Source organism: Acomys minous (genome assembly GCF_964271855.1).
Source record: "Acomys minous genome assembly, chromosome: 3".
Classification (NCBI taxonomy): Eukaryota; Metazoa; Chordata; class Mammalia; order Rodentia; family Muridae; genus Acomys; species Acomys minous.
In genome coordinates, this window is record NC_140485.1 from 109,519,118 (window position 1) to 109,762,910 (window position 243,793).

The following is a 243,793-nucleotide window of genomic DNA, read 5'->3' on the forward strand; positions in this document are numbered from 1 at the left end:
CCCGTATAAAAAGTAGGGGGATAAAAACAAAGAATTGTGTTAGCACACACTCCTGTCTCAATCCTGGGAAGGGAGTGACAGATGGATCCCTGGGGTTCAATGCTGGGTAGCATAGCTGAGTCAGCAAGCTTCAGGCAAAACTGAGAGACCAATGGAAAAATGAACCAAGGAGGACTCCAAACCCATATAGACATGTATGCACATACATACATGTGCGCCTGTATGAACACACAACTAAAAAAAATACACAGAAGAAGCTTGAAGTGACAAAAGTCAGTCAGAAAGTACTACAGGAGGAAAAGTGAGATCGCACAATGGGTAAAAGCACTGCCACATGAGCCTGGGGGAAAGAGCTCAATCCTTGGAGGCCACAGAAAGTAGAAACAGAGAATCAGCTCCATAAAACTGTCCTCTGACCTACGTGTGTGCACAGTGGCACACAGATGCCCCCACACAGAGTTGCATGCAAATAAACTTTAAGAGAAAGTGTTGAACGACATATGCCTCCAAATCTATGATATTTTGTAAAACAGCTAAATTGTTGAGACCCAAAAAGATAAGTTGCCACGGGAGCTAGAAAAGAAGGACTTAAATGGAGCACGGGGACATTTTTACACAGCAAAGCTATTTTTGATCCTACACTGGTAGACACATGCCATATATATTTGTAAAAACCCACATAGTGTTCAAGACCAAGAGTGAACCCTAAAGGAAACTATTAACTTCTGATGATAGTGATAATAGCAGTGTAAACTAATCAGCTGCAACTAACGTACAGCTGTGATGGGGAACATTACTATTGAGAGAAGGTATGTATGTGACTATGAAACAAGGGAGAATATGAAGAGTCTTATACCTTTAGCTAAGTATTGCTGTGAGCCAAGTATTATGCTACATGCTAATATCCTTTGTGAAAGGAAGATTTCTTAACTGCATAGACCAAATGGGCTTAACATTACCTCAAACTTTCTATCTGCACCACTCTAGGCATTAGCAAGACAACGAAAGGAAGAGAAAGTAAGCAATAGAATAAGCGAAAGGAAAAACAATGAAGGTCTCTGAGTGAATCCTAATTTAGTCTCCATTTCTTTGTCTTTCTCTTTCTTTTAATCTCCTTTGTAAGGCCTTTTATAGTTTTTGCCTTCTGTCTCAGGACACAAATTCAATGTGTGTACCTGAAAAGGAGAGGGCAAAGCATAGCTTTTTCACAAAACTCTACTTCCTTCCCCCATGTCATTACTGTTTGCTTGCTTGTTTGTTTCACCAAAGCTTAGTGTTATAATGTAAGCATTATGCTGTAATCCCAGAACTTGGGAGGCAGAGGCAGGTGTATCTCTGAGTTCAAGGCCAGCCTGGTCTACAGAGCAGTTCTAAGACAGCCCGGACTACAGAGAAAAACCCTGTCTAAAAAATATAAAATAAAACCCTGAAGGTTTACAATTCAGGGATGGGGCACCAACTGATCTAGGAACATGCTAAGCCTGAGCTGATTCAATAACTGCAGTCTGTAATCAGGTAGAGGCATTTTCTCTCACGTGTCTGAAAAGTGGACATTAGCTATGGGCTAGGATCTCAGATAAGCAATGGGTTAAATATGTGGGTACTCATGAGTTTCTCTGCCTGGGCTAGCTTGGGGTTCCTCACCATATGGTGGCTGTATCAAGAGAGACTCTGCCAGAGAAAAATAAATGACCCTTAATGGACTTTTCTTTTAATTGGGAAATAACATAGCACCCATGCTGCAAGACTCAAACATGCCACAATGCCCATGTTTGAGAGGAAATGATGAACAGGCTTCCAAATCATGGGATGGGAAAAGAACTTCTCTGTTACTTTGTAAGAGCATGTGGAATAGGCAATGTGCTTGTAGCCATGGCAACATCTGCTATGGCAATTCTTATTTTATCTTATTGGGTCTTTCACTTAATATCTTGGTGTACAGTATATTTGAGTGATCGGTTAGAGTTTGTTCCACACCTAAATTACAGTCTTAGATTAGTAAACCACACAATGAGATGGCAAGCATAGCCATGTTGAGATAATTTGCATGATACAACCACAGTCCTCTGTACTTGACCCTAAGAATACATAATTGAAGTGTTATTACTGTGGACAATACATGGAATTTGTTGGTGATTATTTTTATAACATTTGTAATATGTTCCAAAAACTTCCCACATTAACCAAAACTTCATACACCATCTTCGATACTCAAGAGAAGTCTTATCAATCCAATTATGTCTCTGTTGCTTGAGAAAGGTACCTATATCTCTTCTGTGAAGTATAGAAAATATTGTAAAGCTATAACTGAATCTCACAGCTGAAGAAAGAAAATCGCTTCCTTGAAGAAACTGTTTTCTCTTTGCTTTCATCATTACTCAGTTTTAGTTTATTTGATTACTTTCAAGTTTATATTAGTAATTTGTGGGGACCTTGCTCATTCATTTCTATTGCTTCTACAAAGTTAAGTAACAAAAGCAATTGTCGTTTTCCAGTTGATTTCATAGGTGGCTTTGATTCTTATGGGTATCAAGGGCCTCAGAAGACTTCTCACTTACAACTGCAACCAATGTACATGTAAGTAATTGACTCTGAAGATATTTTTCTGGGGTATGAAAAGGTAGCCAAGTAAATGTATCAAGGCACAAAAAAAAATGCATGCAGTTTTCCCTCGGTTGTGTATTTCCATTCTCTGCTATTAATATCATTTTGACTAGGATGATTCTAAAAACATTTTCTTTGTGATTATAAAAAAAAAAATGACAACCTTTAAAGTTTTCTTTAGTCTTATAGAAGTATCATCTACATTGGCTCAAAAGCCTCCAATATGTAACAATTCTTTGAATTACTTGAAGTATGTGTATTTTAAAACTATTCTAACAGTTTAGGCAGTTATCTGTAACTATATAAAACTTACTCTCTGGCTGCCCCAGTACAGTCTCAGTTGATGCTGGTTGTATTCATATCGTTGTTACTAGCCCTGCATAATAGTCTTGAATGTTCACTCAGATGATAAATACATATTCAAAAAAAAAAAAAAAAACCTCAAACTCTAAGCCATACTTTATCAAGGTGAAAGTCAAAGCGAAACAGGAGCATTAGACCTGGAACCAATCAAACCCTGAACTGTAGCACTCAAGAGCACAGACGAGCAATCGGAGCCTGATTTTTATATCTGTGTTTAGGCAAATTCCCTTGGATAACAACTGATAGCAAATTCTATATCTCAGCATCAAGTGATATGCTGAATTGCAAGAGAAGATCAAAATAGAAAGTAAGCCTCCAATTCATTTTAAGCTGTGAACTTCTCTCTGAAGATATGTGTTTGTCGTCATTGTCCTCCTCCACCATTAAGTCATTTCCCTCCTAATACCTTCGGCATGTAGGATAATGAATGGAGTTTGGGGTGTTTCCACGCCAAACAGATTATTAGTCTGTAGACACGTCTCATTGCTTTCTCTCGTAAAAGAGAATGGTGTATGCATTGTGCCTGCCTTTTTCTATGTGTCCCTTATAGTTTTCTGCACCTCTCAAAAAAAAAAAAAAGATTGTACCTATTCATAAATCAAGCAGTACTACATGCATTCTGTAAACAGTGGGCCACACATTCTTCCTTTACATCCGAAATCACTGCCTATTTCAAGCATCCGTGATCAACCATCGAGTTCTCTAGTTGCATTATCTCAGAACTTTCGTCTCATTCTACACATGGCTGCCCAATTTAATCTTCCTAGAGACCGCACTGAGGTTTTTCACTTTCCTTTTCAAAAGCTAGCAACGCGGCCTTCTCACCACAGCCTTGCAAGAGTATGTTATCTGGGCACCGTGTTTTATGGAGATGTTCTGTCGTCTTCAACTATTAATAACCTTCGTGCCCCAGCTATACCCAAGTAGGCTTAGATCGTACTAGAAACACACGGTGCTGGGATAGAAACTGAGACCTGCTGCATAGAACATAAAGCTCTAGCAGCTTCCCTCGGCCACCTTTTTTCCAACAAAACTGAAGTGTTTGTGCTTGCCGAAGATGATATATATTTTTTCCACTCCTCGTGTGTTCTTTTTTTTCCTGAGTGAGTATATTGTAATCAAGCATATTGTTTCCAACCAGGCATTTATAATTCTAATGTTAATCTTTAGACAAGAAATTTTAAGATGTCTTTGTTAAAAATTATTAACTACCCTAAGAACAAAGTGTTCCATAATTTTCATAAATAGAAACGTTTACATGCCAAATAAACATAATCAGATATTGCTCTCCCCATCAATGTCTGAGAATGGTCCAATTATAGGACAGCTTTTGAGTCTCATTGCTCATGATAAGACTCACATCCAGGATGTTAGGAACACTTAAGGTACATGAAAAAGTGCTAATCAGAACTCTGCATTCACCGCTTCCATAAAACGTCCCATAGGAAACACCAGATCACACAATTCTGTGGGTTTATTGAGGAGACGGAATCAAGAGACAGGAAAACAAAACTCACTCAGCTTATTAGTGGTGCAGCTGAGAGCACCATTCACTTTTCCTGACCCTTGTTTCACAGTCTCTTCAATGTCTTAAATGGACTGTGAGTCCAGCCTGGCACTGCCTTTTCTGGTTTTATTTCACTTGGCTGCACAGCTAATTTGGCTGTCCCACTTCCATACATGCCACTCCCCGTCCCCATCACCCTTATCGCCTTTTTATTTTACACTATACAGTGTTAAGTGAGGAGCTTTACAACTGTGCAATCCTCAAATCCATCCTCTGAAAGCCACTGCCCAGTGGCATCCTGTGGAAAAAAAAAAATCAAGCTTGATTCACCTATAAGCCTCATCCCTGCTGAAAGGCAGAGCCCTGAGCACCTCCTCTGTCTTTGTCATTTGGAGTATACTACCTTTCCCTGTCAACTGGCCATAAATATGTCTTGTAAAGTAAGAGTAATTTAACATCATGGGCCAGTTCAAGCATCCTAGCAATATTATATAACCACTGGAAATAAAAGCTGTTCTTTTGAATGACAGTAAATGCTAAAAGGCAATGTGCCATTTTAGCTATGGGATTTCTACTATATCCAACAGATCTGTAGCCTGGCTCCTGTACAAAATTATGAAGTCATTGCTGGCAGGGCTGCACAGTCATAGCCAATGGATATATTGTCCTCTTTATTGGTGGCTCAGTTGTGTGTATGTGTTCTTAGCTTATAATTCTTCATATATACAATCATATAAAAGGAAGATTCTCTCTCTGCCTATAGTTTGTCACATATATGCAAAATTGATAGCTATCAGAAATTCTTATGTTATCTGATTAATATTTTAACAAAGTAACTGGTGTTTTTTTTTTTTTATCCCAACTGGTCTGTGTGCTATGGCACATTATAGACATGTTGGCGCCCCTTCCTGATACAAATACGCACTGCATCATTTTGGCAGCCAATGGCAGCACATGCTCATTTCATCTGTTCTCTGAATGATCATAAATGGTCCCTATTGGTGACAGGGCACTAGGTGATAAAAGAGAGGCAAATACTCTCTTCCCCCAATCTTTTTTTTTTTTTCCTATTTGCTCTTGTGCTTGGAGAAGTGAGAATGGGGAGCATTAGGCATCTAGCATTCTCTCTTGATTAAAAGCACCTTTTCTCTCTCTTAGGTCAAAATAACACAGATGACTTCTGTCTGTCAGCCCATGGACTTCTCAAATGACTTGTGCAGTGGCCTCCTGCTTTTTATGAAGAATGAGAAGCAAATGAATTTAAATACGCATACATGTTATCAGACCAAACAGGAAGTTTCTACATAGACACGTGAGAAAACATACACACACACACATACATATACACACACACACACCAATGTCACTATCATGCACATATCAACTCCACTGGACCTCCTCTTTCTGACTGAAACTGAGAAATATGCAGGGCATGCCCATCCTGGAGTTGTTTAATGCAGGCTCCCTTCTCCCATGCCTTTAAAGGTGAGAAAGGAGATGCATGGGTGTCCTCTGCAGGCCTGCCGGCCATTACTTACTCCTCTGAAGCCCAGACAGTTGGCTCTGTGAGGTGTCAAGTTAACCCAGACACACTAGTTTGGAACCCTGTTTTCTGCAGTCCATACCATACATCTTGATAGCACCACAGCTACTTAGACAATGTAATTGCAAAAACAGACAGACAGAACACGCTGTGATGACCTTGTACCAAATGCAAAGTGGCAGGTCGTTTGCCCTAAAGGCTATACCGTACATACTTGCCTTAACCCACCTGCGTCGTGTGCCCAGGACCCTCAGTGCAGATGTCCTCCAGTCACGTCCTTTAGGCTAACACACTGCTATTAATTCCAAACGACTTTGACTCTGTCTCATATCAAGGAACAAGACTGAACCGCTGAGCAGCTCCAGTGTGTCTGTGTAAGAAAGCGATGTTTTACCACTGCGCCTCTTGGTGGCCGCAGAGAGACAAGTACCAACGACAACGATAACTGTCATCATCTTCATGTCTCTGAAACGTGGTCCTACTGATGAGGTTGGGGTGGAACAAAGAAAAGTGTATTAATCTACTAAACTCATTCATCTGCGGAAAGCAGAAACGGCTTACCTGGTTGGTTTTCTTTCTTGCACTTCGGGTGCTTCTCTAAGTATCTACAAATGGCATTTCCTAGCACGGGAAGACAGCTGTGGATTTCTATGACAGAGGCCAACTGACTATGTATTAGCTATGTTTACTCTTTTATATCTAACTCAAATCTAAGACCCAATGTAGGTGAACTTTCTTTTCTAACTTCAGCGTACGAGATTATTTTTGGGGTGGGCGGGGAAGCACTAGTTAACTTAGTGAAATCTTTGAGATCTCTTTGTGGTATTTGGGGGATCTGTTGTGCGTTAGAGTGTATTCCAATCCTCCTGTATTATTGTGGCAGAAAAAAAAAACCTGTGCTGTTGATGTAGTTGGCAATGAGATGCCTTTGGGGGCAATAGTAGGTCAATGTGTTTATGGGCTATTCTGAACTCCTAGGGATTTTAGTTCTGTATTTTCAAGCACTGTTTGGTTTTCATTAGTGGAAAACATAATTAGCTCAAGCTTATCAGTAACACGGATGAATCATGTTTTTCTTGGATCCTCTCGAGACACTAAAATGGAGTTTTCTTTAACACATCATCTTGATGTGCAGTGAAATTCAGATTGAGAAGTTAGACATTGGCATGGAGCAACTCTTTCTTTAGGGACTTACAGCTTTGTTTACTGGGTTAATCCTTTTTGCATCTTAACCCATTCAGATCTCCATAAGACAGGCCAGTTGCTGTCTTTGCATAGATGTTTGTAATAAACACCCACATAGCTATTTAAAGCCAATAAAGGAATCAAAATGACCATTGGAACATAAACCACATGCAGAAAAAGATTTCAACACTCACACTTGAGTTTCCATGGGGGCTTGTTTATGTTGGTCCATACCTACACGGATAAGATGAACAGCTGCAAACATATCTGTGGAACCTCATATGGTGTGTTTCCAGTGATATGCATGTTCAATGTTTGAGGAAAACTATTCACTAATGTATTGTCCTTTTATTCCTAAAATATAAATACTATACATGCCAGAAATTATTCTAATGTGACTATTCCAATGAGGTTTCTCTGAGTTGCTACTGTTGATGGGACAACACCTTATAGTACACGTGTAGGGAGGGAATAAAACAAGCCGTCATGTTTCTTCTTAAGTTGCAGCCGACTCTCCACCAAGTCACTATATCATCACCACCAAAATATTTCAGAAACAGTTGCTGACTACTGAAAAGTGGTCAGTGGGCGGGCCTTTTTTTAGGAACAGTAAGCACAGTAGTGTGGTTCTATCTGGGAAACATCAAAGCTGTACAGCTGTATCCTCCTCAAAAACCTGGTGAAGAATGCTATTTTTCTAGGCTGAGCTTTTGTTATAAACCTAATATTCTGAAAGCAAGAGTTAACTATCCTGATCTGTCTTTCCCCACCCCACCCCCTCCTGCATTTGTTAATTCTGAATGTATTTTTAACAGAGTGGTTTTTTTGACTTACTAGTGTAATTTGCATTTTAAAAATAAATGGAAAAACAGTTACATTTCTGAGTCATCCTTTAAAGTCCCCAACTGCTTCTCATGGTGTTTGATTATGTCACTGACATGGAAACCCTAGTGGACTTGCATGATGCTGCTCCTAATGTTCTATGCAGTCCAAAGAGTGGTCAGCCATGAAAGAGAAATGCCAGGCCCAGCTATTCTAGCTCAGCTATGGGTAACACCCACATACATCTTCCAACATTGGACTCCCACTTTAGACTACCTGCATAAGATACTTGCTGTCACCTAGGAATGATTTCTCTTCCTTCCCTGATTTTTACCTTTAAAGGCCACTAGATTAAAATAATCTGGTTTTGTCCAAAAAGATAGCTCAGCAGTTAAGATCCTTTGAAGCTCTGCCAGAGAGGACCTGAGGGTGACTCCCATCACCCACTGGTGGCTCACCACCATTTTAACTGCAGTTCCAAGCATTGCCCCTCTTCTGGCCTTCATAGGCACTAGGCACAAACATGGCGTATAGATATACATAAAGGCAAAGCACACAGCCCGTAAAACAATATTTTTAAATCATTTGGTTAACTAACAGGAGGGGATTTTAAATTGCATAAAAATGAATACTTGAAAGTGTGCTTGTGAATACACATGTGCCTGTGCGGGAGGACTATACATGCACACGTATGTACATGTATGTGGAGGTCAAAGGTCAGTTCTCAGGAACTGTCCACTTTGTTTAGTGAGAAAGAGTCTCTCACTTACCCCTGGGGGTCACCAATTAGGCTAGGCTGGCTGGCCAGTGCACCCCCGGAAATCCATCTATCTCTTCTTCACCAGTCCTGAGACAACAAGAAAACTGGTGCTCGAGGTCGGCTCCCCATGCTTATGTGACAACACTTCACCAATGGAGTGATCGCCCCAGCTCCTATCCTATTTTAAATAAAATAAATTAAAGATTTATTAATTGACCCTTTGATAACACAAGCTGTTGTGTGTGGATGCTGTTAGAACATGGCTAGTCGCTTCAGCCGAAGACACCTGTATGGAAGTGACTTGGAGATAGGGGAGGCAAACAGAAAAGATGAACCCTTGGTAACTGACTGCCCTGAATCAGAGCTGAGGCTCACTGTAAGCATGGAAGGGCAGACAGCAGCCAGCCCAGGCTGATGGGCTCAGGCTGAGGTACGCTCTTCCTACTGTACAGAGACACATACCAGATGCCACAAATCAAAATCCCCACACTGCAAGAGGGAAGCCTCAGATGTTGCTGTGTACCCAGAAATTGGAGGTGGACTTTCAGCACCTGTTTTCTTGGTGTTATAGCGAGAACGGGATGTCCGGGTGGCGGTCACCTAAGCCTGTGAGGATGAGTTTCAGGATGGTTCTTCCCTGACTATGAAGCTGAAGGTACACAACATCTCCATCTGCATCAAAAGAGAAGAAATGGATAGGTCAACCATGTATAGGCACACACGTGTGCCCCAAGACAAATGTTCTTCTGGAAGTGTCACATAAACAAGCTATAAGAGTTGTAAACAGCAAGCATAACTAAGGCTACATTTGGTAAGTACTTAAAAACCTCAGCATAGAAACAATGAAACATGTATTCCAGGCTGGGATGGTGAGTATAGCATTTAAATTTAGAAATACAAAGTATCTTTAAATAATTCACATTTAGAATTAACCTCTGAAATCTAGACCCACTCATTATAAAGATAAAAAAAAAATTTAACACCACCATATACTCACTCTGGAGTTGCAAATAATCCCTCATTCAACAGAAAACTCCTCTGCACTCTGGATAGCATACAAACTCGAGACCCTATCAACAGACCCTGCATTGTGTACATTCAAATGACATGTGATAAGGAAGCTCCTAAGACATCACTAAATCAATCATAAAGTGCTTCTGAACCAGTGTATATTAGGTTGGATGCAGTTTTGACATTAAAACATATTTCATTCTATTACAGTTCTTTTTTTAAAAAAACCAATAGCCCATACCCAGACATAAGCATGGGTCTGTGATACATCCTTCTGTATTGACCTGGCAATTGTATTCAGTTTTATGGTAAACTTTCCAGTGATTGCACTTGTCATACACTTATGGAGAAGTGAAGTAGAAAAAGACTCAAGTGTGGCTGATTTGCTCATCGCACACATGCCTTCCCCCTACTTCTAAGAAAGGGAAGAACTCCATGATCACTATGGGATGGCCAATTAAAAACATGTCAGTAACCAGAATAGTCATTTTTGATGGCTATGAGGAAGACTAGCTCAACCATCTGTGTATCCTATGCCATTTAATTTAGTGACAAATTGAACAAGATAATGAATGGCAGGAACAAGTTTATCACTGAAATCTTCTAAAACTTTATGAGTTTTGACAGCAAGAATAAGAAAAAATGAAAATGGAGGAATGTTCCTCCTAAGAAGGTGAAGGCAGGTAAGCTTTGTGTTCTACAGGATTATAATAACATCAGTTCTTAATCATTAAAGATTAGAAGTAAATGAGTCTGAGGTTTGGATAGGTAATGTAAGGTGATATTTATAAGTTCAGAGAGAATTCCACATGGTGATTCTCTTACTCAAAATCATTATTAAAATTAGGGTAAATCATTTCCATAATGAAATTTCCTTAATAATATGGCACTGTAATATTGAAATAAGTATTTTTGGTGGCTGTTCATTCAGCCCTCGTGTGAATTTAAACTGTAACAGCAATGGAATAAAACAGCTCCCCAAAAAAAGATTACAAATTGATGCTGTCACTTCAAACGTGATGGATTGATTCAATTAATCAGTCAGTCATTCCTAAGAGTCCTTCAGGGAGTTACTCAGCCGAGGCAATACCCTGTTTATTCCCTTCCAGGGGCCTGTCATTTCTCTTCATTATTCTTCTAGTTTTACTCATTATAACTTTGGGGGGATATGCTGATCTCCACGTGCAGAAGGTTCTGCACACAGATGTCCAGACATAAATCTTCCAAGCTTCAAACTACTAGAGGCTGCCAAAACGCCTGGGCCTCTTGTCATTGCTCTATCAGTATGACCAAGATGCTCTCAGGATGAAGTCAAACAAATAAGTGGGTGCTGACTTAAATGTTTAATCAGTGAAAAAGGAATCAATTGAGAGAAGGTTGTGAAAATATTTCATTCCTAAAGATGTTGTCCATGTGATCCACCTTTGTGGATCTGGTCCTCAACCCAAAAAAAAAAGAGCTGGGAGACCTGGACTCATGCGAAATTCTCACTATCAGACAAAAAACTCACTCAGTGATTGTGTTGCTTTGGCTAGTGATGGATAAATAAGTATTCTTAAATATGAAATATTTCTACTTTTAAATAGTCAAAGCATTTGCCTTTTTAAGCTGTAAAATGTGGAGCTGTAGATGTAGCTCAGCTGCTTAAAGTACTTGCTTAGAATCTATGACTGGAATATGTGAGGCTCTGGGTTTCACTCCCAACATCACATAGAATATAGTATACAGAGATGTAATCACAGCATTCGGGAGCCAGAAGCAGGTGGATTAGAGGCTTAGGATCATCCTTAAATATACTGTAAGTTTGAGGCTACCCTGGGCTACATGGATCCCTGTCTCCAAAAAAAATTTTTGATGTGAAGAGACTACCACACACAAACATGCTGGAATGGTTAGTATTAATAATAATAAAGATAATAAGAATTGGCAAGGATCTACAGAAAAGAACCATATACCTTTTAGTGAGGATCTAAGTTACTTAGATATTATGGAAATATTTTTATTTAAAATGGTACCGTCTAATTTTCATACACAATGAAAATGAAATAAATACGTGAAAAGGTCGCATCAATATATACATTATCACAACACTCACAATATGAATCAACCTATATGTTCATCAATAGGTAAAATGCACAAAGACAATAGGACGCATTTAACAATGAAATAATATTCAGCCTTTAAAATGATGAAGTTCTGTCGTTTGCAACAAAGTGAAAGAATCTGTAAGACGTAATTGTTAACCCAAATAAGCAAGGCACAGAAGGGTGGAATGCCTAGAAAGAAACAAGAAAGTGGGGTGGAAAGATGGCTCAGAGGTTAAGAGCATGACCTCCTTTTCCAAAGGTCCTGAGTTCAATTCCCAGGAACCACATGATGGCTCACAAAAACCTATAATGTGATCTGATGTCCTCTTCTGTCCTGCAGGTATACATGCAGACAGAACACTGTATACATAACAACAAACAAAAAAATCTTTTTTTAAAAAGAGAAAAGAAAACAATAAAGTGTTAGTCAAAGGAAAAGGGAGGTGGAAAGAATATGGGAGGAACTGGGGAGAGAAAAATATAATAAAATATATTGTATGAAAAATTACAATAAGAAATTCAGTTAGGAAAATAAACTTAAATAAATTATACAAATAGTTACAATAATGATAACATGTAACTATACTAGTATCCAAGTTTTATAGGCTGTTATAGTATACAAGTATTGTAGACTCTAATGATAAGATCAAGCTATGACAGCATACAAGTAATTTAGACTTGAATATTGCTGAAATAGTACATGTTAAATGTTCTTACTACGTAAAAATAATAAGTGTGTTAGAAAATGGACATATTAAGTGGATTGAATTAGCCATTATACAACACACACACATACACAGTATCATTTGTATAACATAAACATATACAAATCCTAGGACTTAAGTATTAACTTGATACTGGAAATGTGACCGAGGATATAAAATATTCTCTGTGTAAACATGAGGGTCGAAGTTCAGATCTATAGAAACCTACAAGGGTAGTGGTCCATTTGTCATCCCAGTGCTAGCGAACCTAAAAACAGGAGATCCTTGAGGAAATCTGGTTGGCTAGACACACTACTTTGGCCTCCCAATTCACTGAGAGGCCTTGCCTCGATAAAGTAGAGAGTCATTGAGGAAATCACCCTTAGTCAACTTCTGGCCTGAATCATGTACTCACATGCTTGTGAACATGTACATTCTCTCTCATTCTCTCTCTCTCTCTCTCTCTCTCTCTCTCTCTCTCTCTCTCTCTCTCTCTCTCTCTCTCTCACACACACACACACACACACACACACACACACACACACACACACATCAAAATAATATTACTTAATTTACATAATAGCCAAAAAGAAGGACCTCATTGTTAAATCTCGTAAGTACATATGGCTACATAGCTTACAGGGTCCAACTTAAAGATGTGATAAGGCTGCATCTATTAGTTTAGTGCATCACTTAACCTTCATCAGATAACAGTCTTCTGACAGATGTAGATGTTAAGTAACCAAGACACTCACAACTGCATAATATGTGTACAGTTACACACTTTGAAGCACAGATGTCTTTATCAAGGTTTTATGTGTAAAATGAGATAAGATTTTTTAAGAGCCAGAGGTGGTGTGGGCTCCAAGGAAACAGTTTCCTTCAGACACAACAGTATTGATACAGGTTTGCACTTGCATAGTAGTGAATATTGCAGCACTCACATGACCTACATGAGTTTAAATCAACAAATCACACCATGGAGAATTTGAACTGGACAAATTCCAATCCTGGTCAAGAAACAAGTTTTAACTGATCCCTGCTAGTAAAAGCAAAGTCATTATTATCCTATAGAGTGGCACTATTTGTATCAACTAAATTCCATAGAAGACCCTGTGCTCAGGAGTGTTTGGCCAACAAAATATAGAATGTTAAAAATAATAATAATAAAGATGTGATCCCTTCAAGGATTGGGAAAAGGGTCTAGAGCAGTGGTTCCCAACCTTTCTAGTGCTACAACTGTTTAATACAGTTCCTCATGTTGTAGTGACCCCCAACCATAAAATTAGTTCCTTGCTATTTCTTAACTTTAGTTTAACTACTGTTGTGAATTGTAAATATCAGATATGCAGGATAAGCAAGCCCCAGGGTCAGTACCCACAGTTTGAGAACCACTCATCTAGAGACTTGTCTAAGCTACTAAGAACAGAAGTTGTTCTTACAAAGAAAACAGGTTCATTTCCCAGCACCTACACATCAGCTTGCAATCTAAGAATGCAACTCTAGTCTTAGACCATCTGACCTCCACTGGCACCAGGCATGCATATGTTGCACATACAAACATGTATGCAGGGAAAACTCTTGGATACATGATATTTTATAAAATAAATAAATCCAAAAATGCTTCTTAAAAAGATTAAGAAATTAAAAAAAAAGATTAAGAAATAACCATCCCTAAAGGCACCAAGACATAAGATGCTTTCTTTGACAATATCATATACCTGTATTATTTATGAAATAGAATAAATGACCAATAATTGACACATGGGATCTCATGGAGCAAAAAAATATCTGTAACAGCAAAGAAAACTGTTGATCTAATGAAAAGGCAACCAACAAAATCAGGTTAACTCTTTACAAGCTGTATATCAGACAGAGCAAATACAGGATTCATATCTACAATATACAAAGAATAACAATGACCAACACATGATTAAAAAAATGATGAAAAATGGGCTTTGGGCCAGGCAATGGTGGCACACACGTTTAATCCCAGCACTCAGAAGGCAAAGGCAGGTGGATCTATGTGAGTTCGAGGCCAGACTGATCTACAAAGTAAGTCCAGGACAGCCAGGGCTACACAGAGAAACCCTGACTCAAAAAAAATGAAAGAGAGAAAAGAAAGAAAGAAAAAAAGAAAGAAAGAAAGAGGGTATTGGAACCAAACAGGAAGTTCTATAAACAAGAAATACAAATGGATAGTAAGGACTTTCCTAAATGTTCCACATCCTTATCCATCAGGGAGATGCATTAAAACTAAGATCCAATCACCCTAGTTGGGATGGCCAACATCAAGAATACAAACGACAGGCTGGGTGTGGTGGCGCACGCCTTTAATCCTAGCACTCGGGAGGCAAAGGAAGGTGGATTGCTGTGAGTTCGAGGCCAGCCTGGTCTACAAAGTGAGTCCAGGACAGCCAAGGCTAACACAGAGAGACCCTGTCTCAAAAAACCAGTAAAAAAAAAAAAATACAAATGACAACAAGTGTTGGCATGGATGTGGGGAAAGGGCATTCTTATACAGTGTTGGTTGGAGTATAAACTAGTGCAGCCCAATTTGGAAGTTAGTCTGGAGGTTTCTCACAGAACTGCCATATGACCCTGAGCACATTCCCAAAGGGCTTTATAACCCAACACAGAGTTGTCTGCATATCCATGTTCACTGTTGCTCTATTCACAATATCTAGAAAATGGAAGCAACCTAGATGTCCATCAGCTGATGACTAAGTAAGGAGTATGCAGAAAGGAAAATGTAATATGTACACATAATGGACTATTACACAGGTATAAAATAAATAATGAAATGTGCAGATTAATAGACGGAATAGAAAATAAACTATGCTTAGTGAGATCACCTAGGGCCAAAAAGGCAAAGGCCACATGCTCTCTTTTACATATGGATCCTAGCAGTGACTCTTTTTTTTTTTCCTATGTTTTAATTAGAATGGATCTGGAAGGCAGGTAGTAAGAACAGGACATTTGTCAGCTGCCTCATTAAGAGGGGGGAGATGGTAAAATGTAATCAAAGTAAAAAATAAAGAGGGAAAATATGGGGGTGAGAGGGGATTCAAACTTTGAAGGGATGGGAACTAGGGAAAGAAGTCAGGGGGGGGGGGCTTAATCCAGAGGAAGGTGTATGAAAATACTGTGATTTTTTTCCCAAGTAAAAAAAAAATGAACAGAGGGAATATAGTATACAAATGACATGAAAAAGCAAGAGGAAATAATCTGAGTTAAAGTTAATTGTAGACTGAAGATAGGGACATAAGAAAAAGAAGATAGGAAGTAGCTTAACCAAAACCAATGATGTATGAAGGAGCCTTACAGAAATCTACTAGTTCCTAAGTTATTTTCTATATACACCCTGCATGTGTAGGCAACACTGCTCCCAGAAAACATGGGTCATTAAATGAAAACCTCAGTCCAGACACAAGATTCCTCCCACTTGGTCAGGAAGGTCCCAAAGGCACCCAAAAAAGCACAAGATACTGCTCTTGGTTACCCATCATAACTAGATGGCAGCCGCCCTATTGCTCAAGATACCACTCACTCTGAATGCAGTATATGAACAGATCAACTTCAACTGACCAGGAAATTTTCTCCCTACTGTCTAGATCACAAGTACCAGGAAAAAAAATTTTTTAGGCAGCAGGGAAAGAAAAAACAATGGTCTCACTTAGGGCTGGACCTGAGTGTAACATAGTACAAAACCAATTCCCCAGGTAAAATATATCCACTGGTGCAATAATAGCATGACAGTTATGGAAATGGCCAACTATTTTTTAATTGAATACAAGGTCACTTGTATAACTGTCATTAGCTTACACACAAAAGGAACATTTGTTATGAGGATATTTTAATTATTTTATATGTGTCAAACATCAGTGAATCAAACTTGATAAAATAAACACTACCAGATATAAAGAAAGGCACAGATGACCTACAGTAACAGTGGGTGACTTGAATCCTCCACTTTGACAAAAAGGTCATCTAGACAACAAACAAATAAGCCAAAATTCAATTAAATTGTAGATCAAGTGAATTTGACAGGCATCTAAATAATATCCCATCTTAACAGTGCAGAATACACATTTTTTTCAGATCACATGAAACATTCCACAAAATATATCATGTATGAGTACACAATGCAAATCATAACAAATATAAGAAAATTGAAAGAATGTCTTTCATCCTGCCTAATCACAATGCATTTAAACTATAAATCAACAGCAACAGAAACTATAAGAAATGCACAAAATCATATAAATTGAGCTAGGCTGGGAGCTACAGAGCAGCAGAGCTAGAGTGCCCTGGGTGAGAGAGGTCCACACTGTGAGGAGCACAGGTGGATCTGGCTTTAGGCCATCCAGTTGGTCCACGGAGGAGTCCCTGGGTCCCAGCAGGCAGGTGCCCAGTCCTCAGAGTCTGGACACACACCTGCCTGAAAGCTGTATCAGTGCTCTACATCTTGGACTATGTGTCTCAGACTGAACTGTGGGCTGCAGAGCACCAGCATCTAGGTCTGCTAGCCCCGGGGCAATGACAAGATGTGGAGCATGGGTGGATCTGACCTCAGATCATCCAGCCAATCTATGGAAGGATCCAGGGCCCAGGTGGGCATGGCAAAGCCCAGCCAAACACAGGCTAGTACATTGCACCTGCACTCTGTCTCAGGCTGCACTGCGAAGTACAGGGCAACAGGGTCTGGGGCTGCTAGTCCAGAGGAGACCCCAAGGTGTGGAGCACAGGTGGATATGATGTCAAGTCATCCAGCCAGTCCATGGAGAGTTCCTTGGTCCAAGCAGACACAGGCCCAAGTGCAGACTCCAAAGCCTAGCTACCACATGCTGACAGATGAGCAGCACCTGTGCCCTGTGTTTCAGATTGAACTGTGGACCACAAGGCAACAGTTTCTGGGTCTTAGAGCCCAGAAGAGACCACACAGTATAGAGCACAAGTGGATCTGACCTCAGGCTACCTGGCCAATCCACAGAAAGATTCTGGATCTGAACCCAGGTCACTCATCTGACCCACGGAAGGGTTCCCTGGTCCCTGCAGATGAGGAAACTCACCTACAAGATGCTCTCAATGGCAAGTGAAGGACACTAGAAACTACCACCCAATACCAGGGACACCAAGATGGCTAAAGGCCAGCATAAATACACAAATAACAAAAGCCAAAATAATATGGCAGCTCCAGAACACAGTTATTCTTAAGCAACCAGCCTGGAAACTCAAACACAACTGAAACACAAGAAAATGAACTCAAATCATTCTTAATGAAGATGAAAATGGAGGAAATGCATAAAATCTGTAAAAAAAAAAAAAAAAAAAAATACAGGAAGATACAGCCGAACAAATTGAGGCCCTTAAAGAGGCCATGACAGAGGCCTATAGAGTGGAAATGGAGAAATCACTGGAAGAAATTCAGAAAATGCAAACAATCAGGTGAAGGAAATCAGTAAAACAGTTCATAATCTAAAGATGAAAATGAAAACAATAATAAAAGCACAAACTGAGGAAAGCCTGGAAAGAGAGAACTTAGGGAAGAAAACAGGAACTGCAGAGGTAAGCATCATCAACAAAATACAAGAGATAGAGGAAGGAATCTTAGATGTAGACAATACAATGGAAGAATCTGATGCAACCATCAAAGAAAAGGTTAGATCTAAAAAATTCGTGATATAAAATATCCAAGAAATCAAGGACACCATGGAAAGATGAACCTAAGGATAATAAGAATTGAGGAAGAGAAGATGCCTGGCTTCAAGGCACATAAAATATTTTCAATAATATCATAGAAGAAATTTTTCCCAATTTAAAGAAAGAGATACACTAAACATACAAGAGGCCTATAGAACACAAACTAGAGTAGACAAGAAAAGAAAATCCTCCCACCACATAATAATCAAAACACAAAATGTACAGGACAAAGAAAAAATATTAAAAGCGGCAAGGAGAAAAGGCCAAGTAACATATAATGGCAAACCTATCAGAATTACACCCAACTTCTCAGCAGAGAACATAAAAGCCAGAAGGGCCTAGGCAGAGGTCTTGCAAATCCTAAGAGACCACAGATAACAGTTCAGACTACTATACCGAGAAAAACTTTCAATATTCCAAGTTTGAGAAAACAAGATATTCCGTGACAAAAACGAATTTAAACAGTACCTATCCAAAACTCCAGCCCCACAGAAGATATTAAAGGAAAACTCCAACCCAAAGAGGCTAACTCCACCCAGGATAACACAGGAAATAGATAACTTCACTTTAGCAAAACAAAAAGGAGACAAACACACAAACACTACCATAACCAACATCAAAATCAAAGGACCTAACAGTCTCTGGTCATTAATCTCTCTCAATATCAATGGTCTCAACTCTCAAATAAAAAGACACAGACTAACAGAATGGATGTATAAATAAGACCAACATTCTGATGCATTCAAGAAAAATATCTCAAGCCAGGCATGTTGGCATACACCTGTAATCCCAGCACTCAGAGAAGCAGAGGCAGGTCGATCACTGTGTGTTCAAGGCCAGCCTGGGCTATGAAGTAAGTGCAGGACAGCCAGGGCTACACAGAGAAACCTTGTCTCAAAAAAAAAAAAAAAAAACACAAAAAAGAAAAAGAAAGGAAGGAAAAAAAAGGCTGGGTGTGGTGGTGCATGCCTTTAATCTCAGCACTTGGGAGGCTGAGGAAGGCAGATTGCTCTGAGTTCAAGGCCAGCCTAGTCTACAGAGTGAGTCTAGGACAGCCAAGGCTACATAGAGAAACCCTGTCTTGAAGAAAAAACAAAAACAAAAACAAAAACAAAAAAGAATGAAAAAAAGAAAAGAAAGAAAGAAAGAGAGGCACATCTCAGCCACAAAAATAGATATTACCTCCGGGTGGATTCAGAGCATCAACATAGTAAAAATGTCCATCTTACCAAAAGTAATTTACAGATTCAATGAAATCCCTATCAAAATACCTATGGAAAAACAAAAAACTCAGAATAGCTAAAAAAAAAAAAAAAATCCTTACAATAAAAGATCTTCCTGAGGAATCTCCATCCCTGATCCTCAAGCTGTACTATAGAGCAACAGTAATTAAAACGGCATGGTACTGGCATAGAAATAGGCTGGTTGGTTAATGGAATGGAATCAAAGACTCAGAAATAAATACACACACCTATATACCTATGGGCACTTGATTTTTTACAAAGAAACCAAATCCATACAATGGAAAAGAGATAGCATCTTCAATAAATGGTGCTGGTCCACCAAACCCAACTAAGAAATGAGGCTCAGAACTAAACAGAGAATTCTCAACAGAGAAATATCGAAAGGCCGAGAAACACTTAAAATCATGCTCAATATCTTTAGTCATCAGAGAAATTCAAATCAAAACGTCTCTGAGATTCCATCTTACACCCATCAGAATGGCTAAGATCCAAAACTCAAGTGACACCACATGTTGGCGAGGATGTGGAGAAGGGGAACCACTCCTCCATTGCTGATGGGAGTGCAAACTTGAACAACCACTTTGGAAATCAATCTGGCACTTTCTCAGAAAACTGGGAACAGTGCTACCTCAAGATCCAGCTATACCACTCATGGGCATATACCCAAAAGATGCTCCACCATACAACAAGGACATTTGTTCACCTATGTTCATAGCAGCCTTATTTGTAATAGCAAGAATCTGGAAACAATAAACTATGTCCCTCATCCAAAGAATGGATAAAGAAACGGTGGTATATTTACACAATGGAATATTACTCAGCTTTTAAAAACAAAGAAATCTTGAAATTTGCAGGCAAATGGATGGAACTAGAAAAGATCATCCTGAGTGTGGTAACCCAGACCCAGAAAGACATACATGGTATATACTCACTTATAAGTGGATATTACCCCAACATAGATGTCCTCTGAAAGGCTACACACAGCAGGAGATTGGGACAGATGCTGGGACTTGCTCCTGGACTCCAGGTGAGAATGGTACAAAAGAATGGGGGAATGGAAAGACCCAGAGTGTTCAGGAGCCCCACAAAGAGACCATCAAAGCTGGCAGATCTAGACTCAGGGGGCCCTGCACAAACTGTTATACCAACCAAGCACAATGCATACAGTAAACCTAGACCTCCTGTTCCAATCTAACCAATAGCCAGCTCATTCTCCACGGTTGTGGGGAGAGTGGGAACTGCCTCTAACATGAACTCTGGTGTTCCCAATTTGATCACTTCCCCCTTGGTGAGGAGGCCCAAGGGCACACACAGGAGGGGGAAGCAGGCTATCTGGATGAGAACTGGTAGGCTCTGCTCATAAATGGGGAAGGAGGTCCCCTTCTACCAGAGGTCTAGGGAGGGGAATGGGGAAAAAGAGGGCAGAAAGGTGGGAACAGGAAGATACAAGCAAGGAGAGAACAGTCTAGATATAATGTGAATATATTATAATAAATTTTTTTCACATTTAAAGATGTTTTTATTAGTTTTTTCCTTTTTTTTTTTAATTAATTTATTCTTGTTACATCTCAATGGTTATCCCATCCCTTGTATCCTCCCATTCTTCCCTCCCTCTCATTTTCCCTTTATTCCCCTCCCCTATGACTGTTCCTGAGGGGGATTTCCTCCCCCTGTATATGCTCATAGGGTATCAAGTCTCTTCTTGGTAACCTGCTATCCTTCCTCTGAGTGCCACCAGGTCTCCCCCTTCAGGGGACATGGTCAAATATGAGGCACCACCAATAATATATAACCAGCAAACAAACTAGCTGGGGGAGAAAAAAAAAGAATCAGTGTAAGATTCCTGGGCATAGACCAAAAAGACACTGTATCCTACCACAAGAACACTTGCTCAACTATGTTCATAGCAGTTTTATTTGTAATAGTCAGAAGCTGGAAACAACTTAGATGTCCTTCAAAGCGAAGAATGGATAAAGAAAATGTGGTACATTTACACAATGGAATATTACCCAGCTTTTTGGTTTTTTTGTTTTTGTTTTTGTTTTTTTAACAATGACATTGAAGGGACTCTGGACAGTTTGAGTATGGCAAGCACGGCTCTGGCAGGCCTTGCCCCTCTCTCCTGGTCCCTCTGCCTTGCTAAAACCCATTAGGTTACATTCCTAAAGCTGGCCACCAAGGTCTATTCCCTTATTTGGCCACTTCCTCCTCCTGAGGCTGAGTACCAACGTCCACTATGAAAGTATTGAAGCCCAGCAATCAAATGCTCCCTTAGGCTGCCCGAACTAACAAGACCAGTTAAGATTAAACACCTCATCCTAACACGGAGTTTCACCCCTTACCTTTATGAGTCACTACTTGCCTGTGGGCCACATCTGTCTCCTCTGTATCCAGAGACAGTCCTTTGTTCCCAGGCTCTGCTCCCTGGGAAAATACACTTTACTTCTCTCCCTCCTCCCTTTTCTCCCATTTCCTTTGTTCCCTTCCCGTCTCCCTCTTCCTCTATCTCCTGTCTTTGTGCCTTATCCCTGTCCTGTGTTCCTTTGAGGCAAATCTCCTTTTAGAACTTGGTCTTGAGGGGGGTCTTAAGCCAATACTTTTCCTTTCACCTGAGGCCATAACTCAGATTTGGTCTACAGGATTCCCCCTTCCCTCCCTAACCCAGTTCTCAGGGCTACACACACCCTTGCTGTATTAAACAGTCCCCCGGTTATGTGATAACAATGTCGAGTGTCTGATGTCCCTGCTCTGGCCTGAGGGGTTAAGAAGCTGCACCCCACAATAACCTTCACTGCTTACAGTGGACCTCTTCGGATCGACAGGAGGCACGTTCTGTTTAGTTTGGTTTGGCTGGAAATTTTCCTTTCACTTTTGGTGGCCACACGACTGGAACCCAGTGTCCATTCCTAACCCTCTGAAAATCCTATCTGACAGGTCCTGGATTTGTCCTCAGGCTATTGTCTCCTTCTTGGTGACAGAATTTGAGTGATGACTTCTCCCTCTCAGAGGGCTCTGTAGGACCAAGAGATGCCCTAGGCTCTCAACCATAGCCCAAAACACCATTAGCAAAAAGAATCCACTCTCTCTATCCCCACTGAAAACTCCAACACACATTCAAAATTACTGGTACATCCTAATGCCCAAGAATAGCTTTTATGCTCGCTAAAATGCAAACAAAACGCCAACCTTTACAATTCTGTGAACTAAAGGATTGGAATAAGAAGCTATAGCCCTGCCCCTTTTCCCTCTCTGAGACCTACCAGGTCACTGCCTGTCCTGCCTCCTATGCTTCTGCCTGTCCCTGCCTACTCCTCAGCCCTGCCTGTCCTGCCTGCTCCAAACGTTTCGTTGCTCTTTCTGTTCTCCTATGGGACATTCAAACCTCTGCCTCAGCTCTGCAGGAACACTGTGACTGATGACTGCCATGCACTGGGTGCCTGCCAGCTGCTGTGCTAGCCCTGCAGCCAGCCCCTTCCCTCTCCAAACAGCCTATACTACTGTTGCCTTGGAAGCTTCAGCTTCTGCACAGATGCCTGCCGCAGGCCACGCCCCTCAGGACCAAATTGCTGTGGCCACTGCTACAGTCCCCATTGCCCACTGGTGCTGAAATCCAATCTGTCCCTTTCCCATTCCTCTGCCCCTGCTTCCTCCCAGCCTGCCTGAACTCTGGTGATGCTCCAGCAAGCCCTCTCCTTCTCCCAGTACCCATCATGCACTTGCTTGGCCAAACTGGTTTGGCAAGGAGGAGTCAACGCCCCAGTTCAACCTCTCCAACACTCCTTAACGACTGATAACCTTTGGGTTATCAGTTTCTCGCCCCATCTCTTCAGGAACTGCAGCTTCTTTAGGCCCATATGTGGACCACAGCAACCATTTTCCCTTAGTCCCCAGTAGGGCTACTGCTCCTCACTGCCGCTGTGCTTCTTTCCCCTGCGTTCAGCCAGATGCTACCCCTGCCCCCAACTCTGAAAAACAAATCTCCCATCTATCTACCAACAAGTACTCTGGCCCCCACCACGAAATGGACACCATGCCCAACACTTCCTGAGAGACCAGGAACCAGAGGCTGAATAGGCCAGAAACAAAATCAATAAAATTATTCCTAATGATGGTCTGCTATAATTGATTGGCCCCCTAGCCCAATGTCCTCAGGGAGGCTTGCTCTGGCAGCTGATGAGAGCAGGTACAGATACCCATAGGCAAACATTAAGCAAAGAAAGGGCTCAAACTGAAAATCTTCAACAGGTCCTCCTCCTGGATCTCACGGAACCCCGGGGAAGAGGGGGAGGACCCAGAGGGGTCGAGGATATCCTGAGAACACAGCTCACAGAATGAACTAGGCTCATAGGGGCTCAGCAGTCATAGAGTCGGCATAGGTCTGTGCCTTGGTCCTCTACAAATATTGTATGGTTATGTAGCTTAGTGAGTTTGTGGGAAATAGAGGTATCTCTGACTCTTTTACCTGTTCTTGGGACCCTATTCCTCCTTGCACAGCCCAGGTATGAAGATTTCTGCTTAGTCATATTATAGTGTTATGCCATGTTCCATTGATAGCTCTGAGAGGCCTTCTTTTTCTGAAGGGATCACAGGAGGATCTGGGGAGATGGGGGAGGGGAACGCGGAGGAGTGGAGGGAGAGGAAACTGTTTGGGATGTATTGTATGAGAGAAGAAGAGAAAGAGGAAGAGGAAGAGGAGGAAAAGGAGGAGGAGAAGGAAGAGGAGGGGATGAGGAGCAGGAAGAGAAAAGGAAGAAAAGGAGGAAATGAAGAGGAAGAGGAGGGGAAGAGGAGGAGGCAGCTTCTGGACATGACTGGACTGGCCACTTATGAACTCACAGAGCAGCTGTGGCTGCCTGAACAAGACCAAGTCAGTCAGCAGTCTAAGAAGAATGGGAAGAAACTCACAAACTGGCCTGTAACTGAGAAGCTATTGACAGTTGATGGCTTCCCACAAGAGATCAGTTTTCTTTAAGAGTGTGGCTCTTAGTATGTTGGCATGTTCCAGTCAATGGCCTCATACCTGGAAGTATATGGACAGCAAGAATTGCAGTAGAAGGTAATTAATTTTTTAAAGGGGGACAAGAAGTTAGGGGAGTAGAGTTGTAGGCACAGACCTAGCAGTTAAGAAGAGATATTCTGATGAGTGTGATCAAAATAATCAAGAGAAAATTCAAATACATAACAATGATCCTCCACAAGTACGTAGGAAAACAAGATTCAAGCAAAATCCAAAATCATTTGATGAAAGAAATAATAAAGGGCAATGTGATATTAATCAATCGTCCTTCATAAACATGAACAACACTGGGCCAGCAAGATGGCTCCGTGATTAAAGACACCTACTTCCAAGCCTAATGGCCTGAGCTCAATTCCTAGAATCGAATAGCAGAAGGAGAGAGTTGATTCCCTCAAGTTTTCCTCTATCTTTTTACTGCCACTCTCATTTTGTATCACACGTATACTCCAAACACACATATACACGAATGCACACAAACATACCAGTAAAAATATAATTTAAATTTTAAAGATGCACACAACTGACAGGCATCAAATGAAAAGGACCCAATTAATGAAATCAGACATTTAAAAGGAGATTGTATAACAAACACCAATGAAGGTCGGAGGATCACTAGGATCCTTTGAAAACTTTGAAAATACATATCTAATAAATTAGACAATCTAGAAGAAATGGATCAATCTCTAAATACATGGCCTCTCAAAATTAAACTAAGAGCATATAAACAGCTTAAATAGATCAATAGATAACAAGCCATGAAGTTAAGACTAAAACAAAAAGTTTCCTAAATTAAAAAAAAAAAAAAAAGAGCCAGGCCTACCTGGACTCACTGCTTAATTTTACCAGATACAGTGGCTCCTTAATTTTACCAGATCTTTAAATGCATCTCAAACTAGTCCATACCATGGAAAGCTGATCTTGCCTGTAAATTTAGCACTTGAGAGGTGGAGACAGAAGTACCAATAATTTAAAGTTATTCTTGTCTGAGTTCAGTCAGAAAGCAGAAAAATCACACAGTGGCTGGAAATAGGACACCCAAGAGCCCACCCAGGCAGGGCAAATGGGAAAGGCATGGCTGAGGTTCCCAGGCTTTTGGGAGAGAGACCAGAAGAGGGTCAGAAAGAGAGGAGGAAGAGGAGAAGGAAGGCTGTGCCACAGAAGGAGAAGCAAATGGCTGGCGTGGATGGAGGATTTGGCGCAGATGAAAAGCACTAGCAAGCATTTGGGATCATGGATGGGAGGTAGCTTGATAGAAATTATTAGAAGCAGATGGCATGGGATTGGGGCAAGGTATGGGATACGTGCCGCAATATGGAAGGCAGTTTAGGGAATTAATATCTGCCCTGCCACAGGTGAACCAAGGCTATTTTAAAATACAACAAGTATTTGTATTTTATTGATTGATAGCAGGTTAGAAAATACCATAACAATAATTAGCCTAATAATAAACATTTTTTTAGGCTCTACTTCTATACTAACCACAACAGATGGCTGGACACTGTGCTAAGCTAGCCCTGTCCCTTGCCTGGGCAACATGGAAGAGCTGGCCCTTATGATGACTTTGGGAGAGTTGGCCCCACCCTTCACCTAGGCAATACAGGGGATCTGGCCCTGGTGGTGCCAGAAAAGGAGAGCTGGCAGTCTAAACAACTCAGCTATCACCCAGGCCCAGATCCAGGGCTTGGAGTTGGCCCACTCCAACATCTACCCCATCTCTGAACTGCTGGAGCACATGCAGGGGCCTGTACTGCAGATCCAAAGCTGCAGGATCTCCATGACATAGGACAACAACAGGATATGTGAGAGGAGTCCTGGTGCGGATCCAACGCAGCAGAAGCCAGAGACCTTGAACTAGACCACTGACTCATTGCAATGGGCATTTATGAGTAAAGCTGTTTGGGCAAAAGGATATACTGTGGGACAGCCCGGACGTACTGCAGCTTCCACAGCAAAATGCTTTACTCTTATTTTTTTTGTTTTGTTTTCTTTTGGGGAGGAGACTGTTGCAAGACCAGAGGCTGAATAAGAAGTGAAGATGAGTGGGATTAAGGGCACATGATGTGAAATTCACAAAGAATCAATAAAAATTAAAAAAAAAAAAAGAAAGAAAGAAAGAAAGAAAGAAAAGGAAAGCAATACCCAATGGGCTTCAAAACAGGGAACAAAACCAACCAACCAAACAAACCCAAATCAGTGCTTTATAACAAAACAACAAAAGCTATGGGGAGTAAAAATGAACAGTTTTTAAAAATAGGAATGTAAAATAGATGGCTTAATGTAGTTAAAGCCTTAAAGTTAAACAGAAACAAGACTTAATAGAATGGGGTAGATCCAGATGTGTATGGGTAGAAGTTTATATGGTTTTAGGCCCTATTAAAGAAAATCACCTGCAATGTACATGTGATAGATGCCTTTAACTCCGTACTACAAAGATAGATGGAGGCCTCTGTCTAGCTTAGTTCTACATGGAATCTCCAAGCCAGAACTACATAGTGAGACTCTGCCCTAAAAAGGAATGTAAACCTACTTGTAAGAATTATTAATACTTGGAAGCAGAAAATAGCATCACAACTAAATCAAATTAAATAAGATGAATAACGAAAAAAAAATCCTAAGACCCACAATCTAATTTAACTCAGCCTTTCCTCTAAAGTGATCAAAATTTGTTGTTCATCATAAAGAATATTTCTTTTTGCTTTGTGAAACACTCTTTAAACTTTTCATATCATTGGCAAGTTCAGGGAAATCTATACATTGTAAAGGTTTCAAGGCATTTCATGTGATCCTGGGCATATGCTTTTACTGCCATCTGGTGTTCAATAGTATATATGATGTTTTCAATAAGAGACAGAGACAAAATGAATAGCGATATAGTTTAAATTATTTTTTCAACCTAGATTCTTTGTTTCCACATTCCAGTGATTCTAAGGCTCTATATTAAAATCTAGTAGTAAAGTAATTATTCATAAGACCTTATAAATTTCTGGGAATTAAGCCCTCATGGAAAAGAGGAAGGAAGGAAGGAAGGAAGGAAGGAAGGAAGGAAGGAAGGAAGGAAGGAAGGAAAGAATTCTCTAACTACTATGACAGGAGTCTTCATTCAGAATCAAGTCTACCAAATAAATGCCTGGTAATCAATGAAGTGTGCGACTCAGCATACTTGTCTCCAAAAAAGATGGTTTTAATTAAGCTCAAACTACACTTAGACGTTTCTGATACCATTTAAAATAACACTTTGCTTTATGACTAACTGGATAGCCATATTAAAAGCACTGAAGTTCATTGACCAGTTGATTTATTACCACTATTAGGCAAAATAGATGTTTAATTTCTTTAAGTTATATTAAAATTTGCTTAGTTTTACTTTTATTTTTAAGCTTTTAAAGTGAAAGGATAGAGGGAGCTGGAAGGGTCAAGGATGTCACAAGAAGACCTACAGAGTAAACTAAACTGGGCTCATGGGGCCTCACAGAGGCTGAACCACCAGCCAAAGAGCATGCATGGGCTGGATCTAGACCCCCTACATACACCATATGTATCAGATGTGCAGCTTAGTCATCATGTGGGTCCCTTAACAATGGGACCGGGCGCTGTCTCCAACTCTGCAGCCTGCCTTTGGATCCCTTTCCCCTATCTGGTCTTCCTTGCCAGCCCTGGGAGATGAGCTTAGTCCTACTGTAACTTGAGGTACCAGGGTGGGTTGGTACTCCTTGGGGACCTCCCTGTCTCTGAGAAGGAGGAAATAGAATAGGGGGAGGAGTGCTTGAGGGTGGGACTTGGAGGAGAGGAAGAAAGTGGCCTGGGATCAGGCTGTAAAGTGATTAAATAAATAAAAAAAGCTTTAAAAGCTTAAACAAGAAGCCCATGATTAAAATAAGAGTTTCTTTGAACTCTTCAAAAATAGTTTGTTTTCAGTGTGTGTGTGTGTGTGTGTACAACCATGCACACCACATCTATGAAGAGCAGAAAACAACTGTCAGAGGTTGTTTTTCCCCTTGTACCGTGGATCAAACCCAGGACTACACCATCCTTTTTTTCTTCAATTATTACTTCAATGAAAATATGAAACAAGTGTACATATGTGGTATTAAACTCATATTAGTCTTATATCCAGAAGCTTGAAGGAATGAGAAACAATGTCAAAGCAAATTGTAAGTTCAAAAAAAAATGCCATATATATATATATATGCAAATATCAAAAGATTTAGAAAATACCTCTATGTTTTTACTTGTCTTCACAAAGACTAATTTTATAAAACTAAAAGTAGCAAATCATACGTCCATCAGCTCACAAACATACTTGAAAGGCAGTGGCAAGATAGCACAAAAATATTCTCACTGTACACGGCTGACATGGTTCTTTTTGGGTATCTCCATGACGGAGCTAAGAGATACACTGAGAGACGGCAAAACATTATTTCTGGAATAACTATGAGGACACTCTCAGAAGAGGTGAGTATTTGAGTATGTAGATAAGACAAATAAGATGTCCCACCGATAAAAGTAGGTGTCACACAGCTCTGGCTAGTACCATGGTGGAGGAGGAATGGATTGTTTCCTTTTTGTTTTTGTTTTAGTTTTTCGAAACAGGGTTTCTCTATGTAGTCTTGGCTGTCCTGGACTCACTTTGTAGACCAAGCTGGCCTCGAACTCACAGCAATCCACCTGCCTCTGCCTCCTGAGTGCTGAGATTAAAGGTGTGCACCACCACACAATTTGGATGCTGGGGACAATGGACCTCCTGCTTTATAACTCTTTGGGAATCCAAACATCGTGGGATTTCTCAGCCTCCAAAGTTACAATCCAACTTTTCATGATAAACTTTTTCTCTATATTTTGCTGTCCCTATCCTGTGGGCTCACTCTCTCCTCTCTCTCTCTCTCTCTCTCTCTCTCTCTCTCTCTCTCTCTCTCTCTCTCTCATGCTCACTGTCCTAAGGAAAGTCAGCAGCATCACCTCTTGTATTGCCTGTTTCTACAGAGACATCTTCTCCAAGCCAGTCAGTCTGGGCTTATATAGGCCCGGAGCCACCATGCCAAACATAGGATAAGTCTTCATGGTCTATCAAGAGGTCATAGAAATATTGGGTAGGTTTCTTCCATTTAATTATCAAACAGTAGCTTGCCAGGGGTGTGAGACAAGTGACAAGTGCCTGAATTAGCAGCTCCTTGTTTAAATGAATATTAGACAATTGGAATTGGATTGTATGTGTGGGTGTGAGAATCATGTATCTTAAGCGACAAGCAACAGCAGTAAACTTCTCAAATAAGACAACAGACTGTACTTTGCTGTGAATTTGTCTCTGATCCTTAAGGGTGTACATTATCTGTCTTATCCTATACCCTCTAGGAATTCATTAACAACCGTGAGTGATTTCTCTAAAAAGAGGTAATGCAAATGAGATATTTTTTCTGCATATACAGAGGAAGCAATTTTTACCTTATTAGTTTCTGATTAATCCAGGTGCTATTAAGTTTCACCTGCTGATTAGAGATGCAATGTTTAAAAAGCTCCTAGAAATATTTCTTGAATTATTTATCTTTATCCAAAAATTTATTCTGGTTACAGCATTGGATAGCTGATTTGAAGGTGATAATTCTTCCTTATAATCAATTACAACACTAATCCTCAAGCTGAGTCTAAACATAATAAACAAGTGAAAACTCATGAATTTCACTTGCTATTGAGTTTTGCTCATAATTTTTCCTTTATACCCCACATAAAAATTCAGATGTCATTTCAGGAAGATCACTGAAACATTTAATTATATATTACTTTCTCTAAAACGAAACTGAGAGGAAAGCCAAATATCAATTGTATATTTAATTTTTTAAAAATGTTTTGTCTAAGCTATTTATCTAAACCATTTCCAAATCGAATCACAGATAAGCAGCATCAAGAAGATGTAAAAGGTGCCGGGCGTGGTGGCACACACCTTTAATGCCAGCACGAGGAAAGCAGAGGCAAGCGGATCACTGTGAGTTCGAGGCCAGCCTGGTCTACAAAGTGAGTCCAGGACAGCCAAGGCTACACAGAGAAACCCTGTCTTGAAAAAACAAAATGAAGATGTAAAAGTTATTTTTGAAGAATCCCCAAATCCTGATTACAACACTGCTCATCGATCTTTCCAATATTTCAGTTTCCTCTGTTTAGGAATTCTCTTCAATAAATACATCCTAGCGTTTCTGTATATTTCTAGTAAATATCCAAGCCTATTTAAGGTCTTATGTTCAAATAAAATCAATATGAAGGCATCATCACTCTCTTTCATATACATGAAAAGCAAGCTTCCAAGTGCTTGCTGAAGCTGTAAAGTGTATAATTCTGTTTTCTCATAGGTCTTCATCACAGCCCGCTAAGGTACAGCCGTTTATTGTCCAAATATCTGTGTGTTAATTCATTTAATAATGCAATCCTTCCAAGACTCCAGAAAAGCTGAAAGCATTTTGCAGATCTCAAGTTTTCCGAATAAAGCGCGCAGGAAAATAGAGTGGTGCCTTCTGCTATGAAACGGATAAACCTGTTGCATTATCTGAACGTCCTAAGCTCTCCACAATGGTGAAAATCCTTAGCACATGTCGCAAAAACTTAATGCGACACGGATGGCACGATTCTTGCTGCCCTCTGCCTAGAGCTACCATCACCAGGAAGCCGTGTTCAGCAGGCCACCTTGCTTTAGAAACCCGCAAGCCTCATGGGACTGAGAATCCTTGTTTAGAACTCGAGAGTGAAGGAAGGCACAGGTGTGGAGACAAGTGCTGTAGGTCTGCATCAGGAGGACAGGGGGTGTGTCCTCACTTGCGTGGCATCATACAGTGCGACAAGAAGCGACGTTTGTAGATTAAGTTAACAATAAGAGATGAGCACCAATAGCCTGGGAGGCCTGCTTGAATAGTCAGTGGTCAAACTACCCTGGAAAAGATAAGGACCCCCAGCCATACGGCTTCCTGGAGGAGAGCTTTCTCTGTGAGGTGCGCCTCCAGTGTGCCACATGAAGAGCCCTTCTCAGGATCTCTGCCAAAACCCACCAGTCTCCCACCGTTGGGATCAGTGCCCTCGATCTTCAGGTAGCTTTACCATTCCTTGTCTGCTAAATTCTGATATAGGTGGAATAAAATCAACCTGTTTCTGACCATGGCATGAAAGACACACACACACACACACACACACACACACACACACACACACACACACACACACACACACACACACACGCCCACGAGCTACCCTAGTTTCCACACACAGACTTGGTTCCCACCATGGTCTCCAGCGCTCTACTGGCCCTCACTGACCCACTAAACGCACTCCTGCCTCGTTTTAGGATTGCAGTGTGGAGGAAAACGGGTCCTGTGTGAAAATCAGGAACAGAATGGGACTCTACAGGGGCCTTTTCCTCCTCTCAGCTTCTCGGATTTCAAAATAAGAAGGGGAACTAAAACCACTGATAAGGAAAGAGGTGGTGTAAGAACCAAACTAACGCCATGTTCTGTATGTCTGTAGCTAACGCCATAGTTGGTGTTTTCTGTGAGAGCATGGCCTCTAGGTGACCTGTCTCCCTGCATTCCGGGACCGACCACCTACTTACTGCTGTAAACTGCACCTGGCAGCAGTCCCCAGAAACGCCACTCAATTCGCCTGAAGGTCAACATTCCTGTGACCTACAGCTTCCCCTTGCGCTCCAGCCTCTCCACCCAACCTGCCTAAAGGTTGACATTCCTGTAACCAACAACACCCCCCACCCCCCACCCCATCCCCCGCCGCTGCCGCTCGTTTTGTTTGTTTGTTTGTTTTGTTTTGTTTTCTCCCCTTATAAATCCATTACCCTTGAAGCTCCTGCTGCGTCAGGAAGGATTGTGACCCGAAGCCCAAGCCAGTAATACAGGACCCTGTGTATGTTGCATCGGTGTCGAGTCCTGGTGGTCTTTTTTTTGGGGGGGGGGTCTCATGATCTGGGCGATCTGGGTATTACAGTGGACAATGGTGACACAGTAGGTCAAGGATAGGAAGACTAAGAAAAGAGAAGATGTACATACCATCTTGGTGTCTCAAAAACTGCTGCACCTGGACCAGCAAACTCCTCTCTCTCTCTCTCTCTCTCTCTCTCTCTCTCTCTCTCTCTCTCTCTCTCTCTCTCTCTCTCTCTCTCCCTCTCCCCCTCCCCCTCCCATCCCCTCTCCCTTTTTCCCCTCCTCTGCTTCTTTTGTTTCTTCTGTTAAGTCAGAATTTCCCACAGGCTTAAAACAGGGCAGTGGCAGGTCCGTATTAATTCCTGGAGGCTCTGGAGGCTCTGCTCCCATGCTTTTGAAGGCTGTTGCCAGAATGCAGAGCCATGTAGTTGTATTGAGGCATCTGCCGAGTTGATAGCTATGGCAAGAGGTTGTTCTCGGTTCTTTGAGCCTGCCAGAACTCACAGCACACCTGAGTCAAGCCTTTCCCACTCTTTGATCCTCTCTGATGTCGCTTTCATTATGGTGCTGTATTACTCTGCCTCCCTCTCCCATTTGTTTGCTTGTTTGCTTTGTTTTTTTTTGTTTGTTTTGTTGTTGTTGTTTTTGTTTTTTTTTTTTTAAAGGCAAGCTGCATACAGCCCAGTCTGACCTCAAACTCCCTCTCTAGCCGAGGATGATGCTGGACTTCTGGGCCTCCTTCCTGTGCCTCCTTAGAGTAGGGACCACAAACAGGGAGGTACTGTCACGCCTGGTTCAATGTACTGACAGAGATGGGCCACTGGGCTTCGTTCATGCTACACAAGCACTCTATCCAATTGAACGATGTCCCAGACCTCCTTTTAACGACCCATGATTAAAGTGAACCTAACTGGAGGCTGGAGAGATGGCTCAGAGGTTAAAAGTACTGACTGTTCTTACAGAGGTCCTGAGTTCAATCCCCAGCAACCACAAGGTTGCTCACAACCATCTATAAGGTGCTCTGTTGCCCTCTTCTGGCCTGCAGGTGTGCTTGTGGGCAAAGTGTTGTATACATAATACTAAATAAATCTTTTTTTTAAAATAAGTGAACCTAACTGGGTAATTCAACATTACCCAGTTATATAATTTTTTAATTTTAGGATTTTCTGATCAGCAGCCTTAACCACAATTGTAAAAACAACTAGGTTTAGATTAGTGTTTGGTTGAATAACCAGAGGTAAAAACTGTAACAGTTGTATTGTGAATGCTGTCATCTACAGCATCACATGTTGTAAAGGAGTACCTAGCTAAATTAAGAATTTTCAGTTTCTTAAAATTAACACTACTAGGCAATGCATACTGTTACAATGATTTCTTTTTTAAAAATCCACGAGAAAAATCTTCATGTTCATTGTTTCCAAGCCAGATAACTAGGCTACTTTTCTATATCTGTGTCTGGATTTGTCAAATTTTTTGTGTGTATATGGTAAATTAATTTCTTTAAAAATATGTTGCATAAGCTAAGCATAAGTCTAGCAAAGGTTACCTTCAATCCTGTTAAAGAAATTTCAACCTGTCTTGTCTCTGTGCTCATTTCAATAGTGTGGCCAAAAATCCTAATACTGAATCAGTGATCATGGCATTGCCATGGCAACACACCAGGGTGCCTCCAGCATGGAGCTATCTTCACTTAACACAGCATAAACAATTCACCTGATTATAGGCTATTAAAAGGCTAGACAAAAGAGCACAGGACCAGAAAAGGACAGGGTGGTGATGTACATCGCTATACATTTTGGGTATTGCTAATAAGCCAAAATAACACAGAAGATTCTGAGAAAATGGTATAGAATTCTACCGACTGGTTTTGCTAAAATTGGACAGTTCTGTCAAGAGTGCTTCCACTGATCCTTCTGTTTTGCAGATTTTTTGAAATACTTATTTCTCCTCCTTCCTCATTATCCACCAAAAAAAAAGTCATTTTCTAACACAAAAGTTAGAAAATTTATTACATATATATGTATATATAGATATGCTATTTTAGGACAAAGGAAGAAAGAAAAAGTCTATAATTTGAATTTTTTACATAAACATCAAAGCCCAGGAAACTGCATTTTAAAAAAAATATCATCCACAATGATTTTCAAAATACTGAATTCATGGCACTGTCATTGAGAGAGTCTCAGTCAATTTCCAGATTCTTACTCCCTTTACCTCTGGCTTGAGACACTCCAGACACACCCTCACTGAAGCCTGCATCTTTGTCTCTGCTGTCAACAGATGCAAAAGTTTCTGTCTATCATGTCACTTTTTAAAATTCAAATACCCCTGAGATTAGAAACAAGTTAGTCACATCAAAGTTAATGAGCCTTATCATGTATAGAATCTTATTATAAAGCTACTTAGAACTTACCATCATCCTTTTAAAGAAAGACTGGAATTCTGCAGGCACATGTTTCCTGTGTACCCACTGGGCAGCCTACTTGTAACTTCCTCAAATCGTGTGCTTGCTGTACATTTTCCATGTTGGTTTTAACTTATCCATGACCTTTCACCGAGCATGTTCACCAAGAATATTTTACCTGTACAAATCTGTCTTAGGAGCCAGGCATGGTGGTGCACCCCTATAATCTCAGTACTCTGGGAGGCAGAGGCAGGCAGATCTCTGTGAGTTTGAAGCCAGCATGGTCTATGAAGTGAGTCCAGGCCAGCACAGACAAGGCTACACAGAAAAAACTCTGCCCCAAAAAAACAAAAGGAAAACAAACAACAAAACAAAGATGTCTTAGAGTAAATCTCAAGGCTCTATACGTGAACCCTCCACTGAAAGTGTTAATACAAAGGACACTGTTTCCTAAGCCTTTAAACTGACCTACAAAACACAGCAACCTGATTGACCAACAGAGCAGCTAAAGGCACCCATTTAAATTGCTGATAACATTTATGAGCAGTTGCATTAGCAAGATTTGGGTTTCATTTTGAAAAGTGAATTCCATTTTGTGGTGCAAAGATTAACTGCAGTGATGGCTTAGCCTTTAACACTTGCAAGATAAGCAAAAAGTCATATTGTGAAAATCTTGAAAAAAAAGTATTAAGGTGTTGCATACAACCTTACCACAGTTAGAAGAGTATTATCTTTAAAAATAGTAAAAAATGGAGTTGGTGAGATGGCTCAGTGGTTAAAAGCTTTGCCTGGTCTTCCAGAGGTCCTGAATTCAATTCCCAGCTACCACATGGTGGCTCACGACCATCTGTCTATAAAGGGATCTGATGCCCTCTTGTGGCACACAGGTGTACATGCAGACAGAGCACTCATACCTTTTTTTTTCTTTTTTTTTAAGATTTATTTATTTATTATTTATCTATTATGTACACAGTGCTCTGCTGGCATGTACACCTGCCCAGATGGTTGTGACCCACCATGTGGTTGCTAGGAATTGAACTCACAACCACTGGAAGAACAGTCAGTTCTCTTAACCTCTGAGCCATCTCTCCAGCCCATATCTTTCAAAAGACATACAAACAAAAAGAATGGGGAAAAATTCTCTCCTGGTTACAGTACCAGATAATTTACAAACCTTCCAACTTCTTTAACTTCTCTGCATACTAATTTCCACAAGTATAAAATATGAAAGACAAAAGATAATATAATACCTTATCCTAACTGGATACTTTCGTAAGTACTATTAATAATGACACTAGGACAATGGAAATGAATCAAGACTGTTGGCACATGTTAAAATGTATAATCATGGGGGCTGGAGAGATGGCTCGGAGGTTAAGAGCACTGTCTATTCTTCCAAAGGTCCTGAGTTCGATTCCCAGCAACCACATGGTGGCTCACAACCATGAGATCTGGTGCCCTCTTCTAGCCTGCAGGCACACATGGGGGCAGAGTACTGTATAAATAATAAATAAATAAAATATTTTTTAAATGTATAATCATCTATAAGATTAACACATTCACGACCTCTGAAAACAACACTAAATGCTGCTAGGGAAAGTAACACTGAAGAGAAGACAAAAGGGCAGAGCTACTCTGGAAGATAGTTTTGTAGATCCTTTCCAAACTAGACAGATGCTTCTCATACAATTCAGTGAGTACATCTCAAAGGAAGTAACAAAGTTATGTCCACATAAAAACCTCCACATAAAAATCAGCTTTCTGCATAATTGCCATCACTTAGAAGAAACTAGGAATGAGTCAGCAACAAATGAATGGATAAAATCTGTTCTTTCTAGGCAATGGAATGACATCTAACATTGAAAATAAATAAGCTAGCAAACCATGGAAACACACCAAGGCTACTTAAATGGGCATTGGTCAATCTGAAGAGCCTAAGAGTGTATGCTTCCCAATAACTGGCATTTGGGAAAACACACAAATGGTGAAAAAAAATCATTGGTTGGTAAGAGTTAAGAATAAGAGAGATTAATATGTGGAACATATCAATATTTCATGGCAGTGAAGCTGTTGTGAGCCAATAATAATGACAGTAATATTTATGTCACTATACATTTGAACAAACTCACAGAGCATAGAGCTTCGAAGGGTGGAATCTTAATGAAAACCATGGACCCTGAGTGATCATGATATATCATTATCTTTGTAGGTCATCAGTGACACAAGGTACGCTCCTTTGGCGGGAATGTTAATGAGGATCTGCATGTGTGGGTTGACAGTGAATAGGATCTCTGTACATTCTCCTAACTTTTGCTCAAACCTAAAATATAGCTTTATAAAATGAAGACTATCTTCTACCAGTGGTGGCACATGCCTTTAATCCCAGAGCTTGGGAGGCAAGGGCAAGTGGATCTCTATAGAGGAATTTTTAATCTACTAACATGGCAGATCTAATCACAATTTCATCTGGCAAATACAAGCTACTTTTACAGATCTCTGAGTTTGAGACTAGCCTGGTCTGTAGTGGGACAGTCAGGGCTACACAGAGAAATCCTCTCTCAAGAAACAAGAAAGAAAGAAAGAAAGAAAGAAAGAAAGAAAGAAAGAAAGAAAGAAAGAAAGAAGTGTTATGGTTAACTTAGAAGTAGGGCCTAATAAATGTTTATTATTAGCCCTATAATTAATATTCTGGCGGTATTTTCTAACCCCGCTAGCAACAATGAGGACACAGACACCTGTTATATTTTTAAATAGCCTTGGTTCACCTGGGGTGGGCCAGATATTAAGGCCCTAAACTACCTCCCATATTGGGTCAGGTATCCCATACCCTGTGTCAATCCCATGCTATCTGCTTCTAATGATTTCTATCAAGATATCTGCCATCCATAATCCCAAATACTTGCTAATGCTCTTCATCTGAGCTGAATCCTCCATCTACACTGGCCATGTGCTTCTCCTCCATCTAACTCATGGCCTGGCCTTCCTTCTGCTCTTCCAGTCTCTCTCCTTCTCCTTCCCAAGATCCTTCACTCTCCCAGCCCAGGAACCTTTGGCACACCTACCTTCTTCTGGCCCTGCCTAGGTGTCAGCTTTGTGTGTGTGTGTGTCAGCTTTTTATTGGTCAAACAGGGAGGCAAGATTATAAACATTATCTTGAGTGTCTGTTGTTTGGGCAGCAACCAGATGAAACTCCAAAAAGGAAGGAAGGAAGGAAGGGAGAATGAAGAAAAAGGAGAGAGGGAAGGAAGAAAGGAAGGGATGAAAGGGAAGGGAAGGGAAGGGAAGGGAAGGGTAGGGAAAGGGAAAGGGAAAGGGAAAGGGAAAGGGAAAGGGAAGAAAAAGAAATACTATTACATTTCTTAAAGGGAGAAAAAGTAATTCCTAGCACCAAAACAACAATAACAACAAAATTGTTGGGACAATTAACAAAAACAGACACAAGATAGTGAAATAGTTAGCATATAATCAGTTGTATCTAAAAGTTAGTATCCTTGGGACTGGAAAGATGGATCCAGAGGTAAGAATACTTGCTGCTCTTGCAGAGGATCCAAGGTCAGTTCCTAGCACCCACATGGGGTGTCTCACAATTGCTTGTACTCTAGTTCCAGGAGATTCAACATCCTTTTTTGTTCTCTTCCTGCACACAGACCCATTTCCCACCACACACACACACACACACACACACACACACACACACACACAGACACGCTCGCGCGCGCGCGCAAATAGAATTTTAAAATCTTTTTTAATCAACATCCATCTGCTCTTTTTCTTTGCTCCCTAATTCTGAACAAATATGATAAGAACACAATATTTTAACAGAAATCACTCTGCAAAGACAAGGTGACCTAATATGTAACCGTAGTTATAAATAAATCTGAGAAAGCAATACAGAGGGAGCGGGAGGGAGAAGAATAAATAACATTGTACTGGCTAATTTTGCGTGTCAACTTGACACAAGCTACAGTCATCTGAGAGAAGAGAGCCTCAGTTGAGGAAATGCTTCCATGAGATCCAGCTGTGTGGCATTTTCTCATTTATTGACCAGTGGGGGAGGGTCCAGCCTATTGTGGGTGATGCCATTCCTAGGCTGGAAGTTCTGGCTTCTATAATAAAGCAGGCTGAGCAAGCCATGGGGAAGCAAACCATGGGGAAGCAAGCCAGGAAGCAGCACCTCTCATGGCCTCTCCATCACTTCTTGCCTCCAGGTTCCTGCCCTGCTTGAATTTCTGTCCTAACTTCCTTTGTTGATGAACAGTGATATGGACCGTGTAAGCTGAATAAACCCTTTCCTCCCCAACTTGTTTTTTGGTCATGGTGTTTCGTTGCAGCAAAAGAAGCCCTGACTAAGACAAACGCTAGGGTGTTTGAAAAAGCCACACATGATCATATTATTTTACATTGGCATAGAAGTACATATCATAGGTACATATATAATATAAATGAAGTTATACAATTTGAGGTAGCAACACCCCACTTCAAGAGCCATAGAATATTTAACAAATCCTGCGGGACTAACCATGAGAAACTTCCTTTAGAACTATTGGTCTTGGGAGTACAAGGAGCTCCCAATATAGGCTAGTGGTGCTGCACTTGGTTACCTCCCAGAATTTGAAGTCCCCACTGCTAAAGAAACCACACAGGTTGGATACAGAATTTAGAGGAATTGGATTGGATCTGACACAGAAGCCTCCTACCTGAGTACTAGCTTTCAGAGCATCAGAAGAGGCTATGCAAACTGAGTAGGGAGGGGAGCAATCAATAGTTACTAACCATTCATGACATCTATGAACTACAGCAATGACCAGTATGGCAAGATATCTTTAGAGGTGCAATAGTGACACTTATATGTTTACAGCAACCAACAGCTGTCTAGTGGGACTTAACGGCCCACTCAAAAGGAGGGAACCTACCCAACTACTATGACTAGTGAGGCTATCAAGCCTAGAGGAGACCCCTCACAATGGTCATTTCCCCAAACTATCATTGTCTGACTAAACTCTTAATTCTTACCCTTATTCTCAAAGATAAGTGTAGCTGTCTACCTCATTTAAAAAAATCTTTATTACATCATACAGAGATCATTACAAAAATTTACAACTAGTCAAATTGACAAGAAGAACTAACCATCGAGCGCCTAGCAACAACTGGTTGATACGTCTATAACACGATCTCTACACTTCAGGCTTAGGAAATATCCTAAGGAAATGTCCCAGGAGACTGGGGGGGGGGGGGAGGGAGGGAAGGATGGGGGGGTGGAAGGTGTGTTAAGAGCCAGTGGACCAAATCATTTGCTGAAATAATTTGTCTTCTAAATGTGACATAGAGGATGTTCCTTTGATGTATGAGCAATACAGTTACCTAAATAAGACCTGAACAATGTCAGTACCAGCTGAGATGCAAACATAGAAGGAAGCAATCTCCCAAAGCCCCTTCTCCAGATGAAGAATTATAGGCATTTAGTGTCTGCTGAGAGAGGAAGACTCTGTCTTCCCCAGGGATGAGTCCCTCAGTTGTTTATCAAAATACTAAGTGATCAGCCCTGAAATCATATGCATATGAACAACGTCAATGGACTCACAGGTGTTATTTACATATTTATCTCTATCACAATAATAGTTAAGAGAAAGAGGCCATGAGTTTGAGAGCAGAGGGTAACACAGGAGGGGTTGGAGAGAGAAGAGAGAGGGTGAAATATATGTATGTGTGGGCAGGTGGGTGGGTACGCGCGCACATGCACACGCGCATGAAATTTTAAAATAAATTTAAAATTATAAATAAGGATATATTTAAATTCTTTCAACAACATATGCCATACGATTCCAACCAGTCCTACTAGATTTGCTGTGAGCAATCTTAAAAATGGACCACAAACTTTCTTTGCTATGTACCGTTCCTGCTTGCCTCTCTCCTGTTTTTTCATGTGAGGCCAGAAGCTGGAGCTGAAAAGGCCTGGATGCCTGGTTCTACCAGTGATATGATCTCAAGGAAACCACTTAAACTCTTGGCACCTCAGTCTCTTCATCTGTCAAGCCAGCAGTCACTGAGGTCTTGGAGACGACGGCTAGGGAACAGCTCTCGCTTCATTTCACAGACATTTCTCCTTTTCTTATGCTCTTCCCACAGGACTCTGAGATCAGAAAACAAAACAAAACCAAGACCACTGTGGTTCCTAGACAGACAAATTTTAGAAACTTCTGGTACACATTAAACAGTCCCTGATGACGAGGAATGGTACTTTGAGTACATTACTTAATTACTGTTAAAATTAGTCATCTATAATCACATTTCAGAAATTTACTTTTAATAACGCTTTTTAGAAATGCTGGGAGATGGCCCAATTAGTAAGTGGCTTTCTTTAAGCATGAGGACCCGAGTACAGACCCTCAGTAGTCACATAAATGAGTGGGCTGTAATGACAGACTGAGCAGCAGGGACCAGGAGACCTCTAGAGATTGCAGGCCATCCTGTTGGCATACTTTTAAGATGTATTTTTATTTTGGGTTCCTTAAATCTCTTTCTCCCTACTCCACCCCAATCCCTTTCAACACTCTAACACCAGGTAGGGGAGAAAAAAAGGTAAGTGGGGAGAGAGGGTGTAGTTTTCCTTAGCTACTTCCTGCTGTTTAGGGTGGTTGAGTTCTTGGGAGCAAGTCCATACCTCGTTTCAGGATATCTCCAACTTCTTGACTTCTCATCAAACTACATCAACAGCAACCAGAAGCAGCAGGGGAGGAAGCGCCAGCAGCCTTCAGTGCTCTTTGGGTCTGTCTTACATCCGCATTGACAAAGACCACGCCCACCCCCACCTCCACACGAGATAGTTCACAGCTGACAAACATCAAGTGCCCTCTCAGGAGGGAGACATCAGCTGTGGACAAACTGGAGCAGCCCCTATATCCCACACCTGGGATTAAAAAAAAAAATGTTCACCTGTAAACCAAACTTCCACAACACCACCCAGTCACATTTGGTCACCACTAGCTTCAAAAGGTGAGTCTACCTTAAAGAAATAGAGTGGATTTTAGACTCCCCAAGATAGGAAAGATGTTTTCTACAAGGCTGCCAGATACAAATGAACAAAACGCTAAGAATGTAACATGTATATAATTCCTGTTTGTCTCATGATTCTTCTTGCTCTATGTAGTTTATGTTATATATGTATAATAATATAAATGTATATTTAAAAATAAAAATATTATTAAAACATATATGGTGGAGAGGAGAAAGGAGAAGACACTGTATGTTGACTTTATCCTACTGGAGCATGCATGTGCAGATGAGTCTACATGTGAACACTTTACACATGCACACACACCAAAATGCACATAGAGAAATAGAAATTCTGACCTAGTCATAGGAAATCAACTTTTAAATTGAGATTTTTTTTCATACCTAGTAATAAACAGAAGAGGGAGCTCTAAGATTAGAATTCAAATTCTACTATTGCTATATCAAGCAAATTCTAAGCCATAATTACCTAAAATATGCAAACTATTTCATGATTTATACCCAACACAGTTACAACTGCAACAGTAATAAATAAAGTTTCAGCTAACAAATCCAAAGTCACAGTGAAAAGTTAGTTTTAAGTCATGATACAAGAGTTTAAATCTAGATAGAATAATCTATATTAATAAATGTAGTACAAATTCTTTATGCTATTAACACAGTATATTTGCTGTTTTCCTCATTGCACATGTAATTTTAAATCATCACTCACATATCTAAGAGATGTACAATTCTTTGGAAGATTTCCTTATGTAAAGTAACACCACTTAATGCTGAAAATATTTGGTTATAGAGAATGAAGTTATTTTCCTTTTGTTAAAAATACTTCTTGCTTTCTCCTTATTGCTAAAATCTAAGGCTCTTGCCAAAGGAAATCAAGATGGGTCAGCTGTTTTGTTTATCATATGACCTAGACTGTTGTTTTTTTTTTCTAATAATTATATCTGTAACCGTTTTATCTGTTTACAATTTTTCTATGCTTACCTAGATAGATTTTATTTATCTATAATTTTATCAGTTCAGACATCACAGCTGACACATGGTATCAGAGTTCAAGTAGATGGAAGCAGTAGCAGCCGGAAGAAGGAGGAGGAAGAAGGAAGAAGTTATTGTTTACAGTGTGAGTGATTCAGTCAATAAGATGAACTAAAGCCTGAAAAAGAAATTCATCCCTCATGGATCAATAATACACCTTTACCATATTTCCCATAAGAAAGGAAAAATATGTGACTGGGTATTTTTAATGCCTCTGCTTATCTGTAGAACTCCTAAAACACATTTCTTTTTTCTTACTCAAACTGTTACAGCTTTTGCGGAGGATCTGAGTTTGGTTCCCAGAACCTTCAGGACGTGGCTTACAGCTGCCTGTGATTCCAGTTGTAGGGGATCTGATGCCTTCTCTATCACCAGGGAAACCGTGTAGTGTACATAAACTTGTGTAAGCGCAAGTACATACACAGAGCAAATAAATCAGTAGTTAAGAGAAAAAGGAAATATTTGAGAAGTGAAGGGTAATGACTGAGAATTCTGACTTTTGTGGTCAAATGCATCATCTGTTCATCACTAGCTGGAGGGGTTGGAGATACGTGGGATGTCTGTCCGTGCCCTTATGATTAACAGGATGACAAAGAGAGGATCTGTTGCAAGAGGGCTTGAACACCGAGTGAACTCTGACTTAAGACACGCAATGCCTAGAAGTGAGCAAAAAGGGCTAGAGTTCATTACAATTTGATTTTTTTCCCCTTGGTGCTCTCATTTTATAACAAACCATTAACTCTGTTACTGAGAAAGCTTTGATATGGAAATCTTCTAGTTAGTAGGTTCCTGCATGCGACTGATATAAGAACACAAACTTTAATGGTAAAAAGTCATGCAATACTTGAAATGATGACAGCTGACTTTCACACATACTCTGGTGCCTCATATTTGACCATGTCCCCTTGAGGAGGAGACCTGGTGGCATTCAAAGGAAGGATAGCAGGCTACCAAGAAGAGACTTGATGCCCTATGAGCATATAAAGGGGGAGGAAGTCCCCCTCAGGCACTGTCATAGGGGAGGGGAGTAAGGGGAAAATGGGAGGGAGGGAAGAATGGGAGGTTACAAGGGTTGGGATAACCATTGAGATGTAACAAAAATAAATTAATTAAAAAAAAGAAAGAAAGAAAGACAGCCAATATCATTTGTACGCATGTATGTGGAAATGTATTTTAACAGATTAATTTGTTTCTTCATCTTTCTTGTTAACAGAGTAAAATACTATTGATCCATGTGTTGTTGTTTTTCTGTCTTATACTTGTTTTTGTATCCTATATCCTTATGAAACTATTAGAAGTCAACCATTGCTGGGCATGGTATCGCACGCCTTTAATCCCAGCTCTCGAGGAGGCAGAGGTAGGTGGGTCGCTGTGAGGTCCAGGCAAGCCTGGTCCAAAGTAAGTCCAGGACAGCCAAGGCTACACAGAGAAACCCTGGCTTGAGAAACCAAAGGAGGGAGGAAGGGAAGTCAACGGTGGAACTTGTCCACCTTATTTTTAGAGACTGGATCACTTGCTAGCACCCGGGGCTCACCAATTAGGCAAGATTGGCTGACCAATAAGCCCCAGGGATGCACCTGCCTGTGCCTCTCCAGGGCACACAAAGGCAGATGGAGAGATGGCTGAACAGTTAAGGCCATGCACTTAAGGTACAGAGGACCTGAGTTTGATTCACTCACATCAAGAAGCTCAGAACCACCTGACATTTGAGCTCCAGGAGGCCTTGGGACCTCTTGGAGCACAAATTTCAGTGTTCTTGTACATTGGTTAGACATATTGCTGACAGCTTGTATTGTCCATGTTTGAGCTTTTATTTTGTTTTTGTAATTTTAGAAAGAGGATCTCACATGGCATCCCAAGTTGGTCTAGAACTCACTGAGTTACTCAACGAGGCTTGTGGCCTCCTTCCTCAGCCTCCTGCGTATTTATAGATATAAGCCACCCACATCCAGCTCGTAGGTTTTGTTTTTGTATTTTTTAACTCTCCCTGTGTCATTGGATTTGAATTCTGTTTCTTATGTACAGCTTTTCATTGAGTTTGGAAGGAGAAAGCTTGAGCTCATGGGATTACCTTTTAAAATCTCCATACACGGCAAGGAACAGTAAATAGAGCCAACACACAACTGTTTGCATATCTATCTTTTGAAGGGAACACTTTCTGTGTAGACCTATTCTTGTCACATCTACATGGACAAGTAAAGGTTTGCCGGCCCATGTCGTCCTGCTTCTCACTACTGATATTCTGTCTCAGTTTCTTTGTGGTCCAAGGAGCAGCTTCATCACTTCCAGCTTCAAACAAACATCTAATTTTCACCATCTGCACATAGCGTAAGTCAAGATACCTCTATCTCTGGGTCATTCCAGGCCTCCAAAACATAGCCCCCAGCTGTAAGATAAAATATAAATACTCACTGTATTATCTACATTGGACCCTACTCGTTATTGATTTCAAGCTCATTTGTGTCTCAATAAATGCTGTCTCTGTATACTTGAATATAAGAATTTCCCTCAGTATCACTCCAATCCACTGAGATTTTAAGAAGGCTTAGCTCCAATCCACACATTGTTACCAGAATTCTATCAATGTGTTTCCAACCTGGTTCTGTGCTATATCATATATTTAACTTATGTAAAATATATGCCGAGTACCATAATTTAATTTACATCTTTAACTTACATATTGTATATGCCAAGTACCATAGCTTAACCCAGTGAAACCTGAAACTAATTTTGTGATCTATCTATGTTTTACTATGCTCACTTTATAAATAGGAAAACTGAGACCTAAATAATATTAATAACTTGCCCTAAAATAAAATAAAATAAAATAAAGCAAATAGCAGAAGCAGAATGGCCACAGATGTAGGCTTTGAACTTTTTCAAACCTACTTTATTTGGGGCTCTTTAATGTGTATACCTCTCTTCCTACCCACCTGCCCTAGATAGGAGAGTAAAGAGGTTAATGAGATCAGGAAAAGTAGACCTTTTTAGACTCAGTTCCTTGGAGCGATTCCACTCTTTGTAATCAGGACTTCAGCAGACCCATTAAAGAGCAAACCAGCAATTCAGTGAAGGTGACTGCAACCACAGCTGCTGGAACCCAGAGCAGCAGCCAGAACCTGGAGCAGCAGCTGGAACTTGGGGCAGCAGCTGGAACCTCGAAGTGTTCTCTGGAGCAATTCTCTCTAGGAGCATCCCGAAGAGGAGCAAAGAATACCAAAATGATAAAAAGCAATGCCAAAATCAAAACCCCAAAAAAGCCAAGCCTCTCATTTTAGAATACACACACACACACACACACACACACACACACACACATCCTCTCAGAGTCCGTACCAGGATGTTTATCAGTTGGCAAAGACCATGTCCCCACAGGAAGTGGTTCCTCTTCTAGTGGACCAACATTACCTGTTCCCTCACAAGTCTGTTTCCAGTGGAAAAACACTACATGCCCTCACACAAGTCTGTTTCACATCCCACACTTGGGATCAAAACATGTTTGCATCCACTGCACATGGGTGCCATCTTTCTGACATTATGGTGTCACTCACATGACTTTCAGAGCTCACTCATCAAAGTGCCTATTTAATTGTCCTACCTTACAGATCCCCACAGTCAGTCTTCAATAAGCTTTGTACACTGTAAGAACCATCAGGCTCTCAGCATCACCCTGTCTGGAGCCTCACTGAAAGTTCTGGTCTATTTCTACATGGAATCCATTTTTGTTAAATTCACAAATTCATTCAAGTCCTAGGTCAAATTTCTCATTCTTCAGGAAGTCTTTTGTGTCCATCCTAGATAAAGCCCATCTCCATGTCCTAAAGAAATTTGTACATGTCTTTATTATAGAGTGATTTTATTGATTCCTAGATATATAACTATTCAAGAGTAAAGTAAATGTATTTTTTTATATTAGCCTTCTGAACACCTACCCCATACGTTCATAGTAATATTAGACAATTTTCAACATAAGACTCTTAATAATGCAGGAATTTAAGTGCTTTTTTTAAAGATTGGTTTATATTATGAGTGTTCTGTCTGTATATACACCTGTACACCAGAAGATGGACTCAGATCACATTATAGATGGTTATGAGCGAACAGGTGGTTGCTGGGAATTGAACTCAGAATCTCTGTAAGAGCAGCCAGTGCTCTTGATTGCTGAGCCTTCTCTCTAGCCCCATAAAAGCTATTACATTTTGTTTGTTTGTTTGGTTGTTGTTGTTGTTTTTTGAGACAGGGTTTCTCTGTGCAGCCAAGGCTGTCCTGAAACTCACTCTGTAGACCAGGTTGATCTCAAACGCACAGAGATTCTCCTGCCTCTGCCTTCCGAGTACAGGGATTAAAAGTGTGTGCCACCATTGTCCAATGTATTCAAGCATTTTTTACATTGGTTCTCTCGAACACTCTTAGATCTTCAAATTATAGAAAGTATATCTATTTCACATAAGGGAGAAGGAAAATCTGGAGAAAGGCACATCACACTCAAGCTTGAAAATTAAAATGACTACACTTATGATACAAAATGGCCAATGTCCCTACATTTTTTGGAATGTTCTAATGATTCTCATTTAATAAAACACCAACGGGCTGGAGAGATGGCTCAAAGGTTAAGGGCACTGACGGTTCTTCCAGAGGAAACCAGGTTCAATTCCCAACCACCACATGGCAGCTTCACAACTGTCTGTAACTCCAAGATCTGACACCTTCATACAGACATACATTCAGGCAAACCCACAAATGCACATAGAATAAAAATAAATAAATTATTTTAAAGTAAAAAATAAAAATAACACATCAGATACTTGTTTATACTCACCGGAAATATTAGTCTTTGACAGTAAATTTTTTGAAAATTAATAACTCAGTATAACAATATTATTAACAGAGCCCTAACTATGTTTAGTGAATTTAAACTGAATGCTATCCAGGCTGAAAATGAAGAATACACACAGTGTTCCTATGTTTTGAACGCTGAGAGGAGCACATCAGTACATTTACTGGAGGATGTTGGAAGGAAGGTCTTTGATAGTAGAGACCCAGAAGACTAACAAGCAGTAGAGTTTCTGGCTGTAAAGAAGACAGACTGTAGACAAAGGTCATGACTTTATCTATGCTTGTCAGGTTTTTCCAGCTTGATGTGCTGTAGAGTTACCTGGGAAAGGAGAACCTCAGTTTAGGCGTTGCTGACATCAAATTGGCATGTGGTTATCCTTGAGCGTTTTCTTAGTGACTGATGTGAGATCACCCATGTCACTGTGGGCTATGCCACCTCTCAGAAGGTGGTCCTCGTATATAAGACAGGAAGCTGAACAAGCCATGAGAACCAAGCCAGTAAGCAGCGTTCCTCTGTGGTCTCTGCTTCTGCTCCTGCCTCGAGCTCCTGTCCTAGAACGTAGAAGTGCAAGCTAAATAAACATTTTTTCCTCCCAGATGCTTTCAGACAATGTTTTATCAACAGTCAACTAAGATGTTAGGCCTCTGAGGCATGGATTGTGCATGCACTGAAGGTGAGAAAAATTATCAAAAATAAAATATGAATAGAAGAGTTCACTGAGAGTTTTGTCTTAGCCTTCTCAAGATAACAGCAACCTCTTTCAACGAAGATCCTCCTTCAGGCGCCAGATCAATTTTCTATTTATCCACTCTTTCCTTCAATAAATAGCATAGGGTCCTGTTGTATGCCTCACACTGTCCTGTGTGCCGGAAACACAGGAAGAGCGAGGCTCATAATACATTTCAAGCGCATGCGTGCATCCTCATCTGTAGGAGACATAGAGGCTCTGCACACTAGAACACTGTTTCCTCCTGGCTCAGCTTTTACATAATGAAAACCCATACCAATGGATTGGAGAACTCTGTGCAGTTCCTAAACACCTCAAACATCGGTTAGGCTGGTTGTCAGGATCCTCAGGCAAAAGCAAGAATCATACCCTGTAAGCCCTTGAACCCTAGGCTGAAACGACAAGCTGTCACATTCACACTTTCAACGTGACAACAGCAAACTTCAGGATGCATCTAGTCAGAGAAGGAAAAGGCCTGATTGGGGGGAGATATGGTATCTGTCTTCTCTGAAAAGGCAAGGGACGCTGTAGGTGAGTCACACTTGAAACCCCAGCAACCACCATAGACAGAAAATACAGAAGGCGCTGCTCTCTGTCAGACATGTGCATATGTGCCTTCCTCTAAATGAAACGAGAGCAACTGCTTTAAACTGGTAGTTCTTCATACCCAAATCTCTGTCAACAAATGACCCCCATCTTGCCTAAAGAATATTTTACAGGGGGGAAAAAGGAATGCTTGAGAGGTTTTAGAGAACAGAAGTGCCATCAGATGGCCATTTATAGGACTGACTCATCATCCTCGGTCAGGCATGCTGGGGACTTTCCCTATTTATAACACGGGGTTCATAGAATTTGCCGGCAAGAATGTGTGAACCGTCAGGTGACATTTAGTATGTGGAGCCTAGTGCTTGAATTGTTATTCTATTATGGCTCAAATTGGAATTGGCTCTCTGTCCGATTTGAAATATCAGAGACTTGTAGAGCAACTGCATCAAGTCTGTACATTCCTTACAGACCTGAGAGCACAGTGGAAAGAAAGGTCAGTGCCTCTGGGTTTCCTTAAGGCAGCAGCTGCAGCTGCTCAAGTGACTGTGGCATGTGAAATGGCTGCCCCCTCCTGCCTAGCACTGTCATTGTCATCTGGGAGACAGGTCATGGAGCCTACAGCGCGCACACACACACACACACACACACACACACACACACACACACACACGTGTGCATCAGCAGGAGACCTGAAGGGCTGGCAGGAGATCAGAAACCTGAAAGACAGGAATGGTTGGTCCAGTCATGGAAGCTCAGCCGTTTCTGACGACCTTAGGAAGACCTAGGAACTCGAGAAAATTGTATATGAAATTTTCTTAGGCTTTTAGCAAGCTACAAAGAAAGCCAAACAAAGGAGCAAAGAAACTTGGTATTGAAACTGGGGGGAGGGGCAGGGAGGTGTAGAGAGAACGTGTCTCTATTGGCTAAATAGGGTAGAAGTTTAAGAAAACATAAGCTGGGTACACTTTTTTTCCTCAAAGACCTTAGTTTTTTGTTTTGTTTTGTTTTGTTTCTACACAGGATTTCCTGGTCACATCACGGGGGAACAAGTAAATATGCCCCATTTGACTTAGTGGCAAGAACCACTTCCTGTAAAGTTCTTCCAGGGAAGAAGAGAGGGACAAGAAAGTACACACACACACACACACACACACACACACACACACACACACACATACACACACACACACACACATACATACACACACACACACACACACACATACATACATACATACACACACACACACAAACACACCCCAAAACAGAAAAGAATAAATTGCCATATTAAATGTATCAGAAACATTTTCAAAACGTGAGCATGTTTCACCGATTTACTCTTAGCTGGTCTGTTTCAGTTTTACCTCCTATAGCTTCTTAGACACGTAAACCTAGCTTGCTGCTCAAATATGTGCCACTACCTGAAACGCTTGGGCCTCTCGCACCTTCACAGTGATTGGCTCATGAACACTTCTGTTTCTCTTCATCCCCAGTCCCTCCTTATATTTTCACTGTCATCGTGGGCACTCTTGGGTTGTCTAGCTTAAGAAGGGAAGTGTGCCATTTTTCTATACACTACCCCAGGAAAAATACCTGGAACTTAAGCGGCCACTTGCCTTTCAGTTCCCGTGGTTCTCTCGTCTCCACTCTGATGGTCATTTGACACATTCATGTAGCACTAGTAAGATCTGCGACAGTAGGCTAAGGAACACAGACTGCCAGGTCTCTCCACCAAAAACCCCTTATAATTAGTGCAGTTGTTGATGGCGCCCATGGGCAAATGCGTTCCTGTGCACTCTCGCCCACCCCCTCTCTCCCCACCCCCTCACTCCCCACCCCATCTCTTTCTCCCTTCTCTTCCCCTCCACCCTTTCCTCCCTCCTGGCCATGTTGAAAATCCATCCCCTAGTCTATCAAATTAGCACTCACTCACATGGGCACTGAAGTGGCATTTACTCTTCTGTCTTTCTTTTTTAAAAATTTGTTCACTTTACATCCCAATTTCAGTCCCGTCCCTTGTCACCTCCCACTCCTATGCTCCCTCCTTCATAACCTCTCCCTCCCTCCCCTAGTCCTCAGAAAGGGGAACCCTCCTCCCCTAACATCTGACCTCAGCCTATCAAGTCTCATCTGGACCACATGTATCCTCTTCTTCTGTGGCCCTAGCAAGGTTGCCCCACCAGGGGGAAGTGATCAACAAGTGGGCACCACAGTCCATGTCAGAGGTAGTCCCTACTCCCCATATTATGGGACCCACCAGGAGACTGTGCTGCCTATCTACTACATCTGAGCAGAGGGTCTAGGTCCACACCATATATGGTCCTTGGTTGGCACGTCAGTCTCTGCAGCATCCTCCTCCTCTGCCTGGAGTTGTTGGCTCCATTGGTCTACTTTTGGAGCCCCAGACTCCTCCAGGTCCCTCTACTCCCTATCTCTTCCATAAGACTCCCTGTGCTCCACCCTGGAGTTTGGCTGTGTATCTCAGCACCCGCTTGGATCTCCTGCTGGGTAGAGTCTTTCAGAGTAGGATCGCTTCCTGTTCCTTCTCTTCAACTGCTTCATGTCTATTCTATTTGCCCTTGAGAATGAGAATTAAACGTTCTTCCTAGGGTCCTTCTTGTTATTTAGCATCCTTAGGTCTGTGTATTGTAGTGTGGTTATCTTCTATTATTTGGCTAATATCTACTTTTAAGTGAGTATATACCATGCATGTCTTTCTGGGTCTGGGTTACATCACTCAGGATGATATCTTCTAGTTCCATCCATTTGTAAATGTACCACAGTTTCTTTATCCATTCTTCAGTTAAGGGACATCTAAGTTGTTTCCAGATTCTGGCTATGATGAATAAAGCTGCTATGAACATAGGTGAGCAAATGTCCTGTTGTATGGTGGAGCATCTTTCAAGTATATGCCCAGGAGTGGTATAGCTGGGTCTTGAGGTAGCACTATTCCCAATTTTCTGAGAAAGCACCAGATGGATTTCCAAAGTAGTTGTACAAGGTTACACTCCCACCAGCAATTGGGGAGTATTCCCCTTTCTCCACTACTCTTCTGCCTTGTCCTTATTTAAAATAGCAAAAGATGTAGGCAGGGGCATAGAGAAAAGGCAGTAAATCAGATCACTTACAGGAAACTGGATGGCACTGGAGGTTGTGTTAAGGAAAATGAGCCAAACTCAGAAAGGCAAATGCCAGAAGTTTTCACCCACAGGCAGAGGATGAGGCTGGAACAACCTTTTAAGCATTTAAAAGATACATGATGTACACAGTCATGGGTGTGCTTCTAGTATATTTCAGACAAAATATAGAATAAGTTTGTGACCAGGAGCATGTACCTTTAAAAATTCTTCTTTCCTATTTGTTTCTGTCCATGAACATGATGTTATATGGTCTTAGAGAAATAAAGCTCTTGAGGAAAAAAATTCTGGTGGATTTATAAAAAAGCTAATACAGTTATTCTTGTAGAGAAAATAAACTTTAAATTCAGTGCAACCTAAGGAATCATCAAAACAGAACTAAAAGAACGAACAAAGGTGAAACCAGTTTTCCTAGTCTGCTCCTTCCCACTCTACCCAGACACCCAGCCTCTTGTCTTGGGCAATATTTTAGCCATGTATAATGGAAGCGAGAGGGATTTTTTTTCTAACTGGATTCATCACAGAGACTAGAAAAGTAATATATTTAGAGAAAACCCAGCCCCCTTTGAGCAATCAGTGTCCTTGTGAGCTTCGGTTCTTACTGACATACACACGTCTTGGGTCTCTTAACAACTGGCTTACAGAGCTATGTTCCTTTTGTTGTCTTCCCATGAGCCTCTGTGCACACTGTCTCTCAATAATATACCAGGATTCTAGAATTTTCTACCTGCTCACCATAGCCTAAAGTCCAGGTACTTGCGCTTTTACTGTCTATTTGCTTTCTAGGCTTATCTCAGGGTTTTTTGTTGTTGTTGTTGTTGTTGTTTTGGTTTTTTGTTGTTTTGTTTTTTTTCCTCTCTGGGATTCACTGTGCTGTTCCTCTATGGGGTGGGGGATGGTGTGGTGCAGGGGTGGTGGGTGGTGTGGTGCAGGGGTGGGGGGTGTGGTGCAGGGGTGGGGGATACAGGGGGTGCAGGGGGTGCGGGGGTGGGGGGTGCAGGGGTGGAGGGTGTGGTACAGGGGTGGGGGGAGTACAGGGATGGGGGGGTGCAGGGGTGGTGGTGGTGGTGCAGAGGTGGGGAGGTCCTCTTTAGCTGTCCCCTGACCTGTGCCTTGATCTACTTTAGGAAATCTTCCTTTGCATTTCCTCTGGCATCCTTCCTCTCTGTGCAGAAAGCCTCCTTCAGACCAAGATTTGGTTATTTTCTTCCTTCCTGGGAAAGCTCTTCCATTTCCTTTTGTTAGCCCTGTTTATTGTGACTGATTTACCCAGTGACCCCCACTTCCATCAGCGGCCACATTTCTTCCTGTTTTCAGATAATGGCACCTCTGACCACTCAGTCTGTGAAAACAGATAACACTGTGGTCTCTATGCCCCCGCCCCACGCACCCCCCAAGCTGTCTTCAGCCTCAACAACAAGACTGTCCTGAATGGCTCAGCGTCCCAACAGTCAGCTGCCTTGTCCCTTCAGTGTCCTGAAGCTCCTTTTTCTTATCACACTCACCAGAGGCCAGATTCTCAGCTGCCTCCTCTGCTTTATCTCAGCAGGCATCTTTGCTTTCAACCCAGACACCTGGAGCAGAGTTTCTTCCTCTTGCACTAACTTCTCTCTTTATCTTCCCGTGGCAGAAAGTCTTCATTTTTAAAGTTTCCATTTTAAAACACTGGATTACCATTCATCCGTACCACAGCACTCCTTTTCACGGTGCACTCTATTGCTTGTACTTGTTTGGCAGCGCATCCTTCAAGGCCACTTGCAAACAGCACTCATCTGCCTCACACTATTTCTCCTTCTTATCCCTAGGAAATAGCCCTCTGCTTGAGGTGTGTGATCCTCTGTCCACAGAGTGTCATCAGTGAAATTCCAGTGCCCAGTGGCCTACACCAGTGCCACCTAATAAAGCTTCTATGATTTCTGTGATGACGCCAGCACTCTGTGGTCATCATTGGCAGCTAGCTACTACACATGAATGACTATTAAGCACCTAACATGTGGCTGGTGCATATGACAAAAATGCACACGTGTCCAGCAGCTACTGTATTAAATAACACAGCTTCAGTGTGGGCCCTACAATGTCAAATGATACCTATTGAACATAATATGGCCTTTTCATGATACTAAACAAACAAACACAACAATAACAAAAAAAAGCTGTCGACAAAATAAAAACAGGCCTCATAACAAAAATTAACATTTTGATTTAATATAAATATCGTGAGGCTATCTTTCCTACTTAAAACTGACTTCATTAAAAACTCAAAAAGGCTGTGTTATATTCCTAAATAATGTTTGTTGTATTCCCCTCCTTATAAGAATTTGTAATGTCAAGAAACTAGGTCATAGCCAGTTTGAATTGAATGGGTTTCTTAACATCAAATTCTACCCAAACCAAAACTATTTTTAAAAAAGTTTAAACTATTGTCGCAAAAAGTAAATGCTTAATAAGGTACATTTTGTTAGGCCCTGCTGCAAGGTGTTGCTGGCATGGGCTTCCCCTCTTCCAGAGATCGGCTATATAAACCAGATATTTTGGTTCCAGGGTCTCTCTCTTTTTTCCCCCACTTCCCTACCCTCTCCCCACCCCAGTGGGTGCTCCCCCTTACCTTCCCCCTCCTGTGCATTTATATATTATATACATTACAGCTTCATCACCAAGTAGCTCATTCTGTTTATTTAATCCATCATACGGTTCTCATGACTCGGGAAGTTGAGCCCCATTCAGCCCAGCAGACTCCACACTCCCTATACCTCATCTTTCTCTGTCTGCTCTGATTCGATCATCTTTAAACCTGTAAGAAGTTGAGTGCCCAGCCTTGTGACTCAGGGCCATGTGGGTATGTGTGGTTTCTCTCCCACAGCCCTCTCCACCTGAGGCAACTTCGCACCCAGTAAGTTATCCTGTACCCCAGCTGCTGCTTAGAGGTACCACGTACCTATTTGGGGTATCCAGGACTGTCCTGGACTCAACTCCAGGAAGAAGTGGCCACGAGACATCAAGTCCTCCAGAACAAAGCCAGGCCTTTGTTTCGAGGTAATGTCACAGTCCAGAGATGTCTGTTTGCAGATTTATCTCATCAAACTAACCAATCACAGGGTATCAAACTGGGATGCCACTTCCATATTGCTGTGACTTGGCAAAGGCTAGAAGATGGGATTGCCACTTGGTGTCTGCATGTGCAGGTTTTTTTAAAAAGTGACTTCTCACCCCCTCCCCCTCCCCCTCCCCCACATGGTTCTGTAAATTCCACTCCCTCTCTCCAACCCCGCCCCTCCAAGGAAAGCCTACACATTCCTGGCATTCCTGAGAACCCCAAGCCCACCCCAGCCCCCCACCTAGAGCTACCTTTTGTTTAGATCAGCTACACTTTATAGAAGATGGTCCTCAAACATATCAGAGAATAAGTACATTTAAATGCGTAATAAAAAAGCTTAATGTGACATAGACCCCAGCTTCTAGCGGTGACCTCAAGGTCCCCAAGAAGACTAAGGTGCAACCAGAGATGACTCAGCCTGGACTGTGATACTGGGCAATTCTGCCCCAGCTGGCTCCCTGCAAAAGCCCTGCCCAAACTGTGGACACGTGGAGAGTTGATTGCCCCATTTTGCCTAGACAAAATAAGGTGGGTCATCCTCCCACAGTCCTCTTCCACGGAAAGACCTCTCAGAGTTGCTGGGTCAGGCCTGATGCTGTGATACTGCCCTGAGATCTGTGCCCAGAATGAAGCTACTGACTCCACAGGAGCCTACGGGGGAAGGCCATACGGTTAGTGGGTAAGCCTCTGTCGTATGAATCAATACCTAGGCAGCTTGGATTACGCTCCCTGTAGCAGTTTATCTTTCTCAGGTCTCTGGTGGGTTCGAAGATCAGTTCAACAACAAAAATCGAGGCTTCAGCTGCCTTCTCAGAAAAGTGTATAGTTTATGTAAGGTCTGAGGATCTAAGAAGTGTTTGAGAGCGAGAAAATGATTTAAGGTACGTAAAAACTGTCCCCCACCCCCACCCCCCACTGTGCTACTGTTGCACTTAGACTGTTCAGATATTTACATTAATCGGAATTTTAATTGTTTAACTTAAAATTATTCTTGTAAGTTTCAGGAGATCCACTCAAGTACACAGGTCACACTCCAGATAAGTATTTTCTATTTTAGAGGGTGGGACTCCTTCCCCATTCCTCAGTTTGGGGATTCCCTTCCCCCTACTACCAAGACCATGGGCCTCAAAGTTTCAAATGTAAACTCCTTAACTTTATCTTCTGCTCCTAACATATATATGTTCCAGCATCCTGCCAGGTGCTGCATCCAGAATGTAGGTGCTCTAGCTTTTACATTTAATTAATAATTAAGGCAGTAAGATATAAGGTAATAGATATAATAAGGTGATAAGGTACCAGGCAGCAGATATTATGTTGTAGAGGAGTTTATTAAATAAGCATGGGGAAAGAAGGAAAGAGGGGAGGGGTATGAGAGAGAGAGAGAGAGAGAGAGAGAGAGAGAGAGAGAGAGAGAAGAAGAAGAAGGAGGAGGAGGAGGAGGAGGAGGAGGAGGAGGAGGAGGAGGAGGAAGAAGAAGAAGAAGAAGAAGAAGAAGAAGAAGGAGTAGAGAAAGATGGAATAGAGAGGGGTGCCATGGTGACGGTTTGTCCTTTTATATGGCCGTGGGCAGGGCCACGCCCCCGTGGCAGGTAAGCAATGACATCACAGGTAGGCGGGCTGAAGCAGAACCCTAACACTAGCCTAGACCTAACAGACTGCATCAGCTAGGCCTGCAGTTTCTTAGCCACAGGTGGTCTCACAGATCTTGAACAGCAAATACAATAGCCTGCTCTGCCTAGATCCTCTGTCACTGTCCTACTGTCAGCCTGAAGCTGTCAAAAAAAAAAAAAAAAAAAAAAAAGACCAGATTTCTGAGCCCCTTATCCATCAGCAAAAGGCTGGCATGTTAGGTCCTGCGGCAGGGCGTGGCTGGAATGGCCTGCCCTCTACCTAGGGGCGGGGCTTCCTCTCAGAGAGTCACTATATAAGCCAGACATTTTGGTTCCATGGTCTCTCACTCTTTTTCCCCACCACGCTATCCTCTCTCCTCCCTGCCACCCCCAGCACCTTCCCCCTCCTGCATTTATATAGTATATCTTCATCGCCAATTAGCTCATCTGTTTATTTAATCAATCACATTGGACATGAGTAATGCAATCTCTACAAGAGTAGCTAATCCGAATGTTGAGTTGAATAACATGTGTTTCATACATACACAGTATATGTATATATGCATAAAAAATTTGCCTGCTGTTTCATCCAATCCAAAGTATGCTTTGTACTCACACCCAGTCTCCCCTGTTTTTTTTATTTGACCTGTCTTTAGTCTTTACGAGACTAGGCAAAAGTATAAAGAAAGCCTCCCGCTCTATGCCCACCTTGCTTCCCACCCACTTCATCCTGGACCAAGAAAGTCTTCACACTCACACATCACATCCTAGCCCAGCCTCCCTACGTCATCGAACTGCCCTGGAACTGTATATACTTGGATTATTCTCCTCAGACCCCCCAGCCTTCTCTCGTCTATGAATTGGAATTGCCAGTTTGAGCAGGTATGACTCTTGACTTGCATTGTGAACAGAAATGTTACCGGAAAGCTGTAAGACTCTGATCGGGAGAGTCTATACGCGGAAGCAACAAATGAGAGAGACGGAGACCGGATCGATGCAAAAACAAGAGGCTTTAATGTTCCAGCGCGCTGGGGTCCACCTGCACACAGGAGTCAGGCAACCCCGAACAGAAGAATTTTAGGGTTTTTATATCCTTAGACTGGGCAAATTTTGGCCACAGTTCCTGAAGGGGGAGGGAAAGGTGAGGCTGTGGAAACTTTACAGTCCCTTAGGCAGTCTGGGTGGAGACTGAGCCTCCAAGGAAGTTGTTTTATCTCAGCTAATTGCTCCAGTGGAGTTTCTGGAAACTGCTAGCAGGTCTAGTTTATGGCAGTGCATGGTCATTCCCGGAACGCAGGAAGAAGTGAAGTCACCTGGAGAACAGGTTCTTACAGAACATTCATAGACCATGACATTAATTGCAGAATTCATTATAGAATGAATATAGAATATGGCATTAATTTTGCCCCTACAAAGCCAGAGTGAAATCGTTTAAAGTGTGACACCTGGGTATACCACCTTTCTATACTTTTGTAGTAGAACTTAAGTTGTCTAAAATGTCGCCAATAATAGATAATTTTATTTTTGTTGCTGCTGGGCTAACTAACACAGGCCCTGCTCGTGATGATGCCTGGAATCACACGTAGGAAAATACTACCTGGTTTATAGAAAAGGCTAATTGGTTTTTGAGGAAATATTTTTGGTGATTTTCCTATATATTGAAGAAATACTAGAGCTCTAGAAGGTTCTCGACCTTTCTAAAGCAGTGATTCTTGAATACAGTTTGTCATGTTATGGTGACCCCCAACCATAAAATTGTTTTTGTTGCTACTCCATTGCTGTAATTTTGCTACTCTTATGAATTTTAATGTAAATGTCTCTTGTTTTACACTGGCCTTAGGAAACCCCTGTGAAAGGGTCATTAGACACCCCTCCAAAAGGAGTTGCAACCCACATGTTAAGAGCCAGTGTACTAGAAGGAAATAGGTTTTGAAAACGGATGATCAAAATGAATGGCTTTGCATGCTGGTTTGAGCCTTGGTCCTGGTTGGTGAGATAAAATCATAGCTTGATCAGTGACATTTTCATTTCTTCTAAATTTCCTTCTTGTGTCATTTCTCTGTTTCAGCATATTCCCGGTGTGGAACTGAAGTTCGTCACGTATTAATAAGTTGTCACACCAACTTAATGTAGTAGTTCTCACAGTATAGGCCACGTAGCTCTGGTACTTTTCCAGGAGTCATTAGAGTAAAAGCCTTCTCATAATAACTCTAAGATACCATGCATTCTTTCCATGAGGATGACTCCTGCACTGATGCTACAGAGGACATTGTGGGTAAAATTATGGATCCTAGGCAATGCAACCAGACTGCTCACATAGCCCTTCTTCACAGCTAACAGTCACAGTTTAAAAGTGCCACTTTTACCAAGATCATCTGAGGCATGTCCTTGGTAAAACAGCAAAAGTGTTTCTGTTCCTAAATATCACCCTAAAGAATGCATTCTTCAATATTCTTCTTTTTATCTTCTTTTTTATATTTTTGTATGTTTGTTTTGTTTTTATTTGGATTTTTGTTTTTTGTGTTTTGTTTTGTTTTTTGTTTTTTAACACAGGGTTTCTCTTTGTGTATCTCTGGCTGTGCAACTCACTCTGTAGACTAGGCTGGCCTCAAACTCAAAGAGATGCCTCTGCCCCTCTGCCCCTCTGCCCCTCTGCCCCTCTGCCTCTGCCTCAGTGCTGGGATTAAAGGTATATGCCACCACAGTCCTGCTTCTTCAATATTCTTTTTGACAAAAGTAAAAAGTTAAGTAAGATTTCTTATAGAGATCCACTATGATGGTTAATATGTCAACCCAATAGAATCTAAAATTTCCTAGAGACAAACATCTGGGCACCTCTGTGAGGCAGTTTCTACATTAGGGTAGATGAGGTGAGGAAACTTACCATAGCTGTGGTGTCATTCTTCTGTGGCTGGGGTCCTGGACTGAATAAACGGAAGAAAGCTAAATGAGCTCCTGATTGATGGATGACTCTCTGACTCCTGGCTGCAGACACAAAGCAGCCAGCTGCTTTCATATGCCCACCCCAGGCCTTCTCAGCCAGCATGGACTGGGCCTTCAAACTGTGAGCCAAAACCAGCCTTTCTTTTGTCCTTAAGTTATGTTTGCAGGTTTTTTTTTTTAATAGAAAAAAGAAAAGTAATGAATACAATTACTGTGCAATCAAGTTGTGGGCAGAGGTGCATTCTTTTAAAAATATATATATTTAAATCTTTTTACCTGAATGACCCTGATGTTTTGTATGGTTTTGTGCTCATCCATTTATACAAATATATAACAACAGTGATTAAAGATGAGGCTTGAATTTGAGAGGAGATGGAGTCTGGCATGGGAAGAGTAAGAGAAGAGAGAAGAGAAAATAATTTAATTTTTAAAATGCCTTGGAATAACAAGGAACAAATGATCCGTATAAATAATCAAATTAAACCTAATTTTTCTTTCTTCTTTCTTTTTTCTTTTTCTCTTTCTCTCTATTTGTTTGTTTGTTTATTCCTTCAATTTTTTTCTTTTTCTTTTCTTTTTTTCTTTTTTTTTCTTTTTTCTTTTTTCTTTTTTTTTTTTTTGTTGTTGTTGTTGTTGTTTTTTAAGACAAGGTTTCTCTGTGTAGCATTGACTGTCCTGGACTCACTTTGTAGACCAGGCTGGCCTCGAACTCAAAACGATCTGCCTGCCTCTGCCTCCCGAGTGCTGGGACTAAAGGCTTGCTCCATGACCGCCCTGTTATTCCTTCAATTTTGTAATTGCAGATTGTCCCTGACCTACAATAGTTCAACAGTGTAAGGGATACCATACACAGTGGGTGGCCATCTTGGTTATTGTTCTATTGCTATGAGGGTCTCCATGGCGAAGGCAACTTATAAAAGAAAGCATTTAGCTGAGGACTTGCTTACAGTTTCAGAGGTTTAGTCCTGGCAGCAAGCAGACAGGCAGGGCAGGGGAGCAGTAGCTGAGAACTTTACATCCTGATACAGGCAACAGAGAGAGGGAGAGAAAGAGGGGGGGGGGGGCGACTGAGCCTAGCATGTGCTTTTGAAACTCCAAAGCCCACCCCCAGCTCCATTTGAGGATAGATAAGAAATAAGTAAGTTCACCCTGAACATTATACAGTGTAAGTCCACAGTGAATGTTACATTATCTCACAGTGTCTGAAATGTTAATGTATCAACTTAATTTCTTTTCAATTTAAAGAATAAATTTACCATATGTATTCAGTGGAGGCTATGTTCCAACACTGAATTTTAATCCCCCCCACACACCCCCTCAGAAGAGCCACATGCAGTAGAAGCTCTTCTATAAACCTGGGAGCAGCAAGGAACTGCAAAGCCCAGGGAATCACATGGCCACAAGAAAACAGCCCATACCTCCTAGGATACTGTATGGCTGACCTATGGAATGGGGAAAAGTAGGTATTTATACTTTATACATTTTTAACATATGATGTTTATGCTTTATTAGACTATAAATCTGTATAGTCCCACAGTTTCTTCATGCTTTTCAAACAAAAAATAACATAGCTCATATAACAATCTTTAGCACAGACTAGAGAAACAGAAATGAGCCTGGGAATCTAGCTGTTAGTTTTATGTTCAAAAATGTAGAACTGTCTTTTCTAAGTTTTGTGAAGGTTTCTTAGGGATAGTTCCATTAAATGTAGTTGCATTAACGTGTAATATGTAACATTCTTTTTAGATGACTTAAATGTTCCTAATTACCTACTTTCATTTGATATGGTACATATTGGTAGGTATCACTCGTATAAGCAAAGTCTCTTTGGAGTCTTTAATAATCTTTAAGGAAGCAGAGATTACTGAGACCAAGATATTTCAAAACTATCAATTTAATGGATTTTGCCAGCATTTGATAACGGAAATGCTCTTTGAAAATATTATTAAAGTCAATATAGTCTTTTGAAACAATGTTACAATACACATAAGTATGTGTCACAAAATAAAATGTGTTGATTTTGTTGTTGTTGTTGTTGTTGCACTTAAAACATTTTGAAAAATCAAATGTCCCAGACTGTGGTGGTTTGAGTAGGTATGGCACCCATTAGGCTCACATATTTCAATGCTTGGCCATAGAGAGTGGCACTATTAGGAGGTGTGGCCTTGTTACAGGAAGTGTGTCACTGTGGAGGCGGGGTTTTGAGGCCTTAAATGTTCAAGCTACCCCCAGTGTGTGAAATACAGCCAGTCTCCTTCTGGCTGCCTTGAGATGAAGATGTAGAACTCTTGACTACTCCAGGACCAGACATGATGATAATGGACTGAACCTCTGAAACTGTAAGCAACCCTAGTGAAATGGTTTGTTTTGTAAGAATTGCCTGGGTCATGGTGTCTTTTCACATGGTGTCTCTTCCTAAGAGACACAGATCATTAGCTCCTTAGCCTGATTGTGCTTTGTCATTGCTCTAAACTAAGAATTTTAGTTTAGAACAGAACTAAATGTTGCATAAAAGTGCAGAACATTTATGCAAGAACACGTGAATCAACTCATTAAATACAGAGTCAACCAACATGTCCGCATATACCGTCACCTGACATCAAGGCCCCTCCCCATGAAATCCAGGCATCTTTCTTTCCTACCCTAGCTGTTCACCTCAGATTCAACTTCTACCCCTAAAAGCTTTGGTTTGTTTTCTTTTGTTTGTTTGTTTGTTGTTTTGGTCCCCGCCCCTACCCCAGACAAGGTTTCTCTGTGTAACAGCCCTGGCTGTCCTGGACTCACTTTGTAGATCAGGCTGGCCTCGAACTCACATTGATCCACCTGCCTCTGCCTCCCAAGTGCTGGTATTAAAGGCGTGCGCCACCATGCCTGGCTTACTTTTGTTTTGAGATAGGGTTTCATTATGTAACCCTTGCTGGCCTGGAAGTCACTATGTAGGCCAAGCAGGCTTTGAGCTTACAGAGATCCATATGTGTCTCTCTGCCTCTTAAATGGAAGGGATCAAAGCCATGCACTACTATGCTTGACTTCCTACAGTCTGTTCTTAACATCATGGTAGAGTTATTTCCTTGACTCCCTATAAAAATTTATGTACCTCCTAAATATAGCCAGCTCAGTGTGAATAATCTTATTCATGTGTATGTTTTCAGAAGAGAAGGGAAAATTTATGTAATTATATTATAAGCAAATATGTGTGTGTGTGCGTGCGTGTGTGTGTGTGTGTGTGTATGTGTGTGTGTGTGTGTGTGTGTGTGTGTGTGTGTGTGTGTGTGTATGCTATCGCCAATCTCAGCTCCTGCTTTCTTCACTTTGCTTAGTCCCCACCCCCTACTTCAAATCCCCTTCATTTTTTGGAACATATAGACCTTTTTCTAGGGCTTAGAATTCATTATGTTTTCCATTTATTTGGGAAGTAACCAACTATTTAGGGGGAGGGAGGGGGGCTGAATCCTACTCCACAGGAGAAAATACATATCTGATACTGAAGCCTGACCAGAAGCCTATGGCTAGAGAGGTCCCCGACCTTAGGGGGGAATGTATCATTGATGTTTTACTAAATGGACACGCAGTCAAGTGCCTTCTACTAGTTGGTTAGAGAAGTGTCTTTATGTAGTGAGTGGTGATTAATGCAGAAATTCATAGCTGGTCAAAGTTGTGAGAATTAAGAACTTCTGATTGCTCAGAAGGCATTCATCTATCACCTCTCTTCAAAGCCAAGGAGACATAATAAAGGGGTAGAAAGGGGTGTAAGAATTAAAGGATGGAATTACAAAAAGCTATGGTCTAGATATGACATGGTTATTGCAGTCACAAAAACACAGCAACTGTGACTACCCATACAAGTCCTGTACACACACACACACACACACACACACATACACACAGAAAGAGGGGTGGGGGGGGTAGAAAGAAAAAGAGGGAGAATATAAAAAAAAAAAAGAAATTTTACTGCTTGGATTTTGTCAACTTGACATACAAATTAGAGTTACCTTGGAAGAAGGAACTGCAGATTGGCAGATGGGCCCATGAGTGTGTCTCTGGGGAATTTTATTGATCAGTGATGGATGAAGCAGAGCTCACTCTATTCTGGGCTGAGCCACCTCTGGGCAAGTAGTCCTGAGTTGTAGGGCAGGAGGGGAGGGGGGCAGGAAGCAGGCTGAGAAAGTCGATGAACAGCATTTTCTCTATGCTCTCTACTTCAGTTCCTGCCTCCAGGTTCCTGCTGGAGTCCCTGCCCTGACTTCCCCCAATAGTGAGCTGTCCTAGGGAAGGGTAAGCCAAACACACCCTTTCCTTACTGAGTTGCTTTTGGTTGTGGTGTTTATCACAGCAGCAGAAGGCAAACTAGGACAGAGACGGTTCACATAGAAGGGAGTCATCAGGAGTAGGCGGGTGCTAAGAAGAGCTAATAGGGTCACTGTGTTCGTGATTCATTGCATATGTGTATGGAATTCTCAAAAATAATTAATAAAAGTAAATTCTCCATTCCTTTGCTACCTTTTGCCAATTGCTTCTCTCGGTGATTTAATTCCTTTGAGGGCTTCTTCCATTTCACTGAGTCTCTCGTTGCTGCTCATATTCATCTCCTTATGAGTTAGCAGACCACAATCCCACAGTTAGTCACTCAACCACCTACATACTAATCAAAGCTTTGTTAAAAATTAGCAACCCTAGGTTCCGCATACTGCCCATAAACCAGCTCTCAGCCCATAATTAGGAACAATGTGAAATTAAAAAAAAAAAAGTCTAAATTAAAAAGGAGGCACAGAGGGAAGGGGCGGGGAACGGTGTGGTGGTTCAGGAAATAAAAGTAAGTTCAAGTGGACCAATTCCAAAATGAATGGCATACAAGTTTGAAAACAGAAATGTTGCATGATAATTTTAGGAAATATTATCACTAAATTAATCCATTTTTAAATTAAAATAGAGACATGAATTTGTTAATAAGGCAGAGCAAGAAGGAAATATGATTAGAGACACAGGACCACTGCTGCCTCTCCGCCCTTTTTATGACATTAACAGGGTTCTCGAAGTCTTGAGTACCAAACTCAGGCAATCACACTTCCAAAGTTCACATATAATGGCAAATTATAATATTTCAATATTTAGTCTGATAGACGGTTAGATAGGTCAACTAAATGGCTAAAAGGAAGAATTCCTGGAGCAACTGTCAAGCACCTCATAGTGCAGAGTTATACACCTGGTAACAGCTGTCTTAGTTACGTTTCCACTGCTGTGATAAAGCACCGCTACTGTTTTAAAATTATCTGTATTACCTGTAGGCCTGGCTAGCAATCAATTAAGACACAGACACTTGTTATATTTTAAAATAGACTTAGTTAACCTGGGGCAGGGCAAATATCAATCCTCTAAACTACCTCCCATAGTGGGACAGGCATGGGATCCCTGCCTCAATCCCATGTCAACAGTTTCTAATCATTTCTATCAAGTTGCCTCTCATCCATAATCCCAAATATTTGTTAATGTTCTTCATCTGGGCTGGATTCTCCATCCATGCCGCCAGCCATGTTTCTCCTCCAGCCAACCCATGGCAGCCTTCCTCTCTTCACTTCAGGTCTCTCTCCTTTCTCCTCGTGGCAGTCTTTCTTCTTCCCAGAATTTCTCTCTCTCTTAGCACCCCCCCCCCCATCTCCTGCCCTGCCCAGGTAGGATGGCTTCTTTTTTTTTTTTTTTTTAAGCAAAAGTTGGGTCACAGAAACAGCAGGCTGTATTAGCATCAAAATACATCCTAATTAGCATCAAAATACATCCGACCATCCCCTAACATCTCCCCTTTCCTGTCTCAATAAAAAAGGCCATTTTTAAAGATACAGTAAGTACAATTGTGAAAAATTATAAAAATCAATAGATAAGACTTACACACATAATTTTTAATCAAAATATATTTGGCAACTTTGTAGAAAATAATATCTGTTTTATCTTGGTAAATCTAAAGTTTTTAACCTAAATCAACATCTATTAAAAGTCAAATTCATCAACCTAAAAGAATCCATCTAGACTTATAAGTATCTTTTTAATTCTTAAACAACTAAGCCTAATTTTAAAATCAACCATTTAGTTTTTAACCCCATCAGAGACTTGAGAAGGAATAAATTTAACTACCTGAGTAAAAGGGAAGTGCATGTTAGCAGCTTCCAAAATTAATAAATGATAGAGAGAGTTTACTGTCTGAGCAGTCACCAAAAACTATATAACACTGGAGCATCATCTTTGGCCTTCTGGCCCAGTATATCTGACAGATATATTTGTGAAGCAGGAACTATTGAGGACTTGCTTACCCTGTCTTGGCAGAGTCTGGCCATCGACTCTGCCTGTATCCAAGCTTGCCCATTTTAGGCAGAATTTTGTCTTTGGGAGAAACGAGGACATTTTTGTCCAGTGGCTGTTTTGCCACACTCGAAGCCATCTCCACCAGGAGGTTTTTCAATGCTCATCATCTTCTTTATAGAAGCTGGGTGTTGCCAGGAGTTAACCAGTCTTATTATCAAAGAACCCTTAAAACAATAAAAAATATTTTCAAATGTCATATTCTGTCAGTCTCTGAGGTTTTTGAAGACCTTATCTATTTTACCACAAATATCTATAGAATTATCTGTTAAACCTAGCATGTATATTTCTATACTTGACATGAACATGAGTTGATCAACAGCTGACTTGTATTACTTAACTTTCCTAAACAGTTTACAATAACATTATCAGACTATTGGAAGTAAACTATGTATTAATTGAGCTGTATGTGTACAATACTTCATACTAAAATAGAAATATAGTGTGTGAAGAACAATACCAGATTTGAATTCCATTTCAATGTATCAAAATTAAACCTACTTTCCATCAATATACAAAATTCTGTATCAACGAATCAAAATTAACCCTATTTGTGAGTAACAATTAAGGCCTTAAGTTGAGAAATAGAATCAACAATCTACTTTTTGTCCTATTGTCCCTACATATCTTGGGGAGGAGAGTGTTTAGTTCAGCTTACATGTTCCTGACACAGTTCATCATGAGGGAACACCGGGGCAGGGACTTGCAGTAAGACGCTGCATGCAGGAACCAAAACTAAAGACTCAGAAGAACACTGCTTGCTGACTTGCTCCTCAGCAATTGCTCAAACTGCTCTATTTTATAAGCCAGGACCACTCGCCCATGGACAGTACCATCTGTGATGTACTGGGCCCTCACATCAATCATTAATAAAAAAATGCTTCACAGGCTTGCACACAGGCTCATCTAGTGGGCACATTTTCTCAATTGATGTCCCTTTTCCCCAAATGTTAAGTTGACCAAAACCCAAGCAAGAAAACAATGAACACAAAGCATTCTATACTTTGCTAATCTTGTGGTTTGACTCCAGCAACTAAATGACCACAAGTCACATCGTATCTCTGTTTACAGAACAATTTTATTTGTGTGAGGATTTCATATATTTCACAGAATAAAAAACAACATTAGGAAAAGAACTTTATCCTATTTATGATAATGAAAATGAACAAAAAAAGAATGTGAGAGGCTAAGAGAGGAAATGGACAATAAGAACAAATGTGAGTTTTTTAAAAAAAAGGGCAATTAAAACCATTGAAGATTAAACAAAAGCAAGATCATAATAGAAAGAAAATCAACCTTCAACACCACAATCCTGCGTCCTTACTAGCGAAGTGTTTCAGCTCATTTTGAACTGTTTCCAAGCTGCTCTTCTGAGTAATACCCTTCCTGTCTGGAATGACCTGGAATGTTCTTAATCAACAGAGGACAATATTGTAGCTAGAACTAATCTGTTCCCATAGTGACAGAGATGTTGGGCCGAGGGTTAAGTGAGGGGCATCTAGTATTGCACATTATTGCGCTAACATCTTCTGCCGGCACGGTTTTCTTCTAACAGACCAACCTGAGTTAAGGGTGAGTCCATCATAGACACATCCATATTTCCCAGTGATGGAAATAAGGCGACATCTACTTTGTGAAAGTGGAATAAAAGCTTGTATTCTTCCCATTAATTACAATTAGAACTCTGAAATTGTGTGTGTGTGTGTGTGTGTGTGTGTGTACACATATAATTTCTGAATATATATGGATGATCTTGTATACTATGTATTCAGATGGCTGACTTCTGTACTGGAGAGATCTGACTGCAGTCCTGAAATGGGCATTGTCATGATCATTGAAGAATCTCCTGTATCAATGCTGTATAAAGAATGCATGCCTTGGGCTGGAGAGATGACTCAGTGGTTAAGAGTACTGTCTGCTCTTCCAGAGGTCATGAGTTCAATTCCCAGCAACCACATGGTGGCTCACAACCATCTATAATGAGATCTGGTGCCCTCTTCCAGAGTTCAGGTGTACATGCAGGCAGAATACTGAATGCATAATAAATAAATAAATCTTTAAAAAAAAAAAAAAAAGAAGAATGTGTGCCTTTAATCCCAGCACTTGGGAGGCAGAGGCAGGTGGATTGACATGAGTTCAAGGCCAGCCTGGTCTACAAAGTGAGTCTAGTACAGCCAAGACTACACAGAAAAACAGTGTCCTGGGGGGGGAGGGGGAGAATGCTCCCTAGTTATCCCTGATTGGTTTATTAAAAGCCAAACAGCCAATAGCTGGGCAGAGAAGACAGGAAGTGCGATTTCTGTTCCCAGTGTTGGATCTGGTAGGGAGAGAAGAAGAGGAGAGATAGAGAGAGGAGGCGGAGGTAAAAGGCAGGGAGAAACAGTGAAGGTGCCATGAGGGAGTCGCCATGAGGACAGACATGGAGCAGGAACAGGCAAGGCAAGACTGAGAGCACAGCTAAAAGGGCACATGGCTGGGAAGTAGCAGACTAGCATAATTGGGTTACAAAAGAAGAATATCTGCCCAGTTATAGTGCTTTAAAACTTATTAGTAAATATAATAGGTCTCTGTGTCATTATTTGGGAGCTAGACTGTGTATAGAAAAAATAACTTTGTATTACTTTACAACTCTAGCCAAAGGAACATGAACAGGGTATCCTAGAAAGGCAAAAATCTTTCAGACAATAACCACTCTGCTCGAGGCAGGCAGCACAAAGAAAACCATTGTGTCCATGAGGGGAGCAAAGGGCCACAGAGAACCCACGGTTCTACTTTTCTGAGGCTCTACTCTGCAACACAAACTACTAACTTCCAGCCCTGCTAAGGTTGTATCAAAAGTGACAGGAAATGTTAAAGATCTGTATCCTTCCCAGAATCCCTACCTTGCCTCCTCAGTATCTGGGCAAAGCCTGTGTGGAAGCTAGACTGTCACCTTACTCTGGCAGTAATAAGGGTTCCTCTGCCTCTCCACATTGGTGTTCAGAGGAGGCTTGGGAGAGGCAGAGTTTTTACCACCACCCAGACATAACAGGACCATGTGTGGCCCTATCCCATCATGCTAAGACACTGATAATGTGGGATGTGTATCCTCGTCTAACAAAGAGGTGTCACAGAGCCCAAGAGGAGGCAGAATCCCCTACCTGCAAGAAGAAGTGAGAAGTCTTTGCCACTGACCATCAACAGAAGCTGAGAGCTGTGGACGAGCGATGAAACCAGATGATGTTCACACAGCATCAGATCACAAATGTAAGCAAGCTCAGAGCATGGAAATTAGTGGGTGTGATATGTCCATGTTCTAATAAAATGAAACCATAATAAGTAGCAGAATGATTTCAGAATTCATGAAACAATACAAGCTATAGCTATCAACATTTAGATAAGAGACACATTACAATTAAATGAGAAATATTTTTAAATGACCATCTACAAAGAAGTAGAAGATATGTGTAAGAACCAAAAGGGAAATTTTGCATGAAAATATTGCAGGAAACAAAATTTAAAAACTCAGTGTTTTGCTCAAAAGCAAAATGAAATGGACTGAGGAAAAAAGATTAAGGAACGTAAAGATAGAGTAATATAAAAACCTAGTAGGAACAACACAGGAAATAGAACAGGCATGTAACTTTTAAGTATTTCTCTTCCATTCTGTGTCTTCTTCCATAATAATCTTCTAATGCATGAACACAATATGTCTTTTAGGGACCATAACTTAATTTCTAACAAGATTTTAAATTTGAATTTCAGAGCATAATTCTTTCACTCTTTTAAAATGTTTATCCCTAAATATTTTATGCTTCTAGGTGCTTTATACAATCAATTCCTCTTGGTTTCATTGCATTGTTCACTGCTAAAATAAAATTAAAAAAAACTTACTGACTTTATATTCATCTTATGCCATATTAGGCCTAAAGTTTTCATGTGCAGTCATACACATGCTCATGTACATGTATGCACATACATATACATGCATACATATGCAAATACACACATACATATACACATGCACACTCATACATTCGTGTACACACACACACACACACACACACACACACACACACACACACACACACTTTGATAGAATTTCTCATGTATTCCAGGCTGGCCTTGAACTCTGTATGTGGCTGAGGATGAACATCAAATCTTCTAGCCTCCATCTCCTGAGAGCTAGAATTACAGGTGTGACTAAATATACCCCATTTATGTTGTCCTGGTGGTTGAATCCAAGGGTTCATACATGCAGGTAAGCACTCTACCAACCGAGCTACATTCTGAGTCCCATTAATTATTCATTTATTGTAATGGAGCTTTATCGTTTGGGTAACTCTATGAAGCCCCCCCCCCCTTTAAGGAGATAAATTACATGATAAACTTTATTTACGAAGTTAACTTCTGATATTGGAAAAATGTGTGTTAAGATGTGAAACTCTGTATCCAAATGCAGAAACTATTGAAGACACAGGCTGCATGGTAGGCTTCAGCCTGGAGCTTTGTATGCATTTAATGAGTTTAAAATGCAAACTAGGCAAAGAGTAGAGGAGGCCCTAGGGACACCAAAGCAGCTCTGGGATTGGATATCTCCCTCTCTGTCTGTCTCCCTCCCTCTCTCTCTCTCTCTCTCTCTCTCTCTCTCTCTCTCTCTCTCTCTCTCTCTCTCCTGTACCATCTGGGTCACAGACAGCAGGGTCTGATGAGTCAGGCACTGACCTCAACCCACATTGTCTATCATACCAAGGAGGCCTGAGTGGCACCTGATTAGCCTTTGGCTTGGAACTGGCTCAGCCTGCTTCTCTCCTGCCTGACCCAACTGGGACACAGACAGAGAACCCAGCAGAACTGAACTGGGTGTAGGCTCCAACACCCATTGTCTGCCATCCATAGGAAGCCTCAGTGGAGCCCTAGCAAACAGCCTTCAGCATGGAGCTCTCTTCCCCTGCTCTGGACCTTTCTGGCCCACATGGCACACAGACAACAACCCCATTGGAGGAATGTCCAGGCCTGCTAACACCAGAGACAACAAGATGGCTCAAGGCCAGCACAAGAACACAAGCAACAAAACTTAGAGCCATATAACACCACTGGAAACCAGTGGTCCTACCACAGCAAGCCCAGGAGATACCAACATACCTGAAGCATAGGAAGAAGATTTTAAATCTGAGGTGATGAAAATGATAGAATCCTTGAAGGGGAAAAATAAATCACTCAAAGAAATACAGGAAAATACATTCAAACAGATGAAGGAATTGAATACATCCTATAAATGATTACAGGAAAACGCAATCAAGAGGGAGAAAGAAATGAATAAAACTATTAAAGATCTAAAAAGGGAATTAGAAGCAACAAACAAAACACAACCTGAGGCAATCCTGGAGTTGGAAAACCTAGGGAAGGGAACAGGAACTGAACTGCAGACACAAACAACACCAATACCATACAAGAGATGGAAGACAGAATCTCAAGTGTAGACGATATGGTTGAAGTATTGATACATCAGTCAAAATAAGGGTTAAAACTAAAAAGTTCTTAACACTAAGCATCCAAGAAATCTGGGACACTCTAAAAAGACCAAACCTAAAAATAATAGGAATAGAAGAAGGAGAAGATTGCAAGCTCCTTGGCCCAGAAAACATTTTCAACAAAATTGTAGAAGAAAACTTCCCCAACCTAAAGAAAGAAATGCCATAAACACACAAGAAACCTACAGAACTCCAAATAGATTTTACCAAAAAAGAAAATCCTCCTGCCACATAATAACCAAAACACTAAATGTATAGAACAAAGAAAGTATATTAAAATCTGCAAGAGAAAAAGGCCCAGTCACATATAAAGGAAAACCTATCAGATTACACCCAACTTCTCAACAGAGACGATGAAAACTAGAAGGGTCTAGGCAGATGTCATGCAGACCCTAAGAGACCACAGATGTCAGCCCAGACTACTATACCTCGCAAAATGTTCAATTACCATAGATGGAAGTTTAAGCAGTTCCTAGCCACAAATCTAGCCCTACAAAAGTACTGAAAGGAAAACTCCAACCCAAAGAGGCTAACTACACCCAGAAAAACACAGAAAATAAATAACTCCATGTCCCAAAACTAAAAGAAAGCATACACACTCTACTACCACCAACATCGAACAAACAGGGACTAACAACCACTGGTCATTGATATCTCTCAGCATCAATGGCCTCAACTCCCCAATAAAATGACACAGGCTAACAGAACAGGTGCAAAAACAGGGCCCATCATTCTGATGCATACAATAAACACACTTCAGCAATAAAGATAGACATTGTCTCATAGTAAAGGGCTGGAAAAAGGTACTCCAAGCAAACAGACCCAAAAAGCAAGCTGGAGTAGTCATTTTAGCATCTAATAAAATAGACTTTCAACCAAAACTAACCAAAAGATACAGGAAAGGAAACTTCATAGTCATCAAAGGAAAAATAAACCAAGATGATGTCTCAGTTCTGAACATCTATACCCCAAACACAGGGACACCCACATTCATAAAAGAAACATTACTAAAACTTAAGTCATACATCAAACCCCACACATTAATAGCAGAATGCTTAAACACCCCACTCTTACCAATAGACAAATCATCTAAAGACAGAAACTAAATGGAAAAATAATGAAACTAATAGAAGTCATGAATCAAATGGACCTAACAGATATCTATGGAACATTTCATCCAAACACAAAAGAATATACCTTCTTCTCAGCACTTCATGAAACCTTCTCCAAAATTGACAATATACTTTGTCACAAAGTAAATCTCAACAGATATAAGAAGATTAAAATAACCACTTGCATCTCATCAGACCCCCATGGATTAAAGCTGTAACTCAACAACAACAGACAACAGAAAGCCTACAAACTCAATGACCTCTGGGTCAGGAACAAAATTAAAAAGAAATTAAAGACTTCATAGACTAAAATGAAAATAAAAGTGCAACATACCCAAACTAATGGGGAACAATGAAAGCAGTGCTAAGAGGAGAGTTCATAGCACTAAGTACCTTCATAAAGAAATTGGAGAGATTCCCATACTACAGCTTAACAGCACACCTGAAAGATCTAGAACAAAAAGAAGCAGACACACTAAAGAAGAGTAGATGGCTGGAAAAAAACCAATCTCATGGCTGAAATCAATAAATTAGAAACAAAGAGAACAATTTAAAGAATCAATAGAACCAAGAGCTGGTTCTTTGAAAAAATTAACAAGATAGACAAATCCTTAGCAAAACTAAAAGGCAGAGGGAGAGTACTCAAATTAACAAAATCAGAAAAGGGGAGACATAATAACAGATACTGAGGAAATCCAAAGAATCATTAGGCCTTACTTCAAAAGCCTATGTGCTACAAAATTTGAAAATTAAATGAAATGGATACATTTTTTGATAGCTGCCAATTACCAAAATTGAGTCAAGATCAGGTAAACAAATTAAACAGTCCTATATTTCCTGAGGAAATAGAATCAGTCATCACAAGTCTCACAACAACAACAACAAAAAAAACAAGAACAACAACAACAACAACAACAAAAAAAAAAAAAACCCAACCACCCAGGGCCAGATGGCTTCATCACAGATTTCTACCAGACTTTCAAAGAAGAGCTGATACCAATTTTCTTCAAACTATTCTACAAAAGAGAAAAAGAAGGGACATTACCAAACTCATTCTGTGAGACCAGTCACCTTAATACCTAAACCATGCAAAGATTCAACAAAGAGAATTTCAGACCAATATCTCTTATGAACACTGATGCAAAAATATTCAATAAAATACTCACAAACTGAATATAAGAACACATAAAAATATTATTCACTATGACCAAATAGGATTCATCCCAGGCATGCAGGGGTGGTTAAATATATGAAAATCCGTCAGTGTAATCCATCATATAAACAAACTGAAAGGAAAAACATGATTATCTCCTTAGATGCCAAAAAAGCATTTGGCAAAATCCAACACCCATTCATGCTAAAAGTCGTGGAGAGAGCAAGTATACAAGACACATACCTAAACATAGAAAAGACAATATACAGCAAGCCTATAGCCAACATCAAAATAATTGGAGAGAAATTTAAATCAATGTCACTGAAATCAGGGACAAGACAAGGCTGTCCACTCTCTCCATATTTCTTCAATATAGTACTTGAAGTCTAGCTACAGCAGTAAGACAACAAAAGGACATGCAAGAGAATACAAATTGGAAAGGAAGAAGTCAAGTATCCCTATTGTCAGATGATATCATAGAATATAAGTGACCCCAAAAATTCTACCAAGGAATTCCTGCAACTGATAAATACCTTCAGCAAAGTGGCTGGATACAAAAATCAACTCAAAAAACCAGTAGCCCTTCTGTATACAAATGATAAATGGCCTGAGAAAGAAATTAGGGAAACTACACCCTTTACAATAGCCACAAAAAAACATAAAATATCTTGGTGTAATTCTAACCAAGCAAGTTAAAGACTCATATGAAAAACAAATTCAAGTCTCTGAAAAAAGAAATTGAAGATATGAGAAGATGGAAAGACCTCTGCTCAGATATAGTCAATAGGCATCACAGTTTCTTTGTAGGTCCCATAATATGAGGAGTAGGCACTACTTCTGACATGGACTCTGGTACCCACTTGTTAATCACTTCCCCACGACAGGTGGCTTTGCCAGGCCACAGAGGAAGAGGATCTAAGCAGTCCAGATGAGACTTGGTAGGCTGAGGTCAGATAATAGGGCAGGAGGGCTACACTTTCTAAGGACTAGGGGTCGGTGGGGAGGGGGGGGATGAGGGAAAGAGGGTAGGACCAGGAAGCAACAAGGGATGGGGCAAAAATTGGGATATAAAGTGAACAAATTAAAAATAAATAAATGAATATTTTTTAAAAAGAAAAAAAAACAAACTAAAATTTGCATGTAAGAAAATAATTTTATGTAAAGAATTACTGTAATCCTTACCTGTTTTTTTTCCCCCTGTCTTTTAGAGCTGCTTTCAGTTAACTTCTTTCATTTTGATTATTCTTTTTATTGTTTGAGATTTTCATACATGCATAGATTGTGCTTGATCAAATTCATTCCCCTATTCCTACTACCACTTTCCCCTTCCATGCTTCATGTATTCTTAAACCTTTTTCTAATTAATTCCATATAAAACGTCATACATATATGTAACGGACTTTGATCATGTTCAATCCGTTGGCCTTCTCGAGACTCCCAGCCAGTCCCCCTTTCACTTTCACAGGAAAATACCCCATACCTGGCACTGCGATTTCTAGCCACGTCTCCTAGGAGCAACAGTATTCTAAACCACTGAGCCATATCTCCAGCTCCCGTGACCATGACAGCTTTGATGGCTGATAACATTTGTCCTTCTGAAGTTACAAAATATATGAAGTAAATTTTGGACTATAATGGCCTCTGTCCAGTGATATTACAGCAGAGCCCAGATGCTTCTGGAAACCTGTATCCCAGCTTGCTTTCTGTTGATATCATAAGCACCATGACCAAAACAACTCAACTTGGAGAGGACATAGCTTCCTTAACTGACAGCCCCCCTCTCCCCCATCACTTAGGACAATCAGGTACTTATAGAAATGCATTTGGGCCATATTTTTAAACCACTCTGATAATCTTAGTTTATTAATGAATGTCTGTATGTTATGTACCGTTAGTTTACCTATTGGTATTTACTTTAAGACAAGCCTTTTTTCTTTTCTAAAAATTGTACTTTTTTTTTTTCTGTTTTATTTTTGTACCTGCCATAAAGATGAATTGAACGTCTTGAACATATTTCTGAATTCTATTCTTTCAGCCTTTGGAAAATGTTCTATTTCCTTCTGACCTGCAAGGTTTCTGAGGAGAAATCTATTATTTAAATTTAATTCCCCACCCCCACCCCAACCCCTGCCATGGAGCTTAGGATATAGTGCAATGGCTGAACACTCATTTGACTAGCAAATGTAAGGTCTTTGATTCAATCCGTAATTAAAAAAAAAAAATTAGAAGAAAATAAGTTTTTCCCCATAAGAATGATCTCTCTATCCCCCCATTCTTCTCCATCTCCCTCTTCTTTCTCCTATCCATTCAGGATTTTTTCTTTCATTAGCTTTCAGAGTTTGATGACTTCGGGCTTACGTTGTTTCAGACCCACTAAGCTTCTTGTATCTATACTGTGGTTTTGGGGAAGAAAATCTGGAATGTTTTCAACTACTATTTCTTAGAATTTATCAACACTGTTCTTTTTTTCTTCTTTGCCCTGTGACTGCAACTAGTGAAAATGGTACATCTCCTTCTGTAGTTTCCATTATGTCTGTGGTCCAGTGGTCCTCAACCTTCCTAATGCTACAACCCTTTAATACAGTCCTCATGTTATGGTGATGCCCAACCACAAAATTATTTTGTTACTACTTTATGACTGTAATTATAATTTATAACTATAGTTGTATGTTCTACCATTATGAGTCATGATACAGGTATCTAATATGCAGAGTGTCTGATATGTATCCCCTCTGGAAGTCATGACCCACAGGTTGAGAACCACTGCTGTGGATCTTTTTATTTTGTATCTTTCCCTAGTTATTCTTACTGTGTCATTTCTATTATATGTTCATCGATTTCTCTGCCCACTCCACTCTGCTTTTGAGCCTAGACACAGAGTTATTTTTACTTAGGCTTTCGTATTATTTTCACATAGATTTTTATATTTGGGTCACAACACACACACTCACACACACACACACACACACACACACACACACTTCTGTTTCTGTGCAGATATTGTCTTTTTATTTGTCTGCACCTGTTTATTATTGCTACTAAACTGTATGTATGGTAACCATTTAAAAATATTTTGCAGCCGGTTGGACATGGTAGCACATGCCTTTAATCCTAGCACTTTTGAGGCACAGGCAGGCAGGCCAGCCTGGTCTACAAAGAGAGTTCCTGTTGTTTTTAAATTATCAATAGGGCCTAATAATTGTTTATCATCTGGCCTATAATTATTATCACTTCAGTATGCCCAGCAGGCAATTAATCAAGACACAGACACCTGTTACATTTTTAAATAGCCTTAGTTAACTTGGAGCAGGGCAGATATTAATCCTCTAAACTACTTCTCACAGTGGCGCAGGTATGGGATACCTGCCCCAATCTCATGCCATCTGTTTCTAATAATCCCTATTAAACTATCTCCCATCCATAATCCCAAATACTTGCTAATGTTCTTCATCTGGGCCGAGTCTTCCATCCACACCAGCCACATGCTTTTCTTCCACCTAACCCATGGCAGTCGTCTTCTCCATCTCCTCGGGTTTCTCCTTCTTCTTCCCAAGATTCTCTCTGTCTCCCCCAAGCCCGAGAACCTTCGCCACACCTGTCTCATTTGCCCTGCCAAGGTGGGATAGCTTTTTATTAATTAGCATCAAAGTACATCAGACTAACCTCCAACAAGTTCCAGGACAGCCAGGGGTATTATTACACAGAGAAACCAAAAAAATCACATTTAATTCACATATGTCTACTATCTCACTGTTGACACATATTAGTAGTATTGTTTTTATTTAGTTTGAGATCTAAGGAATGGTTGCTGCCCACTTTTAGAATAAAATAATCCAAAATATCAGAAATGGACATGCCACGGCCATCTGATGGTAGAAATGGGCTTTGAAGGAAGCTGACTGACTCCTACTTCTTACTTAGCGTAATCCACAGAGTGACTACTAAGAACTCTTTGACTTGAACTTTTCTTCTTCCTCAACATACTAGCCATATTCATTAAGCCCTTAATGGAGATACTAGGTGAGGAAGCGGGGTCTGAGACGTGTCCTGCTTTTCTGATGCTGACCCTAGGGAGAGACAAGCTGCAGAAACTGTGCTGGTGGACATGGAGAGGGTAGGACTCTACAGCCCTGAAACCTGTCAGTGGAAACTTAATGGTGAGGACTCAGTCTAAAAAGAAGCCAGAGCTGGGTTCGAGCTCCCGAGTCCCTGCCTGTTTCTATAACTTGTATTTCCATCTTCCACGGAGGAGTGGTGGTGTTAGTTTAATATTTCAAGAAATAATTTCCATTAAAAAAACCCAACGTTTATTTTTAGGTGAGTTTATGGAAAGAAAAAAAAAAAACCAACATGATGACAGCCACCACATGGCTAGCATCAGTTCCCCATGCCAAGGGCAAACGGGGATAGAGTGCACGTCCGTGCCGGACAACGTATATTCGCCGTGTCATTTAATCTCAGAGGAGCCCTCATGACGTATGCCCTGCAAATAAACTTCATCTGCACAGGACGTGAGTTAGTGGCTTAACATCCATGATTCTGTAGTAGTGAGTCCTGTGGCCAGAGATCAAAGGCCTGAAGTCTGAAAACGTAACTGCTGCGGGGCTTATTTCAGCCGTTTCCTAATCGTGTTTCCTAATGGGTGTTTTGTTTACTGAATTCGTCAGTACTGTACTTTGTTTCCCTCGCTAATATGATTTGCACCAGAAGTAGAGTGCAGCCTGTACACCGCCTGGCTTCTGTTACAGGCGCACTGCCTGTGGATCCACGTATCAGACGGCAGCTGGTCTATCTGCTCAAGTCACGAAATCCCCTCAGGTCTCTGGGAAACTCAGGAGTCAGATTTGATTATCTCTGAGCTCAAGGACTCTGTTGTTAATTTTTTTTTCCCTTTCTGGGATAAATTATGAACATCACAGACGCTCCCAGAGTATACTTGATTAAATTTCATTATATCATATTTTGTTGACAAATAAAGCTAAGAAGATGCTAATGAATATTTTTAAAAATCTTATATCAAAGTTACTTTTGTCTTGTTTTGTTTTTGAGATAGGGTTTCTTTGTGTAGCCTTGGCTGTCCTGAATTCACTTTGTAGACCAGGCTGGCCTCTGCCTTCCAGAATGCCAGAATTAAAGACATGCACCACCATGCCTGGCTGTAAATTTTACTTTTAAGCAACTGGGAAAATAGAAAAGTCTAAGTATGAAGAACAAATATCTTTTGTTTGTTTGTTTGTTTGTTTACTCTGCTGTTGCTGCTGTTGTTTAGGCTTGGAAAAATACTTTGTATGTTCTGTATCATTGTTTTATGAGGCAGATGACTAATAAAAAGTTGAGCATTCGATGGGTGATGTGTCTCTCTCCCCCCTTTTTCCCCCCAGATTTACTTATTTATTAAGTATATAGTGTTTTGCCTGCATGTGTGCCTGCAGGCCAAAAGAGGGCATCAGATCTCACTATAGACTGTGAGCCACCATGTGGTTGCTGGGACCTTTGGAAGAGCAAGCAATGCTCTTAACCTCTGAGCCATCCCTCCAGCCCGATGAGTTCACATATGATAGAGCCCTCTGAGAACCAGATTTTTAATTGTCATGAAGTCCAATGGGGTGGTGAATGAGGATGACCCAAGAAGCTCACCTCCTTGAATGTTTGGTCACCAGTTGGTGAAGGTGGTATTGGAGAAGGGTTAGGAGGCATGGCCCTCTTGAAAAAGGTGTATCATTGAGTGTGGTCTTTGAAGTTTCAAAAGTCCAGTCGTGTGTGTGTGTGTGTGTGTGTGTGTGTGTGTGTGTGTGTATGCTGTCTTACCGTCCACCAGCCCATCACACCCTGTCTTGTCCCTCTCTCCGCCCCATCATGTGTTCCCCCAACCCCACCTCCTCCACCCCTGGGGGCCTCCCCAGCAACCTCCCATCTCCTGGGCCTCAATCTTCTGGGTCTGATATAAGCTTTACTGCTCCATCACCATGCCTGCCTTCCTGCCTGCTGCCTGCCTTCCTGTCTGCTGCCTGCCTGCTTGCCATGCTCCCCACCGTGATGGTCATGGACTCACTCTCTGAAACTGTAAGCAAGCCCCCAATTAAATGTTTGTTTTATTAAATTGCCTTTGTTCTAGTGTCTCTTCACAGCAATAAATAAGCAGCTAAGACATTCGGCATATCTACTTCTTCTGTTCTGTGTTTGTGGTGTCATGTTCGAGGGCATGTTTGTTAAAGCCACTGCTGCACAAGCTGCTCTGCTGTCTTCTAAGAATTATATAATTTTCACATTTCACAGTTAGGTCTGTGATCTGTATTTTTTATTTGTTTTCATTTTGGTTTGGTTTGTTTTGCTTGTGACATGTATTTGTTTCACATGCAAATGTCCAATACTCAGCATTGTTTGTTTAAAACATTGCCATTTCCCCTCCACTAAATGGTCCTAACACTTTTAAAATCTTTAGGTAACCTTTAGCAGGATGAGACTTACGCTAACGCCAGCATTCAGGGAGTAGAGATCGGGGAATCTCTGTGAATTGAAGCAAGAATAATCTAGTCTATATACAAAAATTCCAGGCCAGCCAGGGCTACCTAGTGAGCCCCTGTCTCAAAAAAAGAAAAACCTACGGCTGTATAAGCAGAGATATATTTCTTCTGGCTCTCTATTTGTTTCTTTTGGTCTGTATGTCACGTGCGCCACAGCGCACCGATGAGTGGGGCCTTTAGAAAAATGCCAAAATTGAAGAGAATTAGTGTTCAACCTTATTCTTCTTTTTAAAAGACTGTTCAGATTAAAGAACATGTAACTGGGTAAGTAGGAAGGTTTAGAGGATCTGGGAGGATTTAGAGAGGAGAAAACATGTAATGAAAGTATATTGTATGAAAAAAATTAACAAAATAAATTTCAAAAAAAATAAATTATATAAAGAGCTGCTAATAAGTATTTAATATTTACAAATATGCATAATAACATATAAATGCTCAAAATGCATAATATACATAAATAGAAAGAAGGATTGTTTGGATTATTCAAAAAAAGTTAATTTGTTTGTTGTTAAAGACAGGTTTTTGTGTGTGTGTGTGTAGTCTTGGCTTTCCTGGAACTAGCTCTGTAGCCTTGAACTCACAGATATCCACCAGTTGCATGCCTTTCTAATCCCAGCATTTCCTATGGTGAGATGGGAAGTAGAGATAGGAGAGTTTCCCAGAAGACCTTGGGTCGGCTCTCTGAGAGTGTGTAATACAGAGGCCGACTCCGCCTCAAAACAAAGTGGTAGTGGCAAATCAACTCCTCCAAAGTTATCCTCTGAAATCATCACATGAGCCCTGCGGCTCATGCTGCCCCACCTTGACCTCCCCACACACATGTGTTATAAAGACATACAAGCATACTTTAATCTTAACTGAACAGGAATTCATCACGGAGCTGTTTCTCTGGGGAGAGTTGTTCATAAAAAATAAAAGCACAATTAGATAAACAAGTCTCAGGGAAGTTGAGGTTTAGCGGGAGGCTTCACGGAGGAGGAAGGGAAGCTTGATGTAAGTGGAAAAGGCAAACAGGAGTTCAAGATGGAAAAACAGACACTGGTTCTGCTCTCCACTTCTACCTGGGTTCTACACGCAGCGGCGAGTGCTTCCAATATGTTCTTATATTATTTATAAGAGTTATGACTTAAAAGTCAAATAACTGCTTAGATAATCTCCAACTTTGAGGATAGCAGCACACACCCTTTCCAATATGTTTTTCAAACTGATAGTTTTTAAATATCTTCCTTAAAAGGCCAAGTTCGGAAGTGGTAATGATCGCACGTGTGCATGTACCTCATGGTCCTGATCGTAAGCTTAAAGGCAGTTAAGGTGAGAAATTGTATTGATGAGATTGCTTTTGAAAACATTGACATGTCTACTATCTTAGGCATAATATCTTTTTCCCCATTAATTTCTTTATTTAATCACTTTACATCCTGGCTTCCTCTCCTCTGAGTCCCACTTTCATAGCCCCTTCCCCCTACCCGCACCCCATTCTCCTCAGAGAAGTGGAGCCCCCCACATGGGTACCCATCATGGCAAATCAAGTCGCAGCAAGACTAAGTGCATCCTCTCCCACTGAGGCAATATAAGGCAGCTCGGGAAGCCAAAGCACTTCCAGGATGAAACTTTTTTTTTTTTAACGTAAATGATATATATCCCAAAACATAAGAGAAAATTATTATCTAATTCCTTAAGATAAGTCCCAGGCAACGCACCCTCAATATGTGAGCCACCTTATGGTTGCTGGGAATTGAACTCAGGACCTCTGGGAAAGCAAGACAGTGCTCTTAACCCCTGAGCCATGTCTCCAGCCAGCCCTGTACCCTCCAGATGCAAAGTCAACTAAACCAAAAACAATTTTAAAATTAAGATGTAGCACTTGGGTGCCTATTCAAAGTGCTTCCCGTTGGAATCCAGTGGGCAAGAATAGAGTGAGGTCCGAGCCTGGGACTGGCCAGCAAGGGCAGCCAGGACTGTTAACTTTTTCTCACTCATTGAGGAGTCCTCTCTCTTCCTGTAGTTTCTTGAAGATGAGTCATGAGACTGTGCTCCATCCACATCCATTTTCCTTTCTAGCCCCCAAATAAATACTGTACATAGAAATTCTCACAAGGCACTGGCTATGATAGTGAGGGCCCATAATCCCACCACACAAGGGACCAAGGATAGTGAGTTCTAGGGCACCTGGGCCTGCATGGGTAGTTGCAAGCCACTAGGGGCCACATAGCAACACCATGTCTCAAATAAACCAGTCCTAGTCACCATCGTGGGTTCATACTTTAAGATGATGGACAGTCTGTCTGAGATCTGAAGTAAGAGGATATGAGCCTTCCATTGTACCCTCAGAATCTGATCCTTGTTGCTGAAGTGATAACAGTCCTGGTCATGACAAGATTCACAGCCTGTGTTTGTTTCCCAAATGTTTGCTCAGACCGACTTTGTGAAGCCAGACGTGGCTGCACCTGTAATCGCCGCATCCGGGAAGTAGAAGCCGGATGAACAGGAGGAAGTCAAGGCCAATGTGGCCTCTGCAGTAAGTCTGAAAACAGGCTAGGCTACTTGAGACCCCATCAGGAAAGAGCAAAACGGAGTCGTATTTTACATACTCAAAGGAAGAATATGGACATGACAGAGCCCACTGACCGTCAACAGTCCTTTAAAATAAAAGGAAAAGCCGACACAATCAGACTCTGCGGAGTGTCTGTGCGTGCAGTCACCACCAACAGCTCATGCATGCATGTAGCGTCCCCGATGAAGCAGCACTCGTGAACTATGTCTGACTCACCGCCCCAGGATGATATGACTCGTGCAACAGCAAATTCTGTGTGTGAGCAGCAACCAGAGAATCGTGAGGGAGTTAGGGCTCTGGTAACATCTGCATTTATAGGGCTTTTTGCTATATTTCAGTCACTTCGTTAAACACCTTGATTTGAACATCTCTAAACTCAAGCAAGCTTTTTTTTAGAAGGAAGAAACATCATCATTTTACAGCGTGAGAACAGTGGAAAATAAAGGTTAAGCAACTCACCAATGTCTGTAATTATGTAATTTTTAAAAGTACTTCTGCCAAGTAAATGTAATCTTTTTGTTGTTGTTGTTTTTGTGAAAGAAAAATAGCATCAAAACAACAAAAAACAATATGCATAACAGTTCACTGTGGGCCATTTATTATAAAGGATTTCTATCTGTAATAAAACAAAAAGGTGGAAAAGATTAATTTCCTCTCTATAAGGTGACTGCTTACTTTTATGACGTTTTAACTTTCACGTATATTTGTAACGAAAAGGTCTTGGATTTAAGATGTAGCTCTCTAAGGTGAGGCAGCATGCACTTTGGCACCATGTGGTCTTACAACTATAAATATGAAAGCCTGCCCATCTCTGTCCGGCAGGGGGTTCTCATTTGATGTTAAGAAAGCCTAGAATGTGCTGAGAATGCAACGCCCTCCCTCCACAAGAGCTGGCCTGATCATTCCTGGAGGCTGATCCAGTTCCTAAAGATAGAGCGCACAGTCCATCCACCCTGAGTCCAGCATATCATGTGTCACACAGGATATAAAAGCCAAGGTATGCCACATGCTAGGGTCCCTCAGCTGTGTTACATGTGACAGCTTCCCTGAGCCTTGGAGGCCACCTTACCAGGACTCCTAGGCCCCTGTCACTCCACGGTGCTTCTCTGGAAGTAGCACATCAACTTTTTGTAACTTGTGAAAGAAATGGTCTCACCAGACTGAAGACAGGATGATGGCCAGACACCTAGTGACTCTCTTGCCTGAGCCTAATGAGATAATTCATCAGAAAGAGTTCTTCAGTTCCTCTTAGACCAGAATAGTTGTTGAAAGAAAAGTGAAATGTCCTTAGTCATGTTAATACATGCTGAGTGCCCCTAATGAGACTCCATAGAACCCCCACCCGACCCCAGGAATCCTGCCTGCTGAGAGACACTGGGTAAACAAACCCTGAATACTGCAGAGCTCCAAGATTCTTTTGTTGACTGGTCTGTTTCAGGCTTTATTTCAATGAAAGTCGGAAGCAATTAATCTACATAATCCCCAGGAACTGTTTACAGTCACTCCAGCAATGAAAGACCTAGAAAGAAAGAAAACAAATATAGCATGAGACCTCACACTTGCAAAACTGTGGCCTGTGTACAAAGCCAGACGCTTTTTTTGTGTGTGTCCACTTAGGCTAGGTTATAATTAGCTTTCCTTAGAAATTAAAGTAATGGAGGAGATGGAGCAATTGGCATACAATCTAAGAGAAAGACAAATGCATGTATAATCAGTTCGAGAAATCCATTCATTGGTTCTAACAATTAAGTCATCCCCTGCCTATATTCAGTCTCCTGAAACAGGATTATCGTTGGATACAAACACAGAGAGGGTTTAGAGCAAGTCAAAGTAGGGGATTTGTGATTTAAGATGTGACCGCAAAATAGAAACAATAAAGGTTTGTGCATAGTAACAATCCCACCCCCCCAACACCCCCCCCCCAACACCCCAACCCCACCCTGGAACTCAGTGTGTAGAATAGGGCAGTTCTCTAACTCACAGAGATCCACCTCCTGAGAGCTGGGGCTAAAGGCATGAGCATCAAACCGGGTTCCATGGTAAAAGTTTTAATGCATCAATAAGCTTTAGAGCTACGATTCTTTTTCTTTTTCCTTCCAGATTTATTTATTGCATATACAGTATCCTGCCTGCACACCAGAAGAGGGCACCAGATCTCTTTATAGATGGTTGTGAGCCATCATGTGGTTGCTGAGAATTGAACTCAGGACCTCTGGAAGAGCAGACAGTGCTCTTAACCTCTCAGCCATCTCTCCAGCCCTAAAGCTACAATTCTAACTTCTTTCCAGTGTCCTTTCTTTCATTAAATAAAAGTGGATCCATTTTCCTTTTCCCTGGAGCTCGCCCTCCCCTAATTAAGAAAGACAGTAACGGCACTCCCGGTTCATCTAATCTGGCTCTGGGTAATTATACTTCATCGTACCAATTACACGTTATATTTATAATGAACAATGCAGGGGAAGCTTTTCCAGTGCACTTTATTAGGTTTTGGGACCTATAGAAGGGGCAGTGAAGATGTACTCAGAGAGCCATCAAATTCTCCACTTTGGGTGCTGAATGTGGCTCTTTGCACTGTGATTCCATTTGTTCTGCAGTCCTCTCCCTGCCTAACCCTAAGGTAGCACAGCCGTTTGGATGTCTCCTCAGCATTCTATAAAGAAGGTCTATCCTGCTGGTTTACATAATGCATGAAATATAGTACTCCTAAGTATTTTATAAAGTTTTTCTGGCCTTATATTCTTAGTTTTCTGTGTACATTCAGTGAGAACAGAATCCATCATCTCGTGTTCGGTTTGCTTATGTGGAGCTGATGCAAAGTCCACTCTGTGTCCACTTCTTCTCACCTCTCTTTCAAGTTCCCTTTGTGGGGTGGTCTCCTAGGTCAACTCAAGGTCCACCTGGAGCTCTATCTTTTTTTTTTTTTTTTTTTTAGCTCTACCTTTTAAAAAATGTCTTCCTATCTCAAGACCAGATCCTTCTCTCTGCTGACCCCTTACAAAATGTATCATGTCTGCCACTAGCTTGATCCTTACAATATATCATTTTGTATTAAAGAGAATTAATTGCTTAAAAATGAAAATTAATTAAATTTTAAAAGAAGATAAGCTGGGTACACCTTTGATTACAGAGGCTCCGGTGACAGAGTCAGGTGGATCTCTTGAGTTCAAGGTCAAACTGGTTGACACTGTATGTTCTAGGAGAGCCAGAGCTACAGAGTGAGAACTTATCTCAAAATAAAGTAGATAGATAGATAGTAGATACATTGATAGATAGATAACCGATACATGATATAAATATTTAATAGACAGGTAAATGAATGATACATAGGTACATAGCTATGTTTGTGTGTGTGTGTATGTGTGTGTATGCCTTATAGTGTGTTATAACTTATTATGCCCATTTATTCACACACTACTCATAAAATTTTTATTTTGATCTTTGCCCTTCATCTATTTTCATGTCACACTTTCTTTCAGGTACAGTGTCACATAATGACCTCTACAGGACAATAACCCCAATAATATCAACTCGGGCTTTGGTGTCCAGTAAGAGATTGCGAGTGCATATATCTAGCTTGTTCTCAATATCATCATATTCTGTAGGCATCCAAGGCTCATTCAACTCAACAGTGACATCATTGATCTCTCTCCTATGAACTTTGATCTAGTTGCTCAAGCTAGAAACTTAAGAATCAACCTTGATTCCAACTAGTCTCTTCCTGAGAAATGACATACAAACAGATTGGCCTGTCCCAGCCATCCTCTTTCCTTTGCATTTTTCAGTGCTTGGGCACGGTACATTATTGTCTCTCAGTCAAGCTCTCTACTAAGGAACCAACAAACAAACAAATAAAAATGTAGTGCCATTGCTCACCACTGTATTATCAGGGCCTCTGAAATATGTGTGGCAATTAACAGGGGTTCAGTAAGAACTGACTGAATAAATAGCTAACAATTTAATTCATGATTTCACTTTATGTTTGCCATAGTCAGAGTGAGTGTCCCATCCATAATTAATATGTTGAAACATATGTCAATGTAATATGACTAAAAGATGAGGCCTGAGGGTGGAATTGTCACCATAACAGAGTGGTCCTTTTGAATGGCATCAGCGACCTTATAAAAAGGGTAAAAAGAAGTTGTTCACCCTTTCTGCCCTCTTGCCCTTCCATCCCTTCTTCCCTTAATTATAACAGCTACAAGAAATGAGCCTTCCTTATACACCAGACTTGTAGGTTCCTCTGTCTTGACTGTCTCTGCCTTGGGACTATATGGAATACATTTATAGTTGTAAAGTACCCAGCTCCAAGTATGAATTGTGTTGTCAATGTCCTTTTGTCCATTTCTTTTCTAAACAACTGATCTTCCTCACTGATAAAATGTAGCCAATAACAGTACTGCCTTAAAAGGCTGTAATAAAAATTAAATGAGCTAATAGATACACTCAAATATACCTGGTACATGGCAAGCACTTCAAATGTTAGCTCATAGTATACTATTATTAGTTACAATATAGCTGGACTCCTGTCCTGTTTCCTCTCTTCAATCACTTCCATTGTCTATTCTATTTGCCCTTCTGAATGAGAATTAAGCATCCTCCCCAGGGTCCTCCTTGTTACTTAGTTTCTTTAGGTCTGTGGATTGTAGTATGGTTATCCTGTATTTTGTTGCTAATATCCACTTATAAGTAAGTATATACCATTTCTGTTATTCTGGATCTGGGTTACCTCCCTCAGGATGACCTTGTTCAAATCCATCCATTTGCTAGCAAATTTCATGATGTCCTTGTTCCATTCTGTAGATGTACCACAGTTTCTTTTTCCATTCTTCATTTGAGGAACATTAGGGTTGTTTCCAGTTTCTGGCTATTATAATAAATGTCCTCTGAAAGACTCCACCCAGCAGGGAATCGAAGAAGATGCTAAGACTCACAGCCAAGCACTGGGCAGAGTGCAGACAATAGAAGGACCTGGAAGAGACCGGAGCACCACAAGAAGACCAACAGAGTCAACAAATCAGGGCCCACAGGGGCCTGCAGAGACTGATGTACCAACCAAGAACCGTGCATGAAGAATACTTAGGCCCACAACTCAGATGTAACTGATAGGCAGCTCAGTTTCCTTGTGGGTCTCCTAGTAAGGGGAGCAGGAACTGTCTCTGTCATGGACTTTGTTGCCTGCTCTTTGATCACTTCCCCCTGGTGGGCCAGCCTTACCATGCCACAGAGGAGGAAGATGCAGAGAGTCCTGATGAGACTTGATAGGCTGGGGTCAATTGGTAGGGGAGGAGGGCTCCCCATTTCTGAGGTCTAGAGGAGGCGGATAAGGGGGAAGAGAGAAGGTGGGTGGGACTGGGAGGAAATGAGAAGGCATGATCAGAATGCAAAGGGAATAAATTTTTTTAAAAGAAGAGAAATACCAGTTCTTCTATTACTTAGAAGAATGGAAAAAAGAATAGCAAACACACACACACATATACATATAAGGATGTATACAGTATACATATATGTATGCATATACATATGTATACAGTGTACATACATATAAATGTGTGTATACACACACACACACACACACACACACACACACACACACACATATATATATATATATAGTGGCACATACTTAGAGACAGATACAGGTATATCTCTATGATTTCCAGGCAAGTCTGGTCTAAGCAGAGAGGCTAGCCAGGGCTATATAGTGATACTGTGTTTCAAAAAAAAAAGATGGTAGGTTTATGTCAGCTGTCACTTGAACTCTAAGGTTATCCATCTGAAACTTCCTGCTCGTTGCCAAAAGACAAGATTTGTTATGTCAAATTCTCCAAATGTTTGAGTAGACAGGTTGCATAGACCTGGCAAATACTAACTGGAAGAGGTCTGAGGCCTGCCAAAGGAGCCTAGATGTGTGGGAGAGACTTCAGAGGGTGAACACAATAGCAGGGCAAGGAGAGATCTCAACTGATTCAAGTGTAGGCTTCATTTGGGTCATTCCAGTTGGGAAGTTCTTAGTGAGACAAAAGTTAACATTTCTGTCTTGTTAAAGTCACTTCTGTTGGCTTTGGTTGCCATTGCTTAACTACAACCCAGGGCCACTGTAGCAATCTGTCCAGTCACCTCTCACGTACTACGGAAACAGCATTTACAAGCAGCTACCCAGTCCCTACCTATGGTAAAGACTATTCCACTCTGTTTCTAAGTCTGTTCATTCTAGATTCCTGATGCATGGAAGCATGCAACACCCTTCTGTCCTTGACTATTTCCCTAGCACCCCATCCATGTTGCCACACGAGCCAGCATGCTCTTCTTCTCTAAGCTGAGAGAGTAGCCAGAGTTTGTATATGACAATCTTTGTTTGATTGGTTTGGTTTTCGAGAAAGGGTTTCCTCTGGGTAGGTCTGGCTGTCCTGAAATTCACTCTGAAGACCAGGCTGGCCTTGAATTCACTGGGATTCACCTCTCTCTGCCTCCTGAATGCTGGGATCAAAAGCACTCATAACTATCGCCCAGCTATGTATTGGACACTCTTTTATCCAAAACTGTAAATAAATTCCTAGGTTGTAAATATAAACTCTAAGTAAAACAGACATTAATATTAAGAATCTCTTAATTGCTTCTCTTATTAACTTACAAATATCTTAAAACATGTAAACTTCCAGTGTAGCTGAATTTATTTTTCAATGCACTTAAATTGTTGTTATCATAAGAAAGTATAGTCCAGTATATTCTGTCTCTGAAATGTATTCTTTTATCAATTTAATCTGTTTGTCATTTCTAAGATTATGTAAGCTTTAAGAAACAGTGTGTTAGTGACTCTCTGTTTGGGTGTGAAATCTAGAACTGATGTTGAAATGTGTTACATAACTTGCTAATTACCATCTTTTAATTTTACATGCCAAGAAGTCATTAAAATGTTATCTTTTGGTGTAAAGGTCCACATTTCTTTTTATACATGCCAAATTAATACTTGCAGTTTTCTGCTGGTAGCTACAGAGTGAACAGAATCAGAAATATGGCTCCTAATTAATAAAAGCATGATTCAAATTTGACTGGAAATTATGGAAATGTTTTTTCCCTTTCATGAATCTCAGAATTAACACTAAGCACAATAAAGTAGTGTAATTTTTTGTTTCTTCCTTCTATAAGACCTAGGTTGCTACACTCTCATATCCTAAAATCAGTCAACAGGCTTACAATCATGCAGACCTTTACATCTTTGCCCTGTAAGTGTCCTTTGGGTAAAATTTCATACACAAAACCAAATCCATCTATTTGATATTGTATCACTTTTCTATTGCTGTGATAAAACACAAGGCCAAGGCAACTTGTAGAAGAAACGATTGATGGTTCCAGAGGGACAAGAGCTCATCCTGGCCCACAGGGACAGTGGAGGAAGCAGGAAGCTCAGGGATCATGTCTTAACTGCAAGTAGGACTTGTGGGAGAACAAGAGTGAGAAGGGAGAGGAAAGGAGGAAAGAATATGTGCATCAGGAATGGCTCTAACTTTGTAACCCTGCAGCCCACCATCAGTCACGTACTTCCTAAATCTCCCTGAACATCACCATCAACTGAAGGCCAAAAGTTCAAATACATGGGGCTATGGGGGACATTTCATTCAAACCACCGCACACATCACCAGAGCTGGATAAGGCCTAACGGTACTCAACCAAAATAAAGCCTCCTTTGCACAAGGGATAGTAGCAGACAAACGTTAAGAGTCTCCTTACGGAGCACAGTGTTGAAGGAGAAGAAGTCCTCCTAACACCTTGGCTTGACTAAGTGTCCAATGCCAGGTTTTTCTGCTGTTTGACCCCTTTCTCACACCTTCAAATATTTACCTTCAAATACATTTACTCTCACCTACATATTTCCACCATGAGATGCAATCCTAGATAACTAAGAAATGAGACGTATCATTCATATATATCCAACTTTCAACCTGCCAAATCTTTTAAGCAGTGTAACACTATGAAGAATTTTACAAGGGGGCTAGGGAGATCATCTTTCCTTCCAGATCTAGGTAGAATTTCCTTCTGTCTGTCTAAAAGGCAACATTTATAACAATGTACAATGTCGATTTGTTCTTTTTACACAGAACTTTTTATTTTCCTCTACAGAATTAGGATTTCAAACACTAATTATTCCCACTTGAAAATAGCTTTTTTTGGGGGGGGGGCTGGAGAGATGGCTCAGTGGTTAAGAGCACTTACTGGCTGCTCTTCAAGAGGGCCTGGGTTCAATTCCCAGTACCCACTTGGCAGTTCACAACTGTCTGTAAATCCAGTTCCAGGGGATCTGACACTCTCACACAGATAAATATGCAAGCAAACACCAATGCATATGAAATAAAAATAAATAAATAAAATAGCTTGTTGTTGTTGTTGTTGCTGCTGCTGCTGCTGCTGCTGCTGCTGCTGCTGCTGCTGCTGCTGCTGTTATGGGGACAGAAGCAATATCCAAGTGTCAAGTGTTTTGAGACTGGGAAGATGGCTCAGCATTAAGGGTGCTGGGTACCACTACAGAGGACTCAGGTGTTGCTCCCAGCACCTACTTGGTGGCTCACAACTAAATGTAACTCCATTTCTAGTGGGTCTGACACTCGCTTTTGGCCTCGGTAGGCACCAGGCACATTTATGGCACACAGACATGTGCAAGCAAAACATTCATACACATAAAGAAAAATACATTTAAACCACATTTTATTATTATTATTTAAAGATTTATTTATTTATTATGTATATAGTGCTCTGCCTTCATGTACCCCTACAGGCCAGAAGAGGGCATGAGATCACATTATAGATGGTTGTGAGGCACCATGTGGTTGCTGGGAATTGAACGCAGGACGTCTGGAAGAACAGTCAATGCTCTTAACCTCTGAGCCATCTCTCTAGCCCCTAAACTACACCTTAAAGATCAAACCTAAGAGGTTACCAAGCACAGATCCCAAACAGCAACTGCACAAACTAATCCCATGGAACTCTGGAACTCCTTCACTGCAGTGGTTTTGGTAATGATTTTGGAACTCCTATGAAAATATGGCTCAGTAGGACTTACTAGGTAGCACACTTTGGCAAATGACAGAAATGAATGAGTTTCTAACAGGAAGTATCCATAAGGGTTCTAAGTGCTTAAAAAACGTAAGCCTTGCAGCAGTAAAATCATGACAAAAACACACTGCACTTTTGTTCAACTTTCTAATTATTTGTCGCTGTGTGTCTATGAAGACTCGAAGACGTTGTCAGATCTCTTGGAATTGAAGTTATAGGTGAATTTTGAGTCACCAGAAAAGGATGCTGGAAAGTAGATCTTCTGGAGAGAGGTAAGTACAACTCTTCACCACTGAGCTGTCTTTCCAGCCCCAACCTTCTACACTTAAAGAAATAAAATAATTATATTATAGTTACTGCACATTACTAACATTTCTATTCAAAACACTTCAACTATCAGTTAATAAAAAAGCTTTTCTCTTTCTTTTCTTTTTTTTTTTTCAAGACAGGGTTTCTCTGTGTAGACGTTGCTGTCCTGGACTCCCATTTTGTAGGCCAGACTGTCCTCGTACTTACAGCAATCCACTTACCTCTGCTTCCCCAGTGCTGGGATTAAAGGCGTGCTCTACCTTATGTGGTTAAGAAGCTTTTTTTCAAGTCTATTATTTATTTCCAATAGAGCAAGTACTGTGAGAATCATTCCTTTTTGAGGATCTGAGTCCTGGTCCTGTTTTAGGGTACTATGGTTGCCATTCTTTTCGCCACCCCCTTCCCTCTCCAGTGAGGGGGCAGTCATTGAACATCGTGCAAACATCCGTGCATATTACTGTGCTTTGCTATGAAGGCCACTCTGGAAGCTACTCCAGTTTCTGTAACCACAGGGCACATCCGTACACTACACCAGCATTCACTTTTAAATCCACTAGCTTTCTAACTCCACTTGAAAATAATTGCATGCAGACCTTCCGAATAAAGCGAGCCTGCAGTACATGCTGTGGAAATACACTAAGTGGGTCACACTCAATTGTCTGTATTCTGTAGATGTATAACTGTGAAGTAGAGCATGCCTTGTGGTGCCCAGGCTCAGCAAAGCTCACGATGGGGTTTCTTTGAAATGTGCGAGCTGCTGCTGGCTCTGCAGAAGGTCAGCATTTCATTTGTCAGCTTCCCTTTTCAGGGTAAATGAAAGCATGCTTCTTACAGTTCTCCCCTCCCCCAAGTGATGACACGGAGCCCCATGGAGCAATTTCCAGGAGACACAGACATCTTTAGCTAGGCCATTACCCAGGAGTCACCTCAGCATTCCTTTCTACCTACCAAACATGTCTTGAAAAGAAGAAACCCATTTAATCCCTTTTTAATGTGACCCAGTATGTTTTCCCAAATGGGAGATTTTTCTCAAATGTGGCATTCATACCAGTCTGCATGGGTTTATGTGGCATGAGTAAATCAAACAGGGAACCTTGCCATTTTGACAGTCTGATTTAACAGAACCATTTTTATGCCCCAGAGCAGCAAGAACAAAAACAGACAAGCAGACCAAGGAACTTCTATACTGGCTCAACTAAACCTCATCTTTATTCACACAGACAACCACACTCATCTGAAAAACTCTGAGTTTAATTATATTCCATGCTTTCAGAGATTTCCTTAGATATACTTAAGGACAAGGGTGACTCTGTGCCCTACCGAAAGAAATATTTGTGGTTAGCATAAGCCTACAAGATCGAGATCATTGCTTCCACTCTTAATCACTGCATCATCTATTCAAACCCCGGAGAACACGTCTGGGCCAATACTAGACATAATTGTTTGGTTAATTCCATAGGAACCTAGATTCTCCAAACTTAATTAGACACAGCCCATATTATCGGTGTTCTAAGCATCAAAGGGAAATGAGCAATGTTGTTTCAAGTAGGATAATTGGCCTGGACACTGTTCATTCTAGCAGAAAGCTGTTTTAGAGATACTTGCTTTGACACCAGGCAGTTTTCACCAAAATCTGTTCGCCTTTCACCGATGTCCTATAACTTGCTGACTTTGATGCTACCAATACGTGTGCTGCTAGAGTTTCCTGTAGGCATGGATCATGGTTATCCCAAAGCCACACAGAGCAGGCCAAGAAGGAATGCTCACCTCTGAAGCCAGGTTGTAGTTTCCCAGCTGCATAAGAAAGCTGGGACTTAAAAGGCAGCTCTCCAGAGCTTCGGTTTATGCAAGGAGGAGAGTCGTCAAAGAACATCAGACTGATTGCTGCCATAGAGGTCTCTAAGATGAGTTCTGCAGAATAAACACGCCTTTCTCCCAAGCCAAAAACAAATAAACAAAACCCTCCACAAACAAAGGAAACTTTGGATAGGAAATAAACAAACAAAGCCAGGCAAGGTGGCTCACACCTTTAACCCTAGCATTCTGGAGGCAAAGGAAAGTGAACCTCTGTGAGTTCAAGGACAGCCTGGTCTGCATAGTGAGTTCCAGGCCATCAAAGACTACATAATGAAACCATGCCTCAGAAAAACAAACAACAGAACAAAACTAAAATCTAAAACTATCATACAGGTTAAAAAGAAACCGGAATTTATTTGACCAAAGGGAAGAAAATAAAAATCCACTTCAAGCCAGGCATGGTGAGGCACGCCTTTAATCCTAGCACTCAGGAGACAAAGGCAGGTGGATAGCTGTGAGTTCGAGGACAGCCTGGTCTACAAAGTGAGAGCCAAAGCTTACATGGAGAAACCCTGTCTTGAAAAACAAAACAAACCAACAAAAATCCATGTCAGAGATAATCTACATAAGACACACCTTTGTCTCCGCTATGCTGGGCATTAGCCTTAAGCAAGCAGGACTCCCAGGTGTGGGCAGCACTAGACACTGTGTCTTCTAAGAACCCAGAGTCTTAGATTCAGATAACAAAGTGACATAGTTGACTAGATAATAGAATATGTTCTTTTGCATAGATGAAGCAAAGATTTCAAGGAGAATACATTGTATTCAGTTCTGCTTTGGAAGATGAAAATGCCCATTTCAGTTCACCAAAAAGATTCCCCTTACAATTCTAGTCCCACAAAGTTATAATGCCTTCTTTCTTTCTTTCTTTCTTTCTTTCTTTCTTTCTTTCTTTCTTTCCTTCCCCCCGCCTCCCCCCCCAAGACAGGGTTTCTTTAGCCCTGGCTGCCCTGTACTCGATTTGTAGACCAGGCTGACCTTGAACTCACAGAGATCTGCCTGCCCCTGTCTCCCACATGCTGGGATTAAAGGCATGTACCACCATGCCCGGCATATGATGCCTAGTTTCTGCAACAGCTCCATTACTATATATATGTGTGTGTGTAGGCATGTCATTTATGTGCTCCAAATTCTTATTTCTTCTAGATTGTTTTCCATTTAAAGCATAAAGCTAAAAATAAACCCAAGTTTGAATCCTATCCCAGGTATTTAATACCTGTGTAACTTAACTAAGTCACACAGCTTTTTAACATCTATATGATTCCGTTCCCCTCTGAGTGAATGGTGATAACAATAATTTTTTTCTTTTTTTTTTTCTTTTTTCTTTTCTTTTTTTTCTTTTCTTTTTCTTTTTTCTTTTTCTGGTTTTTCTAGACAAGGTTTCTCTGTGTAGCCTTGACTGTCCTGGACTCACTTTGTAGTCCAGGCTGGCCTCGAACTCATAGCGATCTGCCTGCCTCTGCCTCCCGAGTGCTGGGATTAAAGGTGTGCGCCACCACGCCCGGCTACCAATAATATTTTTCTAGTAGGATCACCAGGAACATGAAATAAGACAGAGCCCATGAAGTATTTTAAATGCGGGGACTCACAGCTGTGATGAGTAGTTTTGACTGATAACTTGTTTGAATGGAGGAAATGCCCCGGGAAATTAAAAAGGCAAACCTCAGCGTCTGTCCCGGAGAGTGTTATCAGAAACAGTTTGAGCATGACTTCTCTGACCTAAGGAATAGTTTTATGGATTGATGGACTCTGAATTTCCATAGACTATATGTAGACCTGTGGAAAGCAGAGCCTGGTTGGAGGCAGCAGGTCCCTGGGGCACTGTCCCTTGGGACTATAGCTTCCCTTGGCTCCTTCCTGTTTCTGTTCGGCTCTACTTCTCTTCTGTCCTGTTGTGACTGCTCCGTCTCCCTCTCAGCCTTGGTAGACTGAAATGTCTACAACCATGAGTAAAATAAATATTACCTCCTTTTACATCTTTCAATGTGAAGAATTCTGTCCTCGTAGCGAGAAAGATGACTGATATAACGGCAAAGGCAGAAGGAAGTTACATTCTTAAATTAGCAAAAGCATATAGTCTCGCATAAAGTTTTATTTCTGTCCTTGGGAAGGTTATATTCCGATGGGACAGGCCACAGACTCTACAGCCCTAGCCGAAGAAAAGTGCTGAATGGGAACATAAAACAGAATAAAAGTATCTGACTGACAGACAACAGAGCAACGTGTGCCAAGACACGGCTGACGAGCAGCTGTCAGCCACGCCTATTTCCTGAGAGAAGAGTGTGAACTGCAGAAAGAGACCCAAGAAGGAAATAGCTTTGTTAAAGATCCAAGGGCCTGTTAGAATAGAGTGTATAAAGAGACTGCTCATCTTGTAAGAGTCAACCAGAACCTGTAGGTTATGGCCAGAGAAGGATGCCTACTCTCCTGAGCTACTACTCTCTGTGATATTTCCTCAAGATAGGGTCTCTCTCTAAACTTAAAGCTTGGAGTATCCCCAGGGCTGGATACCCAGCCAACCTTGGTAATTCTTTTACTCCCCAATCCCCAGTGTCTGGCTCACATTTGTACAAAAATTCCTTTTACTGCTGAGCCAAGCCCATAGCCCTCGAGTTTATTTTTTTAATTATAGTTTTATACTATTTGGTTTACCTATTTTATCTGGTCAAGAACCAAAAGTAATTGAGCCATACCTAAGTTAGATAGAACAGCAAGCAAATTTCTTATGCGTCAGCATCTTGACTTCCTTATCTACAAAATAAGGAGCCTAGATAGAAAAGAGGTTTTCCTCTATGGATATTATAGCTTTGTAACATGTAAAAATTCAAGTTCACATTTACATAATATTACTCTTTTACTTGCTGTCTTCATTGATTTTTTTTTTGTGCTGCTCTAGCTGAGGCTAGATAGTCTATAAAGAACAGAGAGTTCTTTGTTAAGGGTTCTTGAAGCTAGAAAGCCAAATATCCAGGGGCCAGGCATCTAGTGAGTGCCTTCTTGTAATGTCATCCTATAATGGAAGACGACGAAAGGGCAAGTAGTCAAATAGGAAGGAGGGAAGGAGTCAGGAAGTTCAATTCATCTTTTTCTTGTTGCTGTTGTTCCAGGCAAGGTCTCTCTGTGTAGCCCTGGCTGTCCTATAACTTGCTCAGTAGACCAGGTTAGCCTTGAACCCCCAGAGACCCACCCCACCTCTGCCTCCTGATTGTTGGGATTAAAGGCGTGCACCACCACTGCCAGGCTCGCTTCATCTTTTTACCTAGATCCCGGTCCTGTGAAAACAACAAGTCTCTACAATCGCAGCACCAGTGCAGTCTTGAAGGCAGAGCCCTCCTGATCTGACCATCTCTTAGAGATTTTTTTTCCCAAGACACGGTTTCTCTGTGTAGCCTTGGCTGTCCTGGACTCACTTTGTAGACCAGGCTGGCCTCGAACTCACGGAGATACGCCTGCCTCTGCCTTCCAAGTGCTGGAATTAAAGGTGCACGCCACCACACCTGGCTTCCTCTCTTTTTTTTTTTAATTAATTTTTTAAATTATTAATTTATTCATATTACATCTCAATTGTTAGTCCTTCCCTTGTTTCCTCCTATTCCTCCCTCCCTCCCACTCCCCCCCTTCTCTCTTGGCTTCATCTCTTAAAATTTTCTACTTCTCAAAAGATGTTCCTTTGGGGTTTGAGTACGAAGCTCGGGGGACACATTCAAATGCAGCTTTTTGTCTCTGGCCACAAAAATCTATGTCCTTCTCACAGGCAAAAGTCACTCATAGTCCCCAAATCTTAGCTAGCTTTCAGCATCAGCTTAGCCCAAAGGCCCCTAAGTTCCTACTCTAGATTTAATCTAAATCAAGTGAATCAGAGTCAAAGTACCTTTCATCGTGAGGCAAGTGTATTTCCAATTGTTAAAAATTATCTGCTTCACCAATTTGGTCGTGGGATAAGAGTAGTGTAGACTTTCTCAAGCCAGAAGAGAAAAAGGAGTAACTGCTTCCAAGTTAGTATAAAACCAATGAAGGAAACAGTATTTAGTCTGAAAGCTGGAAGAAAAGAAAATAAATAAAATTAAAACATAAACCAGAGACCTTGTTTGACTCCACGGCTCACTTCCTGAGCATACTGGAAATTGGACCTCTAAAACCTTGGGTAAGTCTACCTATTTTTGAACTCCGTTAAGTCTACCCAAAAGTTTGTATGGGTTGACATTTCATGTGTGGTACTTTCCAGCATGGTGGTACATGCTATTGGCCCTGCAGGTTTGGGGCATCTCCTATGTCACCACTAGACACCAGGCTACTGAGAATTCTCTGAGGTGGCTCTGCCATGCATGTCTTTCCTACTGGCCAGCACCCAAAGCTGTCCCTCCCAAGCCTGTCTACAACATCCTGTGAAATCTAGGTAGAGGTCTCCATGGTCCCACAGCTCTTGTATTATGGATGGCATCAAAGTTTATGACTTCTGCTTTTGGGAGGAGCAGGCCATGGCTCACTTGGGTTGTTTGCGTTTTGGGTGACTAGGGTAGCTCAGGAGTCCTGTGTCAGAATTCAAGGATGAGACTCCTACACTAAGTTTCCATAGTCGTTCTTAGGCTGTCATTCCCTCCCGCTTACAGCTTGCCTTGAAGATCCCCAAAATGTCTTTGGGATCATTATCCCTTTGCCTTGGCAAGTGGAACCTGTCTGTTGTTTGTGTTCCCCAAATATGTAGTGCCCCAAACCAAGTAATGCCTTAAGCAGTGCAAGGCCTTAACCACACAGAAGCTTAAGCCATGCCATAACTTAAATACTTCTTCACCTACACATTTTATCAATGAGAACTCATTGCTCTTAAATTTTTATTTCCACAAAGTCTTTGGACACAGATGCACTTCCGTCGAGTTTTTGCGCCTGTATAACAAGGATGGCCTTCATTTCACTCTCCAATGCCTCATTACTCCCTTCTGTCTGTGCCTCCATCAGAGTTTAATCTGTTGTCTCTATGCCCAAAATCATGACAACTTCATCCAGGGGTTCTCAACCTTCCTTATGCTATGACCCTTTAATATAGTTCTTCATATTGTGGGGACCCCCAACAATAAAATTATTATTTTTGTTGTTACTACTTTATACCTGTTATTTTTTGCTGATGTTATCAATCATGGTGTAAATATCTGGTATTTCCAATGGCCTTAGGTAACCCCTGTGAAGGGATCATCGACCCTACCACCACCACCACCAAAGGGGTCAAGACTCAGAGGTTGAGAACCACTGATTAAGCAATCGCTTAGAAAATTTAGGCTGGTTGCTTTTGTGTTCTTCTGAGTGTTCACAAGAACAGTCCTTAATGCCACACCACATTCATGGCCATCTGGTCATTTTCCTAGCGTGCTCCTTCAACATTTCCTAATCTCAATCCATTACCCAGTTAAGGCCACTTGCACATTTGCAAGCATTTATTACACCATCAGCCTCACTTCTTAGCATCAACTTTCTGTTTTCATCTGCTTTAGGCGGTTATTACAGAGTTTAGGAAACCGGGCCATCAATACACACACACACACACAATGAGATGAAGATTTTCCTCTAATATCTCTGTAGGCCGTGATGTCTAAAATCAAAGGGCTCACATGTGCCCACTTCTCAGAGTACAAAATAAAAAAGGAAAGAGCAAATTCGCCATTCATTCAGAAGTCCACTTCTACATAACTAACCCATTCCTACAATAAAGGTGTTGAATCAAATTCCTGAAGGCTTTAGTATCCCACCTCTTCACCCTGTGGAACTAAGGCATTATTTACTAACAGCAGAACACTGGGCAACATAGTCAAACGACTGTACTTGGACTTTCCGTTTAGCCTGACTTTCCAGTATGTCATGTAATGTGTTTATTATGAAGCTGTTTCTTAAGAAAAGTTTAAGGTGGTTATACTTGTAAAAAAGATTCCCCCCCCCTCTGTGTGTGTGTGTGTGTGTGTGTGTGTGTATATGAGTGCAGATGTCTAAAGAATCCAGAGGAAGGTGTGCGATCCTCTGGAGCTGGAGTTATAGGCAATTGTGGGCCACATGATTGGCTGCTGGAAACCAAAGTTGGGTCTTCTGCAAGAATGCTAAATTACTCAGTCAGCTCTTTAGTCCAGGTGATTATGGCTTTTTGAGATGGTCTCATTGTATAACCCAGTCTAGCCTTGAACTTACAGGCCAAGAAATGAAGGAAGAACAGAGAGAGGAAGGGAGGGAGGGAAGAAAGGAAGGAAGGAAGGAAGAAAGGAAGGAAGGAAGGAAGGAAGAAAGGAAGGAAGGAAGGACTCACGTGTCAAGAATTCTACAAAGCAGTCAGGCATAGTGGTGCACGTCTTTAATCCCAGCACTGGGAGATAGAGGCAGGCGAATCTCTGAATTGGAGGTCAGTTTGATCTACAAAGTGAGTTCTAGGTCAGCCAAGGCTATACAGCGAAACCCTGTCTCAGGAAGAAAGAAAGAAAGAAAGAAAGAAAGAAAGAAAGAAAGAAAGAAAGAGAGAAAAGAAAAGAAGAAAGAAAAAGAAACCCGTTCAGGGTGCAGAGATTCCTGGAAATACACCCCGCTACACCCCCATTCCCCACCCACTCACCCCCACGTCCGATAATAGGATGTCTTGGCTTTCAGTCAAAGACATTTTTATAACCCTTCCCACACACATGAGCACAGTGCCCACAGAGGCCAGACGAGGACTTTGTAAGAGTAACAAACAGTTGTTAACTGTCATGTGGGTACTAGGAATTGAACCCAGGTCTTTGGGAAGAGCAAGCAGTACTTAACCACTGAGCTATCTCTCCAGCGCCAGGCTCCCCTCATCAATCTATTTTTAAATGTCTTGTTTTGTGATTTGTTCTTTTACCCTGTAACTAATAAAACTATATGTCACCACATTTGCAGTGAAATGTGGTATTTGGGATAACCTGAATCTTCACTAATGGGATCTACGCACCCATATTTGGTTCCAGAATAAACTGTGTCTTGTTCCCTTTGAGTTTGGAGCTCTGTTTTTTGCATTGACACAGTCTTTTATGCTTCAGCGTCCCCAGTACCAGGATTACAGATGTGTGCCTCCACACCTGGCTGCATAAGATTTTTTTCCTTAAGGAGCACCAGCCTAGCTCCATATAGTGTTAACAACAATTTTTAATTTATTATTACTCACTTGTTGTTTTCCTTATAGTCCCATAATATGAGTTTTCTCAGGTGAAACTTACCTGTTGAACCAGTTCTTGAGAACTAGTGTGATGGTAGCCTATTATCACTGTGTAGGCAAATTTCCTATGAATTTAGAAATATCTCTGTACGCTGTATTTTAACCACCCCCCCGTAAAGTTAAAACAGTGTGTATTTTATAATTTCAAGCATATTTTAACTACTTACAACATAAACAGACACTGAACATCTAAATAATGTGTGCTCAAGTCTTGAGCCTAGAAAATGAGTCCCTTCTCCTGGGGAGCTGGTCTTAATTTGCATTGAATTTCAATGGCTTCCTTAAGCAAACACCTGGAGGTCTTCCAGTCTAATGAAAATATGTGTCCACCAACACAATTCTGCAAACACAGTGAGCTCTTTGGCAGTTTTAGAAAGGTTGAAGGTTGGCCACCGTCCAGACCTCAAGCTGTTCCCTTCGTTATTCTCCGGCAGAAAGCCTGAGCGAGGTACACTATGCCTTTGCTGGAGGATGGAGATGAATGCCAGCTCCTGCTAGAGCGTGACGTCTGTGCCACAGAGGACTTCCATTGTCATCACAGCCACACTCTGCGGTCGGGAGACTCCTACACAATGAGGTTTGGGACACGGGCCAGCGTTCTGAGTCCTGAAATGTCTCTGCGGACCTGCTCGGAGGAGCATGTGCTAGGTACAGGCTGGAAGAAAAACATAGTCCCGTGCTTCTGTGTGTTTCTGTCCCAATTCATGGAGTGCGTGTCTAACGATACCTTAAACTTCCTTTCTTCTTTTATACTACATCAACAAAAAAGTATTATTAAGAGTTAACTTAAAATAAAGCAACCATTGACAGTAGACATAGAAGAGGGGGAATATAAAAACTGCTGCTAAACAGCAACAAAAAAGAAGCAGCACTTGCTATATCTCAGGAAAACATTAAATTATGCAGAGCAAAGAAGTTCAGCCGGACGGTGGTGGTGCACGCCTTTAATCCCAGCACTCGGGAGGCAGAGGCAGGAGGATAGCTGTGAGTTCGAGGCCAGCCTGGTCTACAAAGTGAGTCCAGGACAGCCAAGGCTACACAGAGAAACACTGTCTCAAAAAATGAAAAGGAAAAGAAGGAGGAGGAGGAGGAGGAGGAGGAGGAGGAGAAGAAGAAGAAGAAGTTGTTTAGATAAAGTGCGAAGCCTGAATTTGGAGAGATGGTGGTAGTCACGACAGGACCAGATTCTCCTGCGTGTTTGTTAGCTAAGGCATGCCCTATCCTACATGGTTCTTCAGTGGACCTCTATCAGATGTGGTATAAGATGTAGAGGTCCTTTCCTGGAGAGGCATTTGTGTAACATGACAACGGGAAGATGTGGGTGGGTAGGCATGAAGAAACAAGGTACAGCTGCTCTAAGAAAGAGGTGAGCAGGTGAAATCATTGGCTGGGAATGTGCATCAGTGGGAGGGGATTGCCCAGGGTGCTTCTTGAAGTCCAGTTTGACCACGCCCATAGGGGGTGGGGGTGGGATAGGAGATAGGACAAGGGCAGAGGCAAGGACAGCCGACCGCGTTAAAAGAGTAATGTTGCACATTTACAAGCATGGACAATACATTTGCTTTATGAGCACGAAACAGAGCTTTTTAAAGGCATATAGTATTTTCCCTAAAGGTACAGTTTATTAAAGGACATGGTTATTATAGATGCTTTTTTGAACTCAGTACCATGCTGACTTGTTTTAGGGTCTTCAAACTATCATGTTTCCTATGTTCTAAATGGATTCCCAAGTATGAAAATGTTGCAGATTAATTACCAAAACAGCAATTTGGAACACCACTCTAGCCTGTTTCTAGACATGCCTATCAAGGTATCAGGATCCCAATACCTTTCCAAAGAACTGTTGACAATGTACCCCAGGGAAAATGAAAAAAAAATTTTTGTAAAAGAAAAATTGATTTATTCTTATTTCATATGTATGAGTGCTGTTCCATTCATGTTAGACTGGGCACCACGTGTATGCCTGGTGACCACAGAAGTTGTCAGGTCCCCTACAACTGGACTTACACATGTTTATGACCTGTCACGTGGGTGCTGGGAACTGAATCCGGTTCCTTTGGAAGAGTATAGCCAGTTCTCTTAACCAACCTCCTCACTACTCATTTTAATTTAAAAAAAATTTAAAGACAAATATGCTTTGAAAAAAACTAGTTCTACATTTGTTAATATTCTGATTGTTCTCTTGTTAATTCTTCAGGTATGGGGAGAAATGCCACTGACTCAAATCATGGCCAAATTAACTAAAGCAAGCACTTTTATTCATGTAGATGGGCTGTCTCTTCCTAAGGTGGAGCTCAAGAGATCAGTATTGGATGTGGTGGTAATAACGGTTTTTTATAGCTCAGGAGTAGGGGGTTTCCAAGTGGAGGGTTTGGCAAGCAAATAGGCAGGTACAATAGCAGAACATAAGCATGACATGGTGGCATAACAACCTCCTGAAGCAAAGACACGGTCGCAAGGTAGACATCACAACTTGGTGTCAACAAGATGGTCATAAAAACCTGGTGGTCATACTAACCTTTGGAGGGAAAGGCATTATGGCTGTATCTTGGAACAGGCACTACAGAACCATTTGTCATTCAGGTTACTAGTGACGAATAGCCCAAACCTTCAGAAACAGAGATTTAATAATAATTAAAAATGAACCTAGTTTGTCTTTACTTTAAGATGGATTTTAAGCCCAAGGTAGAGGCAGGCTGGTCAGTCACATTGTGGAATTATTTAAGTCAAATTAAAGAAAATTACATGCTCAATATTCTGGGGATTATGCCATTAAGAAGAAATAGAAATTAATAAGCTATAATGTTTTCCTGTATTGTTTAAAGAGATTTTGATTTGAGATCAAGTTGTCTTACATTGGGATCTTAGTATTTATGGAAATTTAACTACTACAATAATTTGAAGATCAGTTCTATAATTAGCTGAGAAACTGTGTGGAATAAAGTGAATTTCCTCAGGGATAAAATGGATGATATGAAGTCAGGTAATAAAGGCCATTTTATTTAAATGAACTTACATAAGCATAAGGACTTTAAAAATCAATTCTGAGGGAGAATTTTGTCTGAAGACAAAGAAAAAGGGTCATTAACTGACAATTTTAAGCTGTTTCATATAGTCATACAGAATAGTTATCTTTAATTGTTCAGTTTAATTATATTCTAGGATACTTTGAAATTATCATGAAATGTATATATTCTGAGTCATGAGATGGGTGTTGCTACACTGCTTCTCTAAATGAACTTTTCATCAATGTTCAGTACTTAATAGACTTACAAGGAAGAAGAAAGAAATCTACGATAACAAGAATGCTGTTCTGTTGAGAATTATACATGATCTAATTTGGGGCATGCAGTGACTTAGTCTCAATTTGTTCCAACATTCACTTGTATATTAGAGTGAACAGCTGGCTAATTTAATCCTTTCTGGTATAATTCACTTGCTTCTTGGTTATAATTTCATCTGCTTGTTTTTCATCACATAACACAATGGGCATATTCAATTCCCATTTTGAATATAACATAACATTTTCCAAAATATTCCCTTAAAGAAACAGTTTCTTCCCTCTTACGTGTATTTGTATGAGATTTCTAACTCTCAATTCATGAGGTTAGTATTTTAGACTTCTTCTTAAGATCTTTTCCAAAACAAAATAGAATTGGGCAAAGCTGCCATGTTTGGATTCTACGGTTCTAGCTCTAGAATGATGCTGCCATCTTTGCAGTGGCGTGGTCTGTGCAAAGTTCAGCAAGCTGCCTGCGCAAGCCCATCACTAGCTGTTGCCTTGGTCTCTCTTTTGCTCTTTGTAGGTACTTGTTGAGATGGGCAAACTTTAGATCTGAGTTCTTGAAGGCTAAAGTCCTTCATACTTGGAAAGCTACACACACACACACACACACACACACACACACACCATACACACACGTGCACACACAGTATAAGAAGTCAAACATAATTGTGAAATGATTATGTGGAGAGAAATCAGGAAGCATGCAGGTGCATAACTGCTTTATCTGGATGTGCAGTGAAGGCTTTATGCTTTAATATAACTGCCCTGTGTCAGCATATATTGAAAACTGCAGCTTATATCTATGATACCTACCGACATGTTTCCTAGGGCTGCTGATTTTATATATCTGTGTGTATTTACATAAATATGTATATGTACATATATATGTGTATATATGCTTATATCTAATTTGCTGTGCCAATGAAATCAGGGGTGTTCATAAGGAAAAGTTTTAAGTAAAAGAAAAGTGACAGCTACCAAAACACTTCTCTTTTACAAGGCAAAGTATTGTATCTATAATAGACAAGCAGTCCGTGTCTTTAACACACATCAGAAAATAAGTTGGAAACTGGCCAAAGATTATGCTTAGGCAATAATAAAAAGAACTAAAAGTAGTGAATAAACATGTGCTAAAATATTTAGTACTGAGAGTAACCAAAAATTGCAAGTCTCTGTAAGACGAGGGCAAAATTTGTAAACAGAAAAGCAATTCCCTCTCATGTGCTAAAAGAGCAAATGAGCAGTTCTTTACCACCACGTTAGCCATGAAACTCGTTTTCTCTATTTTTTTGGCATTCAGTGTTATTACGTTAACTATTCTTTCAGTTCCAACAGTGAAACTTGGGTCTGTAACAATAAATAAGATTAAGAAATAAATTAAGTTGAGAAATTTTTATTTGGCATGTCTTTTTTCTTTTGAGACAGGGTCACTCCGTGTTAGCCTTGGCTGTCCTGGACTCACTTTGTAGACCGGATTGGCCTTGAACTCACAGCCATCCACCTGCCTCTGCCTCCCGAGTGCTGGCATTAAAGGCCTGTGCCACCACACCTGGCCTTGCCGAAACCTTTGGATCACTAAATTAGGGAAGTTTTAAATGTTATTTCCTTCAAGTACTTCTTTAACCTCACAATTGCTCACTTCAGTTGCTTGTTGTTATAGGCTCGGCTAGTTTCTGTTTTTGTGATAAAGCATTCTGACTGATGGTGTGTGTGTGTGTGTGTGTGTGTGTGTGTGTGTGTGTGTGTGTGTGTGTGTGTGTGTCTCGTGGTGGCACACACCTTTAATCCCAGCACCCAGGAGGCAGAGGCAGGTGGATCTCTGAGTTCTAGGCCAGCCTGGTCTACAGAGAAAGTTTCAGGACAGCTAGTGCTACACAGAGAAACCCTGCCTTGAAAAAAAAAAAAAAACCAAAGCAAACAAACAAACAAATTCTGAAAAGAAAAAAAAAACCAGCTTGGGGAGAAAAGGGTTTACTTGAGCCTATAGGTGATAGTGGGTCGTCTAGGGAAGCCAGGGCTGGAGGAACCGAAGTGGGTCTCTACTTCCTCTTCACTATACATGCTCAGTGAGGTTTCTCACACAGCCCCGACCACTTGCCAGGGGTGGCGCTGCTCCCAGTAGGATGGGCCCTCCTCGACAGTCAGCACTCAAGAACGTGACTCACAGGTATGCCACAGGCTATACCAATGCTAGCAAGGTGGCCTTCACTCACAACTCTAGGCTGTAGACAGGCAAAGCTAACGAGGCAACATGCAAATTGGCTATTTTGTTGTTCTTTCATAGATGTCTGAGGAGTTTGCATTTAACTTTTGGCTTTTTTTCCCCCAGATTAAATAATCAGTATTTACCTGTCATCAAGTTTTTAACGGACTCTTTCTGTCATCTCTCCTTTGCTGTTATGCCCACGTAGTGACTTTTAAAATACTGCATTCTATAATTTCCCAGAATTCTCCTTTTGTTCTGTTTTGTAGTATCTACATATTAGCCGGAAATTGGAAAGGCCATGAAGGGATGCTCAATTGCTGGCCTTAAGTGGAACGTCTTCTTAAAGGATGGATTTCCTGTACATGCTGTCTATGTGTTATTTTGTGTTATGAAATTGGGTTACATTTCCCTTTTTGATCTATCAAGCAATTTTGGAAGAAATCCTGGGAATTGAAAGGGTGTGCTCTAGAAACTTTCAATTATTTGTATTTCTCAAAAAAAAACTGTGTTTTTCTTTGTCAACCAGTTTTCTTTTGACATGATTCAAACTTGAAGTCGACTCTGTACCACATCACAACCTATTACTAATTCTATATATCTATTGGATGCAGCAGTACTATATAATTTTATGAGCTACTGAAAATCAGGGAGGGTCTGTGATATATATATATATATATGGAATCATAATCTATATTGAAAATCAATTATCTGTCTAGAAAAGCACACTATAGAGTGCCACTTGGCATACAGGCATATCAAGTACCAGCAAGATGGCTGTGTGGGTAAAAGCGCTTGCTACTAATCTTGCAGTTCTATCCCAGTGACTGATATAGTGGAAGGGAGAACTGACTTCCTCCAGTTGTCCTCTGACCTCCACATGCATGCTACGGCATGAACCTCCCCATATACAGTATACCATAAATAAATTCAGTAAGTAATCATTTAAGAACAAATAAACAAAGTACATATCTTTAAAATTCTGTCATCTTCCTACATCTCGTCCTTGTTCTTAGTGGCTGTGCACGATGGCAGAGTCAGAGGACACCAAAAGAAACTAGAACTCTTGATCTTTGGGGGGGGGGGGGAATTGTCTATTTTATTCTTAATATTTTTAAGATGGCTTCTACTTTTCCAATCCTCAGTAACTTTTTAGAAGGTTTCTATTACACTTTCTTTTTGTGTTATTTGTGTGTGTGTGCCCGTGCGTGCGTGTGTGTGTGTGTGTGTGTGTGTGTGTGTGTGTGTGGTACACACAGAAATCAGAGACCAACTTGTGGGAATCAGTTCTCTTCTTCAACCATGTGAAGGGGGCAGTTCAATTGCAGGTCTTCAAGCTTGGCAGGAAGTGCCTTAAACTGCTGAGCCATCCCACTGGTCCCCACCTGTAACTCTGTACTGTTCACCTGTCTTCTAACAAGGAGTATATCCCCAACTCAAGTTCAGGACAACTTTATCTATGAAATGAACGATAGTAAACATTTCAGATTTGGAAGACATTTTGGTATTACTATTCAATTCTTCTTTGGTGTCGTTCCCTTTGTGAACAGTTCTTTAAAATGTATAAAAAGCATTCTTAGTGCGCCAGGCTGCATGAAAGCAGATAGTGGGCTGTAACATACTATTTTGGTATTTGACATTCTTACTGTGGCTGAAAACCAGACATGATGCCTGGGAAAGCACGCTGAACTGCTAGAGACAGGTGAGCTATTATAATTAGAGAGGATTACCTATTGGGCATTTGGAGGGCTGCACAAAGGTCTGAGGGAATCAAGCATAGCCAGAGTAAGGTTTGGTGGAGAACTTGTGTAGGAAAATTCTAGGTCTTGTCAGATGAATATGGAAGAGATGCTATTTTCTGTATAGTACTGAATAGGACTTGTCCTAATACCATGAGCAAGATCGAGGGAGGAAAATTCAGTGCATATATTATTTCCCAGTGTAGACCAGGCTGGCCTCAATCACAGAGATCCTCCTGCCTCTGCCTCCTGAGTACTGGGATTAAAGGTTATGACTCCCCCCCCCCAAAAAAAAAGCCCTACCACCACCGACTTCATTTTTCAATGAGCAGAACACCAACAGCTCAGGCCCTAAGATCAACCTTTAATAAATGAGACCTTATGAAACCGAAAAACTTCTGTAAGGCGAAGGACACCGTCAACAAAACAAAACGACAGCCTACAGACTGGGAAGATATATTCACCAATACTACATCTGACAAAGGGCTAATATCCAAAATATATAAAGAACTCTTGTGTATGAAGCCATCTTCCAACAATCAGAGATGAGCTAGGGAGTCAGTCAGAGCTCTGTATGCTGGTGCGAACAGTGGCACTATGCTGGCCAGGTTCTTAGACTGGAAAGTCCTGTGGTTCTGCAGTTTCATAATGTCTCTCAGTCATGTCTAGAATTGGAAGCAAATAATTAAATAAAAAAATATGCATCAAAGTATGTGCTATTTAATCGCATTGCATGCATTGGCTAAGGCTGTAATGTAACTGTTGAGCATTGAATCAACTGAGGAAGTGAGGTGAACACAAATAAGTATTAGGAGTAATTTTAGGAGAGGGAAAAAGCCCGAGCATCCAGTAGCCACAGTCCACGTCATTCAGAATGGTAGTAGTGGAATCTACCAGTATAAAATAACAATTTACAAATCAAAAGCACAATCTTTCTATGTTTTTCAAGTTAGGGTTTCTCTGTGTAGCCTTGGCTGTCTGGATCTCGCTTTGTAGACCAGGCTGGTTTTGAACTCACCTGACTCTGCCTTCCTGAGTCCTGGGATTAAAGGTGTGTGCCACCACATCTGGCTCAGAAGCACAATCTTAGAAATGTGTTTCTGCATCACACAGACTACAGGCATTCTCATCGGAACTGGAAATGCCTATGACTAACATAGGGCTTAAAAAAAATAATATTAGGAACTATCATTCAAAATGTACAATTCAAAAGCCAGGCGTGGTGGTGCACACCTTTAATCCCAGCACTCAGGAGGCAGACGCAGGCGGACTGCTGTGAGTTCGAGGACAGCCTGGTCTATAAAGCGACTCTAGTACAGCCAAGGCTAACACAGAGAGGCCCTGTCTCAAAAAACAAAAACAAAAATGTATAATTCAAAACTGACTAAGCCTTTCTAACAAATCTTTTGGACAGCCTTGTAAGAAAGGCATAAAACATTACTTGTGTCACATTAGGATTTCCTAAATTGGGATGTAACTAATCTTAGGCTCATAATTAATTCTTATTCTTTTTCTGTCCTGCATGACTATATCACATTATTGCCATTTGTTGTAGATTCTACTTTGAATGGCGTCTATCAATTAATGAATTTTTATTGATCACATTCTTTATGTTGGGTGAGAACTTTGCTAAATGGGAGTATAAGTGCATTATAAAGCAGATAACTAACAGAAGAATAATTACGTACTAACTCAGGTGGGTGGATCCTTGGGGAATAAGATGAGGGGACAGAGGACCAGGATGGGGTGGTGGGAGCAGGGGTGGTGTATGATCTAGGCTGGTTTAAGAAGGCTTCTCTAACAAAGAGTCTTTTGAACTAAGAAGAAAGTTGGTCTGCAGGTCTATTAGTTATATTTCTCACTATTGTAAAAAAAAAAAAAAAAAAAAAAAAAAGAATACCTGACCAAAACAATGTAAGAAAGGAAGGGCTTTGGTTCACAGTATGAGGCTGTATAGTCCATCATTACAGCATAAAGAGGGGTGGAAGAGAGGAGGGAGAGAGAGAGAGAGAGAGAGAGAGAGAGAGAGGGAGAGAGAGAGAGGGAGAGGGAGAGGGAGAGAGAGAGGGAGAGACAGAGAGAGAGAGAGAGAGAGAGAGAGAGAGAGAGAGAGAGAGAAAGAGAGAGAGAGATCTTTTACTTGACTTTGAACCAAAGAGTAAGGAATAGTGCCACCCACATTTGGGGTGCATCTTACTTCCTTAGAAACAGCTCTTGTGAAAGTCTAAATTCTGTCATGAAGACAATGGATATTAACACCCATGGGGGTGAGGATCCAGTGTCAGTGCACAAGACACAGATTAAAGAATGGAGGCTAGAGCATGATGGGATACGTAAGGAAGAGCAGGGAGCTGATGAAGGTGTGTGGGATGACTAAGGAGGAGTGCACAAAAGAGTGGTGGGAAAATGTGCACCACACAAAAGGCAGAGGAAGACTTTGCCTTGTCCTCTGGGCCACAGGAAACCTTTGGCAATTGGTATCCTGTCCTACTTCCCATTCCATCATGATTCCCATCCAACAACAGTAGCAAGAGGCCCTTTCTTCATGCCCCCTGGGACTCCATTCCCTAAAATACATTTTAAGTTGCCAACATAACTTAAACCCAGACTGGATTGTGATTCTCTGGTTAAACCCATCCCAGAATAAAACACTCAGTCAAATTACTTCCAAAGCAATCAAATCCACGTAGTGAGAGTCCCTGTGGAATACAGATGGTATAAACAACATGTTTCAGAGAACTTATTAATTATATCAATCAGAAAGACTGGACAGATGTTGGTCTTGAGCAAGAGATAATTCAGTAGTCTAGGATCAGAATACCTGGGGAGTAGTTTTCTCTGGATGAGAATTAAACTATGTTACCCCAGAAGATTTGTAAAGTCCAGATCCCAATCACTTGTCCTCTTACTTGGAAGTAGGATGGATACACAAGGAACTAGTTCAGATAAGGCCATAGCGCACTGGCGTCCTTATGAGAAGAGAGAAAGACACTGATAGACAGCCACATGGTGCCAGAGGGAGAGATAGGAGTCAATCACCAAGTATGCAGATGCTTAGTTAGTATTCTATTGCTGTAAAGAGATAGCATGGCCACTGCAACTCTTACAAAGGAAAGCATTTAATTACAGTTTTCAGAGATTTAGTCCATTATCATCATGGAGGGAAGCTTGGCAGCACACAGGAAGGCAGGGTGCTGGAGACGGAGCCTGGAGTTCTACATCTGGATTTGCAGGCAGCAGGAAGGAGACATTGGGCTCTTGTTGTTTTTTTGTTTGTTTGTTTGTTTGTTTGAGACAGGGTTTCTCTGTGTAGCCTTGGCTGTCCTGGACTTGCTTTGTAGACCAGGCTGGCCTTGAACTCACAGTAAGCACCCTGCTGCTGCCTCCAAAGTGCTGGGATTAAAGGCGTGTGCCACCATACCTGGCTAACATTGAGCTCTTGAAACCTCAAAGCCCACCCCAGAAGTGACACACTTCCTCTAACAAGGCCACACCTACCACAACCAGGCCACACCTTTTCATCTCTCTCAAGTAGTGCCACTCCTGATGACCAAGGATTCAAATATATGAGACTATGGGGGCCATTTTTATTCAAACTACCACGGGATAGGATGTCAAGGAACACTGGCATCACCAAGGGCTAGAAGTAGGAAGGAAATACACGCTTCCATACTTGGGTTTCAGCCAACATTATAATTTCAAACTTGGAGTCTCAGAACCACTAGGCAACAGACTTCTACAACTTTGAGGCATTTTATTAGTTGCAGCACTTGATGTTTGTTGCTATTATGAGAGCCCTAGGAAGGGATCTTAGAATACAGAGGTGGTAGCTCGGCCTTGGTCAGAAGACATGGACAGCATACACAATTTAGTAAACATCCACAGCCCTGTCATCACCTGTCATTCATTTCTCTTGGATGAGTCGGAAGGCAGAGCTGTGGTGCTGTGGGCCAATATCTAGAGAAACAGAGAAGAAATGGGATCTGGAGAAGCCAACAGAACTATCTGCCCGAAGTCTCTAGACACCTTTGGGTCAACTGTGTGCTTTGCAAAAAAAGCCCACAATTACTACCCAGGGCTGCTGCGCTTCCACTCAAGGCATTTATTTTCTGTTACAGTGGGCTCACTTAGGTAGTCTCATTTGTCAATAGCTAACTGCTCTTTTCACTTTCTTCAACTCCATAAAATCTGCCATGACAGAAGTGCCCACAGGACTAAGTGTTCAGCTCAATGATCACAAGATGTGACCAACATCTCCATTATCTATGCATCTTCTCTACTAAATTGCAAGATTCTTCAGGGGTCTGACTGATTTCTAGTCACTAGTATAAGCACTATCTATGCATGTCAAGAAATTATGCACTAAAGACATATGAGCATATTGATTGAATAGGCAATTATAATTTTAGTAATGAGATGAACTCTAGAACCATCCAGTTAGATCTGTCCTTTTTGCAGAATGGAAAACCTAGGCCTACAGGGTGCAAGCAAATAGACACCCAGATAAAAATTGGACTGGGTTACAGACAAACCCTTCTACCTTGGTACTTTTCCCACAGAATTATGGAACATAAAGGAGTCCCCCAAAGCTCCCCAGAGCCTCATCAGAGTCACATAAATACCAGAAAATGTAAATGAGTCACGAATGTGTGAGTAAAAAGCTGTTTTTGATACTTGCATATTGAGAAATTTAAATAAAAGTATTTGAGAAAATATTTTGAGCTATATTGATGCCACAGTATTTGAGAAACAGCTTGTGGCATTTAACATCCCCCAAAGGCAGCTGGGTTTTTCCCATTCCAACTTGGTAGCAGTGTGTTAAGAGATAAATAGATAAAATTATTTGCCATAATTTTAGAATAAATATAGCAGGATGGCTTAAGCTGTTGGCTCAAGAACTTTCAGGAGCATTTAATCCTCTTGCTTGATTTTGTCAAGCAAAGGCTCGTAACTAATTTCAAGTGGCCAGTATATTAGGAATGAAGGAGTTTCTCATCTAGACCAACTGAGAAAATGAACCTTCTTTTGTGACAAGAATCAAGTAATTCATTTTCCCCTCATATTTTACTGACTTTCCCTGGAATTGGCCAGTGCCTTATCTTCCCAGTGACACCTTTCTGCTTGGGATTAAAGGCAAATGGAGAACCTACGAAGGACAATGAACTGCTTTCTGCAGTATCATCATTCAGAAGGTTCTTAAGAGAATCAGGAGACACACAGAGCACACACGAGTTTGTCTTGAGATAAATAATTGCCCAGATGGATGCAGAATTTTGCAAAGCAGTCTGCTGCTTTCTTTTTATAAGAGTTGCCTTGGTCATGTGTCTCTTCACAGTGACAGAAAGTGACAAAGACACTATCAGAACCCTAACCTCAGGAATGGAGAACTACATGTGCTGATTTCACCATTTATAGCTACAGGGGGCTTGACTGTTATTATAGCGCCTCTCTCTCTCTCTCTCTCTCTCTCTCTCTCTCTCTCTCTCTCTCTCTCTTGTAATTTTAAAAACATACCTGTGAATTAAATTTGTGATGGCAAATAGTAAACAATCCTTAGACTGATTAAAGAGGGAGATTATCTAATACCCACCAAGGTGATGAGAGTATAAACTGGTGCTAAATATTTTTGATAGTGTATGTCAAAAGCCTTCAGAATATATTTAGTGTTTTCAGTAGCAATTTAATTCTTGGGACTTTGAGGTATAATATATTGGGAATGTAGATAAATGTTACTCTAAATATTAATAACATACTAATATTATAAACATATTTATTGAAATTATAAATTATCTATTTTGGTACATTATAATACATAGAGTATACACAGGAAGGTATTAAATGGTCACATACGACTTACAGATGAGCTGTACAAAACGTGTTCAGGATGGACCCTTAAGTAATAAAGGCAGAGAAGCAAAAAATACAATAAAAGAAGCCTACAATTTTAATGTATATTATCTTTAATTAATGTATTTGTTTAGCTGGGCGTGGTGGCACATGCCTTTAATCCCAGCACTCAGGAGGCAGAGGCAGGCAGATCACAAAGTGAGTCCAGGCCAGCCAAGGCTACACAGGGAAACCCTGTCTTTTCAAAAAACCAAAACCAAAATAAAAATAACATAATTGTTTCTTTTTATATGCACAAGTGTTGGTATGCATTTGTAATGTGTATCAAATATGTAGCCAGTGCTTACTAAGGCTAGGAGAGAGCACAGGTATCCTGAAACTGAAGTTATAGCTGCCAGTTGTGAGGCACCATGTGGGTGCTGGAAACTGAATCCAGATCCTCTTGACGAGCAGCCCGTGCTCTTAGCTACTGAGCTGTCTCTCTAGTCCCCCCCCCCCCACTCCTATATATTTTAAGGACATAGAAGCAGTTTTAACACACACACACACACACACACACACACACACACACACACACACAGTCTTTACCCTCTCTCTCCCCTCCCCTCCTTTCCTTCTCTTCTTGGCTTCTCCTGATTTTCAAGCATTAGGTCATGCATTTTGAAGAGACGACAATGTTTGGTTTTCTTGTTAACTTTTTCATACACTTTCCTCTTTGGGATTTTCTAAAGGAGTTTAGGTGGGAAAAGAAGACAAAACTATTTGTATTTCTCTTGAGCTCTCAATGCTCCTTTTCTTCATGATTCCATGCTCTCTTTCCCCTCAGACGAAGAGCAGGAAAATAGCTGAGGAGGCCCCAGAGTCCACTGTGTGGCTGAGATGCAGACTAGAAAGACTTCTTCAGCCACCTCAGGATGCACAGTTTAGTTAAGTAATTGGTTTCTTTGTGCCTCTTTAAATAGTTAAAGGACTGTTCTGTGGTCAGACAAATCTAATATTTTACATATAATTGTTTCATGATATTTAGGTAGCATGCATTTTTCCCCATAACAGTTCAGAAGGATTTTATTTTAGCTTTTATATGCATAACTAAAGTAATTTAGTTTCTAAGTTATCACATCGTTTTGTTTTTTCTTTTTCTAATTAGCTAATTTTAGGTTTTAAAATAATCTAATATCTGTCTAAAGAATTTCAAGAAGGGCCAGGTGTGGTGGCACACGACTTTAATCCTAGCACTGGGGAGGCAGAGGCAGGTGGATCACTGTGAGTTTGAGGCCAGCCTGGTCTACAAAGGGAGTCTACGATAGCCAAGGCTACACAGAGAAATCCTGTCTGGAAAAACAAAAACAAAAACAACAACAACAACAACAAAAACCAAAAAAAAAAAAAAAAAAGGAAAGAAAAAAAAAAAAGAAAAAAGAGAAACAATTTCAAGCAATCACCAAACTAACCATATTTAAAGGCCAGGATAACAAAGGTGGTAGGAGAAAAAAGGCACTGATAATAAGGTTCTGGGTCCGACACTGAATTCTGAATTTGAGTTCAGATATTAAACGCAGAGGCTTATAGGAGCTGTTCAGTTCAAGTAAGGACATTAATAACACTTTTGTTGTAGAGACAGCCATATACACATTGTAGATGGTCTGAGCAGGGCAATATTAACCTCATACTATATCTGTGAAATTCTTGTTATATAGTAACTATATTTTCTTGTTGGTGGTGGTTTGAGTTTTTGTTTGTTTGTTTGTTTGTTTGTTTTTCAAGACAGAGTTTCTCTGTGTGTAACCCTGGCTGTTTTGGAACTCACAGAGATCTACCAGCTGCCTCTGCTTTCCAATGCTGGGATGAAAAGCGCGTGCCACCACGACCCAGCCAGTGACTGTATTTTCAAATCTTAAAAAACAACAACAGGGCGAAGAAGGGAGGGAGGGAGGGAGGGAGGGAGGGAGGGATGGGAAGATACAAGTGAGGGGGAAACAACTGAGTTGTAATCTGAATAAATTAATTAAATTAAAACAAACAAAAAACAAAACAACAACAACAACGAAACCCATCAGCACAATTATCAGTGGTGCTTCATGAATTTGGGGGAAACTGAGGAAAGAACCACCATTACAGCATTGCATTGTGATTTGCTTTTTGTATGGCCCTGTGGGTCCCTGAGAGGGAAGCTAGGGGTGCCAGGCCCAGGATTCAGGTAAGTGAGGAGCTCCCTGGAGGAAGATGGGAATAACGTGTTGCTATGATCCGAAATGCCAGGAACATGCAGCTTGAAGAAGCCGTGGTGAGGAAAGGGCGGTTTGAACAGGAGGACGGCGAGTCTTCAGAAGTCCCAGCACTCACCCACTCACCTGTCTGGGCTTCACAGTGCGTTTTGATTCCTTTTTTCTTTTAATATTTTATTAATTTATTCATATTACATCTAAATTGTTATCCCATCCCTTATATTCTCCCATTCCTCCCTCCCTCCCATTTTCCCCCTACTCCCCTCCCCTATGACTGTGACTGAGGGGGACCTCCTAACCCCTGTATATGCTCATAGGGTATCAAGTCTCTTCTTGGTAGCCTGCTATCCATCCTTTGAGTGCCACCAGGCCTTCCCATCAGGGGACGTGGTCAGATATGGGGCATCAGAGTTCGTGTTTCTGAGGTGCACCGAGGACTGACTGTAGGTCCCCATGCTCTGACTGTGACATTTCTCCAGGCTGCTTGAGTACCATTTAATCTTCAAAATAATTACTCTTCATTCTCTGGTCAGACCAATGAGTGGTAGGGCATTTGGAGTAATACAAGTCACCCTGCCCAGGTGTGGTAAGCTGAGCTCCAACCTGCTCAATACCGAATTCTTAGTCACTGTGTAGCACTTACACTTGCCTTGCAAACTGTTTTAGAACAACCCAATAACAACTGCAAAATTAAAAAAAAAAATCTACACACTTCACAGCTTCTTTCTTTGACATGAATGTGTAAATTGAATTCCCTCCCAAGTTAAAAAAAAATTTTTTTTTAAAGGTTGGTTTCCCAAAAATGTTTTCATTGGCTTCAGAAAACTAAAACACATCAGTGTTTGGGTGACTAATACTTCCTGTAAAATAAAGATAGACCAACACATACTTAAGTTCTGTCTGAAATATAATTGTTGTCTTGGAAAGAGTTCTGGGTATGAATATGGCTGCTAATGAAAGTCTCCCGGATTCCTATCAATGATCGAGCTGATTTTTAGGCCAGGCTACCCACTTAAAGCGTTAAGAAACCAACAAACTGCAACAAAAACCAAAACCAACCAACCACCAACCAACCAACCAACCACCAACCAACAAAAAAAACCCCCACCACCACTACTACCAAAATCAAGCCCCAAAAACAATTTCCCGAGAGAGAACACTTAGCGGAGGAAACGGTATAAATCTCGGATTAGTTATTGGTTAATACTTCTAAGTATTCTAGTTGGAGGAGTAGGCGACAAATGCTCTTTGGATTGTGGTTTTCAAAGATCCTTCCTGTCGCACTAGGCAGAAAACAGAGAGCTAGGCAGAACACCAACCACTGCCTCCACTTCTTGAGCGCGACCCCGCAGTGTTTTCTCAGTCCAGAGCCCAGTTTCTAGCAGTTTTATAGGAAGTTCTACTTCAGACCCCTAAAGGGGCGCCTGCCGGCGCTGGTGGGTTTGGCTGGGGCCAAGTGTGAACTCTAGGCGTGAGAGCGCATCTCGGATTAGCTCACACTCACTCGGGTGTGTGTGCGCGGGTGCCCGCGCGCGTGTGTGTACGTGTTGGGAGGTGTGCTCCAAAGGGGTGGGGTGAGGGGGAGGGCGCAGAGCTCTAGGTGAAGCACGAGGGGAGGGAGGTCGCCCGCCCGCCAGCTCCCGCCTCTCCCCGGAGGGCAGAAGCCGCTGCCCGCGGGCTTGGTCACCTCTCGGTGACGCCACAGGCCGGGCGACCACCCTCGGGCTCGCCGGCCGCACGCCCCGCCGCAGAGACAGGGATGGCGCGGGACTGACGGTCGCCTCCCCCTACCCCTCCACTCCCGGGACTCGTCCGCCCCACCCGGGGCTCGCCGGACCGCGGCACCGCCCCAACCTGCATGCGGGCGGGACACCCGCAGCCTGAGGCCCTCGGCGTCCTCGAGGCGGTGCCCGGCCGCGCCGGAGGAGGACGGCGGCGACGACGACCAGGAGGAGGAGGAGCCGGCTGCTCGCGCGCTGCGGCCCGGGAGCACGAGCTCCCCGGAGGGAGCTTGGGGCGTCCCGGCCCCGGAGGAGGGACCCGGAAGCAGAAGCGCCGCCGCGAGTGGAGCCGAGCCGCTGCCCGCGCTGCCCGGCGCCGGCTGGGGGTCCCGGCGGCTGGATGGGCGGCGGCGGCGCGGGCCGCGGGCGGCGATGGGCGAGGAACAGAGCACGGTGAGCGGCGGCGGCGGGCCCCGGGAGGCGCGGGCTCCTGCCCGGGGCTCGGCGGGCCAGCCGGAGTCCCCCAGGCCGCGAGGGGACCGCACCGGGGCACCGGGGCCGCGCGCCGCTTCCTCCTCCTCGGAGCCGAGCGGCGGCGGCTGCGAAAGAGACCCGGGCTGCGTGGACGCGAGCGCCCAGGAGCCTGCGAGCAACCGGGCCACGGCGGGGCAGCCCGCGGGACTGCCACTCACCGGGCCGCTGGACCCCCAGAGTTTGGAACTGCAGCTGGAGCGCGAGCCGGAGGGAGCGGGGCCACGGGAGGCGTCCCCCGGCCAGCAGCCCCCCGACGGGCTGCTCCTGGACCTGCTGGCCCAGCGACACCCGCCCCCCGCCAAGCCGCAAGTCTTCTGCTCCGTGTACTGCGTGGAGAGCGACCTGCCAGAGGCCCCCTCGGCCGAGTCATTGTCGCCGCCGGAGTCCCCACCTCAAGCACTGCCGGGGCCCATTCCCGCCAGCCCGCCGTCCTCCTTCCCCAGCTCTCCGCTGTCGCTCCCGGCTGACCCTCTCTCCCCCGACGGCGGCAGCATCGAGCTGGAGTTCTACCTGGCTCCGGAGCCCTTCTCCGTGCCTGGCCTAATAGGAGCTCCACCCTACTCTGGCCTGGGCGGGGTAAGGGACGCCTATGCGCCCCTCATGGTGCTGATGTGCCGGGTGTGCCTGGAAGACAAGCCCATCAAGCCCCTGCCGTGCTGCAAGAAGGCGGTGTGCGAGGAGTGCCTCAAAATCTACCTGAGCTCTCAGGTAACTTCCACAGCTCCCTGCCTGTTCTCAGCCCGGCTCACCACGCCAAAACACTGGGGAGGAGGTGTTCCCCTCTCAACTCCCTAGCAAGGGAAGAGGTGACAGGGCTCGCTTATCCAGGGCCTCCAGCAATTGCTAGCGTCTTAGTTGTTATTAAGTGTATTTTACCCGTACCGGTTTATTGGCCGCTCAACTCTGCCTGAGCTTCAGGTTTTGGTTGGCAACTGGGGGAGACAGGAGGCGGGCTGCCCTCTGATTATTTTGTCTGTAGATTGCATGCAAGAGCTTGCTCCATGGCGAGCAGAAAGGCTGCCTCACTGGCCTGGCATCCCAGAAGCTAACAGACAGTGAGCATAAAATAAATATTTGGGGAGCAGGTAAAGGGAACGGCCCGTGATACCTTCATTTTAAAATTTACTCCTTTCGGCTATCAGAAAAATGTAAATTAGAAAACATTAACTCGTGCCCACTTTTAGTTTGACACACCGAAGTTAAAACACGTTCGTCCACTGAAATTTTAAGTCAGCACAGTACTTTATTTCCTCAAGAGAGAAGCAAAACAGAAAGGGCCAAACAAAGCAAAGAGAGACCAGAGGGTTTAACCAAACAGGCACAGGCCGACTGCGGAACTTCCACTCCCCCCACCCCAGAGAGCTGTTGGTTTTTTTCTTGGAAAGCTTGAGAAATATAGCAGCCCTCCATGGTTTTCAGTCTGCGGTGTTTCTGCCAACGTTTTGCACAATCCTCAATGCCCTTTGATCCCGTGTCTGATTGTACTGGGCCTGCTCATCTTTCAAAACCTTGTCTTGTTCAGGTGCCAGCTTTTCTGCGAGGCTTCACCTCGACCTCTAGGCCCCTGCTCAGATATTTTAAAAATGTGTCTTTCAATCTTAGCTGAACTGAGATTGCTCCCTTCCTGCCTGTTTGTCTTGCTGGACTGTCTGGATTGGGTAGTTTCAGATGATAGTGTTTGTCTGTGCTGGCTGAAGTGAGTTGAACAGGGCTCTCTGTAAACAGTGTGGTTCCTGTGTGTTCCGTGGGGGCATCTCCATTTCTGGGCTGTAGGCTGCAAGCGTGTCCTGGGCCCTGACTGGAAACGCAAAGGCAAACTTATACAGAGTGGAATGCTACACAAACGTCTGAGATTATCCAAACGCCCTCGACAGGCCGTGGTGTCTGTTTTAGGACTTATCCAGCGGCGGAGATTTAAAACAGGAATGTCTGGTGCTTGTTTGTGGTCGTTTCTATGACATCACCCTTGTGCCGATAGTGGTGCCGTCTATGTGCAGGCCTTGTGGTGAGATTCAGACATTCCCAAAATATGGGCCTTGCTCCAGAGAAGTCACAGAGAGAGCAGAGAGAGCAAATGTGTTAAAAAAAAAAAAATAGTGTGAAGTAGCGTCTATAAGCACTAATACCAAGTGGCACTTATATCTGTCTGTCTGCCTCTCTGTCTGTCTGTCTATTGTCTCTCCACCTATCTATCCATCCATCCAGAGGCAGCAGCTTGCTGTGTAGCTCAGTGTGGCTTTGAGCTGGCTGAGTATCCCAGGTTGGCCTCGAACCTTCAAACTCCAGCCTCCATTTCCTGAGTTCTGGGATTAACTTTGTCCTGCTGTGCCCAGCTCTAGCTCTAACTACTAAGTGCTGGATGCCTACTTTACCAGCTGGTTTTGAAGTTCAAGGTCGGTACTCCTGGTTCTTTGGTACGCTGCCTGAGAGTGTGGTTCCCTTACGGTAGGCCCCTTTCTCTGAAGCAGTTTTCTTTTTGTCGGCATCAGATAGTTTTAGGAAGTTGGTGTTCTGAGCGTTGAGAGAAGAGGTGGGAAGGAGCCAGTTGAGTGGGCCCTCTGTCCTTTTAGCACATACCAGCAAAACCAAAAACGAAACAAACAAACAAACAAACAAACAAAAAACCCTCAACTCCTTTGAAGTGACAGCTCTGTCTGAGCCATGTCTGCAGTCTTTGTGGCATCAGGGTTCCTGACCTCCCAAAGCAACTCTCAGGAATTCCAACAGCAAGACGTAGGCATTATTTCAAATTATCACAGCACAAATTTAAGATCAAAATGCCAGGCGTGCTTCCACCTCAGGGCTGTGGACTTGGTTCCCCGTGTCTAGCGTAACCCCTTCCCTGTCCCTTTGCTTGCACTGTCTAGCACCCCCACCTTTGGATCTGTACTTACAGCCCATCCTTTGTGGTCTTCACGGAGTGTCTTTGTATGTGCATGTGGGTCCATGTGTGTACATGGTTTGCATGTCTGCGCCCTTGCGCAGAGGCTACAGGAGGATGTTGGATGCCCTGCTCTGTCTTTGGCCTCTTCACTCCTTTGAGACAGAGTTTCTCACAGAGTGTGAAGCTTGCTGTTGTTTCACACAGGCTGTCTGGCTGCGTTCCTGGAGCCCGCCTGTCTTTGCTCTGGGATTGTAGGCACACAAGCAGTGCCTCACGTTTTTATGTGGATGCTGGACGTTTGAACTCAGGTCCTCAGACTTAGCAAATTCTTACCAACTGAGGCAACTCCTTAGTCTTTGTGGCCACCTTCTAAAAGTTGAGCCTTATCCCGCACTCCCTCTGCCTCTTCCTGGGTTTTAGCTCTTCTCCATAGGACCAACGCACTATCTTATACTAAGGACTTAACTTCTGTTAAGACAGGAGTTTCTATAAGGTTTTGTTGATTTCTATCTACTTAGCATAGTTGTTGACTTTGTAAAGGGCCTAACGCCACCCTAGGAAGCTTGGATGCTAGGTTTTGCTCTGAGCATTTTTATACTTAAGATTAAAGAACAAAGTCTTAAAGCAGATAAATATTTCTGATGTGGTCCTGAGTTTGAAGATCTGGTCATCTTTAAATTCAGAGGCCCGTGTTTCACGGTCATCTATGACTGCATCATCTCATCGGTGAAACTTAACTGTAGACGATGAGCTGTCAAGAATCCACCAGTGAAACTATGGCTAATTGTGTGGTTGCTGCCTTACTGGACCAGGGCAAAAGGCGCTGCAATGAGGCCTGATGTACAGCTCTGTAATCCCAGATCTTTCTGAGATTGAGATAGACAGATTACAAGTTCAAGGCTTGCCCGTGCAACTTTGTAAGTTCAGAGCCAGCCTGAGCAACTTAGCCCCTTTTTCCAGATCTTAAAAAGCTAGGGGTGTGTGTGTGTGTGTGTGTGTGTGTGTGTGTGTGTGTGTGTGTGTGTGTGTATGTGTGTCTTAAGAGTCTGAAAGCTCAGTGGTGGAGTGCTTACTTAGCTTGTGTGTGGCTTTAGGTCTGATCCACAATACTGAAAATAAAACAACAACAACAAAACAGGCAGGGGAAATGTCTCATGTTTTCTCTTTCTTGTTTGATAAGACTTTTAACCTAAGCAAATATGGCAAGCCTTGACTATCGAGGCCTCTTAAAGCCCTTTGTGGGGCGGTGGGTAGAAAAGGATGTATTTAAAAACCTATTAGTGACATTTTCACATTTGAGTTTGTGCCACATTTGTATATTATTTAAAGTCATTTAAGAACGTAAAGCAAATCAGTATTAAACATTTTATACAAACATTAAAAATGCATATGAATTGAGGGTTGGAATCATGCCTGGTTAAGCGAGCGCTTCTGAGAAGAGCTTCTATGTTCTTTGACAGAAGAAAAGAACTTGGGAGCTAGAAATGCTTTCAGACTTGGAGCAGCAAAGACTTTTCCGGGGACTGATGGTGTGGCCATGGTGACGTGTAGGTATCAGCAGTGTTTCTGAGCAGGCCGAAGCAATTAGACCGTGACGTAGTACTATCTCAGTGTTGTGATGGGGTCGTGGTACACCAATCCAGAGAGTGGAAGTTACCCTGGCTTATATTGCTTAAGTATATGTATGTGTTTTGTCTGTTTGTGTTTGGATTTCTGACAGTGTTTCTCTATGTAGCCATACCTGGCCTGGAGCTCACTCTGTAGACCTCAAACTCTGAGATCCTCCTGCCTCTGCTGCCAAATGTTAGGATTAAAGGTGTGTGATACCACCGCTTGCCAGTATATGTATGTTTTGTACATACATTTATAGAAGCGCATTTCCCAGTGACATACGTGTCTAGCACATAGTCCCCAGGATGCCAGCAGTGTCTCCCAGATTCCCAAGTTCTACAAGGTGCCTATCTTCTCAGCTTGTTTGGTCGTGGCTACATTCTTCTAGGAAGAAAGATAGTTTGTTGCCATCTTTGTTTTGCAGAAACCATCCACAAATATCTTCCCTTCATGATTTTGATTTAGCCAGAACAATGTGTGTTAAATATGAAATATTAACATTTAGGACTTTGGCTAACACAAAGAAAGACCTAAGTCTACTAACGGACTAGCTCAAGGCAGCAGCTGTGGTGGCTTTTAGCACCCTGGTCAGAAGTGCAGGAGACTGGCACATGCGGATGACTTGGAATGTGTACACCTGTCCAGTGGGTATTAATAGCCACAAGCAACACATTTCTTCTACACATTGCGAGGAAAACAGCTGCTACATGGTAATGTCCTGACATGACTTGCTACTGTAGTCACCCTAGAACCAGTGACCTAGGGCCCGAAAGGAAAATATCCCGTTGGTAAATCCAAGTCACCCAGTCTTCCTGGGTAAAGAAGTGTAAGTTCAGTTCTTTTCCTTTAAATGTCAACACAGATGAACTTTTTTATCTTATTGAACATGGAGTTTGAACACCATTGTCTTCACGTGGGTAGAGTTATAGATCCCGCCAGGCCAAATATGCTTCCATAACCTTAAACTGTGGAGAATAATGTGAGATGAATTCTACTTTGGAGTCACAATACAAATTTCAAAAATGAGAATTAAGGCACATGCATGCATTTTTGTTTGTGCATGTGCGTGTGTGTGTGTGTGTGTGTGTGTGTGTGTGTGTGTGTGTGTGTTGTGAGTGCATATTTAGGGGGATGTGGCAACATTTGTTTGAACACCTTCCTGACTCATGCCCTTATTTTCCTTTTCTCTCTCTGCACTATTTCTCCTTAGCACTTTTTCCCTGTTTTTTTTTTTTAAGTCTGTTTCCGCACCCCCCGAGCGAGGCTTTTTAAAAAATTTATTGTTAATTTATGTATTCACTTTATATCCTAATCCTAGTCCCCTCCTTCCTCTTCTCCCAGTCCCTCTCTCCTACCCTCTTTCCCCTACACCAACCCACCTAAAATTTACCCTGCCTGCAAGATGTGCAGGATAAAGATAGAGACTGAGGGAATGACCAACCAATACCTGGCCCAACCTGAGACCCGCCCCATGGGAGAGGGCAAACCCCTGACACCATTAACAATATTCTATATTTACAGACGGGAGCCTAACTTAACTTCTCTGAGAGGCTGATTGAATCAGTTGCTGAGGCGCACAGCCAACCAAGCCTTGGGCAGAGCTGGGGAGTCCTGTGGAAGAAAGGGGGGGGGCGGGGTGGATAGAAGGACCCAGAGGGGACAAGAATGCTGCAGTAAGACCAAGAGTTAACTAACCTAGATCCATGGGGGCTTACAAGTACCAACCAAGGAACATGCGTGGACTGTGCCTAGGCCTCCTATACATGTGTAGCCAATGAGCTGTTTGATCTTCATGTGGGGTGCTGTCTGTGACATGGACTCTGTTGCCTGCTTTTGATCACTTTGCCCTAACTGGGCTGCCTTGCCTGGCCTCAGTGGATAAGGAAGAGTCAGCCCCGATGTGACTTGATGTGCTGGCGTGGGTTGGTGGGGTGAGGGCTCCCCTTTTTCGAAGTCTGTTTTTAACTGGCACTTAATTTCCGCAGGGCAGTCTCCCATCAAGCGCTAAGCTCTGGGGGCAGCAGACTCTGGTCCTCCTGTGGTTGTGGCCGTTTCCCCTCTCTTACAGCTGGCTGGAATCGAGGCTCTCTGTAGAGTAGTCAGATACAGAGCTCCGCTGTTAAAAGATCTCAAGTAACACTACAAGTACCTCCGTATCAACTGACACCTTCAGATGTGATTTTTCCCCCCTCTTGAGACACGGTTTCACTGTGTAGCCTTGGCTGTCCTGGAACTCATTCTGTAGACCAGGCTGGTCTTGGACTCAGATCCACTGGCCTCTGTGTCCCGAGTGCTGGGATTACAGGTGTGCACCGCCACCTGTTTGGTGGCTAAGTGTGGTTTTTACTCTTTTTCTAAAGTGGATGAGGTCAGTATTTAAACCTGAGCATTCCTTAGTCCAGAGGTGATAGACCAGAGTGATTGTGGTAGAGATTGAGTTTGCAGCCTTCTAATTTGTGGGCTGGAAACATGGCTCAGAGATTAAGAGCACTGCCTGCTCTTCCGAAGGTCCTGAGTTCAATTCCCAGCAACCCCATGGTGGCTCATGATCATCTGTAACGTGATATGATGCCCTCTTCTGGCCTGCAGGTGTATGTGTAGGCAGAACACTTATATACATAATAATAAATAAATAAATCTTTTTAAAAAAAAAAGCAGTGAAGACAGGCAGCTGCTAACTAGTCTTGTATTTTTGCATTAGATCTGTACCGGGAGATCCTCTATCGACATACTAAATGCTCTCAAGAAACCATCTTACAGCCTCGCTGAAAGTATTTTTGTTTCCAGTTTCATTGATAAAAGCTCTTTTTAAAACGATTAGATACTTTCTTTTTCTTCCTCTTTTTACTACTCTCTGGTAGCATCTTTTAAGACCATTACAGGAACCGAGTAACGTTTTAGTAACCGTGTTATGAGTTCTCTTACTATGTTTAATCCAAATTAGTAAATCTGTATATACTTGCTCATGTATATATGTCTATTTACATATGTACATATATGTATACACACAAACATGTTTCAGAATACATTGTAGTTGTTGGAGATAGAATATTTGTAAGCAAGCACCTCCTTCCTTTAAAATATTTACTCCATTAACTTAAGAGAAAACATGATTTTTGCTAATTTTGCTTTGGTTCATTCGTGACAGTTTGACTGATGTTTAAAGAAAGAATGTTTTTGTTTGTTTGTTTGTTTTTTCTTTTATGTTGCTGATCCAACCCAGGGCTGGAATATGCTCATCACGTGACTGACCACCTCACTTCATTCTCAAACCCTAAAGCTATAAAAAGTCTTTATTTTGTCTACACTTATTTCGGTAGAAGGAGTTTACATACTAAATTAAAAGGAAACTTTTCAAGTTAGGTTCTGTCATAAAATGACAATTCAGTGTCTATAGGAGTACAGTGCCCAATATTTGCCATTCTCTGTAAACTCCAGCCACCCTCTTTTCTCCATCTTTCTTGTGATAATTGTGCTTGAGCTATGTGTGTGTACTCGCAAATACGGAGAACAACCATCCAGTCAAAGTCTTCATTCTAATCCCGTCTGTAGTTTCTCATTTCCTATTGACTTGTGCGTTAGCATCCGTTGTATTATAGGCACTGTTGTCTGTGCTCGACCTAAAAGGAAAGAAGATAGCAAAATCTATGGCTAGGCTATGAAGAAGATAATACGTAATTACTTAATGTATTACAGACATTGGGGGCTATGGAGAAAAAAAAGAAATAAGGGAGAGTTGATACGTACAAAAGAGGGCATTGTTACTAAGTGTGTCATCTGAGTGGTGGTGTTATAGGTAGTGTCTTTGACAAAGTCCCTTATGCACACCTAGAAAATGGCAGTAGAGTTCCAGAGGCAGAGACTGCCCAGGGTGTGCCAGGGGTGACAGGGAGGCCCGAGTGGTTGATAAATGGCAGGACCTGTGGGTGTGGTGAGATGTCAGAGAAATAAGGCCACAGAGAGCTTACCTTTCATCTGAGTAAGATGGGAAAGTCCAAGGAACCACCAGACAGAAGCACAGCCAGCTATGACTGTCCCTTTGAAGGGATTTACAGTCTCTGGAGAATGCGTTGTAAGATTTAAGTAGAAGCAAAAACATCAGTTTGAAGATGATGACATCATTCCAAGCAGGAAAGGTATGGTTTAGACTAAAGTGATAGAGATGGATGGTTTGAGCTGTTTGAACGTTGATGTAGCTGACAGATTATGGGATGGACTGATTGGATGTGGTGTGAGAGTAAAAGAATTAAAAAAACAATTGAAGATTTGAGCCCAAGCAATTCGAACATTGGGTTTGCCATTTAGTGAGATGGGAAACAGCAGGAGGACGAGGTTCAGAAAGAATGAGGCTTTTGAAAGACTAAGAGTAAAATGCTTTGAGACCTCCAGGAAGGTCTGGTACAGGGTTAGTGTCTGGCATCAGAAGAGAGGTCTGAGTAGAAAATATGGACTGAAAGGTTGATAATATGCAGATAACATTTAGTGCCTGAAGCCTGGGTGACGTCACCAGGAGAGTGATAACAGATAGAGGGCCGGGGACTGACTCTGTCCATGTCAGTGTGTGGGAAAGATTAAGCTTTGTCACAGGTAGAAGCAGTCTTGGCGGGCTTTACCCTTGGGGCACCCCATGAATACCTTGTGATAGACTGAGTGGAGCCATCTTGGGCCTGGAATTCAGGAAGCAGACCTGGGAATCCCACCTGGGCGATTGTTTTCCTAATTGACCCTCAACGGGAGAAGGAGACCGCCCTTTCCATGAGACTGAGGGAGGTGGGGAGGAGAGAACAAGTTCAGGCCAGGGGAGAGCTAGTGGAGAGCAGCGACCAGGCCGGACCAGCACGCGGGCCAGAGAGACACCTAAGGACCCGTCCCGTGGAAAGGATACCGGAAGGTTCACTCTTTTGTCCCTTTAATCTTTTTTTTTCCTTCTTGTGTAAGCTAGTTGGGTTGTATAATAAAGTTTAATTGTTAAGAAACAGAGCCAACATGGAGTGCGGGTCACAGGAAAGAACCAGCAAAGAATGTGGGAGGGAGAAGCCAATCTGTGAGAACAGAGATGGGATGCTTCCCCAGAAGTTAATAAAGACACCTTTAAAAGGGGAGGGGAGGGCTGGGGATATGGACCAGGGATGCAGTGCTTGCTGGGCAAGCATGAGGGGCCTGAGTTTGGAGCCCAGGTACCCACATAAAAGCTGAGCATCATGCCACATGTCTGTAACTCCAGTCCTGAGAGGCAGAGATAGCTGGGTCCCTGATGTATTGAGAGATCTCATTAGGGGGAAAAAAAAAGGTGGAGGGCACTAGGTGTAGACTTCTAGCTTCTACACTCATATACACAGGCAAGGCTGTTTGTGCACACAAACCCTCCATGTACACAACACACACACATACACACGCACACACACACACACACACGTGATTTCTCTTCTCCTCTGAGCATCTGCGTCTCTCTCCTTTTCTTCTTGTGAAGATAACAGATTGAGCTAAGATCTGTGCTAATGATGATATCAGAATTTAGCTGTCTCCTTAAAGCAGTTAGTTGTTCTCAAGCTTCCTAAAGGCTGCAGACCCTTTAATACAGTTCCTCACGTTGTGGTGCCCCCCCCAAACCACAGCTGTATTTTTCTCTTGGTCAGTTCTAGCAGGGTATTCTACCCATTATCTACCCGTGGACAGTTAGCTCATCTTATATTTCAAAGTGGATTCCTGCTTCTGTTCTCTGCCTTCCCAGAGCTTGTTTTCGGCTTCAGTTTCCTTCAGCACACCCAGTTCAGAAACTTGGGACAATGCTTGAGTTTTTCCTTCTGCTGCTGCGTGCAGTGTTTCCACCCCATGTCCTAAGGTTCTTTATTTTTATTTATTTATTTGTTTATTTTATTTATTTTTTATTCTTCTGTACCTTTCTTCATTTCTGCTGCCATTTTCTTTTTTCCTTCCTCCAACTTTTCCCTCTTAGATCTTCTTTAACATTTTATTTTTAATCTTGTGTGTGTGTGTGTGTGTGTGTGTGTGTGTGTGTGTGTGTGTGTGTGTACACGTGATATATGCTGGTCCCCATAAGGGCCAGAGAAGGGCACTTGGATTCCCCTGGAAGGAGAGTTGTGAGCCTCAGCTCTGGAAATCTTTGGGTCCTCTGGGCGAGCATGGAAGCATTCTGAACTGTGGAACCATCTCTTCTCCCTCTGGGATTCTGGTGACTTGATTCCTTTGCTCCAATCTTGTCTCCAGTCTCCTTCCCAATGCTGAAGCCAGACAGTGCTTTCCGCATGACCATCTTAGTCTCTCTCCTTTTTAGTTGTCCATTGGGGGCCTCCTCTTGCTTTTAGAGTGTGAACTCTGTGTGTGCGTGTGATCCGACTCCTGTGTGCCCCAAGCTTTATCATCAAGCAGCCCAAGCCTCTAGCCATATGTTACACTTCGTGTTCTTTGAAGACCCACGGCACTCAGGAGTCTTTGCCTTTGGTAGCATGAGCTTTTGTCTTAGGAGAGCTGTTGTTCTTTCCTTGCTGTCCACCTCTCTGCTTCCACACTCTACCGGATTCTAGTCTCGGGTTACATATTATTCTGTGATGATGGCTTTTGACCCCTATGGAAGCATTCTTCCTATATGCTGCCCCTTTAATTGGCAGCTATAAAGCCATGTAAGAATCCTAGAAGACTCCACCTTTGTCATTGTATCTAAATTGCCTCTGTCATGCTCTGTTTCCATGAGACAATAAAACAGTGTGCAGACAAAGAGCTTAGTACCATTTTGTTTAAGGACTTCTGGGGTATCTTAAAGTGCCTGCTGCACCAGCATGAGGGCTTGGATTTGCATCCCCACCACCATACCCAGGTAAAAAGCTAGGTGTGACAGTATACAGTATACCCAGCATTAGCTAGGTGCACCTAGGACTCCTACCTCTGCCTGCCCCTGAAACATGCACACATGTGATGCACACACATACACCAGACGCGTGCACACGATACTTTTCTTTTGTGTGTTATAGGCATGAAAATAGTGCATGTAAGGTAGGTTTATTTTTTTCCACTGTACTTAATACATTTAGGATGGTGTTGTCCATATAGAAAACATTGTGCTAGATAATGCTATAATTTGGATATTGAATGTCTTTCCAAGGGACCAGATGTTGAAGCCTTGCTCTCCTGATTGTACTATACTGAAGTTGTAAAATCCTTAGGTGGAAGGGCCTAGGATAAGGAAGTTAGGAGTTTGTGGACATGGTTTGGAGGAGATACTGGGATGCTAGCCCTCTCTTGTGTCCTCTGATTTCTGTAGGTAGCATCCTTCCTAGCTATGCACTCCCATCAAGAGGCACTGTGCTGCTACAGGCCCGATGCAACAGTACCCAGTGGCCAGGGACCACAACCTTTGAAACTGAACTGAGCTTCCTGTTTCTTCGAAGTTGATAATCTCAGATGTTTTGTCACACCGATACAAAGCTAGCAGCAGCCAAACATAATCCTCTGAAGTGAAAATGTCAATGTTTCATTATCTTGTTTGAAAACACTGCCAGTAGGATTTGCGGTGTGTTTTGGTCCGTAGCCTCTTCTGCCATCAAGCTCTTTTCTCTCAAGGCATAAAGTCCTTTCTCTGGTCAACTCCCCTCAACCTTCAGATCTCTGCCAAGTACCCACATGACCCTTTCTTGCTGTCAGTGCTCTCAGAGTCCTTGCGCCTTTTGTAATTATGTTTGAAGGATGATTGGTGTTTGATTCTGTGATATCTGTGACTTTCCCCATAGTGCCCTAGCTGCTTTCATAACTAGCACCTTGGATTGGGGCCCAGTATAAAGTAGGTGTTCAATGAATATTTATTAAAACTGAAGGGACTGGTTGAAAATGAGGTAAGTTTGGGGTAGAAAAGGTAAATATTGATTCTGTGCTTTTGACATATTTTTAAATTTTGAATGTGAGTAAATGCCATCCATGGCTAGAGTCTGTCCTATACTGTCCCACCAATCACTGCAGAGTCTCTTCTCCGGTTACAGCCCTTGCTCTGGTTACTGTCCCTGCTGTTTAACGAATTCTTCCAGAGCCCAGGGGCTTAAGGCGACCATTTTATTTTTGACCATGACACTGTGGGACAGGAATCTGGGAATTGCTCAGATGCCTAGTTCACTCTTGGAGTTTCTCATGTGGCTGTGGTCAGATGTCATAGTCACTCGGCTCGCAGCTGTTGTCAGGGAACTCAGCTGTGGTTGTCTACCAAAGTGCCAGCTCCTCCCAGCATTCTGCATTAGAGATGGCTTTCCTTAAATCCAGCATCTAGCTTGGTGAATGTCACCTAATTGGTTCACCCTGACTTGCAACTCTCTCAGCATCATCTGGGAAAAGCAGTCACATGCCCACACACACTCAACGGGAAGGATGTTTACCCTACACTTTCTAGGTCTGTGCCACAGGACTTCAGAGATGTACTTTAATTACTACTACACAATTTCAGACAAAATCCAGAAACATTGTGATTTAGGGCACACACAGTTTCAGAGCATGTATTTTCCTTCTTATTTTTTGTTTATGTTTTACCAACCATTCACACATTTCTAATATATCATTATATTGATTAATGCGGTTTTATTGTATTCCTGGACTTTTTGTTTGAATAATTTCATATGAAAGCTATTCCGTCTCAGAATTACTTTAGATATCATTGTAACTGAAACATTTGGAAGTCAAGGTCAACTTTTAATTACTCTGATTAGTACTACTTAAAAGTATTCTCTCTAGTGGAGTTTCTTTCCATTATATGAGAACTTCAGTCACAGTGGTAGTTAAAAATCTCCTTTGAAAAGTTTAAGCTTTCTGATCCAGCAGATTCTTTTATCATGCAGGTACATTCTATATGGAAATGATACTATATTTAAGGATATTTCTGAATTTCCCCTCCTAGTTAATGCTCATTAGCCCACTGCTAGAGTTTTGTTGTTTATGGTAGTCTAATGTGTATGGACAATTTTATTGTTTGCCTTAGTGTCTTCTTGAACAGGTAACTTGAAATTTCCAGAGGCAAGCGTGTTGCCCTTAGAAGTTGCTTCTCTACAAAACAAAACAAAACAAAACAAAACAAAACAAAGTAGAAGTTGCTTCTCTGTACTTGAAAGAGAGGGTATCTGTAATAGAGGGGGACCTATAATGAGAGGATCTCTAATAGAGGGGCCTGTAATGGAGGGATCTCGAATAGAGGGGATCTATAGTGGAGAGGGATCTATGATAGAGAGGACTTATAATGTAGGGGATCTCTAATGAGGGGACCTCTAATGGAGGGGATTTATAATAGAGGGGGACCTATAATGGAGGGATCTGTAATAGGGGAATCTATAATGAGGGGACCTCTAATGGAGGGGATCTCTAATAGAGGGGACCTATAATGGAGGGATCTGTAATAGGGGAATCTATAATGAGGGGACCTCTAATGGAGGGGATCTCTAATAGAGGGGACCTATAATGAGGGATCTGTAATAGGGGAATCTATAATGAGGGGACCTCTAATGGAGGGGATCTCTAATAGAGGGAACATAGTGCTTGTATGATGTGTGTGTCATGCCCCCTCCTACTCAGGTAACTTAATTCAGGGATTAGTCCTTCACACGAATGACTAATCCCTTTTAAAGTCTTCCTAATCTATTGCCTCAGTACCATTCTGTACTGTAAAGCGCGGGCGATAATTATAGGCTACCTGGCAAATCTCTTCCCTTTTGAGGTGTTCACTCTTGCTTTGTCCCCTCACGTGATCACTGCCCATTCTTAATGTTAGTGAGACTAATTAGCTCTGGGTTGTGTGTGACAAGTACAGTCACCGTTGCCTTTTCTCCTAGTTGCTGGAAACTGAAAAGAGTGGAGAAGTGAGACCATTGCTCATAAGCTATTTTCTCTAATGCTTGTAGTTTATTTAGTCCTTTTCTATCTAAGAGCAGCAGTCTGGTAAATGTAGAGGTGACTTTGATGTAGCTGTGTAGTCTTACACTTTCTGTTTGAATATGTGGCCTTGGCAGGCAGGCCACTTTTATTCCTCTGCCAAAGATGTCCTGGATGAGAAATGATGAGGACTGTCCCAAACGTCCTCATTTAGTCCTACTTAGCGACTGATGTCTTTAAGTGGGGTTGTCTTCCTGTGTGCTGCCATATTCTCCTTGTCAAGATTGATACTGGAAGGAACACCCAATAACAGGGTCCTAAAATTTAAGAAAGGACTATTGTTATTGTATTTATCTTAAAGTTACGTGTGTGTGTGTGTGTGTGTGTGTGTGTGTGTGTGTGTGTATGTGTGCACTATGAGTGCCTACCTGTTAATCTCAGAGTTACATATTTGTGTCACAAGAAGAATACTTATTGATTTTGAAAAATCAAGTAGTTAAGTGTTCGTTTCAAGTGTAGTTTGAATTAACCAAAATAGATAATTCTAAAGTTTACTTTGTGTTGTTCTGAGTTCTAATGTATCTTTGTGAGTCAGGAGGAATAAGCAGGAAGTGTTTCTAGAGGGAACTCTGAGGAGAAAAATACCGAAAGACTAGCAATTTTTCCTTCCCTAGTACTTTAGCTTGTATCTGTGTGTCTGTCTAAATGAAGATTTTCAGAGAGATTTTGATGGATTTGTTTAAGCCTTACAAGTTGAGTGTTGTGTGTTTAGTTGCTAGAATGGTTGATTGCGATCAGGGAAGATGCGTATTTGGCAGCATCAACCTTCCCTCCCATAAGCTATGCATGAGAGGCAAAAGTGAGATTATGGCCTAGCAAATTCAGGCAACAGTGCAGTGCTTTTCATCTGTCCTTGATGTGATACTATCTCAGATACATTGTTGTCAAAGTGTCCAAATGAACAGAACACAGGCCTTAGAAACCCCAAATCACCAACAGCTGACTACATTTTCAAAACTAACAAAGGCAGTTCTGTGGCATTGCTTTTATCTGGTTAATTAATTCATTAAACTTAAGAGGAAACAAAACAAAACAACAACAACAAAACCACCCAAAAAAACCAAATCACTGGAACTTGTGGATTGTTCATTTTTGGTTTGTTACAATCTAGATGGATTGGCAAAACCGTGTGGGTTTGCTCACAGTGCTAGCTAATGAGGCCAAGGTCAAGTGGGCAGTCTTCTCTCTGGCTGGTTAGCAATTGTTGGTCAGTGGCCACATCCTTAACCCTGCACAGTCCTGTAAGGACCTGCCTGCTGCTGATCATAAGACCAGAGCTCTGGCAAGGTGGGGGCATAGTTAATCTTGTTGCGTTTTCTGGATAAACAATAACAGGCAGCTAAGAGTTCCAGAGCTTTCTTCAGAGAGGAACCCCACTGTCCAAAGCTTGGTTTTCCTTCAAAGCCTTTGGAGACCACCCTTCAGGACGGAGTAGTTGTAAGAGGAGCTTGTAAGGAGGAAACCGAGTGTTTAGATTCTTTTACTTAAAACGATTTCAGAGCACTGCATACTTGGGGGGCACACGCTCATCTTTATGAGCTAGGCGGGTCTTTACACACTAGTCCACGGTCAGCTCAGTCTTCTCAGAAACTCAGCAGGTGAAAAGTGAGCTCTCCACACAGAGATCAGGGTGTGATATGTGAGACTATATTGTATGTTACGGATTGTTGGAAGAGGCAGCTAGCTGTTTTTAGGAGGAGTGAACGCTGGAGCTTGGCTAGGATCTGAAAAGTGGCTGCTGCTGTAGGAGGTGGTAGGAGGGGGCTAAGGGTTGGACGGTTGTGAGCTGGAGCAAGCAAACACACACACACAATCAAAACACATTTGTGCAAATAGAGAGGGTGTGCGGGTGACCATGATTGGAGAGGGGATGAGATCAGTGCCTGTAGCAGCTGCAGAAGAAGAGCTGGGAGCTGGTGAGAGGTAATAGCAGGCCTAAGCCCTCCGGCAGAGTGGAGCCTAGGCTGGCAGCACAGTGAGCAGCAGCTCAGGCTGCTGAGAGGCTGTGGAGGAGCGTGCTGGGAGGCGGTTGTGGGCCAGATTCTATAACTCCTTTGTGGAATCGATACTTTATTCCAAGTGTGATGAGAAATCACCCGACCGTTTGGTACAGCTGCAAAGAGGTCATTAATGTTTTAATGAGAGTCTCCCTTCTGCGCAGAGAGTAAACTGTGCTTAGAGGGAAGAAGTGCGTCAAGCAGGTGACCTGGAGGCAATTGCTGTGACAGCAGCTGGGACAGTGGCTTTGCACCATCATGCAGATGGTGCAGGTGGTGGTCTCTGCTCTGTCTCTCTTCCTCACCTTTTGCCTTCCAGAGGTGCTGGAGGTGCTCTGCTGCGGCACCAGCAGCTGCTCTGTTGGAAGGCCTGGAGGTCATGCAGCCTGTACACCAGCTGCAGTCTTATCCCCCAGGCAGCACAGACAAATGTCTCCTTATTCTCCTTTAGTTTTCACCTGTCTAGAATGGAGTTCTGTTGTTTGCTTGCTTTTGTGTGGTACAGAGGCACTGTGTAAAAAGTCATTGCCCTAAAATATAGATAGGCGTGTCTGTAGTTATTTTACTGATAGTTAAAGCCAGTTTTGCTGTTTAAAAATTCTTTTTCTTGAAAAAGTTCTCTCCTTGATTTGATGCTCAGCCTTTATCACCCTGTGAAACAAACAAGAGCTGCATCCTCCCCACATGTAGACGGCCAAGGTGCTGCGCACAGAAGGTATTACTAAACAGTCCCGGGAATTCTGTCCAGTGGGTGCCCTTACTTTGCTGAGTTTGTTAGTAACCGCCCTTTGCTTCTCTAGTCAATTGTGTTTCATTACCTATATTCCTTTTTGTAGTTCATATTTTTGCAACAGTGTTCCTTTCTGTTCTGATCTCCACTTCCTCCGCCTTTGGTGGCACAGGCTTGTCATACACAGGCTGTGCTATTTTGATGTGGCTGTCCTGTTCTTTGTTTTCAGAGCTCATATAATGATAAAGTGGCTGCTTTAACAAAGCTTTGCTCTGTTGGGTCGGTGCAGGTAGCTGAGGCACCCTTTCCTCCCACATGCTGATGTGTTTCACTCAGTGCCTGGGGATTTCCTCTGATACATTCTCTGTTCATTATAAAATCAGTAACATTTCAATTGAAGTTAATGTCAGTGTGATGTTTTTCAGTGTATGACAAAAATGCCTCAAGTATTTACCTTTCACATAAATCTGTACTTTAGTATGTTTCGCAGATATTTTAGGAGGCTATAAACATGTACGTGCGTTTTATCATCAGTTGTTCAGCCTACTCTGTGACATACCACTAGAAAAAACCAATTTAAGGAGTAGTGTTTACTAAATGTAAAATATTTTCTAAATAGATAGTGTGATCAATGGTAGGTACTGAGTAGTGTCCAGGAGTACTTCAGTATTTTTTTTACAAAATAATTTTGGAAAAATTAATAGTTCCACTGTATTTTATGTTAATAGACCTTTTCAACTCTTTATAGACACTTAGATATTTTATCCTACTTTGTTTTCTCAAATGGTGCCCTTTCATAAAGGCCCAGGCAAGCTCCCTGACACATCTGGCTCACAGAACATACAAGCAATGAGTCACAGCAGCTTTTCTTTTCTTTTTCTTTCTTTCTTTCTTTCTTTCTTTCTTTCTTTCTTTCTTTCTTTCTTTTTTTTGCCGGGGGTGGGGGTGGGGGTGGGGGGAGGTGGGGAGGAGGGGAGGGAGGGAACGTTTTTGAGGCAGGGTTTCTCCGCGTACTGAACTGGAACTTGATATGTAGACCAGGCTGGCTTTGAAGTGAGAGAGATCCTTCTGCCTCTGTCTCCTTGTTTTTGCCTTACAGTAGAGATTGTTTTGTTTATTGGACAAACTATCCTGACAACTGCAACTTCAGGGAGAAAAGGTTTATTTTTGCCTAAGGTGGGAAGTAACCCGCAAGAGCTGAAGGAAACTGGCTACATTGTAGCCATGGCCAGAAAGCAAGTGGAGAAGAAGGTATAGCGCAGCTTTTTTTTTTTTTTTCCTGTCAGTGCAGGACTCCACCCTGTGGAATAAAGCCTCCCATGATTAAGGTGCCTCTTTCCAGGTCGATTAGTGGTGGTGTAGATGATAATTCATAGGCATGTCCAGGGACCTGTTGCTAGGTAATTCCAGATCTTTTCCTTGACAATATAAACCACCGTATGCCTGCACTGGAAGTGTTTGTCCTGTGTTTTCCTCTTAGGGTTCAGAGTTTCAGGTCTCCAAGGAAGCTCCTCCATCCATTTTGAGTTGTGAGGCTAAGAGATAGGTATCTAGTTTTATACTTATACTCGTGGAAAGCCAGTTTCCCAGCACCATTAGTTGAAGAAGCTGTCTTTTCTCCAGAGTGTATTTGGACCTTTTATGGAAACCTTGGTAGATGCTTGGTGCATGTTTATTCTGAGCTTTCTATTTTGATTTACTGAGCTATGTTTGTTTCATTTTCACCTGCAATTACTGTTTTGTAGTAAATCTAGAATTAGTTCTTGCAACATCCCAGCACTGCTCGTTAAGTTTTGGATTGTTTTGGTCATTCATTTAAGACACTTTTTTTCCTTCTGTTTTATGAAGAATGCCATCAATTTTGATGGGGATTATATAGAGCCAGTAGAGTTCCTTTTGGTGATGTAGCCATTTTCACAAAATTTGGAGCAGCTTTTAATATCTGTATAGTATGTAAACAGTTAATACTTTTAATAAGGTAGGCATGAAAAAGTCAAATGTGGATGAGTTTATGATGTGAAAGCAGTTTGTAAAAAAGTCACATGCTATCTTTGATCAGGTTGAGGGTTGTGAAGGACTCAGCCACCTTTCTTGAGCTGGCAGCTTTGACAAGGCAAGGAAAAACAGATATGACTACCATTGTAAACTGACTTTTATAGACTATGAAAGACTATAAACTCTTGTTTTTCTTTTTTCTTTTTCTTTTTCTCTTTCTTTCTTTCTTTCTTTCTTTTTTGGTTTTCCAGACAGGGTCTCTCTGTGTAGCCTTGGCTGTCCTGGACTTGCTTTGTAGACCAGGCTGGCCTTAAACTCACAGTGATCTGCCTGCCTCTGCCTCCTGAGTGCTGGGATTAAAGGCGTGCGCCACCACAGCCTGGCTCTAAATTCTTGTTTTTAATGAGAAGAACTTTTTTTTTTTTTGAAGTTTTTGAGACAGGGTTTCTCTGTGTTATCTTGGCTGTCCTGAACTCGCTTTGTAGACCAGGCTAGCCGCGAACTCACAGAAGAAGAACACTTTTAAGGCAGTAGTCCTTCTCTATGGGAAATACATTCCAAACACCCCAGTGGGCAGCCCCAACTGAGGATGGTCCTGAACCCTCTGTACTATGCTTAGGTTTTCCTATAGGTGCATCCATACGGATAGTAGGTTAATAAGTTGGGCACAATCAGATTAACAATAATAAGGTTGGTAGCTTTGTCACTAGTTAGATCAGATAATGATAATAGCATACTGTAATAAGAGTACCGCACCTCAGCACACCTTATGGTGTTTGTTGTACCATACTTATTCATTTTATGATGATGTGAGATGATAGCATAGAAGGGACATGATAAGAAGGGAAGTGAGTGTCCCTCCTTTATTTCTATTGTTGTGATAAAGTACACCAACATAAAATAATTTAGGGGAAAGAAGGTTTATTTTAGGTTACAGTCCTTTCTGTAGAGAGGTCAGGGTGGAACTTGAAGCAGCCGGTCCCATCCACAGTCTAGGGCTGGAAGTGAGTGAATGCGTACACGTGCACACATACGCGCGCACACACACACACGCACACACACACAGACATGCATGCATGCGCGCGCGCGCACACACACACACACACACATACGCACACACACACACACACACACACACACCTCAGCTCACTTTCTCTACCCTTGTGCAGTTCAGGACCCAAATGCAGGCCCTCGTCCCTTAACATAATCAGGAAACAGTCAAGATAAAGATGTCCACCGGCCAATTTGATCTCCACAGCCCTTTATTGATACTCTTAGGCAATTCTAGAATGTGTGGACAGGTAAAGCTAACCTTCACAGTGAGTGGCATTAGCATTGTAACATAGCATTAGACTAAAGTATTTGGAGGTTATCTGAGCAAAGGCACTAGTTATACCAACAGTTGATTTCCTAACAAAGGAGGGCAACCCATGTACAAGGAAGTGTATACACATGGAACAGAAATGCTGGTCAAAATGGTCATTTATACGCCACTAGGACCCACTGCAACAGGGCAAGACCCCATCACAAAAAACAAGAACCAGCTATTTTTAGTTTCACTTAAGTTTTCCGTCTACGGTGGCCACTGGGTAATTGAAACCATGGAGAGAAAAGCATGGTTAAGGAGGCCCTGCTGTATTTCCTATTCAACACACCACCCGGAACAGCCAAGAGTCAATTAGTTGATGAACTGGCCTCGAAAAGGTTACAAAATGCCTGGAAATCTTACAGAAAATCCTTTCCCCTTGTGATAGGTCTATAATACTTATTACATTTTTGGATCATTACCCAAAAAAGGTAAGGAGTCACTTAATTTTAAAGTGTCCTGTTTTGTGAAGTAGAGGCATGCGATTTCCAGTGATTATGTGATTTTCGTGGCAAATGCGGTATGGGCTAGTACTAGGAATATTTAACCTATTTAGCATACAGAAGAGGCTGCAAAAAAATAAAATTAAAGTAGTGGGAAAGTATGACCCAGGCACGAGTAACTTTAGAACCTGAATAGTAGGTTCCTGAGAAGTTAGGGACCATCTGACCAAAGATGGGTTATGTACAAGTTAGGAACCATCTGACCAAAGATGGGTTCTGCTCAACAAATCTCCCATGCCCTATCCCTCTTCCCCTAGCACTCAGAGAAGATTACAGTTTGTGAGATGAAAATGTTCAAAATCAAGAGGTTATTCTTCATGGATTATGCCTTGTGAGTGTCCTTGGATGGCAGGAGGGACAGCGAGGTGCCCTGAAGCTTCTTTTATGTTGATTATAAGAGCCACAGTGCTGTTCCTGAGAACTACATCCAGATCACTTCCCCCAGTTCTCACCCCTCAATACTGGGAATTAGGTTTCAACTTGATTTTTAGGAGGAGGGAACAGATATTTAGACCACAGCCACAAGTTAATTAAAATAAGACAATAAGAGGGTATTTTGTTATAGCCGCTTAAACAAATTCTTTGGCATTTCCCGAGTTCATTTTATACCCAGGGGTATGCTTGTAGAGTCAGATGTGTGAGCACTGCAACTTGTGAGATTCGTTCTAGCCCTGGTTTGTAGTCCTTATGATGCGTGGCTCGGTGTGTAACAGCAGCATATGCCAGCTGAGGGAGCTGGGTTGAAACACCTCTTTTCAGCCTGGCTGTTGTACACAAACACCAGGAACTTGGGTAACGTACACAAGGCAGTTCATAATTATTCATCATACATTAAAATTTCTAAAATTAGCATACAGTGGTATTCACTATAGCATGTTCAGTATTCATCCTGTTTTTTATTATTGCTGTCGGCCTTCATTTCCTTCTTTGCACTTTAAAGTGAATTCTGGGTAAGGCAAGGCACAAAGGTGGAAATTACCATTTTCATTAAAGAAGTGCAATTCATATCACATTCCTATCACTCTCCCTTTTCTTTTGGGTCAACAGGGTTCTTGAGCTTTTAACAATTTTGATGTGGAAAGCCGAAGGTCACTGTTGCTGCCAGCGTTTTGCCTTCTTCTGTAATCGCTCTTGTGTTAGTTAGTGCCAGGTTGGCCTTTCTTCTCTGGGTTGAGAAAGTTGCAGTTTTATAATGGGAGGAGGGCAAGAACTGCCAGCTAACAGTCCTTCCCTTTCGATAGTGTCATGTACCGATGCTAAAAGGCCTCTCACTGATGAGGCTCCCCCTCTGTGGGTCTGACTCTGACCCCTTACTCCTCCATGCTGATGTGCTTTGAATATTATAGAACCTAGCTCTGTGTTGGCAGTTGTGAACTGCCACATGAAACAGACACATAAGTTGATTTAAGAAAGTATTTATTTCTGTGTGTCAGTGTCTTGCCTGTGCATTAAGTATACCACATGTGTGTCTGGTGCTCACAGAGGCTAACTGAGGGCTTTGAATCCTCTGGAGCTGTAGGTATAGGTGGTTGTGAACTGCCATGTGCATGCTGGGAACTGAACCCTGTTTCCTCTGAAAGCCATCTCTCCAAAACCTCAAAGGGGATTTAAAAAACATTTTTGTTTTATTAAACCAATTGTTTGTGCAAGAGTTTACTTAGTGTCTTAGGGTTTTTATTGCTGTGAAGAGCTACCATGACCACAGCCACTCTATAAAGGAAAACATTTAATTGGGGCCGGCTTAGAATTCAGAGGCTTAGTCCATTGTCATCACGGCAGGAAGCATGGCACTGTGCAGGCGGACAGTGCTGGAGATGGGAGCTGAGGGTTCTACATCTACTCAGGCAGCAGGAAGAGGGAGTGACACACACACACACACACACACACACACACACACACCACACCACACCACACCTTTAGAAAGCCATTGGAAGTGAGAAAGAGTTGCTGGAGGATGTTGCAAGCCCTTCAAAATACTGTCCAGTTAAGGGGATCCCGTCTGTGGTTCCTAGTGATCTGAGCAGCAGAGTTGGTTCCGGAGCGGGCTGAGGGTGTTCGGTACCGTGTGCGTCACAGCTGAGCTCTGCTCTTGTCGCATGGAAGCAGCCGTGGACAGTGATAGATCTGCAGACGACTACTGTTCCCAGCAAAGCTTTATTTGTGAACATGGGTACGTGAATGTGATAAGACTTTTGTACTGTGGAATACTTTTCATTTTTCCACATTTCTACCACGTGGAGGAGCGGTAGAAACCACTCTTAATGTCTGCTCTATACAGATGGGCCAAATGGCTTAAAGAATTGTGTCCTGGGTCAGTGTTCCCTTTCATTGGAGCTTTCCCATCTGCATACAGACTAGCTGCTGCTGCTGTTTTAAGGAGCAGGAAGAGAGAGGGCGGTGGTGCGGGGGTGGTAAGGGAGACGCTGGCTTTTCTCCTTATCTACTTCTTTCTAAAGTCAGCCATTCCCCCCTCCTCCCCGCCCCACCCCCCACCCCCAATCCCTTCTTACTTTGACTTCTGATCCTGTGCCATCCAAGCTTCGTCTCTACCTTCCACTGTGACTTCGTTTCCGAGGATCATCATGGACTTTCCTTTTAATCAGTTGTGCCAGCTTTGTGTTGTTTTTTATTGTTCTTACATTATTTGATGTCTCAACAGTATCTGAAACAATTGATCCCTTGTTCCATTTTTGAATTACTTTGCACGGTTTCAAGGACATTATAGTCTCTTGGTTTTCTCCCTTCCACACTAGGTAATTGTTTGCGATTCTTAGTGAATTCATCGCCTGAGTCACTTCATAACTTTCCTTCAAAGTCTTGTAACAGCCTCCGTCCTTTTCTATACATGCTCACAGCTCCTATGAGTGATTCGATTTAGGCTACATAGTCCCCGTGTCACTGATGACACTCTATTGTCTGTGTCACTGTAGGGCTGCTTCAGTGAACTCCAGATCTGTTTACCCATCTGTCCGTATACTGTGTGTCACTCTCGGATATTTAATAGAGACCATACAAGTTAAACACTCAGCTCCACGTTTCTAAACCTGCTCCACCCATGGTTGATGGCTACAACGTATTCAGGGTGCTTGGATCAGAACCTCAGAGATGGCTGACTCTGGTTTTTCTCTCTTACAACCCATTCTTGTATTTCATTTACGATTGTTTATTCCATCTTTATCATATACACAGAATAAAGCCACTGCTCATTACTCCAGCTCCTGTGACTCTGAGCCGAGGTACCATCACTCCTTACCAGGCACCAGCCAGCAAAGCCGTGCGCGTCTCCCTGTTTCGGCCCTACAGCCCTTGTAGAGTGATGGGCCTCAGTGAAAGGCCGAGAGATCCCTCAGAAGTCTAAGTTCTGTCATTCTCCTGATCAGAACAAAGGCCAAGGGTTCCTTGTTGTGGCTTATCTAGCCTTGCATGCCACTTCTTCTCATGCTGTCTGTGGCTCCACATTGCTTCTCTCCTGGGGTTGCTCGTCAGAACCAGCCTCCTTGGACTCCTTGCTCTTACTGTGTTCTTCACCTTTGCCCACATGAGGACTGTTTCAGTGGCTGCTTGCTCTCCTGCTGTCCCCTTGGCTCCTGTCTGCTCCTGGCCTTTGCTTAAGTACCATCTTCTCCTGGTAAGCTGTTGTCTTCATTGGTCAAGTCTGAATGCAGGCTGCACGAGGGTGCTCAAAAGAGAACTTCTGGTCCTGTCACCGTCATCACTGTCATAGCAGTAATTATTATTATTACTACAACTTCCTGTGGTTACATGTTTTGCCTGCATATATGGCTGCGATCCACACTTGGTGCCTGGTTCCTGTAGAAGCAAAAAGAGGGGGGTCTGAAACCCTGGCACCGAACATACAAATGATTGTGAGCCACAATGTGCATGCTAGGAATTGAACCTGGGTCCTCTATAGGAGCAGCCAGTGCTCTGAATCATCTCATGAGCTCTGAGAATTAATTTTAAATATTTTTTGTGAATACAGTTTTATAAGGCAGTTTTGTTTATTTATGTATTTTTGTTCTTTCAGTTTTTGGTTTGGTTTTGAGACAGGCTTTCTAAAGTTCAAGCTGACCTTGGACTCTGTGTAGACCAGGTAGTGGGTGTGTGTGCGCACGAGTGTGTGATTTTAAAGTTGGTTAGGATTTTATTTAATTTATTTAACTTTTCGCCTGCAGTACTGGGATTGAATCTAAGCCTCAAATGCTAAGCAAACACTGAACTCCAAGCTATATCCTTTTGCGACAGAGCCTTGGCTATGGCTTAGACAAGTCTCCAGAGCCTGACTGAGTTCATTTGATTCTCCCTCCTCAGCTTCCCAGGTAGCCGAGACTATAGCACCATGCCCAGCTGGGGTTTTATATTATAGTCCCTGCATCTGTATTTATAGACACTCTGTACTCTATATCTATAAATTAGAATAAATTATTGTTGAATAAATGAAAGTTACAGCTTTTCTTTTCTTTTATTATTTTTTTTCCCGTTTTTCGAAACAGGGTTTCTCTTGTAGTCTTGGCTATCCTGAACTCCTTTTGTAGACTAGGCTGGCCTCGACTTCAGCCTGGCTAAGCTTTTCATTCTCAATAGGAACATCGTAAGTGTTCTTGTGAACAGGGACAACAGCATTTGGCAGCACAGGCGTAGAGCTGGTCCATCATCGGAGACAGTGATGCTGGACATTCCTCCCTTGGGCCCTTGGGTTCCCCAGGGCCATGCAGATCATGGTCTAAAACCCTGGGGATCCAAACTGGTTTACGCAAACTGTCAAGCAGTGTTTCTCGTATGAATGCTCTGCAACTCTCATCAACATTGCTAACATATGTTAACATACGTATGTATGTATGTATGGTTATCATTTTTATTGTAAGTAAAAGAGAAAATGTTCAGAGAAGAGAGAAAAGAAACAGACCAGACATGGCCAGGGCCAGCTGTAGAGAAGGGAGAATTACCCGAGAAGGGGTAGTGGAGCTGGTGAGAGATAGTGGGAGAGCGAGAGGAGAGCAGGGGAGTGGATAGTGAGACTAGCAGGACGAAGGGGACAGCCTTGCTTATACAAAGGGAACTAATGGTATCTGGGAGGACAGAAGCCTGGGGAGGTTAAAACAGCCATGTGATGGTGAACTTGGCAGAATTTAGATCAAAGACTTCTGGGCTAGGCAGCCTGGGTCCCACACAGAGCACTAGTCCTAGGCGCTGTGTTATGGTTGGGTGTGGCTGCAGGGACAGCTTAGAACAGGAAGGTTCTCAGGAGGCTGCTGTGACAGCAAAGCCTCAGGTGACAGCTGAAGGCAATTTAGGAATGAGCCAGGCAGAAAGCCTGGGGGAATGGGAAGTACCACTGCAGGCTCTTGCTTCCTCCAGGGCTTCGGATTGGCTCAGTGGAAGCAAAGGTTCCCTGGAGAGGTAACCATGAGTCAGAGCCTTTGTTCCATGGCCAGGAGTTGGTGCCTTCATCCTGCAGCTAACGGGGACTCATTGGGCACACAAATGTAAGGACCTTAGTTCAATCTCTAGAGCACAAGTAAGCAACTGAGTCCTCACTGCCAAGCCAGGCTGGTCAAATGGGTGAGCTCCAGCCTCAGTGAGACACCGTGTCTCAAAAAACAAGGTGGATGACCGAGGAAGACACTTTCTAGCGACCACTAGACTCCACGTGACTCCACGCACATGTATGTGTGCACATGCACTTGATGTCATACAACATTTAGGCTATTTTTCTTGTTTGGTGTTGCTTTTATAGACAGCACACAGGGAATTCCCTACTGAGGGAAGGTTTGGCTGCTCTACAAACCTGTGCATCTTTAGCTTGGCTGGGGTTACCAAAGTGACTGTGCCAACTGGTGTTTGCTCCCATAGCTGATGGAAGGTCCAGCTTTTTCATTACCTCTGTACTGCTCTGGCTCTGCATATTGTATTTTGTTTGGCCAATATGCTCGGTATGAAAAAGAACCATGCTTTATATACTTATTTCCCCGGTTTTTGGTGAAGTTGAGCTTTTTTTTTTCTTTTTCTTTAGCAAATTACAGGTTGTTTATGTTTTCTTCGTTGAACTTTGTCATGACTTTAGGCATTTGTCTCTAACGTTTAGAGTTCAGTTGCATCTAGAATACTACTTCTGTGTTGTTTCAGGGTGCCTCAGCGATATCCTCCAAGTCTGTGGTTTTCTTTTTCTATTTTTCTCCGAGTGTGTGATGTTTTTTTGTTTCCATGTTTGTTTCTGTGGTGCTCGAGTTCCCTCCGCTCAGGACTTCAGGAGTTCGAAGAATAAACTCCACCCTGAGCAAAGTCTAATCTAGTCTAAAAATGTAGACTATAAAGACCCACACTCTGCTCTCGTAATTGTAGTGTGTTTTTAGTATTGACCACCGAGCTTTATAAGATAAACACTAGACAGGTTTCTGTTCCATAAAGGGAATGGTTATAAATTCCCTTTTTTGTTTTTGTTTTGTTTTTAATCATTGCTATCAGAAAAGAGTTTAATCTTCCTTTTTGGCGTGATATTTTATTTTAAGTTACTTGTTAAACTGACAAGAAAACTTTAATTCTGACCAAACATAGGGAACAAAATTTACTGTTTATTATTTTGTGCGTGGTGGTAGGAAGGGTTTTCTATGTGTGATTTTTATGTCTTCATGTTTCAGACCTTGTTTTTTTTTCCTCTCAGTGTCTGCCTGATTTCACCACACCCTGCCCAGCCAGTGCTGTCCCAGAAAGATATTCCTTAGTGTTAGCCACCTGCCAGTACTCCACCAGTTAATTCGCTGTATGCTCCAAGTGACTAGAAGAAAAACTTAGAGTCTCCTCAGGTCGTAGCTGAGTGGAGGCAGCAGCCAGAACACAGGCATGCAGGGAGGGAGAGCCTAGCGGAAAGAGACAAGTGTCCTGAGTGCATCTAAAGCAGTTCTAGAGCAACACTAGCATAAACGGACCTGGGAAGATGCCTGTGTATGAGTGAGGCACTGCCTTTGGTCCCTGGGTCACCCTGCCCAGTCTCCTGACTCTGGCTCATGCCTCATCCTCCACTTCCTCTACGTTCTCTCCATTCCTAGCCTCATTGCTCTCCCTTCGTCACTGGTATCCCTAATCTTCTCCCCTCAATTCATTTATTTCAGCAGAATCTTCTTGATTTCGTCAACTTGATTATGTCAGCTACTCTTAAGTGGCTGTCCTACCTAACTTCTGCTTTTTAGCCCGGGTCCTTTCCCCAAACATCAGCGCCTCTTTCTAGGAAGAGGGTGGAGGAAAAACATTCCCTCTAGAGCATTTGTCACAACGCTGTCACAGCGCCCTCAAAGGCTCGTTTCCAGTCCTCACCGTAGCTATTCTCTGGACAGTGACCCTCAGCCATGTTCCGGTCTACAGCCTCACCACCCGCTTTGTACTTCCCGACTCTTGCCCTCTTTCTCCCTCTCCATGGATTGTGTTTTTTGTATCCCTCATGTGCACTGTGTCCCTCAGCTCCTTTCTCCCACTTCACACTATCCGAGTACAAACTCCTGTGGGGTGAGGAGGAAAGGAGCTGGGGCCAGTTCAGCTGTTCCTTTTTCTAAATGCTCTGGAAGCACACAAGTGTACCCAGGTCTTCACTCCCCTCCTTGCTTGCAAACTCAGGACTCTGACACTTTCTACACACATAGATTTTACTTTCCTCATAACCTTACAACGTCCGAAGTGGCCATTTTGCAACAGATTTTAAAAAGACTATAAAATTATGAACTTCTAATAGACGTTCTGTTCTCATTTTGGTCCGAAGCATTACCTGGCGTGTCGACTGCATAAGACCTGTTTTGAACAGGCTCCCTCAGGATCCCTTGGCTGCCCTGTTCCCCCAACTACAGGCTGAGCACCCCAGGCTGAACACATGAGACTGAACGTGCTTCAACATTAAAATCATCTGGAGTGCTGCCATATGATGTTCCAAAGGGTTCTGGCGCGTTTAAAAGTTCAGATTTTTAGATTGGGTGCAAATACTCTTAACACTTGTAAAAACCTAAAAGCGAACCACATCTTCTCAGGCACTTCGGGCATGGGGTGTAGACCACCATGGACCTATCTTTACGTATAGCCTAGAAGCTGTAGTTGATTAAGGGCATAGTTTCATCCCTCAAGGTGACTGATCATCTAAGAAGTGTATAAGGAAAAACATGACTATTATGGTGGGAACAAGTCAAAGCCTGCCAGCTCTTGTCAGCTCTGGTTCTGAGGCTCATACTTGAGTTCTGAGAAGAGTTGGTTTGGGGGATGTTTTATTTTAAATTTCCTCCTGTGGGAACGTCAATCTGCTTTTAGCCTGCTTGTGACATCAGTGGCTAACCGCAGGTGGCCCAGGAACTTGGCACTTGGCAGAGGACAGACATTCAGCTCTTCCTTAGCTGACGCCCATCAGGCATCCTCTCCAGTTTTGTTGCATGACTACGGTGTGAACACCTTTAAGTATGTCTCTTCCCCTTTCCCACTTCTTAATACACTTTTTTTGAGATCATAATACAATTATATCATCTCCTCTATATCATGCACGCTCCTAAATACATAAATACAGCCCACTCAGTCTGTATAAATGTTACTTTACATGTTTTCAGGGCTGACCGTTTGGTGTTGGATAACCAGGTGGTGTGCTCTCCCTTGGGCAAGACTGTGTCTCCAGATCTCAGCATAACGTAGCTGCCTGTAGTTCTCTGTCTAGGGCCTAGGCCTCATGAAATTTCCCTGTCCACATTAGCATGTGTACTGGTGTGATCCTTGTTCAGCTCATGTTTAGGCAGCCATGTTGGTGAGACTTTATGGCTGTAGCGTTTTCACACTCCCAGGAGACATGGTCTCAGAGTAAGCTCCCTGTGTCCCTGACTCTGACACTTCTTCCACAGCCACAGCGGTCCCTGAGCCTTAGGTGCAGGAGTTGTGTTGTAATGTATCACTTAGGACTGGGCTCCACAAGTCTTCATTTTGATGGTTTGTGCTTTCCTATAACGGTCTTATCTGTCGCCCACCTCTTTTTAAATATCAAATCAAAACAAAAAACGGAAACACTGAAGAACGAGATGGCCCAGTGGTTAAAAGTGCTTACTGTTCTTGCAGAGGACTTAGGTTTGGTCCAGAGCACATGCATCAGGTAACTCACAGCTAACAGTAATCTAGGGGATTTGATGTTCTCTGACCTCTGTGGGTACCAGACACAAGGCACACATATGGTCCACACAAACTTAGGCAGCCACACAAATGTACATCAGTCATAGCTCAGATTTACTTCCATGTTTAATATGACCACTCTATGTTAGGTTTGTAGCCTGTAGTTCTGGCCAGGTTACTGACATGTGCTGCATTTGCCTGATCCTGAAAACGGGCTAGGACTGCTCTGGGCACCAGGTGAAAGGATGAACACAGCTTTGAAAACAAGCTTGAAACAGGGTTAGTTAACATTGGGAAATGTATAGACCTTGGCACTTCCACTATAATACACACAAAACACCCACTAGTACTTGTCACACAGTTTGTGTTTATCTCTTATACAATTATACAGCTATAAATCTGAAACAAATACGTAAAACACAGTAGATCTCAAGTCAAACCACTAACACCTTCAAATGAATAAGGTCAGCAGAACAATTAGGATTCCCTTCCCTACCCCAGCACCTTCTTAAACCATCAGTGCAGATGCTGTTGAACTGACTGCGGCCAGCCGTCTTGGGATGACTCAGTTCTTCATGCTCTATCTCCTCCAAGCATTGAGAAACCTTGATTTCAGTTGTGGGCGTCCTTGGTCAGCCTACAGTTTACGCTCAGATCTCGCTTTCTTCCTGTTGGTTGCTCAGCAGTTAGAAGCACAGGACCCTGCCACTTGATGCCACTGCTGTGTCCGTGAGCGAGTGTTTTTAATGTATGAGATTCTATAAACCACTTGATGCCACTACTGTGTCCGTGAGCGAGTGTTTTTAATGTATGAGATTCTATAAACTAAAGATATATGCTGTTTGGTATAAAGACATGAATTGTTCCCTGAAAATAAGTCTTGTTTAAAACTGGGCTTGGAGAGATGGGCTGGCTCTTACACAGGACCTACCCGAGCTTGGTTCCCAGCCCCAACACGGGGCTGCTTTCAACCAACCTGTTGTAACTTCACCTCCAAGGAGCTCAACACCCTGTTGTGGCCTCCATATTCAGTTGCACTAGCACACACACACACACACACACACACACACACATGCACGCACACATTAAAAATAAATTATAGCGTGTTTAAACAAAAGAAAACAGGTTGGGTGTGGTGCCCTGTCTGCCTTTCATCCCAGCACGCAGGGAGGCAGAGGCAGATCTCTGTGAGTTTGAGGCCAGCCTGGTGCTACATAGAGAAACTCTGTCTCAAAAAACCAAACCAAACCAAACCAAAAAACAAAACTGGTACTTCATCCTTAAATACCCATTTCAAGAATTCCTAAGGAAAATATGGTTTTATCATTAAGTATTCTAGTAATACATTTTGCCTTTCAGATCTGAATGTGTGGTGGAGAAATAGACCCCCTGGAATATAATCTAAACACACTTAAGATACCCAAGTGTCTTATGGATATCCAAGTACCTGTGTCTTAAGGAAATGCTTCATGTTCTGTCTTGAACTGTAGTTATAGTCCAGCAGAATTCTGTATTAGTGGAATGGCCAGTCCTGAATGAATTATTCTGGCAAAAAAATATTTTTAGAAAACTTAATAGGCGTAAATCCTTAGACTGCAAGAATGGGACACTTACCTTTAGTATTCTTTCTTTTATATTTTATTCCATAAATTAGTTTTCAAAACACTGATATTCATTAGCAGCATGATGTAGGAGAAATATCTTTCCATCACGTAACACGAGAACATTTAAAGTGACCTTGGCAAGCAGTCTCACCTTTCTAACCAACTCAGAGATCATCTCTTACTTATTGATTTGACGTTTTGTAGAATATTAATTTTTAAATTATCCTTCAATCTTTTTATTGATTAAATATTCTCTCCAGCTGCTGATTTAGAAGACTCTGCCCATAAGGAAATAAAAGAAGGCGAAAGTATTCTAAGGTTAGAGTTGTTAGAGTGGTGCAGCTCTGTGTAAGGTGTTTTCTCCTCTTTTTGTCTCCCCTTTTCAATTTAGGTTGTAGACAGGCACTCTGTCTCCAGGGGCCGCCGGCCTGTTCCTCACTGTGCAGCCCTAGCTGGCTGCAGCCTCCTGCATGTTGAGATTACAGAGGAGGCTCTGCATATGGTTTTGCCATCAGTCTTTTTGTGTTTATTCCACCTTGCTGAGTGTCTCTTAGTGTCTAAAGTGAATTTGACTTTCAGGTTTGTTGGATTACACCTGAAAATTCTAGAATAAAGGATCTAGTGAATGCTGGGGGAAGAGTCGCCTGTTACTGTGCCGCTTCTTACTTTTATGCACCATGGCTCATAGGATGTAATGATATGTTTTATTAACTAGTAATTAAAATATGACAATAGGAATAAATTGAAATAGCTGGGTGGACTCCTTCCTGCTGATTCTTAGAGGCTCACTCTTCTATTAAATTATGGAGTTGAAATTTGAATAATAATTGTTAAAATTAGGAATCATTGTTTATTCATGTTCACATGCTCTGTTTCCTGCTTTAAGTTCTGAATTCTGAGTCAAATATAAGATTTCTCCTGTGTGTGGCAGAACCACACTGTGGTGGATCACTCGGCGCCTCATGGCATGGCGTTTGTAAGATTTGTGCTGAGACAGGGAAACAAAATCATTTTTTTTTAAAATTATGCTGACTGATACGATTCAAAGCAATGATAAGTGGAAAAAATGCACAATAGCCTAAAAACAAGCAAGAATGGCCCCCATCTGTTGCCCTGACAGGAGGGAGAGCCCTGAGCAGCCCTCTAAAATTACTGTTTCCATCCAGGTGGGGAGAGGTGGGGGCAGACACCAAGACCATTTCTGCTTGTAGATTTTAGCTGCTGTTAGGTTCTCGCTATGAAATGAGATCTGCAGTTACAGAAATAGTAATGGACCTCAAACACCTACGGATGGCCTGCATTCGCATTGTTTTTGTTAGCAGGGAGTCTACCGCAGAGGTTAATGTCTTCCACTTTGCCCCCCACCCCCACCCCCAACTAGGCCGTCTTTGTGCAGTTGGTGCTGGTAAAGGCAGTGCCTTTCTCTCAGGTCTGCTTCTGAAGGCTTGTGAGCTGGCTTGACTGCTGAGGGAGCTAGCTGGTGCTTACTTCCAGCACTGTGCGATGTGCTTAGACCTGAGTTCCATCCCTGGAACCCATAAGGGAGAGAATGCACGAGATAACCGTTTCCTCGAGTTGTCCTCTGAGCCTCATATGGGTGCCATGGCATGCAAATGCTGCACATACACACAGATGCTAGAAAATGAACGACTGACTGACTGAATGAATGAATGGAGCTTTACTGCACACCATGGTGACAATGTGTCAAATGTTTCAGAATCACTTGCACTTAAAATATTCTACCAAATAAACACAAGCAGATGAGGTGACGGGCATGCTAACTAGCTTGATTTACTCACTTTATAGAACATATGCACAGATCATCATAACCTATGTCATTATTATTTTTTTAAATATAAATCCAGCAAGATGGCTCAGCAGGTAAAAGTGCTTTCCACAAAGTTCGATTCCAGAATCCGCATGGAGAGAGTCAGTCCCTGCAAGTAGTTCTGTAATCACCAGGTGCTCGGCACTGTGTTACACATATGTCTGTCTGTCTCTGTCTGTCTTCCCCCTCCCATCTCTCTCTCTCTCTCTCTCTCTCTCTCTCTCTCTCTCTCTCTCTCTCTCTCTCTCTCTCACACACACACACACACACACACACACGTAAAATAAAGATATCCTTATCAGAGAAAATTATATTTTGGACATTTCCATGTGTCTGCTATTGTAGCTGGTGCCATGCAGTTTTATTAATGTCCTTTGTCTTTAACATCTGGTGAGGTGTATGGTTTCTGGAAGAGAAGTTTAGATTGAGGAAAAGCCTGTGATGGGCACCAAAAGCAATTGATGTCAGCATTTATGCTTACTCTCATTGCCCAACAGCGAAATAATGTCAAACCCTGGAAAAAGTCTACTTTCGATGCATGTTTTTCAATTAGATTTTTTTATCTTGATCGTTTCTTTGTATGTGGGGTAAGTTTCTTCCCCTCCCCCACCCCCAACACACACAATTCAGTAGTCAAGGTTACCATTCTTAGATGTAACTTTGAAAACTGAATCTTGTCAGAAAGTGTCAGCCACTGTCTAGGGGCATGCCACTTACAGCATTTATGTCTTGACACAAGGGTACTTAGTCTGCTCCTGACCCTGTCCCTGCAGCACAGGTCACATGTGGATGCCCCAGAAATGCCTGTCATCAGACATAAACGTCTTCCCTCCTGTGCTAGACCCTTTCAGCTCTGCGTAGCCTATATGTCCTTTCTCTCCAGCCATACCTGCCAGTTTCCAGCCAGGCCAGGATTCCTGCCCCAAGAGTCTTATCCTGAAGAGAAGCAGGAGTAGCTGCTCAAGGGAAGTAGCCAGAGCAGAGAAGTCCTAGCCATGGGAGAATAGATGTCTGTCAAGTCCAAGGCAGTAGGAACCACAGCCGTGAATCCTCGGTGACTGCCACAGGAGCAGCCTGCATCACGATGCCATCACCGGAAGAAGGCAGAGTGCTCAGGTGCTCTGTGGTGCTCTGGGCCATTTTAAACCAGAGGTGCTTTGTGAAAAGGGGAAAACAGAGTTGTGAATGGATAAGTATGCACAAACATCAAGGTCCACAACTCAGGTCAACTCTCTGTTTCTTAGAAAGCTGGCCTCCCTGCTCTACAGTCATACAAATTCTTCATTTAGATTCTGTGACTAGTGTCATAAAGAAAGGAACAGCTACGTTCTAAAGCCCTTGGGCGGGACTTATGGCAGCAACAGACACCGTAGGTCCTGTGAACTTGGTCTTCCACATGTGGCTTCCCCAGGCCATGCAGGGGAGCTTCGTCTGTTGTTACTCGACACCGAACTATCAGCATGTTGAGACATCAGAGGATGTAAAGCCTGCATGTGAACCTGTTGACTCTGCAGCTTAAAGGCAGACATGTCTTGCGTAACATAAGGGTTCAAGGTGAAATGACTTCATGGTGATGAGAAAGCAGAAAGATATTCTGTTTTTCAAGCAACAGGACAAGCTTGCTGTCAGCTGGAACGGCACGTAAGCCACGGAAAGGCAGATTTATGTGGTTTGGGCTTTGGGCCATCCAGTGCTCATCCCCTAAGCTTCCTGGAGCAGCTCTTCAGGTCCTTGGAAGGCCTTTTGAAACACTTTTCTTAAGCCTGGATTTTTGAAAGCCTATAAAGAACTGGAATAATGGAAAGGTATTGTTTATGTGGAGAATTCAGTCTTGATTTGTAGTGCTGTTTCTAAAAGAAGCATTTAGAATTCAGCTAAGTACAGTCTACATTGTGTCTTAGTGCCCTGACAAATAGGTAAGAAGAATTGTTTACAGAGACCCAGTAATGCACTGTTAATTCAGTTTTTTTGGGAAGCATTCTGCCAAACTCAGGAAAGTGCAATCAAAGCCTCCATCATCTCAGGTGGCCTTTCTGAATGGCCAGAGGCCTGGGAGTCCTTCCAAAGCTCTCTGGTCTGAGGTGGCTCAGTGCACGCTGCTTCAATGTCCACCAAAGAGCGGATGCCATTAGGTGTCCTTTTATGTTGCAGGTAGTTATGTTATAATTAATGAAAAGAGATCTTTAAAAGAGTGACATAATATAATATAATATAATATAATATAATATAATATAATATAATATAATATAATATATGATTTTTTACATTATAACTGTGAACCAAGTTGAAGACTGCCTGCAGAGATGGTTCAGCAGTTAAGAGTACTAGTTGCTCTTCCAGAGGACCTGGGTTTGATTCCCAGCAAACAAATGACTCCACTTCCAAATGGCCCTCTTCTGTCCTCCTAGACAGTAGGCGTGCAAGTGGTGTGTGTGTGTGTGTCTACATATGCACCAAAGCATTTATACATATAAAATAAAGTAAAAAGAGTTGAAAGCTTCCCCTTGAAAGAGTCCCCAGTGTAGGTGTCTAAGTGCTCTGTTGCTCTGAAGAGGAAAGCGTTAATTGGGGCTGGCTGAACAGTTTCAGAGGTTTAGTCTATTGTCATGGAGGGAAGCCTGGCACTGTGCAAGCAGCTGGCAGTACACGGGCAGGCACATTGCTGGACAAGAAGAGGTCTAGAGCCATATCTGTAGGCAACAGGAAGAGAAAGAGCCCACCCCCAGTGACACACTTCCTGGCCACTCTTCCTATTCCTTCTCAAGTAGTGGTACCCCCGATGGCAAAGCATTCAAATATATGACTTTTTGGGGCCATTCTCATCCAAAGCACCACAGCAGGTAATTCACAATTCTCAGTTCTTAACTACAGGTCTACAGACAATATGAATAGAATATAAGCAAATTATCTTTTATTTACTTAATCTATATTGTTTTACCTTTACCTATTTTTTTTAATAGAATGGTCTATAGTTAAAATTATTGAACAAAAAATTTCATGATGTTTCCCCCCACTGGTTTAGTTTTAAAACACTTATATTCCAATTGCTTCACAAACTTTGTTCTTATTTTTAATCAGTGCATACTGTTCTACCAGATGAATATAGAGCAGCCTAAGTCAGTGGATGTTGCAATTGCTTTTGGTTTTGAACTTTAGCATTTAAATTCACTCAAGAACATCTCTACACATGCAGCTTTGTCAGTATTTTAGTTTTGTTTTTATGTAATAAGTGTAACTATTGGATATATGTTTACTATATATATGTAGAGAGAGTTTGTTTTCATATAATAAATACAACTATTAGATATACATTTACTTTATATGTCTGTATACACAGATATTGGACATATTGGATATATAATAATATAACTTTGGATATATGTTTACTTCATACATACACACATACACACACACACACACATACACACACTGGGGTGGGAATCAAGGCAGGGTTTCTCTGTGTAGTCCTGCCTCGCCTGGAACTCACTCTGTAGACGAGGCTGGCCTCAAACTCAGAGACTGGCCTGACTCTGCCTCTTGAATACTGGAATTAAAGGCTTGTGCCTCCATGACTGGCTTATTTAATGTTTTCACAGTTATGGTTTAGTATAAAGTTCTAGATAATTTTCGGATACTGGTATTTCAATTCACTGATTTGTCTTTAATTCTTGCCTGACTCTAAATCACGTTGTCAAATGAAATTATGTCATTGATTTTCCTTTTACCAAGAATTTGTTGTATTTTACTAAATTTTTTTCCCCATGAAGTTTCCTTTCTTCTCATTGTTTGGATTTTTACATCCTGCCTGTTTTTCAGACTCTTTTGTCCCCAGTGCTTGAAGTGCAGATGTTGTGTGGTGGTTCTGGTACATGTGTGCATAGCTTTGGGTGTGAACTTTCCCCTCTACTTTCTTACAGTTGTCATGTTTGCTAGGTGACAGTCCTCCTCTCCCACCCCCACCTCCCAGGATCCCTTACTCACTGGGTTAAAGAACCGTACAGACAGAGACTGTTGTGACTTTGTTCTGCTTGGGGTCCCAGCACTGTGTGTGGCACATTTTGAGCATCTGGCAGGCATGGATGCGCTACCTCTGGGAATGATCTTCTAGGTGCCCTTAGAGCTAAGGAGAAGCCTATTGCTATCATTGGGTGTTTAATCTTGAATCCCCCAAAGGTCAGTACGTTAAAGGTTTGATGTCCTTAGGATGTGGTGGGACACCTTGTCTAGTTGGTAGAAATAAGCTAAAGCAGACATGATTGAACGACTTCTTTCTCTTTGCTTCCAGGGTGCAGTAAGGTAAATAGGCCTTTGAAAATCAGTTCTAACTGATCGAGGCTGTGGCACCACATGCCCAAAGTGATGAGGCTATGCAGCTATGAACTAAAACATTTGAAGCCACGAGCCAAAATAAACTTTTCCTCCTTTTGAAATTATCTCCAGCATCTATCTCAGTAAAAGAAAACTGATTCATACTTTGGGATGCTGTGGTATCTTGTAAGTGGATTAGCCCCACGTCTGCATTTAACTGTTAATGTGTGCATTTAACTCAGGCCCAGACTTCTCCACCTTCAGCTGTGGATTCTCTCTCTTTCTCTCTATTCCCTCTCCACTTCTGATCCTGGACATTTTCTTTCCTTAGTTCCAGGCTGAATTGCTTAATGTAGCAGCAAAAATACCTTGTTTCATATTGTATGGCACCACAATATGTGAAAAGACTTACTGGGATGTTTCTTCTTATGAGTTCAGTTCACTGTATTGAACGAAGGTTTCCAAATTACTTGCCCTCAGACCAGCAACATGTGAGCATTATTCTACATCCTGATGCTAGCATGGGATGTTGCCATTTATTTGATGGTTGAAAGTGATGCCCTGTCTTGGCGTGCTGTCATATCTCATGATGTTCAGTGATATATCACTAGTCTGTAGAGGGCAGGATAGAATAGATAGTTAGATAGAATACACTTCCTCAAGAAGATGTGGCAACACAGCCATGAACGTAAAGGAGTCGTTTTGACCTTGCACCGTGTTTTCCTGTGCACATGTTCATGCGTCTGTCGCCAGAACCTGGGCTAAGGGTCAGAGTGGGAGCATCTGCTTGTTGTGTAATGACTTTTCCTTCTCTTGCACATCTGTGAGCCAGTTCCCAAGAGGAATGAAGGTAGATTATAGGGAAGGCACACACAGTGACCTAGCAGTAGGATGCTTGCCCAGCATTCCTGAGTGTTTCCCAGGTACTGCAAAAGAAAAATAAAATAGCCTGCCTTGGTGGTGCACACCTATGCTCTTTGGAGGCAGAGGCCAGAGGGGGCATAGATTTGAGAGCATCCTGGATTATGTAATAGCCTAGGGACCTTCCTGGGTCACAATAGTGAGAATGTGGGAACATCATTCCACTTTTAGCCTGCTAGTGGCTATCTCATCTCTCTGTTCAAGGAGGAGAAAGTGCATTTATTAAGCACTTTGCTAACTGAGCTATCTCCTTAAGCCTTTGCTTTTGAACTCACAGAAAAGAACCTGCAGGGAAACCACAGTCTTATTTGTGTAAGATATTGGGAAACGTTTCTGTGGTCCTTGCTTCAGTTCCTGCCTCCAGGCTCCTGTCTGGTCCACTGTAAACTGTAAGCTGAAATAAACCCTTTCCTGTCCAGATTGCTTTGGTCGTGGAAGAATGCTGCTTTACTGGCTTGCTCCCTACGTCTTGCTCAACTTGCTTTCTTGTGTAACTCAGACCACTTGCTCAGACATGGCACCACCGGCTATGGGCTGGGCCCTCTCACACCAACTGTTAAAGAAGAAAATTGCCCTCCAGGGTGGCCTACAGGCTAATCTTGTGGAATTATTTTTTCTCTCTCTTCCTAGATGATCCCATCTTGTATTAAGCTGAGAAAAAAAATTAACCACCATAGTTGATCTTCCTCATTGTCTAGTACTAATATGTGTTATGGCACATGCCTGCCATTACAGCATTCTTCAGGCTAAGGTAGAAAAATAGTGAATTCAAGACTAGCCTTGGCTATACAGTAAAACTGTCTAACCTTTAAAAAATAATCCAATAAAATTAAAAGAAGCAGAAAGAAAGTAAGTTTATAATCATGGTGATATGGCTTAGCAGTTGGAGTAGGATTTGGGTTTGATTCTTGTAAGTCCTCTTCCACTTCCTGTTACCAGATCCTGGGGTTAGACAGATTTTCAGAGCATCAGGGTTAGCTGACACAGGAGAAGAGGAGACTCCAGTTGCTGGCGACTGATAGGTACTGTCTTTGTCCTCTGCATACATATAAAAAAGCAAAACAAAAACAAACAAACAGAAAACTCAAATCTCAAAAATTTATACTGAGAAAAAAATTCTCTGAATTATTATAATAATAAAGTGAGCAGTTCATGATTCTGAAGATTTGAATGTCTTTATGAATTTCTATCCTTGTGGTGGAAAATACTTTTTAAGATGTCAGGAAAAAAATTACATGGGTACCTTTATCTCCTAATGTGTGGTCTTGGTGATATAAACTATTTCTTATTCAAACTGTGGCAAAATTCACAGAAAGGCCACTAAACATCTCATTACTTCAGTCTTGGGGAAGGAACCTGCTATTTCACAGGGCCTCTAAGGGTGTACAGCCTAAGTCCCTGAGAACTCTTGGCTTCAGTCTCCAGCTCTCCTTGTCAGCATGACTGGCCAGAGTCGATGGCTAGCCTCATGGTGTCAGTTCACATGTGCTTCCAAACCGATGAGGTGAAATTAAGTCATTACTCAGGCAGGAGGCCATTTATGGGTGTGATTGACACATTAATTAGCCCAGCTTTTCAGATATGTTAAGTCATTTTAGCAGCAATTTTGAAGGTGACATTGTGGAAGGAACAAAGACTTTCATAAGAGAGAGCAGGATGTTAAAATGTAAGGGTAGATGATGATGATGATGATGATTAAATTTAAAGTTTTGTTTAGGAATTATTCTAGACAAATTTTAATTTCCCTGGACTGTAGAAGGCTGAGAACAAAGCAAACACTTAGGGCAGTCTGGCTGTCACTTAGAGCTATGCGGAGCAATGACCACCACCACATTTTACATTTAGCATAGGTTAAGCCTTCAATTTCTGGGCCATAATATCCGTGGTCTCTAGAATCATTATGGTTTAATTCCAGTGCCCCAGGCTTACATCTTACATCAGGATTTTGAGTTTTCTCGATCTACTATTTTAACTAACAAAATCTGAAGTCACTCTGCTTGTCTCAAAATGTGCCAACATGGCTGTAAGTGCATCATTCACCTGATTGGCACAGATCACATTTCAAGAAGAGCAAAGAAACATTGGGCTCTGAAAAAGTCACCTTGAGTCTTAGCAAACAACTTTTAAAAACAAGGTGTACTTTTATTTCTATGTACATATGTGCCTGCAGAGGACAAAAGAAGGTATTAGAACCCATGGGGCTGGAGTCACAGGTTATAGGCTCTCGGGTCTGAGCTCAGGTTCTCTGCAAAGGCAGTTCTTTAACCACTAAACCATCTTTCTAGCCCCTTAAAAATGCAGGAATGGTGGCGCACGCCTTTAATCCCAGCACTCAGGAGACAGGGTCAGGCGGATCTCTGTGAGTCTGCAAAGCGAGTCCAGGCAGCCAAGGCTACACAGAGAAACCTTGTCTCGAAAAACAAAAACAAACAAACAAACAAAAATGTATAGTAGGAACAGTGGTGTACTGTCTCTTTCATGATGTTTTAGTGTACTTCTTGCGAGTGCAGTGTTTTTTTTTCTTTCCCTTACTTCTTCTCTGTGTACAATTTCATTGATGGTTCTGTGTAAGAGATGAAGATGAAGATGATGATGATTCTGTGTAAGGGATGATGATGACGGTGATGATGGTGATGATGGTGATGATGATTTTAAGATAGAGTCTCACTCTAGCCTAGGCTGGTCTTGAATTCACAGTGATCCTATTCCATTCAGCCTCCCCAGTTCTGGGATTACAGAAGTGAGCCACCATACCCAGCAAGAAGATCTCTTGGGTAGATGACCTAGTGTCTCGCTTTGGATTTTGGACCCTTGGACTTTTTCTTTGCCTTCATAAGCACCTTAGTGTGAATGTGAGAGATTATATCACAAGGCTGGCCACATAACATTTGAGTAGCCCAGCCTACTTTCTCCTCTTAAGGAGACTCTCATTGGACAAGTATGTATTGAATTTGAGTGAATGGTCTAAAGCAAAGAGGTAGTCAGAAGTGATTTGATGATTGGTCACTTGAAAGAGAAAACATACTTAGAAGAAAGTAGTAAGATGTTATGAAGGAATACAGGAGTTGAGGCTGTCTAAATGTCTCTAAATATTAAAAATACAGCACATCTAATACAGTGGCAGGCATCCCCAAGCCACTGTCGTGGTTGGCCCAGCAGGATGAGTTTTGAGTTGAGCACTTCACTGAACAGAAATTGGGAAGAGTATTGCAAATTAGCATCCACTGGTGGGCATGAGCTGACTACAGTGAATGTGACATTTTAATGTACTTCGACCCTTCTTCAGGAGTCTTCATGTCAGTTATATGAGCGCTGCCTATAGCGGCTGTGCTTAATAGTTCAGAAGTGTTTATAATGCCTCTGGGATTTTATCTAACACATTTCCATAACTACTGTCATTTTATTCAAGCCTTTTTGATAAAGATTGATTTACAACTAGGATTCTTTGCGTATTCCAAGACAGCATTCGTTTTTATGCTTTACAGAATTTTTTTCTGTTCCAAATTCTTACGAATTTGTTCCGGTTTTCCATTGGTACCATAGCCCACAGGTTGTGGGAATAAAGTTAATTTTATTTTTATAACATACTTATCCACTGATGTTGGGATAAGGTATGCAAAGTTTTTTTGTTTAATTTGCTCTTCACTTTATTAGCAAATCTGTAATAATTTTTGAATGTTTATTCATGTGTATTATGTTTAAGGACTATAGTCTTTCAATTGAAAATATCTGTTTACTACTGGAAGTAAAATGGCTTTAGACAGTGCATCTTTTTCATGGGTAGGTTTTAAAAATAGAATATTAAATATTTCTTAGAAACTACCACTTTTATATTCTTCTTAAAGGTTTATGAAAAGTATTGAAAATATTTGAATAATTGCTATTTTATTTGATTTTTCTTAGTGAGCCAACTGTATGTTGATAGAGTATCTACTCCATAGGCCACAAAAAGATTTTATTGTTCTACAGTTGTGATAATTAACAAATTATATACTATATATAAAATGTGAGACAGGACACTGACAAGCTAAAGAAGACACAGGTGGATAGTGTAAGGGGGATCTATGTCCATGTGCTTTTTTAAGTAAGATTATGGAAGGATTTATAGCTTTCCATTACAAAATGAGAGCTTTAGTTGTTTTTAAAGTGCACATTTATTCATCGTATAGTTTTTACTCAGCTACTGTGTCTAGTTTATAATAAATGATGTAATAGGAAAAAAAATCTAAACTCTTCAAGAAAGAGAAAAGTATTGCGCATTCATTCATCGTGTTCTAGTGATTCAACGTGTTACATGACTGAGTTCCAACCAGGAAGTGAATCATATCCTTAGACCTAGCACCAAGTCCCCAGTTGACCATTATTTAGCTACTGAGTAATATTCATCCAGTAAATTAAATACAACTGTACTGTAAGTAAAAAGTATTGGTATTAATTAATTTGTAAAATATGCTAGCATAAATCCTACATATATTATCTCGTTGGCTACTTGTGTAAACTTTAGTGTCAGTTTGTCGCTGTTTGCAGAAGTGTTTATTTTAGGTAACGCTATCCCTTTTCCACTTGTTACTGTCTTAATCCCGAGGCTAATGTGAACACAGCCACAGAGAGCACTGCTTCCCAGGGCAGTCCCAGGCGCACCTTTTGTGCCTCTTTTTCCATGGAGGCAAGAACAGTAGTTAGGGCTAACTAAAACCAGTGGTCCAGAATTGACAGAAGTCTTTTCTCTACCTTAATCAAATATCACTGTAGAACAAACAGGGCCAGGTTATAGTAATAGTGACAGCAGTGACTCCTAGTTACTAGATGGTGTAGCTTTCCATACTGTGCTCTGAATGCCCTGCATGCTCCCTAAATCCTTGGAGCATCTCAGAATGGTACCTAAAGCCAAGGAAATTAAGGTACAAAGGGGGAAATCAAGTAATAATTGATGTAAGCTGCTACTTCCTCGTTCTTCCATATAATGATTAATCATTAGGTACATCATTCAGTCGCGCAGTATGTCTTTTTGTCTGATGCAGGAAATGGGGGTATGAATCTCTTTCTGTGAATGATCAAATTTCACAGGGCAGAGTAATCAACCTCTCAAGAGGACTAGATCTTTTAGCGAGTTCCACTCAGAATCTCAACACCAAACGCCAAAGCTTAGCTGTTCATAACCGAAGGCTTGGCTCTTCCAGTGGCTCATGCCTGTATCTGGGGCACAATCTTTCTGCAGCAGCCATTTTTGTAATAAAGAGAAATTAGTTTTTAAGTTGAAAATGAGTGTCATTTCATGCCAAGGTCATCTCCTTCCTGTATGCTTCATTATAGTCCTGTTGGGGACTCTGAGCAAATGCAAAGCTGATTCTTCCCTTCAGAGACACTCTGATTCTCTCCTCTACCAGTGTCTGTCTCTCTCTCCCAAATCTCATTCTGTCTTGTTCTTCTCACTGTCACACACACACACACACACACACACACACACACACACACACACACACACCTACACACACTCTGTATAGAGATTTGGGGTATTTAATATTATTTTTAAAAATTACATAACATTTGGAAACAATAATTCTAAGATAAGTCTACCACTAAGCTAATAAAATTTTGCATAAAGTGAGATATAATGCAGAGTTTTGACGTTTGATGTATATCATATGGAGAATCACAGTTTTCTTGGAGGTTCATTTTTTTGTTCCCTTTGATTGATTACACAGTTTTCTCAGTTGGACAGAGACAGCTATGTGCTATGCAGTGGTAATAACTGCATTATGGCAATACTGCATTAATGTTTATACACTGTGCTTTGTTTTCCATTTGCCTTCACCACTAGAAACTCTGCCATTAAGCTGGGGATTAATGGAGTTGCCTTTAGCAAGGTTCTGTAATTAAGGTTCTAGAGATAAAGTACCACATAAATGCCCAAAATAGATAACCTGCTTTGAGGGAAAACTGTTTCTTTTTAAGCACTGTTACTGTAGGATGTGCCCACATTCTCCCCATTGGTTCTAGGATTATGTATTGTGTAGGCCTTTAGCTCAAGGGAATGTAACACTGTACTTAAAATAGAGATTGTATACAATCTTTATTTGTGTATATTCAAACATCATTGAGGTTTTGCTGGGAAGTTACTGAATAGTAACTTTTTCTTTAGTGTGGGCGTCAATCCCTTTAATCCGTCTATTCAGATTGTGTTCTGTGGTTGTTTTGGCACAAGCATGGTATTATAATGAATGAACACAGTCAATGTTGAAAGAGTGAGATAGAACACACATAGTTACAAAGCAGCGAGGTAGGAAAGCAGCTGGTCACTTCACTAAGAACGCCTGTCACGTAGCTATCTCATTCAGCTTACACAAGAAGTTACTATATCGTTCATTAACCAGATTCTTCTGAAGCGTTTGTGATGCTTTTGCTTACACCCAGCCCTCTCACAGCAGGATCTGCTGGATTAGACTTGCTCTGAGGACAGCCCGTGATCGTCTGTGATGCTGTCTGAGAGCTTGTGAGGTAGGAACATGGAGCACTCTGAGAAAAGCTCCATGTCACCTGGAGACATAGTGTGGAGGCGGCTTTGCCATTAGCACAGATTATAATGTAGACCTCCATAATGATTAGATTTGTAGAGCAGTGGTAAATAGGTTTAGTAATGTCTAGGTAAGCCCCCTGTAGTACACTGAAAAAAATTATAATTATATTTTATTTTTATCAAGTCACATGACTTGCTGCTAATCTAAGGGACCCTAGAGTTGTGGAAATATAAGTAACTTACAAATATTTTCTTTTAGAAATCGGCCAACTCATAGCTCATTATTATGCCACAGAGCGAACGCGAATTGTTTCAGGGACAGATCTCTTTCAGCATAAGAATTTTCATTGAAAACATAATATCTTTTTGTTTTTGCTAAAGGCTTTCCAAATACATTTGCAGTCACAAAACATGAGTTTTAGCTCACTAGGACAGTGAGAACAAAGAAAAAGGCAACAGTGGACCAGAAACCCAGTAAAAGAAATACCAGGGAGAAATATGTGGCTTTCAGAAGGTCCTTGGTGTGGACCAGTGGTGTCCACCTGTGGGCTGTTGACTTCTTTGGGGGTTTCTGAAGACCATCAGGAAACACAGATATTTATTTACATTATGATTTATTAAAGTAGCAATGAAAATAATAATATGCTAGTAGGGTCACCACAGCATAAAGAACTGTATTAAATAAGAGGTAGCACCATTAGGAAGGTTGAGAACCACTGGTGTAGATGATACCATAAATCATGGATGTGAAAGTAGCAGGATTAGCTGGAAATCTGGATAAAGATGAGGAGTGCCCACCATCAGAAATACATACTTCTTCCCTACCTTGAACAGATAGACAATTCCTCTGTCCTTGGGTGATGGGAGTAGGGACAGAGAAAAACCAACCAACCAAGGGGGCGGCGGTGGCGAGCAGGACAAACTTAAATTCTAAGAGTGCAATGCCCTGTAACAATATAAGATGGATGGCATCATGATGCCACACTGGATCAGATGTGGATTGCTAGGTACTAAAGCACTGGCTGTAACTGTCGGGAAGATGAAGGGATAAGACTGAAATGGTGAGAGGTCCTCCATGAGAGGACATCAGTGCTCGCTCCCTAACATGGCGCACGGCCACAAGGGACATAAGGGAACACAGGAAGAAATAACCGATGGCTGAAACACTGCAAAAGGAATGGGACTTAGGCTTGTATCAATGTCATCCTCCTCCTTTTAACTTTATTTACTTAAAAAAAATAATGTGGGTTTGTAATATTGAAAGGAGAAGATCGAGGGTCCCACGTAAATGATGTTCCCAGCTCTAAATTTTAAGTTTCCTAGACAGAGCTGTGTTGGTTTGTGACTTTGTTGACAACACTTGCATCACAGAAAGCCTTAGTCTCATCATTTGCAATGCGGATAATTACAGTAATTACAATAATAAAATAAGCTCCCGTGAATATTACAAAGGGAAAAATTATACAAAGCCCTTTGATACAGTGTTAGATACACATACACAGTTGAGAATTATTTTTATTTTAATATTTTGCCATAATTCAATTTGACTCTCAATCCATTCTATTTTTGTTTATCTAGGAGAAATCTAGATGATACTTTGACTGTTATTTATTATCTCTAAAATAAGAAGTGATTAGGCCTGGTGGCATGGCCATTAGAAGCTAAGGCCATAGGATCTCAGATTCAAAACCTGCTTGAGCTGCTGAATGAGGTCAAGGCCAACTTGGGTAACTTAATTCTACCATGCCTCAAAATAGGAAATTGTGTGTGTGTGTGTGTGTGTGTGTGTGTGTGTGTGTGTGTCTGTCTGTCTGTCTGTCTGTCTGTCTGTCTGTCTGTCTGTCGTCTGTCTGTGCTGGAGAGAGAGAGATTGATTCTGAATATTTAATGAATTTTCAGTTAAAGATTACATCACAAATTAAATGTATACCTGTAAGGCTAATTACCACTGCTTTGAATAAATCCCTATTTTAAGTTTTGTCTCAGAAGATTACTGGTTTATGTAGTCAGTATATTCAAGTGAGCTTTTGGCTTACATCTAGTGACGTCACTAAAGGTCTCAAGTTTACTTGTAAGGTGCGTTTTTGTGATTCTGCTGTGTTCTGCTATAATGACTGCTCTCTTTTGTCACGTATGTGGCACAGTTACAGATGTACATAATGTCTGCAACTTGCTTTCTTACTAAATATCCCATCTAGTTAGTGAAAAAAAGTTTGAGTTTCCTGTGTATCTGGAAATGCAAAGCTTTAGGTGATTGTGGCACTTAAATTCGTTATATGATTGACTTGCTAGTCGGTCTCTGATACTTGGTATGGCGTGGCTGTGAAAGGCTCTGAACACGTACTAGTCCTGCCTGCTTCTCTGTCATTCTTGACACTAGGGTCTGCCTTGTGTTTGCCAATTGAATTTTATGTAGACAATTCCTAAACTCAAGATGCCCTGGGGCAACATAGTGAATGAAGTAAAATAAAAATTTGCTTATTTCTGTCAGGAAAAAAAAAACAAAAACCAAACAAACATGTTCACAGCAGTGACCTGGGTAGAGACGGGAAGGAGTGGAGTGGAACGTGAGGGCGTGGCCGTCTGTGGAAGTGCACAGCCGCTGAGATCCCAAGCAAAGATGCTTCGTGTATTTTTCAACAGTTTCCTTGCGGCAGAAAGAGTGACAAACAGAATGAGAATAGAACTGGACGCATTAATATGCAATCAGAGTTTAGAATAAGGAAGGGGATATTTAGCTTGTGTAGCTTTGACATGATGCCTTAGTAGAAACAAGTACATCGCTAAGGCCCAGATCCTGGATTTAAAATAGAATTAACTCCCTATTCAAGATGCAGCTCTCTGGAGAATCTGCTGATTCCAGAGCTAGGGCAAGGAATTATTCAAGACTAATGCAGACCTGCCAAAGGATGCTGACTTAGTAGGTCTTCCCACTCCCCAAACATGCGCCAGTTGGAGAGATGGTAGTAGATTGTAACATAACATTATGATTTAGAAGGGAAATGCTGAAGATACAATGTTATTTACACACACACACACACACACACACACACAAACATGGAAAGTACTCTCTTATTCAGAAGGAATACTAAAACTAGAAAAAGGTAGTCTTTTTTTCCCAACCCCTAGTGCAGTGTCTGACTCAGAGACAGATCATCAACAGATGGAAAAGCCACTGTGTAAAACATTCTCGGGAGAGTGAAATATGGATCTGTGTCCAAGTACCAACTTATACATTATGTGTTAATCACAAAAGGAAGAGGCGCTCCTGTGACCGAGCACCCTGGCAGACAGCACTGTAGCTAAACAAGCACACTTGCCAGCAGTAGCAGCAGCAGCAGCAGCAGCAGCAGCAGCAGCAAGCTGAATCCTGTGCCTTCTGGCCCAGTGTTTGGGTGGACACCACACCAGAAAATTGCTCCCCTGGGTTTCCTCCTTAGCATGGAGGAACAACACACCCACCTTGTGAGACATTCTTCAGAATAGCTGGCCTGAATTTCTCACGTTTGATGACAGTATTTTCTTAAGATGAGGGGCTGAAATGGCCGGGTCACTAGGACAGCTGAATACACGCTGTGATTCTTCATCAGTATTAGACCATTTTAAAAACCAACTGTAAAGAACGCTGGAGGGAAGACTGAGGAACGCGAAGATGGCGCTAAGGGTAGGTAAAACTACCATCCTGTGCTGTTTCCTCATCACACTGAGATGGAGTTTCTCTGTGTAGCCTTGGCTATATAGATACTTTTTAAATGGTCAGGCACAATGAAAAATGTGTGTGAGTGAGAAGATACGAAATGTTTCAAAGTAGAAAGCTGGAAATAAAGTATTTTGCAGATAGATTATAGCCTTGTGTATATTGTTTTCTCTTTTAAAAGATAAATATTAACTATGCTTTGCCACTAAAGGAATTTGACATTTTTGAATTTGCAAACAAGGAAGAGTGGAACAGAAGGCAACATTGTATTTCTCTAAATGTGGGTTAGTTAGCTCTGAAATGTTCTGATCACGTCATTTCCAGACCTCAAAGCAAACTCCTTCTTAGTTGCTATGGTAGTGCACATTCTTTGAAAAGCACTTTCTCAGGCTGGATGGTGGCCCACACCTTTAAGCCCCACACTTGGGAGGCAGAGGCAAGAGGATCTCCATGAGTTCAAGGCCAGCCTGGGCCACAGACTGAATTCCAGGACAGCCAGAGCTGTTACACAGAGAAACCCTGTCTCAAAAAACAAACAAACAAACAAACAAAAAAAAAAACAAACAGAAAAGCACTTTCCACTTAAAATTCACCTGTAATCATCTGTTTGTAGAGAAAATGGAAAAAAAAATCAGTGCTAAGATTATGTCCATGAAAATCTTACATTGTCAGTTTGCACATGAGATCAAATCTCGGCTTGGTGTCTGATGGCCAGCTTTGTGGAGGGCAGCACAGCTGATGTTGACAAGAGGCCTCACAGGTCTTGAGGCCCCAACTGCTACCCCCTTTACGAGGCTTCTCTGTGGCAGTGGGCAGGAGTGAGGTCCTATGCTCTACAACAGGACTTAAGACAGAGATGTTTATCCTCTGTCTCCGGTGTGGGGACCCCTGTCTGCCAAGATTTTGATTATTTGTTTCAATTTATGTCAACAATAAAGCAGTAAGTTCTGGTTGTATGCAAGAAGCCAAGATTAAACAAAAAACAGAGCATGTAAGTGTGAGAAGTAGGTAATCCATGGAAAGGACTTGAGACTGTAGTCAGCTCCTGGTAGAGAGTGGATGTGGCTTAAGAGGCCCAAGGGCATTGTGCTGTGCGTGCCTGGTGTTCCGAGGTCCTTGCTTTCCTGTACCTACATGCCTCTCTTTCTCAAAATGGAGGACTGGGCCCAGTCATCCAGATGGTCTGGGCACTTTACAGACCTGTGATTCCTGGGTCTGAGATCTGGTTGTATATTTTTTTTAATTGCCCTGCTTTCTGATGCTAATTAGTGCAGTTAGGCTGCCAAGTAAACATCTGCTCAGGGCTGGATTCTGCATAAAGCCTCTCCTTTGGCTGGGCTTGCTGGAAACTCCTCATGCTTCACACAGAATATGAGATAATCTCCATGAATAGTGCATAGTGTGGGAGCAGGTTCAGACTGTTACAGCCAGGACATGGCTGTAGTGTACTGACATATCAAGACAGTAACCTATGCATACATTAACATAAGAGCGTTGCTATTTTGCTTGCCAAATTAAAAAGATTATGAGGTGTATGTGAGAGTGTGTGTGTTGTGTGAGTGTACTGTGTGAGTGTGTGTTTGTATGCCTTTTTGTTTTTCTTAGGTGATAGTCTTCCATAGAGAAAAGGGTAGTAAAATGCTTGATATTATGTAGTATTAATTTGCCCTTGCAAAGCGGTTTTAAGAATCTTCGAATAATCATTCCCTTTGACTTAGTAGTTCCAGTTCTGGGAATCCAGCCTAAGAAAATAACCTCAAATACAGAACGCTTTTTGCACTGAGGTATTCATCCTACTTCAGTGACGTACATTAAGCTGGATGCGGAGTCCACGTGGGGGTTGACTCTGGCTCCTTGCTGACGGCTTGCAGGGTTGCAGAATGTTCAGATATTTTCTGCTTTGTGGATACTGGAAAGTGTCACGGATGGCAGTACCATAACAAGGGCTCACATTGCATGGATCTGGAAAGGTAAGATATTGTACAAGGATTTTAATCCAGCAATATGGCAACTCTGGCTATAACACAGACAAGCCCTTAGTACACACCTTTAATCCCAAACAATGAAGGTAAAGTTAGTTTATAGAAGGAAGCAGCCATGTTTGAAAGTAATGTCTAATTAAGAGGCAGAAAAAGTGACAAATCAGAGAACGATTTGACAGAATAGGATATTCCTACAAGAACTGAGAGGAAAGAGAGGTGATTGAGAAGAGAGCATGGCAGACAGAGAAGAGACAGTTTTACCAGGATGGGTTGAAGAGAGAGCAAACAAGGCACAGGTAAAGGCAGAAGGAGCCAGAGAATGAGAAGGAGCAAAAAGATTAGATCAGTTTGCTAGAGTTAGTTTGAGGGCAAACAGAGCAATTTAGTCAGAAGCTGAGAGAAGCCAGATAGAATCAGTCAGCTTAGAGAGAGAAGTTTGAGCCAGAACAGCTGACCTGAACCAGCCAGCCAGAGTTCAGAAAGAGCTAGAAAGGATGAGCTTATCCAGCAGTAAGTCTCAGAAGCTGAAAATATTTTAGGCCTAGATTAGATTGGAGAGAGGCTGGAAGCTTCAGCATTAGGCCTAGTTTAACAGATAGAGGAAGTAAGCCTCCAAGATGACAGTTAAATCAAGCGAATAAAGGATACTTTAACAAGATATTAAACTGAATTACATGTAGATGAAATATGATATATCTATAGGATATATAATATATATAATATGTATATTATACATATACACCAAAAAGAACGCAACTTCAGTGGGATTCTTTGGCTCATAGTTTCAGAGGATTCAGCCTGTGGTTGGCTGAATCTATTGTCCTGGGCTATGAGATGTGTGAACGTTGTGAGGGAAAGTTATGGGGTATCGTATCAAGGAAGGAGGGAGAATTGGCAGGATGGTGCCAAGTACAAGGTCTACCTTTCAATCATGCCCTGCCTTCTCAAGTTTCATTCCCTCCCAATTTTCTATTGAGATCTTGGATGAGTCAGTGGGTCAGTCCATTGATGAAGGCATAGTATGAGATTAAGCCTTTGGTATGCGAGACTCTTGGGGGACACTTAACTATCCAAACCATAATACTGCCTTTTCTTCTAAGATGCCCAGGAACACTTGCAGGAAGCTGCACTGTGAAGAATGGGCAGACAGAGAGGGCTACGGAATTTTTTTTTCTTACATCCCTTGTTTAACTATCATCAGTAGTATCTAAGACCATGGCTAGCCAGGTGATATATGGGTGATCTCTTAAGAGGCTGGCCTTCCAGCCTGATGCGTCTGCCCTGCTGCTTAGGCCTGGTCATGTTTATCCCCATAACCACCGAGTGGGGCCATTTTGCATGCCTCCTCACCGTTGTTAAAATAGTCCAGAACCATACACTGTTTATTCTCATTTCCTCACTTTATCTCCCTTTTAATCAGTGGCACCTTATCATTATATAAAAAGCCTCAAGCAAGCGGTGTCAACCTCTTTTTGAATTTCAACACGTGTCTGCGCCAGGTTGTCAGCAGGGTGTAGCAGGTACAGGAATAAGCAAGACATAACTTAAGAAGTTTATAAGATAACAGGAAAAACAATTATTCTGACATAGGACAAATAAAATTACTTGAGCAAGCAGCATTTGCCAAAAATATACATATTGTTTAAGATCACCAGATTCAGTTTTGAGAAAATAGGAAAGTCTTTCAGTAGGATTTGACATCTATACTAAGATATGAAAAATTTATATAAGAAAAATGTACATAAAATATGTCCTAAATAGCTGGGCATGGTGGCGCATGCCTTTAATCCTAGCACTCAGGAGGCAGAGTCAAGTGGATTGCTGTGAGTTCGAGGCCATCATGGTTTACAAAGTAAGTCTAGGACAGCCAAGGCTACACAGAGAAACCCAGTCTCGAAAAACAAAAAACAAAAAAAAAAGTCCTAAATAAATTGTGCCCTAGCATGCATAAGAGCCCAGAGGAAAACAAATGATTGAGACGTAGCCCATGATGGGTTAAATAGGGAGCCTCCAAAGTGGTCAAATCATGACTTAGGGCTTTGTTTGACATGGGTTCGTATAATGAGGAATTTTCATTTTATTTGAATGTAAGGATATTGGATATTTTAATTTATGAAATGTGATGGCCAGAATTGCTTTTTAGAAATAACACTCTGGAAGAAAAAGAACTCTGTGCCTTGTTTGGTGGGGGTATCACAGCTGTTACAGGAACAGTTTCAGCAGAGCTACCATATAATCCAGGGACCTCACTAGTGTATATTTATATATAATAGTTGTGTTGCCGTACCCATTGTAGTCCTGGCCACAGCTATGGAAACAACACAAATGTCCACTGGTAGATGGAATGGATGAAACAGAAGGATGCTTTGTCATTTCTATAACCTAGAGGGTTTTGGCTAAAGTGAACACAAAACCCAATTACCACATGAGTTCATTCATATTTATTTTTAAATTAGCCATAAGGTTTTCTGTTGTTGCCTTCTTTTTGCATGTTTTGAGATACAGTCTTACTGAGTTGCTCCAGCTGGCTCCTGACCTAATGGTCCTCCTTTCTCTGCCTCCAGAGTACTGGAGTTACAGATGTGAGCCACCACACCCTCTCTCTTTAACTGTCCACTGGAGGACAAGTTAGTACTATCCGTTGCCTTTATCCCAACAGTCCTGCTTTAGGGCATTCATCTTCCATAAGTAATTTTGTCTGATTGAATAGTGCATATAAAAGAGTATGCATTCCAGCATTGTGTGACACAACAAAAGACTGAGAATGGTATATCAATATGCCCAGTATGGCAGTTACAGCAAAGTGATATACTGTACTAGGAGTTATGGAAAAAGAGTAAAACCTACTTAACGTTAATACAGAAACAGCTCTAGGGTATGTTGTCTGGTAAAGAGAACAAGAGTGAGTATTGTTCACAAACATTTGAGTTTACTGAGGACAGGGTAGATCCTTGCATTTCTCCCTCAGCCCTAGGGTCTCTGGAAGGGCATGCCAGCCTTCTGGGGGAAGGTGTGAAGAAACGGGCGGGCTGAAACCGAGCCCTGCCCTTTGTATGCTTTGCTTCTTACCTCTTAGTTGAAGAACCATGAGAATTTACAATCTTAAAACACAGGAGTTTAAATTTACTTTAAATAAGTGATTATAAAAATGCAGCGTGAAGAGGGAAATGTTTAATAATACAGGAGGATAACTACATGTAGAAAAGTACTTCTATCTGGTTACATGAAATCCAGTTACCCATTAATATTATGGTTATTTTAATTACTTAACATTTGTTTAATCTATCTCTTCTCCTTTCCCCTTCCTTTTCACCCCTCCTCCTGCCTCTGTGTGTGTGTGTGTTAGAGAGGAGGGGAGAGGGGGAGGGAGGGAGGGAGGGAGGGAGGGAGGGGGAGAGAGAGAGAGAAAGAGAGAGAGAGAGAGAGAGAGAGAGAGAGAGAGAGAGAGAGAGAGAGAGAGAAAGGAGAGAGAGAGAAAACGCTGCATGAATATGTGCTTGTCATAGTGTTTCAAAGGACCATCTCAGGTGTTGGTTTCAGCTTCTGTCTTGAGATAAAACCTGTCATTTCATTGCTGACTGTAGCAGGCAGCCCCACCCTCCAGCACCTGGGATTCTGCCTCTGCTTCCCATCTTAGCATGGGAGCACAGGCCTTAGAGACGAGCGCTGCTGCACGGGGCTGACAGTGGGTTCTGGGACTTCAAGGTCTGGTGCTCACGCTTGCCTGACCAGTTCCTTGCCCACCAAGCCAGCTCTCCCTGGCCATATTTTGAATCTTCAAGAGCTGTGAGCGTTGGGTTTGTTAATCCTGTCGTTCTTCCCTGAGAGTTAATGGGCCAGAGCACACTTGACGGACTTCGTGGTCACTCAGGATGCAGGCGTCATCTTTTATGAAATTCTTCCATGTCCTTTGACCATTTTTAAAAACTGGGCTTGTTGTCTCTATTTTTATACTTTTTTAATACTTCCTGAATATAAGACTTGTCATTTCTATTTTGTGAATGCCATCTCATAATTTTGAGTTTCTATTCTTCTGTTTGTTGGTGAGTCTAGGTTTAAATCGACACTTTTTATAATGAATATTTTCCTGTCATGTGTAAGAAATTTTTCCATTACAAAAGGCTTCTCGGGTGTGTTTGGAAGCTTCCTTTTTTCACCTCTCTCATACACACACACACACACACACACACACACACACACACACACACCTCACATAAAGGGTCTGTGTGAGACTAATTTGGGTGGATGAGAACCCAGGGGAGTTACTGAGGAAGCTGGCTGTGTGGGTGTTTGGCTTTTTTATGGAGTGGTTTTTGTTCTGTGCTCCTTTCTGGCCCACAGTTGCCGTAACTGTCCTTATGCCGGCATCACACTATTGTAATTCCTGTAGCTCCCTGATGAGGTTTAAGTCTTGTAGAACATGTTTTACTGCTGTGTGTCCTTAGTTCATTCATGCCTTTATAATCAAATAAAGCCGGAGAGCTGTTCTAAGCTACATATTGAAACTCCTCAAGCCTTTACATGTGGGAGGCCTGTTCCCATCCTGGGGTGCTATAGGAAAGTGGGGGTTCCTTTAGGAGTTGAGACCTAATGAAAGAAAGGTAGGTCGCCGGCAGACATGTATGCTAAGGGGACATTCGGGTGCTCCTTTCCTTTGCTCTTTACTTTGTAGATGCCATGAAGTAAGCTTGCCCACACATTCCTGTCACATGCACTACTGTGCCAGTGCAGGCCCAAAATTGAGCCCTGAGACTACTTGTGTCTGGAGTCTTGCCTCTCACCATGGAAGGGGAAAAGCACTGGGGTGTATCAGAGGGCACTAATCCCACCTGCAGGGTCCCCACCACCTTCACGATGTGATCATCATCCAAAGGCCCTGTCTCCTGATATTTACCATGGTAATGAAATGGTCAATATATGAGTTTTGGGGAGCACAAACAGTAGAAAATGTCATGGTTATCCATATGTGTTTTCAAATTATCTTATAATTTTGAGCCTACTTCCCCTACCAAAAAAAAAAAAAAAAAAAAAAAAAAAAAAAAAACGAAAACTGCTAGAAATTCCACAGAACTTGAATGTATAGCTCCTCATGGCTTGGCTTTATGTCTGAGTGTGTTGAATCTTCCAGATCCAGAATGTAGTATGTCCTTCAAGTCATTTGCTGATTTTTTGACTCCAAAACGCTTCAGGTATTTCTAGAGAAGATATTTTGTTAACGTTTATCTCCGTTGGAAAATCACCTAAAATGTCACTGGTTCTTAAATACTATCTTTAAGTTCTCATAGCCAATATATAAATACATAAGATTGTGTGTTACGGACCTATTTAACCTATTTACGTACGTGGAGTGGAGAAAGCCTTGAATGACTATGCAAGGAGTGCATGAAGTCCCGAGGGACTCTGTTTTGTTGACATGAGCACAGCATCTTGTGCAGGATCTTGTGCTTGCTGTATCCACAGCCAGATGACTCTAGTAGTTTACCTCGCAGTTGTCCTGTTAGAACTTGAATTGTCTAATCTGTGACCATGAAATCTGCTAGCGGAGGGATCTGAGTTCCACATTTCCACTCATTTCACTCTCGTTCCCTCTTTTTGTCATCATGCTTTGGTCATGAGCTCTAGTCAGTGTTGAATCATAGTGACATGGAGCATAACTGTCCCTTGTCCAACTTTGAGAAGAAAACACTCAGTGTTTCACAGTTACGATGTTTGCTGTCGGCGTCCTTGTAGCTGTTCTTCATCACATTAAGGGGCTCTCCATGCCACCCTGGTTTGCTAAGATCTTCTCTTCAATGGTTGTTGAATGTGTCAGATGATTTCTTGTGTGTGATGATCAAATGAATTTTCTTCTTTATTGTGTTTTAAATTTAATTTTTTCAAAAACAGGATCTTTAAAAAGTTTGTCACTATTAAAATTATGAATTTTAAGCAGCTCTGGACTGGTGCTGTAAGCCCGGCACTGGCACTGGGCTCAGCAGCAGGAGCCTCTCTAGACCTCTTGTCTTCACGATGAGGCTCCAGGAGCTTTCCTAGTTCAAAGCTGGCCTTCTTCAGGATTCATCCTTTCCTGATGGGGGTATGTTGACTGGCAAACTGCTCCTGTGTTTCCCCAGTGCTGGTCAGAAGCAAAAATGCTGCCTCTTCTTTCAAGGCCTCTGTGTCATGATTTCTGCCATTGTCTTCTGAGTATGTCACATGTGTCTGTACTGAGGTTAGGGAGGTCTTGCCCACTGATTGCTGTGTTTTTGTAAGACTGCTGCAGAGTAGATGACACCAACAGCTGGCAGTAGGCTTAACATGGCCACGAGCTGTAATCGCAGCCTGCCTTTTTGTTGTTTTTTTGAGTGTGTGTGTGTGTGTGTGTGTGTGTGTGTGTGTTTGTGTGTGTGTGTGTGTGTGTATCAAATACACCCTCACACCTCCTCTTCATCTTCCTCTTCCTCTTTATATCTAGTCCCTCAACCATTTCTCCTACCTAATTTCATATTCTCTTTTAAGAATTTCCTACTGAGTTCCTGTATGTACAAGGGTGTAGGACTGTCTATTGGAACATTACTAGCCTCTCAGGGGTCTCATCCCCAGAGAAATCTGACTCTCCATACCACACTAGATGCCATCAATTAGCAATAGTTCCTTAGCTCGAGTGTAACTTAATGAGACCTCCCCGTCCATGCTGGGATTTTGGCCGGCTTGGTCCTTTCCAAGTGGTGTGCAGGAAGTCACAACTGCTGTGTGCAATGGCTCTGCTATGGCCTGCAGCCACTGTTTCGCTGCTGACAGTTGTTACCTCTGGCTCTGATTCTTACTACCCCCTCTTTTGTGGTGACCCCTGACCCTTGAGAGGAAGGGTGTGATATAGATGTCCCAATCAGCGCTGAGCACTCCATAGTCTCTCAAGCTCTGCATGTTGACCAGTTGTAGGTCTCTGTGTTAAACCTCCAGCTGCTGCAAAAAAGACGCTTCTCTGATGAGAGTTGAAGAGTGCATGACCTATACGTTTGATACTGGGTCCATTTGGCAGAATAATATTAGTTTCTTCCCAAGGACCAGTGATTTAACCACATTCAGGCTTTTGGCCTAGTTAGTGGTATCAGGCCTGATTTCCATCTCAATGTAAATCTGATCAGAAAGTGGTTGGTCAATCCCATAGCATCCCTGACACTATTACACTAGAGGGCCAATCTTGTCAAGCTAGTCATTGTAATGAAATAGCTTCCAGGGTTCACAGCTGGGTAAGATTGTTGATGGTGCTTGTTCCGCAGTAGCGTGGGAGGCTCCCAGTACTGTCAAAGTGAGCCAGGACAGGAGAAACTTTCATGATGGTAGCAGCTTGATTTCTCCGTATCCTTTGACACACATATATTATCTTCAGCAACAGGGTCTTAATATCATGTTCTGGAGGGTAACAAAAAGCAGTGACAATACCCTATAATGTTTAATGGTGATCTGTAGGTCCTTACTGACCGACTCCATTTTTTGGCCGTAGGACACATTTTGTCCCAGGTAAGATCATTTCCACAGAAATTAACCAGATAGTCTTGCCCCAAACATCCTTAGTAGTTAAGTCAGTGCCCCAAAATCAATTTCATCAACATGCACACAGCAAGGCTCGCGTCACTTCTCACACACAGCCACTGAGGCCTTGGGGGGCACAGTTCTGGTTCCTAGAGTCTTTCAGACCATCTGTTCCCGCTGTTTCCAGTGTTGAACTATCCAGGGCTTTCGTATCTGACAGATCTTCCTTAGGAAATGGACAAACCACTTTCTTCCTGGCTCCCCTTTGCCATTTTTCATGGGTGCTTGTTTTTGACAAACACCATGGTGCTGCTCAGAGAGCCAGAAAGGCTCCTTTGTATTATTAATGTTAAAATTGCTTCAACTCATAATCTTGCTTGCAGTTTTTGAAATATAGCCAACTTCATCGTGGTAGTCTTGTGTAGTGGTCACTTTAGTCTGCTAATACTTTGCCAGGATTTTTGCATCAATGCCTATGGAAGAAATTGTTCAGCATTGTTTTTCTTGCAGCTTATTTTGCAGGTTTCACTATCAGGGTTATGCTAACCTCAAAAACCAAACACTACAGTGATTCCCTTTTCTTCCAAAGTTACTGTGTAATATTAATGTTATTTTGTCCTTGAATGATTAGTGAATTTAGCTACAAGGCACCTAGGGCTGAAGTTTTTCCATTTGGTGATATGCCTTTTTTATTTTTTTTTTAATTTGGTTACGCCATTTTATTATTTTATGTGTGCGTTTGGTGTTTTTGCTTCAGAATCCTAGGTACAGTTTCTTTGCACTGATCCTGCTTGTACCTGGGAGAACTTTTGGCTTGATGATTTCCATATATATCATCCAAAATCTCTAAAGTGTCATCACAGTGGAAGCTGCTGAGTGAACTAAAAACAATCATGTACAGACGGCTGCCTCACTAGATAAAGTACTTGTTGTGCAAGTCTGAGAATGGGAGTGTGAATCCCCAGCACTCACAGAAAAAGCCAGTAGGGGTGGCAACTTCCTGTGTTCCTAGCACCCAGGAGGGAGAGACAAGTCAACAAGTGGAATAGCAAAATGAGAGCAAGCCTGCTTAGGAAATGAAGAGAGCAGTCAGTGAAAACACTAGTCCTTCCTCTTTGTCCTCCACACCAATGTGCACACACATGCATGCTCATCCACTCACACGAACACATGTGCCAACATACACAAAAACAAAAACATGTGCCCCTAGAGTGTCTACCTTCCCGTGGTTGCTGATGCTGGGAAGCAGTGAGCTGGGAAACAATTTCTTGTGATACCCAGCGCTCAGCAGGTGTAGTAGATGCTGCAGGAGTCTCGACGCTCTTCTCCATTTGTTAGGTCAGAGGCAATGTGAAGTCCTTCAGTTTCAATTGAGCAAAGGGCTGTAAACACCCTGTGAAGTCTCATATCTGGCACTTAAGACCAAGGTCCAAATCAGACTAAACACTTGACAAATTGAATCTGAGGCCCCAGATTGTACCTTTTTCTGTCCTTTCCTTTGGAGAATTTAATTAATTAATCCATCACCTCAGAGGTCCCTCTCATCTCAGCCACTAAATTACTTTTGAGTTCTCTCATGTGGCAAATTAGCCAGCTAGCTCAGGTGTTAAGTGGATAATTATGTCTCCTGCTGACACCTTGGAGATTGTTTTATAGTTAAGTAATTTTTTTCTTACAAGAATGAACTTGTTCAGAAGAAACGGAGAACATATTTTTCCGCGATGGTAAGTAGTGGCATCAGCTTTGAACACAACAGAAATGCAAAGTCAGTTTATGTATATTCAGAACTTTAATGTACTTCCAACTAGAAGTTAGCTGACATTTGAAAACGATTTGATATCAGTAGACACTTGGGGAGATGTTTGGCATTACAGTTACAGTAGCAAAGGAACTTCTTAGTTCTTGGAGCCATATGAAAATATTTATAAATGGCATGACATGGTGTTGGGCTTCAGAATAAGGTGCAAGAACTAAATGAGTCACGTCCCCAAAGAAACAGGATTGGTCATAAGTTGACAGTTGTTTAAATGAGAGAACGAATACTTAAGGATTCATAATGCCTACCTACCATTTTCTCCATATGTTTGTAATTATTCTGCAGGGAGATTTAAAAAGGTAGGTACTAAATGAAGTGTTACCACCAAACCCAAGTTGCAAAGTCTGTTATGGTCATGAAGGATGGTTGCATCGATTCATCTATTTTATATACCTATTATTTTTGTTCCTATTGCAATGAACTGTAAAAGGGATAAATGTAGGGGAACACGTAGGGGAAAGTGAGCACTGGGATACTAGTGGTGGGAATGCCAGTTTCCACAGCCAGGCCGAGGAGACGGCTCAGTGGGAAGGGTGCTTGCCAGTAAGCCTGACCATCAGAGCTACATGGTGGGAGGCGAGAACGGTCTCCTGCACATGTCTCCTGACCTCCACATATGCCACACACGCTAACCCCCCAAAACTAATTTTAAAATAAAAGAGGAAATCCTGTCATCCGCAACAGCATTGCAAATGATGACATGCTGAGTGAACTGGGCAGACAGAAAGATAAACGCTAGATGATCTTAGTCAGTTTAGAACCTGGAAAGCAGGAAGTAGCTGCAGTTATCCAGAGCTGGCTGACAGCAATGGTGGGAAAGATATAGAGGCTATTGGGTAAATGTTGGTCAAAGGATACAAAATTTCAATTAGGAATAAATTCAAGGGGACTGTTGTCCAAAATGGTAACTATGGTTAATAATGATAAGGATTTTAGTGTTCCCATTCCAAAATAATAAATATTGCAGCCATATGTAGCCAGTCTACAGTGTATTCAAATTATTTTAAAGTATCATGCTGTGTAGCATAAACACAGATAATTTTTGACAATTAAAAAAAAAGACTTCAATTGGTCTCACTTTCAAAATTCACTGCATACTGGCTGACCCTTAGTTACTCAAGTTCAGTCATCAGCAGCCTGTTCCCTGGCCATCTGGTGGAGCCAGGTTTCAGCTGAGAGCTGCTGTTTTCTTAGCCTGCACTTTGGCTCCTGGATGGAACAGTGTTTTGTTTGTTTGTTTGTTTGTTTGTTTGTTTTGTTTTGTTTTAGTGTGTTATGTTACTCCTTCTTTTAAAACTTGGATGTGACTCATATTGAATTTATAAATTTTAAAAAATAATTTCTTTACTTATTCACTTTACACCCCAGTCGTAGCTCCTGCCCTCCCTCTACCCCCTCCAATACCCCTTAGAAAAGGGGGGCTACTGCTCCCTCCATCCGAGAACCTCAGGTTGCATCAGGACTGAGTGCTTCCTCTGCCTGATATGGCAGCCCCGCCGGGGGGTGGGGGGAGTAATCGAAGGCATGCAAACAAGTACTTGTCAGAGACAGTCTCTGCTTCCCTTACTAGGGGAACCACATGAAGACCAAGCTGCCTGTCCGGTACCCATGTGTAAGGGTCTAGGTCTAGTCCATGCTCGGTCCTTGGTTGGTTCCACAAGCCCCTCCAGGCCTAGGTTAGTTGGCTCTCCTGGTCTTCTTGTGGAGCTCCTGTTCCCTCTGGGTACTTTTGCCCATCCCCCCACTTTTCCACAAGGCTCTTTGAGCTCCTCCCAATGTTTGGCTGTGAGTCTCAGCATCTGTTTCTATCCGTTGTTGAGTGGGGCCTCTCAGAGGACAGCAATGCTGGGTTCCCATCTTCAAGCATAGCAGAGTGTTGTTAATAGTGTCAGGAGTTGGCTCTTTGGCACAGTATGGCCAGGCATTCCCTCAATCTCTGCTCTATCTTTATCCCTGCACATCTTGTAGCCAAGGTAAATTTTGGATTGAAGTTTTTGTGGGTGGGTTGGTGTTCACCTCCCTCTACTAAGAGTCCTGTCTGGTTAGAGGGTGGCCTCTTCAGTCTCTGCTGCTTGAATTTATAATTTAATCCAGAATTCTTAATATGATCAGCAAAAATACATACACACACATATATATACACACACATATACATACACACACACATATATGTATGTATGTATGTATGTATGTATGTATATGATCAGATCCCACTTGACACTACAGCTTCATCTCAATATTTCTGTCCCAGGCTTAGTCAATTTCATTCATTGGCCTGTGTTCTGCACAAAGGCACATCGGGTTCCTCCTAGGCAGGAACCACAGTCCTTGGTTCCTGCACCTGTGGAAACTTTCTCTTTATCACAGGCTCTTCGAGCTCAGTGTAAAGCTGCCACTTCTCCATTATGGCAAAGATTGTAACCATTTAATCTCTCTAGGAGTCCTTCGTGTTGCATACCCCGTGAAGCCCAAGTTTGCAGAAATCTATCTGGTGAATAATTGTAGAATATGCTGTTTTGCCATGTACCACCCAGGAAGTAAAATTACTGCAGCTTCAGCTTAATGCTTATCAACTATTGCTTGTAAGACACTTTGTACTTTCTCAGTATTAAAGAGCTTTTCTAAGTATATCCTTGAATTAATAGAATATATATTTCTGGATAAATAGATGAATACACAAGATACTTACTCAAGATACTTGTCAGATAAGGTTTGGAGAAAACTGGTTTTAAACTGATACACGTCTCTGCCAAGAGTCACCTAGATCACTAGTCACACTGTGCACAAGAAGGGGGGGGTTGTTCTTGGGAGGAAGTGTGAGTAATTGAAAGGCTTGAGTCATTGTCCCAACTGCCAATTACTGGCTTTCTTAAAATAAATTCAAATTCTGGATGTGCAAGTTTAGAATAGGCCGGGAAGCTTAAAAGTCTCAGAAGACTTTCCCAAGGACCTCTGCGTACTTCTGCTAGAAGTCAGGTCTGTGTCATACCAAAGGAAGCCAGAAGAGAGGGGGCCAGATGGAGATACCCTAGTGCACACTTGGGTAACACATGCTCCCCATGACCAGTAAAATGCTATGTGCCATCACTGGCTCGGTGGTGTGGGGTAAGGGTTTCGGGAGCTTTGACAGAGAGTAGAGCATATGAAAACTATAGGAAATAAGGTATCCATGGAAATGGAGTCAGTTTGCAGGAAGAGCCAAGAACCATTGAAGGAGAAGAGCAGGTGCCTACAGCTGGATGCTGGACAGCATCCCAGTGTGGTCACGTAATAAACACCCTCTGCTCAACGAGCAACAAGAGAGCCTCGTCCTTGGGATGCCTGGGATGGCTTTGTTCTCCAAACTGCATGGCATTTCCACAAGGCACAACTGTCCCCAGATAGCCATAAAAATGCCACCTCCATCGTTACTGCTTGCTTGGTTAAAATAAGTAAATACAAAAGTAGAGGGTGGAGGGCTCAACCCAAGTCGCAAGCTTGGAACAGGTAGCCCAGGCCCTTAAGCCCTACAGTAGGAGAGGCTGCTTCCATATGCTAAGAATTGAGTACTTGACTGTTTTTAAAGGGGAAACTGTCCAGGGTCCTCAAGGTAAGGCCCTGTCCTTGTGCTCTGATCCAAGCTCATGTTTACAGCTTCTTCTATTCTCATACTTAGGGGGCCCAATCTTACTTTCAACTCTCTGTTAAGGATGTGATCTTAAGTTCAGATGAATGCTTGCTGTGTGAGTCAAGGTACTAGGAGTGAGTAGAACTGACCCCTGCCCGAGAGAGCTCTGCGTTTGCCTCCAGGCCTTTCACCATGTTGGTTCTTTTGGCTGCTTGGAGCAGCTTCATCCTTATTGGCTAAGTCCCGTTGATCTTTGGCTCCCAATCTGAAGCTTCGCTCATTCTAAGAAGGCTACTCTGATCCTCCCAGGGCTGAAGTGACCAAGCTTCCCACATCTTCTGATGACGTCCTCTACCACTCTGTCAGGCCAAAACCATCACCACTTTGGGCCTTGATAAGCACTGGCCTGGCTTAACTGGGTGCTTAGTTCTGAACAGGGCTTCACAAATGTTTACTGGATATCAAAATAAGCAACATTTTGCCATTTAAGTATTTGTTACAAATGTCATGATCCCAAACTCTTACTGTTCCATGGGTATTTTTGTCTCTGTGGAGAGCTTATAATGGCTTCTTTCTTGAGGTGTAACTTAAAATAATTTACTATAAAACGTAGTTGAAAAGCCAGGGGTAAAGGCAAGGCTGAGAGGGGAAGAATGCAATTGGAGGCCCACCTGAGTTACAAAGTGAAACTATCTGAAAATCTGGTTTAGTCCTGATACCTTACAGCATTAATGAATTCAGAAGACCATAGACCTGAGCTGAGAGAGAAAGATACACCAAGAATGTTACTGTTAGCATTTGGAATGGGAACTATATGACACTCACATTAAACATGACTATTAAAACAGAAAAATGTTAACACAATCCCGTTTTAAGCTGTGAAGAAAGTAAACTTTGAATAAAAGGGAACTGGGATGTTTTCCAGAGTAGTGAAGGGAGACTCGAGCCAGGGGACCATAATGTCCTCCACACTCCACCCTCCCATGTGATCAAGGGCAACACTGGAAACTCACTTGATGAACAATTACAAGTATCTGATCTTACAAGTCTTGTAATGCTACTCTTACATTCTGAGAAACAGAACACACCCACCCACATGAGAAAAGAATGCAGGAAGAGTAAGGTGGAGAAGGCGGGGAAGGCATGGTCTGGAGAAGAGATAAAACGTGGCTGCGAAGAACAACTAAAAATAAAAACCTTAGCTAACATGCACTTCTGACTTTGCTGTTCATCTCACACAAGCTTGAGAGGAAGTAGGTAAGAAGTTAAAGGTTAGAGAAGGAAGCTGGGGAGGACTTGGTGATGGCCAGGAAAAGCCACGAACTAACCTGATGATAATGTGGAGGAGGCTGGCCAGCATCCTAGTATACTGTTAAGGTAGAAATTACCATATAATTTCACATTGAAGTTGTATAAAATGTGTCACAAACAGGTGTTTTTTTTATATCTTCCATAATACTCATTTATTGATGAGTTTGCTCATAGTTACAATCAGATTTTATCACTGTACTTACAATGTCATAATAATACCAATGTATTTGAACTGTTTTATATTTTGTTCATGTGTGTGTGTGTGTGTGTGTGTGTGTGTGTGTGTGTGTGTGTGTGTAAGGGAGGGGATTTGCTTGTGCCGAAGTATGCATGTGGAGTCAGAGGACAACTTTTGGAAGTTGGCCTTCTTTTTCTATTGTGTGGGGCGTGGGGACTGAACTCACATCATTAGGTTGACGGTCAAGCAAGCACCTATACCTGTTGAACCATCTCAGCAACCCAGACTTTTCCTATTTTTCTTACACCAGTGTGTTCTGTTTCTTTTCCTACTTATTTCTAAGATTGTGATGACATCAGAGCATATTGTGTGTTTGTCAGGGAAGGGGCAGAGAAAATATTAATCTTGGGTCATGATTGTTATAAACTATTAGCTGTTAAACATAAGCACCTTATAAAATCTCTTTTTAAAAAAATATGCCCAAAGCATAGGGCTGAAACACTGCAGTGAGGCTGAACTCTCTGAAATGCCTCTTGGTTGCCAGGTCCCAGGACGCTGACTCATCTGCACGCCCTGTAGCTGGCTCGCTGCCTGCAAGCTTTCGGATCCAGCAGTTTCCAAAACAGTTGGATGGTTGATTGCTTCTTTAATGAACCTGTGGATCATCAAATAAGTTCACAAACATAATTGTCAGAGGACACTTAGGCATCCTATAGATATACGTTTTTTGGTACTCAATATATGGTTCAAAATGACTAGTATTCATTATGTTATCTGGAAAGAAAGCTGATAATCTTTTCTTAAAAGCATGAAATAATTAGTGCTATGTGCAAAAACAAAGAACCTTAATAACCAGTGGTCTTTTCCTTTTCTGTCTGTTGTTTCACACAGGTACAGCTTGGCCAAGTTGAAATCAAATGCCCAATCACAGAGTGTTTCGAATTCCTGGAGGAAACAACTGTGGTCTACAACTTAACCCACGAGGACTCCATCAAGTATAAATATTTCTTGGAACTTGGCCGAATTGACTCCAGCACCAAGCCGTGTCCTCAGTGCAAACACTTCACAACCTTTAAGAAAAAAGGACATATCCCCACTCCTTCCAGATCAGAAAGCAGATACAAAGTAAGCATGCTTGCCAGAGTGGTAGGTCAAAGGTCACAGGATTGAAGAAGTCAGTAGGCCGACTGGTGGCAGGCATTACCTGGGCTCCCTTCCTTTACCCCTTATCCAGAGCCTCAGGTAAGCAGATGGTGCCTGTGATTCTGATCTGCGGTCTTGGGAGACCCATGCTAAGAGAGCACGCTGAAGTTTTTTCTTTAATTATGTTGGAAATTCTTTTAATGGCCCAATAGAAAGGCTAAGCTTTAGAGTGACAGTCATCACTATTACCAAGTGCTAAATAAACACTAGGGCTTTGTTTGTTTGTTTGTTTGTTTGTTTTAAGTAATGAGCTTGACTTTTTCAGTGGTCTCAATTTCCTTGTTCTCAGCCTCTGTCTGTCATGAACAAAACTTGTATAAAACATCATTCATCCACTATTTGTCAAATACACTTGGCATTTACTTAAATTGGGTGACAAACAGACGTGACACACAGTTCCTGCTTCAAAACAGTCTCAGAAAGGTATGTTGGCCAGTTTTCTGTTACTATAAAAAATTAGCTACAATCATCAATTTATAAAGAGAAAAGATTTATGTCATCTGTTGGATACTTTGAGACAGTTTAGTCCAGGGTCCTTTAGCCTAGTTGTTTTGCACCAGTGTAGGAGAGTCTTCTGAGAAAAATTACTCATCTTGTGGTTGCACAGCAAAGGACAGTGGGGAATGGGGCTGGGGGGGACCTTCAGTAGAGGGGACCTTCAGTGACCCAAAGGCTTGCCATTGGGCCTTGGCTCCTAAAGCTCCAACACCTCTCACTAGGAATAAGCTTTTATTTACCATATAGACATGGGGGGCTGGGGGGGGACGCTGCTTAAGATGTAATCTGTGGCAGAAAGGAACATATGTAATGCACATTTGTAAGGAGACTCCGATAGACACTAACTAGGACCTTAGGAGTGGCTTCACGGAGAAGGAATTTTTCTGGCTGACATAAGAGGAGCATTTCAGAGAAAGCGTGAGTCAGTGCTTAGGCCCAGAGGCAGGGGCTGGGTGTGTTGTTGACAGCAGGGAAGGAAGGGAGAGGCAGCTGGGAAGATGGGTAAGAGCAGGTCAGGCTGAGTCTTGTAGGATGTATTCACAGGTTTGAAGTTACCTCTGTAGGTATCAGAGAGCAATCAGACCGGCAGCACTCAGCAGCTGCCACAAAAGGGCAAGACCAAAGACAGGGATCCTATGCCCAGCTGTGGGATGCAGCCTAGGGAGCTGTCAGGACACCATAGTGCATCAGTTCTACCCGGAACAACCGTCTTGTAGCATGTCACACCTCAGTAAGAGCCTGACCTACTACAGGACAGTGAGGCCACTGCCGTACATTTATCTATGTGTTGTTTTTGAGTGAACCAAACGTATTTGGATAATATATCCCTACAATAGGCTTCTTCTAGTGTCTATCAGCTGGCTTGTAGCTAAACAAAGAAGCAGGGACAAATGGATTAGGAGAAGAAAAGATGCTTTGAAGAGAGCAGAAATTTAGTACAAAGTAAATGTTCAGAATAAAGCAATTCAGATCTTCAGGGTTTGGGCTTTATGTCACTGTGACAAAATGCCTGAGATACGAAGTTTACATGGAGGGCAGGTTACCTCCTAGCTTTGGCCAGTGACTTACTATTTGCATTGCCTTGCTATTCTCAGCCTGTGGTGAGTCGCAGGGACCTGTAGAGTGACAGAGGAAGCAAAAAGTGGAGGGAAAGGCTGAGTCTCAGTACGGCTGTGTCTCAGGACTTCTTCAGGATGTACCCACAATGACCTGTCTTCATCTCCTAAGTCCCACCCCACAAGGTTTCACATCACAACCTTAGCACGTAGGTAGCAAACCAACTTCACAGGCATCATGGGCCTTTAGGACATTGCAGATCCAAATTGCAGCATAACTCACAGCAGGGCTGCTATGCAGATTTCACCAAGAGCAAGGCTACTGCTGAGTGTGGGTGTGTTGCCCCTGGTTATCCTAGAGGAGGAAGTCCCAACAGTTGAGATACATATAATCCCCCTTCTGTGCTGTCCATAGTTTGAGGCATGATTCCAGGAATGCCCGAAGCAATACCGCTTACTGCTTTTACTGTACTGTTCGGTAGGCATCTCTCATCACTAAACTCCAAGCTGTCCATTAGCTCTACCCATTTACATGCTCAAAATTATTTCTGAGGTAAGGAGGGCATCAACATGGTCATGCCAGCAAGCTCCATGGCATATATGCATAAAGGGTAGCACTGTAAGTTGACACTAGAGTCTTGACACTTGGAGTGATGAATCCAATAACTAAATCCACCTCCAATTTGCTATAACAAAGTACTCAAACTCTGACATATGTTAACAAACCAAAAGGCTTGCCTGTAATTCCATGTTTGGTGTATGTCAAAAAAAGTCCTTTACTGTGATTGTTTATTTCAGTAGTAGTACTGTTTTTGAATCATCGGGTTACAGTATCTAGCTCTTACGATGACAGTCACTCTGTGCACTTATTATGGCTTTAGCTGTCAAAGTCAGAAGCACTTAGGTCTCAGGCTGAACTCTATTAAAGATATCACGGTCATTTTCCAGCTGGGTGGGTGCTGCTCACATGAGCTGAGGTCTAATGCCGTGCCCAGACCTTTCCTTTCTGCTCTTTGTAAAGACCATTTGTTAAATATTTGTACTTATCAGATGGCAACAGGGCAGACAGGATAGAGCATTTGCCAATAATCAGGACTCCTGGGTGCTCATTTGTCCTCTCAGGCCCCCAGTTAACAGTTTGCATCTGGCAGTAATTTGAATAAAGTGTGCTGTACTCTAAACACTGTCAAATTCATATCAGATTGAATAAGTGCTTTCCTGAGTTGAGAAATTTATACTGAAACAACCTTGTCAAATCAGTTTTACTTTTTCCTTCAAAATATCTACATCACCTTCTCCCTGTAACTCATGCCTTAAGGTCAAAATTTTATACAATTTCATTTCTATAGAACTGGCTTCAATTTCTGATTTAAAAATACAATTAGTAGCGTGAATTGTCCCTTTAATGCCTTGATGTCATACTTTAATGCCTGTCAAGTTGCAAGCAAGTTCACAGCGAGAAAAATCAGTATGTCTTAAATGAACTCCCATGACAACTAGAGACGAGTGCATCACCCACAGCGGAAGTTCATCTCCATAGCGATTATCATGTGTGGTTTGACGGTACATTTGTGTAGTTGCCTGGTTAAGGCCTCTCCTTCCACCTGGTCTCCAGGAGGCCCAGGCTGACTTCATTCGCTGCTGATAAACAACTATGACCTTGGGAGTGTGCTTATGAAACCTACTTCCTAAGGGAACTGATAAATGGCCAACATGTAAATAATAATAAATATATTCCTGTAATTAATATAGGCTGAAAGCGCTGGGAGTGCAGGAGAAGAAAAGACAAGAGAGATTGGAAAGGTTCCATTAAAGAAGGTCAAGTTTACGAAAGTAGGTCAGAACACAGCCTTAAATGTGATTTAAAAAAATTTTTTTTATTTAATTTTAATTTATGTGCATTGGTGTGAGGGTGTCAGATCTTGGAGTTACAGACAATTGTGAGCTGCCATGTGGGTGCTGGGAATTGAACCAGGGACCTTTGGAAGAGCAGACAGTGCTCTTAACCACTGAGCCAACTCTCCAGCCCCCTTAAATGTGATTTTATATTATCAACCCATCACACTTTCTCTGTACCTTGAACTTAGTTTATATATTTCTACCTGGGGGTAGTTATTGCACTGGTGCTCTCGGAGTATAGTGAGAGTGAGAGGTGAATGAAATCACACATAGTACTTGTTCCACATGTGGCAGAAACCACTGTGGTCATTATTGTTAGGCAAGGGTAACACAGTCAACAGCCCTGAGTATTAAAGGCGTAGAGTTAAAAAGAGTAGAGATGCAGTTAATGATAGGCCAAGAAGTGGATGGTAGGGGTAGAAGACGATGATATTGACTGTTTGGAAGAACAACAGGGTACACTGTTTAGGTCTTAGAAAATTCACTTGAGTTAGAACTATGTTGATGATGGAAAGTACAGAGACCCTTTGGGACATCCAAACCATGTGTCAGAAGTGGTTTATACAGGTCATCAATATTAGGAAGTTGGAGGAAGAGAGACATGTAGCTTTATTAGTCAGTTCTTTAGAGGAACAGAACTGACAGAATTTATCTATCATCTATCTACCATGTATATACATATACAACTATCTAATATATATATATATATATATATATATATATATATTTACACATGTGTATGGGGGAGATGACAGAAAGGAAGATAGGAATAAAGAAAAAAAGAAAGGGGATTTATGGGTCCTAGAAGCCTACAAGTAGAACATTATGATAGGCAGATTTGGGCCTAGGGGTCCCGCTCAAACTAAGGCACCAGCCAAGGACAATACAGGCGGTAAACCTTAAACCCCTACCCAGATCTAGACAATGGACAGAACACTCTCCACAGTTGAGTGGAGAGTGGGATATGACTTTCTCACATACTCTGGTGCCTCAACTTTGACCATGTCCCCTGGAGGGGGAGACCTGGTGGCACTCAGAGGAAGGACAACAGGTTACCAAGAAGAGACTTGATACCCTATGAGCATATACAGGGGGAGGTAATCCCCCTCAGGAACAGTTATAGGGGAGGGGAATAAGGGGAAAATGGGAGAGAGGGAAGAATGGGAGGATACAAGGGATGGGATAACCATTGAGATGTAACAAGAATAAATTAATAAAGGAGAAAAAAAAAGAAAAAATTAAGAATTAAAAAAAAAAAAAGAAAGGGGATTTATTAGAGTGGCTTACAAGTTGTGGTCCAGCTAGACCAGCGTTGCGTTACCTGTCTGCCAATGAAAGGGAGAATCCGTAGTTGTTCAACGCATGAGCATGGATGTTTCAGCTGTTCTTCACTGTGCACCAAAATCCAGATGCGGTAGGCTCTACTCCCAATGAGTCGAGATTGAGAGCACGTAGGCATAAGCAAAGAGCCTCGTTCTTCCATGCCATTTATATAGGCTGCCACTCGAAGATGTCGCCCAGATCAAAGGTGGATCTTCCTGCCTTGGAAAAAGATCCAGATTAAAAGTGTGTCTTCCCACTTCAAATGGTATAAATAAGAAAAGTCCTCACTGGTGTATTCAGCCACTTGGGCTTTAATTAATCCCAGATGTAGTCAAGTTGACAGCCAAAAACAGCCATCACAATAACTAAACTCACAGACATGAAAAAAATGCTGAGGGGTGGGATGGGGAAGAAGAGTGAAGTTGTTCTACCGTTGCAGGGAGAGGAGGAGAGGAACAGGTTGCCACACAGGATCAGAAGTAGCTACTTGTCTTTGACTGAGGTCCTTCAACTCCAAGCTCCCTCCTCCTTCCAAGTGTAGACTAAGAGTGAGCCACCTCTTTGTTCTGACTCAGTGTGAGTTGAAGGCCATGCATAGCAACACAGGGAAGATGTCAGAGGCGCCACTGTGGTTCCTGAAGGTAAAGGTAACCACAGCCCTTCACTCCCCACAAGGGTTAAGCTCACCTGCCTTGAGTTGCACAATGGTGCTGTGACTCACCCTCAGGTACACAAGGAGAAGCCTCTCAGATGTCCTGGAGAAACCGTCTTACAGTCTTAGCACCTTCCCACCCTTCTGTGCTGATCACAAGCCCTCTGGGTAATCGTGCCCTATAGCTGCACACATACATTATTTCATATGTGTGTGGTGAAAATAACTTCTTCAGTGCTTTCAGAAGACTGTTGAGCCAGGGTGTTGTAAAGGGCGCTTGACTTTCCTTCTGGTTAAATGACAGAAGAATATCTTTCTATTTGCAATTTTTTTTTCAGGCTTATCCATGAACACAGATGTGACAGTGTGCTTTCTCTCTCTCTTTCTCACACACACGCACACGCACGCACACACACACAAACACACACACACACACACTCCCTCTCTTTCCTCCTCCTCCCTCTCTCTCTCCCTCCCTCTCTCTCTCCCTTTCCCCCTCCCCCCCCCCTCTCTCCCAGCTGACTATTTACAAATAAGAAGCAGACTGCTGGTCAGCCAACAGGGTCAGCTTAGCTCCTGACAAACACTGATTTCTCTTGGGATTGATGTATCATCCATGTCAGCAACCGACAGAACACAACTGTAGTTTCTCAGATGTTCTTGCTCAAGAGAGATAAAAATGAAGTTGTCCAGCCAGATTTAAAGAAGCTGGTTAAACAAAGGGCGTGTTGCATATGTTAAATATGAAGTGTTTATTAATGTTCAGCTATGATGCAAGACAACTAGACTTTATGAATACATGCATCTCTTTGTTTATTTATGGAGTGCCTTGACAAAGTTGCCTTTTCCCCCCTTCTTGATTTCATAAGATAGCCTTATTTTTAGAGATTTTTCCTCCCCTCAACTTCTAACGGCCAAATATTGAAATTAACCTGATATCTTAGTTTTATATGTACCCTTAAACACCAACCATCAATGTTGTCGTCGTTGTCCAGACCTATAGCCAACAGAAATAGACCTTAGTGGTGTTTAGAACTGACTTTGTTTGTTTCTCTTCATCATATTGTCTCTTGAGTCTTTAGAACAAAAAAATCAGAAAATCATCTCCGGTGTTGGGCATCCAGTAGGAGGGTAAGTTAGCCATGGCTGGTGTTAGTGTACAGTGTCAAATGTTCAGGAACAAGAAGGGTTGGGGCTGTGCCTTTCTCCTCTTTCATCGTCTGCCTTTTCTCATTTACTCTCCCGTTCATACAAACCCAGTGAGGTGCCACACTGGCCAGGAGATTAGGCAACTCGAGGCAGAATGTTCCATTTCCTCCCCGCTTTTATACATCAGTGGGAAAGTGGGTCCTGAGGCAAGATGGCAACTCACTCACCTCTTAGGCCTTGCTGTCTGAGTTTAGAGAGAGGCTTTAAAGTATTTCCAGAGAGTTATGAAGTGGTCATCTCAGGTGAGGATGCAGGGTGCTCTTTGTAAGTGGTCCCGCTTTGCAGCTTCTGATACATTGCCCTAGAAAAACATGCCTCCTGCTTGGAAAAAAAATCTTTTAAGTTTTGAGGTAATTGAGGTGAAAATTTTGTGTAACAAATGTGTATGAAACTACGATCATGTAACACTAGCCATGAAGTTGGTGTTGTGGGAGGTTAGCAAGGTACATGTTTGGATAAGGGTGACATCTTGTTACACTGTATCCTGTGTGGGACTCTCTGTGTCTTTTCTCTCCTTTGGGTCCCCAGTTTTACCAACATTATCTTTTCTCATCTAGCCTGGTTTCATCTCTGTTGGGTGACCATCAGGTAAAATTCAGTCGACCACACCTAGTCTCTGTTAAGGGACACTTGCCTCATGAAGTGTAAAGATTCATGTCGTGCTAGAAGAAACCCTAATAGACACTAAAATCTCAGAGAGCAGGACTCTGGACCTCTGCATGAGGAGACTGTCTGGCCACTGCAGATACAAGGATCAAGATAGTGTCTCTTGGAGGTGTTTGAAACTTCACGTCAGACTCTTTTACTGCCCCTCTACAATATCTGGACATCTTCACATTTACCCATCTACAAAAAAAAAAAAAAGGAAGGAAGGAAAGGGGAACTCGTGTTTTCTGATACTTTATTACGTTGATTAGAATCTTTAGGACATACCATAGCCCAAATTTTAGATGATTTATATGAGCAGTGTCTGAACCACTGTGCATCTTGGTGCATATGCCAGGGCTATAGGAATTTCCAGACTGTTTATTGAGTAGGTCAGCAAGGTTCAGGGTGAGCTAGCTGCACCATTGTCTCAGGCCGGGCTGTCAGTGTACTGTCTCTTCCTGCATATGCTTTCGGCGCTCTGTCTAGTCCTCCAGGTAGACTCTGCCTGACACAGGGTTTTTCACATGGTACAGCAACATTCTGCCACCGTCTCTCTGATAATTTATCTTCCAGCCCTCCATGAAAAATCTTTCCCAGGGCACTGACTGTACAAGCTTCTGCCCTGGCAGACTACGATTTTATTGCTGCCTCACTTCATGTCTGTCTGCTCCTAATAAGTACACGATGGACAAGATAGTCTCATTCTTTGCTGTGCCCTCCCCGCCCCCAAATCGGTACGGTCAGTACCTGCCAGTCAGATGCTATATAAATTTCTGGTGCAAATGAATTGATGACTACATTTCATTATTAAGAGCATGTTTAACCTGCTGTTCAATGAAAAGAAATTCCTCCTGGAAAACTGAGGTAGCTCTTATCTTCACGATGCTTCCCTCCTAGATGGATGCTGTCTAACATCTTGAAAATAATAAGTAAGGATTTTGTGATTTAGCTAAAATTACAGGGTTGGCCATTGGCTCAGTTGGTAAAATGCTTGATGTACAGGCTGGAGAACCTGGCTTCCGTTCCCCACATTGGCATAAAGGTTGGGGATGGCAACATGCACTGGGGAGGCTCAGAGAAAGGCAGAGAGATCCCAGGGCCTCTGGCTAACCAGCATAGCCAAATGGTGTGCTGCAAGTTCAGAGAAACCTTGTCTCAAAAAGTAAAAAAAGTGCAATAGAGCAAACATCAGACACTGACCTCTAGCCTTCACACACATGTGCAGAAAAAACACATGAACCCACAAACATAAAAATAATACATTTTATAGGGATATGGGAACTTAGTAAAATTTTTTCTGCAGTTTTCTTTATTTTGGATTCTTTGTCTTGAGTGGTTTCTTGGCATGGTGAGTTTACAGGAAAACATCATTTGCTAAGGGCAACTGAGTTTGAGTACTTAACCTGAGTGTGTGGGTATGACAAGGGTTCCTGTGAAAACTAACATGTTTCAGTCGTCAGAAAGTGTGTTACAAGGTTCTGTTATATTTCTTAACTCAGGCAGAAGAGTTTGCATATTAATCATGATGATCAATAAAGTGTCATGAAGATAAAATATTGAGAAAAACGTCATCTGGTGACGTGATAGTGCCACGCCAGTTACTGAATTTAATGAGATTTCGTTTACAGAGAACTTACTTATTGCCTGTGTTTGTGTTATTAGTTTAGAGACTCCAGGAAGAATGGGGCAGATGAAGCCCTTGCCCTTGGTGAGTTTGTAGACTCCTGGGAGATTGGATGTCTGCACAGCTAATATAAATTTCCTGGGAAAGGTCCTAAATCTGGTTAGGAAGGACAGAGAAGACAGTTTGAATCAAGAAGCTTTCTCAGGAAGCGTCAGTGGGCACACTGTGTTAATTAGATCCTTTTCAATTATAGAAAGCGGAGAGGTGTCTTTCTCAGGCCACCCCAGTGAGGTTTGCTAAGAATGCTCCCCCTCCCGGAAGTGGGAAGGAAGAGAACAGGTGTCAGGGAGAACCAGACATTTCTGGAGGAGTAAGAGCTCAAGCCAGTATCAGTTCTTTTCTCTAGAGATCCTCTTGTCTTTGCCTCCACAGTAAAGGCCGAATGCACATGCGTTCCCATTTTGCATCTAAGGAGAGAAGATAGAGTTTGCTTTTCATCGTTGAAGAGTGAGTGACATCTGAGGATGTCAGCTACGTCTTAGGCCAACTCTGCCATCCAGTAACTACATGTATTTATCTGGGAGAATCTCTGGTCAGAGAATTGGAGTTACAAAGGGTGGATTAGTCCTTTTCAACTTTAGCATGGGTATGAATCATCTGAGGGGAATCTTGGAAAATTTAAACTCTCGATTCACCTGCAAGAGCTCTCATGAGTCTTGTGTTTCCAACAAGCTTCTGGGGATGACGCTGACGTAGCTTGTCCTCCGCCTTCCTGAGAAGTAGTATATTAGTGACCTTTCTCATTGTTGAGGAGAAGCAATGAAAGGGAGTTGTTCAGGGCCACAGTTCAGAGGGTGCAGCCCATCGTGCTGGGGAGTGTGTGGCAAGAAACGCAGGGGCAGCTGGCCACGCTGCATCTGCTATCGGGAGGCGGAAGAGTGGACAGGAAGTGTGGCAGGGCTAGAAAGCTTCAACTACTGCCCCAGTGACCCATTTCCTCCTCCTGGAGGCTCTACAGACTTCCCCAACAGTGCCCCCAGCTGGAGACCAGGCCTCACATCTCACACTCAAACTGGTCCCAGTGGGAAGGAGGGAGTGGGGCGCTTCTGTGTGAAGATAACTTCATTCAGAAGGCAGACTCTGCATGTGGTAGGCCTGTGGTTGTGAGTTGTCATTTCCTGAGGGCAATAGCTGAGCACAGGAGGGGAGGAAGATGCCGTGTGTCTATCTGTTTATATAAGGGCCAGTTTTAACTGTGGCTAAGTTCATAATGAGCAAGACATGACATCTTCAGGCAGAAGCCCGGACTGAAACTCTTCAGGAACGCTGTGGATGCTGAGGTAGCTGTTATTGTGTCGTATTGTAGTTCAAAGCTTGGTAAGGTGTTGAGTGTGGGATCATTCATGGTCACTTTAGATCTTGCTTTATAATGCCTGTCTCAGTTTGTCTCTTCTGCACCTGTGTTGGTAAGAATTAGGAGGGCTTGCTTTCTGCGAGGGACCGCATTCTCTGGTTTAGACATCAGGTGCCAGGCCCCCTTCATTATGGCACCTTAAGACAATTACATATTTCTGATTATCGTTGTTCAGAATCTGTAGATGTGATTGTTAACTTCTGGCCACAGGGATGCTTAAGCTGCTGGTAGTGTCCCACCTTTGTGAAGTATTTCCCAGTCTCAATGTAACTTTACATTACTTGTATTCACTAAGAAATATAAATAAATCTGATTTAAAACCTTGCAGGGGAGGAGGTGGTGGTGATGGTGGTGTGTGTGTGTGTGTGTGTGTGTGTGTGTGTGTGTGTGTGTGTATTTGTGTATCTGTGTGTGTACAAGTACATGTATGCAGAGTTCAAGCTAGGCACCATCACCTTGTGTCCTTCCCTTGGCCCCATACTCAGCCACTGGCTTAGGCTGTGCTGGCTGACCACTTAGTCCCCAGAGCTACAGTTGCAAACATGAACAACCTCTATGCCAGGCTTTTGTTTGTTTGTTTGTTTGGTTGATTGGTTAGTTTTTTTGTTTGTTTGTTTTGGTTTTCTTTTGTTTTGTTTTTGTCTTTTTGTTTTGTTTGTTTCTTAGTTTGTTTTTGTTTTTGTTTTTTGAGACAGAGTCTCTCTGTGTTAGCCTTGGCTGTCCTGGACTCACTTAGACCAGTCTGGCCTTGAACTCACAGGGATCCTCCTGCTTCTGCCTCCCGAGTGGTGGGATTAAATGCACGTGCTACCATGCCCAGCTGGCTTTTGTTAAATATGGGTTCTGTGGCTTGAACTCAGATCCACAGGATTGTTGCTCTATTTAACTTACAAGAGACCTTAACTTTTTTCATTTAATGATGCTAGGGTTTGGTGATTTAGAATTACGATTGCTGTGTAATAGGAGACAATTGGACTCAGTATTCAAGCTTCCTGACATCTGCCAGACGAATGATGGAAAGATGTGTTCTTCTGACTTCCATACTGTCCCATTTGTTTGCAAAAGCAACACCACATATACAATATTGGCATCTATTCTGCATTGTTGAATGACCTTAAACATGACTGACTTAGTCCAGCATGGTAAATAAATCACATGTGTAGCTCTATCATTTGGGAGATAGAGGTAGAAGGATCAACAAGTAGACATCATCGTGGCTACATGAAACCCTCTGTTTAAAAAAAAAGTTTAGTGTGTAAACACTTGTTGTTGGAGTATCCAGCCCATGTTATGTAAGCTGTGTTAGCTAATACACTTTTATTATTTTTTAAAAGGTTCATTTTAATTTTAGTATTCAGAAAAGGCAAATGTGTTTGGTGTTGTGTTTTGTTTTGTTTCTCAAACTACACATCAGTACCTTTCAGGGTCCTCCTGTTTATGCTAGCAGGTTGGGAATCCTGTAAAACGGTGACTAATGGAATAGTTTAGCCACGGTCACCTTCAGTGTGAAGGTCAGAGAGGGAATGCTGCTGAGTACGATAGAGGGTTTGGGTTCCATGTAGAGCATGCTGGCCGTGTAGCCAGACAAGTTTAGGTTCCCATGCGTTCTTAATACCTATGCTCCGGTTAATCTGGGTGGGTTGCCTAATATCTGTAATATAGTCTCTCTCTGTGTGTATACATTGTAGCATTATTTTGAGAGTAAGAAAAATAAAACATTGTATTACCATTTAGCAAAAAAAAAAAATCGAAATTTAAGAATTTTGCCAGAGCAATTGACTATTTTATATAAAAATTGGAAGCAAAATTTTACTACTTCACATTTGCGTAGGAAGAATATTACTTACCCCTGCTTTTCTTTTTTGAGACAGTGTCTCTCTACATAGTTCAGGCTAGCCTCCAATCTTGCTCTCAAGTGCAGGCACTAAAAGGGTATACCAGTATGCACAGAAACTTGACATGAGTGAGAGCTAGAGTCTTTTGACTTAAAAGCAAAAGAGCCACCCATTATAACTGTTCCTCAGTTAAGGTATGCAAGGGAAACCCACGGTCAAAAACCGGTCAGTATCCAAAGATGTAAGTGGTGGTGGTGGCTACAGTTTATCAAAAGAAACCTTGAGTGCTCTTCAGAACCTCAGTAAACAAAGGAACGTGTGAGGGCTGCCTCCCATGTGAGTGGAGGACAGGTACTTTCATTGAGCACATTCCATAAATTCACACTTACAAAGACAGCTTCTTCCTGATGGCTTCTTAGATGGCAACAGCAGGATCAACACATTGGCATCTTTGTAACGTGTCCTCCGTGGTCACGTGGAATCACCAGTGTGCTGTTTGGATTTGGTGCCTTCAAGATTTGCTCTGTGCTTCAATATGGGAGATGTTCATACAACTAAATTGATTTTTAAAATGTCTCATGTTTAATTAATGCCTGAATAGTCTCTAAATAACAAACTATTCTTGCCAAAACAGGTTTTTTTTTCCTCTTTCAGTAGCAAAGTGTTCCTATTTTACTGAGATTTGATCATGTTTGTTCTTGGGGAAGATACTTCAAGTCATAACTTTTTAGCTGATTGCCCAAAGCATTGCAATTCTTTCCCCTTTAGACACTATGGAGCTTAATTTTTTTTTTTTTTTTTTTTTTTTTTTTTGTCAGCCTGGTACAGGCCCAGGTTATTTGGGAAGAAGAAATGTCACTTAAGAAGAATCCTCCATCTGTAGGGCATTTTCTTGAATAGTGATTGATGTGGGAGGGCCCAGCCCACTGTGGGCAGTACCACTCCTGAGCAGGTGGGCCTGAGTTATATCAGAGAGCAGGTTGAGCAAGACGTGCATTCCACTCTGGCCTTGGCGTCACTTCCGGCTGCCAGGTGCTTGCCTTGAGTTCCTGCCCTTATTTCCCTTTGTGATTGTCCGTGACTGGGATGTATAAGCCAAATAACCCCCTTCCTGCCCAGCTTGCTTTTGTTCCTGGTGTTCATCATAGTGATAGAAAACATTCAGTGTATCTTGTAAGTCCTCATACTGTTTTGGTTTTTTTTTGTGCAGGTCCAGTGTCCCACTTGCCAATTCATCTGGTGTTTTAAGTGCCACTCTCCTTGGCATGAAGGTGTTAACTGCAAGGAGTACAAAAAAGGAGACAAGCTATTGCGTCACTGGGCCAGCGAAATTGAACACGGGCAGAGAAATGCCCAGAAGTGCCCAAAATGCAAGGTGAGATCAGCCTTAGCAGCGGGAAAGGGAAATGACGCCGTATTTGCGTGAGCGATTTTCACAGTATGGAAGTGTAGCGTGTTTCAAATTGACTGCTCGGGTGTGAGGGGGCTTTGCCGTCTCTTTCTCCTTTTTAAGAATAATTATATTGCATGTGAAAATGTATGTGTATGTAGCATCCATCTGTTGCCGTCTGACGTTTTTAGTTAAGGTTTACTTTAGAAAGATGTGTGTGTGTGTTTGAAGTGTTTGTACTATCTTTGAACAAATTTAGTTTTGGCAAACATTAGGCCTAATTTTCTTTAAGAATAATTTTGCGGCTGCTAGTACCGCATCAATGGAATTTAAATTATTAGAAAAAAATTAAAATTAACAATGGTGAATCCAAATTGTAGCAAAAGTATTTGATAAATTAATCTATGGTTACCATGTAATGTTTTGCTGTACCAAACTCACACTCTGTTTTATACATATAGAAAGTAAATAATATAATGTGAACTCAGTTACTAGAGGAACTTTTTGAGGGACGTTCTTTCGGTGTTATTCAGGCTGGCCTGGAACTCCCAGCTCCTGCCTCAGCCTCCTCAGTAGCAGGACCTACAGACTGGCTTGACTTAATTCTTGGGAGTGGTTCCTAGTGGTTTCAGTTTCATTTTTCTTACTTTTCCCTGCCCTGCAGAACAGAATGCATCACAGCTTTGATCTGTTGTGTTGCACCAATTGCTCTGTACACTTACAGCTTTGCCCCACTGTAGAGCAAGTTAAAAGATGAGGCAGTTTACCTTTCTCTTGCCTAGTGCCCCCAGTCTAGGCCAGGAGGAGTTGAGGACTGCTACTCAGTCTCCTGGACAGTTTTCCTGAAGAGTGTACTGCATATCTCTATAAATAGACGTCAGAACAATTTCCATTTAGTCTGGCTAAAACTGTAGTCTGAACAAATGGCCGCGTAACATTTTCAGTGGAGGATTTCTGAATGAACGGACGCAATGGAGGAAAACACACATTTATGACATCCATATCCTAACCAAATGGAAGGGTGGAAGAAAAGGTAGTGGGTGTGGTTACTGCAGGCACTAACAACTTCGCACGTTCGACAAACACAGATAAACAGCTAAGAGAGAGTGTAAGTGCCGCAGCCGTTTAGACGAATAGGTAAAGAGGCTTTCAAAAGAATTGCCCTTTAAATAGCCCAAAGGAAAGAGCCCTGCAACCACTCACACTGCTGCGCTGGAGGAGCCATGTGATGCAGCTCACATGCATAAAACCTAAGTCCGCGTAGGTCATGTTTTACGGCTTGCTTTGAGTGCAGACTTTTTTCTTCCAGACGTTAAAGATCGACATTTTCTGACCTTTCCTTTTTTCCTTTTTGGTCTTTGAAATCACTACAGCGCTCTCTCCTCCAAACATTTCTTGTAGTAGGAACTAAGAAGACAGAGTCAGTGGGCTAATATTTTATACTCTAAGGCCCCTTTTCACAAAGCACCCATTACAATTTACAAACATGAAAGAGGGAGAAGATTTTTTTTCAAAATATTGTCATACATAATGCTTCCAAGTAAATGACTGAATTTCATGTAAATATTCTCAATATTTGTAACAAATGCATTTGAGTTTTGATTTGACAGAAACATTTATATTTTTGCATTCTGCAATTGTGTCCTGTGTTAGTTTTATTAGTATTAATAGTAACGTGTGTTTTTAAGTGTTTGTTTCTAAGCTCATAAAACTTGATAAAAATTTGGAGAGGAAAAGCGCTTACCCAGCATCCCTCTGCACTTACATGTTCACTGCATCTCTACGGCCTTCTTCAGTTACCGTCATAAAGATTTTAGGTAGCATCATGACTGTGTAGTGTCATTGGTTTTCTACTTAACCACTTTTTTTTTTTTTTGGTTTGGTTTGGTTTGTCAAGACAAGGTCTGTCTGTGTAGCCTTGGCTATGCTGGACTCATTTTGCTGGGATTACAGACGTGTGCCACCCGGCCACTCAAACAATTCTAATGTTACTAAATTGTTCTCTAAATATTTCTGTTAACCATGTCATCTCTGCTTAAATATCCTTTCACTGATGTTTGGTTTCATTCACTGCATTACAAATATGACATGAGTAATATGTGTAGATACGTATTCTTTCCTATTTTGAGCTGTTAATGTATACTATTGTGAAGATAAAGCTGCCAGTGCAGGGTCTCAGTGTTTTTCGCATTTGCATAATGTCCAATTGTTAAATTTTAAAAGTGGTGAAATAACTTACTTCCCCAGAAAAGTCTCCAGACTTTCTGGTGAGGTTTTCCTGTCCATATTTCAAGTACATTGTTACTCATTTGCTAATTTATTGATTGTGTAATGTGTTTTTTATACTTACAATTCCTTATTTTTATAGGCTGAATATAACAAATTCATGTTCTTTTGAGTTTGTTATGAATCTTTGGCCATTTGAGTGGCTAAGTTGGGACATAGTTATTTGCATTGAATTCTATACACTCTATTTCAAGCTTTAACTCCATTTAGAGAATATTTTCTCTATTTGTTCTTTCTTTTTATAACTGAGCTGATTTGCACCTATTTCTAAAATTTTTATTTGTCTCAGTCTATCGTTTTCTTTCTCTTTGGACATATATACAAGCTCACACAGATGTCATGTGCACATATATTTCATATAGTTACATGTTTTCCATACTCATTTGTTTCTAAGCTTAAAAAGTCACTTTATTGTACAAAAGTTTGATGTAAAAGTTTAATACAAGTGTCTGTTTTATTCCTTTTCTTTTCCCTTTTCCTTTTTAATATATCAATGTTTTAAACTTTTTAAATACAATCCATAATTTATTTATTATTTATTATTAATTACTTATAATGATTTCCTAACAATTGAAAAATCTTGGCTCAACTGCATTTATTAAATAATTCGGCCTTACCAACCAATTTGTAATTCTAGCTAAGCAAATGTTATATAATAGTACCAAATAGTGCCTTTACTGGGATCTCCAGTCTTGTTGCTAAGTTGTTAGAGAGTTTCTATTATAAAACAGCTGAGTTCCAAACAATGCTGCCTAGGCAAAATGCATCATTCAAAAGTAGTATGAGAATGTGGTCCTCCCTGTGTGAACTAGTGGTTTAAATAAAGCAGTTTCTTCCTATTTTCCATGTACCCGTGGCTCGTCTTCTACATGAGATGCCCCTGCCTCAAATGGAAACCGCAGTTTCATACATGGCGTGGTCCTATGAGAAAACTTGACTTGTGCAAATAAATCAAAACTAGTATTTATCATTGAATTTGGGGCCCAGCAGGATGGCTCAGTGAGTAAAGACACTTGCCACCTAACCCAGCAAGCTGAGTTCAGGCTGCGATACCGAGGTGGTTGAAGGAGAGACCAATTCCTGCATGTTATGGTCCAACCTCCACAAATGTGCTGGGGCATGCTTGTAGACGCAGCATGTATGCACACATGTACACAAACACAAACCAGTAAAATGTAAGAAAAAGTACAGCTGGATCTGACAATAGTAAAAATAAGTGTCACAAGCTCTTTCCTAGCATTAATGATAAAGTCATTTGCTTTCAAGTGTAATTATTTTATATTGAGGTAAACATATAAAAACAATTCCAGATGTTGTTTATGAAGTGTTTTTATGAAACTGTAATAATGCCTTATTAAGAGCAACTTTGCTTAACCATTTTGATGAATGTCATTATTTCTTTTTAATTAATGAATTAATTGTTATGTACATGGGTAAGTACTTCCATGAATTTGTGTACGCCAGTTACAAGCAGGAGCTCACAGAGTTCAGAGAGGGCATCAGATACCCTGGAGCTGGAGTTACAGATGGCCATGAGCCACGGTGTGGGCACTGGGAGGCCAACCTGGATCCTTTTCAAGAGCAGTAAGTGCTCTTAACCACTGAGCCATCCTTCTGGCCCCACCATTGCCTTTTTATCTTTCTTTTCTCCTTCTTTCCTTCCTTTTTTTTTTCTTTTTCTTCTTTTTTTTCTTTAAGAGAAGGTATCCTCACCATGTGGATCCCTGCTAGCCTGGACCTTACTTGTATACCACGTTGACCTCAAACTCCCAGACCTCTGCCTGCCTCTGTCTCCCTGCCTGCTAAGTGCTAGGTAAAGATGTGGGCTGGCCCTCCTCCCACTCTGACTTTTGAGTGCAGTGGTCTATTTAATCAATTATGACACTTTTCTGTTTGTGTAAGTTCTAACTCTAAAGAAAACATGAGCTTATTTTGACAAATTTCCCTTCAGCTTCATGACAACACAACAAAATATAGTTAACGACGATCTGACCTCTAAGTTAAGTTTAACACAAGTAAAGAATTACATTTTATTAGGGGATAAAAACGGTTCAGATTCATGCCCAAAAGTTCATCTTGAGACTATGCATGCCATTCTAAAGTGACTTAAGATTTGCTAAATTAAATATAATTAAAGTGAAATGTGTTAGTAGTTGGTTGTAAAATTGTGTTGCAGTTTCTCTCTTAACCTGAATAATTGAGACTGAACTCTTATATTTGTTTAATAACATTTACAGCACAAGAACTAAGCAGTATTAATCTATTTTAACTTTCTAAGATAATCTGGCTACCTCCCAGCATAAATCTCCAAGATACTTGCTTTTATGTGTTTCTCTCCCACTGCTTTTTCCCGGTATCTCCTGGACCTCTCCTTATGCCTGAATCCCTACTTCCTCTTTCTCTTCTCCGCCACAGGCTGGCAGGAAGTCTAGCCCTATCCTCTTCCCCTGCTCAGTCATTGGCTGTCAAGCCTCTTTATTGACATACCGGGGATCAATTGGAGAGCAATGTTTACACAATATTGAGACCGGAGATTCTCAGAACAAGGATTACAACCAGATATGGGGTAGGGCAGAGAAACCAGCATTTGAGTCTTTACCTAGTATACAATAACATTATGCCTACAGTGATGCATAGTTATAATTAATGAACACATATCAACAATATAGAACTGAATAAACATCACTATTGTTAAAAAGTGTCAGAGTCACGTGTACCTTAGCATTAAACCTCCAGTGAAGTTAGTCACTGCGGGTGAGTGTTTAGGCATTTGACTCTCTCAATGCTTCTTTAAGATCATGACCCAACACAAACAAAGAGCCCTACATTTTATTTTAATTTTCTCATCCAGGAGATTACATGTCTGTAATCTCAGCACTCAGGAGGCAAAGACAAACCTCATTTCTTTCTAAGGCAAAGCTCCTGCCTTTCATACATTTGTTTTTAACACATAAACTTTGAAAACGCAGGAGTACGTACCTTTGGTCTGTTTTTCATGATGCTTTGAGGCAAGTGCAATGCAAGGAGGAAGTTGAGTCAATCAAACATAATTCCATGAAGAACACGCTCTGTAAGAAAACCATTCTCTCACTTCTACAGCAAGGCCTGCACCATTTTCCATCATCAAATGTGGGCGGTGAGTCCATGGACAGCCATTAAGTTATCACTGGTAGTGTCACAGCTGGTGGCATTGCTTAGTGCACAAAAATCTCCTATAACCTGTATATCCTTTAGGGATTCAGAGTATCTTTTTGTTTGTTTAGTTCTTTGTTTTACCTTCTTTAGGAAAAGGGCAAGTTTTGCTTAGAATTCAGAGCTAGCCGAAGCAAAGTTGAGCTGTTTTCCATAATTACTAGGGAGACTTTCTTGGTGGTGGGTGTTGGAGGCGAGAGTTGAAAGGGAATTCATTGAATCTCCTTCCTAGTTACGCTCTTCCTCAGTGTCAGATTTAAAAAGCATTTACCCAGACTTCTAGGCCACATGCTAGAAATTAGCCACAGTGAACCAGCCAGGTGATCTATAGGTGACCAATGCAATTCTCCTCTTACAGAAATAAACTTGTGCTTCTGTTTGAGCCATTTTATAAGACACAGCGTAGAATTAATTTCTTGGATCACATATGCTATAAGGCTAATATGAAACAAACATGATCTGTGAAATAATATGAAACAATGGTAGTTAAGTAATTTCTTCTAGCCAACACATTCCTTATTTCAAGATAAAAGGCGGTTAATTTTCTGCTTTTAAAGGAGACGCCAAGATTGTAGACAGGGGCGGAGTGCTGGCCATTGCTTTCACATGCTTTGAGCTATATCCCGCACGTACACACATGTACACACACGTACACACACACACACACACACACACACACACACACACACACACACGCACGCACAAATAAGCCACAATACCAATAGATAACGCTAAGTTCTGATATGCAGTCTTTGTTTCTCTTTTTATGCTGTTAACCCATTAATAGAGATAACAGTGCTGCCTAGTGTTTGTTGACATTTGCTATTGACGGCCAGCCTCTGCGGGAGTTCACTTACAGACTTTACACATCAGCTTACGTCATAGTTTATTGTCATCCCACGTCAGCTTACAGGATAGCTTACAGTCATTCCTTGTTATTTTAGGAAGTCCTGGAATTATGGGCATGTGCTGTCATACCCAACCTGAACTGTATTTTTATGACCCCTTCCAGAAAAAAACAAAGAAAAAAACAAAGACCAAAAAAACAACTTCCTTAGTCTTTGGAGATTAAATATATAATGATATGTGACATACATATAATGATATAAAATACATGTTCATTTTTAAAAAGTGTTAAGTTGCCCTAATTATAAAATAGAAACAAGTGGCTATTATAATGTAACAACATACACTTACAATATTTAATGTATTATGACATTAAAAGAAGTAAGGAAGCAAGCATATACATATATTAATATTTAATAAACTTTGCAATGAAAATGTTATCAATATTTGTCCTTTATATTTAACAGGTTTTTGTTTTGTTTTGTTTTTCGAGAAAGGGTTTCTCTATGTAGCCTTGGCTGTCCTGGACTTGATTTGTAGACCAGGCTGGCCTCAAATTCACAGAGATCCACTTGCCTCTGCCTCCCAAGTGCTGGGGTTAAAGGCGTGAGCCACCATGCCCAGCTATATTTAACAGTTTTAAGTGAAGGCAAAAAAGTGTATGAACACATCTGAACACATTTACATGTATATACACATACATGTGCATGTATGTGAAAGTGTATGTGTATGTGCAGTTATAGCATGAGAAAAGCCAATGTATTTTAAAACCATGCAAACATTTTTTTGGCTTAAATATAAGATGGAGTTAGGTTTTAAGTTCAGATCCAATCACTATCCGTAGTTACACAGTAGTGGTTTAAGTTTTAAAAGGCTATATGAAAACTATGTAAATATCTTTGCTTATACATAAAATAGAGTCTGTGTTCAGATACTAGAAATATTTCATCTGTGTGAATATCTAATGCATTAGAAAACTATCTGCCAAGAGTCTAGTTCTTCCAGGAGACCCCAGGCAACACCAGCCTCATTTGTGATAGCCAGGTATCTCCTGCCAAATCTCTAAAAGGAGATGGAAATGGCTATTGAGAGACTCTTATACATCATGGCATCCCTGAAAGGGAGGTGAGTGAGTAAAAAGTTGGAGGCCAAACCATTACGTGAATAGTGATGCAGGCATTTTTCCTTAAAGGGTGTGAAGTTCTCAGATAATTTTAAGCCTCGCTTTCTGTTTCTGAAGCACCTTCGACTCAGAATTTAAAGTAAGATGGACCATGTAGGTCAGTGGTAGAACACGTACTCAGCACGTGTGAGCCCCAAACTCAGCCTCCAGCACCAAAAAGATGAGAGAGAGAGAAGAGGACTAAGTTACAGAAAAAAGGAAGGAAGGATGGAGAACATGAGTGAAGTAGCTGAGAACTTTCATTTATGTGACGAAGAGAGAGTGTGATGGAGGCACAGAGGCAGAAAATGTGGCCTGTCAGAGCCACACATGCTTGGCAAAGTGGATGAGAGCCTGTATTTTAGGGCTGGAGAGATGGCTTAGTGGTTAAGAGCACTGGGTTTTCTTACAGACGACCTGGGTTCAATTCCCAGCATCCACGTGGCAGATTACAGCGGTTTGTCACTCTAGTTCTAGGGAACCTGACACCCTCATATAGACATGGCAGGCAAAACACCTTTGCGCATGAAATAAAAATTAAATAAATTCTTTAAAAAGTTGAATAAGAGAAAAAAAATAACCGACTTAAAAATAAGAAGAAGAGGAAGAAGAACGTGAACTTTGAACACAGCTTTAAGCAACTTAATCTCATTGTCCCAACTAGGGGCCACTTAAAGGATGTAAGCAAGAGCCGACTGGCTTCAGATTTATGATTCATGTTGCTGTTGGTATTTTGAAAGTACGTGTGAATGGCCTGAAAGAGATGACGGTATGAGCGAGGCTGGTCCTCAAAAGCCTGGGAAGAGAAGCAGCAGAAGAATGCCCTGGAGCTCTATGAACTTCAGGATTAGTTTGACATAGGAATTAGAGGAGGTTAGCAAGTTGACTTTAACTGTGTGCCTAAAGCGGTGAGGGTGCCGTAAGCTCACTCGCACATGGAGACAAGAGACAGCTTTATCTCGTTACTGTTAGGATAACGCACTCTAGAAGGACGGTAACTTGAGTTTTGTCTATTCGGCTCAGAAATGACTAAAAGGATTATGTAAGTGACTAGCAGATACTTGGGTGGATCTAAACGGGCCCACAGATGAGATAAAGAAATGGGACCGCGTGGAGGAAAATTGAGACCAACGGTGTATAGCTGGTAGAGGTCACCAAAAGAGCATGCACAAAGTATTGGAAGTATGGGGCAGAATTAGGGCTGGGGAAGAAGCAGGAACCTAAGAAAGTTCTGGGCAAAATGGAAAAATGGAGGTCACTGAAGGAAGAGTATATCAGCTGAGCACAGTGGCACACGCTTGTAATCTCAGCACTTGAGGAGGCAGAAGCAGGCAGATCACTGTGTGTTCAAGGCCAGCCTCGTCTACAAAGGGAGTCCAGGACGGCCAAGGTTACAAAGAGAAGCCTTGTGTCAAAACAACAAAACAAAATGAAGAACCGAAGAAGAAAGTACACCAAACATCGGAGAGGCTGTGGTGATCAGCTGATTAGATGACGCAGCGACATGAGAAGATAACCACTTAAAGCACGTGCATCGGGCTCCACAGCTGTGTGATCATGGGTAGCATTCATTTGTCTTTTGATAAACATTTGCTGAGAAGATGCTTGTGTGAGGATGTGTAACGCACGGTGTAGAGAAGGCTGAGGACGTAGCTCAGCACTTCCTTGTAGCCCTGAGAACCGGAGTTCACCTTCCAGAAACATCTAACAACCCCACACACTCCTGTAGCCTCCTCTCTTGAGTTACATATTGCTGAAGCTCGCTGGCTTCCAGCTCAGCCAAGAAAAGGAAAGCCTGGGCTTCCGAAAGAGACCTTGACTTAAAGGAACAGGCAGAGACTAGTACAAGAGGACACAGATCTCTCTTGCCCCCAAAATATATGCCCCCTCCACACACATGCACACAGGTGCAAACAATAAATAAATAATGAAGAAGTAAATAGATGAACAAAAACGTGTATATGATCTGGACCAATGTAGACTTTATTGGCCAGGACTGAAGCAGAGGGATGCAGATAATTAAAGTTGCTGGGTACAGAGTATGCAGTGATGTGGCTCTGCACTCAGACACGGTGCTTAAGTTCCGTGCCTCCCTGGGACCCCACTTGGCTAGGACACTGCTGCTTGCCTCTCATTTCTTAGATTACGTGTCACGTCCTCAGATAAGCTTCTTCCAGCCCTTAGCACCAGATCGAGGTTCCTCCATTAACTGTCGTTCCCACGCATGCTTCATTTTCTTCCTAGACTTTTCTATGACTTCGGAGATAGTTTTTTTTTGCATAATTTATTAATATCTGTCCTCATTTTAAATTACACACTTCTTAAGAGCAGGGACCATGTATGATTCTTATCAGCAAACAGGTAATTGTCCGTTGGGCAAAGGACTAAAAGACAGGTGGATGTTTCTGGAGCGTGGGTTACGGTCAGCTGAGGAAGAACTGAGACGTGACTAAGAGGGACAGGGGGTTCAGAGCATTTGTTTTCAAGTCACAGAAAATGCAAAACGAGAATCGTCTTTGCCTAGACAACGGATCCGTACCAAGCTCTAGACTGTGGAATTAGAAGTTGGGCACTGCTTGTGCCTGCTTCAGAGACTTCTCTTCATCCTAGACTAACCGTAAGACAGAAGCTTGCAGAGAGCCTCTCTATCTTACCCAAAGCAAATCCACTGGAGACAAGGAATTATCAGTGCCGGCTTTAAAAAGCTAGCATCACAGTAGGAGATAACGCACAATCATAAAAGCAACCTTGTGTTTATTTTTAAGAGCAAGTTTGACAGAAACAGCAACTGCTTTTCACCCTTTTGGTTTCTCATAGTTGCCTGTAAATAATAAGCTCTTACCCCCACCCTTGACATCGTCTGTTGACACCCTGAGGGCAACTAAAGACTCATATTTATTTATTGTCTTTTATTTTACGTTGTGTCTTAAGACAGGATCCTAACTATGCAACCCATCACGCCCCCATGCCTCAGGCTTCCAAGCACTGGGCTGCAGGGGTATATCACGAGTGCAGTTCTTCCTTTGACTGCTTGCTGGATACTATCTGAGGAAGCCTAGTTAGCTCTAGTTGTTGACTTGTCACACACAACACAGAGTTATCTGAGAACATCTCAACTGGGCAATTGTTTTCACCAGATCGGCCTGTGGCCATGTCTTTGGGAATCTATTCTCGGTTGTTGATTGATGTGTTGAGGTTCAGCCCGCTTTTGTGGTGGTGTTACCCCTTTGGCAGGCTGTCCAAAATTTTATAAGAAAACTAACTGAAGGATAATAGGAGGTTCTCATCTGGGGTCTATGACCTGTGTCTAGCCATAGGTTCTTGGCCCCCAAAATGGTGGCGGGCATGGGTTTTGTCATGTGAAGCAGGTCTTAAATTCAACCAGAAGCTCCTTGTTTGCTCTCATGACATCCATGCCACTATTGTAATGGTGGTCATGCTTTGCTGGACCCATCATTACTGTAGCGTAGAATGGTTCTATTTGATAGTTGAAGACTATCTACAGGTTTGTATTCAGGAGGGGGAGCCCCTGTCCTGTGGAGTGTTTAGGAACAGGGGGTTGAGAACTGTGTGTTATTCATGAAATTGTCTTTAGTTCTCTCCTAACGGTTACTCTTCCTTCTGATTAATTCCTCCAGACCCCAAACATGATGTGCAGGGAGTAAATATGCAAATCTACCCCTTTCCTATTTATTTTATGTGTATGGATGTTGGTCCTCATATATCTGTGTACTGTGTGTGTGCCTGGTACCTGTGCAGGCCAGAAGAAGGCATCAGAGGGCAGTTGTGGGCTGCCATGTGGGTGCTGGAAATTGAACCCAGGTTCTCAGGAAGAATAGCCAGGACTCTTAACCACTGAGCTGTCTCTCCAGCCTCAAAATTCTTTCAAAAAGTTCTTAGTATTCACTCTAGAGCAAAATATCAGTTGATAACAATCACACAGAAAGAGCAATTTAGTTCTTTTCTCCTTCATTTCTTAATGAAAGATAATATTTTTGTATAGATATGTGCTGATACAATTTTAAATGAGTTGAATGTTTAATAGTTCTTTTATTTTTATTCTATCTTTTGACTAAATGAGACTTACACCAAAATTAAAAACTAAATTCTACTACTTTTTAGGCATTCTGTGAGTGTTTTATTGAATTAATATAAATTGTCTCTGAAAGATAAGTACTATTTTTATGTATGATATTATGTTTAATCTTATAGTAATTTAATTATAAAATGTCAAAATAATTAGTCCTTTATATCATGAGCACAAAATTGGATTGTTTCTCATTTCTGTCTACTACAATGGTTCCTTAATAGCAAACTCATACGGTGGCTAGTATCAACCATTTGTCTCATGAATTTTAATTGTCAGCGAGGTAACATTGGTGTATAAATGTTGAATTCATGAAACAGCACCCCTCATCTATTATAAGAAGGAGAAACTCAGTCGTAATAAATCATGGGGCATTTGTGCATTACAAGTTGTCAGTTAGTCCAGTGGGTTTTGATCCTAAACTGCATCCACTTGAGTGGTTCGTTGGTTTCAAGGAGAGCTAAAATGATGAACGGCTTGAAACTATAGGAAAAAATAAAGAAATCTAATGTAAATATATATTAACCTGTGTTTTAACGTTTCATGTTTTTAAGATAAAAATAACATTTAGCATTGTTATCAAACGGTAACCCTTAAGTATATTTTCTCCAGGCCTTTACTTAGCATGTTGGATGTAGTATACCTTGGATGTTAGGAGTTCAGAATTCCAAGTTGCTTAGCAAATGTTAGCCCTGAATGCCTTCTGCTGACAGGAATCTGCAATGTGTCAGTTTATTTGTAGAGCTATAAAATAATATAATGTGTTTATATAATTATATTCATTACTTTTGCACACACGCGCACACAGAGATCAAAACAGCTGACAGAAACTTTAGTAATTTGTTTTGGTTCGTGCTTGTAGGGGAGTTCAGTCTGTTGTGGTTGGAAGGCACGGCAAAGTGGCTGCATCCCTGGCAGCAGGAATGTGAGACCCAGGCGATTTGCACCATGGCATACCAGGAAGTAAAGGGAACTAAGGCCAGGGCTGTAACCTTCAGAGACCACTTCGAAATGCCTTACGTGCCCCTCTTCCCCACACTTTTCAGAGCTCAGGTTACGGATAAGAACCGTGGTCCCACAGTGCAGTTAGAAGACTTGGAAGTGCCAGTCTGTACAGTGCCTGGTGCACAGCAGGGTCTAAGGAAATTCAGTGCCTTCTTTTGTAGGTTACCCCTGATATTGCTGTCTTATCACGAAAACCATCAGCCGCTATTTCTAGCTAAATGCAGCATATAGTCTTAAAGTTGACAGTAGTTGGTAAGTGCTTAGAACTTGATTTCAAACATGCTTTCTCCTGGTGCCTTGGCAGTCAAGAGTGCTGTGGTCCATGTTACATGTTATTGTTTTGCTTTGGTTTTCTGTTGTTGTTTTGGTTTGGTTTGGTTTGGTTTTAAGATATGTAAGCCAAGTTTGCCGTGAGTCCTCTGGTGTGGTAGAGAAAGCATTGAACGTCTGATTGCCCTGCTTTCCCGTCCTCCTTCGAGTGCTGGCACTACAGGCATAGCCGCCAACCTCAGGGTATAAGCAGTACAGAGTGAATCTGGGCTGTGCACTGTATCATCAGTCCAGGAATTAGTCATTTCTTGATGCTGTCTGTAGGCTGCAAGGCTCTGAGGACATAATTATTAACAAATAGGCACAAAAAGGGTGATCGCTGGACCACGGGCTGGGTTACTAGGAGGCCTTGTATCCAGATTTTATTTCCAGTTTGTGCCTGTCCTTAAAGAAGGACACCCAGGTAATTCACAAGCTGCACAGAGCCTTTATCCACTGCTATTGGACCAGCATGTACGAAGAGAAAACTGTCTAACTGTAAAAGGATGAGGTGGCCAGTAGCAACAATCATTGCCTTTGGTTTTATTGCCCAAATCATGGTTTAGTAGGGAGCCTGACACATCTGTGCTCATATGCCCTTGACCACACTGTGTACCTGAGGGAAAAGAATAGAGTCCCAAGTGGAATAGGTGGAGTTGTAGACTGTGGCCACGACTTACCTACTAAGAGCCAAACATCAACCTATGGCAGGTTTGACTCTTGTGTTAATTATAAAGTTCCCAACTATATTAAAATAGTCACCACAGAGAACGTCCTAAAGCCACGTTACAAGCTTATAATGATATAATTAGTATTAGGAACTTTTAAAATAAAAATGTGATTATAAACAAATGGAAAACTTCAGTAATGTTACATAAGACTTGTAATTTGGTAACAGCTGATTCTGTAATATTTAACATATTTTACTTTTTAAAAGACATTAATTGCATTTCCTTCTGTCTGTCCCCTTATCCAGATCCATATCCAGAGAACAGAAGGGTGTGACCATATGACTTGTTCACAGTGTAACACTAATTTTTGTTACCGATGTGGAGAGAGATACCGCCAGCTCCGGTTTTTCGGAGACCACACATCAAACCTCAGTATATTTGGATGCAAATATCGCTACCTCCCAGAGAGACCTCATTTAAGAAGATTAGTTCGAGGGTCAGTCTGTGGTGAGTAGCAAACACTCTTGCTCTTGGGTGTCTTTCTTAGGGGTCGATGAGTGACGATAGAAGGGTCCCAGCCATGAGAATCTGGAGGGCTTGCTGCGTGCCAAGGGTTTTAGTGGGGCCTTTGCCAAAAAGCAAGAGGAGAGTCACTCCTTTTGTGAGCAAAACTGAAAAGCTAAGATGGTTCACATGACACTCTTTCCTGATCAGCACTTCTGAAACACTGGGTGCAAGCCAACTGGTAACAAGAAGAATGCCGTATTTATTTTTGCATGAACATTAACAGGTTTTTAAACACGAGGATGCTCTATTGATTCATTAAATAAGTACAGTCCAGCATAAACAGGGGACAGTGATGAAAGAACATACACACATCTCAGAGCTCTATAAACTGATGTGTATAATATCTATAGAAATGAATCGTTGTGTGTCTTTGTCATTTTGTTAGTAACCAACAACTAAGTAGATAATGGGACAAGTATCAATGCTTCCAAGCGCATGTAAGCCCAAGCTTAGTTACCAACTGTAACTACTTTGTGAATTGTCCTGTAACCCCCTCCTCATCAAACACACAGGCCCTATGCTCACACACATACAAAATGCAGGCAGAAACATACTAAATACTTGCTCACATCAATTCACCTGGCTCCATGTCCTGCTTCGTCCTGTACAGTTTTTCTGACCTCAGCTGACTTCCTGCGCTAGCTCCAGCCCCTGGGCAGTGTGTTCACTGTGAGATTTCTTCCTCTTCCCACAGCGTGGTACTTCAGCGTTTCTTCTTCTCACGGGTTTTCTCCTGTGAACCCAGCACTTCTTAAGTATCTGAACATTTTCCATCATCCCCGCACGCTTTACCTAGTTCATAAGAATGTCTCTGTGGCGCTCCTCAGCCACTTCACTGTTGTGAGTCACTCATCTGTCAGGAATCGTGATGGCTGATCCAGAAAAAAGTTGGTAGTTAAAATAGATCTGCGATGCAGACTCTTCATTTTTAAGTACGTTTCAGTCAGTGGAAACTAGCATGGCCATCCCCCGAAACCAAATGTGGTCACTATTAAAATAAAAAATAAAAAACAAAAAAAAACCTCAGCTGAGTTTTAATTAAACACACTTTTGCAGAATCAATACCATCCAGTAGCCAGTTGATTTTAATAACTTCTAGTATCTTCTGTTCCTTTATTTGCTTGTTAGGTAAAAATTACAATGGTAAAACCAGTATTTACTTGCTGCTTCTATGGACTTTGAGGACAGCTATGAAATGTAAGGAGTATTTGTAAGAGTCATGCCATGAGGGAAGATTGCAAAGTTGTGAGCATCTGCAAATCTGTCTGTGGAGAAGAAGCTCAGAACAAAGATCTCACCTCTCTTGTCCTTCCTTCTTCCTGTTCCAGTGCCATCTTTATTCTAAATGACCTTTGCTTTGACCAATCCTTTTTCTTTCCTTTCCTTCTTTTTTTAATTACTCTTTTTGTTTTTCTGTCTAGGCCTCCTTACTGAGGGAAGCTATTCTCTGCCTAACTTGTCTAATAACACTTTGGTTGTATCTCTATTTCATTTTTAATTAAATTTATGTATGTGTGTGTGTGTGCGTGTACACACAGGTGGCCCATCTCGTATTCAGACATATGTGTGTACAACACACATGTTTATATACAATTAAGCCAAGGTAAACCCGACACCATAAGGAGCAGCTGGCTTAGAATAAGTTTCCCTCCCAAACATTTTCCAGCCTCCAAGCACAGCTATCTCTAATTGGTTTTGATTGTTAGTTCATTTGTCAGCTTGATGACACAATTTAGATACTGTACCCCATTGGAGGGGTCCCCACCTCTCTTATCCAACTAAAACAGGAAAATGGACTACTCCTGCCATAAGAGAGGGGATCTGGCCTATAGCTAGCCCTCATGTCTATCACCTCACATGCCTTGAAGTGTCCTTGGCCAGAGGCAGAGCAGGCGCCTGCGTGCCAGTCACTGCTGAGGGTGGAGAACTTGGTCTTTGTTCTCTGCACCACAGGCAGCCAGCACTCCCGGCACTTCAGGATGATAAACACCATCTAGGAAACAGTCAGACTATTCAAGGAGTGGTACTTTCAAGTGTTTCCCAAAAAAATTTAATTACATGTGTTTATTTACTCTGTGTATGTGTTCACTGACATTCATGTGTATATGGGAAGGCATGCATGTGGGCCTCAGAACCCAGCTGGTGGAAGTGAGTTCGAGGCCAGCCTGGTCTACAAAAACAAGTCCAGGATGGCCAGGACTGTTACACAGAGAAACCCTGTCTCAATAACCTTAAAAAAAAAAAAAAGAATAATTCTTTTTTTAAAAAAAATTTATGTATTTTTTATTATGTATGCAGTACTCTGCCTGTATGCAGCACCTGCAGGCCAGAAGAGGGCATCAGATCACATTATAGATGGTTGTGAGGCCACCATGTGGTTGCTGGGAATTGAACTCAAGACCTCTGGAAGAGCAGTCAGTGCTCTTAACTTCTGAGCCATCTCTCCAGCCCCTTAAGAATAACTCTTTTCTTATCTCTTCATAGCACTCAAATTGTATGAACAAGGGAAGTGGAGTCTCCTCCGAAAGTTCTTTTGAAAAAATAGTCAATTTAAATAGAAGCAACAGGGGTCTGGAGAAATGGCTCAGTAACGAAAAGCTCTTGCCGGGGCTCTGGGCTCAGGTCATAGCAGCCATAGACCTGTGACTCCAGTTCCAGAGGGTCCCATGCCCTCTACTGGTGTCCATGGGCATTGCACATACATGGTGCACAGACATACCTGTGAGCAAAACGCCTGTGCATATCAAGTAAAATTAACTAGCAGGCACAGTGATGCCTACCCATAATCCCAGCACAGTGGAGTTGGATACAAGATGACCGTGAGTTTGGAGGCCATTGGGCTGTGTAGTGAATTAGAGGCCAGCTTTAGCAAGACTCTGTCTCAAATAAATAAATAAATAAATAATAAATAAAAATTAAACAGGTAAAAAGAAGCTGAAAGCAGAATTAAAAGAGTTCACATTAAAAATACTTGCCATCATAAAATTTTAAATTATAAAATGAGTTACTTTGAACTGCTGATTAATATTTGGTTGTCATTAATATTCAGTGTTGAACGTGTGTGGTCTACAGAAAGCAGTGAAATCTTTAAACAATTATTTTTTAAAATGTAAAGCTATCGTGGCATGATAGTGCCCACCGAGAGGCCCAGCGTACTCTGGAAACATGCTGACCCTGAAACAGGAAGACATGAGTTCAAAACCAATCTGGGCTATTAACACCAGGCCTTGTTTTAAAGGAAAGGGTAAGGAGTGAAAGAGGAAATTAAGATGATAGTAACATGGACACTTTAAAACTATAAATCAAATTGAGCAGAGTGAAGCCTGCACTTGGGAGGCAAAGGCACGAGGATTGAAATGTCAGGCCCAACATAGGCTACCGAAAAGAGTAAGCCAGCAGAACAGTACATCTAGACAGACAATCAATGGCTTATTGTAATAGCAGAAAATTAAATCACATTTTAAATTTAAAATATTTAAATAAGATACAACTTATGGATGTGAAAAATTATATTTGACCATTGAAAATGGTGTTTTAAGAGAATCCTTATTGTTATCGTCCTTGGAATAAGAGTAAGCATGCTGACCCCCGTCAAAGCAGTCTTGAGAAGCAGACCTAACCATGCCCTATACTGTCAAGCTTATTGCTCCTTGAATTCCCTGACGTGCGGGAAGGAGAAGTCAGTGCTGTCACTTGGCAGTTGTGTTCTGCTGCTGTGAGGAAAGTGTCTTGATGGATACTTTAAGAGGAAATATAACTAAAGAAACTACCATGTGCAGGGGCTGGGGAAAGAAAACCAGACCCTTAAAATATGTAAACCTCGATATACTGTGTTGTAGACGCTTGAGCCCAGAGCTACTGCGCACAAGCAGCTGTGAGATTTAGCCCTGCTTAACTGAGTTTTGTCATCAGTGTAAAGCAAAAAAACAAAAACAAAAAACCCAAAACTCGTGATTGGGCAATGTGCTATTACACTGACAGAAGATTCACGTCTATGCTTAGTAGATATTAAACTATGTTGTTAAGTTTTATATTTAAAACTTTTTCCGTATCTAGTCATCTAGTTCCAAAAACTATTTTCAAGGTATTAAAAAGTTTGGTTGTTTTTTTTTTCTTGCCAAACTCCCAACCAGTGGCTGAGTTGGTCATCTTTTCTTGTGCTGTCGCTATCCTCGGTCCCTTCGTAACTTAGAGAATGGGATTGCTGTGTGATTCTTAGCTAGCTGTGCGGCTACCGTGGACTTCTCGTCCCTTTCACACTCGCTGTAAAGCTGTGCCAAGTGTCCAGCAGTTGCAGCACAGTGACAAGGACACAGTCCCAGTTTTGTCTGTCCGTGCCTTTCAAAGCCATGGGGGTTCCGCTGGTGGCTTCTGGGCTGCAGTTACATGTTACAACAGTGATTGTCATCACAGATCAGTCATTCATTTAGAAGAGAAGCCGCTGGTGCTGCCGAGTGTGACGTTCCTGCCAGCACTGAGACTTCGCAGAGTGCTGCTGCCTTTTAAAGTTTGTTTCGATGACTCACTTGAATAACTTCCAGCACATTATTTGTTCAACGGCAGCTTTCTCCAGCAGTTGTCTTTGGAGCTAAGTCTATTAGGCGGTCATAGGATTTGCCCCTTTGCCCAGGAAGTAAATAAAGCATTTCTCTTAGGCATGGGCCTGCTCAGATACAGTCTGTGGTCCCCACCAGCTCTTCCAACATTGTGAGCTCAGTAGACTGTCCGCTGCATGCTAGACTGTGTCACTGGATTCTTATTCTTCCAATGCTCGAACATTGAAAGTAGACGAAATCTAAAAAGATAAGCGCAGAGAACAAAGCGTGCCAGTATGAAAGATTGTAATCTTTTGCTCATGAGGAATAAATGACTTATGGATGTTTTGGCATATGCCCAGGGCTTGGTGGCACCGCGTACTTAGGTGGGTTACATGTGTGTATCAGTTCGTCACTTGCCTTTCATTGTAACTGTACTTCTTTAAGAATTACTGCCGTTGCTTGGAACTCAGTGCTGAGACCATTTATATCCTTTACCTCTGTTTTTCAGCCGGAAAGCTCTTCATTGCGCCTCTCATCCTAGTTTTGGGATTGGCACTAGGGGCCATCGCGGTTGTAATCGGTAAGAAACACGTGGCTTACTTGAGATTAGAATTCTCCCGTGGCGGTAGAGGCACTGGGTGTATATGTCATGATACAAGTCAGTCAGGAAGTGTGGTGTCTGCTCTGTGCCATGAGTCAAACAGCCATGCAGAGGAAATGTTTCCTACAGGATGTGTTGATGAGGCTCGTTAACATATGAACATACATATTAAAGGAGTAGTTCTCAGACTTAGCATGATGTAGCCTAGTGTGAAGACACACATTGCTGGATCAGTGTGGTGGCTGGGCCCATGGATTTATGTCTCTAAAAAGTCCCCAGATGCTGCTAATGCTGTTAGTCTAGCCCACGGGCCATGCTATGAGAAGCACTGCTGTAGAAACTCAAACGTAGATGTTCTAGATAACGTGTTCTGGGATGCTTTTGCTGAATTAAATGACTTTCCCCAGGGAACCTTCTCTTTATAGGTAATGAATGTATAGGATAACATTCCAAAGTACCTCACGGTCAAGTCACTGGAGTCCGTCGGGACCTTTAAATACACGTTATTATCTGTTCTCTCAAGTAGAGGGAATCTAGTCTCAAAGATCTCAAAATAGTTAGAAATGACAGCTGTATATTGTTTTGTTTTGTTTTTTGAGACAGGTCTCTCTGTGTAGCCTTGGCTGTGCTGGACTCGCTTTGTAGACCAAGCTGGCCTCGAACTCACAGCGATCCACCTGCCTCTGCCTCTCGAGTGCTTTTTTTTTTTTTTAAGATTTATTTATTATGTATACAGTGTTTTGCCTGCATGTCGGCCTGCATGCCAGAAAAAGGCACGAGGTCTCATTACATACGGTTGTGAGCCACCATGTGGTTGCTCGGAATTGAACTCGGGACCTTTGGAAAAAGCAGGCAGTGCTCTTAATCTCTGAGCCATCTCTCCAGTCCCACGTTTATGTTCTTAAACAAGATGTTATATTGACTGATAATGAAATGAATATCATAGTACGCAAAGTATAGGACCACGACAATAAAGACATCAACACAAAGCTAGCTGGTTTGCTAGAAGATGGTGCTTTTTATTAGAGCTTGTATGACTGAGAGTGATAAAGGGGACAAAGAGTACTACAGAGAAGTAGAAAGAATAACATCTTATAATAAAAATGTTAATAATTATTGTTGTAAATAGTTTACACATAATTAAAATTAAGAAATTTCAAATATATATATATAATGTATGTAGATGTATATGTACACATACACATATACACACACACACATATATATATACACCTCAGCACTTTGCTCCCTAATTGCCTTTATTTTTTTCATCCCTAGGTTTGTTTGTATTTCCTATATATTGCCTTTGTAAAAAACAGAGAAAGCGATCACGGACAGGTATGCACTGGTAATCCACAGAGGATTTCACATGACGTCAGCCGGTACCAGGAGGAGCCGCGCAGGATGGTACACCGTCTGTGAGTCGGATCCTTAAACACCTAGGGGAACTTCTGCCACCTTGTCTCCTGTGCTTCTCTGCAGGCCACAGTGCCTCTAGCTACGGTGCACTCCCAACATGGTGTCCTGTCCTTTCCTTAAACAAATTGCTGCTTTTAAAAAAAATGGTCACTTTCATTAATTATAGACATTTGTATCATAACTCTGACCTTCGTGGTTCTTGGAAGAAACTATTTTGAGACCAGGGTATCCTCAGGTGTGTCTTGAGGACACCTCGCCGGAGTGTTATCTGGACTGTCTGGACCTGTGCTTCCCGCCAGGCTGTCTGTGACACTGGTAAACAAAGCTGAAGTCCTGTCTGTCTCAGCAAACAAAGCCACTTTTCAGAAGATAAATCAGAGTTCACCAAATGCACCTGTTGTCGTCTGTAGCCCAGATGGTAATCATTCTTTTGTTCTTTGGATAGTGTACTTGCTTTTAAAAAAAAAAATCTCAGCACCCAGAAGGGAATTAATGAAACTAAATTAATGAGACGAACCATGAGTTACTGGTGCGTATGTGTAAGGATGTGAATGTGTGTATATAAACACATGTTAAACCAGGCTCCACAACCGTGTGCTTGTCATTTTCAATGTCTATTTTCATACAACTATTCAGTGATGGTTATGTTTGTGGGCCTAACTTGGTAATGTACTGAATTAAAGCCAATGTCAACAACAGGTCGTTTCCATGATAACCCTGTCTGTTTCTTGCTCTTCCTATGGTAACACACACACACGCACGTGCACACGCACACGAACACACACACACACACACACACACACACACACACACACATTTATGTGATGTCACTCCAAGATGTACCAAATTTTGTAAACTGACAAACTGAAAGGATGGTTTTAGAAAGTCCCTAAGTTTCCAACACTTGATCTTTTCAGATTCCTTGGATTTTGACATATGTACTTTATCCTGACAATAAAGCCCTCCTGGGATAATTTAATAAAGAATTTCTCTTGCTTTGAAGAAAACTGCTTAAACTTCTAATTTAATTCCCATTCTGCTCATAATTTAATTACCACCTTATAATACTAGTTAATTCTGCTTTAGGTCAAGTTTTTAAAAATTATTTAATGTTCGACTTCTTTCCTCTTTTCTCCTTTTTTTAAATTTGTCTCCAAGGTTTTACAAAAATAAACACTAGCTTTGAAGGATTTTTGCCTGTGTTTACTACTCAGATGTATACTTCGCTGATGTCTCCTTATAGAGAGATAACTTGAAAACAGCCTTTTATGTACATAGTTTCATTGAAACATCAACTGCTTTTGGAAAAGAAAATATTTTCATGAAGTTCTTTTGAGATGAGAAGTCTTTGAGAATAAGAAAATGGAATTTAAGTAAATAGCTCTATGCCCTGGCTTTTATCATAAAGCTTATCAAGGGGAAAAAGAAAAAAAGAAGAAGAAGAAGAAGAAGTGGTAAGAAGCCTAAGGCTTCAGTTCATCTCTAAATTCTCAAAATTAGCTACTTGCTGTAAGTGCGTGTTTGACTTGAAGCCGACTGTATGATAACGTGCACATTTATACGGCTATTTCATGGTGTCAGATGTCAAGGTGTAAGAACTTCTTACCCTTGTGTTTCACTTTAAAAAGTTCACACCTGCGAAGAACGGTCCATGTCTAAGCTAGCGTGCTTGGATTCCTTCTGAGCGATAGAGAGAAGCCGGACAGCTTCCTGCTAAACAGTGAATTTCTGATGAGGAGAGCATGTGGCACTGATTACGTTTCTAGACCATGGTGCAAGTTAGGAGCAGTGGCCTCTGGTTTCACAGATTCATCTTCCTGTGCCTTCAGCCAGCCATCTGGCAAGTGTTTGCTGTCCCGCTTAAGGTTTTCTAGTCTTAGACCAAAAGGATGAGAACTTCTCACCCAAATGCATGTCTCTGCTGTAAAAAAAATGCTTAATTTTTAGAGATTCGTCTTTCCCGGACTTGGTTATCAGTTTGGCTAGATGTGGGTAAGATGGATCTGTCTGTGTACACTGTGTGCATATAGCTGTATGTCATTAGTAACATGCCATGGTCATACACACCACCTGAGTGAACAGAGGCTCTTGGGTCTGAGATTGTCTATATTCTTGGGTTGCTGTGCCTGTTGTCTTTGGCCTACTCAGGGATTTTTATTCTATTCTTTAAATAACTTAGCTTTTACAGATATTTTTATATGATTTGAAAAAAAATTTCCAATATGTGAGTTACAAAGTGGTTATTTGTTACCAGGAGAGGTTGTTTCATCAGAAGTTGGGAGGGCGCACACTGCGCTGTGCAGGCTTCTTGTGTATAAGTGCATAGATTTGTAAAATAAATGTATGCATATTTCTCTTTTAAAAGAACCCACAACCAGATACACACGTGTCCTTTCCAAGGTAGTAACTTAAAAGTAATTATTTGTGAATATTTTAGTAAGTCTCACAAATCTTTAAAAGAGTTAAAAAATTAAAAAAAAAAATGTGTTTCTATGTAAGTGCCAACTTTGAAAATAGAACAGTTGTAACGTTTAGAATAAATTCTGAAAGCTCCTTTACAAAATGAAGTATACATGTTAAGTGTCTTTATCCGTGGCTTGTCCTTATATGTTAGCATTGTAAATATATACATATATATGTTTCTGTGTAAAATCACACCATCTAGAACTATAAAACACAAGGTCCTCTGCCTATCTACCCCTTCTCCTAGGGGTAACTATCAATGGCCTCATATTTGTCCTTCCAGATGCTTCCTTCAAATGTACAAATAAGTGTGTGTCTGTATGTGTGCATGTGTGCACCCTTGTGTGTTAGTGTCCTATAAATAGAATGACATCCTTTGCTGTGACTTCTTTTCAAGTTTTTAAATATTAGAAAAGTACCTTTCCACAGTGTTTATATCCATTTGAAACTTACTGCCTACTGGACTGAGAGCTGTGTTTTAACTGACTCCCTCTTCCATTGAATGGGAAACAAGGTAGTTTTCATTACCGCAAACTAAGAATCTTATGCGTCCATATATTTTGTCACCTACTATGACCATTTCCATGGGATTCTGATTTTTATTTTTACAAAAAGAATATTTGTAATAAAGATTTTTAAGACATAGTCAGAAAATAAGACCATAGAAACAATATATTCAAGACTCCATTTGTGAGTAAACAGCAGAGAGAGTGCTCAATTTTAAAGCACATCTTCTTTTTGGGAGACTTCTTCCTTGAAAGATTAGCCAAATACCTTGCTGAATTTTAAAAGAGAACATAAATCTGCGATAATCTGTATTTTTGACAGTCTGAAAAAGATGAGTCAGTTTTTGCATTGTTTCCTTTTAACTTTAGTACTCAAGCCAAAGGAATAGTGTCTGTCACACTGTCCAAACCATTGATTTATGAAAGGTAGGAGTAAAAAGGAAAGGGGTCAAAATCCATAACACAAGCAACATCCTCTCCCCACCTTTATGGTCCAGCACTTGGCCACTTCCTGTTTTCTACAAGAACAGATAGGAAAACAATCAAAGACGACTTAATAGCAGACATGTTACAACATGGTCTTCCCTCTCCCTCTCCCTCTCCCTCCCTCTCCCTCCCCCTCCCCTCCTCTCCCTGCTTCCACTCCACTTCCCTCCCCTCCCCTCCCCTCTCCACTCTGCTGTGAGGTCAAGATTCAGTAGTACCCTTTGGGAAATACCCAACTCTTAATACCATCTCAGTCTCAGGACCCTACCTGAGTCTTTGTCTTTTAATTTCACTGCCCAGATACATGGCCCAGTGTTCTCATAATACTCTACACTTTGTAGTACACTGTCTGTCCCTATGTTAGTTCCAGCCATGTTTTTGTCCACACCTCTGTCACCCCCAGGGAAGAGGTGAGGCAGATGGGGAGAGACGCTTACTGTGGTCTGTGGAGCCTGTGTGTCTGGCTTTTCTCAGATACCTGTGCATCTCCCGTACCGAACAGATGAGATTGTCTTAACATCAGAATTTTATAATGCCTGTTGTTATGGTTGTTATAGAAAAGTTAGTTGCCTAAGTAATGTTAGGTGGCATATAAATACAAAACTATAAAATTTATGTCACGAGCCACTTTACATGTTAATTTTATAACCAAGCTGCACACCGGCCTTAATGTGAGTCCTTTCGTGTCAGTGGCTGAAGTCTGTCCCCACTACAGCTTTATGTTAATGCCTGCTATAATCATTAGCCTTAAAACTGAAGCACTTTCCAGTGTGTGTACCATTTATATAATTAATTGTTAAAACAAAAGCGATGTGTGCTTTTCAGCGGCAAGGGTAGACTCATATCAGCAAATGTGCCCAAATTCTTCAGATTATTATGGAATCACAAGTTGATTCCTTTATGTAAAGCATTTTTTACATGTTATAATTTGAGTGTAAAGTACTCAGACATAGAGCTGTTCCTAAAATTTTAGTAATCCTGGGGGGAAACTTGTTTATTATCAACAACCTTGCTACCTTTAGAACGCATAGCAAATACTGATGCTACATAATAATTGTACTTGAGTCTGTTTAAGATACTAATTTCTACTGAGAGCTTTAATTGTATTTAACTATATTTTCATAGTTCATGAATTCTATACAAAAAAATCTTGACTAGAAACACAATAACTACAATAGCTGGAACACATTTTGTTTTCACATTATAACTTAATTATACACTTTACTACAGTTGTGGACACTAACTGCGAAGATCACATAGTAAAATATGTCTCTGCAATGCTCATATCAATAAAACTAAGATACTTGTACAGAAACAGTGTTATCTAAACAAAAAAGCATTCCCAACTTGAAAGAGTACTGAAGATTGTGAAATGTTACTTTTTTGACGCAAATCAACTAATGAGACTCCCCTGTAACTCTTTCTTTGAGTGCACAACTAAGGCTGATTCCAAAGCCGTGGGCTGTGGGACTTCTATGTATCACTTTGTGAGTCTTTAGCTTTAGTTAATGCTATCCAGACACAATGAGCACAGTCACAGCCCTGTGAGGCTGTTGTCATTGTCTATCTGCTGATGAGCTAAAGCCTTAATATGTCACCTACCTATGTTGTCAGTTGGGCAAGCATATAATCATGCGTATTAGAAATTATATGCTTATCTTTTGGCTAAAGAAGTGACTGTCTCAAGAATAATCACTTAAAATGCAAAAATTATCTTTTTGAAAAATACTTGAAGTATTATTACCCAATACCCTTTTGAGGGTCATTTCTTTATGTCTCTAAAAGGCATTTGGCAGTTTATTAGATTATGTAGAATCATTACTAGAAAGACTATGTTTCTTTTTTTCAGGTGTGAGTCATATGCTGTCACTCTATTCTCCCTTGTGTGTATAGCAGTAGCCGTAGATATCAACATCACAGACCTGTTGCTTTCCTTAGCTGCCCAGATTATCTTGCTTTTTACTTCTGCAGTCTCCTCCCCTCCTCATCTTGGCCAAGTGAAGAATAAATTGTCTTAACCATTCAGTGTAATGCCATGAAATTCAGTGCTGAAAGGCCAGATGGCCTATGTGTAGTAGTAAGTGTTATTTTATCCTTTTTGTTGTTAACTGCAATGGACCCAGAGTGCCTGGGACACTTCCTGATTCTTGGTAAGAGCTGAGCAACTCTTCCTAGCTCTCTGCCAAGTAAGTCAAACAAATGAGATGCCAATTAGATGGGGGGGGGGGAGACAGAGGGAGGTGGGAGGTGGAGGTTAATAATATTGTAGAGCCAAAACTGAGAAATCCGTGACCATTGGGAGCTCAGTGCAGTGCCTGCATATTGACTGGACGAAAAGCACGAAGACATTCATTCAGTCCGTGCAGTCTGACCCAAAGTAGTTTATCCTTCACCCAAAGTAGTTTATCCTTACAACTATTGGTCTGTACGTAAAAACGTCCTCCAGCTTGAGCTTGGGGTGGATTTGAATAGAGTACCAACTCTATGCTTGCTGCAGCTATCGGTTCAAGTTCTGTGGTGGTTGTTCGATGCTTTGCTAATCTAAAGCACATCACCTTAACTATGACCAGGATCGGCCCTATTCTAGAGACTCGGCTTGCCATTTGCACACTAACACTTTAATTAATCGGATTTACACATAAACCAAGCGTATTTACATAATACGCAAGATGTATTTAATGTAGTTTTACCATGTAACAAAAAAGTTTAGAGAGTCACACTTGGGCATTTAGTGGCCCCAGGAATTGCAAAAACAATGTCCTTTCAGGTTTTCCTTGTAGCTGGCTGGCTGTGCTGTAGTTGTTGGTCTCTGTCAATGTCAAGGGTTCCTCTCGTGGCCAGCTAGGGCAGTTGTCTAACTATTTTAGTTAAATTCTTTAAATTACCAGGGCTTTCTATTAGCATTGCTTTCTCCATATCTAAATATATTGTTTCAGGACAACTAGCATTTGTCTGATGCACATATCTAATGTTCAGCCTATAGAAATTTAGCATGCTTTGTTTCTTCACAAGGAAATTCTAGACATACTATCCTTACTTTTTATTAGCTGAATGCAAATCCTTTTCCTAATGCCCATCTGTAAAGTTGCATATGGTAGCTCCTCAATAACTAATATTTATTGGTCATTTTCATTGTAATTATATTTCTGTAGATGGTATTTTGAAATCTTTACTAAGCCTTGAGGAAACCTTATTTTTGTATGAAATTTAGAATAGTAATTGGTTATAAATATACATGCAGATTTAGACACCTTTTGCCAAAGCAGAAACAATTTGGTACAGATTTTTATGAAAATTGAAAGGCACCGAGGTAGGGCCCTTGACCCCTTAGTTCCCGAGTGGGTGGGATTTGCTCCATCTCCTCCTCAGTCCACAGTGATGTATATGAATGGACCAGGTCTACTTTAGTTTTATGTAATATCTTTATTTGTTTCTCCCTCCTCCCCCACTCTTTAATAGTTGGGTCTATGATGAAAGTCAGAGGCATAGTGTGTGTATGTAGCACGCACCAGGCAGCCTGATGTGTGTGTCAACAGTGACCAGTCATCCTCGTATCCCACTCTAGTCCTGGCTTCCCATGACAGAATACAGTTAAGGACTTTAATTAAACCCTGTTCTGTGGGACAGTAGCCCTCTGCAGACGTGAAACAATCTAATCAAACAGCAGCAGGCACACACCTTTAATCCCAGCACTTTGAGGAGGCAGAAGCAAGAAGATCTCTGTGAGTTCTAGGCCAGCCTACATAGTGAGTTTACATAGTGAGTTCTAGGATGGCCAGAGCTACATAGTGAGACCCTGTCTCAAAAACAGAAATAAAGGAAAAACAAACAAACAAAGAAACCAAGAAAACAGCAGCATGCAACTGTTATTACATTAACCCATCATTTATTAAGAAACCATGAATGAGAAGTAGTTGTTTGGTTTCTCTTTTAATTAAAATTGGTAAGACATTTTCATGAAACAAATATATCATTTACTTCTCTTGCAAACTTTAAGGACGACGTTACATTACCCACATCTTTTTTCATAGTGTTAAAGTGCTTAAAAAAATAGTTAGGTCTTTAATCTGTCTCTATTACATATTTAGATATTCACATCCTAATGAATAATTACTGTCTTCTATTTCAATATGAGATGATATCTCATTTTAATTATGTTCTCAATAATAATAAGGGATAATAATTGCTTTGTCCTAAGGTGAGTGGTTTCCATTATTAATTTGTACCAGATCTTGCCACTTTCCTTTTATTATACTTTGCTGTAAACTTTATAGTCCCTTCCCAAATAATAGGTCATAATGTTTTTCTTGTTGAAAATACTTCTTTGATCTTTAATTTTTTTAAGTGTTTCTGCATTTCAGTAGTTGCACTGCTAACTTTGATCTTCATAAAAACCAAAATGGAAGAAGCCATTTTGAATGTATTTGTAGGAAATAGGCAGGCAGAAATAACAAAGTAGATGTCATTAATATCTAGTTGGTCCCTGAAAAGCAAATGGAAAGGAAAAACAAAACAAAACAAACAAACAAACAAACAAAAAAACCCGAATTCTACCAAAACTAAAAGGTTGAAAAACAAATGTATCGAAAAGGCTCAACTTCTTATATTGTTGAAGCAATCAACTTCCAGAGGTGTCTTTGTGCTTATGGTTCCCTGAATGGTACACAGTGGGTGCTCTGCCCACTGTAGTGTCGGTACGGTTGTCATTGGACAGAAAGGAGGAGTCAGTGGAGAAAGCCAGGGAGTCAGCATTGCTTCCGCTGTCCAGCAGCACTGATGCCACTGTGCAGCCCAAACCTTCCCTACGGTGCCTGTGTGACAATGTAACCTTTATGTGCGTTATTAGTGCCTTATTTCTTTCATGTGGCTTTATTTCTTATCAAAAGAGCCATAAATGCTCCGGTAGTGTTCTTTGATCCCTCTACCTTAATGCATGCCAGTCAGGTGTCTTTATTGATGTACCCAGCCTGTGTTTGCTGCTGAGTCTACCCTATAATCTCTACAATAGTGGGTTAGCTATATTTGTCTTAAGTATGCCGCCTATTTTCAAACTAAAGCAAGAAAATAAATATCAGTTAATGGAATTAATTTGTATTTGTAAACCACAAGGAAAAGCACGCTGAATAAGTTGGAGTCAGTGAGCTTGTCTGCAGCTCTAGGGTAGACCCACAAAACTTTACAAATAGCATAAAAAGAAACACAACTGTGATATTTGAGAATGTGACCATATATCTACAACTTGATTTTGACAATATTTTATCATTAAGTTGCTTATAGATGCAAAAAAAAAAAAAAGGTAGTTGTCACAGTTTACACATTCTGCATTCACAATGGGCTGCAGCAACTTCCATCCCTTCTGTACACCATTTACTCTTCTAGGCCTAGGCCTTTGCATTGTGTTATACAAGATACTGCTTTTGTTGTGTCATGTATATATGAAAAGTCAAAATAAATGTATATGATAAGTAAATTATTAAACCAGGTGTGAAGAAAAGACAAAGGCATGGGTTATATAAGGAAATGTATAAATATTAGACAAGAAAGAAAGAAGGCAAGAGAAAGAAAGAAAGAAAAGAAGGAAAGGAAGAAGGAAGGAAGGAAGGAAGGAATCTTCCTGCCAACAAATACGCCCTACTGGAAGGGCCTGGAAATGAACAGGTGTGTTTGTTTGGTTTTTAAGCAATGAAATTTAAAAATCCATTACCTCAAGAAATGTTGGTGGCTATGTGTCATATCCACTAAAGGATACAAAGCATGTTCCCTCTGAATCTCTGTCTCTGTCTCTGTCTCTGTCTCTGTCTCTGTCTCTGTCTCTGTCTCTGTCTCTGTCTCTATCTCACTTGTGACTGGTAAAAAGCAACACAAATACCAGACCACACAAATTGTTGGGACAAGTCTTTGAAAAGGTAGATGGATACCTTGTGGAGTCTAGTTGCAGGCTCAGTGATGTCCCTATATCCTTTTATTTTGGCTTTTAAAAAATTATTATTTGAGGTTGATTGTTTTACATTGTGGTAATATTAATTATGATATCAGATCTCATGGGAGAATATAAAGACACTTACTCTACCTGGTTGCAACTGTCACTTGTACAGTGTAGATTCCCGTGGAGTGCTGTTCACATGGTTTGTACAGAGTATCACGCAACGTCATCAAGCAATGCCCAATAAAAGTTTTTAAAAGAGAAGACTCTTGTCTTTTTTCCTGAATAGATTTTAATTCTAAGTAAACTAAAAGGCAAAATCAGTGCCCGCATATTATAAATTAATTAGTAATTACTGGAAAAGTAATTACTCTTCTGACTGAGGGAACTGGATGAAGGAAAGAAAACTATGAACCATTACACACACACACACACACACACACACACACACACACACACACACACCTGTTTTATACCCTAGCAATTTTTTCCTAGTCCTCTTGCCTAAAAGCAGGGTATTTGTTGACCAGAGGACGTGAGCATGATTTCTATGAACAGGAAAATTTGATGCATACAAGGAAATACTACAGAACAATCAAAAGGCGGGGGGGGGGGGGATGACTCAAATAATGGCTGAGAAATTCTTGCAAAAAGCTGAATCTTGCAGGTACTGTGTTGTATAAATTAAGCCAGACACAATGAAATGTGTAGAATAACACTGATCAAAAACAGACAAAACCACCCACTGGTTGGATAGTGATGACTGTTGGGTGGGGATTATTGACAAGGGAGGAGATTGAAGAAATGTACACCAGTATAGTCTGTGACTTAAGAGTTTATACATATACTAACTGCTCTGCATTGAAATCTGGACACTTTAAACATATCAGGTCTATATTATACCAGCACTTGAAAAGAGCAATGGAGGGGTAAAAAGTAATTTGGAAAATTCCGGAAGAAAAAAGTCACCCATAGTCCCAGATATGGATAATGATGTCTTTAATATGGTGCTTGCCAACATGTAATTTAGCCTCTTTAAAAATTGTTTTTTACTATATTGTCTTCCTTGGATTGGTAAAAGCAGTACTTGGTGTTTCAGATAATATGCGCTTAAGCTATTTGTACATCAATGCTGTCAGCAAAGTGATGGGACTGTTCTTGAACATGAATCCTGACAGAAATTCTTAGTAATGAGTTTTGGGGTCACAGGCTGAAAACCCATGGCACATGCCCCCTCATACATCCAGGCGGCTTCATCTAAAGTTGATACCAAGTTATATGCCTGGCACCCATTTACGAGAGAATTATTTCTGTTTAATCTTCACCAAACGTTTTCTTTTTAAAATATTTGCTATTTGACTGGTGGAGAAAAATGGCATCTGATCTGTTAATGACAGCCTGGCTGACGATGTACAATGCACTGGGTTTTCAGTTGCATTTAATTCCTCTTGCTTGAGTAAGCACTCATCTCCAAGCACCATGCTGTAAATTTAAATGCAAAAAAGATGTTACCCCTTATTATAGCTACAGCTACCGACAACACACACATACATAATACAGTAGAAATGTATTTCATTTACACAAAACACCACAAATGTTTGCAACATATGCTCCAAGCTAAACAAGCACTTTGAATTGTAAACAATGTTTCTTCTAGAATTCTAGTTCAAGTGACTCCACCAGTGTGGAGAAAGATAGCATGTGTCCTGGAATGTAGTAGTGTTTTTTAAACTGATTTTTTAAATCCAATTTTGGCACCAAATTTAAAAAAAAGTCCTTATAGTATGGTTTAGTGATGAGAGCTGCGCTATCCTTCACAGTAGGGGGGCCCAGGACGGACATTACTATTTGTTCTTGCCGATTAATATGCCCCATATACTTCATATTTCAACCAAAGATCTCTAGGACTTTTCTGTTGAAAGGTTAATAATTTTATCCTTCAGAAACTTACCATGATGTGGGTTTTAGCCCTCAGCTCAGTTGAGGTAGCTTTGAGAAGATGGTACGTGCACAGCCAGTGCTTAGTTCAACCCCCGATGGAGACACTTCCAGACTTTAGTCTTGTGAATGTTACTTAACTTTGCTTTGACGCTTCTGAAGATAGGCTTGAAGGTTAAGCGAATTTAATATGTGTTTAAGTGCTTGACATATTACCTTCCTCTTCATTAACTTCTGGTAACTATTAGCTCATCCTTTAGTAACTTTCATTTGGAATGTGGCCAATACAAGATGAATCACGGACAACAGGAATGGATGCTAGAAAAGCTAGTTCACTATGATCATTACACATTGAGTCAAGATGTCATCTGAAATGTCCCAAAGAGAAAATTATTTGAAAGCCTAATGCCTAATATCTACATTTCTGGACTTTCTTATAGGTTAAATATATAATTTTCCTCAAGAACTCAGTCACCTTGTTTTAATCAACACACACTGTTTTGTTCTCTGAGTGATTCAGTGTCACTCTCCTAATTAGGTGGCTCCGTTCCCCCATGGTACCATTATTTCTTATTCTCCACCATTTCCATAAAACCAAGGAGTTCAGAGATGGGCACCTGAGTTAATCATCTTGATTCTACAGGAAGCATTTCTCTTCCACCTTTAAGAGTGTACTGTGAAGTGTGGCCTTGGGAGCTCCCAGACACCATTTGTTTACCATGTAGCAGAGATGACCACCTGGCTGGGTGTGGAACTCCTATTAGCCAGTGATTGCCAACAAAAGCAGAATTCTGTCCTATCACTGCCAGAAAAAGTGTGGCCCTGACAATACTTTGACTTCCATTACTCTGAAACAACACACTTCTGCCTTTCTGACCCACTGAGTTTAGCACAAAGCTGCCAACTGGAGCTGAGAAATGAACTTTTCAACATCCTCAATGATGTGAATGATCCTTTAAGACCTCAATGTTTGGGTGTTTTCCCAAAGTGCTGGATTATATGACCTAAACCTTGGTTCTTTTTTCCCCACAATCCTCACAGTAAGCCTTATTGACTCCATACCAGTGTGGTGACTGAGTTCTGAAAGCAAACATCACAATGGGTGGAAGCAGAAGCCTTCCTCGCCAAAAAACCCAATAACATTACAGCTGAATTCACAAGCAGTCAGAGCACATCATGAAGCTTGCTCCAGTGTCCTGCCTGGAGAGGTTGACTTGGACGCATAGCTGGCTTTTGTTCATTCATTCTGTACGTTTGGAGTTCCTACAGTGTGCCAGACTGTTCTAAGTCCTGGTGATATGTCAGGTAACAAGACAAAAACTCATACCTTCATTATATTTATGCTTTTCAGGAATGGAAGAAATAGAATGGTACATTACATATATAAATTATAGTGGAGGAAAATAAATCCCAGAGGAGAAGTGGGCATCATAGCTGTAGGCTGCTGAGAACGTAGTGTGTGCACAATGTCTGAGGGAGATGAAGGAATTGTGCTGATGGCACTAATAAGAAGAGCAGAAAAGACAGAGGAGACATTGGAATCCAGGGTACAGACAAGATTCCAGAATAGATGAGGTGGAAAGAAAATGGACAGAGAGGAAGAAAAGACACTGGCAGAAGCAAGTGGAAAACTGTACCAATTGCAGTCAGAGTAAGATGTGGAATTACCTGGAGATTAGACAGAGAGGCCATGTGACCAATGCTGTGTCACATCCCTGTCTCTTGCTGCCACAGACTAATGGAAACAAGAACCAGAGAAGTGGGAGAGCCTCATAGAGGGAACAAAAATGGTGAAGACATGATCTGAAGGATACCTTGAGCATGAAGGACAGTGACGGTGGATGAAATGAGATTTGGTTAGATTTGATTGTAGAACTAACAGGATGTGTAAGCATGATGGAGAAGCAAGCTGTGGTCAGCCCTTAGGCCAGCAAGTCCTCCTTGAGCCTTACAGCAGCAAGACCCTATATCATCACAACAGCAAATTTCAGGTCTCAGACTTCAATGCCTGGGCTCTCTGATTACCCCAGAACACAGTTCACAATCTCAGGCCTGAACCTATTACTTCAGGAGTCTGCTGTACACGTACAGTAGTGTGTAGCTCCTGAAAAAGTCATAGCACCTAGGCCAGGAGCTACAGCCCCAGCGCTGTGAGTCTGGGTAGATTCTATTGTGTCTCCTTGGCTTGCTCCTAGGTGTGCACTTTCTCAAGTGGGATGTGCTTGGATAACCCGCATTAAGCAAGAAACATGGTTTTCCTTAAAATTCAGAAAAATAAGGGGGAAAGACCATATAGTTCTCAGTTGGTGCAACTTCTCACAGATGAGCAAAGAGGTAGTGCAGCAACCAGCCCGAGGACAGTCCCAAGTGAAAAATGCTCCAGTCTTTACTTAGTTCAGCTTTCTATCTTATCTTTCATACAACAGCCAAAACATGCCCTTGTTTCTCTATTATTCACTCAACAAATGATGGAGCACCCATGAAAAGATGTCTGTGATTTCATAGATACTCTGTGAATAGCAATAGATCCTCAAAAGGAAAAGGGCAAATCTGCACCCATGGATATATAGGGCTGGCCTCAGCCTCTTTGGCCAATGACTGGCCACATTCACAATGAAAAGGGAGGAGATTTTGCAAATGGCCTCGAAAAATGTTTCAAGGATCTTTTGTGTTCAGACAAAAATATTTTTAAAGGGCATTTGGCATTTTTATTCAAAGGATACATGGGAAATGTTGTCTTTTTTCAGACGAATCCTAGGTGCCCAAGATGGACACCTTGTCTTTCATCTCACATGCTGTCTTTCACTGAGCTAGCCTTGGCCTGTCACTTGGCCCTGTCTATCCCAACGTCAAAACACCTCCCTATTTACCCTGTACGCAGATGCCCATTTCTCCTTCAAAGTAGTGCAGTCAGTGATGGATATGCCCCCTGCATTCCTCTCTATCTTCCAGGCCTATGACAGTGGCTGGCCATAGGAGCTACCCATTGTGTCTTTAGTGAGTAACAGACAGTCCATTCCAGTGCTGTTTCCAGAATGATGCAACACGCACCAGAGTCTAGTATTGTTACTTGGGATGGGCACAGTTCTCTGCAGGGCAGGCGTGGAAACGGAGATTTGCATTTAGCCCGCTTACTGCTAAGAGTTACCAGCATCCACACCTGTGACAGAATACGGGAAGCAGGATGAGGAAAGGCTGCAATGAAGTCTCTCTCTGAGCCCACCAGCAAGAGGCCACCGGGCTGGAGAAGCCTGGTACAGAGTACTCCCCATCACAAGAAGAGAAACCTCAGGCTCTACATAGACCATATGCTGGATGTAGGCTGCTCCTGGGAAGGCAGTGTGGCCTTTTAGAAGAGACAGCTGTTTTCAGCTGAGATCAGTAGAGAAGCTCAGCTGAAAGCTATTAATTTTAGTTCCTCTTGGGTGGGCAGTGAAATCCCTCCTAAAGTGGAGTAGGCAGGATGAGGCAGGATGATGAAGTAGGTGAGCTGAAGGTAAAGTTGGGGTAGAGTAGAACCTGCGCCATGCATTACAAAGTTGTTATCCAGTCCCTAGGACTGAATAATATTTTTATTTATTTATTTATTTAATGTTCTAGAATTATCCTTGTCACATCATCACTAGCATTTGTAAACACTGAATAACTTGACCATTACACAGTTTGGAAAGGATGGAGCTGAAAGCCAATCTTGGCCTTATGCAGCAAGGCCCCTGCATCAGTTACTTACCTTGTTGCTATCATCAAACACCTGACAAAAGCAACTTAGAGAAAGGTTTGTTCCGAATCACAGTTCCAGGGTACAGCCCATCATGGAAGTGGCATAAGCTTAAGGCAGCTGCTGATCATGTTGCATCCTCAGTCGAGAAGCTTAAACTTGTGAATGCTCATGCTCCGTTAATTTTTTTCCTTCTACTCAAGTACAAGATCCTTTAAAGACCAACTCAACACCATTTTGTGTTCAGGGCCTGAGCCCCTGAGCCCCTGCCCCCCCCCCCACCACCACCACAGTTTCCAGGGAAAGCCACAAACACACAGCTAGCAACTGTTCCTAAGAGCTTGCACCCAGGGCCAACCAATCAGAGTTACAGGTCACAGTGACCAGGCAAACAAAAAATTCCCTCCTGTGGTCTGGCCCTGGTCCCCTCACTTAGCCCTGGTCACCCAACCAATCAGCTTAAAGGTCACCCTATTAGCCATTCAAGTTTGTCCTAATCACTGTTGCTAAAGTCTGCTTTTGTAAAAGATATAAAATCCCACTAGTTTTGCTGCTAGGGTCTGCTCCTTCCCAAAGACAGGTAGACCCCATCGTGACAGATCAATCAAAGCCTCTTGCGTTTGCATCCATCTTGGACTCTGTCTCTCATTGGGGCTTCCAGGAAAAGACTCCCAACACGAGTCTTACAGTCCCAGCCTAGACAATGGTGCCAAGGTGGGGCTTCCTATCTTGATTGATCTAGATCAGTGGTTTTCAACTTGTAGGACATGTTTGTGGGAGTCACATATCAGATATCCTGCATATCAGATATGTACATTATGATAAATAACAAGCAAAATTACAGTTGTAAAGTAGCACCCTCACACCTCACAGCATGAGGAGGTGTATTAGAGGGCCGCAGCGTTAGAACGGTTGAGGACCACCAAGCTATATGATACCAATCAAGCAAGGTCAGAGGCTTGTCCTAGGTGATGTTGAGGCTGTCAAGTTGATGATATTAACCATTACAAAACCCAAAGCCCTAAGATCTGAGTCACAGAAAAAGAACAGAATTGTCCCCATCAAATGGCAGAATGTAGTGGAAAGCATTTTATAGTACTAGGTGTATGCTATCTGACGTTCATTTGTTGAAAATTTATTCATTCTTATTTACTCAACTCACTGTTTTTTGTTGAACTGAGATGGCTTCTCTTTTAAAAGACACCAGACTCTAACCTCAGTCTAGCAGAGACACTACCAGGCAAAGGCTGGGCAAACAAATGTCCGTTTTGCTTTCTGATATCAGGTTAGAGGCACAACTTGCTAGCCCTTTGTCTAAGACAAAGACACATGTGCAACCTAAGGTCTCTTTCAGCTTTTTAATCTGAATTATTGCAACCTAAGATCAATTTAATTCAAACCATTCAGTTGCTGCATTTCTTAGCTCTGACAGGCCCTGTCAAGCCACCTTACCCTGGTATAGTGTAGTTCTCTAGTCCTCTGTTAACACTTCTTTCCTCCTCAGACCTAGCATCTTGCCTGTACACACACAGGGCACATGACCACACGTCTCAGCTAAGCACCCTGCACAAGTCACTACTGAACAAGGCCCTTGCTTCGGTATCACAGGAGTGCCACAAACTAGATGATTTAAAACAACAGACATTTATTCTCTCACAGAGCTAAAGTCCAAGTGTCTATAGGGAGAGTTCCTTTCTGCCCCATGCCTCTCCTGGCCTCTGGTGCTGCCAGCATGCCTCTGTATCACTTGACTGTTAGGTTAGTGTCTTCACTTAAGTCATTGGATTTATGGGCCAATCTCAGGAAGTGTGGGCTTGCTAGGGGCTAAATTCATATGTTTGTTGCATCCGAGTTTGACTGCACATGGAGGTAAGGCATTTAAAGAGAGGATTAATGGAAGATATTTGAGCATGATAGGAAGAAGACAATGTTGGCCTATAAGCAGCCTGCTTCTAGATTGCTTAGCAACTGCTGACATCAGTACCTGATGCTGCCACTGCCACCAGGTGTGCCAGACTATAAAAGGGCCAAGCTGCCACCTTGTCTCTCTCTTACTCTGTCTCTTACTTTTGTACTTCTCTCTTGCAGTTTCTCTGAGGGTGCCCCCTTTTCTTTCTCTCTCCATCGCTCTGTCTCTGTTGCTCTATCTTCATGGCCCACTCAACTATTTTCTTTTTTCTTTTTTTTTTTTTTTTGGTTTTTCGAGACAGGGTCTCTCTGTGTAGCCTTCGCTATCCTGAACTCACTTTGTAGATCAGGCTGGCCTCGAACTCACAATGATCCACCTGCCTCTGCCTTCTAAGTGCTGGGATTAAAGGCGTGGGCCACCACGCCTGGCTCCCCACTCAACTCTTAACTCCTCTCTCTTTCCCTTCCCTCAAATAAATCTCTCCATATGAGATCTGTTGTGTGCCATCTCATTTTAAAATCCTAATGCACAGCCTTTGCATCTACCAAACGTGTGCCCTGCTTTCTAGTATCAGATACTGTTAGGGTCCTGAATGCACTGAAGAAAAAAACCCAAACTCAAATAGTATGCAAGCCACAAGGAGTGTTTATTCTGCAGAAATCCAGCATGCTGGAGTCACCACTTAGACACCGTGGCAACCCTGTGATGAGCTCATGGGCACTTTTTAAAGACATCCAGGGGCATTCTGGGGTAGCGGGGTTGGAGGGGTGTTAGGCAATCTTTAACATGATTGGAGCATTCAAACTGAAAAAGTGAGGGCAAACTCAGGGTCATGAGTTAAACATAACACAAGAGATTTCCAAACCAGCAATAAATCATCCTTAAGCAATTAGACCAGCAGTAAACCAACCTTAAGCAATCTTATCTTCCTCTGGTCAGGTGGCTAGGCTGGCTCTGATTGTCTTCCCATTTTCTACAGTATTTCTAGTGACTTCTGAGCTCATTTCTGAGGAATGGAGACTTAGGTACGTTCTACACTAACAAGAAATAAAAGCCTGTCATTGAGTCAGCTAGGTTTATTTAACCAGGCCCCCTCAATACGAGGGCAAAGGTGATGAACTTCTGTTCTAGAATCTTTACTTGTAACATCTGGGTAGACTTCCAGTGAGGAATTATGTGTTAAACATGTGGCTATGTGATTCCTCCATGACCAAAACACCATCTGATGTACAATAACTGAAAAAATCAATTCTCAACTTCATATGGAAAAACAAAAAACACAAAATAGCTAAAACAATCCTATACAATAAAAGATCCTCCAGAGGAATCTCCATACCCAATCTCAAGATGTACTATAGAGCAACAGTAATTAAAACAGCATGGTACTGGCACAGCAATAGACTGGGTGATCAATGGAATCGAATTGAAGGCTCAGAAATGAATCCACACACATATGGTCACTTGATTTTGACAAAGAAGCCATATATATTCAATGGAAAAAGGATAGCATCTTCAACAAATGGTGCTTGTCTAACTGGATGTCTACATGTACTAAAATGTAATTAGACCCATATTTTTCACCATGCACAAAACTTAAGTATAAGTGGATTAAAGACCTCAACATAAAACCAGAGACACTAAGTCAGTTAAAAGAAATGGCGGGGAAGAGCCTGGAACACATTGGCATAGGAGGCAACTTCCTGAACAGAACACCAATAGCCCAGTCCTTAAGGTCAACAATTGCTAAATGGGACTTCATGAGTCTGAGAAGCTTCTGTAAGGCAGCAGACACTGTCAACAGAACAAAGTGACAGCCTACATACTGGGATCTTCACCAACCCTACATCTGACAAAGGTCTAATATCCAAAATATATAAAGAACTCAAGAAATTAAACACACCAAACCAAATAACCCAATTGAGAAATGGGGCTCAGAACTAAGCAGAGAATTCTCAACAGACAAATATCGAATGGCTGAGAAACACTTAAAGAAATGCTCAACATCTTTGGTCATCAGAGAAATGTAAATCAGAACAACTCTGAGATTCCATCTTATACCCATCAGAATGGCTAAGATCAAAAGTTCAAGTGACACCACATGCTGGCGATGATGTAGAGAAAGAGGAACACTCCTTCATTGCTGGTGGGAATGCAAACTTGTACAGCCACTTTGGAAATCTATCTGGCGCTTTCTCAGAAAACTGGGCATAGAGCTTCCTCAAGACACAGCTATTCCACTCCTTGGAATATACTCAGAAGATGCTCCATCACACAAGGACATATGCTCAACCATGTTCCTAGCAGCCTTATTCATAATAGCCAGAACCTGGAAACAGCCTAATTGTCCCTCGGTTGAAGAATGGATAAAGAAACTGTGGTACATTTACACCATGGAATACTACTCAGCTATTAAAAACAAAGAAATCTCAAAATTTGTGGACAAATGGATGGAACTAGAAATGATCATACTGAGTGAGTTAACCCAGAAGCAGACTTACATGGTATATACTCACTTATAATTGGGCACTAGCCCAAAAGGCATATCTCATGAAAGTCTTCACTTACCAAGAGATTGGGATAGATGTGAGGACATCCTACTGGGAGTCTAGGTAAGAGAAATATAGGAGAATGGGGAAATAGAAGGACCCAGAGGGTCCTAGAAACCTACAAGAAGAACATTGTGACAGGAGGATCAGGGCCCAGGGGGGGTCTGCTCAAACTATTGCACTAACAAAGGACAATACAAATAATAAACATAGAACCCCTACTCAGATCTAAGCAACGGACAGTACATTCTCCATAGTTGTGTGGAGAGCAGGGACAGACTCTGACATGAACTCTGGTGCCCCATATTTGACCACCTCCCCTTGGTGGGGAAGCCTGGTGGCACTCAAAAAAGAATAAGCAGGCTACTAAGATGAGACTTAGTAGCCTATGACCATATAGTGGGGGAGGAGGTCCCCCTCGGTCTTAGACATAGGAGAGGGAATAGGGTGAAAGTGGGAGGGAGGGAGGAACGGGAAGGTACAAGTTATGGGATAATAATTGAGATGTAATCTGAATAAATTAATAAAAAAGATAAACTATAAGCAAAATTTGTCCATCTAAATATTCTTAAGACAGACAAAACTACCGTCTCACTGCCTTCTTAGTTAAAAACTGAGGATGTTTCCTGAACCCCCATATAGGAATGGGTACAGTCTTTAAAACCCGAGAGGAGCCTTCCCAACAGGCTCAGTTACAACAAAACTATATTCCAGGACTTAGCCAATACCCCTGAAGAAAAAGTAGAGGTCTGCAATGTCCCCTCCTGCCACAGTCCAGACTGAGCCAGCTCTGCCAGGGACCTGTTTCAGATGCAGCCAAAAGGAGACACCGGTCTCACAGCGGCTACAGCCAGAATGGGACACTGGTCCCACAGCCTAGCCTGCTGAGAAGTTGGCCTATGGATGTCAAGATGCTCACACGCAGGCTTGTTTTCTGTGCCAAGCCACTGGAGGGTCAACCAGCACAAGAGCTTTAGACATTTCCAGGCTTCAAGCTCCTGACCTGGTGGAGTACAGATGGCTCATAGATTCAGCAGCCTCGCCAAAGCTACTGTCAGCAGGAAGTAGTTAAGACGATTACTTTGCCCATTATCCATTTGCAAAAGGCTGGATTGGTGTGCTCCAGGCCTGGGACAAACAGCTTCAGGTTCCCCCAAGTCTCCCTGGTCCCTATCCGCTGCAGGACATGGCTGAACATAGCCTGCCCTCTACCTTGAACTTTCAGGGCAGAACTTTTCCTACCCCATCTCTTTTCTCCCTTATCTACATTTATATACTTTAACTTACTATATACAAAAACAATCCATCATTCCTCATTTTTTAATTATAGGAAAAGGTAGGAATGTTAGCATTCTGCTTCAGTCTGCCTACCTGTGATGTCATTGCTTACCTGGTATGGGGGTGTGGCCCTATTCAGGGCTATATAAAAAGACAAAACCCTCCTTGTACTCCCCTCTTACTCTTTTTCTGTCTCTGTCTCTATCCCTTTCTCCTCTCTGTCTCTCTCTCTCTCTCTCTCTCAGATTCCTCTCCTCCTTCCTCCCCCCCCCTGCATGCTCATTTAATGAACTCCTCTATAACATAATATCTGGTACCTTATTATCTTATTATCTGTTATCATTCTCTTTATACTAATCATAAAACTTTGCACAGCAAGTACTTTTATGGCTGAGACATCTCTCTGGCCCCATATACTACGCACTGTATATTCCATTGGTAATACTGACAATTGTCTTAAAATATCTGCTAACACAGGCCTTTCTTTTCAACCCATAAACATCATTATAAAATATAAGATCTTAGTTCCCTCAATGGCTTATTACATGAGGTCCCTCGCTGTTTGGTTGGCATCTCTGGTTGCCCTCCCTCTCCCCTACATGGTCTGGTAAACCCACTCCTCTCTCCAACCCTGCCCCCCCCACCCCCCCACCCCCACCCCCCGTTGGAGGAAAGCCTTCACATTCCTGGTATTCCTTAGGACTTCCTTAACCCCCTCACCTGGAGCCACCACCTCCCCAAGTCCAGCAGGTGGCTGACGCATCTTCCTTCACCTACAATGCTTAAAAACCCTGCTCACCACAGCCAGGGTGTGACTTCCTCTAGCCTTGTCCCCTGAGGAGGCTGATGAACTCTCCCAGGGACCTCAGTTCCCAAATAAGCCTGCCCTTGTATACTTTTAATCTGGCTTGGTCTGGCTTATTTCATCTGAGGAGATAACATATCGCTGGCCACCAAGCCTGAAAACCTGAACCCATATGGTGGTAGGGAGGAGCTAACTCCCCAAGGCTGCCCTCTGCCCTCTGCCAAGTGCCCGCAACCAAATCCTCAGGCCTCTGTTGCAGTATTTCTTCCTCCTGGACAGGGGAAAACCAACTCTGACATGGTGTAACATACTCTCTGACTAATAGTGTGTAAAAAAGTCAAGGGACAGCAATCATAAATCAACTTCCATCACAATTGTATGACATTAAGCTTTGTGTTGGCAACTGTGCCCTGTGAATAAATGTGGGTTCTGCTCATGCTAGAGGCTGAGGGAGCTCCTCGCTAAATAGAAGTTCCCCTCTCTTTCCCCCTCCCTCAAGCAAATAGTATGGAACTGAGAAGAATGTTAGTGAGCGCCTCTGGCTTATAATTGTTACCCCAAATTAATAATGCTCCCTACCCTGACACTGAGTGTATGCACACTATTCCGTCGAGTCAGAATTTCTGTTTGCCAAGCTAGACATGATATCATACTCCGGGGCTCATTATGACTTCACTTTATTTCTCTTAGCCTATCTCCAAGTTAAGTGGGGGACAGGAAGTGCCAGAGTGAGGAGGAGAGTCCTAAGAAACAGTCTAGAAACAGTCTAGGCATTCCATGAAGGCGGTTGGGTGACTTTCCCCCTCAACAAGCAGTACAGAGGCTCTTTCTATGCCCAGAAATAGATCTCCCATTGAGGCCCTGTTTATCTCCTCTGACCATTTAAAAAAAAAAAAAAAAAGCAGCTGGCTCTGCTGGAAAGGCTGGCGGCACCAATTAGCTCCAGGAGGCCAGAAGCCGGAATCCTGAGCAGCAGGAATAAAAGCCCACTCAAAGAACTTCTGGAGACATGTCATTAGCGCCTTGTTGGAGCCATTCAGTTTTCTAAGGAAGAAATATGTGCCCTAAACACACACGCACACGCACACACTCACACACACACACATACACACACACACACACACACACACACACACACACGCACGCACGCACGCACGCACGCACGAGCACACACACACACACACACATGTCACTGTAAAATGTCCTGTGGGCACAAGAGACACCCAGAACCTTCCTGTTCTTCCCGGACTGGCTGCCCGATGACTATGAAATATCCATCATGTGGCCGTGGATAGTGCTTGGTTAAATAAAAAAGCAGTTTTGTTTAATGGTGGATGAAATTGTTCTCATCTTCTGGTACTTTGAATTCAGTCTTGGCTCAAGATTGGACTAACAGTGTTGATGAAAATAAAACATGGGATCTTGAGTTCTTAGGGTCACTAGAAACAGTGAGAGGTCTCTATGGGAACACTTTACACTTTGTTTAATAAAACATCCATGTTGTTAAGAGCACCCTCAAGCATCACTTATGTGTTGCTAAGAGCCCTTAAGAGCATTATTCTTATTGCTATATACTATGCAGATGAAATAACAAAGATCTGGAAATTGTAATAGCAGGAGTCGTGAGGCATCCTCCAGGAGCAGAGCTAGTAGCACGGGGAAACTTAATGCCCCTCAAAAGGGGTCTCAAGCCAGCATGGTGATGACACTTCTTTGTATGCTTGGGTTTGGGTTTTTGTTGGGACAGTTTTGCTGTATAGTCTCAAACTCGATAGGTAGCCTAGGCTGCCTTGAATTTGAGATCCTTCTACCTCCAAGCACAGAGATCCTTTATGCACTATAGCCTACTGCTGCTGTGCTCTTAACACCCAGATGATGCCAGGTCCCCATCTTCTCCAAGGCTAAACAAGTGCATTGAAGTTTGCAGATAGTCTGTTTGCTTGTCTCCTACTGAAAACCCAGATCCGTGCACACTAGTCCCAATTCCTTTATGTAAAATCTGTCTTTATTAAACTAAACTAAACACCCCCAAGGCGGACCAGAAGAGTCTGCCTAAGGGGACGCAGCAGCCCCACAGCCACACTGACTACCACAAAACAACAGATAGCTACCTGAGAATGGCAAAACCAAAGCAAGCCAGTCAGGTCCACCAACTGTGCCCACCTGGGTTCGCCTCTAGGCATTTTGTCAGAGGCGCAAGTACAGATGGCGCAGGTGCTGAAATCCCAGAAGGACCTTGACTGCCTTTGCAGATGCAGAAAGTAGCTAGGGCCGACCTGGGTGCTGTCACACAGGTGCACACCTGGGTGCTGTCAAGTGGGAGTCCTCAGGAGTGAGAACTGGGGATGGAAGAAACACAGGAACCAAATCTCAGCGGGGACTAGAAAACCACC

At 41.8% G+C, this 243,793-nt stretch overlaps 2 protein-coding genes across 6 annotated transcripts in view; both read left to right on the forward strand.

The window, feature by feature from the left end:
- NKAIN2 (sodium/potassium transporting ATPase interacting 2) overlaps positions 1–8,079 on the forward strand; it is a gene marked incomplete at its 3' end in the record, with an annotated part of 1,039,202 nt that extends 1,031,123 nt beyond the window's left edge. For 3 of the 5 annotated variants that reach the window (XM_084776800.1, XM_084776796.1, XM_084776797.1), the window contains 3 exons: positions 2,496–2,577; positions 3,186–3,274; positions 5,633–8,079. In XM_084776800.1, the coding sequence (XP_084632926.1) occupies positions 2,496–2,577; positions 3,186–3,210 (107 nt within the window). Of the gene's footprint in view, positions 1–2,495; positions 2,582–3,185; positions 3,275–5,632 lie in introns of those variants that run through there. The other 2 variants (XM_084776798.1, XM_084776799.1) reach the window with 2 other exon arrangements.
- Positions 8,080–118,731: 110,652 nt separating this feature from the next.
- On the forward strand, positions 118,732–229,470 carry RNF217 (ring finger protein 217). Its single transcript, XM_084776795.1, has 6 exons — positions 118,732–119,692; positions 185,287–185,520; positions 198,966–199,130; positions 213,009–213,210; positions 218,317–218,388; positions 219,688–229,470. The coding sequence occupies exons 1-6, from the start codon at positions 118,883–118,885 to the stop codon at positions 219,759–219,761; spliced, it is 1,557 nt and encodes a 518-aa protein (XP_084632921.1). The 5' UTR covers positions 118,732–118,882; the 3' UTR covers positions 219,762–229,470.
- Positions 229,471–243,793: the final 14,323 nt, after the last annotated feature.

Bases quoted from the DNA above. Each gene is read 5' to 3' on its own strand.
- RNF217 (XM_084776795.1), top strand. From the start codon at position 118,883: ATGGGCGAGGAACAGAGCACGGTGAGCGGCGGCGGCGGGCCCCGGGAG. The intron at 119,693-185,286 runs GTAACTTCCACA...TGTTTCACACAG, and splicing joins AAATCTACCTGAGCTCTCAG to GTACAGCTTGGCCAAGTTGA. The intron at 199,131-213,008 runs GTGAGATCAGCC...CCCCTTATCCAG, and splicing joins AGAAGTGCCCAAAATGCAAG to ATCCATATCCAGAGAACAGA.